The sequence below is a fragment of the Sphaeramia orbicularis genome, chromosome 4 (assembly GCF_902148855.1).
Source record: "Sphaeramia orbicularis chromosome 4, fSphaOr1.1, whole genome shotgun sequence".
Taxonomy (NCBI): Eukaryota; Metazoa; Chordata; class Actinopteri; order Kurtiformes; family Apogonidae; genus Sphaeramia; species Sphaeramia orbicularis.
Genome location: NC_043960.1, coordinates 41,849,856 through 42,092,503, shown reverse-complemented (window position 1 = coordinate 42,092,503; position 242,648 = coordinate 41,849,856). Strand labels below are relative to the sequence as shown.

The 242,648-nt window shown below is 38.5% G+C and overlaps 8 protein-coding genes across 12 annotated transcripts; 5 read left to right on the top strand and 3 right to left on the bottom strand.

The window, feature by feature from the left end:
* Positions 1 to 6,273: 6,273 nt before the first annotated feature.
* On the top strand, positions 6,274 to 39,412 carry lrrc52 (leucine rich repeat containing 52). Its single transcript, XM_030131438.1, has 2 exons — positions 6,274 to 7,525; positions 38,369 to 39,412. The coding sequence occupies exons 1-2, from the start codon at positions 6,877 to 6,879 to the stop codon at positions 38,725 to 38,727; spliced, it is 1,008 nt and encodes a 335-aa protein (XP_029987298.1). The 5' UTR covers positions 6,274 to 6,876; the 3' UTR covers positions 38,728 to 39,412.
* Positions 39,413 to 113,320: 73,908 nt separating this feature from the next.
* mmachc (metabolism of cobalamin associated C) lies at positions 113,321 to 119,498 on the bottom strand. The gene is made up of 5 exons (XM_030132331.1): positions 119,384 to 119,498; positions 118,891 to 119,088; positions 116,426 to 116,578; positions 116,153 to 116,329; positions 113,321 to 114,019 (listed from the first exon to the last, which is right to left on the bottom strand). The coding sequence occupies exons 1-5, from the start codon at positions 119,471 to 119,473 to the stop codon at positions 113,837 to 113,839; spliced, it is 801 nt and encodes a 266-aa protein (XP_029988191.1). The 5' UTR covers positions 119,474 to 119,498; the 3' UTR covers positions 113,321 to 113,836.
* Positions 119,499 to 119,733: 235 nt separating this feature from the next.
* LOC115418031 (uncharacterized) lies at positions 119,734 to 130,297 on the top strand. The gene is made up of 12 exons (XM_030132325.1): positions 119,734 to 119,776; positions 120,423 to 120,495; positions 121,325 to 121,367; positions 121,524 to 121,684; positions 121,774 to 121,855; positions 124,709 to 124,874; positions 125,036 to 125,109; positions 125,246 to 125,322; positions 125,407 to 125,507; positions 125,591 to 125,679; positions 125,755 to 125,907; positions 127,460 to 130,297. The coding sequence occupies exons 2-12, from the start codon at positions 120,430 to 120,432 to the stop codon at positions 127,648 to 127,650; spliced, it is 1,203 nt and encodes a 400-aa protein (XP_029988185.1). The 5' UTR covers positions 119,734 to 119,776; positions 120,423 to 120,429; the 3' UTR covers positions 127,651 to 130,297.
* Positions 130,298 to 131,773: 1,476 nt separating this feature from the next.
* Positions 131,774 to 150,981, bottom strand: LOC115418033 (mucin-2-like). 3 transcript variants are annotated; one of them, XM_030132329.1, is made up of 5 exons: positions 150,683 to 150,981; positions 144,753 to 144,989; positions 138,079 to 138,576; positions 136,837 to 136,988; positions 131,774 to 132,296 (listed from the first exon to the last, which is right to left on the bottom strand). In XM_030132329.1, the coding sequence occupies exons 1-5, from the start codon at positions 150,753 to 150,755 to the stop codon at positions 132,255 to 132,257; spliced, it is 1,002 nt and encodes a 333-aa protein (XP_029988189.1). In that variant the 5' UTR covers positions 150,756 to 150,981; the 3' UTR covers positions 131,774 to 132,254. The 3 variants fall into 3 exon arrangements, with proteins under 3 accessions (XP_029988189.1, XP_029988187.1, XP_029988190.1); XM_030132327.1 differs by having other exon boundaries at positions 136,837 to 136,994; positions 150,683 to 150,978; XM_030132330.1 differs by lacking the exon at positions 144,753 to 144,989 and having other exon boundaries at positions 136,837 to 136,994; positions 150,683 to 150,979.
* A 1,568-nt stretch (positions 150,982 to 152,549) lies between these two features.
* Positions 152,550 to 185,062, top strand: LOC115418010 (importin-13-like). 2 transcript variants are annotated; one of them, XM_030132287.1, is made up of 23 exons: positions 152,550 to 152,643; positions 153,072 to 153,158; positions 160,695 to 160,820; positions 160,963 to 161,319; positions 162,745 to 162,998; positions 166,362 to 166,502; positions 167,341 to 167,482; positions 168,267 to 168,433; positions 168,698 to 168,818; positions 168,944 to 169,091; positions 169,247 to 169,428; positions 169,677 to 169,703; positions 169,876 to 170,010; positions 171,517 to 171,669; positions 172,008 to 172,088; positions 172,220 to 172,357; positions 175,201 to 175,297; positions 178,980 to 179,032; positions 180,925 to 180,991; positions 181,147 to 181,205; positions 181,299 to 181,388; positions 182,471 to 182,652; positions 182,922 to 185,062. In XM_030132287.1, exons 2-23 carry the CDS (start codon positions 153,090 to 153,092, stop codon positions 183,016 to 183,018), a joined length of 2,886 nt encoding a protein of 961 aa, XP_029988147.1. In that variant the 5' UTR covers positions 152,550 to 152,643; positions 153,072 to 153,089; the 3' UTR covers positions 183,019 to 185,062. The 2 variants fall into 2 exon arrangements, 1 of the variants encoding a protein (XP_029988147.1); XR_003935236.1 differs by lacking the exons at positions 178,980 to 179,032; positions 182,471 to 182,652; positions 182,922 to 185,062 and having other exon boundaries at positions 181,299 to 181,378.
* A 717-nt stretch (positions 185,063 to 185,779) lies between these two features.
* Positions 185,780 to 213,663, top strand: pfas (phosphoribosylformylglycinamidine synthase). 2 transcript variants are annotated; one of them, XM_030132283.1, is made up of 28 exons: positions 185,780 to 185,915; positions 188,986 to 189,108; positions 189,312 to 189,447; positions 192,079 to 192,184; positions 192,267 to 192,465; positions 198,564 to 198,669; positions 201,107 to 201,247; positions 201,335 to 201,459; positions 202,662 to 202,790; positions 202,879 to 203,016; positions 204,200 to 204,328; positions 204,444 to 204,517; positions 204,598 to 204,754; positions 204,840 to 204,901; positions 205,701 to 205,862; positions 206,198 to 206,437; positions 207,467 to 207,697; positions 207,877 to 208,057; positions 208,690 to 208,773; positions 209,361 to 209,516; positions 210,072 to 210,191; positions 210,292 to 210,437; positions 210,523 to 210,721; positions 210,996 to 211,087; positions 211,781 to 211,895; positions 211,984 to 212,133; positions 212,612 to 212,752; positions 213,062 to 213,663. In XM_030132283.1, exons 2-28 carry the CDS (start codon positions 188,988 to 188,990, stop codon positions 213,370 to 213,372), a joined length of 3,951 nt encoding a protein of 1,316 aa, XP_029988143.1. In that variant the 5' UTR covers positions 185,780 to 185,915; positions 188,986 to 188,987; the 3' UTR covers positions 213,373 to 213,663. The 2 variants fall into 2 exon arrangements, with proteins under 2 accessions (XP_029988143.1, XP_029988144.1); XM_030132284.1 differs by lacking the exons at positions 185,780 to 185,915; positions 188,986 to 189,108; positions 189,312 to 189,447; positions 192,079 to 192,184 and adding an exon at positions 192,603 to 192,616 and having other exon boundaries at positions 192,374 to 192,465.
* LOC115418036 (E3 ubiquitin-protein ligase RNF170) lies at positions 213,419 to 219,638 on the bottom strand. Its single transcript, XM_030132334.1, has 6 exons — positions 219,578 to 219,638; positions 218,925 to 219,033; positions 217,925 to 218,030; positions 216,574 to 216,647; positions 216,374 to 216,484; positions 213,419 to 214,529 (listed from the first exon to the last, which is right to left on the bottom strand). Exons 1-6 carry the CDS (start codon positions 219,604 to 219,606, stop codon positions 214,188 to 214,190), a joined length of 771 nt encoding a protein of 256 aa, XP_029988194.1. The 5' UTR covers positions 219,607 to 219,638; the 3' UTR covers positions 213,419 to 214,187.
* A 2,039-nt stretch (positions 219,639 to 221,677) lies between these two features.
* hook1 (hook microtubule-tethering protein 1) lies at positions 221,678 to 238,848 on the top strand. Its single transcript, XM_030132305.1, has 22 exons — positions 221,678 to 221,840; positions 223,587 to 223,672; positions 225,036 to 225,108; positions 227,331 to 227,381; positions 227,814 to 227,946; positions 229,050 to 229,117; positions 229,342 to 229,404; positions 229,933 to 230,016; positions 231,302 to 231,465; positions 231,553 to 231,693; positions 232,253 to 232,454; positions 232,646 to 232,756; positions 232,843 to 232,930; positions 233,013 to 233,079; positions 233,175 to 233,315; positions 234,652 to 234,739; positions 234,907 to 234,938; positions 235,034 to 235,116; positions 235,223 to 235,323; positions 235,777 to 235,878; positions 236,002 to 236,070; positions 237,296 to 238,848. The coding sequence occupies exons 1-22, from the start codon at positions 221,796 to 221,798 to the stop codon at positions 237,458 to 237,460; spliced, it is 2,157 nt and encodes a 718-aa protein (XP_029988165.1). The 5' UTR covers positions 221,678 to 221,795; the 3' UTR covers positions 237,461 to 238,848.
* Positions 238,849 to 242,648: the final 3,800 nt, after the last annotated feature.

The window sequence follows — 242,648 nt, the reverse complement described above, 5'->3', positions numbered from 1 at the left end:
TCAACTTAAAAGTGACTGAACTTAAGAATTTAACATAACTCAAATAACCACTGGATGCACCATGGGTTTGTGGTTTACGCAGTCAAAAATACAATGTCCATACCATAGATGTTTTTCAAGCAGTTGATTTCCAAGATTTTGCAGGCAAACAACAACCAAGGCCTTTTTGTGCTGTCTCTCCTGCTCATCCTGTCTGTCTCATTGTCTGTCTCTCTGTCTGTCTGTCTGTGAATGACTGGTAAAAAACCATAGGCCCACCCAGGTGCATGCTGACCTCCCTTAGTGCTGCCTAGTGATGCCCAGGTGCCCAGTCTAAACCAATAAGAAAACACACAGCAAAAAGGTGCTAAATACTGAAGAATGAAAGCAATAAGCATGAAAATTAAAAAAAAAAAAAAAAAAAAAATTCCTAAATATTAAACAAACAAAAAGCAAACAAAAAATAAATAATTAGCAAAAAATACTAAATTAGTAAACAAAAAATGTAATTAATTTTGAACAAAAACTAAATAGACAAATAGCTCTTACAGTACTTAACCCATAAAGACCCAAATATCCACCAGTGACCAAAAGCATCTAGTGATCTATAATGTTTAAGAACTTTAAAACCAATAACTCTATCAATGTATTGAAATAATTGGTGTAAAATGCAGTTCATCATCTTTTCATCATCAGATGTGACCCATTTGGATGTTCAGAGGCTCCGTAGTGAATGTGGAAGCACTGTCATCTTCTACAACATTGATTCACCAGTAAAACCCATGGACTTTGATCAATGACAATGGATGGACACACTTGTTTTACATTTAATTAATGACATATTTTACTGGAAAAGTCACTTTTTCTTAAGTTTTCTCTGTTTTTGATATAATAACACTCAAATGTAATCTCAGCATGATGATTAAAGTACATGATCAGCAGATCAAATACAGAAATATACCTGATTTTAACTGAAAAAATGCAAAATACAGAGGATAGTAAAATGATAAGTGGTGAAAAATTACATAAGAAATGATGAATAGAGAGGAAAAATTAATATGCAAACTGCCACAGAAGGAGCACTGGGTCTTTATGCGTTAATTGACCATTGTGTGTGTATAAGGTTTTGTTAGGGTTATGTGTGAGTTATTCCATGAAAGTGCATAGAAACCCACTCTGCTGATCCAACAATTTTCCTAATTTCATTGTACACACATTGTATTGTATTATATTGTATTGTACTAGCAACATTGTACCCATGGTGCCATTGTGTGTGAAAAGTGCCTATACATTATTTGTAAATGCAGCTTTCACGTTGTAGCATCGTCTGCGAGCAGTAGAAATGTCATGAACGGCAGCATAACCACTTCCGAAAATGGAGTACAGTGGTAGGAATGAAGAATTCAAAGTAGAGAGGCAAAAATCGCCCAGCATGCCTCACAACATTTGAATACAGACATAAAATTGTACCTAGTAGATAGTCAGGTAATGTTTCTATTCATTTGGTGAGTTTGGCGACGATCGGGCCTGTGAAGGCTGAGGAAAATCCGTACAAACGCCCTCCTGCGCTGCAACATCAATGGGACACAGAATGTGTATTATATAGTAGGATTGTATTGTATTGTATTGTATTGTATTGTATTGTATTGTATTGTATTCTATTCTATTCTATTCTATTCTATTCTATTCTATTCCAACAGTTCTCGTCACCTCAGCTGTCGTGACAACGATCACCTTGACCAAACGCAAATCTTCATCCAGTACTTAATCGTGTACAAAACTGTGAAAATGTATATACAAGTAGAAGTCTCTAACATGCTTTTTGTATGGTCCCAAAACTCCTTTAAAGCACCAAGGTTATTCATCTGTCCTGCAGACCTTTACATTTATATACTAAAGCCACGCATTCACATCTGGTGATAAACTCCATTGCTGTGAATAACATATACACAAGTTATGTCTTACCACAAATATTGTCTTGCTGCCATAAATACTCAGTGAAGCGGCAAATAAGCGCACAGAATGGATGAAAATACTTCTGTAAACTAACTAATACATTTTCTTCAAAGTACACACTCATGGCCCTTTTTAAAGATACATACTGTCTCGTGTAACAGTTTATTTGAGGCTGAATCCAAGGGCTTTTAAAGGAATAATAAGAATCTAATGAAAATGTTGGTTTTGCTGGTGGTGAAGATTTCATTAGTTCTGTGGCTTTTTGAACCACTGCCAGAAGGCGTTTTACTGAAAGTTAAAATGCTTCTGTTCATATGCTGTTATACAATAAATAATGACATTATAGATAATCTATCAAAAGTGAGATGCATATGTTTTTTCTCTTCCGAACACAACACACACCAGTACAGAGGCCCAGCACAGAGGCAGTCACACTGACTGATAGATGATCTTACTCTTAGTTCAATTACATTAGAATGATGGAGTTTTTTATGTGCTGGAAAAAAGGCCCTGAGACTTACAGCCTGTAAGATAGTGGAGCAAGATCAGAGGAGAGTTATGAGCACACTCTGCCACAGGGGGAAGAAGGGAAGCAAGAGTTACAGCCACACAGAGCAGTAAAGAGCAGATCTTAGTCTACATCCAGTATATTCTTCAGTTTTCATTCACTTTTACGCTTCAATATTTACCTCAAGCGATGAAACAGAGATGCAAAAATGCAAAATAATGAGTCAAAAGTGAGTGACAGCTCTAAGGCAGAGGTGGCCATTCATTCAGACTGGGGATCAGACCGGTTGTCTGGGCGCTGACAGCTGACACTGCACATAGCCTTATTAAAAAATAAAGATGTTTCATTGCTCACACACCATGCACGTTCACCAGCAGTAAAGGACAAAGGCAGAGAGCATCCATGCACACATGTATGACATATACAGTACCCATGTGTTACACACACATGTCAATACAACACTAGACCTCCAAATATCATGTGTCCACCTTACACAACACAGCTGTATAATCTCATTTATGCCCGTGGATTTACTGTACACAAATGTTTCTGGAAGCTGACACCGTGTGGAGCCATCAGGGAGGAGAGTTACATTAAGGATTCTGATCACCAGACTTTACCCCCATGGTTATCTGCAAATATGATCCAGCAGGGCCATTATGGTAGCAAACCCATGACAGAGGTAGCAGCCAGGCCGACAGAAACTGAGACCGATCAAATGGGCTCATTTTTCTCCAGACTGCCCCGGCATCACTGAGGCTTTCTTCAGTAATAATACATCTGACAGATTCATGCCTGACCAGTACAGGTCTGCAATGGCTGTCAGTCTCACTACTGTAATGTTTAATGTTTTTTTTTACCCTGGTCCTTTATCTCCTGCTCCCACTAAATGACAGCATGGGCTTCAAAAACCTCCCATTAGTCTTAATATCTACAAAAAAACTGCTGGTTGCTTATAAATTGTAGGCACTTAAACCGAAGACTATTTTTCTGTCCTTAGATATTTAGCTTGAATATTGTCGAAAGAGATAAAAGTATATATTAATCAGCAAAGAACTTTTACTTTAATGTGCATTTTTCATGTTTCATGCACTTTAATCTCCTCCCAACCCATTCACTTCATTTTACAGCTTTACAGATCTGCTAATCCAAAGGAAAAATACTTGAAACATTTAAAAGAGTATGATATAATCTGGAGTGATTTCACAACATCTGATAATCTAAAGCAGAGATCATCAACCCCGGTCCTCTAGATCTACTATCCTGCATGTTTTAGATGTGTCCCTCTTCCAACACACCTGATAAGCCTATCATCAAGCTCTGCAGAGGCCCGATAATGACCGTCAGGTGTGCTGGAAGAGGGAGACATCTAAAACATGCAGGATAGGAGATCTGGAGGACCAGGGTTGGTGACCCTGAGCTAAAGACTTCAAGTGTTTTAGAATGACTTCTGTGTGAACTTTGAAAACGGGTCCTTAAATGCACCATGCTGACACTGCTGACTCATTTTCCGTTGTGATAGCAACTCTGAACAAAACCCATACAAAATGTATATCTTTAATTGTAACTCAGTGTACTAAAATAACTCATGAAATACAAGAAGTGGCAAATGCCCTGTCAATCTCCATCTAAGTAACTCACAGACTTCACTGTCTTCCAAAATTAAAATTAGAGTGCACCAAAAAAATTAATAACTGAGCACACAATCCAATTTGATGTGAATGTATTATGCTGTCAACAAGCCACCGGGGAACTGAATGAGGTGAAATTAGTCACTGGACCACATGTGATAAGGTCTGCACGGGTAAGAAGGCAGCTTATGGACAACACACACACACAAAAGAGGAGAGTCTACAGCACAGGTGCCAAACATACGGCTCGAGGACCAAAACCGGTCAGCCAAAGGGTCCACTCCAGCCCCTGGGAAGAATGCATGAAATGCCAAAATGACACCACAAAAATGTACGATATTAACCCTTTATAGGGCACTCATAGAAGTACTCTGGAAAGCAAAATTTCAACCTTTGTGTGTTATTGGAGGACATTACAAGACTTTATTACTTTCATGAAATCTTTTTTTTTTCATGTAGAAAATCAAGGTTAATGAAGTTACCATATTTGGTTCCTTACCCATAAATGGCAATCAAACAAAATACAAGAAGTAAATGAAAAATACAGTAAAACACATATAAGGTGAAAGGAACATGTATTTTAGAACATTAGACCAACATAAGTGCTGATCCAGACCCCTGTCCACATCTACATTATCCCTTTGAACATCATTCCTTACATTAGTACCATTACTTCATGGTACTTAACAAAGCAGGTACACTCACTGTTCAGGCAGAGGTGGACCTTACAGACCCTGGGGACCACATTGGACCTGAGGTTGTTGACTCACTGTCCTCACTTTAACTGTTGCTGTCACTGTCTTGTAATGTGTGTGGAAATTACTACAAATAGTCACTTGTCCAATAAAGGGTTAACAATCAAGGATGTTAAAATCATTTTAGTTTTGGTTCCACATACAGACCATTATGATCTCAAGTGGGTCAGACCAGTAAAATACTATCATAATAACCCATAAATAATGACAACTCCAAATTTTCCTCTTTATTTTTGTGTAAAAACATAAAATTACATGAAAATGTTTACATTTACAAACTGTCTTTTCAAAATGTGAATAACCTGAACAAAAATGAACAAGCTGAAATGTCTTAAGAATTATTTTTCTTGTAGTATTTTTCTTGTGCGGTTTTAATAATATTATGTCTGTTACTAAATGTTTTGTGTATTTGTAGATCCACTGTGATCTGTAAGTTGTGATACACATGTATAAATATTAAGCTGAGGCATAAAATTCTTAAAATTGAACTTATTTTTCTTAACAAATTTCAGGTTGTTCAGGTTATTCACATTTTTAAGGAAACTTTGTGGGTTCAAACATTTTCATAATGCAATTTAACTTTTTTTTCTGTTATTATTACTATTATTTTAACCCATAAAGACCCAAACAGCCACCATTTACCAAAATCATCTCCTGATCTAAAATGTTTAATACTTGTTGATCCACTTATCCTATCAATACATGTAAATAACTGGTGTAAAATTCAGTTTGTCATCTTTTCATGGTCATCAGATATGACCCATTTGAACGTTCAGAGGCTCCGTAGTTACCATGGAAACACTGTCATCTTCTACAACATTGATTCACCAGTAAAACCCATGGAGTTGGATCAGTGACAGTGGATGGAAACACTTGGATTTATGTTCAGTTATTCATATCTAGGCTGAAAAAGTCATGTTTTCTTCAGTTTTCTCTGTTTCTGATAGAATAACCTTTCACTTTTTTCCGAGCTTTTATGAACATCTACATGATTAATGAATTAAATATAGGAAAATACCTGATTTATACTTAAAAAATGCAAAATACAGAGGATTATTTTATGACAAATGGTGATAAATTGCTAAAAAGGGAAATGCCACAAAAGTAACACTAGGTCTTTATGGTTTAATGGTCCAGTCCATTGAGATCTCACTGGACTGAATGTGGCCCCTCAGTTGGACACCCCTGGTCTACAGTCTGCACATTGAGGGTAAAGGGCATCACCTGGTGACGTCACGACCAAATCACAACGTTTCCAACACGCACTCATCGCGATCTGTACTTCAGTGTGTCTGAATCTGCAGCGTGAGAGCGGATGGAGAGAAGTGGAGGGAGGAGAGAGAGAGAGAGGGGGGAGAGAGAGAGAGAGAGAGAGAGAGAGAGAGAGAGAGCATCAGTGGAGCGCAGCACAGAGCGCCAGTCAGAGCTGAGTCCAGGAGAGGAAGGACGCACTTTAAACTGCGCTCCCCACAAAACCACACTCATCTGCTGGACACTTTACACACCGGCTTCCATCATCCACTCAAACACAACCAAGGACACATGTGAGCGGTGTGTGTCTGCGCCAGATTTTGGAGAGTCTTCACCTCATTTGCGCAAGTCATGGCATTTGTTTGGAAACTAAAAGAACCATGCACTCTGCTGGCGACAACTATTGCACAAAGATGAGTCACCACGGCGGTGTTGGTGAACATCCACTGGTCAGCTGTGGTCTCCTCAGCCGGGACAAAGTCCGGTAAGCTGCACGGTTCTCACCCGCAGAGCGACGCGCGTCTCTCGGTGACCTTCTGAAATCATGTCTTGTGGCGACGTGCGTGGCGCGCCAGAGTGCGTGTGAGTGACTGACCCATAGTGTTTCTGAGAGAGAGAGTAAGAGAGGCTGGAGATAAACAGCAGCCAGGCATTCAGGCAGCAACAGCCGGTCACCCAGAGCAGCCATCTCGCCTCTCTCTCCGCCCCCCAGACCCATGCAGGATGCCCGGGGTGCGCCGGCGGGGAGTCCTGGTCCAGCTCAGCCCGAGTTCATGACGCTCTGGGCGGCCTCGTCATGCGTCTCTTGCCCGAGCCCAGCGCACAGTCCCTTCGGCTCCTCTTCCTCTTTCTCTTCGTGATGGGGGTGGCCCCCTCACCGGCTCTCACAGCCGGGTGCCCCGACAGATGCGTGTGCGATGACCAGTTAGTGGTCCAGTGCGCCGGGCAGGATCTGACCCTGTTCCCCAATGACCTGCCCCTGGCCACCCGGCAGCTCATCATCTCCAACAACCGGATTGGAGATCTGCCCGCCCTGCAGCTCAACTACCTGTCCGATCTGGTCTACCTGGACTGCAGCAACAACTCTCTGACCGAGATCTCCGAGTCCACGTTCGGGAACTTGAGGAAACTGGCCTATCTGGACCTGTCCTTCAACACTCTGCTGCAGATCGAGGACCGGACTTTCGGGCCCCTTTCGTCTCTGGTGATGCTCCGGCTGACGGATAACCCGGGTCTAAGTGAGATTCATCCAGATGCCTTCTCGGAGAACATGGCTCTGCAGGTGCTGGATGTGAGCCGGAACAACCTGACCGTCCTCAACATCAGCAGCCTGATCGCCTTGCCGGCTCTGCGGTCTCTGGGGCTCAGTGGGAACCCGTGGAGGTGTGACTGTGACACGGAGGACCTCTGCCTCTGGGTGCAGATAGAGGGCTTCAAGTTCCAAGGTGAGTGGATGAGCCTGGAGGATGAAGGAGGGGTTCAGGAGGCAGGTCACTTTTGGCTTTTTTTTTTTTTTTTTCTTTTTTTGTAGCAGAACATAGAAAACTCCCCTTAGATCCTTGTTCTTGTTGTAGGTTATAGTTCAGTTCGTACTGCTGATGTCTCCTCTCTGTGGAAGTGAGGTCCTCTATCGGTCAGCTTCACATCTAGTAAACAAAATATTGTTCTGTGACAAAGATGATCCAAGTTCTGATCATTTGTTGGTGCCAAATGTGCTCATTCACATATTGTTTATTGTTTATACTGGTCCCCATTAGCTTCCACTGTAGTGGTTACTAAACTGTAAAAAATGACTGTAGAATTAACACCAAAAAGTTGTAAAATGCAACATAAAAAAACTGTAAGTGACAATACAATGCAAAGTTGTTTATTGGATAAGATTTTTGTGTTAACGATTAAATCAAATATAGCTGTAGTTTTTACAGGAAGATTATGTGAACAAAACCAGATTTGTATGTAGAAATTATGTATTTCTATTGTTTTTAGAAAACAAAACTGTAAATTGAAATACAATGCGGTGCCGTTTAAATTGCAAGACCATAATGTTGAAATAACGGCATATTTGCTTATATATATATATATATATATATATATATACATAAAGTTATAAAAAAGTAAACATTTGACAATGTAACATTTTAAACTTGTAAACTGATGGGTTGGTAGAGTTGGTAGAGTGGCTCGTCCAATAACCAAAGGGTTGGTGGTTCGAATCCTGGCTCTGACTGTCGATATATTGAAGTTTACATGGAAGACACTGAACCTTAAATTGCTCCCAGTCGGACCTGGTGGTTTTGGAAAGTGCTTTGGACACCATGAAGGTGTATGAAATGTGCTAAATAAGTGCAGTCCATTTACCATTTAAATCCAGTGTTAAATATACATGTTTAAAATGTTAAATCTACATGTTACTCCACAAATATGTTTACAGTTGGATGTGTTTTTTACAGTATTGTTCTGGAAACCACAGCTGCCAGTTTTTTTCCATAAAAACAACAGGATTTTTTTTTTACAGTGTACTCTTCCTGGGGTCCATTATGATACAAATACAGTTTAAAAAATACATACATAATTAAAAATTGTTATCATCAGCAAGCTGAACATTTCATCTTAACACCTAAACCTTGAAACATTTTAACTTTTGCAGCAACTTGGATTGCGAGAGTCAAAACAATCATTTGCATTACTGAATTTCCTTAAGTAGTTCCTGTTTGTGTGTTTTTTGAATGAATATAAGCTTTTAGTGTGTTTGATGTATGAAGGTAACTTATTCCATGGACTGAAAGCCCTGTAAAAAACAAAATTTTTCAATCGATTCGATACTTTGATAGTAGTCAGTTGTTGCACTTTTTATCAAATGTCTACACACACATACACACACACACACACACTTTTCTGGTGTGTGCATTCAGACATGCACTCTCTATTTTCCCTTTCTCTCCTGGACACACAAACACACACTCACTCAGACTCCACAGCTAATGGTTTGACCTCAGAGTCAGAGCAATCTGAGGATTTCGCTCCTCTACTCTTCTCTGTAACACAACCTCCTCAAACTGCCCTTCACGTCTCAATAATGTCTCAAGTTTACCCCAACAAATCCTCACACTTGTGTTACAGTTACTTGGAAATGAGCAGCCACCTTATCTGTCCAATCCTTAAATAGCGAGGGATTGAATTAGGGTGGCCCGAGAAATCACCAAGAATGGGGTTTTGTGACCTTCTCGGTAAGGAGAGCCTTCATGATCCTGGCTTGTAAATGTTAATTGAGCTGAGTTTATAAGCAGGTAAACCGGAGTAGGCCTGTTAACAATGTGGCCTTGCTTATAATAGCGGTCCTAACAGTCAGTGTGCAGCCCATTGATCTTAGTCCATTGTCAGTCTGGGTCCTGAAGGCAGAGATAATGGTGAGAGGATGGAGGTGTCCTTTTGTACCTGCTTTCTGTGGCTCATACACACACATACACACACACACACACACACACACTGGCTGCATACACCTGTGTGTGCTGGCGCTCCCCCCACCGTATGCTTTGGCCCTTTAGTCCAGATGGTTAATGATTGTGCTCAAAAAAGCTGGACTCCCATGCTCCCATTATAAGGACAGTGTGTTTGTGTTGCAATTTGTGTGTCCGTGAGTGACTCATTCCACTTAAGTGTGTCTGAGTCAATGTGTGATCTGCTGGTGAGGGAAAGTGTAAAGCCAGGGCCTGTGAGACTGGAGGATGATATTAGGAGACAAGTGAGAGGTGAAGTGAGGAGACAAGGAGATGAAGGCCACTTAAAGAGAGCACAGTTCTTATTCACCGTCACTTTCACATCGCGCTCTGACAAAATGACACACACTCACTCATACTTACTGTACACACTCCACTCTCCAAACCTCACAGAAACATATCGGAATGAATATTTTGTCATAAGTGCTTTTGAATCTTAAGTGACTAACACAACACACCCACAGCCAAGTTCCAGTGTTGTGTTTTCAGCATATACACAAATATTAGTTTATATGCCAACAATTATTACAAAAATACAACTGTTCCTGATCCCACAAAGAAGATCATGAGTTTGGACAGTGTACGAAAGACTGACAACTTGTGTGTTAATTTACCAGTTGAATAAGGATCATGGGTCAAGTGAACCTGTGTGTGTGTGTGTTAGGGCATGTCGTGTGTTCTGTTTTCATGAATGCCCTCAGATTTGACTGCAGGGCTCTGAGTCTAATGTACAGAGATTCCAGCTGTCGCTACCTCTTAGTGTGACTATGAATCAGGTGCATATGAGTGTGTGTGTTTACAGATTTGTAAATGTGCAGCCTCTTTGCATAGGAACTCACTCTGGGCTATTTAGTGTTGTTGACAGTGGTTTAAGTTCACTATAGCGTAGTTGATTATCTTGAGAAAATTAAAGAAAATTCTTGCAGGATTTTCTTTTTTACCCTGCCCCCCGAGGGGAAGGCAACGGGTAACGTTTTTGGTTTGGTTTCTTTGGTTGTTAACAATTTAGCAGCAAAACTATTGGTTGAATTCCTGCTAAATTGGGTTTATAGATTGCCAGTGACCCAAAATAGATGTGATTATATTTTGGGAAAGGTAGGTCAAAGTTCAAATTTTTTATGATTTTTTTAAAAAAATCTTCCTATATACTTACAATGGGTGAAATACATGTGAGGGGCGGGGTTTATTGTGCCTGGCACCACTTGTTTCTTTGTTTGTTTGTTAATAATTTAGCAGCAAAATTTTTCGGTCAATTCATGCTAAATTGGGTTTATAGATTGCCAGAGACCCAGAACAGATACGGTTACATTTTGGGAAAAGTAATTCAAAGTTAACATTTTTAATGAATTTTTATGATCTTTTTTTCCCCCATTTACTTATAATGGCCAAAATTTGTCTATGCTCTCTATGTCTATGCCGACAGTAACAGACGCAGAGACATGGTGACATCAGCTGGATCGTTGTCAAAATAAGCTACAATACGTGCGAGGGGTGGGGTTTGTTGTACCTGGCACCACTTGTGTGTTGGTTTGATGTTGCAGAGGACTGGTGTTTCTTGCATTTTTCTGTACTTCAAGTCCAATTTTTGGGACTGCATCGTGCAGATAAAGAAGGTTTTGTACCCCAACACATGCAAGAAAAGGATGAAAACAAATTTTAGTTGAGGCTTTAGGAGGTACTGCATTTTGCTGTACTATGACAGTAAACACTTCTGCAGGGGCCAAACAAAATAGTGCAAACCCTTACTATGGCATTTGAATGGAATATTTGTATAACAATTATTAAAAGTGCAATTATGTATTTTATCTAGCAGCACAGAAAATGCGTATTTTCAGTTTCTTATTGTCCCCCTCTCCTTCTTCACCTGGCTCTGCAGATGTTCACAGCTGTAAAATACATTTGATTATATTTCAATCTATAATACTGGTTTTTACAGCATGAATGTTACTGTTTTGGTTCATCATTACTATTCTCAACCTGGATTCCAGCTGCAGAAAACAGATGTTATCAGCAATCAAGCCTCTGAAGCACTAAATGAGCACAACTAATTGTTGAGCATGGTTAAGCATTTAGCAAAACACAGAGAGGGGTGAGAATATGTGGCTCATGTTAGATGGTTAAATGTTCGCTGTAATATAACACGTCAGATATGTGTTTAACAGCATTTGTTGCAATCAGCATCAAGTGGCTGAAAAAAGAAGTCTAATTCAGTTTTCAAGATTCCTTTTATTGTCATTTTATGCACAGAGCATACACAACATAACGCTGATGTGCTAGTAGAAATGATGCTTCTTGATTATAAAAAAAACCCAAAGAAATATACAATGCAAAATATTTAGATAGTATTAAATAGTAAAAACAGTAAAAAGACACCCACACCCTGCACTTCTTTCATTCAGTCAAGTCACACATTCACACATTCATACCTAGTTAAGGTGCAGAGGACAGCGAGAGGTTGTGGCACATTTTAGATTTTTCATTACTGCACCTTGTTGACTATGGTTATTGCACGTTGGTGTTTTCTATTATTTATACAAAGGTTTGCTTTAACTTTTGCAAAAATATGGGCGATAGTATCTTGCATGCCATCACTATTATATCTTTTCTCTTTTTCTTAATACTGATTTGAGTTAGTTTTAACTGCTACACAATCATTGTAAGTAAGTTACTGAAGTTTAAGATCTTTTACATCATGTACATATTTTATATATATATCCCTGTATGTGCCACAAAAACAGGATTTCCCTGGTCCTGGTCATCTATTCTCTCTCTTTACTCTTTATTTTCTTGTTTATAATAACACTTGAGCATGTTAAATGACCTGTTGTCCTCACTGTCGGTCCATTTTGACCAGTGCTTTGGCTAAATACACAGAATGTACGTGGCTCGTCCTGTGCTGGAAGCGTTAGAGGTGTTATAACTCCAGTGCTGGGGAAAGTATTTCTGGCTGGCCGTTCTCCGTGCCCTGGACCACTCACAAACCTGAGGCAAGAAGCCAAGGCAGAGGGCCATGCACGGGGCAAGAGTTAAATATTCATAGAAAGAGAATGAGAATCAGAGGTCTGTGGGTTCAGAGAAAGGAAAGAAGAAAGAAATAAAAGCTTTCCTCGTCAATTGAACCTGATTTTTCTTTAATGAAAGTGAATCTTAGATTACTTGAGGTCTGAGCAAAGAAGACAGAGAAGATATTAACTGAAATAACATGATAAAGGAACAAAGGGCAAAATGATTAGTGAGACTGACAGGGATGAAAAAAATGGGCAAACAGATTAAGATGGACATTATAACAGAAAATACAGACATGCTACAGAAGAGTTACCGATCGCCTATGCCCCAAATCTGTCAGTCAGTCATTAAAACATTCATTATGACAAGGAGGCATCGATTCAGTTTAATACAGGTAGACCATACATTATTTATCAGCTGGAACGATTCTCAGTCCCATCTGGTGTGGAGAAGCATATCGAATTTAACTGGCCTACTTGTGTAGCGTAGCCAGTATATATTTTTATGTCTCTGTGCATTTTGCGATGTCGGCTTGAAAGTAAGATTGGTATGATGTGTGTGTGGGTGTGTTTGTGATGTGATCACCTGAGGCACAGAGGGGAGGTTGTTCAGTTTTGTGAATTTGTGTATGTGAAGTATGAGTGAGTGTGTGTGTGTGTGTGTGTGTGTGTGTGTCTGTGGGGCAAACCCATGCACAAGTCAAGACAATAAAAGTGTAGAAAAAAAACACTGGGGAGAGTGTGAAGATGACAGAACAAAACTAAAAGAGAAATGGATGGAGCATAAGAGGGAAATAGAGTGAAAAAGGCTAAAGGGGACACGTGAAGGGAGAAGAAACGTTAACATGCCAGAGTGGGAATGAAAAGTGGGAGGTGATAAAAAGAGCAGGACTGATAAGATGAAGAGATAGAGGGAAGACGAGAGGGAGAGAGAGAGGCAGAGAGAGAGAGAGAGAGAGAGAGAGAGAGAGAGAGAGAGAGAGAGAGAGAGAGAGAGAGGGAGACGGAGCTGTTGCTATCTGACCTTCACTCCCTCCTCACTCATCCTCCGCCAGGAGGAAGAAGGGATCATATGGAGAAATGATGGAAAAGAGGATGGTGGTAATCTGACTAATGCCGTATTTTAGAGGAAAGGAGTGTGCAGGCGTGTGTTATTCAGTCCTAGTGGATGTGATAGAGAAAAGGTCAGCTATTCTTAGTCTTTGCCAACCCCAGTATGATGCGTTGAGCTGCCTAAACGGTGATCAACGATCAGGGTTTGCAGTGAGAAAATTCACATAACTCAAATTACAGTGATTGCAGGTCAAAGGATGTCTGAGTATCAGTAACTAAAATGGTGAAACTTGACATGATGCGCCTGTGTGGTTTCAATAGTGTTTCAGTGCTTTCAGCACAATTGGAAAATATCAAATCTCTGTTCTAAGTTCAATGTAACCTACAAATGTCAGTTTTATACAAAATTAGATCATTTTCAAGCTTGACATTCACAAATTATACAACCTGCAAATAGGATAATATTAGGAAAACTGTTAAGTATTACGATGACATTATAAAATGTCAAAATGTGTATGTATTAGCTATACAGGCCCCCTGCATTCATAGGCATACAGCTGACATAAACCATGTTTAGACCAGTATTAGCAGCGGACCTCTGGTTATTTGCAATAATTGTGGAAGTCATCTGTGATCATAATCCGTTAACACCGGGATTTATATTATAAAAGCTAAGTGACCTCTGTGTACATGTGTGTTTGTGTGTCTCAAAATTCACAGAAAATCTGGACAGAGCTGACTGCTGCAGTTTGGCTCACTCATGTATTTTGGTCAAGGAACAAACTAGTGAAAACGGCAAGTTGATAGGATCAATATTTTGGGAGATATTAGTAATTTTGGAATACAACATCCTTACAATCCCATTGCTATACCCAGAACACTTTGGCAGTGACTGCTGGACAAATGCGGTACAGCATGCACAAATACACAACAGCATAAAAATGACCACATCTAGAACCCATCCAGGGATCTGCATGCTAGTTTATATAAGTATACTATAAAATATTATTTGTTTTTGCGGAAATTATTCATTTGACTGATGGCACATAAAATAGACAGAAATTTGGGTATGACGCAAATTTGCAACAACAGGCATAACAGTCAAGAGTAGTGAAAAAGTAATAAAACTGATTTTCCCGTCTCAGGAGATGGAGATGATTTTATTAATGCCACAAAATTATTTTCAAGGTTCTTACTAGGTACCTATCAAACATATTGGGGGAATACATACACTATCACGGCTGATTCCATAATTGAAACAGTTTAATGCAAATTTGTGGCAGTTGGCATTAAGGGGTTAATCCCTTGCAAAATGTGTCTTTAACGTGTGGAGTAAAAGTTCCAATGCAAATTACATAAAGTATTAAAAAAACAGACATCCTGTGATAATACTAGTCCTGTGTAGACTGAATTCTCTGAGATATGCATCATTTTTGTGTCCTTCATATTTTTCATTCAATGTATTTCCTGGTTGAGGTGTGTTAGGTGGAAAATCAGGAGGCTCATATCCCAGTATAGCATTTATATTCACTAAGAGAGCAATCTGTGAATGAAATCCCAAAAGTTGATGAGATTGCTGTCATTAATGACAGTATTATCTACAGGACAGTTACCTGTAGTAGGTGAGCCTTGTCAGAATTATGGATTCATGTTCAGTAAATGTAAGTGAAAATCAGAATTTGTGTGTTCTGTGTGAATGTACCACATGATAAACAAATGTAGGGGGTTATTTTCTAAATCACTGGAGGTCCGTAAGTCACAAATTGGGCTGTAGACCTCAAATACTGAAACCTGAAGAAGCCTGAAACGAACATGAATATACTTTAGTTGAATGAACTATACATGAATTCCAAACCAATTAACCAGAATATTAAAGGGTTAGTGTGTGCGTATTATTATTATTATTATTATTATTATTATTATTATTATTATTATTATTGCAGTGATGAAGAAGGAGATCCCTTTCACCTTCAAAAAATTCCCTCATTAGGATGTAGTTTGTATATTCAGGATTTTTTGGTTAACCTTGTATTTGTAAGAAAGTCCTTTAGTGGTTGTCTTAAGCCTTATTCACACAGGACAAGCGTAAACTCTGGCCCACTGGTGATTTGGATACTAACCCCCCACATCTGTGTTTCACTGCATTCACATGGGATAAAAAAGACTTTTTTTTTTTTTTTTTACTTGAATTTACTGACATCGTTCCCTGATTTTGATGTCAAGGGCAGACTCCCACTGACAGATAACTATTAAAAGACAAAAAAAAAAAAGTTCCTGACTGTAGCTGTGACACTGGTCAAACATCTCATCATCATTTCACATTTTGCTTTTCTGAAGTATTTTCATTTGCTCTTTCAGTGAATATCCATGCTATACTGTGACATGAGCCTCCTGGATTTCCACTCAAAATACATTTAAATCTTTAATTTATCATCACCACCCCAGCCTCCGTGGTTTTTACCTGGAAATAGGCTGAATAGACATGCAGAGCAAACAAAAACTCTGCATATTCCATCAAATCACAGAGATGTCGAACTGTATAGTATTATAACACAGTAGCAGACCCAGAAAACAATGAAAAGGGGTGGGGGGGGGGCACAGGAGAATGGCGGGGTCCAGGGTTAGAGCCCCTGGTTCAAGGGGGCACAGCAGCAAAATGAACATTATAAATGCTTCAAAATGCATAAAACTGTATCATTTTTATTACCATACACTAATAAAATAAGTACAGTTTGACCTCACTAATGTGACCACTTTTGGAACCAAAGCAAAGACTTGGTTTTAACAAGGTTGTCCTCAGTTATGGCATTAAATTCCATTGCATTCCAAATAATTTAAAATTAGAAACAACAGGAAACAGTAGAAGTATAGGCCAGGGTTTGACAACTTTGTGTGATTCATCAAATCACTGGCTGCGTTCCGATGCAGCTCAAAGGTCTTTAATATTCAGTCCATGCAGTTCTATAGTTCCAACTGTGGAAGACATTCAGTACCTTCTGTGGCTGACCCTTTGTTTTTCACACAGACCCTAATGCAGCTTAAATAGACACTTGTGTCTTCATTAGACTTTAGTCTAGTTTAGATTTAACTCCTTTTACCATATAGACTCTGGTCATAAATGGCGTGTGGGCAGTAGACCCCCCCCCCCCCCCCCTCCAATAGAAGAGACAGGAGAACTTTGGAACACACAAGTTTACTCTTTGACATCCATGTGATAGCTCAGAAAGTAACAGTTTGGTCTACGATGTGGGAGACTGGGGTTTGAATCCTGACAAGACCACTTAAGTCATTTTCAACATGTTCAAATGGGGGGGGGGGGGGCATAGCAAAATCCACCATTGTAACAGCATTTCTCTGTTTGTTGAATTGGGTGGATAAATAACAATGGAATTTTGACTTTTTTTTTTTTTAATTACAGATGTTGCCAGTTCACATGGGTTTAAGATCACTGATGACCTCCACAATTATTACCAATGACAGGTTCACAGGTTATACTAGTCCTGTGTACATGGGGCTGTAGATCTGATGAAGACTGTGAAGTCTTAAAAGATGATGAGATGGAAGACGTTCATGACTGCATGGAGTAAAATCTTTCAACAATTTCCTTTAAGTGATGAATTTTGATATCACTATTGAGGGATAATGCCAGTAAATTCAAGTAAAAAACAGACTCTTTGCGCAAGTATCTATAAAAAATTCCTTTAGAGGTTTTCTTAGGTGTTCGCATCTTTTTTGCAGCACCATTGTTTGTAAAACATCATCTTGCCAAAGTGCTGTTCTCTTTTAGCACCAGGTCATCATCCTTCCTCAGCCCTCTCTCCTTCGTCCACCATTGTGGTAGTTAACCTCACATTCACTTACTGGGCTCTCCTCCTGGGCTCTCATTGTTTGGTCAGCGCATTTATAAACGACACGTCCAACACTCATTCCACCGGCTTGCATCCGTGAGAAAGGTCAGAGGATAAGAGGACCACAGAACAGAAAATTAGCTGGCATTGGACACCTCTGCATCATGCTGAAAAGGCTTCAGCCAAAGTCATCTGCTTGGAGGGTGTTCACTGAACGTCAAGTGTGGTTGTGTACGCAGTCAGGTGTAAACAGACAGAAGTTGAAACAATTTAATTTTCTGCCATTAAAGGGGGGTCTTTGTGTCTGTAGCTTCCACAGTTCCACCTCCCCCTCTATATGAGGATATACTGATTTCCATATGCATTGGTATAATTAATCTGTTTATAAATAGCTCTGTTCCTAATTCACAGGATTGACTTTCTGCCCTGCAGGTTAATACTTCACAGCTCTTATCTTCTTGCGTGTTTTTCATGCGAACATTCTGTAAACATATGGAAATTCATGAATTGAACTGCACATAATTTTTACCTGCTGCTGACTGCAGGCGTCTCCAGATGAGTTTGCATTCACAGTGTACTCCATAAACGCCAGGCAGATGATTGTTATTCCACTGCTCATTGCTCTGTAATATGTGTGAGCAGCACAGAAGATGAAATGAGATGGAGGAAAACAAAGAACGAACTTCATGCAAGAATATTTCCCAATGGCATTTTGCCCCTGTAGTCGTAGTAGCCCTTCTCTGTTAATGTGTCAATAATGGGCTTGGACAGAATCCAGATGATAATTTGACATGGAGGCGCTACCACACAGCAACTCAGAGCATTTAAAAAGACAAACATCTTCTTCTCTTGTTTACTTACATATGCATTTTCTTTTGAATACTGACAAACATCATTAGCTGGGTTTAAATTAGCCTCGGAAATGCACAAAATGTAAATTGCACAATAGAAAACTGGCAATGGAAACACGGAAATGTCGCAAAAATGGTCAAAGATTGCAAAAAAGTTTTTACGCTCTCATGAGGTGGTTTATGAGACGTTTCATATAGAAGTATAGAGCAAAAGTGTAATGGGAACACATTTTGCACATTTTCACACATCTGTGCATGGTGGTTTTGCTCAGGCCAAATGTCTCCCCTTTGACCCTGTACTCAGAACAGGTGGTTCTAGTTTGTATAGGACAATAGACACTTGCTTTTGTGCAGGAACTGCTTCCTGAGGGCATGACAGTATATGAAACATTGCCCGGGTCATCCAGAAATTCTGGATCCACAACTCGTTGGTGAATTCCTGATGTTCAATTCTCTCCCAGTAATCCATTCTGCGTGGCCACTGCCATAAAGAAGGACTTTACCTTGGAACGATTAAACGTTCCCTTCTTTTTTTGTTTAAGACAGTCATTAGACAGACATTAGCAGTAGATGAACCAGCACTACAGTGCCGGCCCCACCCCCGTCCCTGGCTCCGGCTCGCAGATCCATGCATACCTCATTCAGTCTCCTCCAACACCCCCGCTCTTACAGAACAGCCCCAGTTCACACCTATCTAACTAACATTACATTTCCAAGTGATTTCTATTAGTGACAAAACAGTTTGCCCGTGAACTTTCCATCCTAATATCACTAATAAAGCCAAGCTCTGGCTCTGGCTTCGTTTCCTGTACAAGTGCTCCAAACCTCTGAGAACGCACGATTCAGCACAAAGAGGGGTACGCGCAGAGGGGGGGTGGGGGTGGGGGGGACAAATGGCAGTTAAGTTTGATAGACATATCCCTGTTCAATTATTTCGATGGGCCGGTTAAAATGATTGGATGGTGTTTTTTCAGTCCTGTCCGTTCCACAGGCGACTAAAATGTTTTATTTTTGTGTTAGAGCATTTAATTAATTGGTTGTAATCGGGCTGTGAAGGGGATTTTAAGCAATATAGTAAAACATGCTCCAGGAAAACATCTCCCACCCCACCTTTAAATGAGTGTCTTGTGAGAACTATATTGATAGAAAAATTCTGGGATATCATCTAAGAATCAAGACGGAGTCACTGGATTCTGGAATCAGAAGACTTTACTTGCGACAAGGAGCCAAGTACATACAACAAGATGCAGCAGTTGACTGACAAACACCAGGAAGTTTAAGTTCTTATGAAAGAATATGGATATTACAATCATTGGTCCAAGTGTACAAACATAATGAAGTTGATCAAGTTCACCATTGGTTTAGGTATCTAAAACACAGTGATGCATGGGTTCAGTGACTGCGTTTGTACTCTTCTCCTCTTCTACTCTGGCCCCGAACTGGCCCCACGAGACAGAAAACATGTAGATAGAGAAGAACTGGTAGACATGTCCTGGGTGCTTTCTCACAGGATATGTCATCATGACCCATCCATGCCTCATGGTCTGGACACCTGATATTTACAGAGAATAGTCTAATATCATATTTCTCTAACATATACGGTATTTTACGAGAACTACGACATGTTGTGAGACAGGACTTTATTAGAATCATGCATCAGAAGCCAAACACTCTTCAATGGAAACGCCTACAAGTAGCAATTGTACTTTGTCAAAATAGTAGAAATATCGCTTTTATTTTACGGAAAACACTAATGGAAACCCAGCTAGAGAGGTCAGCGAGTCTAAGGTGTGAGTTATACAAGTGCAGTGCATGTTTGTATTTTTTAGCCATTCTTCTATTCACAGTCCTTATGAAAACAGTCTTTGGGGTCAAAGTCATGGATTTTGTTTTCCACCATCCTGTCCAATCACCTCCTACAAATCCCTAATGTGCTGAACACAGACTTTGAAGATGGACACCACAACACCAGTTCCTACAAATGTGTACAACTGAAGATAAAACCCAGCCATCACAGGAATTATACATTGTTTGTGTGATGCAATTTGGAGCCGGAGTCTGTGCAACAGAGGTGTGAGGATTGTTTTTTTTTTTTTTTTTTGTCCGCACATCTAATGGATTCCTGGCCACGATTGTTCACACTATCAAATCACCCAACATGTGATATATAATTTAACATGGCAATGATGATATGAACACAATTCCAGTGTCCTACCACCATCCACATGCACCTTAATCAGTCACTCTAAATTTACCACAGTTGTGATAATGAGAATGAATGGTTGTCTGTATCTGTATGTATATGTCTGTATCTCTTAGATAAATGACATGTACACAACCCAACCTCATGACATCTACATAAAAAGCCCCCAAAAATCACTTTTTGAACAAATCATTGGACATTTACTCTGCATTTTTAGTGTCAGTGAGTAGCATGAAAGAAGGAGAATGAGATGTTTTGGTTTCACTTGGTCCATCTTTGTAAGGTCTGTGGTGCAAAGGTTATATTTAGGGATACACCGATACGATACCAGTATTGGGTATCGGGTCCAACACTCAGCGTGTGTACTTGTACTTGTAAAAGTACTCCGATACAACCGCACTGATATCACTTACGGCAGTGACATTTGCAGTTAAGTGTAGCAGGTACACAGCGGAGGAGTAACGTCAGCAGTGTGGAGATTGTTCAAAATAAATGATAATGACAAAAGTAACACTGACTGCAAGTAACATTAAAAACACAGACGGATACAGACGGAGCATTCTGTCTGTCCTCTGTGTACATTCCGTCCGTTTTCCAGGTGCTCGCGGATGCGTACCCAGACGGAGAATACCACCGGGAACCGTGGAGGTAGAGGATCTTAACAAAGAACAACTGTGTGAGTTAGAGAAAAACTACTGACATATTATTACAACTACCCTCATCAATATCAACATTAGTATCACAATAGTGTTACCCAGTGGTGGCTGCTAGTCTTTCAGAGAGGGGAAGCTCATTGTCGGCTTACATAAAAAAAAAAAAAAAAAAAAAGTCAAGTTATTTAAACATAAATTCGGCCCTCCATTCCTTTTAAAGAAAATGATCAGTGACCTTATCATACCAAGTAAACAAGAAAACGCTGAAATTATGTTAAATTGAAACAAGGAAGTACAACGAGTGTGTTGTATTTACAGTGCAAGAAATGAACAAGTAATTTCGTAGTGGTTTCTCTCTCGATTTCACAGCGGAATGTGCAACGGTATTAAACTGAACTGTGTCAGTGAAGGAGTAGATCTCAAAATAGCTGTCAATCAAACGGGATTCAGCCTTTTGACTGATCCTCCAATCAGCGCGTGGAAGCCCGGCGTCCAGCCCGGCCGAGGTCCGCCCACAGCTCCATTCACCCCTAGAGATGCAGAGTGTCCGGGGGCGGGACAACATCGTGGCATTTATCCAATTACCGTCCAGTTTTGAGGCAATGAAAAAAACTGTTCCACTCAGTCCCAGTGAAGTGCATGGACGCTGAGCGTCTACGGACAAATGCACTGAGCAGAGATCGAATGAGAAAACAGCACAACGGGAATGTATGAGAAGTGAACAACATCGAGTCCGTTGACTTGTGATAAAGCTGATTCTGAACGAATTCGTCTGTGAGATGAACGTGTTCTAACACATTTGTAGTCAATGAAATGTCAACACAACCGTACATATTAAACCATTTATTTTTCATAATTCTAGGGGAAGCCGAGCTTCCCTTGCAGTCTGTGAGAAATCGCCTCTGGTGTTACCTCTGTCATCTCCATGTTCATTATTATTGACTTTCTTCTTCTCAAAAAATTTACTCATCTTTGTGGTATTCGGCCAGTATGGTAAATTAAGAGCAGCGCCCTCTGGTGGAGTGATTGAGAAACGCTCATTCCAACGCATTAAATGTCAGTAGCAGCACTTTGTTCCAGTCAGACTAATGACAACGACAATAAAGCACATTTACAAAAGGAACTAAGAACTGTAATGGTATTATTAAGTACTCATATCGGTACTCAGTATGGGCAAGTACTCAAATATAAGTACTTGCACTTGTACTTGGTCTGGAAAAAAGTGGTATCGGTGCATCCTTGGTAGTATGTTTTTTCCAGTATCATCACGTTATGTGTTACATGTGTGTATGCCTCTGATTACTCCTGTTTTGTCCTTCATTGCTCTCCATTTGTGTCACAGTGTTACTTTATGACATGGCTCACACAGTGTCACTCTGACCACAGGCCTGATAGTGTTACCACAACACAGCGAGACCACGCTACACACAGCAGAAAAAGGACAAATCTGATATCTGGGAGTTACTATGAGGCCACCAGGCTCTGCTTCCTGTCCCGCTGTAGGGGCAAACACAAGCAGACAACACTGACATGTGATATCGCATTATCCCGGTGCAGGCTGGGAGTAGAAACATGTTCCACTGCAAAAAAAAAATATCTGACTTAGGTAAACTGACTTGAATTTGGAATATTTATCTTGAAAGATCTTTTTTTAAAAATGTATTTGCTTATTGAGACTTAATCTTGTTAAGATTATTTGACTTGTTCCAAGAATTTTTTATCTTGAGCTACCACACTTAGATAGTACAACTAACTTTAAGCAATATTTATAACAAAACCAGCTCCATTGTTGGGGGATGCGTACACTAAAAAAAAAAAAGAAATGTCACTGTTGTTGAACATAATCAGGAGTATTACATTTAAATTACTGAAAAAGTCAAATTTTTTACATTAAATCAAGTCTCTTATGTTGTCTGAAAGTGAAAACCTGCAAAAACCTTTAGAAAAAAAGAGTTTGTCCCTTTGGAATCGCTTTGGAGACCCCACACATCCTCCATGCAGCTTTCAGAACTTGAACTCTGCCGTTTTGTGGGATCATAGTTGAAGGAGTGACAGTGCCTCAGGAACTCTAAGATGTTGGTAATGCCTGTGCTCTCCTTTTTGGCATCATCTATGACTTGAACCTGAGTAATCCTTCAGACCTGAAGAACACTTTTGAGTTCATACAAAGATTCTGATGGAACTTGATCCAAAGCACCTGTCAAACTAAATCCAGGTCCAAAAACAAACTGCTGGAATAAATACAAGAACTCCAGATCCGTCTGTGTTCAGTTGCCTCGGTGTGACCTGCAGTCTGCCAGTGCTGATTTGTTTTTTGTGTGATTTATTTCAACTGTTCAGTTAAACTGTTGTTTTGACAGCTGCTCATTTGTTCTCTTTAACTTCTTCTCTGTTTAACTGCAAAAGTTAAGTCTAAAAAGCATGGTGTTTAAGGTTAAGACAAATGCTCAGCAGATATGCCCCTGCTGTGGTTGAAACTATGTCCAAGATGGCAACAAACAATTTCACTGATTTCTTTAGTTTATCCTCCAGAGTGTATTAAAAACAGATGCCTTAAGTACTTCATTGTTTAGCAGGTTGCATTTGGAGCTGCATTTTTAAAGTTAAATTCTGAATGTTGTGATTTTTCTATTTAACATCATTAGGAATTTTAAATTCGACAAACTAAGCTCAGTTAATTAAAACAAACTTAATGGCATAAAGTTCCTTTTCCTCAATATCTTTGCATTGCTTTTATGTGTCAGAATTAATTTATTATACTCAACCATATCATATTTGTGTAATGTAGGCTAAATACATAAAAATGAAGTTACCTTTTTAAGTTGAAGTCTCTCTCTTTTACAATATACTTTCGTTTATTAAGTAAATTGTACAAAAAGTTGTTAATTAACATTTTCTTAAAGTTTTGTGGAACCACTTGACCAAACATTGTTAAGTAAATACAAGTAATTATCTTTTGAGTGTATGGCGGACACAGTAGCTGTTTGCCCTTAATACATTGCACTTGTTTTACATATCTATTGAGCCATTATAGCTTCATAAGGCCATGTGTATATATATATATATATATATATATATATATATATATATATATATATGCATGTATGTGTGTGTATGTATATATATATATATATATATATATATGTGTATATATATATATATATATATATATATATATATATATATATATATATATATATATATATATATGTGTATGTGTGTGTGTATGTATATATATATATATATATATATATATATATATATATATATATATATATAAGTGCTGTCAAATGATTACAATTTTTTTTATCAGATTAATTGCAGGGTAGTCACAATTAAATATCATTAATTTAATTTTGCATGAGCAAACAGACTCAAGATAGAAGGGAATATATATGAACTTAAAGTGTTTATTAAACACTTTCAACAGTTTCAATAAAACAATTTGAAACAAAACATCTTGAAACAGCTGTTCCGTCTTGTTTTTTTTGTCCTCATATTTCCATCCACAGTGCCAATGTGCTGTTTAGTGTCTTCCATCTTTATGGGTTGGTTCTGCTGCCTGTCACTACCAAATCAACTGTCCATTTGCGCATGCGCAACAGTAATTTTACTTGGACAAACTGCCCAAAATGTATTGCCAGAGACGTTCAGAGTCATTCTGTGCTGAAGATGTATTAATTGTGTTAAAAATTTTGATCAGATTAATCATGATAATGGATTAATCCGTGTTAATGTGTTAATTTTGACAGCCCTATTGTGCTTAAAACAAGAATTTTAGCATTCTATAATAGCATTCTATATAAGAAAACCTGATAAGCTCAATTTTCTTACTGCACTGGCAGATAATTTTACTTAAAATAAGACATTTAAACCCAATAATGAGTTTAATTTTCATATTTTTGTACAGACATTTTTTACAGTGTACCAAGGATAAATGTTCAGATCAAAGTGTCTTTACCGTTAGAGGCCAGAGCAGTGGTGATCAGTATCCATCCTGTACTGCAGGATTTTTCCAGGCAGTGCTGATTTGCAAAAGAACAGAACTGGAAACTGCAGTGCAGCAAGCATGCAAAAAAGCGTGAATAGTTTGTAGCTGCAGTCACTGTCCTGAAACTGCAGGCATTCAACTGCACTCTGAAGTTACTATGTGAGAACAAAGAGGACATCTTCATCTGTCTCCTCTCTCGCACATACACTTACACATTTGCACACAAACATGCATTCTCACACTTCGTAACCTGAAAATGTCCTGTGCTTTAAGTCCCAGGGTATATTCAGAATGACTGTATGAGTGCTGCATGTGAAAAGTTTTAAGTGTTTTATATCTCTGTAGACATAATAAACAGGAGAAACACCAAGACAAGTACAAATTAGAGTCAGTTTTAGCTCAAGTACAGACCTATACATTGCCCAACGTCTCCAGAGTAAAAACCACGTCATGCTTTTAAATGAAAAACATCTATGGATGAGTCATAGAAAATTGAACACCAGCACCTTTAATTTAGACACGGAGGCAACAGCAGGAAATGTGAACACCAGAAAAACCGGACCTTATCACACGTCTGTTGTCACCTTAATGCCTTTTAATTGAAGCACGAAGGCATACAATAATGAAGACACGATTCTGTGAGAGAAATCAGGCTGATGTAAAACAGGGGCAAACATTGAAAATGTCAAGGGCATCACGCCAGGATGGTGTCTGAGTGGTTTTGTAGCTTGAGTGATGGGATGAGCGAGAAAATACTGAGTGACAGGGAAACAGACGGTGACGAGAAAGTGAACAGCGACTGAATCATCCTGGCTGCCACCTTTTCTTGTGTTCTCCTCCAATAATAAAATTATTTTCACTTATCTGTGATTAGAGGATACCATCATCAATTCTCTCTCTCTCTCTCTCTCTCTCTCTCACATATATACACACACACACACACACACACATATATATATATATATATATATATGTATGTATGTATGTATGTATGTATGTATGTATGTATGTTTAAGATGCATTCAGTTCAGAAGCTGTAAGAGTAAGAAAGAACCTTGTCTTAACCCTGAGCACTGATTTAGGCTGCATTATGTTAATAAGCACTGGCTGTAATTTGGGATTTTGGAATTTTGAGGTGTGTACTTAATTTATGTCCTGTCTCATATTTCCAACAATATTTACCTTTAAATAAATTCATTAAGTTATTGAATGTAACAGCCTGTTTCATTAGGTCATAATTCAATGGCGTCATATTATCTTAATAGGGAAATATCTTAAACACCTGATAAAACATCACAGAGCACAGTGACAGTAATGCAACACAGTTTTAACCACTATGCTGTATCTGTCTACAGTATCTGCATGCTATTTTTTAACACAGCGATCCAGTAGAAAGTTAATTTAGTCATTTCCGTATCGATCAGCAGTGCAGTCAATGGCTTATCTAAGTCATTAAGTGAATGTACCTGTGTGTAGTAACTTTAGATTGATTTCTCTCATCATTAGATAAGCTTAGTTATTTAATTCTAAATGTTTTGTGTTTGATATGCATGCCCTGTCCACACTGATATCGATATTTTGCAAAACTAACGTTTTTCACTCATGCACACATAAATGATAGTTTACGTCACTAAAATGGAAACCCTCTTCCAAAGTGAAGTAATTGTGTAACTGTGTTGACAGGAAAAACAAAGACAGTAAAATAATGCCATCAAACTGTGCACACATACCTATTGTTTTGTGTAACGAACATGTACATGAAACATCCCATAAACTGTAGGTCATGTAGGTGTACAAGGCAGTGTTTTACCCGCAGTAGACCATGGTCAGAACAGATACATATAGAGATGTCCAGTATTATCTGGAGTGTCCATTTTTAGGGTTTTATGGACAGAAGTAAAAAGAAAAAAAAAAAAGGATTAAGATACTTGTTCAGAAAAACATTTGTATTAACGTGGACAGCGTGTATTAGTGGCATCGACTGATGAAGTTACAGATTCCATCCATCTGAAAGCTGCTGCCATCATCTGTGGTTGCTGCAAATTATGCACAGTTCCTCTTGAGTAGGTGTTTGTTTTGACTATTCTGGACTTTTTAGTCATATTAACCCTGGCCCACACTCAAACATAGTAGGGGACACTAATGTACCTCCTGTGTGATGAAGAGGAAGTCTGCTCTGAGATAAGGTAGAAACATGGTGGCATCATGAAGGTGACTTGTACACTCTAGAGCAGGGTTTTTCAACCTTGGAATTCAAATGGGATCACCTGAAATTTCTAGTAATTGATAAAAAAAAAAAAAAAAAAAATTAATAATAAAAAAATATTTTTTTAATGATTCAATATATATTTCATTATATTTAAAACACCACACACTTTTCCTAATAAAAATCCAGTTCAAATAAAATGCAGGATATAATATCTGAGAAGGCATATCTTTATTGACCTGATCATATGACCACATGTGTTACTACGCTTCAACCTGCCCTGACACACTCGCAGTCAGAAAACCAGACTGAACAGAGAATGGAAAGATTTCTTCACCCACCTGGCCCCGCTGAGACATCTTTAAGAGAAAAACATCTCGGTTTTGAATGTCTGGTGTCGCCAGAAATTTGTGATGTTAAAATGTTGTCACGAGCCAAAAAAGGTTGGGAACCACTGCTCTAGAGATAAACAGCTCAGTCTTAGGTAATAAAAAACAGCATGATTATACACTAATAACAACATAATCATTAACCCTTAGTGTCCAATATTACTTGCAATTATTCCATTAGAATTGAGTGACATAACATGGTTATACTAAATGTAATGTCACTCAGACTTTATTACATTAACTTGTCTGTAAACATAATTTCTTCCTGGGTCACTTCAGACAGATTTCCATCTGTGATGGTGGTGAAAACAACTCCCATAATCCTTTAGTACTTCACGCTGTAACATTACTAAACAACATCTTTTTTGTTGTGCTCGTTGAGAGACAACAAGCAGAAAAAATGACATTGAGCTTTACAGAAGCGGAATCACAGAATGTGTTTGTCTTCCTGCTTCTTATTCAGTGCAGCTTTTGCACCATTTCATCCTGCAGTATTTTACTGAGAAATGAACTGAGTTCTAAAGAATGAGAAAAGTGGATACTGGTTTATAAACAATCCAAGATAACAAGAAGAGTGATCATATTTGGGTTAGAAACCAATTTTTTCCCCATTTTGTCCCTGGCTTTGAAATACATTTATAACTCAAACTGCCACTTGCCAAACGCTGGTTGAATGTTGCATTAGATGTTCTTTTGAGCTTTCATCAGGCTTTGCTTTGAGAGGCGACCAGACAGCAGCAAAATGTAGCCAAGAACTGCAAACAGAGTCTAAATTGTCACAAGGAGCAGGAAACAGTGAGAGAGAACACACAAATATCCTGAGGGACCGGTTTGTGTGTATCTACACTCACTGACTGTACCTCAGGCTTTGAGGACGCAGCCACGAACGATGTGTTGTATAAAGTAATACACAGCACCTTGACTGCAAACTCATGCACGCACAGGAAAAACTGCTCACACCTGGCTTGAGGCAAGTTTGGCAGGATAATGAGACAGAGCAGATCTGCAGAGCCAGACCGTCACAGATGGTGACAGAGAATGACGGACGGACAGACATGAGAACTGATAGGCTCCAAAAACAGGCAGGGATAAACACAAAAATAGAGGGAAAAGGTTGTTGGGGTTTGGGACGGCATTTGTTTATGACTGAGACAGTATTTCCTGGTTCAGCCTTAGTTCATCTGTTTCCTCTGAATGGGTACAGTAATCTCAGAACAACACCAAGTACTGTAATAACTCGCATTATGTTTAACAAACAATAACCTAATGCCCTCTGTCGTCAGCGGCTAATTCTGCCGGGGCTAAAGTTGCAGACACAAGCAAACACATTGTCAGGGAGTAGTTACATGTAACAGCATTACGCAATTATATATTACATTACCAATTAAATGTAACTCTAATCCATTAAAGTTACTGAGACCCATTATGTCATTAAATTACAGATACTAATCAAACTGTTGGGATTACCAAGTGTGACATCAGAATGCATTCCTTTAAGTGAAACACTCACACAGAGTAAAGTAAAGATTATGTTGCTTTGAATATCTTATATGTGCAGGATAAGGAGTAGATTTCCACATTCACTCAGACTAAAATACTGATGTCCTGTTCCCATGAATAAATAAAAAACAAATTCTTATCCCATCCTATTCCCCTGTTGGAAAGGGAGGCTTAAATATCAAATTCTTTGCATAAGAAATCTCATTTAATTAACAACCACAAAGCTATGTTGAGTGAAAATAGATTTATTTTGCTACACAATCAGCAACATTTCAGGAACTGTTCGTGTTTCTCACAGATCTCATGATGTATCTCATAAATATCACCTGAATAATGTGTTTTTTCACTCTGATTGTCTAAGTAACTACTGAAAAGCAAACAAAGTATACTCCAGGATGATGTAATCTGTAGGTAATTTTTCACAAGAGATATTATTCATATTAGAGCTGCATATTTACACTGTGTATAAAAAAATTGTTAGGCCTTTTACAATTCCCAATCCTGTTGACTTTTGTCCCGATACTGTGAAAATAACGTAATGAATAAAAACGTTGACTCCCATCCTAGTGGAACTCACAGGAATCCACATGAACCACAGGGTCCAGAGGGGATGCAGGAGCACTGCCCACGTATGATATAATTTAAATGTGTATGAGTGAAGTTGTTTTTATCTGTATTTAGTTCATTTCTGTGTAAATACATTGGCTTCCTGATCCCTGGGGGCCAGTAAAATTAGTATAAGTGGATCCTAAAACTTTTGTTATGCAGGTGACACGAGGCTGTGCTCTCACTGGAGGATTAAAGAACCACCTCCAGCCCTGTAGCCAACCAGAACTGATTTTATTCTCCTGCTCTTCTGTGATTGGGTGATTTTCCCAAGTGACTCTAAATGCGATGTAGACATTTTCAGAACTCTAGTATTGATGTACAGCAGATGATTAACCTGCTCCAAATGTCACAGGTAACAAAGTTATGTCCTGTTGAGCCTGTTACACCTCTGTTTAGTCTCCACCACCTCAGTGTTTTTAAATGTACTTTAATTCAAAGGAGTCTGAGCATAAACACCATATGAATGATCAGCCACAGGGGTGATATGATGCTATCTTCAAGTGCTATGGGAATTATGGTAAATACTAGTTACAAACTCTTTTTTTTATTACATTTTTATTCAAGAAGGTAAAGTATACCATCAATGTATACAACAAGAAAATAATAATTTTGCCATGGGGGATTATACAGTTATTATAATACAATGTCTAAATCAGAACAAATACTGATGGTTTTTCTAGCCTTTTTGTTTCTAGATTTATCTAAATGCTTTAAATAAAGTTCAACGTCTTTCAAAAAATAAATAATTGGTTTTGTGTTACAGAACTTACATTTGTGAATGAAAAATTTAGCACGTAACAGAAATACAATTATAAAAAAAAAAAAAAAAAATTGTTCTTTTTTCTTTTTGGGGTATCTGTAAAAACAAAATAATACATTTTTCCACAATATGAAAAAGTCTCTGAAAACATGGTTGATAATAAATCTACTGAAGTCCTGCAGTTTCTTGGTGTATGAACAATGTCAGAAGAGGTGCAGCACAGTCTCTGGATGGTCCCCACAAAAAGAACAGTTTAAGATTTCTGGTGGATGATAAACATGGCTTTTATTAAGGTTTGCTGCTGTTGACTGAGGATTTTGCACATTTATAGCATACACAAGTTTCCAAAACAGAAAAAAAAAGTAAAAAAAATGCTGTAGCAGATGAATTAACATGTCCAAAATGGTTTTACCCAAGTAGCAGGTCACGATAAATGGTGTCAGCCATTTTTCATTTCACTATTACAACAAAAGAAGTGGAACTGGAAAGAATCAAATTCCTGATAGCACATGAAGGCAGCATAAGAGCCAACCATAGCAGCTGCTAGGTGGTCGAGGGGTTAGGATGTGGAGTTATGTCAGACTGTGAGTTGAAATCCTGTGATAAAATTAAGTTTTCATGTTTTTTTTGTTTTTGTTTTTTTTTAATCAAAAAAACAAAAACAAAAACACATTCATCTGGACTTTAGTCAGACATTACAATTAAAGGCATATGACAAGGATTATTAGACAACTGAAATATGAAAAATGTGACCCTACATATGAAACTATAACTGCTGTGTTCATATGTTCATGTTGGCCTGTAGTGTAAGAATGACTTCTTCTTCCATGTCATCAGAGGTGAATAACTTTCAGTGTAGTGTTGTATTTAGGTTACGTATATCACAGAGCCTTTAATCGAAGTTTTACAGTAATCAGTGTTGAATGCTGTTGTGATGTTTACACTGTCTATTAAGATTTCTTCTCTTCATTCCCCAATTTAAAACATTTGTTAAAATACTAATAGAATTCATAAATCTCTCCACTGGCTCCCTGTTCTATATCGTCTTCATTTCAAAATTCTTGTGCTAACTTTCCGGGCCCTACATGGCCAGGCCCCTGCATACATTGCTTCTCTGATCCAACCCTACAGCTCAACTCGTAGCTTGAGGTCTTCAGGACAGCACCTGCTGATGGTTCCACGCACCTGTTTTAGCACACGCGGTGACAGGTCTTTTAAAGCTGTGGCACCACGTCTATGGAATGACCTGCCTCTACACCTACGGTCCATGGACTCTGTAGAGAGCTTTAAGAAACACCTCAAAACCCTCCTGTTCAAAAAGGCTTTTTAGTCTCCCACCTGACCCAGGGCCACCACAGACTGATTACACTCTATGTATTCATCATAACGTACTCCATGTGTCATCCCCCCCCGCCCCACCCAGTCTCTCTATATCTCTATCGCTCTCTCTTTTCTCCTCCTTTACGCTCTCTCTCTCTCTTTAACCCCAACTGGTCAAGGCAGACAGCCATCCTTCAGGAGTCTGGGTCTGCTCGAGGTTTCTGCTGTTAAAGGGAAGTTTTTCCTCGCCACTGTCACCAATCACAAGTGTTTGCTCCTGAAGGATTCTGTTGGGTCTCTGTAAACTTAATTTGATTCTGATTTGAATGATAAAGCGCTTTGTGACTCTGTCTGTGAAAAGTGCTCTATAAATAAAATTTACTTACTTACTTACTTACTTACTTACTTAGATAAAAAAAAAAAAACAGTCACATTGTTTTACATTACATCAACTTTTTAGAAAGAGTTACCAGTAGTCTGTAATTTACTGCATTTCAAAAGTACCTCTGCAGTACTGCCTACTACACACAGTGACACAGCTCTGACTCAGTCACAGTTATTCTCTGGACAAAAGCACAAACCTGACCTGTGATAACGTCACAACCTCTGTACACACACACACACATAAACACCATATTAGGTTAGAACACAATGTCAATGTCATTTGGGCAGACCCAGCTGATGTGACAACAGCATCAATAAACCTCATCTCCTTCGGTCTGAGACAAAGTCCCTGATGAGACAGACGTTGAACTGTATTGATCAGAAACCTTATCAAACTCTTGCAGACATTTGTAAACTTTGCCTCTATAGGCTTGTTAAATAACAGCAATGACGAATGACAATGTTTAACTCCAGTGATAAGAAGGTCATATTTAAACTAATTTATGTAACTATCTTAATTGCTTAAAAGTAATAATATATTTGATTACTTTGTGGTTACTTTGATATGTTTCTAAGAAATATTTTAACAGATAAATGAAGCTGAACATGTGTATAATAACCCAGGCACTGCAAACCATATACTGATCACTGTTTAACATTCAAACTTCACAAAAACTTTACAACTCTGTCTTCAAGTGTTACATGAATTAAAGCTGCAGTATCTGAAATTGCCAGAATATGAAAACACACCCTATCCATCTGCAGCCCTCTCCTCTCACTTCAAATCAAAAGATATATATAGTTGAACCTGACGCTGTTCCATGCTATTATGGAAAAGTTTTCCAAGCATCCATGTAGGGAAGTAACGTGTCCAGGTCATGTCTGATGGAATCTAACTAGTGATTACAGTATGGCAACATCATATTCGACCCCTTTATCTGTCTGAAAAAGCATACGATTAGACAAAATCTGCACAAACAAAAACTAGATGCACTAGTTTCATGTCGTCTCAAACAGGTTGTAATACAATAAACTGGAAGATAATTGTGGAATTTTCCCCCAATGATGCTACAGAAGTATCAATCACAGCAGCCTGAAGAATCAAATCTATTTTTTTTTTAAATTTATAATTCAAGTTTTTATTAGTTTTTACTTGGTACACAACATTCATACAGCGTTGCTTAATGTTAACAATGAGGGCTTCTGTACATACATGAAAAGTATCAAAAAATGCTACAAAGCGTGGAAGTTCTCAAAAATAAAATAAAATAAAATAGATAAATAATTAGGTAAATAAATAAATACATGAGGGAAGTAGTTCAGCTGTCATCCTGCTGACTGTCAATCATAGTTATGTAAGACCAGAACGGCTCCCAAACTGGTGCTGTGGTTCCATCCCTATTGTTAAGCTTATGAAGCACACATTCATATGAAGCAGTCTTTATCATCATGTTGACCCATGCTTTAAACTGTGGAGCTTTAGGTGTTTTCCAGTGTTTAAGTATAATCCTAACTGCTACTGAGACCCCAACCATGATAACAGAAAATTTCCTGTTTGATAAAATCTATTGTTTTTAAAGCATAAAACAAACCACAAGTACATAGATGACAAATAACAATGTGTAACTGCAGCTTTGGCTGGTTGAACTCATCAGAGAATGTAATCCAAAGGTTCAATACGTGAGATTTTCATGGAATTTGTCTTGGAATCTGTTTTGTGCTTTGAGCCAGTCAGTTGTTGACATGAGCCCACTCCATTTGTAAGCTAACGGTGGCTAGTTTTGCACACTGCTGCTGCTGCTGTAGATGAGCAGAGAGGAGACATAACAAACCCAGGGGTGACATCAACAATTTATGTGTAAAAATTACAAAACAAAACAAAAAAAAACCCCTGAGTTCATAGTAATCTTTGGCAACTGGCAACCGGGACTGTCATCAGCAGCTAACTTACATATCAGTAACCTCCAGTAGCAGCTGCTGGTCTTTAAATCAGGGGAAGCTCATCTTATGGCTCCATCATAAAACTTGTCGTATTATATCAAAGTGATTAAAAATCAAAGGAATGCTTAACTGAGGCTGTTCTGCTTCATCTATACCATAAAACCACAGCAACACACACTTACAGGTGTATGACTTGACCCTTTTTCTCTTCAGTTAATGTAGTCACAGTACTTTGGTAAACAACCTCTCTTCCACTGATATCCACATCAGACTGAACTCCAACCTGCTCCGATGCCAGTAGGTTTCAATACCACTGTCAGTCAAAACGGGTTCAGCCTTTTGGACCGATACCTACTCTTTCCAACAGTTCATCTAATCCAACGTCCAAAGTCCAGAGTCCTGGCCCCACCTACTGACCCATTCACCCCCACAGACACTGAACGTCCGTGGGAGGGTTTTGGGTGGGATGATTTTATGCATTTAGCCAATGACCACCATGCTTCCCTGCAGTGACAAAGACAGCTGGGTGCTGCATCATTAGACAACCCACTGACGCTGGACGTCAATGGGTTGTTAACTAATTCGAAAATGTATCAGGGAATTTGCGTTGGAAAGCAAACGATAAACAGCTGACCAGAACGACATGTCCACAAAATTAAGTGCATGCTTACACAGTTTTAATGTAAATGTAATTTGTATCATTATTGTAAATTCAACAGTGCAGTCCTGCCCATTCATTTCCTGAAATGTTAGGGGCAATTCAGCTTCCCTTGGTGTCTCAAAGCAATCACCTCTGTTAGCCTCATGTCATAATTTGGCCAAAACAAGTCATATTTTCATCCAAACTGTGATATCTGCGTAAGTTTACTGTCCTAACACTGCTACTTCACTTTGACTTAGGCTACATTCAGACTGCAGCCAAATGTGGCCCAAATCTGATTTTTTGCCGCTATTTAACCTGTATCTGACCTGTTAAAGACAGTTTGAACGGCACAAATCCAATTTTTTCAAATCCAACCCAGCCCACTTTCATATGTGGTCCTAAATCCGATACATATCGGATATTTTGCAATGCGACATCAGTCTGAACGGCCAGGTCGCATTTCTCTGACCTTTACATCATTGAAATGCCAGCACAGCCCGACTGCAAAACGTTTGGGAACAGATGTAGGCCACCGGAGATGAGTGTCCTGTTGTGAGAGTGTTACAGAGAGGCGGTCACAGATTTATTTAAACGTTCTTCTTGACATTCGAAAAGTATGAAGGAAGTCTGTGTCAGTGAAGCCGCTAACATCACTATCCCAGCACTCCTGACTCCGACTCTGCATCCAAATACTCCATTGTACAGACGTAGCAGCCATTACACCACAAAAGGCCAGAGCAAAAAACCTGGCTCTCCTCTTTTTTAATCTTCTACTTAAAATGATTCGACTGTAATGGTGCTGACTTTGGTTGTAGAGAAACTTTATCAGTGCCACACACACGCCGATACGAGACGCCTCCATATTTACTTCCGTAAACACAGTGCGTGCTGCGTGGTCACATAATACGTGAGGACCTCTTTTGCACATGCGGGTCACTTCAGGGTCGCATTCAGTTCATACTGAGAACTGACAGAAGTCGCATTTAATTTGTAATATGAACAAGCACACAAAAAAATCGGGTTTCACAAAAAAATCCAAATTGTGCATTAAGACCTGCTGTCTGAACGTAGCCTAGGCAATCGCGCTATGAGGTTAATGATACTGAACCTTAGCTACATCTTTTTTCCCCCAGTAACAGTAACAGATTAAAGTTGCATTTAGTTTGTAACATATTACATGTAATTACATAACATCATTACAGGTATTCACTCCGGATCACTAACAATCTAACGGATATACAGTAGGACAGTGTTACCCAACCTTTTTTGGCTCGTGACCCCATTTTAACATCACAAATTTCTGTCAATCCCAGACAAAACGGAGACATTTTTTTTAATCTTGTTTTTGGTGTAGATTGCTGCACAAACTGAGAATTTTATTTTCTTTGGTCAGGATATGTACAGTCAGTCCAGCTTGGATTTACAAGGCTGACAATTAATACTGAACAAACAATAACTCAAACTATGAATTATGAAAGAGCTGCAGCATCTGAAACCGACCACAATGAACATTTGAAAGATAAACAGTACCACAGTGCTTCAGTTTCAGCTTCAGTTTGTCATGTCTTTTATGGATTGTGATTGTCTCTCTCAACCCACCATATATTTTTTATTAGTAAGTTTTTTCTTTTTATCAATTACTAGAAATTTCAGGCGACCCCACATGGGGTCCCGACCCCAAGGTTGAAAAACACTGCAGTAGGAGTAATGTAACCACAGGATTAATCTGCTTTAGCTTTACTTTGGGTTAAAGTACATATAAATAGAATAAATCACTTAATCTTTCATAAGGATGGATTTAGGCTAATTTGAGATGTGGTACAAGTACAAAGACTAAACTTGGCTCTCTGTTCGGACATTCAGTCAAAGACAGCGGCTTTGTTTCCGTATACCATCATCTTTAGCCTGTCCCATGCTGTTCCTCCCAAAGGCCTGGCAAGTAGTCTGAGAAGTATAGATCATATCTGAGTATTCTTGCCATCCTTCCCCCATTGCTCATTTCCATGTTCAGACCTTTGGCTTTATTGGTAGATGAGTGCAGTTTAATTAACATTGTTAACAGCAGTAATCCATCAGCAGACAGGACTGCAGCCAGATACAGTTCTCTTCTTTCCCATCCTCTCATCCTCTGTCTCACATTTGAGGTCTGTCTCACTGCATCTGTTCCTTTATCCGACTGTGTGTGAATACGAATGTTCCCAAATTGCTCCTTCAGTCTGTGCATTTGTTTTCCTTTCTCCTCATTTTTGAGCCTCTACTGCTCCCTTTCTTCTGTTTCTTCAGTCTTGAAATACATTGTCTCAGACAGCGACGTGCCTTTCTGTCTTTAAGCTTTCTCATCTCTCTCATTATTATTTGCACATCCTGAAAAAAACCTTCCTTTTTTGAGACAGCACAATTGCAATTAATTATGCATGGAGAGAGAGCCAGCGGTGAGGGGCATGGGAATTAACAGCGCTGGTAACGAGAGACGAAGTCAGATGAACCGATAGGAAACAGCGTATGTCCCACTCTTGTGTTGTTTCTGATCACACCATCAGATACATACAGAACAAGCGTGTTCCTGTGTTCTTGTGAATGCTTCACATTCATACAAATTAATATACAGTATGTGAGGGTAGCGTTTATGCTAATGCTGGAAAGTCATTGTAGCATGATGAAAAAATGCAGCAGGGCCTGTCATGTGCTGAGCAAATGTTCCTGATATCAGCAAGATATCAAATCCTCCCCAGCTCCTGTAGCTGAACCCGACCTCTGACCTCTGTGCGGAGACACAAAATGAAACATAGAGCACCATAAATAAACATTTTCTTGAGTCAAAGTTCTTGTTGTGTGAGTGCATGTGTATGTGTATGTGTGTGTGTGTGTGTGTGTCGTCCCTGCTGGTTATCATATTCCTCATTATGAGCCACAGATGTTTTGTCAGGGAAAACACTCATCTCCTTATCTTTGCGCTGCTACTCAGTGATTTGTTGGTGTATAATGATGTGCATGAGGGGGTGGCGAGGTTGACGTGTCAGAGGCTTGCAGTCAGGCCTAGTCACCTTTCCGTGCATGTATGTGTGTGCGCAGAATAATAATGTTGCTATGTCCTAGACACCAAAGACCTACATTGCTCAGAGGAAATCTATAGCGTCTCTGGGGATCATTTATCACAGAGGGTATCAGTGCATTGTTAACTCCTGTTTGTGTGTGTGTGTGTCTTTGTTCATTGTACAGCTATTTCTCTAGAGTAATTACATTTTTTTTTTTTTTTTTTTTACTTTTTTCTCCTTTTCTCCCTGCCTGCCCTTCATCTTTAACCATATATACTGATTATTCTCTGCCGCTGCTCTCTTCTTTGCTTATTAATCTATGTCTTTTCTCTCTCTTTACCTTTCCACCTTCTTTTTCCATTCTTTCTCCTCCCGACCTTTCCCATCTGTTCACCTCCAGATGAGGGTCAGACCGTATGCCACAGTCCCTCAGAGCTGGCGGGCCAGCGGTTGGCGGAGGTCGGCATGCAGCTGCGGGCAGACTGCCACCAAGGCCTGGGCTATTGGGACTACCTCTTCTTCATCGCCATCGGCTTCGTCATCTTCTCAGCCGGGACAGTGTCGGCCTGGGTGATGGGCGTGCTCATGGTGTTGTATGAGCGCTACAGCAAACGGAAGAGCGAGGAGCTGGACAGTGACGACGAGGACGAGAGGGGGGGGATGGGCAACAGTGGAGGAGGTGGTAGTGGAGGAGGAGGAGGAGGAGGAGGTGGGAATCAGGGGAATGGGGATCTGAGCAAGCCTGGTATGCAGGTGTGACAGACTGAAGTGAAACCACAGGAGAAAAAAGACACACAGGTGGATAAAAGAGGACGAAAGGGGCGAGGGGACTCTGAGACCAAAGGCTCTGCAACGAACCAAGATCTGACTGTCGCTCTTTGATACAGATTTCAATACAACGAAATGCTCATTATCATATTGGACAGAAAGTGCGTGTATGCGTGTGTGTATGTGGTGAGAGAAAGAGAGTGAGAAACAGAGACAGCAATAAGGATGACTATGCCTTCACTTCAGGAGTACAGAATGACCTCTGAGATTACTGAAAGCAATAACGCCCCCCTTACAGCTATACACACCCACACACACTCACACACATTGCTCATCTTAGCACAGACGCTCAACTGAGGTGGTGTGTCTGTGCAGGCAGATGTACCTGCATACGCTGAGAAGAAGTGCTCTTCAGAAACAAGCCTAAAATGAGGATTATGACAAGACGTGTTATGAGAGCGACACATTTAAACACACACTCACAGGATACATTTATACACAAGAGGGAACTGGGGGTCACAAAGAGAGTGATGCCTTATCTCTGCTACAGTAAAAAAGGGAAAACTTGTCAATTTCACTGTTAAAGGTTCAGTGTGTGAGATGTGCAGATGTTCTAATGGGAAGTTTTGATTCTGTTGGGGTGCCCATGTGGACTTTAGCTAACTCCATTTCTAAGCTAACACTAGTTGCTTTTCCATTGACCCTCAAATTGCACAAATATAACTTGCGCATAAAAATTTACCTATCAAAAAAATGACAATTTCGTGACAATGACAAGTTTTTGCGCTGGCAAAACTGGTTGGCGCTGGTGGTTTTTCGGGCATAGCGCAAATGCTATATCACGCAAAACTGCAATGGAAAGACCTTTTTTTGCAAGTAGAGTCAGGTGAATCTAAAAAAAAAACGTATGTTGACGTGCATTACAACAAGCGAAGAAGAAGAAGAAACATGTCGCGGTATGTGTGGACACACCAGGAAACCCAATCATTTTTTAATTTACTACAAGATAAAGGGGTAATAGATAATAATAATGAATATATCTGTAAATCAACACCATATTTACGTTCGTTGCCATGTTTATGGAATGACTTCTCATGTCATCTCGCGATAATAAATGAACAAATCATCGCATTTGTGATTTAATGGGAAAAAAAAACGACATTACACACTTCTGTTTTTTCGACATTTGGTAAATATCGGTGAAGTTTCGTGCAGATGTTCAATGGAAAAACGACTAATGTCTTTACCTCTGTGATAACAGCCTATAGACTGACTTTTATATAAAGTGCTAGTTTTTCCCAAGAGACAAGAATCACAAGTTGAAAGTGAAGCCAATACCATAAAAGGTAATACCACTAACAGCCACTAGATGGTTCCCAGGCTCATGTAGATTTAATATTGAACTTCTCTCTAAAAAATATTGTCAGCTATTTTTGTCCCATGTGGTTGTGTTTTATTTGCACCCTATAATAAGTGTACTTGTGGTCCAGCTTTAATTATTGTGCTGTTTATAAGATTTCAGAATGATGATTTGTCATCTGCTGTGATGGGCTTTGATTGACAGGTGTGTAAGGCCACTCTAATGTTCTAGAGTAAGATTTTTGTAGCTTCTGTTTCAAGTTATTCTATATTTACAGTGTTAGTAAGTTAGCATTTAATTTGATTTTGTCCCTTCAGCTCTACCCTTTTTTCAAATATGATAATTCATAGTGAAAATCAAAACCGAGAAAACCAGTGGCTGACTTCATAGTAGTCTGTTTACTTCTTCTTTAGTTGGAAAATCCCTGTGCTCCTTCCTAAGTTCTTCAGTATTACTATTCTGCTCATCTACAGCTACAAAAGCATGCAACGCTAGTAGCCGTTAGCTTAGGAATGGACTAATTTAACATAAACATATCTCACACATTGAACCTTTAAAATGTGATTTTCCTAAATGCCTTAAGGCAACTCATTCTAAATAGTGAGAAGTCACTGTTTTCTCCTTTAGGAAGTGAGTCAACAAACTATTTTTCAGACTTAGTAGGAATACAATACAATAAATTGAATGTAAAAACTAAGAATGAAGTTGACATTTTACTGTATTTAAACAAAGATAACCTTACAGATTGGAGACTCAGTTCTCCTGCTGCCGATGTGAATGACATGTAACTGCTGAAGCTTAAAGGTGCCCCGTGGAGTTTTGAGCATCAGGAAATAATAGGCATCATTTTGATAAATTGTTTTGTGCTTGGTTAGCATTTACATGAGAATAATTTGTACACATAATCCCCGTTATTATGTATCAATGCAAGGGTTCATAGTATTTGGAAATTGGTTTTATGTTTAGTGAACAAATAGATTCAGTATATTTGATGAAAACAATGATTTTTTTTCATTAAATTAATAAATAAATGAAAAGAATAGAAGCTGAATGTAACCGTAAATGTTTATGTTGACAAAAAAATTCCACTGGGTACCTTTAAGGTCATTTCCCTGAAAAGGCAGAAATCATCTACCTATAGCAACACTATGTGACTGTATCATATCTTGTGTGTACTGTACATGTGTTTTTGTTTCTGTGTGTATTAACCTTAATGTGTTGAAAGTCCATCTTCAGTCGACTCAGTCTCCAACCTTCTGCAGTTGGAGGAGTGGGGCAGGCTCAGCTCACGGTGGCTGCACATGAACACAGCGTCAGGGTGATTGAGTCAGTCGAACAGCTAATGGTGATGCTCCACTATGTGACTGGGGGCCTCGCTCGGCTGACCTCATGTTACAGTTGTGCACATACAAGACCGCAGACTATAGCCCAGCTGTCAGAGTGGAAGTGGGCCTTTGGAGTAGTAGTAGAAGTGTGTGTGTTCATGTGTGTTCATGTGTGTGTGTGTGTGTGTGTGTGTGTAAATGGGGCAGAGCGATCACACAGCGTTTCTCTGAGCTGCATGGACGAGTGATTCATGAGCTGAGACTGATCCAAAGCCTTCTTCCTCCTTCCTGCTCTACTTCCGACACGTCCGTCACAGCTCGAATGGGCGTTTAGCGATGATAAACGACAAACTCTGAATATAGGTGGGGTGGAGTAAGAGCGGAGGTCACCGTCAGATGCGGGAATTCATCCTGATTGATGTACTTAACAGCTTTATTGAAAGACTGATTGATAGTGTGGCTTTTATTCATTTTTTGAGCTGAGTGGATCCAAATGCGCCACATGAATGGGAATGGATAAATGATAACTCTCCAGTGGGTTTGACAGTGTGTATGCCTCCATATGTGTGTGTGTGTGTGTGTGTGTGTGTGTGTGACGTGTGGCCATCTATGTTCATGGCTATTTATGCTTAGTTTATGATGGTGACAGTCCATCTTTATGTGGAAGCAGAGGAGTGACAGTATGTTTTGTTTTTTTTTTTAATAAGGTAATCTGCAGTCAGAATCCGTCACACATTATTCAAACTCTCTCACACACACACACACACACACACACACACATGGACTCATCCACATGCTCAATAAATCTCAAGGGCACAGCTAAAGTCAGATCGGCAGGCCCGCGGACATTAACACCCCTGTTTTGGTCTCTCTTACCGTGCATCACTTCATCCTCTCATCCTCCCCTTCATCCTCAATCTGACACTGTCATCACCATTTGCACAATGCAGACACACACTCAAAGACACACACCTGGGCCTATAATTTATCTGTTAAATCTTTAGGCTGTCATTATCAGATCATTTGTTCAAAGGGACACGCTCGCAGCCATACAGGCTTTAAAGATTGCTGCTGTCAATCCTTCTTATGTTACATCACGTTCATGACCTAGAAGAGCGTGACCTCCTGTCAGCATACTTGAACATACTTAAATACAATGTTTCCTGTTTGGATCATTCACTCAGCAAGCAGCTATTCGATGGCTTTTTTTTTTCTCGGCTGAATGTCATTTTTACACTGCTGACAAATATAGAGCCGTTTAGCAGACAGAAAATGCCTGTCCTTTACCAGCAGTAGGTCAGAGGACAGGGGAGTCAGTTAGTGTGCCAAAAGGATGAGTGTGTGTTTATTTGTGTTTATGTGAGGTACTACCCCAGTGTTAACGCGCCACAGGACACAACATGGGACAAAGTAAAAATATCACTGATCTGTCTTGTGATTTGTTCATGGTCACACATGTAGGAGGTGTCGAACGGTGGATCAGGTGCAAACGGGAATCCAACTCAGCCAGGAAGACATTAACGGACATTAATGTGGTGTGAAGTTGTACACATTTTTGGTGGTTTACGTTAATCAGTTTGTTAAAGTTGGTGGCGTTCACGTTAATTTCTCTGAAAATCATTGCCAAGGGCGGTGTCCTGTAGTGGAGAATAACAGGAACAGGCTTCTTTGTAACTCCAACCCTCCTCCTGTCACTTCTAGACACATGAATATGGATGTGTATGTGTGTGTATGTGTGTGTGGTTCATTCATACATTCATGTGCAGAGGAGAAAACATGATTAGTTTGCTGATCAGACATCAGAAGTGCTGTGCTGGCTTACTGTCAGAGCTGCAGTTTGCACACGTCCTCAAAGGTGGAAGAAACAACAGAGACCAAACAGTCGTCTTTGTGTGTGATTGTGTGCGAGTATGTCTGTGTGTTTTTGTCTGATATGGGAATTCTGTTATTGATACAGATACAGGCTCCAGTATAGTTGCTGATATATATTATACACTATGTTTGTCTTTGTTTTGGAGTTTCTTTAGTTTTGTACATCATGAATCATAAGCAATAAAAACCTTGTGGATGAAGAGTGGATGAAAAAACAGTTTTCTAAGATTTAAAATGTCTTGAATTCTTGTGTTACCAGCCAGGAATTCTTGGACCTGTGTAAAAATACTTAAATATAGCTGAGTAGTGATTAGCAGCTATGTGACAGATGCACGTTTATCCGCAGATGTCCCCACACATTTTTCTGTGCATTTTGCTCAAGCTAAGTTTCACAGATATCTTTTCTCTTAGTCTTTTCATCACACACAAATACACACATGCTGGCCCTGCACTGATATAAGAACTAAACACTGGTTTTGGCCAATTCCAGCCTTGTTGACTTACACCAGCTTATTGGAAAATAATACACCATTGAAAGGCAGTGACCAATCTGTTCATCATCATCATCGTCATCATCATCATTCAAAGATGAAGAAATGAAAGATGGTATAGGTTCAATATGTAGGGTTCTGATGTGTCCATGTGTTTATGTGATGTTTGTGTTAGAGTCTACATTATGCCAAAGCCGAACTTTTGTTAATATGAATTTATTCAGTGTTTCTGCTGTAGAGGAGCAGAAGAGATGCAATGAAGAACTCTAGAGCAAGTGGAAGGGTTTTTGGAGAAATCAGTGTACAGGATTTAGAAAACTAAGACAGTTAACATCAACAAATGACCGGCTTCCAACATAAAACAGGCTCTAACACAAACTTAAGCATATGTGCAGTTTTTAACATCATCACATACTGGGGGGGTGTTTTTTTTTTTTTTTTCAATGTCACTGTAATTTTTTAACTTATGTGTGGTAAAAAAGCAGCCTTTTCTTTTTTTTTTTTTTTTTAGAGCAAAGTTGATTATCTGAGTTTTTACAGTACGAAAAACACCATCATCCAGTCATAGCAAACGCCTAGCTACAGTGTTTTTGTATGGAACACACAAATGATAAAGATAATGTTGTAAAGGACATGTGGACCAACATCAACAAACAACTAGACTGTCAAGGATTTTCTATTACATGAATGTCAGATGAATCCAATGCAGATGCAGATGAGTATCTAACTTTGGTGTGTTAGCATATTGATCCAGTTCAAAATCGAGAATAACAACAAAAACAAACCAAAAAACAATATCAGCTTAATTGGTGTTGTATATTTCTCTAATGCTTCAGCATACGTGTTGCTATGTGTTTACAGTCAGAAGTACTGCACACAACCACACACTCAGTCCAACTGACAAACCAGACTGTCCCATGAACCCCAGTTATCTTTTAGAACAGATACCTGATTGTTTAAATTGATCTTTTTGGATGTTGGACACTGTCTGTCTGTCATGCATGGCTCTAAATCATTCACAGAGCAGACCCCACACATGTCCACAGTATGAAACACACACTCTCCACACAGTGGGCAGTGGGGCTGCATGAGGGGCTTAGATCAGGAAGCAGAGGCTCACTGATGACTTCAGTGAATGCGTTCATGAAGGTTTTCTTTCCCCTCACTCACCTCGTCCTCTCCCTCTTTATCCCTCCTCACCCTCCTGCTCCCACCTGCTTGGCTCAAAGCACAAACCCACTCCACTTCACTCCACTCTCCCCTTCCACTTTCTCTTTCTTTCCACTCCCTCCTCCTCCTGACTGCAGTTGTGCTGCCAACTGCTCAGCCACTCCTCTCACACCACAGCCACATAGCGGGCTCTAATCCTTCACACGGCCCTTGAAACTCTGCCTGGTTTGAACACTGCTGCTGCTGCTGGATGTTACCGCTTCGGAGCTTCTAGAAGCTCAATGAAAGAGACAGGGAAGATATACGACAGACAGATGGACACACACACAGAAAACAACATACTCTGAAGCCTGCAGACAGATAGACACAAACAGACCACTGCTAAGAACACAAAACCCCAAAAGCACAATAGCAACACTGGAGACGAAACATTTCGTGTTCACACAACCATTACTGCATGTGTGTGTGTGTGTGTGTGTGTGTGTGTGTGTGTGTGTGTGTGTGTGTGTGTGTGTGACTGTGTGTGTTAGTGCGAGGTTGTGTACTCAGTCTGATCCTGTTATTTGTCTAAGGGTGATGTTAGAGCGTGAGCATGAAGCACAGAGACCATCTAATGCAATAAGTCAATAACACATCCCATCATTGCACACACACACACACATACACACAGAGCACAAAACAGCCTGCAAGGGGGAAACATGAGCATTTTCTTCTTTGTAAATCTTTCCTTTTGAGCCACTTCAAGTCTGTACATTCTCCTTCGCATCCTCTGAGCTCACTATTGACAGCAGGCCTACAGTGGGCCGCGCTGTAGTAGAGATTATACTCTCCACTCATTTATCCAACGAGGCAATAATCATGTATAGAATATTCAAATAAGGTGAAAAGCCAAAACTCAACAACTGTTTATGCATCACTTTCAGCGTGACCCCACACACATGCACATGCACATACACACACACACACACACACACACACACACACACACACACACACACACACACACACATGCACATACATGCACATACACACACACACACACTTTTGAGCATAAAAGCCTTTCTGTAGATGACATTGTGTGGGAGCAGAGGAGAGTGTGGCTGTCAGCAGGATTCCCTCTGCTTGCTTGCCCTTGAATGGTGTTAAGAGGAGCTGAAGAAGCGAAGAGCAAGGGCCGAACAGATAGTTAACCCACAGACTGAGATGTTTTTAGAAGGCCTCGCTGAAACAGATGAAAGTCAGGTTTAACATGGGCTGTTATACTGAGCTACAGGGTTTTGATAACACGACCGGTTTTCTAGAACGAGACCTTAGTTTCCCTAGATGTAGGGTGCATTGTGTGCTGTACGTAGTAGAGGCCAGTCATTAACAGACTAGATTTCCGTGCTATTAAAGTCATTATGTAAGCGACAATGTACAGCGAGCCGGTCATTGTTGTAAAATTAACCCAGAAAGGAGGCTTTTTTCACAATAATGACAGGCCCGATCAGAAATAATCTGACAAAAACTATGTATTTGGCTTGATTTGAACTGATTTTATTGCTTCTGCTAAATGAACTAGTCTGTTAGATTCTACGACTGACACTGTGTATAGAATAGCAATGGTCTATTATTCATAGCAACAGTATGACCATAGAACGACATCTTGACTGATCAGATTCAACAACTCGACCAAGCTGTGTAATCAGATATTTTTAAAACTTGAAGTGAAAACAATATTTATATACCTGTACTTATCTGAACCAGAACTACTGTGGTTCTTGTTCATGCTTCACGCTATGGTTTTAAAAGCTTCGACAGAGGTGATTTTTTTTTTTTTTTTTTTAATAAAGGACATTATACTTAGATCAAGTGTGAAAAGCGACAAACAAGCGCCTTTCCAACCTGCCCAGATTGTGACAAGCAGAGGAGAGTGACACAAAGGTCAGAGGTCACAAACGGGCTAGAGACAGATACTTCATAATAATCACAACACAGTGTTTTTTGTTTTTTTTTACATTAATGATAAAACATCTGCGCTCACACAGACGAACATGCGTAAACACAGAAATGTGCAGGATGGCACCTGAGGGCCTCTGACCTATATAGGACCTACACACACATTAACACATAAAGCATGTTCAACAAACAATCACTGGCCTATAATCTTGGCTGTCTGACTTACAGTAGCTTTCCTCATCCCTTTCTCTTTCTAATCTCCCACTTTTGGCTTTAGGCACAGACACACACACACACACACACATACATGTACACACAAGCACTTACACATGTACTTTATTATTGTATGAATCTACACAGAACTTGCTTCTGTATGACTAGCGGTTCTGGCTATTTAAAACTGCAGTAACTTATATTAAGTAACATTTTATCTTTTACTATTATTAAAAAGATAGACTGATGTTTAACCAATGGCTGTGGTTTCATTCTTTCTGAAGCGTGTCTGGTTTTGTTCCATGTCCTGCTGTGATATTACTGCGGTATCTTCCGTGTCAGCACAATATGTGGGTTGTAGGATTAAGAGAAGGGCAGAAGGGTGATTTAGCCTCTGCACCAAGACCCTGACACTTGAGAAGGGATGAAACGATGGAGGGAAAAAAAAAAAACATCATACTGCACCTGCAAACTGACTTGAAGCATATCAAGTTAAAAGTACAGCTCGCTTTTTTTTTTCTTTTCCTTTTCTTTTCTTTTCTTTTCTTGTCGTTTCTTCTCTTTTCTTCCTCTGCTCCAGTGTTTCCTCCCTTATTTTCCCCTCCTTGTCTCTCTCCTGATTTGTCCTGTCTTGTGCTCGCTTTTACTTTACCTCCCTCCTTTATCTCCTCTTGTCTTTTTGGCAGGAACAGCGGTTTTATTATCCAACCTCACCTCTGCCAGGATGGGTCAGATACTGCAGTGGAGCAGTCTTCACTTGGCACCTAACGTACGTAGGGAAAGAGTAAAAAAAAAAAAAAAACAGAGCCAAGGAAGCTAGAGAGTGTAACATCATAGCTTATCCATGTGCAGAGTATGTGTGAGGGGGTGAGGATGGTTACCCAGTTAATGGGGCCACGTTTGTTTATATGTAAAGTCGGTAAAGTACTTGGCTTAGTGAGCAGTGCATTGCTGTAGATGTGGTGTGGTGATGCCAGCCCCGGTCTCTGCTGCCAGCTCGGAGGAGCCTCTATCGATCCTGACAGCTCAGTGTGTCACCAGGTCATGCTGGCACGCTGAGGCAGAAAAACAAGGACAAGTACGCATCTCAGTTGGCTGAAAATTACTCCTGTAAGAAAGCAACCTGATACAGTAACACAGTAAAGGGTGTACGCTGACATGTGAACATTCTGCAGTAGTTCCATAACATATATTTACCCAGCGTTCATCTATGCAGGCCAGTATGACTCAGCTTATCTGGGAGTTTCTATAATTCACTTTATGCCTCCTTTTGGAAGACTCTCAAACATCTTTTGGTACCATTTTTCAGTAATAGCAAATTCACAAAGTTTCTAATTTGTAACTGATGACTTTATTTATTGTTATAAACATCTACTCATACTACATAGAACAATAAGCCATGAATAACAGCAACAAATTGCATGTTTTACACACAGCAAAACAGTTTACATTAAGCTTTTAACTAACTGAAAACCCACTTTTTTTCCTGCATATGTAAAGAATTTATGTTAATCTGAAGGGGAATGTTTCTTTTACCCAACAAATGAGATGCAGTGTTGAAATACATAAGGAGACACAGAGAACCTAAGCTGGTATTATAACAACAGCTGAGTTACAAAAGCTTACAGATAGAAGAAGTAGCATGATGGAAAATGACAGAAATGTTTGTGCCCTGGGCTCGAACGAAATGATAAACAAACATCCCCTCGACCAAACGTCCCTCCAGGGCTGAACCTGTGAACCTGAGAGCTGGTTTAGCGATGCCAAAGACCTGCTAAGGAAAAGGAGCAGAACAGAGGATGAGGATGAGGAAAAAAAAACAGGCGAAGGCTGAGAGAGAAATGTAGGAGTTAGTAGAATAGGAAACCAAATGTGAAGAAGTGAAGAAAAAAGGAAAATTACATCACACTAAGACAAAACTCCAACAGTAAGTACCGTCCTTTATCTTGACCTGATGCACTCAGTCGGTCTAAAGATCCCTTTTTATCCTAAACTCAAATATCTTCTGAAGACTTCCTGCCCTTACATTCAGCAGGTTGTCAAAGGACGAGCGTGTATCTGTGCTGAGAAGGATGAGAAGGTGAACCGTTGTCTCACAGCGATCCTTTCTTCCCTGTGCCTCAGATTAAACCTCAGAATAGCAGCTCAGTGTTCCTGTAATAGAGTTCGCCTTCCTCTGAGACTAACAGCTCATTACCACAGGACCGCCCCCTAAGGACCACCACCCCGGCCGCCCGCCACCGCCCACCTCGTCACCAGCACCTCGCCATTCTCAGCACGACCTCACCCCTGACACGACACCCCTGAGAGGGAGCCCCCACATCATGACGCACATCACGTAAATACACTGTTTCCTCCTGGTCCTCCTCCATTGGATTTCACCTTCCTCTCTAACTCCTCTCACCATCACCTCAAACCCCTCATCTGTCTGTTTTCCAACTTAACCCCCCCCCCCCCCCCCCATACACATACACATACACATACACACATGCACATAACAACCACACACACACACTCCACTCCTCTGTTCCCCTCCATCCCTTTGCAAGGTGGCTCTTGTCGACACCTTTCCTGATTTGGACATTTTTGATGAGAATTCCCCACCTCAATCTCTCCTGTTTCCCTACTTAACCCTCCCAAGGGCTCTCTAGATCTGCTCTGACTGACACACACACACACACACACACACACACACACAAATGACTGAATCCTGCTCAGCGGATTGCACACACAGACACATGAGCATGCACACGCACACATGCACACTCCTTCTTGCTTCGTTGTAGCCTTAATGAGGTCTCATCATGTCTCTTACTCTCTTGCCTCCTCTCTCTGCCTTCTCTTTTTCTCTTAGTCAATGTCATAATTTTTATTCTGGTGCTCTACAGAGGTGTCAGATTAATACATTAGCAGAGGCAAGTAATTGAACTCCTTTTGGAATTTAGACCAGCATAATAAACTATTTTCTGAGTCCTGTTCTGACAGACACACAGTCCCCAAAGACATGCGTAAAAGAGCTTTGTGTTGTCACTAAATGGGTCTGTGAACATAAAAGGATTTTTGCAATAAAGCGCACCAGCAGTGTGTAAAGATGTGAAACAAGGAGGTGTGTGTGTGTGTGTGTGTGTGTGTGTGTGTGTGAGCCCAGCTGTGAAGCAGAAATCAACCTTTTAAGTGGAAAAGGTGCCATACATATATACATACACTATATTGCCAAAAGTATTGGTTCACCCATCCAAATAATCAGAATCAGGTGTTCCAATCACTTCCATGGCCACAGGTGTATAAAATCAAGCACCTAGGCATGCAGACTGCTTTTACAAACATTTGTGACAGAATGGGTCGCTCTCAGGAGCTCAGTGAATTCCAGCATGGAACTGTGATAAGATGCCACCTGTGCAACAAATCCAGTCGTGAAATTTCCTGGCTCCTAAATATTCCACAGTCAACTGTCAGCTGTATTATAAGAAAGTGGAAGTGTTTGGGAACGACAGCAACTCAGCCACGAAGTGGTAGGCCATGTAAACTGACGGGGCGGGGTCAGCGGATGCTGAGGCGCATAGTGCGAAGAGGTCGCCAACTTTCTGCAGAGTCAATGGCTACAGACCTCCAAACTTCATGTGGCCTTCAGATTAGCTCCAGAACAGTGCGCAGAGAGCTTCATGGAATGGGTTTCCATGGCCGAGTAGCTGCATCCAAGCCATACAGCACCAAGTGCAATGCAAAGCGCCGGATGCAGTGGTGTAAAGCACGCCGCCACTGGACTCTAGAGCAGTGGAGGCACGTTCTCTGGAGTGACGAATCGCACTTCTCCATCTGGCAATCTGATGGACGGGTCTGGGTTTGGCGGTCGCCAGGAGAACGATACTTGTCGGACCGCATTGTGCCAAGTGTAAAGTTTGGTGGAGGGGGGATTATGGTGTGGGGTTGTTTTTCAGGAGCTGGGCTTGGCCCCTTACTTCCAGTGAAAGGAACTGGGAATGCTTCAGCATACCAAGACATTTTGGACAATTCCATGCTCCCAACTTTGTGGGAACAGTTTGGAGCTGGCCCCTTCCTCTTCCAACATGACTGTGCACCAGTGCACAAAGCAAGGTCCATAAAGACATGGATGACAGAGTCTGTGGATGAACTGGACTGGCCTGCACAGAGTCCTGACCTCAACCCCATAGAACACCTTTGGGATGAATTAGAGCGGAGACTGAGAGCCAGGCCTTCTGTCCAACATCAGTGTGTGACCTCACAAATGCGCTTCTGGAAGAATGGTCAAAAATTCCCATGAACACACTCCTAAACCTTGTGGACAGCCTTCCCAGAAGAGTTGAAGCTGTTATAGCTGCAAAGGGTGGACAGACGTCATATTGAACCCCATAGACTAGGAATGGGATGTCACTGAAATTCATATGCGAGTCAAGGCAGGTGAGCAAATACTTTTGGCAATATAGTGTATATGGGTGCTTCTATGAAACTGGGTACATTTTGGTACCTGGCATTTTTCCAGCTTTTTAGACCCCATAATAAAAGAGAAATTTAGACATATTTCTCCCCAGAATGTACCTAATGATGACCTCAGATAAATGCAAAAAAAACTTATACTCTTGCTCTGAGCCATCCCAAAATTAATTATTTTTTTAATAAAATATTGGACCCAAAAATAGGACCAAAATTGGGACATGAAACGCTAACGAGGTGTCAGTGCATTTGATCTGGAAAACATCGCTTGAAATAGTCTTATATACCGCAATAAATAGACACTGTGTTAAATTTGATGATCCTAGTGGTTTCCCTAATCCAGACATCTGGGTTTTTCATGAATCTCAGTCTCATTTCAGGTTTTGAGTGTAACCCATCCTGTCCACTGGCGTTACATGCAGAACCTGCCCATTGAAACACAAATAAATCGCAAGTGATTTTGCAAGAGTGGTCATTTTTGTAAAAGACTCTGCCTTGTATAATTAGTTCAATTCCCAAAATGTGCCTGTGAGATAATAAAGAGACATTCAAAAAAATAGTACCGCATAATTTTCGTGTCCTTTTGACCATGTTACATACAGATTTTTGTATTAAATATAATGTAAAATAATATAAAAATGTGTCTAATCTGAAAAATAGTTTCTCTTTTATCAGTTAAGTGTTTACTTTTTAAAATAAAGTGCTTCCAAACTTGCTTCAAAACATTAGTCTATATCTGGTTTGAATTTTTAGCCCCCATGTCCAGTTTCATCCAATCCAATCCAATCCAACTTTATTTGTAAAGCTCTTTAAAACAACTGCAGTGGACCAAAGTGCTGTACAGAAGAAATGATTCAAACCAAAATAGAAGAATAAAATACAGAATAGATTTAAAGACACAGAAACTGTACAAAAAAGAAAAAAGTGCTATACAGAAGAATAAATAAACCCAAATAAAAGAATAAAATACAAGAATAGATTAAAAAAGGCCATACAATTAAAAACAGATAGATAGATAGATAGATAGATAGATAGATAGATAGATAGATAGATAGATAGATAGACAGACAGACAGACAGACAGACAGACAGACAGACAGACAGACAGACAGACAGACAGACAGACAGATAGACAGATAGATAGATAGATAGATAGATAGATAGATAGATAGATAGATAGATAGATAGATAGATAGATAGATAGATAAGAACAATAAACCACTACCAAATAAAAACAATAGAATAACAAGAAAAGCACTCGGAGAGCGCAGACCTCCACCAAAGCAGATCACAACCCCCCCCCCCCGATCACCACCAAAATTTAATAATTTCTTCTTTGTGCCAGTATCAACATTTCCTGAAATTTTCATCCAAATCCGTCCATAACTTTTTGAGTTATCTTGCTAACAAACAAACAAACACACAAAGCAAAGTGATCACAATACCTCCTGGTGGAGGCAAAGACAGGACCTTCAAACATCTCACATGGTTTCAAAAGCCAAGGAGAAAAGATAGGTTTTAAGAAGGGATTTAAAAAAAATAGAAGCACTTATATACACTATCTGCCAAAACAAGTCACTATCTGGATTTAACTAAGCAGATAGTTCAGATCCTATTGGATATTTACTGCAGCGATTAATGTGTTTCAGCTCCAACATATTTTTTTACTCTGACTGATGCAGCGAGCAGCTTCTCATTTCTGAATCAATAAACAGTTTGATAGAATCATAAAGACTGGACTGTGTTTCAGTGGAAAAAGTCATGTGGTCTGATGAGTCCACATTGACCCTGTTCCAGAGTGATGGATACATCAGAATAAGAACAGAGGTGGATGAGTGGCCACAGTACAAACCTGTGGGGGCAGTGTTATGATCCAGAGTGGGTTCAGGTGGTCAGGTGTAGGTTCAGTAACATGTGTCCATAAAATGAGGTCAGCTGAACCTGAATAAACTGAATGACCAGGTCTGAACATCAGAGGATTTTTTTCTCCCCTGATGACACAGATATATTCCAAGATGATAATGCTAAGATTCATTGGGATGAAATCCTGAAAGAGCTGTTCAGGAGACTGAGACATCATTTTCACAGATGGATTGGAAACCACAGAGTCCAGACCTGAACCACACTGAGAATCTGTGGGATGTGACTTTACACAAAGATCTGGCTCTCCCATCATCTACAGGGTGTCCCATAAGTCTCCATACATAGGAGACATAATACATATGGTTCTAACATGTATTTCTTTATATTTCTTCTTTATAGTTCTTCAGCAGTGGAGGACACGCATTGAAATGTGTTCCCGACAAAATGGCAGTCATATAGAGCATATTATATAAATAAAAATGGTTTATGTCAAGAAACGTTTATTTTTCCTATGTATGGAGACTTATGGGACACCCTGTATATCTGGGACAAAGATCAATGTGACTGAACAGAAATAACTGTGACATTTATTGTGACATTGCATAAGCATTAAATGGTATAAATGATGCATCCCATAGACAAAGCTAAAGGCGGTCAGATGAAATACAGTCGCGGAAAAAATTGTTAGACCTCCCTTGTTTTCTTCAGTTTCTTGTTCATTTTAATGCCTGGTACAACTAAAGGTACATTGGTTTGGAAAAATATAATGATAACCAGGGTGTGATTTGTTGAGGGGGATGGGGGGGATCAACCTCCCCTCTGGTTTTTACATCCCTACTTTTGCTCAATGAATTTCATCCTCGGGGGGAGACAACCAACCACTGTACATAACAGGCAGGTTGTGACTGAGTTTTCTTACTCCTACATTACTGGCACTAACGTTCACCTGAACCGAGCTGTCGGCAGTCTCAGAATTTGTGAACGTCCCCATGCACTGGGGTGCAGTAAAGGGGGGGTAAACGTGACAAATTCATGGGGCCCAGCATTTGTGGGGAGGCCATAGAACAGTGGAGGGGGTCCAGTGAATACAGGTTAGAAGGACAGGTTATGGACTGCACCCCCATGTATATAACTAATGACCCCCCCCCCCAACAAAAAACAAAAACAAAATAAAAAACATTCCCCCCTCTGATTTTTTGACAAATCATACTCTGATGATAACAACAAAAATAGCTTCTAAGAGTTTAATTTCAGAGCTGATATCTATCCATTTTCCATGTTTTCTTGATAATAACCAAAATCACTTCAGTTCTTACATCAGTATCTATGGCATTGGACTGCCAAGAACACTACTTTAGGGCATTCCATGTTTTCTTTTCTGCCTGTTTTAGTCACATAATACACACAGGAGTTAGTACTTGATTGCATAACCATTGTTTTTGATGACTTTTGATGGTCTAATCATTTTTTCCTCGACTGTATGTTTCACTGTAGGCAACTAGCTCTATTAAGAAATACTGTGGAGTTACAACAAGTGTTTTTGTGTGTAAGAGAGAGAAAACAATACAAACATCATTTCATTTTCTGGTATAACAAAATATATTCAACTGGCATGTGCTCAATATTAAACTATAATGACTGGTGTTGGCTTTAGAAATGGAATAAAATGATAAATTATGAATCTTTATGATTTTAAAATATTACATGCTAGGGATGTAAGGATGACCAGTATAACGATAAACCGTGGTAAAATCACAGACGGTTATATTACCATTTAAATTCTAATTATCATGATAACTGTGTTTGATTACCACACTTTTCCAGAGAAAACGCCTATGGAAAGATCTGCTTTTATTTCATGTGTATTTGAGTATAGTTTTAATTTATTACAATTTTAGTTTTCTATACCTAATATTCGGAACCAATATTCACTTTTAAAGTCTTTGGAAAGGTTTGTTAAGCGTCTGTGTGTTATTTATACAATAAATTGTATACATTTTTCAAATTGGATTTTATTTTTTTTTTTTGTGTTTTCTGTTCTTTTATGTTTTTATAGTAGGTTAAAGTGAAAAAAATAATAGACAGATGATATAGATGAAGTTGTGCTGAAAAAAACGATACCAAACATGAGCATAATAGACATTTGTTTAAATAGCATATAAAGGCAAAATCAAAAGGACTGAAAAACCCACAAAAAAGGCTCAGACCACTAAGGGTTAATATTTGAATGTTTCTGCCAAGAGAAAATACAGGGTGGGGAAGCAAAATTTACAATGAACATTTAGTTGTTTTTTCTCAGCAGGCACTACGTCAGTTGTTTTGAAACCAAACATATACTGATGTCATAATCATACCTAACACTATTATCCATACCTTTTCAGAAACTTTTGCCCATATGAGTAATCAGGAAAGCAAACGTCAAAGAGTGTGTGATTTGCTGAATGCACTCGTCACACCAAAGGAGATTTCAAAAATAGTTGGAGTGTCCATAAAGACTGTTTATAATGGAAAGAAGAGAATGACTATGAGCAAAACTATTACGACAAAGTCTGGAAGATACTATTAAAGAAGAATGGGAGAAGTTGTCACCCGAATATTTGAGGAACACTTGCGCAAGTTTCAGGAAGCGTGTGAAGGCAGTTATTGAGAAAGAAGGAGGACACATAGAATAAAAACATTTTCTATTATGTACATTTTCTTGTGGCAAATAAATTCTCATGACTTTCAATAAACTAATTGGTCATACACTGTCTTTCAATCCCTGCCTCAAAATATTGTAAATTTTGCTTCCCCACCCTGTACATTGTGCCAATTACATTATTTGGTTTTTTTGTTGTTCTTTTTTTTTTTTTTTACATACAACTTGGTTAAATTATTTCAGTGTGCGTATTTGTACTTTTTGAACATTTTGAGCACAATTTCAACAATACCACGATAATAATGATAACCATGATCATTTTGGTCACAATTGTGATTTAGTGATTTATTCCGAACATGCAATGAAATTTAACATATATGCACTTGTAAACATACATAATAATACAAATATCAAGAATCATAACAATCTTAGTCAGAAGAAAAGTGCAATAATTCCCTTTACATGCCCGAAAAGGGGTGGGAAGAAGTATAACTCATTTAATCCCACCCCCTCTCCCTACAATATTATTAATAATATATGTCCCTCTTCCTTTTACATTATTCTTCTATATTTATATATCTATTCTCACACACACAAACACACATACTCATTCATCCATATACACATATATACATTTATACATATACACACATACAAATACACATATAATCTTTTACCAATACCTTTCTTAGTTGTGCTAGCGAATAAATAAACAAATAATAACTAACTCAAGGAAGGAAATATATACATAAACAACAGTGAACATATGGTGACAATTAATAACTCTCATCCCTATATCTTGTGAAAAACATGTTCTTATTAGTGTTTTTGAATTGTCTTATGTTTGAACATTCCTTGTGCTCCTCCCTCAATCTATTCCATACTTTAACACCGCACACAGATATGCTAAAACTTTTCCTAGTAGTGTGCACCCTCTGAATTTTGAAATTAAATCTACCCCTTAAATTATAACTCCCTTCCCTTTCAGTGAATAATTTCTGTAATAACCGTGATATGAAATTTTCATATCGTTATATCCCTATTACATGCATAACCATTGTTTTTGATGATTTTTGATGGTTGAATAATTTTTTCCGCGACTGTAGTGTGTGTCATTTTTTCTGCCAGGCAGTGTACATATATACACATACATATTATATTGTGCATTTTAAATAAGATAAACATCAAACTAAAGTGAACCAGTTTTCAGTTCATGTACATGTCACACAGTGAAAGGTTGTGGATGTGGACTAAGGAGATTCTGCTCAAATTTGATCAAGGCAAGGATTTGGGCAGAAGCAGAACCATGAGTGTAGACAAGGGCATCCCATGATTGAAAAGGGACTCTGGGCATTGAGAGAGGCAGCCAACGAGGGGTCACCTGTTCAACCTCAGGCAAAATATAGCACTTACGCTTACCCCGCATTTTTGTCAAAACACAAATAAAGGATACATTTCTCTCATGCCCTTTCTCACAAAGTGCTGGCTCAGCACTTTGAGCGCCTGGTTATAGTAGTTGTGCTGGTGTGATGGATGGCCTCTTGATCCTGTTCCAGGTAGAAGTGTAGTCTGTCTCTTCTCTGGAGACACTCGATATAGCCAAGTTGAAACCCACTCAGATGAAACACACACTGCCACAGCATACTGAAGCTCTGCATATACTTGAGCTCGTACAGTGACTTTGAAAATGGACATTATTGTTTATTGTTTGTGCTGCATTCTGTAGCCTGGTGTGCAGCAGAATATAAAAACTGGAAGAACTGGTGCTGGTCCTCATACAAACCTTCCACTCTCTCTTTCTCAGGCGGACACTGAAGGCCTGAGTCAAGGTTATTATTGTTAACGAAAACTAACGAAATGACAAAAACTAGATTTGAAAAAACATTTTTGTTAACTGAAGTAAATAAAAACTATAATTAAAAGAAAAAACGATAACTAACTGAAACTGTCTTGTGTGGTTACAAAACTAAATAAAACATAAAAATTTGGGATAAAATTCCCTTCGTTTTCGTCAATGTCGGATTGATACGAAATCAATTTATTTCGCTCTAGCAATTGTAGCTGGTGGCACCGTATGACTCTTCACGGTCTGGAAACATGGAGACTAAAGTTGGGAGAAAACAGCAGAGTCCTGTCTGGGATTTATTTGAATAACACGGCGAAGAAGATAAAAGATACCACAAAACTAAAATGAATACTAAAACTAAACTAAAATTTAGAAAAAAATTAAAACTAATAAAAACTAGCAAACCTGCTCTAAAAACAAATTAAAACTAATTGAATTAGAGAAAAAAAAGTCAAAACTAAATAAAACTAAACTATAATGAAAAATCCTAAACTATTATAACCTTGCTGTGAGTTACACTGTGATCTTTAGTTCCATACCACTCATTTCTCTGTTTCTCACTACTGATTTACACGTACCTCTCTTTACAATCCTTTTAAAGAAATCCACCCACATTTCCACCCACATAGAGTGTCAATTAGTGAAGTTTTCTTGATGAAACACAAAGAGGAAGTGAAAGGAGTATTTAAAGAGCAGGGTCACATATCACACTGTGGGCTGAGACTAAAGATGGCCATTTTTGAATCGATAAAATACAGGGTGAAAGATGGGAAGTGAGGGTGAGAAGGAGAGATAATTCTGTGTTTCCTCTCCTCCACATTGGTCTCCTTCTCGCTACAAGCCGTTTTGCAATCGATCAGAAAAGCGAACTGTGCATGTGTGTCTGTGTGTGCGTTTATGTGAGCGAGAGCAGATGCTTGTAGCTCTTGACAAGCCTGACTCAGCCCAAAGCCAATGTGGATGTGTGTAAATGAACATCCCTCCCAGCTTAATTTGCAATGTTTCCAGTAAAGGATACACTGTAAAATTTAAAAAAAAAACAAAAAAAAAAAACAGTAATATTCCAGCAGCAGGGGTGCCAAAAAAATACTGTTGAATAATGGAAAATAGCCATCTCATAAAAATACGGTAATTTTCCATCATTAAAATACAGTTTTTTGCCCTAACTTTACATGAGATTGTGCAGATTTTTTGGACTTTTTAATGTTTAATAAAGAAAATTTACATGTATTAAAACAATCAAATTACCTATAAATACATATATAAATAATTTTCAATGAGACTAAGTTGTACAATCCACTGATAAAAACTGTATTTGGACAGTTTATCAGTGCTTATGCATGTTATACATTCACAAAAATACATTTATTCAACATTTTTGTTGTGAAACCTCCTGTAATTACACAAGATATTTGTCAATTAACAAACAAGTCTTGTTAAACTTACAGAACAAATACTTCTTTTATGGTTAATTGTCAGTAATTTTATCTCATTTTGTTATGTTTTTACAGTATTAAACTTTAAATTAACAGTTCAATCTCATAAATAAAAAAGAAATATTTGTGAAATTATGGTACATTTGCAAATGTATTTTAACTGTATTTTTCTGTGAAAAAAGAAAAAATTTCTTTTAAAAAATTTAAATTTTATGATTATTGTACATTTGACATGTAAAATCACAGTCTGTTTTTGTCATTTCATTGATATTTTCCTGCATCTTAAAAATACAGGAAAAATCTGTAAAATAAAGAGTGAAAATTCGGTTAAATTACAGATTTTTTTTACAGTGTATTTGGAAACTCTGACAAGTAATCTGACAGCTTCAGAGTGAGATGTTCGAACTTTAAACCTGCTTTCAGAGGAGATAGTTTAACTCTAAAATGCCATTTTTATTCTGCTCTGATACAACAATTTATCTATATCACAAGAAAAATATCTAAGTACATATCAAGGTGCAATATGTGGAACTCATCAGTATTATCTCTCATCTCTTTTCCTCAGCGCGTGCATATAAATAGCACTCTGTTAAAAGATTCCTGCTCTGAGGTCTCTTACAAGGTGGGTTATTAAGAAAAAAAAATTGACTTTGTCATTTATCTTAAGTCAGTCTTTGAGTGGAGCTTGTTGGCCTTTTATGAAAAGGCGGTGAATTCTTTCCCCTTGCTTTAAATGATAAGAGATAAGTCATGACTGCAGGCAAAAGTGCTAATGGATTTAGCACAGTGAATGCCATCACAGGAGAGAACATTTGCATGCAGGGGGTTTATGGCCTGGTAAGTAGAGCCTATTCATATAGTGTCCTCCACACACCCACCTGTCCTTAAACACAGTTTCGCTCACTGACAGCTTCTACACTAAAACAAATCAAAGTAGAAAAGAGAAAACTGCATAGTATTTATATAAGTAAAAGCTTCTGCCCACCCTTTCTGTTCTTGTTCTCTGTTTATTCTGCATAGATTCTTTTTACTCCTTTAGTTTGTGGATTATTTCTTCTCATACATGTTGTTTTTTGTTCATTTATTCTTTAGTTGCTATCTGTGAGTCTGTATTTGGGTCCCTCTTTGCAACATCTGCTGACACCTTATTAAACTATCAGCTGATCAGTGTTTGTTTTGTCTTTTATCTTATGCCAGTTTTTTTTTATTTTATGATCTGTTAGTGTTGTTACCTTTTTTGTTGCGTCATATATCTAGTGGTGGAAGAAATACTGAGATGCTTTACTCAAGTAAATATACTAACATCATACTGCAGAAATACTTCACTTCAAATAAAAGTTTTCCCTTCAAAATCACAAATATAAGATCACATAAGAAAAAATACATAATCAGCAAAATGCACCTGAAGTATGAAAAGTCACTGTGTAATAAAATGGTCCCCTTCAGTATTTTAGTGATCGCACTAAGCTTGTTGCATCACTGTCCCATGAGAAGCACTCACCTGTAAAAAGTCAACTTTACATGAGCTCAAAAACACATTTGTTTTCACCTACACTGAGAATATTAAGCAATTATGAAAAATGAACAAATGAATGAATGAATAAATTAATCAATCAATTTTCCTGATACATCCCAGAGGATTTTAAAGAGTTTATTAAGCGTAAGAGATAAAAGAATTGTCTCATTAACCCATAACGACCCAAGCAGCCACTGGTGACCAAAATCATTTACTGATATAAAAAGTTAAATACCTGTTGATCCACTAATCCTACCAAATGGTGTAAAATACAGTTTATCATCTTTTCATGGTCATCAGATATGACTCATTTGGACATTCAGAGGCTCTGTAGTGAACGTGGAAACACCGTCATCTTCTACAACATTGATTCACCAGTAAAACCATGGAGTTGGATCAATGACAGTGGATGGAGACACTGGGTTTATGTTCAGTTAATGATAGATTTTGCAGAAAAAGTCACCTTTTCTTCAGTTTTCTGTATTTTTGGTATAATAATCCTTAACTTTTCTCTAAGCTTTAATGAACATCTACATGATCAGTGAATTAAATGTAGGAAAATACTTGATTACCACTGAAAAAAAGACAAAATATAGAAGATAATACTACAATAAATGGTGATAAATCACCTAAGGACTTCTAAATATAAAGAAAAATTCATTTGGGAACTGCCACAAAAGTAACACCGGGTCTTTATGGGTTAAACTGATCAAAAACATTCAAAATAAAATGCACAGGAGGGGCAAATTAAAAAAAAAAAAAAATGTAATCTGTACATATAAAGTATTACAAAAATTTGCTTTTATAAAGCACTTTTCATTCAAGGAATCTCAAAGTGCTACAGAGAAGAAGAAAATCCTGAGTATAAAGTGTCATAAACATGAGTAGTGGTAAAAATGCATTAAAAAGAAATACTCAAGAAAATACAATTATCTCAAAGTTCTGCTTCAATAAACTACTTGACTTACTTTGAAAGGTCATATATTCTCTTTAAGTGTGCATTTTTTAGTGTGCATAGAATAAGATAAGTGAATAAACAGTAGGTCTATGACTATAATATAAATTAAAGTACAATATATATCTGGAACAAAGCTTTTGGTATCAGTGAGAAAAGTAATGACTGTATGGTAACGCCAAATAAATGTACACTGTAGTCGAATAAAGTTGGAATAAAACATTTTTACCTCCTCTTATGAAATGATTGTGACAATGTGATTTACTTGTTATAGATAAAGTGTAACTGCTTTGGTATGTAATCATTGCACCTGGTCAAACTGATGTGTATATACAGGAATAAAAAGACAAATGTGTCTGAAAACAAAAGTATTACAACTTTATGGAGAACAGTGTATTTGGATGAACTGCATCTAAATATTACTGATCTTCCTCCAGCAACTGAAAATAACCCAGTGATAAACTGTTATGGGCAGGTTCTAAACCAGTGGTTCCCAACCTTTTTTGGCTTGTGACCCCATTTGAACATCACACATTTCTGGCGACCCCAGATATTCAAAATGGAGACTTTTTTTTTTTTTTTGCTAAAAATGTATTTGTTTTTCATCATGTAATAGTTTGCTATACTATGTTACAAATAAACATTAATTTTAGATGACATTAAGTCTATATAATGTATATTATTATGGACGGAGGCAGAAAAGCTGGTGTAGATTACTGCACAAAGTGAGAATTTTATTTTCATTGGTCAGGATATGTACAGTCAGTCCAGCTTGGATTTACAAGGCTGACAATTAATACTGAAAAAAACAAGAACTCAAACTATGAATTATGAAAGAGCTGCAGCATCTGAAACTGACCACAATGAACATTTGAAAGATAAACAGTACCACAGTGCTTTAGTTTCAGCTTCACAGTTTGTCATGTCTTTTATGTATTGGGATTGTCTTTGTAAACTCACCATATATTTTTTATTTGTAAGTTTGTTTGTTTTTTTGATCAGTTACTAGGAATTTCAGGTGACTCCATTTGAATTCCAGGCGACCTCACGTGGGGTCCCGACCCCAAGGTTGAAAAACCCTGCTCTAAGGTTTGATAAACTTTGATTTCCAACTGTTGTACGAGCATGTCCTTTAACACTGATATGCTGCAGCTATCATATCAAACCCAACTGTAATTTTAATGCTCACATGGGTAACTACTCTGTAAGGCCTGCCAGCTAAATGTAGGAGTAAGGCAGAGTGGTTTCTTTGTGTTGTGTCAGATTCAAGTGCTCTCAGAAGTGCTCTCCAGCTGTGTTCAGCACCACCACTCTATTTATAAAAAGTGCATTGAGGCGTGGGAGAAGAGCATTATGTTGTGTCAATATTTCAGATGGCATAAACCACAATATTGTGTTACTCAACTTAGTGAGTAGAAAGGAGATGCCTGTGTGTGTGTATGTATGTGTGTAAGAGTGTGTAGCTACACACAAAGACACACACACACACACACACACACACACAAAGACACACACACACACACAGTGGCCTGGCCTATAATCGTCCCTATTTAAAATGCTAATTTCCTCTCTCCCGCAGGTGCCTAACTGTGTTTGAAACTAAATTGCTCGTCATAGCAGGTCAATCTGGGCCTAATGAATTTGTCTGTTCTCCCATTACACTTATCGATGCTGAATGGTGGACTACAGGTGCGCTGACTGTGCTAGCCCACAGCCTCTTTTTACTCAGTGTGTACAGATGGATTTCCACTTCAGCCCCTGAATATTTTAGCATTTGGCATCTCCATTACAAATTTACTGACTGAAACTAAACTACCAGACAAGACAAAAGCGGTCACACAACTGCAACTCAACACTATGGATCGGCACTGACCCGTTTCTGACTTTAAGGTCAAATGCTAATTAAGAGCACTTAATTCTTTTGGTTTTTTAAACATCTTTTGGGTATTTCTCCATTTTGTTTTGCTTTGTTTTGTTTTGAACAACCAGCTGACGAAACAGTAAAACTATGCGACATGCATGAAAGCAAAACTGCTGCTTCTGCACCGTGGTCACTCATTATTTCACTTTAGAGCATGTATAACTCTGTGTTGAATGGAATACCACCATGGTAAAATTGCATCAGCCAAAGAATGCAGATGAACATTATTTTAACCCATAAAGACCCAGTGCTATTTTCGTGTTACTTCTCAAATGAAATTTTCTCTATATCTAACCTTTCTTAAGTGATTTATCACCATTTATTATAATATTATCCTCTGTACTTTGCATTTTATCAGTATAAATTAGATATTTTCCTGTATTTAATTTACTAATCATAAAAAAGTTCATAAAAGCTTACATTAAAGTTGAGGGTTATCATATCAAAAACAGAGAGAACAGAAGAAAAAGTGACTTTTTCAGTAAAATATATAACTAACTGAACATAAACCAAGTGTTTCCATCTGCTGTCATTTATCAAACTCCATGGGTTTTACTAGTGAATCAATGTTGTAGAAGATGATGGTGCTTCCATGTTCACGATGGAGCCTCTGAACATCCAAATGGGTCATATCTGATGATCATGAAAAGCTGACGATCTGCATTTTACAGAAACTATTAACACGAATTTATAGGATTAGAGAATCAACAGGTATTAGACAATTTAGATCAGTAGATGCTTTTGGTCAGTGATGGATATATGGGTCTTTATGAGCTAGTGATGGAAGTAGTTTACATAAAAAGAAGCACATACAGAAAGTTTACAGAGCCTGCAGGCGCCTTGCAGTTATGGTCAGAACACACATGATGCATGATGGCGTGGGTGGATGCTTGACACTCACACTCACACACTAATACTAGATAACGCTTTAGACCAACAGAGATTATTAACCCTGATGCAGAGGCTCTCAGCAGTGAAGAGCAGTCGAAAAGGCTTCAGTCCACTGTTTCACATGCTTAGTGCGAAAAGTAGAGGGATGAAATATTATTTTAATTTAGATAGTTGAAGTCTTAAGTGTAATTACATATTAGTCAGTAGTAGTCAGGATTCCTCTGTTTTACTAGATTTCTTTGTTTCACTGGTCAGTGGTAAAGTTCTCAGGATAGTATGGGTCACATCTTCGTCAACATACTAAACCAGTGGTTCCCGACCTTTTTTGGCTTGTGACCCCATTTTAATATCACACATTTCTGGCGACCCCAGACATTCAAGACAGAGACTTTTTTTGCAAAAATGTGTTTGTTTTTCATCAAATGCAAAACGAATGCAAAACAATGCAAACAAATATTAATTTTAGATGACATTTAGTCTATCTAATGCATATTATTATGGACAGAGGCAGAAAAGCCAGGTGTAGATTACTGCACAAAGTGAGAATTGATTTTCCTTGGTCAGGATATGTACAGTCAGTCCAGCTTGGATTGACAAGACTGACAATTAATACTGAACAAACAAGAACTCAAACTATGAATTATGAAAGAGCTGCAGCATCTGAAACCGACCACAATGAACATTTGAAAGACAAACAGTACCACAATGCTTCAGTTTCAGCTTCACAGTTTGTCATGTCTTTTATGTATTGGGATTGTCTCTCTCAACCAAAGTTATGATAGTTTTGGATTTTTCATTATAGTTTAGTTTTAATTAGTTTTGACTTTTTTTCTCTAATTCAGTTAATTTTAATTAGTTTTTAGAGCAGGTTTGTTAGTTTTTATTAGTTATTGTTGTTTTCTGAATGCTTAGTTTTAGTTTAGTTTTAGTTATTTCATATATTTTATCTTCCTCACCATCCTATTCAAAGAAATTAGTTAGGCGTGGATCAGTGGGTTACCCTGGACACTTTATTTGGGGGTCGGGTTAGGACAGCTCAATGACTGAGCAGAGACACAAACACATGTACAGTACAATGTATAAATTCCCTATCGCAGGTTGGGGGGGGTGTGATCCATACACAACGTCACTTATGTGAAAACAATGCGAAGATGTGCAAAGCGAGAGAGGAGATACACAAAGCAGCCAGCAGTTTAACCAGATAGAAACATATATAAACCAGCTAACCAGCAGTTAAACCAGATAGAAACATATACAAACCAGCTAACCAGCAGTTAAACCAGATAGAAACATATATAAACCAGCTAACCAGCAATAAACCGCATACAAACATATGGAATATATAGAATAGAATTGGCCAGGACTCCCTTGAAAAAGAGGTTCTTAATCTCAATGGGATCCTTTTCCTGGTTAAATAAAGGTTAAATAAAAAATAAAATAGAAACCATATAGAAACATATATAAACCACTTATAAACACATATAACCCAGTTCATCATCAGTAAACCACACCTTAGCAGATCTCTCATCTCTTAATCATCTACAGTTCCATTATTAGCCAACTTTGCTTCATTTCAGTTCAGCTAGCTGTAGCTAGTAACATCAAATGTTTTTTTTAACATTATAACAGGTTCCATACCTCTGTACTTGGGTTAGTTTTCATCCTCCTCTTTTCTCCTCTTCTAAACTGTGCATTTTAGGGCTTGGAAGGTCTTTTCATGGTGATAAACTCTCCAGTCTTTACCTGGATGCTAGTTCATCACTTGTCTGACTCTGCCATTTAGCTCTGCTCTGTCTCTGTCACTCACGCACACACAGTGAGCCAAAAAAAAAAAAAAAAACCCGACCCCACGCATCACTAAAGTAAATCCCAGACAGGTCTCTGCTGCTTTGTCCCAGCTTTAGTCTGTATGTTCCAGGTAGAGTGGGGACCAGAAGACGATTGGAAACCACCAGTGACCAGACATGACAGACTGAAGTGTGTATGGTGCTGCTAGCTAAAATTGCTGGAGCAAAATAAATCAATTTGATATCAGTCCGACATTGACAAAGATGAAAACGAAGGGAATTTTATCCATAATTTTTATACGTTTTAGTTAATTTTGTAAGCTCACAATACAGTTTAGTTAGTTATTGTTTTTTTCTTTTAATTAGAGTTTTTATTTATTTCAGTTAACGAAAATGTTTTTTTCAATTTTAGTTTTCGTCATTGCGTTCATTTTCATTAACGATTATAACCTTGCTCTCAACTCACCATATATTTTTTATCAGTAAGTTTTTTGTTTTATCAATTACTAGAAATTTCAGGTGACCCCATTTCAATTCTGGGCGACCCCACATGGAGTCCCAACCCCAAGGTTGAAAAACACTGTACTAAGCTGACTGATTTACGATCAGAGGACTTAGGTTTTACCTTAGGCACACTTTTAAATACACATGCCCACATAGGATCGTAAACCACAGGAGATGTAAACACATTGTCAGTATAGGGTTTTGAGGTATCACGTCTAATTGACTTTAGAGTCAGATGACACTAGCCCATTTTTCCATGACCCAACCCACCTAGCACAAGGGAGTCAGTCCATAGTCAGAAGATCAGTTTACAAGAATGATAAAAGTGATGTGCATTGGAATGTTTTGATCCATTTCCTGCTTGGTGTGGATCCTCATCTGAGTTATATTTTGTTTGTAGTGAGATCAAGTCAAAAAACAAATTTATAAAAATGAGACCTAAAAGAATCTGGACTTATTCTTAGAGCTTCCAACAAAAGAACACGTTAACAGTGACAACATTGTCCTGCAAGTTTTTTCAGCCTATTACTCCGTCTTCACATTAACTACCATGAAGTGCAACAGGCTCCACAGAGTGTAACCACCCATAATGACAACTGAAAGGGAGTGTAATTTTCCTCCACAGCCCAGCAACAAAACACAACAAACCAGCCTCTCCAGGGGTGGGTCAAAGTGAGACGTGAGGAGGAAGAGTGAAAGGGCTGAAGGTGGAGGCAGGTGGAAAAAAAGGCCACAAGAAGAGACCAAGCAGAAGAGACATATCTTGAAGAGGCTCAACATTTTCCCTCTCTTCTCCCTTGTTCCAGGAGGAAAAAAGGCAGAAAGCTAATGTAAATGTTGTTCCTTACAGCTTTATGTGGGTTGAACCAAACTCAGTAAGGGGCTAATCTGGTTTAAGTGGCAGATTTAGAGTTCAACTGCAGCTGCGTGATGTAATACTTAATGCACAGCCATAAATTAGCTCATAGCACCACGTGAGCCTGTTCAGTGTTAGCACATGGGGCATGTGAGCGATGGAGTTAATTGCCGTCATTCAGTGATAAGCAGGAAGAAGCAAGACAGCCCCTCTTAACTCCACATTTTCTTTAAGTGCTCTTCTCTCATATAAACAATCAGCATAAACATTCACCATTTGCATCATTTGTAGAAAGTGACTCTCCAAATTTTGACCAGAAGGAAAAGATTGCGATGGTGGTACAACCGCTGAAAGAATGAGGTTTTAATGAGAAAGACATTTCACCTGATTTCCCACACGTACAATATTTAACAGTTAACTTCCACTTGTGTTAATATTCATTCATTCATTTTCTGAACCCGCTTTATCCTCACTAGGGTCACGGGGGTCGCTTAGAGCCTATCCCAGCTACATAGGAGCAAAGGCGGGGTACACCCTGGACAAGTCGCCAGTTCATCGCAGGGCTGACATATAGAGAGTTAATATATAAGAAAAAAACAAACTGACCTTTGACTTTCCTTTGCACAAGTAACAAGAAAAATCAACAAAAAGTTGCTAGCCTCATAGGATAATTGCCTAAATCACACACTATATTGACAAAAGTATTGGGACATGTTAAACTCAGGTGTTTCTTTTCTAACGGGGGTCTGGGATACAAAATAATAATATAGTTTTATATTGTGATAAATATCATATTGATTATTAATACTGACATTTATATGTCAAATCAGCATTAACAGGAAATCTCACAGCTGTAGACATGATGTGTCTCAATATTTTTGTCCGTATAGTTTAGAAACATCAATATTTCCTTAAAGTTTAATGGGAAATTTTTCTTCCTAAGTGAGATGTGAAGAAAGTAGATGGTTAGTTGTGGTAGAAAATTATTATTTACAGTCAAGGCATGAAAAATATTTTAAAAATTTAGAGATAGAACATTTAAAATCATAGTCATGGATAAAAAGAAAAAAACAATCAATGTTGAGAGAAATTAAGTTAAAAAAATCTCAGAGGCATTTCAGAAGCAAAGGTAACAATTTAAACCAAACTAACCAATGCAATGATATTTATCACGAAATGAAACTATATTATGACACTTGTCATTATTGTCTTGTATCCTTGACCCCTGTTAGAAAAAAAACACCTGAATTCAATGCTCCGAATACTTTTGTCTGTATAGTGTATGACTTAGGCAATTAGGCCAATGCTATGAGGCAAAATGCAGCCTCACAGTTGTCAAGCTTATCTCCAAAAACTGAAAATTAACAACAAGATGCACTGTACTCTGCAGAAAACACTATAAAACCCTGCATCCTTTGTGTCACCGGCTCATAGAAAATAAAGTGTGAATTATTTTGAAATAGGACTATGTCTCTATTACTCTAAAGCTCTGCACCACCACTCTTATTTCAATTTCCAAGCGTTAAATGTAACATGATCTCAGGGGAATGGCACTAATCTAAAATGGAGGATTATGGGGGAACCTTAGCTTGGTCTAATCCTTCTCTCTTGTGTGACTGCAACCCTTTTCTTTGACAGGTCGAATGGGAGAGAGATATAGTGACAGCGATGGGGCATCAGGTGGATGTAATGTTTTTATTTCTTTGTGACAAACAAGAATAGAATGAAGTTGTTGCAGTAAAAGTAACAAAGTGTGCGGCAAACTCTATCAGCGCTGTACAAGTGATAGTATAGAATAGCCAGAGGATTGCTTGTAGCATATTTTTACTACATGAATAACCATGACCACTTGCCGTGCCAGTTCCTACAGTAGCTGCTTGTTAATCATGGACATGGGAGTCTTCAGATTGCGTGCGAACTCAGTGATTGAACATGTGGATGAACATGGGGTTTCTGCTGTTTGAAGGACTGGACTGGCTATAGATGTTCGCATATTCGCTGCACGTTTGGGATTGAAGAGTGAAAAGACTATTATAATGATGAGCGATATTCATGGGATGGAGCAGTTGGGAGATCCTTTAACAGATCAGATGCTTTGTCTGTTTTTTCAATACATGTGTCAGCATTTGTGCATACGCAGAAAGATGGGATTTTCAGCTTAATCGCCTGGTTGAGTCTGATAATGTGATAATTGGACAGTCCACTACTTGCCCACTACTCCCACCCTCCCTCTCTCTTCAGACTCCTGTGTCCTTGGCTGACCACTCCCACTCCACATCCATTGGTGTCCGTGATGACAGCCAAACACCCATTGGTTACAGTGGGAAATCTGAGGCAAAGGACTGAGTAATTATGCTAATCCAAGAAACTGATAAGGAGAGGGTTTTAAAATTTTAAAACCTTTGGAAACACACACACACACATACGCAGACACACATGTTGAAGCAGTGCAAAAGGGAGATACAGCCGCTGTGAGAAAATATGAGTCTGTTTTGTCAGAGCAGGCAGAGTGAGAAGAAGCAGGAAACAGAAAAAGAGAGCAGTCATAATTAAGCTCCTACATATTCCACATTAACTCAGCCTTTTCCCTGCATTTTCAAACACAAGCGTCTAAACAGTGTTTGAAATATTAAACAGGGAACTAAATCTGTGGATGTTGGGCATCCCCACCCCCTACTCAGAGCTCCGTTCCTCCTCTGTTGCTGGTACGCTGCTGGCCTTTCCCCTCTCTTCTTGTTAACTGATGTCTGTGGGCGGATAACACCGCTTCACTGATCCACAACTGAATCAACTCATGAAACACCACTCTGTTTTTTTATTTTTCCTTTCCTTTCTCCTCTTTTCACGTCTGCTCAAAAAATATCTCAGCACTGGATATTTCTCATTGTGCACAAATGTGTTATTACTGACTGGTCAGTGTTTTCTCTCCTTTGGACTTTAGTTTATACAGAGCAGCCCCCTGTAGGCCTTTAACATCCCTCTTTCCAATGGACTGAGGCTAAACTCATTTTCTTTTATGAGTCCTGCCTGGTTTTATTGAACTTCCAATCCTTGCAGAGGGAATAAATCCTAAAATGTTCAATGCAGCATTTACTAAATGTAAGCATACAGAGTGGATATGATTACAATGAAAGTTCAAGTATATGCATCCATGGTTCTACATCTGTAATTCTTCTTATTTTATTTGTGTTTTTTTATGTATATGTTGTAAATCATCTAGCAGAGGCCGTCCCGTACCTCCTCTTACAGTATTTCCTCAGTGCAGCCAAAGTGCAGGAGCCTCTGCAGTCCTGCAAGAGCGCAGGAACACGGTGCTGCGCTGCCTGCCAAAACTCACACTGCACTGTGGAAGAAAACCTGCAGGATGCTGAACCGATAGAAAGACAAAGGGAGGGAGCCAGATGATCCCCCTCCCTCACCTCTCTGCTACTATCCCGACATGCAACCTCAACGTTCAGCTGCAAAACAACACGTGCACAGCTGCAGAAAGTGGACACAGCTAATAACCTTTTCACCTACAGCAACAAACTCAAAAAAGTTGTTGACAAGAGAAATGACTCCTCAACCTTCCAGACTAATGAATATCTGAGTTCAAAACTAACCACAGAAGAGGGAATCAGTAAAGGGAAGGGAAAAAAAAAAGAAAGAACCTGCAAGCTGAGCATTTATTCTGCTGAAGTTTTCTGTGCCTGATTGGTTTTTGTGATCTAGTTTTCTGCCAAAGACATTTCCTGTGGTAAACTACTGTTGGAAATGTGCCTTGAAAAAGTGTCATCACTACTCAACCATGTTTTAGGTTTATAATTTTATGTGCTGCAACCTGAGCTCAAAAATGCATATCATATCTGACTGCAATGTGATTTAAAAAAAAAAAAAAAAAAAAAAAAATATACACTGAAAAGGAAGTAGGAACTGAACTCATGGGCCGAGACTTTACTGCAGAGTTTGGAGATTTCGAGACACATTCGAAGACAGAACGAGAGGAGATGCGGGATAGAGAAACAGAGGAGGGGGATAGAGGAGAGATGGAGTATCTGTGGGAGTATAATTAACTCCATGGTCTGCCTCTCTGCAGGCCTGCGGCATACTGCTCTGAAATGCTGATTCAGTACACAGATAGACAGAATAGCACGAGAGAGAAGGGGGGTGAGGAGGGGGGATGCAGTAAGGGAGAGAAAGGGAGAAAGATGGGGTGTTGCAATGAACACATAATGTGAATTTAAGCAACTGAGAGCTTTCAAAAATGTACTTTACATTAGTACATGAAAGTTCAAAGTAAAGATAACTGTCAGAACAGGTAACAAACTTACATATTTGTAATCACACATGCTCTAACTACATTAGCTTCACTAAATAGTGAGTAGAAGGTAACAGTTTATGATGTGACGTGGTTATCTGCAGTCAGTGGTCGAGTTTTCCAAACGCTGCTACATTTGCAGATACTTCAAAGATTGCAGTGTCTGTATTATCAGGAGAACAGCGACATCTAGAGGTAAAACAACGCATGTGGCCAACACTGCAGATACACTGTAGGTTCACCCAGTTTGTTCCCATCAGTACTGACACATCAAAAGACTCTAAACCCCCCACAGTCCAGTGGAATTAACCCTTTAACCCCTGACGTGTCTGTGATGAGCGTTCTGAATGTATGATTTATTTTTAATATTCATAAAAATTCAACTGTTTGCGCAATAGCAAACATTTCAAAATGTGCTCATAGAATAGACCTTGCTCTTTCCATAGACATCTGAGCATGCTCAGTGCCCCCCCCCCCCCACCACACACACACACACACACACACACCGCCTGTGGAATGGGGGGAAAACACAGAGCAGTGAGTGAGACCAACTCACTATAAAAATAAAAGGTTTTTTGTTTTTGTTTTACACTGTTTTCCTTGTCGTTTTTTTGTTTTCACTGTTGTTTGTAGTGTTGATGTGATCTTCCTTTAACCTTTTTTTTTTTCACTGTGTTTTTACTGAGTTTTGACCGTTTTTTGAGTTCAACCAAGTGTCAAAAAGCAGCTGGACTGATTTATGAAAAAGAGCCCCACAACAAAAACTGCTGGGCCAAAATTCAATCCTTGTTGTTGTTCAGTGTGTTCCAGTTTCCAGTTCACAGTTCATGTCACAGTTTTTCTCGTTTGTTTGCACACATTTTCTGAAAGCATGCCACATACTCTCAGAACTCTACACACAATCAAAAAGCACACACACACAATGGCCAATTCTCCTCAATTCTCCTGCAAAATAAAACTTACATTCAAAAAAATGTTATTTCTTCTTAAAATGGCATTTTATTTTCAAATGACATACACAAGCCATCATATGAACAGACATTTATAAGAACCAGTTGAACACTGATGTGCACAGTGTAATGGAAAACACTTCTTCTCCATTCATCATAATGACTCAGGCCTTTTTTTGTTTAGTGTTACACTTACTACGGACAGTACATACAGAAGTGTACTGTAAAATATTTTAGAATATTGTTTTATTCTCAGAACACACACATACACAGTAACAGTTTCTGTAATATTTTATTTTTCCCACAAAAACAAAACCCAAAAACAATGTACACAGCGTACATCCCAACCAACACAAAGTTGCACATACTATAGTCTAAATACAAAACAGAAGGGTTCACCTGTTGCCCTTTTATGCTAAAACTCTGATTGCTATTTGTAAAATTGTGTGACAGGTGTTTGCCCGTGTGATTAGTCAGTGTGCATAGTGGGGCAATTAACTTTACAATTTTGAATAACAAGTTCCTTTCTTTGTGAAAATGAAAATTGTGCCAAATGCAGAGAATTGTGTGTCATGTTTTGAAAAAAGTGTGTTTCAGAAATGCAGTTTGAGTGTAAAGCAGGAATTGTGCTTGTAGTTTAGCAGAAGTGGTTCAGGGGGTTAGTGCATGAGTTACACGTTGTGGTCATTGTGTGTCAAGTACCAGTATTTGTGTGGAAACAATTGAGAAAAACTGTAAACATCCTAAATCTTTTATTGATGTACATTCTAAGTGCCTTATTTACATTTTTTTTTCAATTGCTTACACACAAAACCTTTATGTAGCACACAATTTCTAAAACCTTTCACTCAAACTTCACAACTCCATATCAAATCAGCAAAACCATCGGCTAATTCTCAGTCTTGACACAGTTTTTAATTTAGCTTTTAACTTTTTGCATATCAATACACACAGTTCTCTACCTAACACACAAAAATCTATCAGGGAGTAACTTGATTTCCTATTTCAAACACAACCAATCAAAATGCCACACTTATTCATCAGTGCCTCAGACTCTGCCCTCACATGTGCGAGCAATAATTGCTTTACTGAACACCAACCAAACACTGCCTGACACTAATAATGGTGTTCTGCACCACCATGCAACACTTGGCCCCTATAACACTGGACATATCCTGACATTTCTGGATACTCTTCAGGGAATTCTTGCTCCAAATGAAGACAATCCAGACCAGGCAACATATATGGTTATATGGGATAATGTAAGCTTTCATCGCTCTCAGTTGGTCCAAAATTGGTTTGTCAACCATCCAGTTTTTTCTGTTGTAAACTTGCCTCCATATTCACCTTTCCTAATCCCAATTGAGGAATTCTTTTCAGCATGGTGCTGGAAAGTGTATGATCACCGTCCCTATGCCCGCCGGCCACTTCTCCAGGCAATGGAGGAAGCATGTGGTGACGCTGATGCTGCCTCTATCCAAGGTTGGATACGCCACACAAGAAGGTTCTGTCCTCCATGTTTGGCAAGAGAAAATATAGTATACGATGTGGATGAAGTATTGTGACCAGATCCAGCCCAGAGGAGAGATGGACCCTAAATACACACCCAACTAGCTCTCCCTCATTAACACACACACATACGGGTTTATGTGGTTTAGCCAGACAATTTCTCCAAACAGGCCCGGTGGTGGTTTAGGTGGACTACCCTTTCCCAGGGTCCTAGAGCTATAGGAGTTGCATTGAAACACTTTACTGTCATACCTGCAGCCAGACGTTAGTCTGGTTTTGTCTGTCTTTTATGTTTTGTTTGTCACTTCCTGTTTTATTTTGTTAAGTTTTCCCCTCATGTGGCTTGTCTGTCGTCTTACTTCCTTTTCCTTGATCATGCTCACCTTTCCCCTGATTACCTGTCTCCGCCCTAATTTGTGCCACCTGTGTCTAGTTGTCTTCCCTCCCTTTTGTGTATTAAACCCTGTCTCTTCCCCCTGTCAGACGCCAGTTTGTAACTCCTGTAGTTCTTACCAGCGTTTGACCTCGTCTGTTCGTTTGTCTGCCTGTTGTGACCCGTTTTTGGATTCCCCTCGGTTTTTTGCCCTCTGCCTGCTCCCTGTCGGTTTTGTCTGCCTCATCTGATCTCCTGGTTCTGACTTTCTCGCCCTGACTACTGGTATGTGAGTTTAGCCTTGTCCTTATGTCCTGTCACCTGTTTGATAGCCTGCCTGTATATGACCTGTTTCCGTCCCTGACCTCCCTTTGCTTTTCCCTAGTTGGGAAAAATACCCCTAAGGCCGCTCGGGGAGACGGGCTGTCGCCCTCGATCCGGGAGGACGAATCAGAGGAGGAAATCCCCAACCATTATCCTCAAGATTCTGTCACTAATATTATTTTTACACCTGTGTGTAAATAATAAGTCTTTTGAACCTTATTTTTTGTGTCTGAGTTCTGCATTTGGATTCAGTGCTTGTACTAACGTCATCACATTTACAAATTCTGAAAAAAATTTAGGTCACTTTAGCTTTCAGATACACCCTACAGAACTCGATACACACCACCCTAACTTTATTGTGGTTTAGGCAGACATTTCTTTTTGACAAAAAAAAACCCTATCAGGACTTTAAAGGGACAATGATGTCATTTTTAAATCACCCTTTATTAACATATAAAAACACACTGACCTGACGGCACCATGCATTAAAGGAACAGGACATTTATATTTATGTACTATATAGATCTAAAACATCAGTAAAATGCAGTGGTGACACTGACCAACAGCCTAATACAGCAAAAAAAACACAGTGCCTTTTTAATTCCTTTTAACTCAAACATTTTATTACCTCCAGTATTTAAGGATGACTTTACATTTCTGCTGCTTCACAGCAAAACCGAGCAGCATTCTGCTATACAAACATAAGACTTCGTAACATGACAAAATAACTTAAAATGGCTCCATACAGTTGGTTTGGACTAATCTATCTCCAAGTGTTATGAATAACACAAAAGGCTGACAGCAAATTTAAAGCTTTTTTTTCTCTGACTGCCTCTTTGCAGCTATTCCTCATTTTTCTAACAAAGTCCCTAATATTTTGCACTGTTCTTTGTGCTAGCACAGGGCCTTCTACCAGCTTGCATTGACTACATTCATTTTTGGTGGCCAGTTTTCCTTTTTGAATGTGATCTCTGAAATGTTGCAATACTGCGGCAACCTCAGATTTCAACCACACTTTCTTTGGCACTCTTCTATGCTGGTCTTCACAAGCATCTTGTCCTAGAAGATATGCAAAATAGAAAAATAAATAACACACAAACCAAAAAAAATTGTGTTAGTTTGAGTCAATAAAGTTAAGTTAAACTATTGCTAAGGCTGACAAGAAATTGTCTCCTTGAGGAAACAATTCAGTTAAGGTTTCCAACTGATTGCTCACTTGATGTGATTCCAACAACTAGACAGGTTGTTTTTTTTTTGCATTACATCAAAAATCTCCAATAACACAGTAGTAGTAGTGCTAAATTACTGATATGCATCACATTAATTATCATTGCTTATTCACAGACAAGGAAATTTAAGCTTGAGAGTTTTGTGCATCACTGCTCTTATCTGTCCTGGGTTCACCAACACTGGTCTGAACCTGGGACACTGATAGGTAACTGCAACACCCAGGCTTGAAAGTTACAACACCAGCAAGATAAACAAGATGAACTCAGAATGCCTGATTCGTATAAAAAGAAAAAAGTTAGTGTATAGTGATGTGTCAAACCTGTGGTCGTGATCTATCTGTAGTAGTGAACCAAACTGAAGCAAAATGAAGACAACGCACAAATACCAAAAACTGAAATTCCTTGAATGACACTTCAGCTTGTCTCCAAAAGAGAACAAACCCCCATAATAGCCAATGCTAAAATGCCCCACTTTACAACAGAAATAAAAATGTTCACTGCCTGGAAAAAATTTTTGTTTTGATCTCTATAGCTAATTTCCCTGCCATGACAACGATACGGAATTTAATTTTCACAAAAAATTTCACAATTCACTTTTTGCTTTATAGTCAACTTGGCTTACCTTCAGAGGGAGGAGCAGTCTCAGTTACTGTAGATGACACTGACAATACAGACCCTGCTGAACAGATAATTTGACAAGAGTATTTTTTTTGCACGGAAAATAACAAATTTTATTGACAGAAACAAATATAATGTAAGGTAGCTTACCAAAATCTTCCATGTCATGAACTTGCTCTTTGATTGTAGCGTCAGTATCCATAGGCTCCACAGTTCCACATTCTGTTGCTGTGACTGCCGTGCTGCAGTCATCAGATTCGCTTGCACTGGCTTCAGCGTCACTGAACACAATCTCATCTGGCAAGAGGCGTAAGTGAAACTCATATGAATAGATGGACATAAAAACAACTGAAAATGTGCAAAATAAATGAATTAACACAGCCACAGTAAAGTAAAAATGTTAAACTAGCCTGCTCTGAGATGCAGCAGTGATGTTTATATCAGGGGTGTAACCATACACGTATTTGTATTGAACTGTTTGGTACATAGCTTTCAGTTTGGTACACATTACAAACCAAATGTTACATTAAACAAATCTTATAATATATGGAAAACAAAATATATAGCTCAAAGTGTATTTAAAATGAAGTTCTCACTGCACTCAACCTGCCAAACCACAACCAAAACACTATACCATGTTACTCCAGTCAGACACACTGGGATGTAGCTTTGCTAAGCTACTGCCAGCTAGCCGCAAGATAGTTAGTAACACTATTACCAGGCCAGAACAAGATCCTCTGATAACCTACAGATCTGGTGTTTGGTGACACATCAGTGTCAGTTTTGTTGTAAATTATGAGGCCGATGGTGAGAGAGTGGTGGATAAAAACATTCCAAACTGAAGAACAAACCACTGCAAGGCTACAGACTTTCCTTAGTGGCTAACCTAGTATGAGCTGCTGCATGGTGAACGACTCATGTCAGGAGTCGGACCTAGAGCACACACGCATCCTGAACCAGGAAATGAAACCCACCTTTGGGTGACAGCTTCTCGTTCAGCAGCTGACAGCAGTGAACATTATCCCAAAGCAGCAGTGTGTAGTAATGCCAGCGCACCAATTTGGCCAGAAGGACAGAGAGGTACGTTAGTGATGGCTGTTCAGCTTGTGTTTATATGACTGTAGCATTAAACACAGATGTTAATTCATGTATTTATCAGACTAAAAGAGCTCAGAGAGCTCAGGGGACATGACAAATTCACTGCTGACACACGGTGGGCAATAGAAACGACAAAAAGAAAAAAGGAGGCCAAATTACATTTTTTACATGTAAATAATAAAGTCAAGGACATTTCTGTTTGGCTGTACCGAAAACATACCAAACGTGACACCACTGAATCATACTGAACAGCCTGTGAACTGTGTTGTACCGTTATACCCTAGATCAGAGCTCTCAAACTCATTTACTTTCTGGTGCCACATTCAGCCCAATTTCATCTCGAGTTGGTCAGACCAGTAAAATAACTGCATAATAACTTATAAATAATGACACCTCAAATTTTTGTCTTTGTTTTCGTGCAAAAAAACCCAATTCAATTGTGAAATACTTTATAAACTATCCAAACAAAAAAAGAAGTAAAGAACCTGAAAAACTGAAATTTTCTTGAGAAAAATAAGTGCAATTTTAATAATATTCTGCCTCAACCTTATCATTTACACATGTGCATTGTGGATCGGATCTACAAAGACACTGTTGTTCATCCATCAGTCTTAATGATGACCTTGACTTCAGTTTTGTGGGTCCTGGAGTGGCTTGTCAGCCCTGTTTTTGCCCTGAAGCATCTGCCACAAAGACCTGTTGACTTTGAGATGAGGGAAACTGAAGTGTAAAAATGCTAACTAATTTCCTGGTTTTGGGATTTATTTCTGTGGCACTATCCTTCACAGACATGTACCTCTTGGTTGACCTTCGTGGAGTAGGACTAATACTGCAGCACGATCACTTTGCCCTAAAAATGAAACAATATCAATTTATAAAACAATATAAAAGCAGTTGCTCTCTCTCTCTCACCACCCAGTGCAAATATGAATCACCTCAAAATAATACTCATAACAGAGACTTCAAAAGGACAGAAACGTTTAAATTGCCTTAACCACATGTAATAGGCTAAATGCACTAAAGCGCAAAAGCAACAAATTTACCCCTGTAACTTGTTGACAAAACCACTGCGTTACAGTAGACTTGTCCAGTTAATTTGACATGTTTATCATGGAAGTAGTGGCTAAACGTAATTGGGAGGAGTCAATCACCTGCTCCTTTGAGTTAGCACCAAGACTGCCTGGGATTAAGAGCCTCTTTATGGGTGAAAACATAACACCATTGTGTTGAATTTCACGGGTATATAGTCTTTATTGTAGAGCTCAGGCTGTTGATGTGGGAATATGCATAAACAGCTATAGATTAAAGATTTTTTGTCTTACCTCAGTCATGCAGATAATTTGGAGATAAGTGTTTGATTATTAACTGTAATGTGATTATTGAATTTAAGAGCACTTAAGGCATTACACTACAGCATTACAGACAAATGTATGTGATTACTTTAGTAAGTTTGTTTTTTACCCCCAACACTGTTATCATTAGAGCATAACACATGCTATACATCCATTTACTGTCCTTTACACACTGTATGAATTCACTAAATATCTCACCTTTGCATACATAGCCAAGCCACTTGTAGGAAGATATAAGTCCCAGACACTCGACACACTTGTCCACGGAGGATACTGTTGCAGATACCAAGCGATAGTTTTGACACTGCCCAACAAACATTGCAAAACCTTGAATGTAACACTTACATGTACCACAGATTTACAAGTAATATCTACCAGTGAAGAAAAAAAAATTCAAGTTAAACGTGACATTTAATTTACCTTTGTGCTGACAGCTGGAATCCATTTGACCTGGACAGGAGAGCTGATTGTAGTGATCAGTGGCCGCCTGAAAAAGAGAAAGAATGAGGAGCAAATGGGTGCTCTTTGTGCTTGCATTGGTATTGTTACAAATTTTAAACCATGAAAAAAGAACAAAAATTGAGTGGCAATCAGCAGTCTGAAAAACAAGAATTGACATTAAAAAATATTATGCTGTGTTTATGCATGTTTAATGATTACTGTATCGCACTGTACACTTTGAAGAGCATGTTTTGAGGATAGCTTAACACACCATTGTCAATATAAACCAGGGATTAAAGCAAAAATTTTTCATCTGACTGAAAATTTTCTTCTGGTCAAAATCATTGGCCACTATTAAAAATGATGCAATACAATACTACTATAGCGTACAAGTTTATATAGTCAAATTTGGCAATACTGTAAAACACACTGAATGGGAGAGTGTACAGGTGTAGAAGATTAGTAACATGGATAGAAAAAATGTCATGAGTGGTATTGGTGGGGGGTCTGGGGGTCCTCCCCCAGAACATTTTTAGAGCTTCAGGTCAATTTTGGTGCTCTCTGGTTAATTTTAAAGGGTATGAAAACCTTTGAAGCAAGTGAAAATAATGACTAGAAGAAAACCTTACTGCAAAAAATGAGTGAAAAACTTTTTATTTAACAATTTAGGAACTCCTAAAACATAACTCCAACTCCAACAGCACATGAATTTTGGGGAAAATGTCTGTGTAAATGTAACCCTAACAAACTAATACAGAATTTTCTTGTGGCAAACTCCGCACATGCACGCACCAGGCTGCTTCATTTTTTTGCACCATGATCCAATTGGAGTTCCATCGTCTCCCTTCTCATCATGCCATGCCCACCTCCATCTATTTTTCATGCATCTCTCAATAGTTACCACTTCAGCACCTTCCTCTACAAACGTGTCCATGATGTCGTATATGCTGGCCAAAATAATCTGTACGTCGTCAAACCTGCGTCCACAACCCCCTCCCACCAATATCATGTTCTCTTCTGATTGGAAGAAATTACGTCAACTGAAACAGAAATTATATTCTGTTACAGATACTCTCTGCGGGTATTCAAAATACAGTGGCTTTGCAAATACCAAGGGTGTTACTCATTCATTCAATTTTATCTTCGTACTGTACCACACAGATAGAAATAAGATGCTAAACGGGTCAAAATAAGGCACTTATGCAGTCGGGCGCGTAACCGCGGCGCGGCGCGCACAGCCGCACGCACGGGAAGGGCACACACACACACACAAACACTAGTCATATACCAGCAAGAGGAGACAAGCTATTAACCCAAACATGAAGGTCCATGCAGATCAGTTCTGTCTTCTTCCCTTTTCGCTGTGGTTCTTTCATAATGAAAGCTACTTGTTAGCACTAAACTAAAGTTAGCATCTGGAGGCTGAACTTTGGTAAAGCTGAACTTGTCCATGTGTTTCTGAGGCACAGAATGAGCAGCGTTTCCTTCCAAAGAGAAATAGTCATCAATCTCTCCTCCCGACATAAAAATAAAGAAGTCATCTTATTATCATCACTGTTAAACCTATCAGCCCCCTGTGCGTGGCGTGCCTGTGTTGAACACCTGCAGACCCAGGACAGGATTGCGGTGCCAACTGGACTCCGCGAAACACGTGGGGAAGTTACCTCAATATGACTTTTTTCCCCCCTCAATTTTTCCATTTGATGGAAATCCGTCGTGGTGACGAAGAACTTTAATCCCTGTCTTAGACAGAAACCATCGATGGTATTCAACTGAGTATTCACTCATTTTTCTTAGAAGGGAAATTGGAGACAGTGGTCCCCTGAAGGTCAGCCTGAAAAGCTGTTGGTGAAATTGACCCAAGGGTGTGACCACGTGTCAAAGAGGGGATGGTTAAAGCACTAAAACCACACTGGTGCTCTGTAGGGTATGTGCATGTGAACTTGTGACAGACATAACCTCAGCCCCTTTGACATTCGGTTTGCCACATCTCCTCGTTTGAGATTCTGCTCTGAATCTCCAAACCCTTTCCTACTTCTCATTTCAAACATGATATGCTCTCTTGTTGTGCTGCTTTCTCTCCCATCCTCAAACAGATTTGTCAACAGGTAGCTGTGGACCTGTCCATTCCAGCCTCAGGTCCACTTCACAGCCTTCAACCAGGTGACTTCATGCTGGTCATAGACTTCAGAAGGCCCAACAAGCCACCAGGGTTCACGTCAGTCACTGCAAAAAGGTCATCTCTGCATCAGCCGCCTAAAAGGTGCATGACCCAAGTCAACACCCAACGAGGTAGACCAGGACGAGAAGTGGCTGACATCAGTGGTAAAGCCAAAACCACCAACGAACAGATGGTGAATTCAAACGCTCTGTTCCACCTATGAAGCTGATGACATTCCTACGTGGGAGCGACCCCCTGAACGAGATCAAGAACGTAAACTTTTCTCTCACTTTCTGCTTTCACACATACAGCTAAAACAACCCTGAGTGCAAGCCTAGCGCTGCTCATGGGTCACATGGTTGACATCACACAACCACTGCACAGTACATGTTTAGGCCTGTGTCTGACTAGGTCAAACAGAGGTGAGAACACAAACCTCTGGTTCATGGAAACCCTCCGATGTCAACTAAAGCCAACCCTAGTAAGACATAGGGGTGGTTCACAAACGGACTGTGTTCATGAACTCTGACGGACAGTTCAGAGACATCACTCCTACGTCCTCACCTGAAGAAAGGGCCTGGACTCAGCTGATGGTCATCACACACCAACCAACCATCTCAAGCAGCGTCCCTGACTGTACTGATCATTTTCTTGTCTCTCCTTGTTGTTGTTGTGAAAGTTATCCTTGTATTCTGTAAGGTTCAACGCAAATATTAAGTGTTAATTATGATATAGACCTAGACCACGGCACCCATTCAGGGGGCCTGGATTTAGTGACCTCAGAACATCCTGTGGTGCCTTGTTCTCCTATCTATTTTCATAGTCGCTCCATCTTTATTGTGCCCTTACTCCTACTTCTGAAAATGCCACTACAGTAGTGAAGACAACACATAGGAAGCCACGGTCAAAGAATCGGGTCAATCTTCCTCAACACAGGTCATCTGTCACTAACTCCTGTTGTAAAAAGGGTTTACTCTACTAAAGTTCGTCTTCTCAGATTTATTTAACGAAATACAAAAAATAGAGAAAAAAATACATATGAACTTAAGCACACAGTCCAAACACAGCCAGAAAAACTGTGAGCTCCTCTGGGCTCTAATGTCACATACCCCGTAGGCTCATAGCACCCCCCAGCTCACCGGAGGATCTTAAAGCTACAAGGTCTTACATTTATCCTTAGCAACTTGTCTATACATTGACATGAAGTAACTAAAATGCCATGAGCATGCAAATTATAAAGCAAATATTATATTACAATCATTTAACACCTTTTTAAATGCAATTAAATGATGAACTTTCTAATCACTAATTAATAACAGAACTGAACTGAAAAATGAAAATCTGTGAAAATCTTTATATTACAGTACTGTAACTCTTAAACCTTTGCTCTGAACACACCATAAGATCTAAGAAGGAAATAAAAAACAAAGATATTACTTTAACATTCTATCCCGTTGAGACTTAAAATATTCCAATAACATTTGATCACGAAGGAATACATTTTACTGTTGAGGCTGAAGTCTGAAAATGAATTAACTTTACTATTCAAATAAAGTTATGAAATGAGCCTTTTTAACCATTTTTAACAGTGACAATCTCCAGTAGAGTGCCATAATATGAGGCCTACAACATAACTCCCACAAAAATGTGCAAATTGTACATAAACTACAGGTTTGAAAGTTTTCGCTCACATTCAAATTTACTGCAGTTATTGCAAAAGAAATCTTACAGCTTAAACACGAATTTCCTCTATCTTACTTGCACCTCAGTTGGTCTGACAATGTGGCTAACCTACACATACAGGCCTACTCAAGACAAACTCTGCAGACTTCTAAAAGTAAATTCTAATGTGACTCAGTGTTGCACACAAATAACATAAACACTGACAATCCTTGTGCTTTTTCAACTAGGTGCAATGGGTAAAAGCAGAACTGGCTCTGACTTATATTTATTGCAGTGATTAAATACATTTTCTTTCCTTTAATAGGAACACTTATTGCACAACAATTTGAATTCTTACAGTTTGTTGAACAAAATATTCAATTCATTTTTCAAAATTCAAAACATATTGCAGCAGCAATGACATTTTTTCCCCCTTTCCTCATACAGCCCCAGACAACCAGTGACCAGAACCATCTACTGATCTAACCTGTTTAACACCTGCTGATCCACTAATCCTATCAATAATAAAATACAGTTCTTCATCTTTACATGGTCATCAGATATCAGACCATATTTGGATGTTCGGATACTCCGTACTTACTGTGGAAACATTTTCATCTTCTACACCATTAAGTTACCAGTAAAACCCATTGAGTTGGATCAGTGACAGTAGATGGGAACACTGGGTTTATGTTCAGTTATTTATATCTTTTTCTTCTGTTTTCTGTTTAGATACAATAACCTTTGAATCTACTGTGAATATTCATGAAGATTTATATTAAAAATAGGGAATTAAATATAGGAAAATACATGATTTATGGTGAAACTGCAAAATATAGAGGATAATATGACAGTTAAAGCTGCTACATCACTTGAGGAAGGTTACATGGAGAGAAACATTTATTTGGGAGCTTGGGCAATAATACTACTGGGTCTTTATGGGTTAAACAAAAGTGCATTTTGTGATTAACAATTACAGAGTCTGACAAAGTTAAACACACAACTAAATACTCAAGAGTTACATAACTTTCCTTTATACAAAAGTGTATAACGTCACTAGAGACCTGTCGATAGACATATTAATTTTGATTATTTATGTTATTTGTCAGTTAGTCCTTTCAGCCCTAATTATTTTTCTTGATATACAGAACTTCAAGCCACTCCTTTGAACTAGATCACACTACACTTGTCAAGATCTGTTTGTTTTTTTATTGGCGGTCACAAAGGTTTAGTTGAAAAACCATCCTGAGTCTGAAATGCCACCTAATGATTTTCTTTTAACTCTTACAGAATGGACTTTGAACAATAATATATTCATTTTTATGGATAAGGTTTTCAGACAGACAAAAGGATGTGCAATGGGTGCTTGCTATTCCACATCTTATGCAGGACTCTACCTAGGTAAATGGGAAGAAGATTTTATGTTTAATCAGGAAAAGAACAGCTTTTTAAAGCACATTGTCTGGTTGGGACGTTACATTGATGATGTACGCTTGTTTTGGTCAGGGTCAGAGGCAGAACTTAAAGCTTTCCATGGCTTCCTTAATAACATTAACCCAAACATTAAGTTGTCATTGGACTACAGTAAAGATAGCATTCATTTTCTGGACCTCACTATTTATGAAGACAATTTAGTGATGTTACACACATCCACTTTCAGAAAACCCACTGACAGAAACACTATTCTACATGCCAATAGCTTTCATCCCAAATGGCTAAAAGAAAACATACCTTATGGCCAGTTTCAGAGGGTGCGACCAAGATGCAGATTTTGTGAGTAAATCAGGGGAGATGTTTGCACGGTTTCAGGCAAGGGGCTACAAGAATGCCACATTACAAGAAGCTTACACAAGAGCTAAACATCTGGACAGACACACCTTACTAGAAAGGAATCCCCCTAAACAAACACAAAACAGAACAGTATTTCTCACTACGTATAGTACAGAAGTGGACCAAGTCAAAAGAATAATTAATAAAAACTGGGACATCATTCAGAGCGACAAACAACTCAGATGAATTTTTCCACAGCCTCCACTCATCACCTTTAGGAGATGTCCTACACTGCAGGACAAACTGGCCCACAGCCATCTCCAACCTAGCACTCCATCATGGCTGGGTCAGAAACCTAAAGGGAGCTACAAATGCGGCCACTGCAATCACTGTACAAATGTCATACAGACCAAAACTTTCATGGACTCTACATCACATAAACAATACACAATCAATCATTTTATTAACTGTGAAACAACGTTCATCATTTGCAGACTGGAATGTCCGACCTGCAAAGTGTTCTACATCGGCTGGACAAAAAGACGTTTACAGGACAGACTGTCAGAACACAAATATGCAATAAGAACTGGAAACACCAACTACCCGATGGCAAAACACTACCTGGAACTCCACAACAGCAACCCATCTACACTACAAGCTATTGGCATCGACCACATTCCATCCTCCTTAAGAAAGGGGGACAGGCAAAAGACATTAAACCAACGGGAAGCTTTCTGGATTTTTAAACTCCAAGCCACTGTACCCCCTGGACTGAATGAAGAGTTGGACTTTTCTGTTTTCTTATAATGTATTATCTGTTTCTTGTTTTAAAGACTTTACACTGGTTTCATCTTAATATGTAAATTTTGCACTGTTTTTTATTCATGTATACTTGTAAATATTTCTATTTGACCTGCAGTGACACCATCTGCTGGCCTTTTCCATGTGGACACCCTCTGCAGGCCATTCCCTTCATGCCCAGCTGGCAGGTTCCTATTGGTTAGACCCTACTATATAGGAACCTACACTTTTCAGGCTCCTGTTTGACTTCCTGATGAAGGCTTGAAGCTGAAACGCGTTGAAGTTTTTTAGGTCTAGATATGACCATGCCATGATAATAAAGGCATTTGAATGTTGAAAGAGAGTGCCTTGGATTCTTCTTCCAGTGTGATAAATACTTTTTGAATCCCTTTTTCCAAAGAGCACCTTGAACAAACTCTTTTTGGTCCGAGAAGCATTCCTTCCCAAACATTTTTTGAATTAACATTCATTTATGCTGTATTTTTGGATAAAATTATACCTTAATTGACGACATTGATCTTATACTTAATCAGAGTTCAATTGGTAGGATAACACCTATGGAACAGTTTTAAAGATACCTCTCTCACTTTATTGGAAATAAAAAACGTCCTTGGGTAATAACCATACCTTTTCCCATTCCACATCAGAATATGAATTACTCCAAAAAAAGATGGAAGGTGGCTTACAAATTGTATCCCTTTGAATCCCTTCTCTAATGCATTTATTACTAGTTTTTTTTACTCAAGAATGGATCTAAATTTCCTGTGTATAATTCTGATTGTGCAATTTGAGGGCTAATGGTTGTTGAAGGACTAATAGTAGAAGATAGCAAAGTTTTTAAAACCTGAAGGGATAGCATCAAGCAACCCTGGTTCTACAGAGCCACTATCCTGCATGCTTTAGATGTTTCCCTGTTCCAGCACACCTGACGGTCGTTATCAGGCTTCTGCAGAGTTTGATGATAGGCTTATCATTTGAATCAGCTGTGCTGGAAGAGGGACACATCTAAAACATGCAGGATAGTGGCTCTCTTGGACCAGCGTTGCTGACCCCTGGTCTACGTCACGGCACAGCGACCTAACCTCCGGAAAAACGGAGAATTGACCCGCCAGCTCAACAGTAGGGACGAGACCTCACTGTGGCCTGTGGCTTACTTCCGGTGCCTGTGGTTCACTATTTCTGGCAGGGCCAGACTGAGACTCATTTTCAGCCCTGGAGTTTCATACCTCAGACTGGCCCACTTTAGATCACGACCAATTATTATTAAAATCATGTCATTCTAACCTTACATGTTAGGTCTACACACTGTTCTGCAAAGCTTGAGACAAACAGAGCAGTAGAGACACTGATTTTTTTCACAGTAAGTCAGCCACTTGCGGTTTGTTCCAACTTTGCTATTAAAAAACTTCTGGTACAGTGATATTAGGGGTTTGACGAGGATGATACGAAAAAATGTATGTGTATCCTGTGACTGAGGGTGAGCAAAGTAATCAAAGCTAACAACAGACTCATCTTCATCTGTCTCCTTTGTGCCTAGTGGTTCAGGGTTGTGCTGCTGAGCTGCTCCTCTGTCATCAGTGCTCTCCCTTTCACACTTCCTCCAGTTTCTCTCGACTCTCCTGCACCTGTATCACAATAAAAAATTATATCGACAGACATTTGGACTTACTTAACCAATTCAGATATTTACATTGGCAAAATATGCAGGCTTATTTAATATTTCTTTATGCTGTTGCCTATCAGTTGTGGGCTTTGTGTATTTACTGTCTCACTTTTAATGATCAAAAATAAAATCGGTCAGGACTATGGTTTGGGTATAGAAAGTGGTATTACTGGAACTAATGCTTGTTCACACAGTCTGTTCCAACAGCTCACCTTTTCCTTCCATCCTGACAGGAACAATCCCCTCATCACTACTGGCTCCTGGCTCTGCTTCTGACACTAAAGCACAGTTTAAAAATGCTCAGAATTCCCAGCACAAATCTTCTATTTTGTAAAGCCTTGGTGTCAGTTTCATTCGTGTAGTGCTGAATCCTGGAGCATCTCAGAGCACCTTTCATACTGAACAGGCCTACACCATACTCTTTATTGGAGCCTATTTATTCTAATAATCTTCCCTCTCTGAGCAGTCCTACCTGCCCACTCTGGACTTGTGGGCTCATGGCTGGTGTCTACTGCTGGATCTGCTTTCTGACACTGAGGAGCTACAAGACAAAGTTTCCCAGTTCTGTGGCGTCGCATCATACTATTATTTAAAATGCATAACGTTATGTTACGCACCACAATGCCACACAATTCACTGACTCAATAATTAACTAACTTGAAAGGTGGTTTACCCAGTTCATCGTCCTCATTAGTTGTTTCCAACCGGGAGGTCGTTTTTGTGAAAAAGTTGCCGATTTTGTCACATTTGGCTGCATTTGCGTCCAGAGCTTTCCTCTTTTTAATTCTTGTCTTCTCCACACCACCCTTGTTCTTTCTATTATCCATGTTTCAAACAGCAAACACAGCTGACCATCCACAGTCTACAGAGCACAGATGGTATATGCTCCACAGCTACAGTATAGAGCTACTAACCGTATGCAAGGACAGATTACACTAGGTCACGGTACGTCTGCAAAAAAGAGGAAGAAAAAAAAAACCAGTTTGCTAGTAGAGGGGGTGGCGGCCCAGGAACAGCAGTAGCAGCTTACGTGATCAACCCAGTACTATGACAGTTTACTAATAATAAGCATTTTTGTAAAGAAATAATTCTATATTGTTCTTTCCTCTTTAGTCTGATGATGAACTATCCAATAAATAATTGTGATCCTAGTTTTTGCACAGGGATCATTAGTGTAAACGGTGACATGGCTGCAGAGCAACAGTATGATGGGATCTACAACAACCATGTCACATCCGTCCACTGACACATTTAGCGTTTTTGTGTCAGCTGGTATTGTTTTAGATCCACAATACTAACATTTATGAAGAAGAGCACAATTAGCAATAGTAAGTCTATAAGTTTATTCCTAATAAAGTACTGGTACTGACCAGAGCGTCATGGGTAATGTCACGTCCGTCCACCAGCAAAAGTTTTCACATACACCTGCTATTAAAATCCAATATTTATGAAAATATAGGTTGCACTGTCAAAGAATATCAGTAGTCTGTGCACAAATGGATTAGCATTATTTCAACACAGTTCTATGCATTTCTTACAACTTTCTTTTGACAAAAATGCAGTAGGGACGAGCTCTCACTGTGGCCTGTGGCACCACTGCCAGAGGTGCTGGTGCCTGTGGTTCACTGTTTCTGGTGCCAGTGGTTTATTTCCAGTGGCTGTGGTACCGCTGCCACTGTTCTATTGGTAAAGAACAGTTTACAATGGCAGGCATCATCATACGACTATACGGATGTTCAAGCCAGGCATGAAGTAAATCTGTTTGTTGGTTATGGAATGGGAGTCAGGCTAATAATGCAGACGTAAGTTTGTTCGTGAATATAGACCAGATTTTGTTGAAACGAGTACTTTTGAGATTGAGTGACACAGACATTTTTTCAACTGAAATTTCGTTAAATTAAGATTTTCTTTTTTTTTTTTTTTTTAAGATACGACTTTATTCCCTCAAAATTATGACTTTTATTCTCAATATTTCACTTTATTCTCGTATAATTATGACTTTTTGTGTTCGGCTTTATTCTCATGAAAATACAGGTTTCATCTTGATATTTTATGACTTTATTCTCGTAGTGACAAGTGTTTTTATTTTCTTATGCGGCCCTAATATGCTATTGTGTTTAACAGGTTCTTCCAGTGTGGAATATTTAGCTGATTTCTGGTTTTCCAGCGGAGAACGATTATTTTCTTTGCGACAGTCAGGGCTTTGAATAATCGACCGGCTCTATTTGTAAAGTGTCATGAGATAACTTTTGTTATGATTTGGTGCTATATAAATAAAATTTGATTGGATTTGACCAGTATCAATTATTTAAAATTTATTGTGTTCCTTCTGTCTTCTTCTTCCTGTCATGCACTCAGCCATTGCTCATACCTTGTTCTTTTCATGACAAACTGCTCCTTTTTCCCCCTCAAACATTTTCCATTGCATATCTATGACATTGGATTGTATTAAAATTATACAGGCCCCAGTTTTCCCAAAAGGTTTTATTATTCACGTTTTCGTCAAAGGGTTGCCAAAAAATAGTGGGAAGAATATGACAATTACCCTGCAAACACAACAACGAAGTCAGTGTTTACAATATGTGAATCTGTTTGCACAAGTACACCTTCTGCTGGTATTGAGTTGGAACTCCTCTATGTAGCACTGACATGGTTCAGAACACCGCTCCGAACAAGGTGCTTCCTTAGCTCACAGTCCAATGCAATTGATGGGAACCCATGGCACCTGGTACCGAGCTGAGCTGTGGTACCGAGCCATGGGTCCCATGGCGCCATGGCACCTGGCACCGAGCCGGGGTATCGCGGTGCCACGGCACCTAGCGTTGGCCCCGAGGTGGTACCGCGGTACCACGGTACCTGGCACCTAGCGGCGGCACCGAGCCGTGGTACCGGAAGTGAGCCGCTGGCGGTGTCGGTGCCTCAATATGCACTCGCTGTCTGGCCAAAAATGGCCACTCCTTTGACCCCCTAACGCCATTTGAGCCGTAATGTAAATGAACAGAAGGATGTTTACCCACAACCATCATGTTAGCTCTGCTCTGCCCCGCTAAACTAAGCTCAGTTGTCAATAACCCTCTTGAAAGCACACACTTTAGACTGAAGTCGACACAAATCATACGCTGTGTGTACATTTCAGTAAATATGACCACATATAAAACACGACTCGCCAGCAGTCGTGTAGCTAACGTAAGTGGTAGCTTAAGCTAACCTTAGCATTGACACTTGACAGATTCATGTAGCTCGGTGCTAATAGCATAGAACAGCTTGGCTCTGTGAAAACAGTGCATAAAGTCATTCTGAATAACGTTGTATAAAATTAAATTCATCCTTACCTTGTACATAGTGGTCCAAAGCAGCATTATTCTGAGTCCCAGCGAAAAACTGTCCGAGTGCAGCTGAGCTTTTCCTCCTAAAGCAGGACTGTTTCAGAAGTAAACCTGACCCACATATGTTAGGAGGAAGAACACAATTAAACTGTTGTATATGTTATGAATTAAACTGTGCTGTATATGCCAAGTACATATTTGAAAAGTGAAGCACCCTCCCTTTGCCCTTTTTTCAGTGTGTTTCCATTTGTTTGTTTCCTTCCTTCTGGAGGTTCAACTGACGGGAAAACCCGTCCGTTAACAGAAGACCAAATCACTCTATTCTTAAACTAATTCACTGGAACTGAATACTAAGTCCTGTTCCTAACAGAAGTTCAAAAACTCACAGTTGGAGTGAAAAAAGCAGAGTTGGGTCAGGCCGTCTTCAGCAGCTTTTCCATGGGTACACACAGTAAACACACGGGCTGTTCTCCACCTGAGCCCACAAGCTTCTACACCCTTTTCCATCCGTCTAGAAGGTTCGGCCTGTTTTTCCACCGGCAGAAATTATCTACTGATTTCTTTCCCCTTCAGAAGCTCTTGTTTTCTTATTAAATGCTCCTTGGTCAGGCACATCTGTGTTGTTGACCTACTTCCACACACACTGGCTCATTTGGGGTCTTCTTCTCCCTTCTTCTGTTTCTTCTCAGTTCGGAAGTGCAGCTGTGCGGACACCTCCCCAGACGGTCACATAAGCAGGGCCCGCTCCAGGAAGAAAACAAACAGAGGATCCCTCTACAAAACATGTACAAAAAATGACTGAATATGGGAATCCCTGTGGCGGTGCATCCAGGAAGGCTAAAACTAGAGCTGCACAATTAATCAAACTTAAACTTACAAGAAATACTGCTTTGATATTTACCCTAAAAATTATTGACAACTTGGCATTTATGTCAGTCACAATATGTCAAATAACAAAATGTAAAGTTCTACAAGCTGTAGATGTGTCCTGATATTTTTATGTCTATTTTTAAAAAAGGAAAAAGATAGAAAAGAATTATTTAATATAATTATAAATTTAATATAATTATAAATGTAATATAATGTAATTATAAATATAATTATAAATTGAATATAATATAATTATAAATTGAATATAATTATAAATTGAATATAATATAATTATAAATTTAATATAATTACAAATTTAATATAATTATAAATTTTGTATAATATAATTTATTTGGTTTAAAATACCTCCCATGCATTCACCCCTATTAAGGCGTCTGTACAGTATAAAAAAAAAGAAAAAAAAAAAGCATTCTCTCTTTCTATTCTAGAATGTGGATGACGTAAATTTGACGTCAGCCAAGCCACACCCAAAAGGGCAACACGCCAGCGCAGCGACCCTCACCCATGCTCACCCACCCACGCACGCACGCACAACCCCTACTTGGAGTCGACACGCCTCCAGGGGCGGGTGAATTCTGTCACCCTACCAACCAAGCCTCAACAGAACCCATTGGCCCCGCCCCCTTCGGCGTATGCTCCTGGGGACGTACTGGCACGCACCCACCACCGCCTCACTAGCAGCGCCAGCCAGCCCGGCCCGCACAGCACTGGACCAGGGATGATTACGTTCTTCCAGACGTGGGCGGAGCTTACCTCCCTACCAGCCCCCTCAGTAAGTCCGTTGGCCCCACGCCCTTCCGCTCGCACCCTGAGCACCATGCCGACCAGGTGACCAGCGCTGCCCACTCCACAGCTCTGCCAGTACATCTGACCATAGGGGTTCCCACCTGGACTCGTACTCACAACATTCGCTTCGCGAGACATGAGCTTAGACCACTGAACCAACGTGCTGCCCCACCCATAGTCAGCTCGACACTGTATTTAACCCTTATACAAATTACGTCACACCTCACCCCTCCCACCCCCAAAATGCGTTCTAAAAGAACGTTCTTAAAAAAAAAAAAAAAAAAAAAAAAAAAACTATTGACAGCCTGCCTTGGAAATGAGTAAACGCCTCAAATCAAGTCAAATAAAGATAATAATGAATAAAAATAAATAAAATAAATAAAGATTGAAGTAGCCAATCTCAGAAGAGCCTTTCTAGCCAATCAGAGGCAAGGGTACGTGCAAATTCATGTCTTTGCGAACGGGAGGAAATACGGATTTAGACCAAAGAAACTTTCACATTTTCATCAACACTTACTATTATGTTGGTCCTCCATAACTTTTCCCCTCACAAATGTTTTACAGGGTGTCCCATTAGTCTCCATACATAGGAAAAATAAACGTTTCTTGACATAAACCATTTTGATTTCTACAATATGCTCTATATGACTGCCATTTTGTCGGGAACACATTTCAATGCGTGTCCTCCACTGCTGAAGAACTATAAAAGAAGAAATATGAAGAAATACATGTTAGAACCATGGAATGGATTATGTCTCCTATGTATGGAGACTTAAGGGACACCCTGTATGGGGAATAACCGGAATATATGTTTCAAACGTAACTCGTTGTTTTTAAAGAATTGGGTTGATTACTGAACACTGCTGTCTGTCAGTTGTTTAACAGGGAAGGTCACTTATTTACTTACCGTGAATTTTGGTTGGAATATAAAACTCCGGTACTCCCTACAGAATATGCAGTTGTGTTTGATTCTATCCCTCCAGGTTTAAAACCTTTGCTACCTTCTACTATTAGTCCTTCAACAACCATTAGCCCTCAAACTGCACAATCAGAATTATACACAGGAAATTTACATCCATTCTTGAGTAAAAAAAAAACAAAAACTAATAATAAATGCATTAGAGAAGTGATTCAAAGGGATACAATTTGTAAGCCAGCTTCCATCTTTTTTTGGAGTAATTTATATTCTGATGTGGAATGGGAAAAGGTATGGTTATTACCAAGGAAGTGTTTCATTTCCAATAAAGTGACAGAGGTGTCTTTAAAACTGTTCCATAGGTGTTATCCAACTAATTCAGCTCTGATTAAGTAGAATATCAGTGTCGACCCTTTTTGCTCATTTTGTCATAATTCAGATGAAACATTAACTCATTTGTTTTAGGAATGTGCCTGTTGTTCAACTTTTTGGTGTGATATCAATCTTTTTTTTTTTTTAAATAGAAAGCTGGATATTTCTTTTGACTTCAAAATTTAAGATATTTTATTTGGTTTCTTTATTACTGATTTGCCTGTTCGGAAATCGTTTAATCTCATTTCCTTATTAGCTAAATTTCATATACATACAAGCAAGTCTGCCAATCAGAAACCCAGCTCTGTGGTCTTTAAATCTTATTTGAAATCCTTTCTAGACACACTTAACTTTTGCACTAACCCTAAAGCCTTATGTGAAGAGTTTAAGTTGTAAAATATTTTTTTTCTTTTTGTTTATTCCTTTACTTTTAATTTACTTACCTATTTATGTAATTGTATTTAATTTCTTCTTGCCTCACCTCACGCATTATATTTTTTTTCCCCATGCCATGTTCTGGCCTATGTGTATATGGTATTTTGTAAGTAAAGTATGAAAAAAAGGAGAAAAATGAAAAAAAAAAATAAAGAAATAAAAATTTAAAAATTCAAAAAAAAAAAAAAAAAAAAAAAATAATACAAAGTGTCTTTCATTTTGAGGTTAACAGTCAACTAATAACCCTACACCAAACCTAATGCCACTGGAATAAACCTACCTTTTACATGACTGTAACCGAATATTTCATATCAGTTTGGGCTTTGATCCAAGTTTATGACCAGTGCGGTGCTTCTGTTTGGCTACAATAACGGTTTACGAGGGCCTTAAGCTCTCATTGCTGGCTCAAAGGAGTCACAACATCAACTCAACATTTTCAGTATAAAGAAAAATAATAATGGAAAAACACATTTACAACAGCCTTGAACTAAATAATTCAGGCTTTTATGTACATTACAATAAACAGCATTAGATTTAAGTCCAAATTAGAAATATTATTGCATCTTTTTAAAACAAACATCTGATTGGGTTTGAATTCATGTTTTGACACTTAAATCTAATGGTATGATTGTTCATTTCCATATTTTGAAGTTTAACATGAGACTGAACTCCAACATAATTAGTTTACTATTTCAACAAAAACTTCCAAAGGCAATAATTAAATAAATCAGTGGTATCTGGTGGCAAATATTTGATCCACAAGCACCAGGCTCATTGATTCCAAAGTAATTAACTATACAATAAATATACAATAGATGTAAACAATGTGAAAAACCAAAAAAGGAGGACATACCTCCGCAGAAACTCATTTAATTCAATCAAAATCTTGCAATGAGGAAAAAAAAAAATGTAGTATCCAATTTGTACATGTCTGCTCCAGAAACTACAGGGTTCATCCATGGCCGACGCTCTACGCTTCATCCAGGTTTCATGAATATATGTGCAGTGGATATTCAGAGAAATAAATTAACAAGCAAATGGAGGAGAGAAAATAACATCTTCAGAGGACTTAACAAAAATATGGCAGACAAAAACAGATTTAACATGAACAAAACATTATGATGGGCAACTCGGTGGTGCAGTGGTTAGCACTGGTGCCTCACAGACAGAAGGTCCTGGGTTCGATTCCAACACCGTCGATGGGGGGGTGGGACCTTTCTGTGTGGAGTTTACCTGTTCTCCCGTGTCTGCGTGGGTTCTCTCCAGGTACTCCAGCTTCCTCCCACCATCCAAAGACATGCACCGATAGGTTAACTGGTTAATCTAAATTGCCCACAGGTGTGAATGTGAGAGTGATTGTTTATCTCTATACAGGGGTTGGACAAAATAATGGAAACACCTTCACCTCAAGATGATAATGCCCCAATCCATACAGCTAGAATTGTTAAAGAATGGCATGAGGAACATTCTAATGAAGTTGAGCATCTCAAATGGCCGGCACAGTCCCCAGACCTCAACATTATTGAGCATTTATGGTCAGTTTTAGAGATTCAAGTAAGACGTCGATTTCCACCGCCATCGTCTCTAAAAGAGTTGGAGGGTATTCTAACTGAAGAATGGCTTCAAATTCCTTTGGAAACAATTCACAAGTTGTATGAATCAATACCTCGGAGAATTGAGGCTGTAATTGCCGCAAAAGCCGGACCTACACCATATTAAATTATATTTTGTTGATTTTTTTAAGGTGTTTCCATTATTTTGTCCAACCCCTGTATGTTCAGCCCTGAGATGAACTGGAGACTTGCCCAGGGTGAACCCCGCCGTCGCCCCTGTGTAGCTGGGATAGACTCCAGCGACCCTAGTGAGGATAAAGCAGGTTCAGAAAATGAATGAATGAAAACATTATGATGGGCAATAAAGGCCATAATTTCATCTCATTTATATTCAGGAATGAATGTCATTTTAGCAAAATTGTGTAAAAGTTATTCTTAAAGCAGCGAGCTAATAATTAAAAACCATTTCACGATACAGTCTGAAACCACAGACGTCAACAGGGTAACTGCTGATTCAACTAAATAATCTGCTACAGTGGTGTGTAAAAAGTTGGGCATTAAATCGTATCACCAACAGATATGACACAATTAAAGAAAAGCAGTTTCTGTGAATTACAGGCTTGTTATTTTAACCAGAATAAAAGCCAGGGATTGTGGTTTTGTCCTCCGTGAAGCTGTGGCAGCAGCTCAGTCAATGTGAAACCGCAGAGAAGTTGTTCATCTGTTTGACTTTTCCTTCAGTTCATCAGCATGAGCTTCTCCTCGCAGACAGATGGGAAAGCACCACATTCCTCTTTATTCGCTTTCGAGCAACTTTTAAAAACTCACTTTTATAAACAAGCATTTCATTAAATCAGGACAGTGTAGTGTGTGTGTGCGCGTGTGCATATATTTGTGTATGGAGGGTTGTTTCCATCTATATAGTGTCTGTGTGTTGCTGTATTCAGTGTTGGTTGTGGGTCTGTCTTAGGGGTTGTTTGTGACATATGTGACCATGGTGTTCGTTCAGTGCATGTTGCTTGTGCCAGAAAGTTTGTATCTGCATGTTGAAACTGTTTTCTTATTCTCGTCTTTCCTATTTGTTCTTATCTATGTGTTCTTTATGTGAAGCACTTTGTAACATGTTTTAAAAAGTGCTATATAAATAAAGCTTTACTTACTTACTTACTACAGTGCTGACCATTCAAACAAAACAGACACTATTGTGGTTGCATGTCATGTCAGTTTAGCCAGTCCAGATCATCGTCTTCATCACTGAATAGCGGGGGGGGCAGGTGGAGAATGACCCTTCAAGCTTTGAACACAAACAAGAGAGAAAAAAGAAATCAAATATGAGTGATGTATGAGGAAAGATCTGGTACAACGCTGTCTGACTGAACACATAAGACGGAACACAAGGCAGGGGTCGGGGTTTCAAGCGGTGTTTCCCACCAAATCTGAGAGGTCAGTCTGGACGCTACAGATGGTTCTGACCAGTTCCTCCTTCTCTTCCTACTCGCTGGCTGGCACAGGGGGTTTGGCAGGAGTTGTGGTCTGGAAAAATGGCCCCTCTCCTTTTTCCTCACCCATTCCCCCAGTCAGACTGAGAGAATAGTAAAAGAAGAAGGGATGACAGAGACAGAGACATGAAGCGAAGGGGGGGGGGGGGGGGGGGGGGGTTAGACTGGCAGTTCGTTACACATGCAGAGAACAGAGCAGAGGGAGAAGATTCAACATTCCTTTTATTGTCACTGTATACACAGAGCATACACAATGAAATTCTGATGTGCTTGTTAAAAACGAGTCAGTGTATCTTTTGGTAATTGGATTTTCTTTTCGGAAACAAAAGGAAAACCAGTGGGTAATTGATTTTCATTTTAAAATAGACAAATTAAAATTGAATTTCAAGGTGTTTTTCTTTTTCAGTGTCAAAACAGATAAACCAAATTTTAAAAAACGGATTGATTTTCATTTTCTTTCTAGTAACAAAAAAGAAAGTCCATAAGTGTCTAACGATATTAATTTTTCTAATTTCATTGTACACACAATCACAATAAAGGCTATTCTATTCTATTTGTTCATCTGGCTGTTTCTAATCTGTCTGTACATTTCAAAACCAGCAAAACATCAGTTTCACATCAGTTGCTCCTTTACTGTACTGTATCTTGGTTGCTTCCCGGATAAACTGGATTCAGACAATGTTTATCTCCTAAAGATTCTGTTGACATCAGCTAAAAGAGTCACAACAAAATGTTGGCTACAGAAAGAGCCACCCGCAACAGGCTTTTTTATTTCTATCGCAGAAAACATTTGACTGATGGAACAGCTGACTTTTACCCTGCGGCTCCAGGAGGAGCCCTGAAAAAGGCACTGGAGAAAATGGACAGACTTTACAAACAGTGACAGTACTACTTAATAAAAGCATTTGATGTTGTATGCATGTTTGATGTTATAATCGCCAAATTTAGACCTCAGTTTCATGTTCTTGTTTTCATTCATTCATTCATTTTCTGAACCTGCTTTATCCTCACTAGGGTCACGGGGGTCGCTGGAGTCTATCCCAGCTACATAGGGGCGAAGGCGGGGTACACCCTGGACAAGTCTCCAGTTCATTGCAGGGCTGAACATACAGAGACAAACAATCACTGTCACATTCACACCTATGGGTAATTTAGATGAACCAATTAACCTACAGTGCATGTCTTTGGATGGTGGGAGGAAGCCGGAGTACCCGGAGAGAACCCACACAGACACAGGGAGAACATGCAAACTCCACACAGAAAGGTCCCACCCCCCGTTGACTGGTTTAGGAATCGAACCCAGGACCTTCTTGCTGTGAGGCACGAGCGCTAACCACTGCACCACCGTGTCGCCCATGTTCTTGTTTTGTAAAACTAAAATGTTTATAAATAAAGTGTCAAAAAACAAACAAACAAAAAAAAACATTTTTGGGTTTGTGCTCACCGTTAACATAAAGCCTGGATGGACCTTGGCAGCGGTCACTTGTTTCTGACGGCTCAGATACAGAAGCAGTTTGTACTGAAGAAAAGAAGAAAATGCATTATTCATATAAATCAAAAGTTAATGTCAAACAAGTGACGGTCTGGCAAAGCTCCCACCTCACCTCTTTTGTTGTGTGGCTTCCCAGTCCGGCTGCTCCCAGCATCCCTTGGTTCACATACTGTCAGTTAATGCTGCACCAGACACAACAATCTTTTAACTGGACTTCATTATGAGATGATTTGGTGGATTGTGACTTGATTAAAGTTAGAAAAAAGTGACATCAAAGCTCCTGACTGAAATGTAAAGTGGAGTACTCACTACCTGAAGGCTTGAACTTCTGTGGCAAACAATAGAGGGTCTGCACGTGACGTCACCGCTAGCGGAAGTCACCGCAGTTCCACCCACTGAGTGGCAGAGAGAGGGAGATGAGTGACAGTGTTGGCTTCAATCCTGTCTAAACTGAAGAACAATATTTAATAAAAAATGGGGAAAGAGCTGTTGTGCGATTGATTGTATGAACAGGTTTGAAAATCAGTTGGAGCTATCGTTTTACAGACACCGAAAGACAAAGAAAAGAGAAGGAGATGGATCCACAAATCCAGGAAACCAAACCCAGATCTGTGGATCCTGTTTGGTGTCAGCTAACATTCATTTATGCTGTATTTTTGGGTAAAATCATACCTTAAATGACATATTGTTTTGGCTAACGTTCCTTCTTAGTGCAGCTCTTGGTTTCATGATCAGATCTTTCATGGTTTTTGTCTTCATTTTGTGACTCTGAACCTTGTGCTCCTACATGATTAGTATATTAACTTAAACTGAGGCTAACCTAGTTTTTCAAATATGGGGGTAGTGGAGCATAAAGCTATGACTGAGTATTAGGACCACATAAGAAAACTAGAAGCACTCGGAGAGCGCAGACCTCCGCCAAGGCTGATCAGTGGACCCCCTGTGGGCCCCCCCACCCCCACGCCAAGGAGGTTATGTTTTTGCCAGGGTTTGTTTGTTTGTTTGTCTGTCTGTTTGTCTGTCCGTTAGCGTGCAACATAACTCAAAAAGTTATGGACAGATTTTGATGAAATTTTCAGGGTTTGTTGGAAATGGGCCCCCCCGTGGGCCCCCCCACCCCCGATCACCACCAAAATTTAATCATTTCTTCCTTATCCCATTTCCAACAAACCCTGAAAATTTCATCAAAATCTGTCCATAACTTTTTGAGTTATGTTGCACACTAACGGACAGACAAACAGACAAACAAACAAACAAACCCTGGCAAAAACATAACCTCCTTGGCGGAGGTAATAAAAACACTTGTGACTATGGGTATAAAGTCATAAAACATCGATATAAAACCTGTAATTTTATGAGAATAAAGTCGAATACAAAAAGAATCACAATGTTATGAGAATAAAGTTGTAGTTACAAAAAGAACTCAGAAAAATGTCATTCGTTTATGATATTAAAGTCATCATATTCCAACAATAAAACCATAATATTACAAGAATAATGTCGCAGTTTAAAAACAGGTGGTGTAAATCTGCTAATTTCCCAGAATCCAGTGGTGCCCTGCTGGTCCACAGCAGTAGTATCTGTGTTGGATAAAGGACTGGATCTGAACTAGACTCAGTAAATCTGCTCAGTCCCAGCAGATCATGCATATATTCACTGGGGTCAGTCCACGCTCGACTGGAAATGACATTTGGATCAGCTGGTTCTGGACCCTAGTTTTGGAGCCTTTGGATCAGCTGGTTCAGGGCCCTAGTTTTGGAGCCTTTGGATCAGCTGGTTCTGGGCCCTAGTTTTGGAGCCTTTGGATCAGCTGGTTCTGGGCCCTAGTTTTGGAGCCTTTGGATCAGCTGGTTCTGGGCCCTAGTTTTGGACACTCAGGATTGGCTGGTTCTGGGCCCTAGTTTTGGAGCCTTTGGATCAGCTGGTTCTGGGCCCTAGTTTTGGACCCTGGTTGTCAGTCCTGATGAAACCAGGTATATCTGTTTCAGGTCCAAATAGCGCTGATCCCCTCCACCCTGGATCAGGTCTGGATCCTCCATTTGTGTCCACATGTCAGTGTTCATGGACCACTTGTTCTTTGGTAGCTCGCACAGATCCATGTCCAGTCCAGTTGTCCTTCATTTAATTTCAGATTTCCAAAGTTCCTTTTCTCTGGCTGTGTTTACTGCTATACTCCGTCATGTTGAGCAGGTTGGTTTAAGACACTCAGTCTGACTGAGAGGGGTGTGGCCTGGGGGAGAAGTGATGTATGTGCAGACCCTCTATACTGTAAGAGCTCCAGGTGGTGGCGCTGGTGTCGTTGCTACAAAGAACCATAATGCTGTTCATTTATTGTTACTTCTTTGATGTTCGTTTTCTCTTTCTAGTAACAAAAAAGAAAGTTATTACCTGACAGACATGGAAAAATGGACCAAAAATGCCTGTCTTTTTCATTTTCTGAGACCGGATGTTGTCATTTTCAAGGAAAGAGCGCTAATACCTAGGTCACAAAGATTCTTAAAAACGATGGGTTTGTACAAAATCTAGACATCGTAGACATGCCCCCTCCACAAATGTCTACAAACTCCAGACTTCATATGACCTGGAAAATTTGTACATTGTGTAGCTGTGTTTACTCTCATTTTTGTGCAGTGGAATGACTTTTGCTATTTTCATTTTATTTGGGAAACGACCTGAATGGAATGATAAGTTACAGACATGGGTTAGAGGTTTTGCAAAGTTATTTATGACTCTTAACAATCATGTCAACATCATGACAGTCAGTGGATAGCTTACTTTTGCACTTTAGAACAGTGTTTATCACCTCCTGCTCATTTGTTGCACACAGAAAAATTGAATATGGATTCCTTTTAATGGTTTCATTACACTGGTCATCACCTTGGTTGGGAATATCTGCAGCCAACTCCAGGTACACATTTACAAAAAAACTATTAAAACAGTTGACTATGTTATTCATGCTGTGATTTACACTATTTTTATCAATAAAGTAGTCAGAATATGCTGCTTTAGTAGGTCCTTGTTTAATTAAGTTGTTCAATAAATCCCAAGTTCCTTTTATATTATTCTTACTTTCATATAATAATTTATTCTAATATTGCTTTTTGGTAGTTCTGATTATGTTTGTTAATTTATTTCAGTAAGTCATATCTTTGTTCTGCTTCTTTAGTTTTTAACTTAATGAACGATTTATAGAGATTATTTTTCTTTTTACAAGCATTCATTATTTCTTTGATAAGCCATGTGTGTTTTTAGTTTCTTTTTCTTTATGCAGAGTTCTTTGGCAGGGCAGTGTGTGTTATACAGAGAAATAAATACATCGAAGAAATTACCATATGCACTCTCCACATCTGATTCCCTGTAGACAGTATTCCAATCCTGGAGCATTAGACTGTTGTTAAAGGCATTGAACGTTTCTTCAGTTCTTATTGGTTTACAGATAATTTCCATGTCTTCTTTCCTTTTCTTTATGTCACAGTCAAACAGAGTGAAAACAGGGAAGTGATCAGTGATGTCACATATAAGCAGGCCACGGGTGGTTTGATTTCCCATGATGTTAGTGTAGATATTGTCTAGAATCGTGGCACCGTGTGATGTTATTCTGTTTGGTTTAGTTATTGATGGATAAAGGGACATACTGTACATTATGTCGAAGAAGTCAGCTATAGTTTTTAGTTTAGTTTAGTTTCTTTTACAGGAGAAAATTGTTTCTCCATCCATTCACTGAAAAGTTCAATACTTGAACCAGGTGATCGATATACACAGCTTAGAATTACATTTTTCTTCTTTTCATTGTGGATCTCTACAGTCACACATTCCATCGTTTCATCTATTTCTAATGTCATCTCTGTTAAGACCATACATTTTACTGATTTATGAATATATAGTGCAACCCCACCCCCCATTTTCTTTTTTCTGTTCATATATCTTGATTCGTAATCCTCGAGACAAAAGTCAATACCTTTATCAATGTCAAACCAGGTTTCTGAAATGACAATGAAACTGAATGGATGAGTGTTGCTGAAATATTCTTTGATGGAATTAAAATTTTTTATACATACTTCTGCTGTTAAAATATATGATTGACAACTTACCTACTGATTTAATATCATTTTCATACTGCTCTTGGGTGAAATAATTGCAATCCGTTGCTATGGTAGAAAGAAAGTTATTATCAGGATCTATCTCTGGATGTGGATCCATTGTAGTTTCAATGTAGTCCAGTGTTTTTTTGGCTTTGGCATTAGTTCTCTTCATTTTATCTAAACAGCATCTGTGTGGTCCTCGTTAATACAGATTTTCGTACGTCGGAGGCATTTGGCTCTCTGTAGTATCTCGGATTTATCCTTGAACTTCTGAAGTCAGACTACAATGGGCCTTGGTCTGTTTCCTTTAGGTTATCCAGCACAGTGAGCCCTCTCCATCTCAACATCCTTCTGGAACTGGAACTTCTCACTTCAAAGCTTTTTCACTTTTAGTTCTGTGTCCGTCCAGCTTTCTCCAGGTGACTCTGTAACGCCATCTATCATCAGGTTGTTTCTCCTGGACTGAGACTCCAGATACTCTATTTTATCAGACACGACCAGCATACTGTCACATACCTTGAACAAGTCTGTCTGGGTGGTGTTACTCTGGTGTTTTGGATTGCCCAACTGTGTCTTTGTATCATCCACATCCTTCTGTGTAAATTGCAAACGGATTTTTTGCTTACCGGCCGACAGGCCGTAAACTATTGTCATCATGTGGCGTCTGTCATCTGTTACAAAAATTTCAATCTTCTTCTTCTCTGAAACTACTGTAGCGCCCCTTTGCTCTTCATTGCTTTGACAGGGGTAGCTAACCTGGGTTCTTGTTAAGTATGTAATCTCTTACAATATTAACAATTATTTAAACTATGGTTGTATTTTATTTTTTATACCATTTTTAGTGCAGTGTAACTTAATATACTTTTAAAAAACATTTACCCTTGAAATGAACCCTTTTCTAAACACTGTATGCACTTGAAATCTTCCATTTACAATGCAAAAACACACACAGTTTATAAGGGCTGTGCAGGCCTGTGCGCTGCAGCCTAAAACCAAATGGCCTCTTCACCTCATAGGGCAATAAAAAAAACAAAAAGGTACCTGTATCACCAGCTCCCGAGAAATGTTAATCCATACGTCCAGGGAAAAGGAAATCCAGAATCCGGTAATCGGCAGTCCTCCTGTCCGTCAGCTCCCGTGTTGCTGTGGGCTCAGTCTGGGTCCTCCGTACATTCTGCAGTTAGCGGTTAGCTAACCTGCTAGCTTAGTCCGTCCATAGCTAGCCACATGCAGCTAACTTACTGAGGTCGCAGTCTGTTTTTTTTTTTAACGTTGGACTTCTAGTCGAAGTGCTGTTACAACACAGAGTCTCTCACCATCAAAGTCACGTTTGTGATCTGTCCGACCACTTTCCTGAACTAAACTGGTGTTCTTTTCTTCCTGAATACACTGTCCGTGTTCTTCCATATTCTCATACACGAACGCGCCCGTCGTCTTCACCAGGTTCTCTCTCTTCTACTTCCTACTTCCTGTTCCCCTTGACCCCGAACTATTCTCCAAGCTCATAATACACATAACATAAAATATACATTTTCATTGCTTTTTAACAAAACATAAAACATTTGCGCAACTTTCCCATATTATTAATATTATTATTTTTACTTAAGTATTTTAACAAACACTTTGCATTTAACATCCTGTAAACAATACAATGCATGAACTCAACAAAGTTACATACCTTTCACAAATACATGATCTTTTTAATACTCCCACACTGAAATGGTTTTAATTTTTAACCCTTTGTATTCCACTTATGAACTTAGGTATTTATGTATTTATGCTTTTTTTTTTTTTTTTTTTACTTTTTAACACACACCCATCCCCTTATTTCCATCGGGCTACACTACAATTCCAATTGACTTCAAACTTGGTATACAGCTTCTTTATGATGATGTCAACACAAGGGATTGAAATTATTTCGATCCGGATCTGATTCTGGATTTGGTGCCACTTTGAAAAATTTTCCCATTATAACAGATAGGAAGTGGATTGATCCAATAAATCAGTATCAATGATATCAAACTGGAATTTGAATTATTTACAGATCTGATTGGAATATGACCAAAACATGGGCTATTTCTGTAATAGAATAAACATACAGAACTGGATGAGAATAAATGGATCTGGATACATTTCCCAAAGCTTTGAGTAAAAAAACAAAACAAAAAAAAACAAACAGTCCAATTCTGTAAAAATGAAAATGTTTACATGTACAAGCTGTACTTGAACAGAACATGAACAAATATGAATGACCTCAACATTCTACAGAACGGTCAGTGCAATGTTACCAATATCCTGCCAGTTTATCATTTACACATGCATGTTCTAACTCACAGATCACAGTGGATCCACAAACACACAAAACATGTAATAACAGACAGAATATTATTCAGATTCCACATCCTTCTCTAAAGACTTTTCAGTTTGTTCATATTTGCTCTGGTTCACAGTTTTTGTAAAAGGGTTAGTCTAAATGTAAACATTTTGTGTAATTTGGCTTTTTTTTTTTTTTTTTTTTTTTTTTATACACTAAATCAAAAGAGGAAAATGAGTGTTTTTCATTATTTATAGGTTCTTATAATAGTATTTTACTGGTCTGACCCACTTTAGATTGAACTGACTTAAAACGACTTTAACATCATTGATTGTTCATATCTTCTGTATAATTTTTGCATTTCACACATTGATCCCAGAGGCCGGACTGGACCCTTCAGCGGGCCAGGTTTGGTCCCCGGGCCGCATGTTTGACACCTGTGCACTAATCTATCAATACATGTAGAGGAACTGAAGTAGTTGGATCAGTGACAGTGGATGGAGACATTTGGTTTATGTTCAGTTTATGATATATTTTGCTGGAAAAGTCACTTTTTCCTTATTTTTTTTCCTGATTTCATCTAATAAGGTTTGAATTTACTCTGAGCTTTTATGAACATCTGTATTGAATTGTATCTATTTCCTACATGAAATGTAGGAAAATACTTGCTTTACACTGAAAAATGCAGAGGATAATGTTTTAATAAATGGTGATGAATCACTGAGGAAAGGTTAAATGTAAATGAAATTGACGACAGAATTACTTTCTTTGTGTTCCTTTTAAATTTAAGGCTGAGATAATTAATATATAATTAATATTCTCTAGTGGGAAAGTGATTGTTTTGAAGTGATCGTGGGTCCTGGTCTGTGGACCTGGTTCTGGTATGTGGTTCTGGCCTTTGGTTCTGATCTGTAGTCCTGTTGTGGGGTTCCAGTCTGTGCTCTGTGACCTGGTCCTGGTCCTGATCCTCTGTGGTTTCTCCTCCAGATCAAGGCTCTGAAACTCTTCTCTCAGGCTGAACTGGTTTCCTGGTTCCTGGAACACAGAAACAGCAGCAGAAAACTCAGCGTCCACGTGAGTAAAAGAAACTAAGACGACCAAAACCAAAGACACATTCATACAGTTACACAAAAGAAGACTGACTGCAGGGTTAGTGGTAGCTCACAGGAACAAACTGTTTATCCCACCCCCTTTAATACAACACTAATTAGATCAATACAAGAAGTCTACACACAAATATATGTGTGTGTGTGTGTGTGTGTGTGTGTGTGTGTGTGTATACACATACATACATACATACATACATACATACATACATACATACATACATACACACACACACACATAATTTTTTTTGCTCAATTCAAGCAAAAAAATCTGCCCATGGACCAAGTGAAAATTATCTTGTTCAGATTTCTTGAAGTCAGATTTTCCAGATCTATTGTCTATAAATCAGTTCTTCTATCTGACTGAAAAGTTCCTCTTCAGGTGATTCTGTCTGATTTTCAGTGGGATCAGATATTTGAACTAGAAATGAGACAAATACATGTGGACAGATGTAGATTTTTGCAGTGCACTACATAGAAACCCATATAAATACAGTTGGCTATAATCCATAATTATATGCTTTGTTCCTTCTAATTTACACTATATATGACTATTTCAATGATCTTTTTATATATCCCACAATTCTATTAATTTATATAAAATATGATCTATACTACAACACTTCCATGTTCTGCTGTAATATTCACCAGTGTCATTAGATTTAACGTTAGTCTTTGTTTCACCCACGTTTCAACGCGCTGGTTTTCTGGCCCTCGTCAGGTGGTCGGTTTCAGCGTGGAGGAGAACGACCCTTCAGACCAGAGCGTCCCCTGCCCCTCAGATGGCACCGACAACCCCCATCGTCCGTGTACAGCAAAGTCAGCGAGCTGAGCTTCCTGCCGGCCTGGACAGCGGCAGGACGCCGCGCTCATCACTGACATCAGAGCCTTCACGGCGTCGCTGCCGCTCCACCCCTACCACAAGATCCTGCACTAGGTCGGCGTCAGCGGAGCCCCGCCTCCGTCTGGGATGATGCTGTAACTGTGGCGACCGCTGGCAACAACATCCACACTGTGTGCTCAGAGAAGAGGCAATGTTTTGTTTTGTTTTGTTTTTTTTGTGAGGCTTCGATTCGGTTTTCTGCCCCTTTAACAAAATACTTGTGCATTTACGGTCGTATTTACAAAAAAAGAGAGAGAAAAAAAAATTCTTCTCTAATTTCTCATTTTCTCTAACCTAACAGCAAAGCACTTAAAGAAGAAAAAGTCAGCAAAAAAGATTAAAATAAGTATAATAAACAAAAGTAACATTAAATCAGATTGTAAAAGCATGAAAAGAGACAGGATTGAAGCAGCGCTCTGACCTTAGGCCTAAAGCTGCAGGTTCCAGTTCAACTCCACAGGTAACATCTGGAGAGGATGCTGCATAAAAACACATCTGCTAAACTCCTAGTTTTATACAGAAACTGATCGTAAAGTTACAGATTACAACTGAAGCTTTGGATCATCATCATCAAATCCTTCTGAAAACCACCGTCACGACAGTTTGATCAGACTTTAACACGTAAAACCATATGTTCTGCATCTGTTGAATCTTATTTTTGTGTATTAACAGTAAACTGATTCCTGCATAAAAAAGTACAAACATACAGTTTTACTACACAAATACATACCAGATGAGGTTTCTCTAGTCAGGGATTTTTTTCCCAGGCGCAGTGAATGCAGCGTGCTGACTCAGGGCTCCAGTGTGTTCAAATAGAAAACCTGCGGAAAGGCAGAAAACTCATCTGTTCCTTCAGTTCCTTTTGTGACACATCCATGTTCATACTGTAATATTTTGTGAAATATGAATGTATAGACTAACGGCGTCTGTTGGCCAGTGATGTGACCAGTGACTTTTAATGACAATAAATATAAACCTTTTAACTTTAGTGAGCGTATTCTTATTTCTAGCAGACAGTTTTCTACATGGTCCAGGTCAGCGTTGGTTCTCCTGCTCCATTTATCATCTGTTTTATCTTTTAACAAATCCGATCTAACAGATGGTTCTCATTTGTTAGCATTAATAATGAATGCTCTCAGTGTGCTATAGTTAGTTATGGAGTACCTCAAGGCTCGGTTCTTGGACCAATACAGTTTATCATATACATGTTTCCTTTAGGTAATTTAATAAGAAAACATTCCATCAACTTTCATTGCTATGCTGATGATACCCAATTACATTTATCCATTAAACCTGATGAAGCCAGTCAGCTAGCCAAACTACAGGAGTGCATTAAGGAGATTAAAGATTGGATGAACAACAACTTTCTGCTGTTAAACTCAAACTAAACTGAAGTCATTGTGTTTGGACCAAAAACTGTTAGGGATGTGGTGTCCAGCCAAGTAGTCACTGTGGATGGTGTTACCATGGAGACCAAAACCACTGTGAGGAATCTAGGCCTTATTTTCCATCAGGATCTATCGTTTAACTCTCACATAAAACAGATTTCTAGAACTGCTTTCTTTCATCTGCGTAATATTACTAAAATTAGACAGATTTGAACACAGAACGATGTAGAAAAATTAGTCCATGCTTTTATTCCATCCAGACTAGATTATTGTAACTCACTTCTCTCAGGCTGTCCCAAAAAGTCCTTACAGACCCTTCAGCTAATCCAAAAGTCCTTACAGACCCTTCAGCTAATCCAAAAGTCCTTACAGACCCTTCAGATAATCCAAAAGTCCTTACAGACCCTTCAGCTAATCCAAAAGTCCTTACAGACCCTTCAGCTAATCCAAAAGTCCTTACAGACCCTTCAGCTAATCCAAAATGCTGCTGTCCGTGTACTCACTAGAACCAGTATCACAGACCATATTTGTGCTGTGTTGGCTTCTCTGCACTGGCTCCTGTTAAAGCTAGGATAGATTTTTTTTTTTTTTAAAGAATATATTTATTAAATTTTCATTTTTTCAAAACAACACAAAACAAACCCAAACAGCTCAGCACCACAGTCAAAACTGAAACAGGGATTCATAGTCAGCATGGAGACAGACACTCCTCACATTCATATCTATACAGTACAACAAAAAGTTCATTCAAGAGCAGATGAAAGCTCGAGACTGAATTGAGGACACATTTCCCTCAGTATAGTCCAGGAAGGGTTTCCAAATGTGATTGAATATGTCGATCCTAGAGTGTGTCAGGCATGTCAAAAAGTTAAGTGGAATGTGCTTCAGTATCAGCTTCCTCCTTCCAGAAACAGAAGTGGTTTATCAGAAGTCCAGTGTAGTAGTTTGTTCTTTTGGGCACAAAAAGTTAAAATATTATATAGTTTCCTGTTATGTTTGTTACTGATCCACCTATTTGGTAAGCCAAGGAGAAGAGATAGAGGATCAAAATCAATGTGAGTTTTGAGAATTTTTCTAATTTCCAGTAGGACAGACTCCCAGTCTCCTTGAATGTTAGGGCAGAACCACCGACAGTGTGTGAGGCTGCCTTCACATATTCTACATTTGAAACACTGTGGAGAAGAGCCCGGTTTACATTTAGATATACGGTTTGGCGCCAAATGGGCTCTATGTAGCAGTTTAAGCTCTAAAGCCCAAGAACGATTGCCGATAGTAATTTTTTTGGCCGCATTCCAAATTTCCCTCCACATGTCTTCTGTGATATCAATTTTACATTTAGTACATTTAGAACACATTTTATCAATAAAAATGTGTAAGCAATTGAAAAAAACTGTAATAAAAACCTGTCAAACTTCAATTCCTCTTTGTCTTTTTCAGTTATTCCACCCTGTTTTGACCCTAAAACACACAATAAAACAAAACCACTGAAGAAAAGGAACACAAACACATACTCACAGCAGCTTTTATGACACTGAAACAGACGCAAATTCACAGCAGCATGTTTACCTGGAATAATGTGTCAAAGATTAAAGGGTTAAAGGCAGATGTGTTGAATCGAGACCCAAGATGAGTTAATGTTTCTTTGTGGGTTTTTATATTTAAAATAGAACTAAGGTAAGTGAGTGTCTGAGTGTGTTGTGTTACTGTAGTTGCAGATCCAGTGCCACGGGGGTTAATCACAGTTGAATGTAGTCCGTCTGTCAGCACACTGAGGGGGGGACGGAGACAGCTCCCATCTATAATGCAGCATGGTGAGTGTTAAGTAAACTGGAGACATGGACACAACAATGGAAACAATAAATAGAGCATGACACACAACGAGAATGATGCCCTATATTCACACACAAGCCTTTTTTTTTTTTTTTTTTTTTTTTTTAGAATGCCATAAAAAAAATAAAAAAAAGACTGAACTCGAGATAAAACATTCCTTTTTGTAATATATAATTTAATCTGTTGTTGTTTTTAAATAGAAATAAAGAAGAGCAGAAAAAAAAGGCAGCCAGCTTTTTCTAATGTGTCGATGTTCATTCAGAAAATAAAACACCACCACCGAGCAATGAAACATATTCGCCATGAATACACTGTATTACAACAAGCAGGTTGTGTTTTGAGCAAGAAACACATCTACAGGAAGCACTAATCTCAGTTTAATTAATTACTTTTTATGGTTGTTCTACACTTAGTTTTCTTGAAGATTTCAGTTCCCCTTAAATTATAATTACTTTGCCTGGGCTCTAACATCTTTCTACTGTAGGGGAGCATATGGTCATGGGCTTTATACATTATAATGACAGTAATAAGGTTGACAAGATCGTGTAGTTTTAGAGCATTTAATTTGATAAATGGGGAATTGGTTGGAGCTAAGTACTGTGCTTGATTAACAATTCAAATTGCCTTTTCTTTTTTTAAAGTAAGAATCTGGAATTAATATTTGATTATAATTATTATCCCATATCACCACACAATAGTTGAGACATGGAAGAACAAGAGAATTCCAATCCAATCCAACTTTATTTGTAAAGCACTTTAAAACAACTGCAGTAGACCAAAGTGCTGTACAGAAGAATAAATAAAGCCAAAATAAAAGAATAAAATACCAGAATAGATTAAAAGACATAGAACTGTACAAAAAAAGAAAACAGTGCTGTATAGAAGAATAAATAAACCTAAATAAAAGAATGCAATACAAGAATAGATTAAAAACCATAAAAAGGTGTACAATTTAAAAACAACAAAAAATAAGAACAATAAATCAACACCAAATAAAACAATAGAATAAAAATAATACATTATACAATATATGGAGACTTTTCTGATTTAGGTTTTTAGTTTTATGCGTTATTGTTATTATTGCATTATTATTTATGCATTACTTTTGGCTATTTTTGATCTAAGAAAATTTACATGCTCTTTCCAATTTAGCTTGCCATCTTATCCTACTATATAATGCACATTCTGTCTGTCTGGTGTCCGTCCGATCGATGTTGCAGCACAGGAGAGTGCTTGTACGGATTTTCCTCAGCCTTCACAGGCCCAATTGCCGCCAAACTCGCCAAATGAATAGAAACATTACCTAACTATCTACTAGGCACAATTTTATGTCTGTATTCAAATGTTGTGAGGTATGCTGGGTGATTTTAACAGGGTCCCAGCTCATCACAGATCGGGTCTGAGCTCACCACAGACAGGGGCCCAGTTCACCTCAGACCGGGTCCCAGCTCACCACAGACCTGCACAGGCCCAATTGCCACCAAACTCGCCAAATAAATACAAACATTCACTGACTATCTACTAGGTACAATTTTATGTCCGTATTCAAATGTTGTGAGTTATGCTGGGCAATTTTAGCCTCTCATGCTATCGTACAATGGCACCACGGATACAATGCCGCTAGTCATTTATAATGCCTAAAAAATAGGTTGCAAACACTCTTTCAGTTTCTGTACCAGACTATCTTCATCCACTTATCCTGGTCTGGGTCGGGGGGGTAGCAGCCTCAGCAGAAGCCCACACAGCCCTCTCCACAGCCACTTCCACCAGCTCTTCCAGGGGAATCCTGAGGCATCCCCAGGCCAGCCCAGAGATATAATCCCTCCAGCGTGTCCTGGGTCAGCCCTGGGGTCTCCTGCTGGATGGACACACCTCCCCAGGGACGCGTCCTCACTAGAATCCTGAACCACCTCAACTGGCTCCTCTCAGTGTGGAGGAGCAGCAGCTCTACTCTTTCAAGTTCAATTTCCTTAATTCTAATTTTAACTCGTTTGTTATTTTTCCTTTTACCAAAAATAATATATTTGGTTTTACTAACTTTCTATTTATATTGTTCATTGCTGTTATCGCTTCACATTTACTTTCATTCATTGTTTTTTGCTAGTGTTTTTTTTTTTTTTACCTCCGCCAAGTGTAACAGCGGAGGTTATGTTTTCATCGGGGTTTGTCTGTTTTTTTGTCTGTTAGCAAGATAACTCAAAAAGTTATGGACGGATTTTCATGAAATTTTCAGGAAATGTTGATACTGGCACAAGGAACAAATGATAAAATTTTGGTGGTGATCGGGGGGGCTGATCTGCCTGATGGAGGTCTGCGCTCTCAGAGTGCTTTTCTAGTTTTTTAAGAATGTTTTTGTATGAGCTATTGTGACCAAGTAATTTCCCTTGTGGATCAATAAAGTTTGTCTAAGTTTAAGTCTAAGATACTGATATTTTTGTCTCTTTAAGGGGGTCTGGGACTTCATCGGGGGGTACAGACCCCTGTAGTACCTCTCATAATTCAAATTATGATTTGGACCAGTAGACAGTGGACTGTATGTTAATTAATCATCCTTATATCCAAATTCCAAGTTCAGCAACAGTAGCTTGTATTCTGAAACACATTTTACTCAACAAACAGGATACATTCATGTAACAATTAAAAGGTTTACAGTAGCAGGACTAACCTCAAAATGCATGCATTCATTTGAGTATGTGTCCATCAGACGACAGTAAAAGGAGCCTGTACTCAATAAGGTGAACATAGTGTGTGTAGTGTGAAAACAGGAGACCTTGAATAGAAGATTATAATGGTGATCTGTATAAAATATATCTCACTATGATATTTCAGTCTTAAATAAACATCATGATCTGTCAGTTCAGCTGTTTGGTTAGTGTTGATCCGTTTGTCTGACGGACACAGGAGTAGTGTGTTCAGATACGACAGCTTCTGATCCCACTGGTTCTGTCAGCCATGTCCATTCCACTGGGTCTGAGTGTCACAGGTCTGGTCTGACTGAACGCCGTCCCTCAGTAGGAGGCCCCACGTGTTGAGGAGATCAAAGCGCTGAGCAGGAGGAGTGGAAAAATAGTCCTTCTGTTTCTGAGAGTAGATCTGGACTGGATTGACAATGTCCCTGTAGGCCCAGTTCTAAACACAAAAGAGATAAAATAAAATAAAATAAAATAAAATAAAATAAAAAACACTGTTAAAAACAAATCTGAAACTTTGCATACTGTAAGGCTGTTGAATTATTACTGATACATTATCTTTTGCCTTAAGCATATATTCATATTTATTAACCATTTGTAGGACAGAAATATTATATTATATTATATTATATTATATTATATTATATTAGATTAGATTAGATTATATTAGATTACAGTCAGAATCAATATATTTGCCATTTGCAGAAAAACTGCATTGGAAATGAGTTGCAAGAGCTCAGCATAAAAATACAAGACAGTAACAAAGTAAAAGGTAAAAAAAACACTGAAAAATTACATAAATTAGAGTTATAAAAGACAGGTGCCCCCATAGATCAACTGACTTGGACAAAGTGCATGAATATATATAAATACTTATAAATAAATAAATAAATACACATAAAAATAAAACATACATTGTTAAGTATGTGATTAGACTAGATTAGATTACTTCAGATTAGATTAGATGAGATAGAATTTTCTTAATCATTTGGGCTGAACCCTCAGGAAATTAAGGTTCCAGAAGCAGCACAAATCTTACCAAGATAATTTTCACTTGTTCCATTGGCAGATTTTTTGCTTAATTCAAGATTTTTCTTTTGCTTAACTCAAGCAAATATTCTCGTGAAGAAAAGACTGGCAAGACTCCAAGGTGTGTTCTTTCTCCTCTTTCTTATAAAATAGTGTGTGAATCAAGTGTGCATTTATCACACTCTTATGTCTACAGTGTTACTACAATATCTTCATATATAACTTTCAATTTTACTCAATTGTATATATGATATTTAGAAGAATTTTTCTGTAAAAATTTCACATGGTGTTATGGTTATGTTGATTTTAGGCCTGAAAACAGCAAAAATGTCAACTCTACCTGTCAACTGTGTTACCCTGTAAAGGTAACTCAATTATATATTGACCAAGTCCCCACTTCATCATCAGGTGTAATAGCATGAAGACCCCCCCCCACACACACACATACACACACACACGCACACACACACTCCAAGCAACCACCACCCCCAGTCTAATGGACAGTGCAATACTCACCCTACCTCAGTGCAATAATCACACCCATGCACCTTGTTTTTAATCTTACCTTGTATATATCCTATACTGCCTGTATATGTCCTTATGTGTTGTACATATTTCTCATCTGTAGTATAGAGTTAGCCTTTGTATATTTTTGGAGTATTTAGGTAGCATATGTATATTTAATATATTATCTTGTAGCTTTTGTACATTGCCTACATTTTTCAGCATTTTGCATGATATTATTTATATAGTCTTTTTGTACTAAGTATTTTTGCTGCTAAACAGAACAGAGCTGCTGAATGGCTTTTCATTGTTCCTGTAACAATGACAATAAAGGTCTATTCTGTTCTAATCAGGCTCTGTGCTAGCTGCTTCTATGCTCACATTTTTGCATATTGTCAGTAGACCACATGCAAAAACAGGCAACTTTTGACATGATTTTCCACATTGCAACCTCAGTAATTTGCACTGCCTAAGTAAATCTGGCCCCACATCAGGAACTCAAACATATTTCTTGGTGACAGAAAGGAATTTAAACTAAAACTATCCCTAAATTGCATTAAATTAACCGATAATCCTATTTTAAAAACTTCAGTCAAGATTTGTGATCAGCTTTAGAAAATTCAACAACCACTGGATGTTTGCCACAACAGTGGCTTCCTCTTTTCTAGAGGATATTGAGGTGAAATGCTTTGGAAATTAAGATAAGTAAATATAATACTTATTGAGCTCACGTTGAGGTGCTTGTTATTTGTATAGACATTTTGGAGTGTCTTCTTTATTTAATGAGAAGCAGTGCAGAGTCACGCCTTATTTTTTTGTTAAAAAAAGACTACATAAAATGTGTTACCAACACAAACAGAGTGAACAGAAAACTGTAAACCACTCAAAGGGGGGCCTATTGCACAGCAAAGCCACCTACACAGGGGTGGTCTCTGATGTAAAGGCCATTTGTCTGAAGGTGTTTGATGTGAGAGAATATGGCATCCCCTGATTTCTCTTTGTCGTGAGTGTTATCAGTAAAGGTGTTTAGGTCCTGTACCTGCCAGTGGAAGTTGAAAGCCTCCAGCAGACGTATCCTGGCCTCCCTCGAAGGCACACAGTCAGGAGGATCAGGCTGTTCCAGTTCAGAGCCCACTGTCACACCTTCAAACACCAGCAGAGCTCTGATGGCAAACCAGCCCCCGAACCTGGGATGCACACATACTCCAAACATCTTCTGTTGGCAAAAAGAGAGAGATGGATGAAACTTAAGGAACCACAACAGCAGCTCAAAACAGCAAATTTTCTGCCACTATGAAAAAAATTATTTTACTTTTTCAGCCCAGGGTTGATCTGTGACGTCCGACTGCTGGTAGTAGAAAGCTGCTCCAGAAACATGGGCTGCAGTTTGTGCTAAAAACTTTGGCTTCCTGTTGGGCAGCAGCTCGTAGTCATATTTAACATCAACCTTATGACCTGAGAAACACTGCAGAGAGAGTCAGATGAATATGACAATAATAGTTGTGTCCATTTTCCTGTGTGAGATGATCCTACTAGGGTTTGTGCACATTTTCACAAATACATTTCCATACCTTTGCCATTCATTTGAGGTGAACTTTCATGATTACACATCCTATGAAACATCTTTGTGTACATGAAAAATAAGAATAGAAGTTCACGTCAAAATCAGTCAGTTTGAGCAGGCCTTAGGTGCTCTGACCACTTTTTTCCTTTTTATTGTTATTTGAGTCTATTAATTCATGTGGGCATAATTCTGGACTAATAGGCTGCTATTATATCCTCCTGAGACCTGGCAATGCATTTTTGTCCTCTGTGGTGGACAAGAGTTTCACGGCTTTATTTATTTAGAAAAAAAAAATGCTGTCCACTGCAAAGGACATTCCATAAAAATAATAATAATAATAATAATAATAAATCTATCTGAAAAAATGGTTGCATCATGTTGTTTCCAATCAAGACCATTATTTAATGCAGAAAAAACAAACAAAAAAAACCTTTTCCTTTCCTGGGTCTCAGTAGGATATACCATTTAGATTTTTTTTTTTCTTTTTTAAAGAATAACAAAATAAACCTGTTCATCAATTACATCAACCCACAATCACAATTTTCTTAATAATAGATAGACCTATTCTGGAAAAAAAGAAAAGAAAATACTTCCAGAACATAGCCATTAATTCAGGTTAATGTATTTTTTCTCTCCAGAGTGGAAGAGACACCTCTGGTAGAATTCTTTTGTTTCATCCGCTTAGGTGCTGTGCCTCCATCTTGAGGATAACTGTGTACCGTATGTCTTATCTAACGACAAGCTGTGTGGTCTGATATATCTACTTACGTAAAGCTGATATACCAGTGAGATGTTCATGAAATAAAATACTTCAAACCTTGAGAACCCAATGTGTAGAACTTTTTAATATAAATGACTGTGAGACAGCAGTGTTTACAAAATAAATAACAATAGTGTAGTCTTGGTTTTGATGCCCCTGACAAGGTTAGTTTCTTAATATACAAGAAGGAAGTCCAAAAACACACATGGGCCTGATCAAGCGGTAACATGTGGAAACATTTTGTGTTCAACAGTCTCTGTCATGTAAGCAGAGTAACTTATATCCATGTATTATACATACTGAAGTAGGTATTTAGAAGGACTTTAACATTATGTATAACAAAATTTGGGGAGCTGAAATTTTTCGGTGAAAAATGTCAAATTACTGCTCGGTAAGACGTGGACTTGAAACGGACATTAATTTTTTAAGCTTTACGCAACCATTCAAAACATGCGGTTCTCGACAGAAATTGATATCAAGTGGGACAAAACCTTTTAGATATTATGTTCAACTGCTGAAAATAAATTTTGCAGTAAAATATTGAAAAGGCTCTGTTTTAATGACATGAGAATGTGGTAACGCATGGACAGGTTGCCATGGTAACATGTGAACAACTCTTTACCATTGCATGCATCACCCAAAATGTTGACTTATTTCTTAAAACAACGAGCCATACATAATCACAATGATTTATTTAATGTATTTAATACTAACACAGTGTTATTTTCAACTTGTGGTGGTCCATACTGATATATTACAAATAAAGAGTAATTTCTCAGTAACAGTTCATAGATAGTCTTTTTAAATGTGACCAGTGTATGAATTCACAAACTTCATCATTCAGAATTTAATTTCTCAAAGTAATAGACAGTCTGATGCATGTCTTTTTGTTAATTTAATGCAGCTTAGTAGAAGGTTCGGAACTTCTGTGCTGTGTAAGTGGTATTTTAAAAAGGATAAAATAAAATCTATAAAATAGAGATCTTTAGCTAAAAAATGAGCCCACTTCATAAATAATGTGTGCAAATTTACTTTTTCATGTTGATGTTCACTTTTGCTTGATCACACCCACATATAAACACTTGCAAGAATATATGAAGTACATTTCCATGAAATTTCCCAAACTCTCTGTGATTATTTATTTCTCTATTTTCTATTTATTATTATATATTTATGTCTTTTTTGTTGCCCATATGCATCCTGATGATGATCTTAAGTTTTTTATTTTATTTTATCAAGTATCAATGCATTTTACTTTGTTTGCATTAATTCCTGACACATCTGTAGGACTGAACCATGTGAAGTAGAGCAGGAATTCATTGTAATAAGACTGCCTTGCTGATTTTTTCCCCCATCAGCTCATGTTAATAACATTCAATATATCATTTGAGAACATTAACCATCCAGCCATTTTTTTTTTTTTTTTTTGCTTATCTCTATCTCCCACCCTCACCTGTGAGACAGCAGAGGACACACAGTGTTTGACACACTGGTCTATGGGATCAGACAGTCTCTGGCAGCCTCTCTCCTTCATGAAGGGCAGGAAGGCTTGTTCAAACATGGAAGGAGTGCTGAGAACCACCACAGCCAGTGTGTCCTCTGGGTAAGACAGGTGTAGGGAGGGAGGCAGTACATGGTTATACCACCCGACCTGTGATCATGGACAACAAGAAAGGTTTGAGGACCCAGAGGAGACGTTCACCATTCAGTGTATAGAGGGTGAAACAGCATTGTGGCATGTGGAAAACTTAGTATCACACATACAAAATATTCATGAATGAAATGAATCAGTTTTCTGTCTTAGACGCTTCATATTTCCGTTTTTCTCAGTCAGTTCTCAGTTGTCACCATAAGGTCACCGTCTACATTAAACTACGTTGTGGACACTTTGTAATCTAAGTTACCGAAGCTAGCCGCACATTTCTAAGAAACTGGACCCACAGTACCTTTAATGGATAAACTTCAAAACCCAATTTTGATAGACAATCTTCCAGCTGTTTGGTTACACTTGCCGCATTGCCAGCGGAGGCCGCCATTGTTACATGTCAACACAGCGTTGCATTATGGGATATGTTGTTTTTCAAGCACACCTAAGCAACAGTGGACGATACGCTGTCGCTTTTTCTACATTCTCTCAACCAAACAAATGGTTGCAATAGAATATAAAAAATGGTCCATTGCAGAGAAATACTACTAGTCTTTCACTGTCTTTGTGAATCAAAAACACAAGAGAATAATAATTTACTACAACACCCAGACGACATGAAAAAGACGACGTCATACGTAATGACGTCGCTGTTATGCGCTCCTGGATTTAAAAGTGGATCGCAACGTTTTCTGTGAGTAGCTCGGTTAGCCTGCTGATGTAGTGTTTTATTTGTTTATTTTTACGGCTGTATCCACTTGAGCTTCTTCATTATCTTTTAAGTGATCAGCCAATATGCTTATTTCTAAAGACTGTGACATTCATTGGAGGTCGATATTTTTTCACCAAACAAAACTACAGTAACCTTACACACGATTTAAGCTAAAAGGTAAAAGTCAGTCCACTGCTAACTAACATTAGCTCAGCAGGCCAACAGCGCCATATCCAAGGTCTCTAGTTTATTTTATCATGTTTAGTTTATTGTTGCCAGTCCTCGTCGGCAGTATCTACCTTGCTGCGTGTCATTGGGCAGATTAAGGTCTCGCCTCTTCAGCTCAAATCTGTATCTGCTCCATTAGGTTGCAGAGACATTCCCAGGGGCCTGAGGGACTATTAAAAAATCCCATTTTTACATATCGTTATTCTTGGTGCCTCTGCTACATTAGGCTGAGCAGCAGCTGACCGTTGAGAAAATCTCCAGGCTTGCAGTAATACAATCTCCATCAAGGTGTCAGAGATCGTAACCAGGTGGTTACCTGCCTCAAAACGCGTCTAAAGTTACTGTATCACTATACTACAGAGTTAGTACCAACTACTCAACATGACCCTTTCCATTTTAGTTCAGTCATGAACTGGGACAGTCAGCTGAGCTCCATCCTCTCAGTGGCGGATGGCAGCGTTGCAAAGATGAGGGTAAGTTAATGCAAATGGACCTGCTTTAATTATACCAATAACACATTTAATTTTATTTTTTTCAACAGAGAAAAATAAAAACATATAAGGCAGGTGAAATAAACATAAGAACAGACTGAGTAAAGCCGTTAAAATGACCAGGTCAACAGTATAAATGAAAACACACAGTACTGTGTTAAAGTCTTCAGCCACCTTTAGATTCATTGCTTTTTGTAGGTTTGAAATGAGCATACATATTTATACATATTTAGATCTCGTTCTCTTTTCTCCAGATCCAACAAGAAAATACAAAGCTTGTACTTGGAGACAAGAGGGGATTTAAATGAATTTAGAGAGTTGGTGTGTCTGAGTTCAGACAGGGATTACTCTGTAGCATGGAGGCTTCAGTAGCAAATGTTTGTCACAAGCATTAATCTGACAGTAACCAGCAGGACACCATTTGCAGATCTAAGTATTTAAGAGGGCACTTAACCAGTCAGTTAATCAGAAATATATGTATGAGTGAATCAGGTTAAAGCATTGACAGTAAGCCTTTTTTTTTTTTTTTTTTAAATAAAGTTTAGTAGGCAAACCATGAATGATGGTGTTGTTGGTTTGTTGGTTTAGGTGCATAGGGTTGTATAAATAAATGCATTAAATAAATCATACATTGGCACTGACAGCATATATGAGAGATAAATCCCTTAAATCATCATGCAAGGACTAGTCTGTAGATGGCAGTAATGCCTAACAAAAAAACAACTTAATAGTCTAATTCTATTATCTGTGTAACGATTTGTGCTGGTTGGGAATACCCCTTTTAACTAACTGTGTTTTTTTACATCAACAGGAAAGACTGACCCCAATGGGGAAATTTTCTAAGGAAGGAGAAGGTGGGTGGACTACTTTCTTGGTATGACTGAAAGGGGGAATTACCTAATTAAGTGGGACCTCAAAAATTCAGATTTTACAGTTTAGTGCAAACAACTGCATGAACAACCAATTTGATTTTATTTTAGTCTTCCCGCCTTCTTCTCATTCCTGTTTAGATTTATTTCCAGTAAGGGAAAGAATTCATGAATCAGATTTGGACCCTCCTGCACTCCCTCCTCGAGCCACTCTTCCCCGACAGCCCTCTTCATCTGTTAGTCCTAATGTGCAGTGGACAGACCTGGCATCCATCCAGTCACAACTGCAAATACAGAGCCAGGTGTGATTATTTGTTTAACACTGAAATCAAATAGCCATCCTTTAAGTAATTACATTATTCAGGATTCGTTTTCCTTGTGTCTTTTATAGGCGATTGAGTCTCTTACCCAGAAACTCCATGACATGGAGAAAGAGAAACAGTCTCAACAGTGTCGTATCCAGACATTACAAGGTAAGCTTCTGCATCATGACAGCTAACTTCACTTTATTCTGTGTGGTGTTGTTCTCTCACAGATAACAAGCAACACCTGACTCATGTTTGTGAGAAGAAGGAACATCTTATCAGGTTTAACACTCCTTAATGTGATCACACCCAATTTAAAGTATAATTAAGCAGCATTCAAGTTGCCAAGTTGTTAAAGGTGTTAATGTATGAGATGTTACAACATGAGTTTTGGTGTCTGAGAAACAAAATGAGTTTCATTGTCAAATCCAGTACATGTTATTAATGAATTATTTACACTTTTTAAGTATCTGAGATGGAAAAAAAAGTTATTTGTGCATATTAGTCAATCATCTTTTTGAGCAATTCTGTTCTTGCCTGTACCTCACAAGGCTTCAAACCAAGTCAGAGCACATTATCCCACTTAGTGTTTCACTAAGGTGTAGAGTGAGAAATTTATGTCAGAGATCAGTCTTACAATCACACAAAGCTCAGCTTTGGAGTGAAGCTGTGTAAAAACTCCACACAGTAGTCCCTATATCTTACAAATGTTGTCTTTTGTCATCTACTTGGTAACGTGTGATTGGAAAAGAGTGGTTTTATTCCAACAGCATGTTGTGTGCACCAGTAGCTTAGCATTAGCTTTAACACACAAGACATAGCTGAAACGGCCACAATGACGAGCAGAAAAAGTCAGAGGAAGCTTGATAATTCCCTGGGAAAACTTAAATGCACCACCCACAAACCTGCTGAGACTAGATCAGTACTGGTCTGTGTTTGGATTTTACCCAGCCATTCTCATAAATATCATCATTGGTGTTAGGTGACACACAGAAGACTGCCTCCATATAAACACTTAAACATCCTTTTAAAACATAGGACAAGAGAATATTTCCCAGCAAAATGCCTATTGCTTTGCCAGTCCTTATTAATCAATCACTCTGAATACAGAAAACAACCATGTTCCAGCTTATTCAATCTAATCAGAAAATGAGTCCATATAAAAATAAATCTCCTCTTACACAAACAAGGGGTCTGCACTTTGTAGGTATTTCATGCTACTGCAATCGTAACAGCTTTTACCAAGCTACAGATAGATGATTATTTAAAATCAAGCCTGATGGTGTTTTACACGTAAGATAATGACACAGTGAGACATGTTGCTAATGAATTAAACACTGGTATCAGATCGGTCTTTGGGTTCACCCCAAACCTGGGAATCTCTATCAGAACTGAAAAAGATGGAGGCAGTACATCCTCATTCCCTGGTACATCTGTTGTTGAATTTAATGTTATACTTTGTAAAGAAATGCATTACAAGTAGTCTGTACCTTTTTACAGGCCTGTTATTGTAGTGCTTTAATCTCCTCAGGTCCAACATATACATGTGTCTCAATAAGGACAAATCATAGGTGTGTGGCTGTATGTAATTACAAAAATATTTATTTATATTACGTTTGCATACCCTTGTCTAATATAAAGCACTTGTATTCATATTGGTGTTGTGCTTTTATTTTTAGTTGGTATTAAATGCACTTTAGTCCATCTCTACCATGATAGCTGCATAATTTCACTTTTACATAAGTTTATCACAGGGGAGACAGAGGAGAGTGGGATCAGTAGAAGAATCCTCACTACATCAGGAAGAGGTTTTACAGGAAATGTGGTCTTAATTTTGTTAAGCTACTGCATTACATTAGTAAAACCTAAGTGCTATATTTTACTCCTTCCATGATGTACAAGGTGGGGAAGCAAAATTTACAGTGAACATTTAGTTGTTTTTTCTCAGCAGGCACTACGTCAGTTGTTTTGAAACCAAACATATATTGATGTCATAATCATACCTAACACTATTATCCATACCTTTTCAGAAACTTTTGCCCATATGAGTAATCAGGAAAGCAAACGTCAAAGAGTGTGTGATTTGCTGAATGCACTCGTCACACCAAAGGAGATTTCAAAAATAGTTGGAGTGTCCATAAAGACTGTTTATAATGTAAAGAAGAGAATGACTATGAGCAAAACTATTACAAGAAAGTCTGGAAGTGGAGGAAGCAACAAAAAACGTACCAAAGCTTTTATTAAAGTTCTCAAATCTAAAATCCTAAAGGATCCAACCAAATCCATGAGAAAAATGGCAATTGAACTTGAGGTAGACAACAAGACCATTAGAAATGCAGTAAAATATGATTTGAAGTTAAAATCTTACACAAGAACACCAAAACACTTGTTGACAACAGCAACAAATCCAACTTTAGCAATTTTGGGAATCATGTTTATGGCCGCCTTCTAGCCCAGATCTAAACCCTCTGGATTATGCTTTTTGGGGCGTTTTAGAACATGCTACCAATAGAACATCACACAGCAATGTCAACTTTCTTAAAGATACTATTAAAGAAGAATGGGAGAAGTTGTCACCCGAATATTTGAGGAACACTTGCGCAAGTTTCAGGAAGCGTGTGAAGGCAGTTATTGAGAAAGAAGGAGGACACGTAGAATAAAAACATTTTCTATTATTTAAATTTACTTGTGGCAAATAAATTCTCATGACTTTCAATAAACTAATTGGTCATACACTGTCTTTCAATCCCTGCCTCAAAATATTGTAAATTTTGCTTCCCCACCCTGTACTTGGATTGTATATTTGTACTTTACATCATAGAGACAAAAAATGCCTACTAATTTTAGGTAAATATGTATTGCAACTATATTTCACATTCATATATTGACTATATAGTTTTTACTCGTATCTGAAGTAAAACAGTCATCAAGATTTAAATTGAAGGTAATGATACTAATAAATTATTTAAGTGTTTCCAGAAAGCTGCTAACAGGAAAAATGTCTTCCTACTTCTTTTCCAGAAGAGGTTCAGAGGCTACGTGAGGAGTTAAGGGAGAGGGAGAGGGACGAATTGAGTCCAGCAGCGGAGCGAAGGATGGAGCAGTGGAGGAGAGAGGTGGGACGTGAGTTAAGTAGTCTGCGGGGACACATCACCAGAGCCACGTCGCTAGGCAACCTGGAGGAGAGGTGCATTAGGGGCGGAGCTTGGATGGGTGTAATTGCAATGTAAACTGGCGATAGACTGACATGAAAATGTTTTGAACTCAAAGAGCTCACTGTGTGCCATGTTGTAAGGCAGGTGTGAAAGAAAAGATGTGACAAGGTAGTTTTTCTTTTGTGTTTTTCAGTTTCAGTTCAAAGCTCCGTCGAGAGGAGCTGGAACACCTGCGGAGAGAGGTGGACTTACTGAAAACACAAATAAGTGAGTCACATACACACATCATACCCTTGCACTGGTTCTGCAGGACTGCACATGTCTTAAGCCCAGTGCTGGTGTTTAAATCATGGGCAAGCTCAGTCTCGTACTCAACATCAACTCTGTCTTTCCCCTTTGACAGGAAGACAGGAGGAGGATGTGTTCCTCCAGCAGGCAGAAGCGAGAGAGACCAGGAGACAGTATGAGCGTAACTGCAAGGTACATGCACGGTTGCATCTGCTTGCAAATTTGTGGTTTGTCTTCTTTCGTGTACTTAACCTTTCCATTGTGTGCTTTGATCAGACATTAGAGGAACTGACAGACAGCTACAGAACTCACAGCTCAGATCTGGCCAAGACAGTCTCTCAGTATTCTCTCACACAGCAAGAAGTCCGTCAGATCAGGTACATGTGTAAATGTTTGTCTGGGTCTTTGTATGAAATCTTTCTACAGATTACTTTATGTTGTAATTCATTTATTACAACAGAGCGACTGTGTCAGAGATAAAGGATGAAGTCAGGGGTCTTGTTCTTCGAGAACGTGAAACCACACCTTTATTGTCAGCGCACACATCAAGTAAGTCTTTCTAAAACAAGTACAAATAAAGTAGAAGAAAACAATCTGATAATGTTTTTGTGTTTTGTGATCCAGGGGCATCGCCGTTGCCACTCCCTCACAGCCATAGCAGAGGGCTCAGAGTTGAAGAGCCGCAGCCGGGCTCTGACTCAGAAGACTTTAGCCCAACTCCAAGTTTAGCTGAAATTAGTTCAGACGATCTCTCATGGCTGGATGACAAAGACCCTGGTGAGGATAAATATTTTCCAAAAGAACAAATAGGAATGTACATCTTCATTAATAAGACTAATAAAGTAAGCATCTCGATGTGTTGCATACGATCTGATGCATTAAAGGTATAATGAAGCAACTACCAATGTGATGTGGAACAATTATGCCCTACCGTGATGCAGAAGAAATCCATCATGAGATTCATCTCAGTACAATACTATGGAACAAAGAGGATTCAGAGCAATTCAGTGGTTTGTTACAGATCATTTGATTCTTTTAGTTCTTAAGCAGACAACAAATCCTAAGATAACAAAAAGTGAATTCATGAGTTTGTTTCTCTAATACTGCACATAGTATCTCATTTATTCTGGCTGTACGTGACCTCTTAAAATCAGGTGTATACTTCATCATAAACAGTCCTCTTTCCCTTCTGTTTATCCTCAATTACTCTTTTATAGGAAACTTTGTTTATACTAAGCTGAGAGACTTACCAAGACTTGAATGAGATATGCTAAACAGCATACAGAGGATGAATCCATCTACTAATAAATTAATGGTCACATTTCTAAATAGTGAAAGCATAGAGTGTCGACTAGTAAGCACATATAAAATAAACAGAATTGTAACATTTCAAAGGATGGATGATGGAAACAATGCAGTCTGAACAACAATCTCAGTTGTATCTGGTGCCCTTTCAATCACAGCTTGAGCTTTTATGCCAATACACCAAGTTCTCCTGCCAAATAAACATCATCTGCCACCTCTACATACATGTACAACATGGAGTACGTCAACATCACGTGTTTCTATCATATCGTTTTCACAAGCCTTCTGTCCACCTAAATATACCCTACTGCAGACATTCTCACAGTTGGCTCACCAGCAGAAAACGTTAACACACGACACCAGATGGGAACACAATTATGACGGTTTTAGCAAGATGGGACGTGTAGTGCCCCCACCCCTTTCCTCCCCCTCACATCTGTCTCAACCTTTGCTGTGATTCATCTCATTACTCACTTTACTACTCAACCCTTCAGAATACAGAATTAGTTCAGTATTGTATAAGTGGTTCCATGATGAAGGCAGCGAAGAAGTGCAAAGATATAAATGAGAACTGGGAAAGTTGGAAACGAAAGTGAGGGATACATTTTGGCAATATGTAGCAGCCAGTGAGAACTCTTCATTCTGCAGATAACGCAGCAAAGTTTTCTTTTCTCCACTGACAGTTTCCTGGAGGCCAAGTTGTTCCCTGGAAATTTGGTGTATTGTATTTGTGTGTGAGTGCATACACCACTTGCTTTAGAAACTTACTGTAACAGAAGGTTGATGTTCCCGGAGGAGATTACAATCGGTGCTCTTAATGTTTCCCAGAATGATTTGGGCTCATGAAAGCCAGGCTAATTTGACAATTGCATACACATACACTCACTCATATTGGCGCTCTGTTGTTATGGGAAAACATTTGAATGCCTTCCAATCTAATCCCACATGATAATACAACAAAGAGGTACTCAGTCAGTCACACATACAAATTAACTGGCCCTACTCTGCTTTTCACCTTCGCCAGCTCTTCATCAGAAGCCTCGAGTGCGTCTGAGTGTCCAATCCAGACGGAGCAACTTCGACGGCCTGGGAACTGACTTGGAGGAGGATGACGACGGTGACGAGTGTGATGATGGTGACGAGGGTGATGATGATCTCCTTGATGATGATGTGAACCCAGATTTAGGATCAGACCTAAGTCTTAATGACCTCTGACATCAAGACATAAAGACTGAACAGAAATAGATTCATATTGACTCCTTTAACACACTACCAGAGATGTATTAGAAGTCAGTTTAACCCAGTACAGTTTAGAATCACAGCTCTGTCGTGAAAGCCTTTTCAAAGAGACATGGTTAGGATAACACAAACAACCATATGGCCTATTTCCTCTGTGGTCCCCAGAGAAGGGGAAGGGAAAGAAGAGATGGTGACAGGAGGAACTGGTATGGCATTAGAGGAACATGCATATAACAACAAAGATAAAGATCAAACCGACCTATTTTGATGCTGTTACCTGAAAGACCTGCCTGCATCTGGATCAAGTGGAGATTGTCTTTCAGTTTAGCACAATCCTAGATGTTAACGTGCAACATTTAGGAGATTGACTCAGGACAGATTGTGTTGGCAAACCTTTAAACAAGTTAATCCCTTTATTAATTCATTGCTTGTTTAAATATTGCTTAAAATGTAGGTTTGTGTGACACAGCATGATATATCAAACCACTAAAAGAATCAGTGAATAGTTTATGCCTCTTCTGTTCATTAGTGTTTTTCCATCAGTCTGTTCAGAACTATGGGACAGTGTGGCTGTTACAGTCTGATTGTAACCGTAAAAGCCACAAATTCTCCTTAATCAGCTCTAACTGTCTCCACATGTACTGCTGATAGGATCCTGAGAACAAACTGAATAGACATAGTCATTAAAAGAACCACAATCCTTTGTGCGAGCTTTGCTTTCAGGCAGGAGGACATTTGTAGGGTTATTTTTCACTGTGAGCTCTGTTGCCATTGAAGTTTGGCCATGAAATTCTGAGAGTAAGTCACCATTCAAAGAATATAATGCTTTAATTGTTGCCACACCTTCTGCGTTTACAATGTGTACTGCTGATAAATAATGTTTGCCAGGGTTGTGTGCAGCGGCATTGTGAATGGCCTGTTAGACCTGGTTTTAAAAACAAGATTTTACAAAGGTGATTGTTCCTATAATCAAGAGGTTAATGGCATATAAACCACACTGCCCCAGTTTTGATTTATGGCCCAGTCTTTAACAACAAAGTTAAAGCACCAGTATGTAGTTCTTAGTGCTGTTCAAGTTGCAGATTACAACCAAATATCAACATAAAAACATGAAAGGACTTTATTAGTCTGTGTTTCTGTATTATGTCTTGTCCCATGGTCCCTTTGATAATGAAAGTCCTGGAACTTAACAAGCTTGTAAAACACTTTGGGAAAAGTCATGGGATCTGATACCCCTCAGCTTTAGGCTAGTTTCTTTGATAAAATGTTGTCCACAGACATTCAGAAAGATTTGATTTTAGATCACATTTAAGCGCAGATTACACATCCTGTAAAAGGAACGACAAGATGAAGTTCATTCTAAGCTACTGTAGAAACATGGTGGTGCACCACTGTGGTCTCATGTCACTGTGGTGGGTAACCTGCTGCTTCTGTTGATGTAAACAGATTATATAGTCATGAAAACATGATTATAAGTATTACATACCATCTTTGTAATTACACCCCCATAAATCTCACACAGTGAACATTTCAAACTAAAAATGTTTGATCTGATCTCTGAAATCCAGTTTTCAAGGGCTGATGTGTTGGTTGACAAAATGTTTGGGTATTAATTTCATCTTGACTCATCCAATGTGTGATGCATAGGAACACATCTAATCTCTACATGAAGCCCACATTCATTTAAAAGGAAAAGTTTGTATGTTTTCTTCTATATTTGTGTTTTTAATGATACAAGATGAGATCTGCAAAATTAAAATTCATATAGTGTTTTGTCAAGCTTTGGTCATATACTAAAAGCATTGATTACCTGAACCACTTAGCTTTAAAACTGGTGAAGATCATGAGGTTTCTAATGCTGCACTGGTGCACAGCAGAGTAATGGAACTTTAATGGGTTTTTATTTCTGGCATAATGGACTCTTGAGTCCACGAGAAATGTGATGAGAGATGGGTTTCACTTCCTGGCAATACAGATGAAGCTAAGAAGATTCAAAAGCCATTAACATTATCAAGGCCCTGACACTATCCACCTCCACTGCAGCGTCCATACACAGTATGGAACACACAGATCCAGACACTTTAGAGCCCCTTTATGTCTCCTGTCTGACATGAGTCACACTGTGCAAGGCTTGATGTCAAGCTGTTAAATATTTCAGCATCCAGACACCTCCCATCGAGGATCCCAGACCACAGTACAGGGGGAGCCGATAGGAAGGTCGTGTATTGAGTGGGGTGTGGATGTGGAAGCTGTACTGAATTTGACAGAAACTCTATGTAACACATTTGAAGGAACTATTGTCTGACTCGTCCATCGTCAGTAATAAAAGAACTTCTAGAAAGCTGTAAATGGCACATAGCACTACATAACAGTATTTACACAAATGTCTTCTTACATACTCTTCTTTGTGTAGCTGTTATTGTGGTTGTGGGAACATTTAACAAACAAATGCCTCATCTATTTATTTTCATTGCCAGATAATGGCTGATGAATCGGAGCTTTCTAGTGCAGTTTTATTGCATTTGCCAAGTATTGTGCAGTGGTGCTGCAGTAAAGCAGTGCACTGATTTAATTCATTTGTAATGTTTTTGTCTCCAACAATAAAAGTCTGTGTAAAAGTTGAGAGAATCTTTACTCTTTGTGGTCACTCCTCTGGATCTGGATCAGCCTGACTTACTATGAGGTCAAACAGCTCTAACAGCAAAACCAGAGATTCAGAAAATGGTTTTAAAATAACCTTTAATCGTAAAACGCCAACAATCAATAATCCACATCTGGCAGCAAAGTCTCTCAAAATACATTTTACACTTAAAGAAAGGGACAATTGTAGGCCATCACAGAAAATGTTACATCAGAAAAGAACAGTCAGTGTGAATCTGCAGATAGGTGAAAAACACAAAAAACCAAGAGGTTGTTGTGAACACTGTTGGTCACCTGTGAGACATTTTGGACCCTCCTGTTAAGACAACAATCACTAGCTCAAATGAGGGAGGGTATGTTAAATGAAAAGTGTTCATCTTTTCATTTCTAAGATGGAAAGAGAATGAGAATTGAAGCAGGTAAACATTGTTGGTTTGTTTTTCCTTCAATTTGTCGCCCATCTGTAGTTGGTCATGGCACAAATTCAGTGCATGTTCACCACAAGTACCAGGGTTGATTTAAATCAAAATCCACCTCTTCTTTTAGTCCATCAGAGGAACTAAATGTTTTTGACAGTGTGATTTGTTCTGTTGTCCTAAATCTCAATTTCACCCACGTCTCCTGTATAAAACACACGAAGCCTGATCAAGTGTAATCAGCTGAGTATTTGTGAATTTGCCAACTAAGAAACAAGGTGCTTGTCAGTCAGTGTAACAGGTTTAATATGTTTGTGTGTGGTGAATGCTAAAGCGGCAACTAAGATGAAGAGTTCATGGAGCTGTCTTTGCATGGCGCAATCATCAGTAGTATTTACGACACACAGGACAATACTAACATTGTATGGTAAAGCCACTGGCCAATTTCAGTTCACAGCAGCTGTCATCGTGTGAATGAGTGCCTTATGGTGAGGATGCTCAAGGCAAGTCTTCAAACACAGGCAAGTCAGAGCAGCTACCTGGCTGCGAGTGTGTGTTTAAACAGGTTTCACACAAAGCACTGGGAATGACTGGGAAATCTGGACATAAATTTGTTGAAATAAAACAAGCAAAACAATTAACAACTGTTCCTACAATGGGTAAGGCACTCTGTCCTGGACTACAGACTGCAGGAAAGACACAAAAAGAAACACTGCACATTAAAAGCTAACCACAGCAGGACCTTCAATGCAAAAAAAAAAAAAAAAAAAAAGAACAAAAAAAAAACTTCTTAAATAACCCCTGCCAAAACAATACGTGCACCTTTAAAAGACTAACACACCCACCAACACACACTGCCTAAACTGGCACTTATGCACACAACCCTCAATTTTATGCATACACAAAAATATTTGTCAATTTTTTTTTTCCACCCCTTAAAAAATAAAGTGCAACCTCATTAACACTATAATCAGGCCATTTGGTATGTTTGTTTTTCTTCTCTGGCCTCAGTCAGTCATACTGCTATACTTTTTTTTTTTCCACTTTTCTTTTTTGGCTGATAAACCGATAACAGGAAAAATCGACCAGTGCCCTCAGGTAAGAAGCAGGAGAGGCTGAATCTGTGCTCATGTGTGAACCATTCAAGTGAAGTGATCCAGCTGCCTGCTTTACACCTAAATCCAAATACACAACCCCCATATCTAAGAAAATGGGCTGAAAAATCATAGGGGTATAGTACTGAGCAGAGGTGTCCTAAATTTTGATTACAGATATCAAAATAGCCTTTTGCTTAAGGGACCCAGACACGGGTGACGTCTTCATTGTCCTTTGCAGCTTCCATCTTGTCCTTTTTCACATGTCAATGATCTGGATAAATAAAAGCAAGCCATGCGTTTGCTTCCAGCTACCCAGGTTTCTTTGTGTTTGGTGCAAATTAAGGAGGAAAGATCAGGTTTGATCGCTGCAACATAATCCTGGGTTGAAGAAGAGTATTTGGCCACCAAAAGTTCAGTCCTGCTTCCTTCAATAGCTGTACATGGACAAGGGTGTGTCCTCCATATCATCCTAGAAAAAATGAAAAAAAGAACAAATATTACACATATCCTTCATATAGTAGGTTACACATTGAGGGCAAGTGACTATTTTTAGTAATTTCCGCACACATTACAAGACAGTGACAGCAACAGTTACAGTGAGGACAGTGAGTCAACAATTTCAGGTCCAATGTGGTCTACAGGGTCTGTAAGGTCCACCTCTGCATGAACAGTGAGTGTACCTGCTTTGCTAGGTACCTTGAAGTAATGGTACTAATGTAAGGAATGATGTTCAAAGGGATAATGTGGATGTGGCCAGGGGTCTGGATCAGCACTTATGTTCTAAAATATATGTTTCTTCCACATTACATGTTTTTCTTGTATTTTTTTATATATACTTCTTGGATATTTTTCTTTTGCCACTTATTGGCAAGGAACCAAATATGGTAACTTCACTGACCTGGATTTTCTACATGACAATAACATTGTTTTGTTTAATTCAGATCTGTCCGTCCACCGACCCCTCGATCACCACCTAAAATTTATCATTTGTTCCTTGTGTCAGTATCAACATTTCCTGAAAGTTTCAAGTGAATCTGTCCATAACTTTTTGAGTTATCCTGCTAACAGACAAACAAACAAAAAAATCCCCTCCCCCATCCCACCCCTGTCCCTCGTCCCGATCACCACCAAAATTTTATCATTTGTTTCTTGTGCCAGTATCAACGTTTCCTGATAATTTCATCCAAATCCATCCATAACTTTTTGAGTTATCTTGCTAACAGACAAACAAACAAAGCCTGATGAAAACATAACCTCTGCCGTTCCTTGGCAGAGGTAGTAAAGTCTTGTTATGTCTTCCAATAACACACTAAGGTTACAATTTGGAATTTCAGAGTATTTCTCTGAGTGCCCTATAAAGGGTTAAGCTAGTGTCCCCCTCCACTCAAAAACAATTATGTTGACATGTTCACTGTTCAAAACGATGTCTAGGATGTTTCACAGGCTGCAAATTTCCCTAAGCTCACCTCAAATCTGAAGTTTCTGGAGAGACAGAAGCATATGTTACCTAACAATGATACTTCTGTAATGAACATATTCAGAGATATTAGAGATTTTTCAGCGTTGGAGGAGATGCTATGTATTGTCATAACAATTTTTAGAAACCAGAGGAGATCTTTAATAAGACTGTATTTTTGGCTGGTATGTTTATAAAATCTCCTTGCTGTAATTAATCACATTGTTAAATAATAATTAAAAAAAAAAAAGTCCAACAGTTCTGCAGTTATAAGTGTGATTAATTCTGGACTGTATGTTTATCAGTGTCAAATAAACAAGCAGCAAATGTGGATCCATCATGTAGAATTCTAATGATACTAAGGCATTAATAAGCACTTTTGTTAATACGACACATTTCAGTGCTTGAAAGCTGCAGGCTTTGATAGTGTTTTAGTGTCACTGAGCTAAATTCCTTGATTCCCTGTCAGAATATCATAATTTAAGTGGTCTGACAAGAACAAGAATTCTACCCAACTCTGTTTTCAAGCTGTAAAAACTCTACCCCATGATAGGAGGTTTTGCTATTTTCAGACAAGTAGGCAGGAAAGTACCGTAGTGTATAAAGGTCTTAGGCCACATTTATTGTTTTTGCCAGACTGAAATGAGCATATACAATGGTGGATTTACCTACCAGTGCCCCTTTGGTGCCCCCCCCCCATTTGAACATGTAAAATGCTGAAAACAATATAAACACTTTTGCCAGGAATCAAACTACCGACCTCTTACACTGCTGCTTGTAGTATTACTTTCTGAGCTATTCATCCACATGCACCTCAATGTGCAAATTTATATGCTCCAATGCTCTCCCTCTCTTGTATTGGGGGGAGGGGGGGGTCTACTGCGCACCTGCCATTTATGACAAAAGTCTAAATAGTAAAGATCTGCATTAAAAACAAACAGGCAGCCACAGAAAGTATGTAATTAATTATTATACTGTTGGAACTATATTACTGCATGGACTAAATATTAACCCATAAAGACCCAGTGCTACTTTTGTGTCAGCTCCCAAATGATTTTTTCTCTCTATTTAACCTTTCTTAACAGATTAAACACCATTTATAACAATATTATCTTCTGTATTTTGTGTTTTTAGTCAAAAATCAGGTATTTTCCATTATTTAATTCACTAATTATGTAGATGTTCATAAAAGCTTAGATCAAAGTTGAAGGTTAATATATGAAAAACAGAAAAAAACTGAAGAAAAAGTAACTTTTTCAATAAAATATACCACTAACTGAACATAAACCCAGTGTCTCCATCCGCTGCCATTTAACAAATTCCATGGGTTTTACTGGTGAATCAATGCTGTAGAAGATGACGGTGTTTCCACGTTCACAACACAGCCTCTGAACGTCCAAATGGGTCATATCTGATGACCATGAAAAGATGACAAACTGCATTTTACACCAATTATTTACATGTATTGATAGGATTAGCGGATCAACAGGTATTAAACGTTTAAGATCAGTAGATAGTTTTGGTCGCTGGTAGCTGTTTGGGTCTTTATGGGTTAAAAATGTTTAAACACAGCCAGTGATTGAATGACTCCCACAAAGTTGTCAAACATAGATCTATACCTCTACTGTATCCTGTTGGTTTTAATTTTAAATTATTTGGAATGCAGTGGAATTCAATGCCATAACTGAGGACAACATTATTAAAGTGAACTCTTTGCTTTGGTTCCAAAAGTGATCACATTAGTGAGGTTCAATTGTATTCATTTTATTAGTGTATGATAATAAGAATAATAAAAAATACACTTTTATCTGATTTGAAGCATTTATAATGTTAATTTGGCTTTGCTTTGCCCCCTTGAACCCCCATCGTGGCTCCGACCCTGGACCCCACCATTCTCCTGCACACCCCCCTTCCATTTTTTCTGGATCTGCCACTGATATATATTTATTTCTTATTCTCTTTTCTTCAGCTACAACAAGAAAATACAGGAAATATGTGCATAACCTTGAAAGACTAACAAAAAGCTGACCTAAATGCATTCTTACAGTTAAAGTCACTATTCAGTGTGACCCCTGACCCCATGACAAGAAGCACAATTAGAAACATCTGACATGAGATGAATGAAACCTGATATAAAACATCAAAAAATAAATGCAATGAATCTGATATTGTCTGAACAAAAGGGTTAAAGACATGTTAAGTACAAAGGGAGGTCACACTAAATACGACCACTGGTTTATAGAACCAGTTTTTTCTCTGCAAGTTGTTTTTACTGCTGTACATACTTCACATATATCCAGATTGAATCTTAATACAAAGACTCAGACATGCATGTGTGTGATCATTAGAATTTTACCAAATCAACAAAAATCATGTTAGCCTAGGACTTCTGCACAGCATTGTATATGATCAACAACTGCAATTTCCATTTTAATGTTCCAATTTAATGTTCAGATTCATTCAGTTACTTTTCCAGACTGATATGAAACAGTAGTTGCTTTTCCATTGCCCCTCAACTTGCGTGAATATAATTTGGACATAAAAATTTACCTAATGGAAAAATGACAATTTTTTTTACCAAAACTCTAGTTTTTCAATTAAAAGTTTTTGCACAGGCAAGAGGTGGTTTTTCAGGTGTAGTGCAAATGGTATATCACACAAAACTGCAATGGAAAGACATTTTTCTGCTACTAGAGTCACATGAATAAAAAAAACGGATGATGGTGGATGTTACAACACGCGAAGAAGAGTTTTAAAAGAAACATGGCACGGTATGTGTAGACACGCCAGGAAACTCAATAATTATTTAACTTAGTGCAGGATAGAGGGGTAATATATAATAATAATCAATATATCTGTAAATCAACACAATATTTAAGTTCGCCGCCATGTTTATGGAATGACTTCTCATGTCATCTCACAATAATAAATAAACAAATTATTGCACTTGTGATATAATGGAAAAACTGACCTTACGCACTTCTGTTTTTTCAACATTTAGTAAATATCTGCAAAGCTTTGCACATACTGTATGTCCAATGGAAAAGCAACTGTTGTCAGGTTAAAGAATTTCATATTTTGGTTTGCAATCTGGACCAAGAGGAGAAAGCTGCAGAGGGGAGTATTTTCCCACTGATTCTAGCTCCTGCAGCTTTATGAATATCAGTTTATCAGAGATCACAACCTATTAGTGCTTTACACAGGATGCTTTATTAGAAACTGGTACAGATTTGATGTGGAGCCATGCCACATGAGAACAGCTTTGGTTAAACAGTCTATCTTTTGTCTCTTTGATTTTACACTGAATATTCTGGGGGTTTTTTTGTTGTTTTTTTTTTAATTTCTAAAAAAGCACAAATATGCTCTTTACATGGCCAGTGAAAGGGACTATCCCACGAGAATCCCTGTTTACCTGCAGCTGTGCGTTCCATCAGTTATTTACGGCAGACTTGCGTGAACAGGAATTACAGAAGAATACTCATTTTCATCACCTAAAATTATAGATCTTTTGTACACCGTTAAAATATTATCTGAATATAATGCTCATGCTCACCATAGGTAGATCCTGCAGCCTTCGGAACTCTGGACGGTTGTCTCTCCGGCGTAGTTTAAGAAACAGAAGCAGAGTGATGATGACTGCGGTGATGATGAAGGCTGACACCAGGCCTGCCAGGAGGGGGTTTAATGTGGGAGACTTATGCGTCACTGTTGCTGGATAAAAAAAAAAAAAACAGAAAACACATCAGTGGAGTTCATTTTTCCATTAGTAGCATTTGGAATGAAACAAGCAGAAAATGCATTCTACTTCACCACCACATGGTACAAACACAAAAATTAAGCAACTGTTTAAAGCTGTGACTAAATATAGACAAGTTGAGCTTAAGTGTTGGCCACATAGCTCAGGACAGAAATGTCAAACACAGGATGGTGATGTTAAGCTTGCCTGTACTTGAGCTCACTTGAAACATTATTCATATCATGGTTTGGAGGGTTTTGTTGTGGCATATTCATAAAACATAGTGTGGTCTTGTAAGGATATCATCACTCTTGACCTTTCTGTGTCAATGTGTGTTTGCATGTTTCTGTGCAAGAGGAGTTTGACTGTGTTTTTGGGAAGTGTATTTCTGTATATGGATGTTGCTATGGAAGACTGTTTTGTATATTTAGCTGTTTTTAAATCCTCTGGTTGAAAGTAACAACAACCACAGAGCAGTGAATATTCACTCTTCCCCGTCTAATGGAAAAAGGCAGAGATCCAAGCCCGGCCTAATAAAACCACACTGAGCGAGGGAAGCACAGAGAATCTTATATTTTAACAGGATTCAACCACGCTATGAAGGTTTTATCAGTTTTCTTATTATTTTGCTGTTTGTCTGGCAAAAAAGTGGTGAAATGAGATGTCTCCATGACCTCTACATACACAGCGTAGATATAAAACATACTGTAGATAATAAACACTCAACCAGACAGAGAGTGGGAGAAAGAGACAGAAGGAAAAAAAAAAAAAATCAGAGAATGTTTCGTGGCCTGAATCTCATGACTGCCTCTGTCTTTTTGCCCAAACAGAGCCATAATTGTGGAGTGCTTGGTGGTGACAGTGCTTGTAGAAGATGTAGACAGTAGATGCGTGGCGCGTGTTTGTGTGTGGAAGCAAGGACTGGCTTGTGCTCGAAAACAAAAGAACAGCGTTTCCTTTGTTGTGAAGCCAATTCACTTCTAGTTCTGTCAATATCCTGCCAGTAAACAGCGCAAAACAAATTCATACACCAAGCAGTAGAAGATTTGATGCACTCACTGTCTTTTCCATCATTGAGCTGGGATGGGGTGTCCACGTGACCTTTGGCCTGAGTGGAGGAGCTGGGCGCTGGGTTCGGGGTGGATGTGAGGTGGGGGTCAGGCTGTGAGGTGTGTGAGGGCTTCTGTGAGGAGATGGTGTTGGACTGTGTGGTTGCGGTAGTAACTGTGGTTTCAGTCTTCGTGTGACTTGTTTTAGCTGTCGGCGTCAGGGCGGAGGTAGATGGGTGTGTTGTAGGGTGGGTGGTGTCGCCTGATGGTGAAGTGGAGTCAGGGAGTAAGGGGGCCGTATGCTTTGTTGGGTTGGTGGACAGTGTGGTGGTCGACCCACCAGGAGAGGTGTCATTTCTGTGTGTGGTGGTAGTGGTGGTGGTGGTAGCAGAATCAGGGAGTTTGTGTGAGGAAGGGTCATGGCTTTCAGCAGAAGGAACTGGAGGCTGTGATGGTGACACCTTTGGGGTGGTCCCATTAGTCTCAGACGGAAGACTCATGTCAGTCGCTAAAGAGGAAGTAAGCAAAAGTTATATTAGTTAAGTACAGTCTGACGGTCATGTGACTAATTTTATTGATATGTTTGATACAGGGTGGGGAAGCAAAATTTACAATATTTTGAGGCAGGGATTGAAAGACAGTGTATGACCAATTAGTTTATTGAAAGTCATGAGAATTTATTTGCCACAAGAAAATTGACATAATAGAAAATGTTTTTATTCTATGTGTCCTCCTTCTTTCTCAATAACTGCCTTCACACACTTCCTGAAACTTGCGCAAGTGTTCCTCAAATATTCGGGTGACAACTTCTCCCATTCTTCTTTAATAGTATCTTCCAGACTTTCTCGTAATAGTTTTGCTCATAGTCATTCTCTTCTTTCCATTATAAACAGTCTTTATGGACACTCCAACTATTTTTGAAATCTCCTTTGGTGTGACGAGTGCATTCAGCAAATCACACACTCTTTGACGTTTGCTTTCCTGATTACTCATATGGGCAAAAGTTTCTGAAAAGGTATGAATAATAGTGTTAGGTATGATTATGACAACAATATATGTTTGGTTTCAAAACAATTGACGTAGCGCCTGCTGAGAAAAAACAACTAAATGTTAATTGTAAATTTTGCTTCCCCACCCTGTATGTTTTACACGTGCATATTTAACCCATAAAGACCCAAACATCCACCACCAACCTAAAGCACCTATTGATCTAAAATGTTAAATAACTATTGATCCACTAATCCTATCAGTACATGTAAATCACAGATGTCAAACATGCGACCCGGGGGCCAAATCCGGCCCACCAAAGGGTCCAGAAATATGAAAATTACACTGAAGATATTAACAATCCTTTCAGTTCAGGTTCCACATTCAGACCAATTCAATCTCAAGTGGGCCAGATTCAGTAAAATACTATCATAAAAACATAGAAATAATGACAACTCCAAATTTTTCTCTTTTCATCTATTTACACTACAACAAAGTATAATTTCATGAAAAATGTGAATAATCTGAACAAATATGAACAACCTGAAATGTCTTAATAGAAGTACAAATTTTAACAATATTCTGCCTGTTACTAAATGTTTTGTGCATTTGTAGATCCACTATGATCTGTAAGTTATAATGCACAAGTGTAAATGATAAACTGAGGCAGAATACTGTTAAAATTACTCTTATTTTTTCAGTTTGTTCACGTGATTCACATCTTTTGAAAGGATAGTTTGTAGATGTAAACCTGTTCAAAATGTAAATTAACTTTTTTCGCTCTAAAACAGAGAAAAGTTTGGAGTTGACATTATTTATATATTATTATGTTATTATTTTACTGGTTCGGCCCACTGCAGATCAAATTTAACTGAATGAACTAAAATGAGTTTGACACCCCTGATGTAAATAATTGGTGTAAAATAAAGTTCTTCATCTTTTCATGGTCATCAGATATGACCCATTTGAACGTTCAGAGGCTCCATAGTTCTACAACACTGATTCACCAGTTAAACCCATGGAGTTTGATAAATGACACTGGATGGAGACACTTGTTTTTATGTCCTATTAACGATTTATATTTCCAACACAATACATCCAACCAGCATCAGCATTTCCAACAGCAACCACTTAGCTGTTTTGTCCCATTGTCTTGTCTAATGTCTGTTTTGTCTCATTGTCTTATGCCAATCCATCACTTGCTTTCGTCTTGTCCGTGTACACTTTTGTCTATAAGCCCTGTCTCTATGTATATGTACACTAGCATGGAATGGATTATAATGTGAATGTAAAGTTTGAGAATGTCCATTAAGCACAAGCTGTAATTAAAGATAAAGTTGTCCTCTGAAGGGGGCGGGGGACATATTTTGCTGAAAAGGTCACTTATTCCTCATTTTTTCCGATTTCATATAATAACCTTTGAATTTACTCTGAGCTTTTATAAACATCTATATGAACAGCAAATTAAATATAGGAAAATACTTCACTGAAAAGGCAAAATACAGGAGATAACATTATAATAAATGGTGACAAATCACTTAGGACAGATTAAATAGAGAGGAAAATTCATTTGAGAACTGCCACAAATGTATAGCACTGGGTCTTTCATGGGTTAAAGCCTGACATTTATTTGTAATATAACCATGGAGACCTTGGCCATCTTGATTCATTGGAACCATTCATACCCGTATATAATTAGTGGACAAATGAACTTTGACATCCCCCCATTGATTTCTAAATTGTTTTGAAGCCAGTAGTTTGCAGTTTTTCCATTACCATGTTAGCTTTGCTGCGCCAGAAATGACCATATTTGGGCAAAAGAAGGGGGAGGGGTAAGACAGTGAGTTAATGCTAACTTACTAATTTGATAAAACATTCTTGTTAGTGGAACCTATTAACCACAACTATACTGTAGGTGTCTATTAGGAAAAAATGGGAATATTTTAACCCTTTCATGCATGAATTATGGGAACCTTAATCAAGATTTTTTTTTCCTGTGTGTTTTTATTCCTCTTTAGGCATGAAAAAAAAAACCGTGTGATTGATTTTTTTTTTTTTTTTTTTTAAATCAACCTGTTTTTCATGGAGTTACAAAAATATCCACTCAGCTACACCATGAATTATATTCTTGAAGCAAAGAAACATGTATTTAAAACCCAATATCATAAAGTGATATGAAAACAGTGAAATGAACCCATGTTTAATGCAGCTAATGTGATGTTTTCTCACATTTTAACATATTCTAATACTAGTTATTACTCACTTCATGGAGATAATATGCAAAAAATAAATATTAACAATTGATTTCCACTCAAGAACCAATCAAGAACAGCAAAGTTACAATAATGGTATGAATTGCAGTTTATGAGATGATGCATAAGTGTCCACTGTGTTGGTTGATATGGAACTAAAACAACAAAACCCATAAATATGCAAGAGTAAAGCTGTAGAGTAACTGTCCACTGTGGTGACCACTATGCATGAAAGGGTTAAAATAAGGAAATTATACACACCTGCCAATCAAAGCCTGACAAAACAGTTATCAAAACCTTTTATGTGGCCTGAAACCATTAGAGCACTTATTGCAGGGTTCTAATAAAGTGGATGAGACCAGAATGAGTCCTGATAACATTACTGACAAAGTATTTTTAGGGAGAAGTTCAATGTAAGAACTTCTACTCTTCCACTTGGAGCAAATCTTAGCAGCTGTCGGTGGTATTACAACTGTATGACACTTAGCATTGGCTTTATTTTGGCACTGAGGTTCTTGACCCTTGTTTGGAATCACAAGTGACCATATTTAGACAAAAAGGCAGAGCTGGAGGAGTGTCAGAGTGATGAGTGAGTTAATGCTAAATGTTAGATTATTGACATGTTAACACAATAACCTTTCACAAAATCATTCACTGGTCTTGTTCGTGTAGCTCATTAATCACAACTACATTTAAAACAATAGATTTTATTCCATAAACTGAAGCTCAGTGATTCTGACTGAGAACGTGGGTGAGCTGTCAATCACACCTGTCAATCAAAGTGTTCAATTAGCCTTAAACAAAGAGTGTCTGAATGAATGAATGGATGAGAACAGAATGACTCCTATGAAAAAAAAAATTACTGAATATTTTTAGAGAGTTCAATGCGAGTCTACGGTAGACAGGCCTTTTTGGAGCCACAATCTAGTGGCCATTAGTGGTATTACACTTTATGACACATTAGTCCCACTTTGGTGTTGTTTTCAAGTGGATATTAACCCTTTCATGTATAGTGGTCACAACAGTAGACAGTTATTCTATAGCTGTTCTCTTGTATATTTGTGGGTTTTGTTGTTTTAGTTGCATTGCTGTTACATTGCATTGTTGTTCTTGATGAACCTGATCTGCAGTAACATGTTTTAGTGTTAATCAATTTCTAGTTGTTATTAGACTGTAATTAACAGTTTTGTTAAACAAAAAGGGTTTTTTTTTGCAAATTATCTCCATGATGTGAGTAATAACTAGTATTAGAGTATGTTAAAATGTGAGAAAACATCAGATTAGCGGCATTAAAAATGTTTTTATTTCATAGTTTTCACACATATCACTTTCTGGTGATGGGTTTTAAATACATGTTTCTTTACTTCAGAAATTAAACGCATGGTGTCCAAATGAGTGGACATTTTTGTAACTCCATCAAAAATAGGTTTATTAAAAAAATTCAATTGTGTTGTTTTTTTCATGCCTATAGAGCAATAAAATCACTCAAGAAAAAAAATATTGACTAAGATTCTCATAATTCATGCATGAAAGGTTTACCCATTGAAAAAAACATCAAATCAAACATTAACATTTTTTTAGTGTGTTTTTTTTTTTTTTTTTTTTTTTTTTGGTGGACTGTGTTATAATAAGTGTTGGAGCATGAGTAAAGACATATAACATGAATTTCATAATAAAATTTAAAAAAAATCTATAAATGTCATCTCATAGCTGTTGAGAAAAAAATCTGTAAAGTTGCTAATCAAATTTTAAAAAAGGGTAGTGATTTGTCAAAAATCCACTCTAGTCTTAATTCAGTTTGCTATATTTTTAGTTATACATTAATAAACATTTGGCAGTGATCAGTATTGAGGTTTACGCTTACTGACTAAAAAGGTTTTTAAGACTTTTCCGCTTTATTACCAGGTTTAAAACATGAGTTAATGATATAAACAAATGTAATGACTACTTATCTCAGTCTTATTATGAGTGATTTCATTTCCAAAACAACCTCCCCAACTCTGCTGATGTCTGTCTGACTCAGAAAAGCTGAGATTCTGCATCATCCTTCTACAATGTGCCCAAGCACACAATGGCTGGTTTATGAAAGGTATTAAATTAAAGCAGCAGAGCGAAGATACTGTTTGTGTTTATTATAGACATTCATCTTTTTTTTTTTTTTTTGGTTGAAATCTGGTACCTCTATTACCCATAATGCATCACAGCACAGTTTTATGAGGCGTTTTATTGTAGTAGCTGATATACTGAAATAAGAAGTGGACTTGGAAAAAGGTTTTACAACATATGCAGTAGTATTCTGTTTACAGTGTAAGACTTGTAAACAGATATTGATGTGTAAAATGGGTGCTGTTACCCTTTGAGAGTGAGCCAGAGACAGTAGTGTGTGGAGTGGGGGGAGTATTTCACTTCTACCTTCCTCACCCCCTTGTGAGAAGTCACACAGCATTTAATCACTTCTCTCCTCTTGTCGACACCATCATCTGTACTGAGCCAACTTCTTACAGGCTGTATTTCAGATCCTGCTCTACAACGGTCTTCATACCTTCCTCGTTTACCTCTTGCTTTTATCTTACACCATCTCCCAGAAGTACATAATGTTCTCTCCTTCCCTGTGCTCTCTTATTTTAAGGGCTCTGGCCACTGCCTGAGTTGTGTTTGTGGTTTTGACTGTCAACACTTTAACCCAGTCATAGTGTGTCTACGCACTCTTTGGCCCACTTCTGGTAAAGGACAACAGCGATAAACAGTTAAATATAGCTCCTGAACTATCAGTCACCTGCAGTCAGGCTTCCTATGAAATTCCTCTGAAGTACAACAAAACTCCCCGCTGACAAACTCCAAACAGAAAGAAGTAAGAAACACCACAAGATCATTTCATATTCCCCTTGCCTTTTACTCAGTCCACTGTCATTCAGCAGTTCTGGCTGTAATCAACACAGAAATACAAAAAAAAAAAAAAAAAAAATTAGGAGCTTTCTTTTCTTATATTCGTCATTTAATAGGTCTTATGTATTTTATTTTATTTTATTGTAGTTTTGTTTGTTTGCTTTGGGGTTTTTTTTTTCTTTCACTTCTGCCCAGTTTACTCAGTTCTGGTTCTAGTTATTGTTTCCATTATAATTATCACCATGGTTGTTATTGTTTGTATTGTTGATATTTTCTTGTGAGGGTCTTCGCCACCTTCGTCTTTCTTGTTCTCCCCCCTTCACCCCCCCTCCATGTCAGGTCCGGCATCCAAATGTGGTTCAACAAAACTCAGAATAAAGACAGTAGAATATTAAGGGGAGCCTCATATACTTTATGAAGTTTCCCTTGGCAAAGCAAACTTGTTCAGCACCAAAAGGCAGCCAGACTACCATTCTGCTGTTATGATGCTGGACAAGACAAGCTAAAGCAAAAAAAAAACAAAATAAATAAATAAATAAATTAGGAGCGTCATAGTTACCGTTGGGTTTACTTGGCTGGGTTGTGACAGGACTGGTTTCCCTGTCTGTAGTTGTGCTGCTGTTGCCACTGGGGCCTGTGTTTGTGCTGGAGCCAGTCACATTAGATGCATCAGCTGCAGGATTGGTTTGGTTTAGACTAGAATCAGAAACAAATCCTGCAGCTGGAGTCGCAGGAGCCTCAGCTGAACCTGAAGCTGCAGTCGTCTCTGGGGTGGCTGAGGCAGTAGGAACAGCATCTTTAGGTGAGCGGAGGACAATTATACAGTAAGAAGGAGGACTTCTCATTAACATAGTGTTTGTTCATTAATTCAGGTAGCAGATTAGAACAGTCATGAGTCATTTAACATAACAAAGTCAACAAGGTCACTGTGTTTTTTTTTTTTTTACCCATAATTATTCACAATGCAACAGGAAGCTACTGTAAATGTCTATGCATACATATGAAGTGCAGCACTTAGTAACAGACATACGAAAGGCCAGTGCCCAGTGTAACCACATCCCTGTATCGATCACTGGAGAAAAGAGGGGGAGAGTGGACGTGCAGGGTTTTTTTTAATTTTATTTTTTTATTGATTTATTTCGAATATGGAAATGATACAAGCTTCCTGATTGCTACTAACTGACTTCTTTGCACAACATAATATAGAAATGAAAATTCAAGAAAGCATAAAATAATAATATACACAAAAAAGAAAAAGAAAAAAAGTCATATTTGAAAAGGAGTGAGAAGAAGCATAGCTTATTAGCTCTCACCTCTTTGTCTAAACTAACAATATGTACATATTTTGTTATGTACAGGTTTGTAGCAGTTCTGTAGGAAATCACAGGGCCATGTACTTAATAAATAAGTAATATGGTATCATGACACAGGGCTTATGCTTCAATATAGAGTAATACTATAAGCAAAGTAATGTGTGTTTTTATAATTTTTTATTTCCGGAAAAATATCTTAATATGAAGTACACACCACCATTAGCATTAAATCTAGGCCTTTCTATTGCTATCATAAAAGTGGGCTCTGCATATTTATTCATCAAGACAGCAGCATGGTTACTACAGAACACAAAATCAACCAGTCTCTCAAATATTTGCCTTTAAGTAACTTGAAAGTGATAGTGCTCTACACACTATGTCCAAACTTAAGTGATATTTCTTAAACCCCTAAAATATACTACATATTTAGAATGATCCATATGGGCACTGTCATTCCCCTATAAAATAGTTTCTCCTGAGATCTTCTAACAAGTAGATTAAATCTACCACAACCCACATGACTTTAAATAAGATGAATAATTGATTTTTGGAGCAATATAATTTAAACAAACGCCTTCAGTCTCTCTCTCTTCTCACACATTCTCAGTCTCTTAAGCACCACTGTTCGAGCCATAATTCCTTTTGCTATTTTTTCCGTTTCCCTTTGATGAAGACCAGTCACCAGAACACTAATGTAATGTAATATCATTATTGTTGAGTAACATACGGCCATGATGCCTGTCATTACCTCCATAATCACTTGCAAAGCTCATCAGCACACTCAGCAAGAGAGAAGGAGGTGAAGAGACACAGGCTTGTTTGAACTCTACTTGATAGAAAAACAGACTCTCAGAAATAGACAGAGGTGCTTGTCTGTATAATACCGGGCTTGTTCCTAATCATTGGCTCCATTAGAGCAGCTCAGGTCAAATGCTGGAGTTGTGTGTCTGTTTTTGTATATATGTCTCTATGAATATTAGTGTGTGCTGAGCAGGTTTCTAAAGAAAACCACTGTTTCCAGTCGTGCACATTGGTCCTTTTAGATATAACAGAGACTTATCCTGCCTTCACGTGCTATGGGAATTATAGTAAATACTAGTTACGAACTTCAAAAATTGCACATAAATGCCCCCTCACATTATATTTTCCACTGGAGAACTGGGAAAAATTTTTGATACAGAGTTAGCTGAGATGAAAATAACCTTTAAGTTTTTCATCATGACAGAGTGCAATGAAGGATTCAGCCCAAATGATAAATAATGCTTTTATTAGTATTTCGCTGCTGTTAGATGATGATTTTGCACATTTTGTTAGCCTCATAATATAATTGCCTAACTCATATTTTTGGCCAAATTGTGATATCTGCGTAAAATGAAGCAACAGTATTAGAAGAGTTTAGTTACAAAGATATCACAATTTAGCCAAAAATATGACTTGGGCAATTATATTATATTGTGTTATTGCACCCATTGTATGAATAGCACTTTGTGATTTTTATCTGTCTTTATAAATAAACTTTACTTACTTACTTATACTATGAGGCTAACAATTTATAAAATACGCAATTTGAAAAACAAAAAAAAAACAAAAAAAAACAAACAAAAAAACCCTAAAAAAACTCATTTACCCATGCACTGGGTCATGATAAACTGATTAAGTGTGTTGGCCATTTTCATTTTGCTATGACAACAGAAGCACTTGAACACAACACGATCGTAATTTTGAATTCCTTAGTGGAAAGAATCATCTTCCTGATAGCACATGAAGGCAGCATTACACACAATTTCAAACCTATGCAACACCATGAACCTGGGAAAACACAGCTCACATTTTGACCCCACAAATGAAAAGAACACACAGCCATTTAAGTACAAGCAGATGTCAGCTACAAAAAAAACCCCTCAGCAATACTGTTGAAACAGAATGCAGATGTGGTGATTTTGTTGTGAAATAGCACAGGCTGATGATTATATTAAATGGAAATGAAGAATTAGAAACTGAAACTGTTCTGTGCATGTTGATGCGTCATTCAACTGCTAGTTAGAGCAGCATTTTACGACCCAAGCCTTGCACCTTCATTTCCTTCCTTATTATGGCTGTTTAACTAAGTTATGTTTGTTAAATGATGATTATTATTAGAGGAAATTGTTTATTATGATGTTATGTCATAGTTTCATGCATGAAGTCAAATTTGCGCATGTCTAGCTGGTAAGAAAACTTATGTTTCCAGAGCAGTGAAACATGTAAAAGGCTGCAGCTACACACTCTGATGTTTGATTCATATTTTTATTGTTTTCTCAATTAATTGGTTGGTTATTTTGTCTGTAAAATATCATAAAATGGTGTTTCCTCAAAGACAAAGATGTCATATTTTTTACTGTTTCCTGTTTATTGTATTTTAATATTTTAATGTCATTTACTCTCATAGAAGAGGAAAGAAACAAGGAAATATTCATATTAGTAATGAGAGAATTTAGACTTTAAAAACTTCTTAGATTGATTAAATGATTGTCAAAATGGTTAGAGATTAATTTGATAGGTGACAACCAATCAATTGCTGCTCTAGCTAGGTTAATTCCAAATAAAACAAGGACCGGATGTTCCCAATTGCTTACTACTGTAGATGCTGTTATCTATATCATAATACTGGAAGGGCTCAGAGCGTCTGTGTATGTGTGTGTCAGCACAATTCTGACAAATTCAGACGTTTTTATCTGGCCTATTTGGTATTTACAGTTGAGGAATAGTCCTGTCTCCACATTAAATATCTCAGCAAGTTGACAGGACAAATTTTGGGAGATATTCGTCATTTTGGAATACAATAGCCTTACAATCATGTTGCTCGGTTGACCGGAAGCACAATGCCACACTGCATGGTGGGAAATGAAGTTAAAAATAGGAATGATGCATTTACTGACTTCAGTCCCTAGATATTTGTATTAATATGACCCACAGGTCAACGTACTAGTCTATTTAATAAAAGCCAAGTGGCCTCTGTGTGCATGTATGTGTGAGTTTGTGTGTGTCTCAGGAATCACACAAAATCCGGAAAGAGCTGACTGCTGCAGTTTGGCATACTCATGTATTTTTGGTCAAGGAAGACAGTAGTGAAAACGGCAAGTTGATAGGACCAATATTTTGGGAGATATTAGTCATTTTGGAATACAATAGCCTTATAATCACGTTGCTTGGTTAACCGGAAGCACAGTACTACGCTGCATGATGGAAAATTAGGTTAAAAATAGGAATGATGTATTTACTGACTTCAGTCCCTAGATATCGGTACTAATATCAACACACTAGTCTATTTTATAAAAGCCAAGTGGCCTCAGTGTGCATGTATGTGTGTGTGTGTGTGTGTGTGTGTGTGTGTGTGTGTGTGTGTGTGTGTGTGTCATGGGAATCACACAAAATCCGGAAAGAGCTGACTGTTGCAGTTAGGCACACTCATGTATTTTTGGTCAAGGAAGACAGTAGTGAAAACGGCAAGTTGATAAGACCAATATTTTTGGAGATATTAGTCATTTTGGAATAATCACGTTGCTTGGTTAACCGGAAGCACAGTACGACGCTGCATGATGGGAAATTAGGTTAAAAATAGGAATGATGTATTTACTGACTTCAGTCCCTAGATATCGGTACTAATATCAACGCACTAGTCTATTTTATAAAAGCTAAGTGGCCTCTGTGTGCATGTGTGCGTGTGTGTGTGTGTGTGTGTGTGTGTCTTGAGAATCATACAAAATCTGTAAAGAGCTGACGGCTGCAGTTTGGCACAATCATGTATTTTTGGTCAAGGAACAAACTAATGAAAACGGCAAGTTGATCGGACCAATATTTTGGGAGATACTAGTAATATTAAAGGACAATAGCCTTACAATCACGCTGCTATACCCAGAACGCTTTGGCGGTGACTGCTGGACAAATGCAGTACAGCATGCACAAACACACAACAGCGTAAAAAGTACCACATTTAGAACCTGTGGATCCCCATGGGTCAGCACATGAGTGATAGTTTAAATGGATGTTGATGATAAACTGCTATTTTTGTTGTTCTTCAGAGTTGTTAGCTACTGATAAAAGAAATAAGAAAATAACTGCCTATGTGCATATGTCAATAATACATCAAACCCTTCTGATTCCATCCCCATAGTACACATTCTACACAGTGCATTAAACAGCTGCACACAGCCTCATAAAGTCTGGTCACAATATAAACTCCTACCACTGCACTGTTTAAAACCTCATACTGTACTAAAAAGGGAAACCAATTAGCATGAACCCAGGGAAATGACAGTGTGCTGCTGCTCATAGTTAAAGGTGCCATTTATCACAATCTACTTCCCTGCTCATTTACAACTAATAAATGTCCTCCAGTGGAGCCGTACTGTTTTCTATTCATTTGAATCTCAGCTGATGGGACAGTTCTGCCTAATAAAATCTTTTAAATGTCATGAGACTCATTTTCCTCTTATGTAGGAGGTGCTGATGGAAAGGAGAAACACGTAGGAGGGAGACGAGAGGCAAAGAAGATGTGTGGACCAGGTAGTAGAGAAAGCGGAAGGTGGGTAATGGCGAAACACAGGATGTATGGTGAGCTGTGAGCTGAGGAGGGTGGGTGGGTGGGTGGGGGGTAGGATGTGAAAGATTATTTGTAGAGCTGTTTAAACAAAAAGCGGAGGCTGACAAGAAGAAATGAAAATAGGAACCCAAGCTGTGATTACACACTGAGAGCCAGGTAACTGAAATGATGGCTTGGCTGGGGTTTGACAAATAGAAAACTGTTCACACTCATACAGTAATGAAGAGGAAGTGTAACTGTAACTTTACTGGACATGTAATCTGAGAGATGAGAGAGAAAGAGAGAGAGGAGGAATTTACAGGGATGTAGAGCTGTTTAGATGACCTATCTTTTAAAAAATAAATAGATACAATTGTAATGTTTTAAGAGAGTTGAGAGTTAAGACAAAGGTTGGGTAAAAGTTAAGGGTTTAGGGCAAGTCTTCAGGAAATTGATGCAAGTCAATGCAATGTCTGTAAGAAAGAGAGGGGGGGAGGAGTGTAAGGTGTGGTGTGGCACAGAAAACCACTTTCCCACATAAATCCATGGTGTGTTAACTCTAACTAATCCAAATGACAGTTGGAAATATGAATAAACTCAGACAAGTAAACCTACCATGCGTGGCAGATGCTACGTTCAGGAGCAGCACAAGCGCACAAAAGCCAATCCAGAGTTTGGGCTCCATCATCTGTGGACTCTGAAGAAAATGAACAACAAATAATCGTCCGGTCGTCCTGTCTTCTCTGACTGAGACTCTCCTCTTCCTGTCGTTCACTGTCCGAGCCCAGACTTTACTAAAGGAGGAGTTTCCACAAAGCAAAAGGAGGAGATGAAGCGACTCCGAGCGGCGCAGATAGAGCCGTGTGCGTGGCTGAAGGGACTGAACTGAACTGAACTGAAGGAGGAGTGTGTGTGTGTGTGTGTGTGTGTGTGTGCGGCGTCCCGAGTAGAGTGGGTTCTCTCTCTCTCTCTCTCTCTCTCTCTCTCTCTCTCTCTCTCTCTCTCTCTCTCTCTCTCTCTCTCAGTAACAGTGCCACGTGTTCCCTGTTCTAAATAGTCAGTGTGTCTGAATCTGTGCCATGTCTCTGTTCAGTAGACTGGACAATAAAACACTCAGACTAACTGACAAACTATGATTTGTACTGATTTTATTTTAAACTATAAATCCTCACACTGTCTTGGTTATATTTCATGTTATGTGGAAATCAGAAAGGTTTTATTTTTTATGATGGTATTTTCATCATCTTGAGTTGAAGGACAGTGCCTCCTTGTTTGTTTCTTTGTTTGTTTGTTTTCTTTTTTCTTTTTTTTTTTTCTCCTTGTTTGTTTTGTGTTATAAAGGGATCTTAAACAGTCAGTCCATTAGACTATAGTATAGTGTCAGTGACTGATCATGTTGAGAAGACATGTGGTGACTTAAAAACGTATTTTTGATATCTGAATTAATTAAGTATTCTAATTATGCAAGTAATTAATGACTCACCTAGCTCCTTTTCAAATGTTTTCTGAAACCCTATATTGTGTGTTTGAACAAGTGTGACTGTGTATTTACTTTACCGAAAACCTTTTACAATTTAGGTGTGCTTTCAGATCTTCTATTTCATTCTAGAGGTAAAATATATCATGTTTTGTCTGGACTAGCTGACACATTACAGACCACAAGGCGATTGCCTCTAGTGTGATGTCTTCATTATTTCACAGTGTGGCGCTGTTGTTCTATAGCTCATTTGTACCCTTACGAAACTCTTTAAGATTTGGATGGGAAAAATGGCCAAACCAACAATGAATGGATCATTTTGCCTCCAATTATTATTATTATTATTATTATTATTATTATTATTATTATTATTATTATTATTTAATTTATTTATTTTTTTGTAATCGCTGTATGTTCTCTATTTCATTCAAAATATAAGTCCATTCTTACTATATTAAAGCACTAAAGTAATTTAAATAAACTAGTTTTTTTGTTTGTTTGTTTGTTTGTTTGTTTGTTTGTTTGTTTTTAATAAAGATGGATCGAAAGATTAAAAAAAAAAACAATTCAAAGAGATCCCAGACATATTATTAAAATAATACTAATCCTTGAGAAAATGAGAACATGTAACATATTCTGATATGGATATAAATATGGAGATTTAGATGAATATTTCTTTTCATATTTGTATGATTATAGTGTGTTGTGTGAGCTGTAACACTTTTTAATACGAAAACTGAATTTCCTACATTTACTGTCAACAATGCTCATATTTAGAAGAGACGATGGATTATTTTGCTGCTCAAAGTAGCCTATCAATACAGATTTGAAACACGTTGTTTGCCTGATTTTAGTTTAAGCCTAATGCAAAAAAAGACACCATTCTGCAAAGTTCCAGATTTATCATGTTTTCATTTTTTAAAACCGTTTTCTGACGGAATTTCCTCTTCCCATTTGTAGAATGGTCTGTGGCCGGTTACGCTGATTACGATTTTTCCCGCAGAACATGAATGTAGCAAAACCCTCCCGGTGACGGAGCAGAGGCAGAATAGCGGCAGGGAGCTGACAGCATCGTCACATACCGTAGCAGGATAGAAAGGTGTGGAAATATCGGTCTTAAAGTCAGCCCGCAAATAATACGCGTGAACAGTAGCGTTTTTGTGGTGTTGTCATAGTCGTAAAATGCTGCTATTGTTGTCTCAATCGATTGAATTTTGCACTAGTGTAGCTTCAAGTTACAAACATTGCTACGTTAGCGACCTAGCATAGAAGCTAGCCGTCGGCATAGTGTTTTCCTATAGTAGAGGTTAGCGTCAGTTAGCTTCTCCTACATAAACAAGCTAACGTTAGCTTGCCGGTTAGCATCTCGTGTCATCTTCCAGCCTTAATTTGTTATTGCCGCCGAGTTAACTTATACTTTCCTATTGCTACTGTGTAAATAATCCGGATATGACATTATGTAGAAAGCTACGTTCAACGCTGGTAATTTGCACGTGAATGTTTTGCTCATCTTTGAATATTTGACAGCTCCGTGCCAGCGGAGATATGGAGACGCCGGGGAGGATAGCGGCCACACCGGACGCCCTGGATTTCACGGTGGAAAACGTTGAGAAGGTTAGTTTTTATTGTGTTTTCAGCTCATATAGAGAGCAACAGAGCTCCGTGGAAAAAAAAGTGCAATGGATTTTTCAAAGTAGACAAATGGCTTGAGTAGCAAATGAGAATGGCTGTATGCGCCTTGTACCCATACCATAAATCATTATCAGCACTGATTTGGTCTGAAGAAATATTTCTGTTGCTTGTAAACAAAGATATGTTTCAATACCATCTGTCTAAATATCTTTAAATAATTATATTTGTTCACTCGATTTTCTACACTTTACGTCAACTGTGAGCAGGATATCAGGTCTCCATACCAGGTTCATATGTAATAATTATAACAGCTTGTCGGGAACTTGTTTTTCTGTGTTGTGCAGATAGTGTGTGTGTGTGTGTGTGTGTGTTGCCCGCCAGTGTTGACTGTGACTGCTAGGTTGCTGTGATGAAGCTCCCTGTTGGGTGGCCACTGACTGGGGCACAAGGGGCTGGGTGGGGAGACAAAGGATCGCAAGGAGAGATAGCAGGGAAAGGTGGCCTGTGGAGGAGCAGAGCACAGCTGATGTGATGAGATGGATTGAGGGATGAAGTATAGGAGGGGTGGGACTGGGTCGATGTCTATGACAGTGCCAGTTAAGAAAGAGGAGGGGGTTGCGGGGAGCCTTGGCAATGCGACGGATATGACTAGAGGCAGGTTTGAGGGAGGGAAGCACATTCCACTGGGGAAATGGTTTGTCCATATACACAGGTCTGTGCAATTAAGAATGAGGATGAATGAATGACAAACAATGAGCAGTGTCCTGTCTCCCTGTAGATATTCATTCATTCATTTGATCATGTGTTATTTCTACAGGAGAAGCAATTGGTTTGTGTATGAGTTAAATGTAGTCTGGAGTTGTAATTTATTGGTAGATGCATTAGGTAAAGGTAGCACTTCTAGTCTTGGTAATAACCAAAGTAAAGGAGGAGTCATATCTTAGTAAATCTGAAATTGCAGCAAGCTAGAAAGTAATTTTGGTATTGCATCTGATTGCAATTTCTTGATAAAGTATAGTGTTGAGCATTGCATATAGATAGGCTAATATTAATCCTTTTTTAAGGTTTTTGGTAGGTAGCCATTTCATGCAAAATCAACATCTGCTAAAATTCATGAAGTGAAAAAAATAAAGATACATCATCGTATTATAACAAAGAAGCAAGTAAAGATTAAATATCAATGTGGTGATTATTCAGTTCGAAATGAACAAATATTTATGCAGTGACCCCTCACCTTCAGACCAACCCGTTTTCTTTTGAAGATATTAGAAAACCGTACAGTGCAGCCGCTCTACAAAATGTCAGGATCTGTTCACATCTCTTTTGTTTGTGTGGGTTTACAGTTTATGATACATTTTATAATCTTGTTAAAGCTTGCATCAGTATTCAGTTAGATCCAAAAGGTACACTGCTATCCATAATCTCATTAACTGATAAAACACAACAAACAGCAACTGAAGCATCATTTCCCATGAAAGCTTCGAACACTTTTGTAATTACACAGCATTTGCATTTCAAAACAGATTAGATAATGTACCTCTAAGACTCATCTATAATTAGAAAGCTTATTTGATTTTATTTGCCTTCGCATATATTTTATTCTTTATCTTTTGCTATAGATTATTTTGGATAGGATATTTGGTGCGATAAATTATGCATTAAGCAGGTTGCTGTGTATGCACTTAAATAAAGGGACGATTTTTGTGCACAAAACAGTACAGTGGTAGTGTCAGACTGTCTTGCCTAACGCTTCTGAGATTTTGCTTTTACCAGCAATTTTGTTTTTCTGTCTTCCGAGCAATGACAGTAGCAGGTAACTGTAAACATATGCCTACACCTCTGGCAGACATGTCTCAGGAACAAAAAAAAAAGGAAATTTTTGCTTCCTGTAAGATGATAATGAATGCAGAATTTTTTGTAAAGTAGTTTGTTGAAGATTGTGCACTCCTTGTAAATACAGTACATGGTGGTGGAGATGATGGTTCCTGGCCCACTGTTTAGTGTTTAATAGAAAGACCTTTGTTCAGTCTTCTGTCTTAAAACAAAGTATCACATTGTGACTATCTTTGAGAGCATAATGAATGGGTATGTATACCGCCTTACATTTCCTCTCAACTGTGATTAGCCTTGTCTGTCATCACCATCTACCAAGCAAATGGATTTTTAGATGAAACTGAGAGTACTCTGCTGCACTGTTAAACAGGATAGTTGGAATTTCGCCATCTTATATTTCTCTCTTGGGACAAACTGCTACTATATCACCAAAGGGAAGCTCAAGGGCACTTTCATAAAGGTGGATTTCAGTTTACCCCGTGACTAACTCTAGACACCCATGCCTAAATATGCTCCTGTTGAGACACTTTTAGTAGTGCTTTGCCTTCACTTCTGCCTTTTGAAAATTTCATCCCTGTTAATTTGAGATAAGATGTATGTCACAGTGAGTACCGTCTTTTACTGAAGAGTTTTATTCCATTTAAAATGGGAGGTGATGAGTCAGCAGGCTGGCAAAAGCGTCATAAAACATCATAGGTCAGTGGAATCTGAGAAGCAGTGCGTGGTGTATTGAGTAGTTGTCTGATGGCCAAAGAGGCTATTTCAGAAGTAAAAGAGAAATCATGAGGAGTATTGACATCCATCATGCAGGTTACATGATACATACATGTCTTGCTGTCAGCTTGTTTTTAATCTTATATTACCCATACTCTAAGGGTGGGAGTGGTTGTTATATTCTCTTTATATCTCATGCATTCAGTCAGCAACTGTAGATAATTAGCCGTTTAACTTATGTAGGGTAATGGGAAAGTCTACTGCATCAAGGCGTCAAGGCACTTGGTGCAAGGGTTTATTTTCTGCTCATGTGCTAAGATTTTATCACTACTGGCAACATGGTATTCTTAATTTCTATCTTGGCGGTATGCCATGAACAACCACCCGCGCACACTCTCACATGAACTGTTCTTTGTTCTCTTATTAATCACCATACCTCTGCATGTTTTTATTTTTCACAGTTATATCACAGTGGCATGGTCAGGTCAGTGGCGTGATGATGCCACTGACCATAGCACAGCACAAAAACTGACCTCCCGTCAATGACTTTGTGCAAGATGCTTTAGTGGACAGATGGCTCAAAAACCCAGTGAACCTATGGCAGAGAGATGCCATTACCTGATGTATATTCCACCGCTTATGTCCAGTAAGCATAAATACAGGTGTACGTAGACATAGGGACAGGGCACTGAACTGATAATGACAAATAAAAGTGACAATGACAAAATAATTATTTAGCTTAAGTAATTACAGTTAGGTGATTATGTAGTAATTGTGACAGGCTTGATAAGGACATTCTTGTGACATTAAGTAGAAGTCTTCTTTATGACTCATTTGTTTTTTGATCTTCATCTTCTTTTTCCCCTTGACACTGATTCTGTAACTAACAAGTTAAATCTTTTATTAGAAATGGGAATAATGGGTTCTAACCTCATTGATGTCTTTTTTTTTTCATTAGAGACATTGAAGTTTTTTCAGCTCTTGACATTTCACTATAGTTCTTCTCCTGGGCTCATTAATAAGTGCACACCGACTACAGTAAATCTGTGGTTGTGTGTGAGAGCAGATGGTGACTCTGTGCAACAAAGCAATGCTTTTTCGAATGCATCTCCATTCCCTTCCTCCTGTTGGAATAGTGAAGTGATGCCAGTGACCTTTGACAGTGGCTGTCAAGAGCCAGCCATTCTCAGGTGAAACCAGGTGGTTTAGGCAGGTTGCCACCATCTGTATATACAATTAGTTGCTTTAGCTGCAAAGAAAATCTACCAGTTCTAGAGGTGTGTGCTAATTAATAGTGGACAATCAGAGTTAGTTATCTGAGATACCGGCTACATGTCTGGCAGGAGACTACCAGTGGTTCTTTGTCTGAAGATTAAAGCAGCAAAATGAACAGACTGTTTTGTGTCTTTGGCTTTGATAATAAACCTAGGAAGGACAGGCATGCTCAAACAGAGACTTGGCGCTGTTCAGAATTGGATGAGGAAAGGTCTGCGATCACGCGGTGGACTGCATTAATGATCTGCTTCTGCTTTGAACTCAATATCACAGTCTCATTTACAAAAAGAGACCAGTGGAGCAGACTACCAAAAATCATCCTCACTTTACTTTTCATACATCAAAACACCATGCCAAATCCTAACACAATAATCTCCATTTCTATTAATCCAGTTCTGTTTTAATATATATTTTCATAGGTTTTCATTTTCACATGGGTTTTTATCAAACTGCACTGAAAGTTACAGAGAAGTAAAAATCAATGCTGAGAGGTCAAGTAGACATTCCTTACAGCTAAGAAAAGGTGAGATCCATGAACATACTATAGCTGCTGCACATATAGCTTCTGCATCTGTGAATCTGTCAGATATATGAAATCCCACCTGTCTTCCTGTGAACAATCAGCTCATTAACACCCAGCAAACCATGTTCAGAGTCCCATACACTAAGGTGAGACAGATTAATTGCGCTGCAGGATGGCAGACGGGGAGAGAACACCACCTGAGACTCCCTGCTTCCAGTAGGCATTGATGTACTATTGATATTCATCTCTTCAGCTACAATTGCATCACTGTACTTGCCCCATCACTGTTTCTGTGTAGTATTATTCATCCACCTTGTTAGACAGCCTAAACCTCCATAACGAGGGGATGGGGGAAGAATGTTGATTGTAAAAGGAGACAAAGATGAAGATACAGCAGACACATGGAGCAAAATTGTATGGACAGTTGGGGCTGTAGGGGAGTGAAGAAGAGAATGAAATAACAGGGAAGAAAGAGGAGAAGACGGCTGCTGGGGGAAGAATTGATGTGAGCAGGCTTCAGGGGTAGAGACAAGGATCAGAGTCTCACCGAATAGATTTTTTTCTTCCTGTGTTGCTTGTCAGACACTTAGTGCTGGCTGCCAGTGGTTTTAGTTCAGTGAGCATGTGCATGTGTGTGAAAATGTGTTTGTGTGAGACAGACAGAAAGAGGGGGAAAAACAGGCTTATTTGCAGAGTAGAGTCTAAACCTCTTTTCTGGCACTGCAAGGATTAGAGGTGTCTGTTTAATTAATGCTCCCTTTTCCCCTTCTTTTATTTCTTTCTCCCACACCCGTCCCTTATCTGCTTTCTCTGAGTTTGATCCTTCTTGGTCTTCCAGCACTCAAGTACTCAAATTACTCAGAGCTGTACTTCACAGAGTGCTCTTTTCAGGTCATTGCTTGCGCCTTTGTTCAGGTTTTCCAGGTAAACTGTCCACCATGTCTATAGGTGCCTGTTTATGCTGTCCTTTTTTTATTTCAAGGTAACCAGTTCTTTTCACCAAACAAGAACTCAAAAAGATTGCCAGTTTTTCTTCATGGCTGGTCTGTTAACTTCGACACCCACATCACATCGCGAGTGTAGTTGCAGACATTCGTTCATGAAGTGTATATTACAAAATATTCCAACCATCTGCAAACTGTACAAAATATTTCTTAGTTGTATTTATATTCCTCTGCACTAGCAGGAGGGGTTGGCTTTTTGCTTTTTTTTTGGGTTGTCCATTTCTTTGTATATACATACATACATACATACATATTTATATATATATATATATATATATATATATATATATGTATATATATATATATATATATATATATATATATATATATATATATATATATATATATTCTCATGGAAAAGTATTACAGGAAACTGTCTTAACTTCTTCAGACTTTGGTACCAACATCTTCTTGGGCTTAAAATGAACTGATTAGAATTTTGTTGCTACAAGTCAACGGTGTAGGTCACTGATTTCTCAAAAAACTCAACAATAATTAGAGTGGCATTATAAGGTTAAAATGGTGACCAGATGACATTTTGTATCCAACAGACCACAGGTCACCTTGATGTGATGTAATGATCTTGTGTAAAAACACTTCAACACCATCTTAAAGCTACATATGACTTTTGTCACCACTTTTTCATCAAATCTGTAAAACCTGAGTCATAGCCTAAGTATCACGAATCCGTAAGTCTTTCCGTGATTACGCATCTGAATCTCTTCCCTCACGGGGAGCAATTTCGAAGTGTACTCCACCATAAACAGTCCATTTGTTTTGCAAACAGAGCCGATGGGTCACTCAGGCATTTTCGGAAATTCGTTGCAACGTGCATTGTGAGAAGCGGAGCTCCACGCAGCTGCAGTAGCAAGAGATAATGAAGCCGTTTCCGTGTTTGTTGCCGCTGCCGCAATAATGTGGCTGCGTGGAACTCCACTTCTCACAATGCATGTTGCAACGAATTTCTGAAAATGCCTGAGTTACCTACTGGCTCTGTTATGGTGTTGTTTATGTTGGAGTACACTTTGAAATTGTTCCCCGTGAGGGAAGAGATTCACGTGCGCAATCATGGAAAGAGTTGCGGATTTGTGATACTTAGGCTATGACTTGGGTAGGGCTGGGCAATATGGGAAAAAATCATATAATATTTTTTTCATATCAGATGATATCGTTATGTATCACAATATAAATCCAATTACTGTTTTTGTCATGCTTAAGTTTTCTGTTACTCATAAGTTAGTTGTGAAGACATCAGAAGGTTATTTTTGATTTAAATATGACTTATTTTCTGTCAGAGGTTGAACATGACAGATGTCCTGAAGAACATTACAAAACAAATAAGCAAACAATTCATCATGATCTGTTGAGCTGCGAAGTGCGAATCTGTGAATCTCTTGTCAACTTTACTTTTGTGAGTGTTTGCGTTCTTCACATAGGCTACATGTATTCGTTCGGTATACCTCCGTATTGTATTGAAAGCCCCGAACTGAAAAGGTTCACACCCTACTTTTCAGTAACCCGATTGCCCAGGTTCTCAGTCACATTTTCTTCTGAGGGAACCCTCAGAACCCTCGCTGCTCTTACGCCTGCGCTGTGTGCGTCAACCTAACTTGACGGGGCTCTAGTGTGATTGGTTCAGTGCGGCGCTACTTAATTATGATTGGCTGTTCTTATGTCTGTCAAAACACGGATGAATGACTTCTATCAAAATTATATCGAGCATGTCTCATATGTCTATCAAGGAAAAGTTATATCGCGACATATATTGTTATCGTTTTGTTGCCCAGCCCTTGACTCTGGTTTTACAGATTTGATGAAAAATTGGTGACGAAAGTCATACGCAGCTTTAAAGAGGACACAGAAACCTACCTCTCCATGTCTTTATTGATATGGCATTGTTTAACAGGTTACCATATAATCAGTAGTATGGTATGATAAATAAATATAATGTAATTTAGACTCAGCTCACTGAGAACTGCAACGTACCAATGAAGTGACTGGAGAATTGACATGGGATAATAGGGGATGATAATACAGTTGTAAATCATTTGAAAATTATAAAATCTCATCTGGACTGCCTTTAAGAACAGTAACAAAGACATGGGTTAGACATGCAACTGTAAGGAAGTAATTCCATTTCTATCTCTTTTTTTTTTTTTTTTTCTGTAGGCCCTCCACCAGTTGTACTATGATCCAAATATAGACAACAAGAATCTGGCCCAGAAATGGCTGATGCAGGCCCAGGTCTCACCTCAGGCTTGGCAGTTTTGCTGGGCACTTCTGAGCCCAGACAAGGTAAATTATATACATGCACTAACACACATCTACACACACACACACACACACACACACACACACACACACACACACACACACACACACACACACACTGAAAAAACACTTGGTCATTTGCATCTGCCTTGTGTTCTTTTTACAGGTACCAGAGATCCAGTATTTTGGTGCCAGTGCACTCCACACCAAGATTTCTCGGTATTGGTCAGACATCCCTACGGACCAGTATGAGTCTCTTAAGAGCCAGCTGTTTTCCCAGATAGCCTGCTTCTCCTCTGGGTCCAAGATGGTGCTCACCCGACTGTGTGTTGCCCTGGCCTCACTGGCACTCAACACAATGCCTGAAGCCTGGCCTGGCGCTGTGGCAGAAATGGTGCGGGTGTTTCAGGAGGAAGGGGGAGGGGTGGATGGGCGGGCACGTTGCCTGGCATTACTGGAGCTGCTCACTGTCCTTCCTGAGGAGTTTCAGACAAGCAGACTGCCACAGTACAGAAAGGGACAGGTATGCGCACAAGTGATAACATGTGTTATTATACAGACTCTAAAACTGGATTCTGAAATGTGTTGTTTCTAAATAACAGACTTGTTCCAGAGTTCATCAGCAGTTCATATCATGGAGATTATTAACAGTGATGAATTTCTTTAGTACATAGCTATGCTTTAAGCAAGATGCCTTGTCAAGGCTTATTATTTAATGATCAGCACACATTATATTATGCTTTAAATGTATGAGCAGATCTGAGACCTCAAATAAGAAAAAGTTGGAATGGTATGGAAAATGCAAATTAAAATAGAAAGCAGTCATAGTCAAATTTACCTAAAATACTGATCCCAGACAAGTTGACAATCCTTCTGGATACAGTTAAAATAAGGCTTCCTTTTCACTCAGTAACGTTTGACATGACATTGGTGGATGTAACTCTGTACTGTGGTGTTTGCCACAGTAATCCTGAGCTCGTGGTTCAATCGACTCTAGATGAGTGATCTAATGAATGAATGTCTGAGGGATCAGAGATCACTGTGTTCAGTTTAGGCTTGGACTCTGTCCTTTTACGCACTAAATCTTTTAATTCTGTTTTCCGCTATAAATGGTCAAATAACCAATTTCCTTCGTATTTTTTTTTTAACAAACAGGATGTTTTTAAACATTTCAGTAATCTTCTCATGCATTTGTTAGACTTTTATTAGATGCAGCGTTTGTACCTAATCATGATTACAATCTCATATTTACACCCCCTGATTCAGATTACACTGTTATTTATTGATATTTTTATTAGCCTGAATTGTCCTTTTTCAACTGCTTCCTGAGTGTGTTGCAGCCTTAATTTCAGAAATGGATGTGTTTATATTTATGATTAAAATTAGGTTGACCAGACAAAGCATGAAATATGTTGTGTTAGTAATACTGACAATGAAATACAAGTCAAGGTACTTTTTTTAATATCACTGCTTCCATTTGCTTTGCATTTTTAATACAATCCAAAGTTTCTTATTTGGGATTGCAGACTTTTAAGTCTTTGTTTTGTTTGCATCCATTTGTTATTCATCAGGTGTTAAATTAATACTTTAAGTACCATGGAAATGTATTTATGGATTTAAATAATAGCTTTCTTTCTTTAGACTTTCTAAATAGAAGTTGCTCAAGAGTTACTTGTATAAATAAAAAAAGAAACTGCAAGTTTTTTGAATTTTTTTACATAAATGAAATATATTCTTTGGAAAACTAGTGTTTATATTCCTTGAAGGCAGCAAAAACTGCATCATTTTAATGTCAGTGTCAAGATACAGTTTTTTAAAATCTGAACTTTTAGAGGAAAAAAAAACAAAACAAAAGCAAATACCCAGTCCGACTCAAGCAGACAGATTGAGCATATTGCACGTTAACAATACAGTAGCGGTCAAATCCTGGTTTCCATGATTCCTCTAGGTTCGGGGAGCCTTGGGCAGAGAGTGGGGGTCAGTGTGTCCCCTGCTTCAGCAACTGTTGCGCAGGACAGACAGCCCCGGGGCAGTGAAAGCTCGCGTGCTGCGCTGCCTGTCATCCTGGGTGCTGCTGGATGTGCCTCTCAGCGAGAGCGAAAGCCTGGTGCACGACTGCTTTAGTGCCCTGCCAGACCCAGAGCTCTTTGACACTGCGGTAGAGGCAATAGTCAACGCCATCTCACAACCTGACTCCCAAAGGTGGGTGCATATATGTGCTAGTGTGTTTAAAAAAAAAAAAAAGGAAGGAGAAAGAAATAAGTGTATGACATGTTAATGACTGGAGCAGAAATTGGAAGTTTAAGGGTAAGTCAGAGGGGGGAGAGTGAAAAAGAGGAAGAGCAAGGGAAGGGAACCGGCAGGGTGGGCACTGGGAGGGCATCAGGGAGGGATGGAGCCAGGGAGGGATGGAGCCAGGGCTAGTTGACAGCCAGGGGGAGGAGAGCACCATTTCTCGGTTGGCTGGCGTTGCTATGGTTACAGAGCTAGGGAGAGATGTCATCATGCCCTGGTTGATTCAGACATGGCAGGCACCCATTACCCCTCCCCTGGAGAGGGGGGTTGGGGGGGGGGGGGGTGGAGATGACGGGACTATGAGAGAAGAAAAGGTGCCAAGAGAAGGAGGGGGGCAGTGCAAGGTGTGAAAGCGCAATAAAAAAGCATTCTTTCCTATACTGCATCATACACGGAAGGGTCATATCTGTGAAGCTGCTGCTGACAGGACAGTTTAAACACACTGATGCTATGCTGAGCAGATTGTGGAAAGGCAGTTAATGGTAGTTGAGGTGGGGTCTACAGCTTCAGCGAGTGCTACTGTGTTTCAATAATGCTGAGTATTTCAAATTGAGTGCCTTAGAGATTGTTCTTATTTTTTCATTAATACGAGTGCCTGAAAGCAGTTTATTAGTAAGATATATTGATATAATTGATTTAATGAATAGTTTACATGTGAAATCCAAGACAGAAAATCAGTCCTTTTGTGTGTGTACCTCTTTTCTTAAAAACCCCAATTTCTATCCTGTTTGTCGTATGCTCTTTACATTATGGTATTTCTCTTAAATTTATTTAAAAAATGGCTCTGTATTGCCTTGCTCATAATCACAGTATTTTGCAATATGTTGAGTCTGAATTCTATTGTATTGCCAAATTCTTGCCAGTACACTTCCCTAACATTCTCAGTGCCTGATAGGCTGATGTGTTCATAGATAAATATGGAGACTAATGTAAAAATTTAGTTTTCATTTCTTGCACTTAGAAAGTGGATGAATAATTGAAAAGATATAAATGTTTATAGTTCTGTATTTGGGATGAGTTAGCCATTGTATTGTTTCTTGGTAATATTGCATGTTTGAGTTACTTTTTACACTCATTATATAAGGTGGAAGCTGATTTTTTTTCTCCTTGTTTTTAGTTTTTTGTTGTTTTGGATGTGTCAAGACACTGATGTAGTGAAAGAAAGTGGACTTACCCTGTTTTTTGAGTCATGGTCTCCTCTTTCTTTAGCAGCTAATTTGATAACACTCTAATGGGCAGTCACATTAAATGAGCATCAAGCTAAGCCTTCATTAATTGAAGCTGAACAATTAAATGAACCAGTTTTACTTACTACACTTTTTCCTTTATTCTTCACTTTTTTTGTATGGCATCCAGCGATGAGTAAAGCCTCATGCTGAGTCTGTTTAGTATGTTTAGCTGCTGCAGTTGAGCAGCTATTTAGTGTTTGAATCAGTTTGATAGCCTGATATGTATTGTCTTTTCTTTCCAGAAACTCATAGGCTACCTTTTTCCATCTGTGCATTCTGCCGGTTTTTCTGATTTTATCTATTTATATCTTCTCTCCCACTCTGCCTCTGTTTCTTTGTGCTTTCCCTTTTTCTTTTCTCTCATCACTACTAAGCCCTCCTCCCTGTCTCTTGTTCTCTTCCTCTGTTTAAACACATTACAGTCAACTCATTTGGGGGGATGCTATTGGTCCAGCTGCATCCTGTTGCCAGGCAACCCATTTCCCCAGCCTCTGAGTGCATTGCAGTAATTGCAGAGGGGATCATGGGTGGGGGGTGAGGGTGGTGAGGGAGGTGAGGGAGAGAATAAAGGAGGAGTCAGGAAGGAGGCAGAAAGTGTGTAATAGCAGGGCAGGGAGCAAGAAAGGAGAGGAGACAACTGTGAGTTAGAGATGACTGCAGCATAGTCTCTCAGAGGAATCACCATAATGTCAGGTTTTATGAGAGAAATGGGAAAAGAATACAAATCCATTTTGGTCTTGTAATCTTGTAACACACACAGTCCCCTTTTCCTAAGCAAAGAGTGCATGACCTGCATTTCTAAAGCACCTTGTTAAAAATGAATGATGTTTGAGTGCAATAGTACAATCTGCCACTCATATGCACACACACAAACAGTTGCATGAAGTCAGTCCCAGCACTGCTCTCATACAGTTCCACAGACAGCCAAGCACGTTGGCTGTAGAGTAACATGCACAGTTATGAGCTTATTAGACAGAGTCCAGATTCATACACATCAGATCTCAGCAGGGTGGAGCCCTCACCAGAGAAGGCTGAATCAGCGTGGGCTGTTATGTAGGGGGACTAGACTCCTTGGCTCATAAGAGGACCTGAGGGAAATTAGAATAAAAATGCTGTACTGCTTCATGGTAGGAAATGCTTTTAACATGCTGAATAAGGGCTCTACAAATGTTTATTTGTTTCTGGCCACTTTGTATTCTTAAGAAGCAACATTAGCAGTGTAATAATCAGTGTTTACGATGGACAAGGAATTTATGGTTGTCTCAGTGTAAGGATTTGTCTTCATAGATGAATTTATGTTGGTGGTGAAGTCATGCAACCTTGCAGTGTCATTGATTAATATTCATCATATACCTTTATTGACTGAAAGACAAAGCACCGCCTACATGCTATAACCCCCCCCAGGACTGGAACATGTTATAGGGTTTATATTCACAGATGAACAGAATAGCCTCAGCGACATTCACACACACATGCAGCTTCTCCAAATGTCACCCCTTCACTTGCTGTCAGTAAGTTGGACAGGAAGATGCTCTGTGATATTTTGACTTGAGTATATCTGACCCTGTGCTGAGGAGTGTGTGCCTGTGTGTGTGTGTGTGTGTGTGTGTGTGTGTAAATTTCTGTGTGTCAGCACATGCATGTGTTTGAGCTGGAATGAGGGGATATTAAAGATGGCTGACACAGCAGGAAGAAGACAGAATAATAACTGACAGCAGCACAGCTCCAAGCAGGAGCTTTGAACAGAGTTTCTGATTATCTAGTCGGTGTATGTTTTTGGGGAGGTGGGTGGGTGGGTGTCCAGGGTCTCAGATTGAACTGTCTTGGTCTACAGTTTCATTTGAAATAAACACTTGTCTCGAGAAATAGCAATAAATACAACCTAGCCTTGAGCAATGTGAGTCAGGTTTATATTCTCCAGTGCAGTATCCCTGCTTGTTCATGTTGTGTTAGATTTACACGTTTGTGATGAGTGTGACTGTTAACTGTTACCTCTATATTTCTTATGTTTATTTTGTCTGGTTGTGTTTCTCTGGTGTAGATATGTGAACACCTTGCTGAAACTGGTTCCTCAAGTGCTGGCCCTCCAAGATCAGCTCCGAGAGGCTGTTCAGAATGGAGATATGGAGACCTGCCATGGCATTTGCCGTATTGCTGTCACACTGGGAGAAAACCACTCCAGGTGTGTTTGCAGTGACATGACTTTCTGTATAATTTGTAAAAACAATGACCAGTGATTTCCATGCACAGTATGTGTTTTATTAAAGATAAGACTTTAGAATCAAATTACATCATCTTGTAACTCAAGAAAGTTTTTTTATTGTTTAATACTAACTTCAGTCATTTTATACCATACAAGAAAAAATACTATGCATTGGATAACTTCAAGTTTAATATGTAACTGAAATTATTGAAAATGAAGAATTATGAAAATGAAATCAAATGAAAAAAAAATACTGTATTGGCATTTTCTTCTTAAAAAATTGTGAATCTCTACATATGCAAATATCAGATTTATCTGCTGAACAGTAGATGTTTCCTATTTCATCAAAAGTCCACTCATGATCATGCAGTGATGGTTTCTGAATTTCATATCACACTCATACAAGTGTGTATTACACCATGGTTGTCTCCAAATAACTTTCTGTTGTCACAAATCCTGCTGTTAGTTTTGCACTTTAAATTTGTTTTATGAGTTCAGAGAAACTTTTTACATTGACTGAGGATTAAGAGCAATTTGACAATTGAATGAATAGTGAAAAATAATTGTTTTGTGTAGCGTGAAACTAAAATAACAGTTAAAAAAAAGCGCTAAATCTTGGCCTTTATAACAACTAATTTTAAAAAAAAAACATAGCTTTTGTGTGTCTTGGAGTGTTGCTTCAACTTCCACAATGTGTTGCTATTTCTGCTGGGAAAATGAGACATAGAGAAAGTTATTTTACCTGTGTACTAAGTGCATTGGATAGCTGCCAGATCACACTTTCTCTCTCTCTCTCTCTCACTCTCTCTCTCTCCAGGACTCTATTGGAACAAGTGGACCACTGGCAGAGCTTCCTCGCTTTAGTCAACATGATCATGTTTTGTACAGGCATCCCTGGCCACTACCCAGTCAATGAAACCACCAGCTCGCTCACACTTACCTTCTGGTATACATTACAAGTAAGTCATGTCCCTGGTAGTGTAATGTCAGATTTAAGTATTTGTGTTATCATGTATAAAACAGAAGTTCAACAGTTTTCATATAAAGTAGCCTGTTAAAAAACATATGCACCTACATTATCAACTGTAATTGATGTCTTGATTTGTATTGGTGAGAAAATATCCCTATTTGATAAATGGAGTCTTTTTTATTTTTTAGTAAGTCGCTGTTTACCATTAGTTATACAAACTGACAGTATTGTTCTCATAATAATGTAAAAGATTCCTAATGTTATATTGTGTGCGGCTGGCTCAGCAAAGCATCTTTGCAAAGCCATTCATACTGAAAGCTCTCTGAGCTCATTTTAAGCCTTTGTTGTGACTGTACAGTGTCAGAAAAGCACATTGCAGCTGGTTGAAGTAGAAAAATCAAATACTTTTAGTGCTGTGACACTCTAAGGAGTCAATATAAGCAGACTTTCATGCACTGACTAGTCTAGAAACATTATTGCTAAAGACTTGATGCTATGATGCAACGCTCACTGTAAAATACCGTATTTAAATGAGGTATTAGTGAAGTGTACCAACCTCCCAGCCTACCACAGATACGGTCAAAACTGTGTAGGAAAGACTGACTAAATGAATCAAAAGTAAAACATGAAGTGTACTCAGGTGTCAGTTTATAGCTTGTCAGTGGGGGCTCTATAAATGTCATAGCAGTTGGTTTTATTTTTTAAGGACATAAAAATTTTATGGTCAGCAGTTACAGCTCCTGTAAGAATATTTTTCCCTCTCATTGCTGCAGGATGAAATCATGTCATTTGAGTCGGACAAGCAGACAGTGTATCTGCAGGTCTACAGGCCTGTGTATTTCCAGTTGGTGGATGTTCTCCTACACAAAGCCCAGTTCCCCTCTGACCAGGAGTATGCATCCTGGTCCTCAGATGAGAAAGAACAGTTCCGAATTTACAGGTGTGTGTGTATTCAGTTTTATGCATGACCCTGGGTGAGTACTCCACAGGCCACATTCATTTGCTGCACACTGTAGGATGGAAGTGACAGCCTTAGTGTTTCAGAAATTTCTTGCAGACAGGATGATTGGTCATGTTTTTATCTAATAGACTCTCCCTAGACCGGCTGCTGGGAGGGTAAAACCTGTCTACTAAATAAATGACCAGATGCGTTTTCAAGATTGCATGCCCCTAAAATGTCTGTCTGTGTATGGCTGTCCTTCAGGGTGGATATCTCGGACACACTCATGTACGTGTATGAGATGCTGGGTGCAGAGCTGCTGAGTAACCTGTATGATAAACTCGGAAGGCTGTTGACTAATGCAGAACAGCCCACGTCATGGCAGGTGGGTGAGACAGACATATATAGATGAGCAGAGACAATATACGAACTAGTTTTCACAGTTATTGGTTTTGCATCATTAAACATCTTTAAATCCGCTCATGCACCGACCGTGCTTTCTCCCACCAGCACACAGAAGCTTTGCTGTACGGCTTCCAGTCCATAGCTGAGACGATAGATGTGAATTACTCTGATGTGATCCCTGGCTTGATAGGACTCATTCCCAGAATCAACATCAACAACGTTCAGCTTGCAGACACTGTTATGTTCACTATAGGTGAGGCAAATCACCTTTTATGAATTGTGAATCCTGAAGTATATACAGCAAATGAAGTGCGTTTTTACTTCAATGTAGGATAGAATACATATCTTTTTTAGACCAGTAATACACAACGGTTCCTCTCAATAGCTGAACTCTTCATCTCTTATTAGGTGCTCTGGCAGAATGGTTGGCAGATCACCCAGTGATGCTCAGCAGTGTCCTGCCTTTGGTGCTACAGGCTTTAGGGAACCCTGACCTCTCTGTTTCCTCTGTTTCTACACTCAAGAAAATATGTAGGGAATGCAAATATGACCTGCCACCCTACGCAACCAATATAGTAGCTGTTTCTCAGGTATGTGTGTACATGCCATCCTCATATTCAGCCAATAATAGTCTGTTGTAACATCTCACTTTTCACTTTTTCATCTGTTAATACCTACATTGTTCACACCTACCGTACTGTTTTTGCTGCCAGAAATAACTTTTACTCTTTGAAATCACTTCAGTTGTAATTCTTTGTGTATTTTTTTAGAACAGATTTGAGTAGGCTCTGTTTTATAACATTCACATCATCAATCTACCTCTCTCTTTCATTTCTAGGAGGTGCTTATAAAACAGATCCACAAGGTAAGTCTTTGTGTACAATAACACGGAGTGACTGGAATATTGTGCCAGAAGTGCATGATATGTTTGCATTTATTGTCTGACAGTGACATTTTGTGGAAGTTGTATAATATCAGGTTGTGGTGTGAGCATAAAACTGTTTAAGCTCAATGCTACCTGTAATCTCCTCTTGCAGACAAGTCAGTGTATGTGGCTGATGCAGGCTCTCGGCTTCTTGCTCTCCGCTCTCCCCGTGGAGGAGATCTTAAGAAACCTTCACTCTCTCATCACTCCCTATATTCAGCAACTGGAGAAGCTAGCAGATGAGACAGTACGTACACAGACTCGCATGTAACAGGACGCACACACACAAACAGAGCAGGGACAGTTGGGCTCCGGCCAATCGGAACAGACCTTGTGTCTGTGTGGTGTCACTGCAGTGGAACATTTCTCTGCGGGACCAGATTGGATTTGACCCTGCACCATGGGCTAGTGACTCACAAGACACACTTTCTCTTACTCATGCCAATGCACACACACATACCCTGTAGCAAGAGGGAAAACAAATAGAGTCAGAAAATGAAAACGGTGTCTACACAGAGGTACTTACAGTAGGCCATGCTTTTACACATGCATGCACATAGTCATGCAGAGGAACTGTTTTTGTGTACCCTACTCAAATGATAGATCTAGTGGAACCTGGATTTCTAGATTGTCACGCTGGAAGACACAAATACTAAGCTGACTTTATCTAAAAATATACAGTTTGATATCTATTGAATGTAGAATGGAGAAAAATGTCTCTCAGTTGCTTGTTCTGTCATCAGTCAAGACCATGTGTGGGGTGAATAGAGGTGTCAGCTTAGATGAAGCTTTTCATTTCTCTCTGCGCATCTGTCTCACCCACCACACAACACACCCGTGCTCCTGCTGTCTTGTCGATCTTTTCTCACTTCCTCCCTGTCTTATTGTCTTGTGTCTGGCTTTTTGATATATTGCCATTACATCAGACTAGGAAATTGGGTGCTCTGTCTTGGGCCTGACAAATAGTGGCACCTAGTGGGCAGACCTTGAGGTTACATTGTATCAGAGGTGAATGACCATGATGCCTGAAGAGGCTGACTGCAAAATATGATGGAGCTACTCTGTGCTGGTGTCGAACAAGATGTACACACACATACTGATGTTATTGCAGAATGACTGCTGTACAGTTAAAGCACTAACACTGGTATTGAGATCAGTGTTGAAGAATGAGTTGTGAATTTGGCAGTTAGAGGGTGTGGCAGACGTGTTTGTCTTCTTTGTTCTTGTCTTTTGACACTGACACATCACCATGCATGTCATGCATTGATCAACACTGTCATGATCTTTCTGCTCTATCTTTCTGTGATTTTGGGAAATGATTACCACTCATGGGGTTAATTTATGTTGTATATTTTATTAACAAGCAAAAGGGACTGGTGTGTGTATATATATATATATATATATATATATATATATATATACTTTTTTTTTTTGTTTGTTTTTTTTGTTAATCTAGCCTCAAGTTTTCTATTCAAATTAAAAACCTGCTTACCCAAAGTATTTTACGTAACTAATGACAAATTTGAAATTGGATGATATTCAGTTATACAGTTTCTAGTTGAGTACTGCATGATATGAGGAGATACTTTGAGGTCATATCTCTGTCTTTTCATGTATACACTCTTAAACATTGTCTTACACAGCTGACATTGAGGAGGTAAATGTTTCTGTTGGACAGTAGATTGTAATGCAAGTGAATTCAAAATGAAGGTGATGTGAAAATTACATGTATTTTTCTTATTTCTTCCTTCAGCCGAATCCTTCAAATAAACTGGCAATCATCCACATCTTGGGGCTGCTGTCCAACCTATTCACTACGCTGGACATCAGCAAGCAGGACGACGAGTCAGTGGAAGGCTCTGCACCACCTGTCAAAGCCACCCCTCCATCACCTGGACCAAACCCGGTCAGTCACCACATGATGTCCATTTCAGTCTCAGTGTGTGCCATTTGACTGCTTTGCAATCCAGAACGCTGCAGCTGCAGTGCAGTGCATTGCAGTGGGGCTGTCAGTGCTTGCAGTCATTTAAGTGCCATTCTGCCATTGAGCACACTGTGTCCAGAGATGAGCATGGCCACTAGGAAAACTTGTCCTGTCATTCAGCCTTACAGTAGTCATTAGTCACTCTGCTACTAGGCGTGCATTCATGTGTAAATGCTAATGTGTAATGCTAGGACTTGTTTCTGACTTTAGTTTCACTTCATTGTATATTTTATGCACATTATTTTGTTTGTATGTTCTAGGTGGTGGTGGTTTTGCAACAGGTGTTTGCTCTCATACAGACTGTACTGAGCAAGTGGCTCAATGACTCACAGGTTGTAGAGGTGAGTCGTAAGAATGTGCCACAAATAATCGTACCTCTACTTCTTTAGATGCCCAGTAATACAAGGTAATCATGACATTCTAGGAAAAAATATCTTGTGTTTTTTGTTTAATTTTTTATTTTAATTCTTAGGCAGTGTGTGCCATCTTTGAGAAATCAGTGAAGACTCTACTTCACGAATTTGCTCCAATGGTATCTCAGCTAAGTGAGATGCTTGGGCAGATGTACAGCACGATACCCCAGGCCTCAGCTCTTGACCTCACACGACAGGTAAATACACACATAAACATCTTCACACTCAGTTAACATATTCATACTTATGTCTATATTACTATAGGTTAGATGCAAAGAACCTTTTTAGAAAGGGTGGTGTATATGTTAATAAACTACAGTGCAAAGTCACATGGACAATGTTTAACTTCAGTCAGATTCAACCTGTACTTGTGGTTTGTACATCAGTATGTTAAGATGTCCTAACGTACTAATAGTATGTCTAGATGGCCTTACAAAGTATTAAAAGGTTATGTAATGTCTTACATTCACCAGGTCATTGAAGTCATTTGTTCTATTTACCAAAAACAGTGTAATGTAATTGATCCATCTTGTACTTTTTGTGTTCCTTTACAATTCAGTGTTGCCAAACTGTTGATCCTGCACACGTTCTGTATAAGTACTTAGTACTTTCTGCTATATTTACCTGTAAGTTTTGAATAAAACAAGGATAATTTGTCAAAAAATCTCTTAAAGTTGGTTACCAATTCTAAAATCTTAAATTCAGTCTTGAATTAAAGTGTCTGATACCTACTGATACTTTTGTCAGATAGAAATTGCAGTCTTGTTTCGTGTAATCGCAATATAAATCTTTAACTGATATACTGATCAGTTTGATACAGAGTCACTGTTGTTTTTTTACAGGTTTAAAGTTAACTCTTTTTTTATGAGGCTACTTTATGTGAGCCACATTATGTCTTGAAAGTTAACTTTATTTCTTGATTTATCCTGGAGAAATGCGATTTTTTTTCACCTGTATTTGTAGTTTAAATATAACATGTATATAATGTACAACAAATAGATACAACATGTACAGTACAGGCCAAAAGTTTGGACACACCTTCTCATTCTTCGCATTTTCTTTATTTTCATGACTATTTACATTGTAGATTCTCACTGAAGGCATCAAAACTATGAATGAACACATGTGGAATTATGTACTTAACAAAAAAGTGTGAAATAACTGAAAACATCTCTTATATTCTAGTTTCTTCAAAGTAGCCACCCTTAGCTCTGATGACTGCCTTACACAACCTTGGCATTCTCTTGATGAGCATCAAGAGGTAGTCACCTGAAATGGTTTTCACTTCATAGCTGTGCCTTGTCAGGGTTACTTAGTGGAATTTCTTGCCTTATTGATGGGGTTGGGACCATCAGTTGTGTTGTGCAGAAGTCAGGTTGATGCAGAGCTGACAGCCCTATTGGACAACTGTTAGAATGCATATTATGGCGAGAACCAATCAGCTAAGTAAAGACAAACGAGTGGCCATCATTACTTTAAGAAATGAAGGTCAGTCAGTCTAGAAAATTTCAAAAACTTTGAATGTGTCCCCAAGTGCAGTCGCAAAAACCATCAAGCGCTCCAACGAAACTGGCTCACATGAGGACCGCCCCAGGAAAGGAAGACCAAGAGTCACCTCTGATGCTGAAGATAAGTTCATCTGAGTCACCAGCCTCAGAAATCGCAAATTAACAGCAGCTCAGATTAGAGACCAGATGAATACCACACAGAGCTCTAGCAGCAGACACATCTCTACAACAACTGTTAAGAGGAGACTGTGTGAATCAGGCCTTCATGGTCAAACAGCTGCTAGGAAACCACTGCTCAGGAGAGGCAACAAACAGAAGAGATTTATTTGGGCCAAGAAACCCAAGGAATGGACATTAGACCAGTGGAAATCTGTGCTTTGGTCTGATGAGTCCAAATTTGAGATCTTTGGATCCAACCGCCGTGTCTTTGTGCGACGCAGAAAAGATGAACGGATGGATGCTACATGCCTGGTTCCCACCGTGAAGCATGGAGGGGGAGGTGTGATGGTGTGGGGGTGCTTTGCTGGTGACGCTGTTGGGGATTTATTCAAGATTGAAGGCAACCTGAATCAGCATGGCTACCACAGCATCCTGAAGTGACATGCCATTCCATCCGGTTTGCGTTTAGTTGGACCATCATTTATGTTTCAACAGGACAATGACCCCAAACACACCTCCAGGCTGTGTGAGGGATATTTGACCAAGAAGGAGAGTGATGGAGTGCTGCGCCAGATGACCTGGCCTCCACAGTCACCGGACCTGAACCCAATCGAGATGGTTTGGGGTGAGCTGGACCGCAGAGTGAAGGCAAAAGGGCCAACAAGTGCTAAGCATCTCTGGGAACTTCTTCAAGACTGTTAGGAAACCATTTCAGGTGACTACCTCTTGAAGCTCATCAAGAGAATGCCAAGAGTGTGCAAAACAGTCATCAGAGCTAAGGGTGGCTACTTTGAAGAAACTAGAATATAAGAGATGTTTTCAGTTATTTCACACTTTTTTGTTAAGTACATAATTCCACATGTGTTCATTCATAGTTTTGATGCCTTCAGTGAGAATCTACAATGTAAATAGTCATGAAAATAAAGAAAATGCAAAGAATGAGAAGGTGTGTCCAAACTTTTGGCCTGTACTGTACATATAAGAAAATAAATTCAGACTGCAAAAGAATTGCTATGGCAGCAGTGTGGACATATGAAAGATCATTATTCACTGCACCATGTCTCCAAAGTTCAACAGAGAGACACTGAAATCAATAAATCTCAATATGTCGGTCTCCACTGCTGAAAAGGCTGTTTGTACAATTCAGACACATTCAGCTGTAAGAAAAAACCATGCTCCCACCAGGTCAAATCCTCATACATACAGATAGAGTTCTCATTACTTGCCTTCTTTATTTAAACATGTGTTTTACAGTAATAGAATGTGCAGTCAGAATTTCTGATGCAGCCTGTTTTCCCTTCATTAACCTGTCATTTTTGTCATGTCAGTGCAAGTAAACACATTGAGTCTGAACTGAAGTCTTGCTATTTCAGATGGTGCATATCTTTGCCAGCGAGACAGACCACTTCCCGCCCATCAAGGCTCTATTTGAGCTAGTTACCTCGGTAACGCTGTCTATCTTCCAACAAGGTAGGGGGTGCGGCAGGGATGGGCCTGTGAATACTGTGAAATGTTTGTTTCAATCACTGGTACATCTCTGAATGTCTCTGCTTATATTTGATTTCACAGGGTCCAAAATAGTAACCTGCTATATCAGAGGAAAAGCAGGAAGTTATGAACAAATTTGTAAAAACAAAAGACAACAAATGTGCTTCATATTCTGTGGATGTTATTGTAATTTATGCTACATTTTCATTCTGTAATGGCTCAGAGAGAGACTCGTTTGCTTTCTCAACAAAAAGGTTTTCAGCCCAGGGGCCACAAACAGTAAAATAACAAAAAGGCTGGTGGTCATTGGACTCTGTTGTCATGTTGACCTTTAAATGTTTGCTCTCATTACTCAATATTCTATGTACAACCACAAAAAAATCACAAATGATCATTTTATCAGAGTAGACCATTGTTGTCACTGCATTGATGATTGATTTCAGATAATAGTAGTTTGGTCCAGGCCTGCAACGACCAATTTACCATAAATCTGGCAATTATTTGGATGATTGATTGCTTAGTGTATGTGTCAGAATGTCACAACACACCAAAGACAATGGCTGATGTAACCTTTCCCAGCATACGGTTATTTCATTGATTAATTTATTGTTATTTTAAACCAAGGGTCATCATAGGTAACATGAAATGCTACAGATCATATAAAACAGGAAATGGGAAGAAGCTGGATTACACAGTTATTCAGTTTCAATTGACCCTTGAAATCAGAGAAATGAATATGATCCACGACTTTGTGTCATACAAAGCCAGGGTGTTTTTAAGCAAAGATGGTCTCCTGCTCATTTATGACCTAAATAAAACAAATATATATATATATATATATATATATATATATATATATATATATATATATATATATAGATATAGATAGATATAGATAGATAGATAGACAGATATAGAGATATATAGATATATATATATATATATAGATGTATAGATATATATATAGATATATATATACACAGGGTGGGGAAGCAAAATTTACAATGAACATTTAGTTGTTTTTTCTCAGCAGGCACTACGTCAGTTGTTTTGAAACCAAACATATATTGATGTCATAATCATACCTAACACTATTATCCATACCTTTTCAGAAACTTTTGCCCATATGAGTAATCAGGAAAGCAAACGTCAAAGAGTGTGTGATTTGCTGAATGCACTCGTCACACCAAAGGAGATTTCAAAAATAGTTGGAGTGTCCATAAAGACTGTTTATAATGTAAAGAAGAGAATGACTATGTGCAAAACTATTATGAGAAAGTCTGGAAGATACTATTAAAGAAGAATGGGAGAAGTTGTCACCCCAATATTTGAGGAACTCTTGCGCAACTTTCAGGAAGTGTGTGAAGGCAGTTATTGAGAAAGAAAGAGGACACATAGAATAAAAACATTTTCTATTATGTCAATTTTCTTGTGGCAAATAAATTCTCATGACTTTCAATAAACTAATTGGTCATACACTGTCTTTCAATTCAATCCCTTTCAATCAAAATATTGTAAATTTTGCTTCCCCACCCTGTATATGTATATATATATATATATATATAAAACTGTAGTATATAGTCACCTCAGAAGTACATTATATTTTTAGGCATTGTTTTGAGTTTGTTAGAGAAAACGTCAGTCATTCCATCCTCGGGATCCACAGGTTCTAGATGTAGTTTATATGCTGTTGTGTATTCGTGTATGCTGTACCACATTTGTCCAGCAGTCACCGCCAAAGCGTTCTGGGCATAGCAGCGTGATTGTAAGGCTATTGTTTTCCAAAATTGCTAATATCTTCCAAAATATGGGTCCTATCAACTTGCCGTTTTCACTACTGTCTTCCTTGACCAAAAATACATAAGTGTGCCAAACTGCAGCGGTCATCTCTTTCCGAATTTTGTGTGAATCCCAAGACACACATACACGCATGCAGGCACACAAAGGCCGCTTGGCTTTTATCATATAGATACACATTTTTATTCATATTTATGTATACTGTTTTTATTCATTTGTTTATTTTGATGTGACCATTTGAGATGACTGGTCAGTTCATTGGTAGGTCCCCAATACACTTAATAACAGAATATCTCTGGATATCTTCAAATTTGGCTCAAACATTGATTTTGCCCCAACGAAAAATTGATTGGATTTGGCGGCCAAATGTGACGGTTGCTAATTTAAAAAAACTGAAGGTCACTAAACTATAAAGTCTCACTAATTGCTGGTTGTTAGTAATGAGAAGTAATGCAGGAACACATTGCAATGCAAGGATGGTGGATATGTTTGACTGGATGTAAATTAACCAGCAATTAAATGAAAAGGTGTTCACTTATTTTTCTATGCCTATTAGTGGTTTAATTCCTTTTACAGTGAATTGAATGGTTTCTGGATGTATTGTCAGTGTTTTATTATGTGAAGTGGTCTAATGTAATGTTAAATGACCCCCACACCAGACTTTTCCTCCTTAATAAGGTGATAAAGTCAAATTGTTGATGTAGGGTGGTTGTACCGGTGCTGTCTGCTTCTCCCTTTCCCTTTGTGTTGTCCCGTTTTTTCCTCTCCTTCTGTCCTGCTTTGACTGGTTAAGTAATGGCTGCCTTACCTCCTGCCTCTAAACTCTTTCTTTTCTGAGCAGGTCCCCTTCACTAAACAGTGTCAGTACAGGATACAGTCACAGCACAGAGACCACTAGCTTATTCAGTCGGCTGACATTTAACATAGCAGGGCGGTCCAGCTCAACACGGCTGCCGCTACTGCTGTACTAGGATTAGAGCTGGTCTTTCCATCACAGCCCCCTGAATAAGCGCTGTATTCTCTTGAGGGGTTGTGTGTGGATGAGGTCTGGAGGGGTTATTGAGCAGGAAACGTGTTTGGAGTCTGGGAACGGCTATCGCTGGGCGCTCACTACAGACATTTGTTCTGTTTCATGACATGTTTGCTGTTGGAGTCCTTCCAACACCAATCAGGAATCTCGAAGTCAATTTTCCAGTCCAGAAATCTTAACAGGAATGTGTTTTTAACTGTGCATCATTTGCAATCTGTCTTGTAGTCTGTGTCCAGCATAAGGGAGGAAGTGATATCCAAACCTATTCCTGATCTTTGAGTGTGATTTAATACTGATGGCTCTGGGTTCACCTTTGAAGCAAAGGGGAACTTATAGACCAGTTCTGAACGGACCCTTGATGGAACCTCCTCCCCTGAGGCACGTCACCCATCTTCTTGTTATCTGGTCATAGTGTTGTCAGCGCTGCCTGGTGGGGAGGAGGTAAAAAGGGGTCATTCAGGTTTGGTGCCCCTTTTCCTCCAAACTGTAACAGTAACAGAGGTGCCTCCTGGGTTCCCACTCCAAACCCACTTTTGTTTTTTTAGGTTTGTTCTTTTTCTCTCGTTACTTCTTTCTTTGTTTCTCCAGACAGTCCCATGTCTTTGTCTTCAGCCTGTTTTTGTTTTTGGTTGGTCTGTTCTTCCAAGACTCAGCCAAAGCTTCATACGCCCCTCCCCCCTTCTCCCCTTCGTTCCTTACTCACGTGTGAATTATTTCAATGAAATATTTTTGAGTTCTCTTTTATTTCCACATGACTGTTGAATCTATTCAGTTGCTGTTTGTATATTATTCTTATTCTCTTATGATTTCTTAAGTTTCATCTTTATTATATTTTAGGACCCAGGGATCATCCTGATATTGTTGATTCATTTATGCAACTCCAAGCTCAGGTGTGTTTTTGGTTTCTTATTTCATTCACTTTGGGTTTCTCGCTCTTTCTCTCTTTTTCTAATTTCTCCCTGTTTCTCTGTCCTCTTCCTCTCTATCTCTTTCTGTTCCTTGTTACTGGGCCCTAAGGTGTCCCATCACATAGGCAAGGCAGTGGAATGACACATGAGGAAATGTTTGAAAAAGAGGCTGCCGTCTCTCCTCAAACGCTGCTGATTCTAACAGTCATGTAACCACACAAATATTGCACTTAAGTTAGTTTATGGATTTCATTCTGTCCCATACAAACTGACAGAATCTTTAATTATTTTAATTACTCAATTATCATTAATTTGTCTGTTAAATAAGACAATACAGTTCCTGAAGAAAATGAAAAATTCCAGCAGTGATGTGCTTCTGAGATTTGTTTGTAAGTATATCATGTCGCAATGTGCTGGACATACACATATACTGTATTTGTAAACTGGATGACTTCTTCAATTAATTCAGTTGTGAATCATAATAATCCAATCATTTAATGCAATATTGATTCATTTAGCAGTATTTCAGTTAAAATACTAATTTTACATGACAAAGATTATGAGTGCTAGGCATCTATGACCTGGTGCGTTGCTTCAAAATATTAATGTTCACTTATAAAAATTGACCCCAAAGAGGGTGCATTAATGTTCTTTTTTGTCAAATTTGACAGACCAAGGCCAGTAAGTGCTTTCTTTGGTGCAGTGGTGGCTACAAGGGTCAAAGCTTTACTCATCCACCACAAAAAATCTCCAGAGATTGTATTAAATCTGTTCATTCAAATGAATTTCCAAGCCATGTCCTAAAAAGCATTAAGCTGAAGAGCCTTATTATTTCTGGTTGATATTGCACTGATACATGAAATTCTCACTGATGGTGTATAATTCTTTAATAAGTAATTTTATTGAATTATTCCATCGCTCTGCATGCTCTTTAGAAAGTGGAGAAATCAGCACTTGGGAAAGTCTACATTCTATGGATGAAATACTGATGCTTCATGGACTTAGATTTGATCAGATCTATTTCCGTCGCTGTAAAGTCAACATCAGGCCACGTTTCTTTCATCAACACCCCCTGAGTCTTTGATGAAATATTTTCGCTGATGCAGAGCTCTTGAGAGGATGATGTAAAAGTGTCAGTATCAGTGTTGTGGTCCCATGTGACTGGTTAGTCTCAGCCCAGTCCTCTTCTGAAGTCATTCCAGCCCAGAGCCAATCAAAGCCCACATGAATTAATATTCAACTAATATTAATCAGTTGAGACAAATTGGCTGATGGCTCTACTGTTTTATATTTTTGTCTTCCGTCTTCATTCTTCTTCCTTTGTTTTCTATCTTTGGATAGATCTGACCTTCATCTCTCTCCCTTTCCCTCTCTCCCTCTCTCCTCTCCTCCATCCTGAATGAGTTCATTACGAGATGAGTTGTATTTCTCTTTATCTGCACATGTTAATTACTTACACACTTCTGTTGCATATTCAGTCCAGTCAACCAAAAACAAGCAAAAGTAATGTTTCAAGTACAATTAATTTGTAGAAACAAAGCAAAACCATCATTACCTTTAGTTTGACTTAAGTTTCTAATGATTTTAAAGTTTGATTTTTTGCAATTTGTTTGTTATACCTGCTGAGTTCTGCATTGGAGGGTGTCTGTATGAGTTTGGATATAATTTTTGTAACAGATGGTCAGAGTATTATAGCCTGGTAGGCAGATCTGTTCTCAGTCCTGTGTTGCTGTCAGATCCGGCTACCAGGCTGAACGGGTATGGTTGATAGCATTATTGTGAAGGAGCTTATGCAGTGGAATGTGGTGAAGCAGTACCGATTGGGTCGGGCCGACAAAAACATGCTCTGTTTAATGCCTTTATCTGCCTCTTAGGCTCTCAAACGGAAGCCCGATTTGTTCTTGTCTGAGAGTCTTGATGCCAAAGCAGTGTTCCACTGTGGTGAGTTTGCACATCATTTACACAAACACTGTGCTGGGTGTTTTGCTGCAATGCCTGTGAAATATGTGTCTGGCAGTACAAAGTCCAAAAACTGTAAATGCTTGACACCATCCTTTGCTAGTTTATTGATGTCTGTCTCTCTCTTCCACTTCTAGGAGTTCTGTCACTCAAATTTCCTGAGGCCCCTACAGTCAAGTCAACATGCTTGTTCTTTGTGAGCACACACACACAAATTGAAACAAGAATACAAATATTAATGAAGCATTTGACCGTCATTATATTGACTGTGTTTTTGTGTTTGCCTTAGACTGAATTATTACCCCACTGCTCAGATGTGCCTCCACTGGCCAGGATAGTACAGGACGATGGGAAACTACTGGTCCAGGCCGTGTTGGAGGTGAGAAACACCACATCATATATGACAGTACTGAATTGTACTCATTCTCAGGATTTTTCCTAATTATCAAAAGGTTTTAGGTGCTGTCCATGTTTTGGAAAGTGCTGGTGTTTGAAGGCATAATGTTTTTGATCATTCATCCTTATCATGTTTGTGAAGCAAAGTTGGTAACACGTATTGTACATAAATCAGAAAGTCTAGTAATTTCCCCTGATAATGACCTGTTGGCATTTAAAAAAGTGTATGTGGATGACCTTAATCTGTGCACGTATGAGTATTAAATGTGTTGAAACGCAAGTTATGGTTAAAGAGGCTACATTTTGGTGCATTTTTATGAAATAAACCCATTAGGTAGCAGGTTCATCAGAAAAATCGGCTATACATGTATATTATTAAATATTTATCTTATAGCCACGATAGATACTGATGATATTTAACCCATAAAAACTCAAGCATCCACTTTCGACTGAAACCCATGGAGTTGGATCAGTGACAGTGGATGGAGACACTGGGTTTGTGTTCAGTTAATGAGAAATTTGACTGATTTTCTGTTTTGATATAATGACCTTTGACTTTATTCTGAGCTTTTATGAACGTTTACATGATCAGTCAATTAAACATTGGAAAATAGATGATTTTCACCAGAAAAAAAGCAAAATTCAGACTATAATGTTATAATAAGGGGTGATAAATCACTAAAGAAAGGTTAAATAGAGACAAAAATTAATTTGGGAACTGACATGATAGTCATATTGCGGTCTTATGGGTTAACTTGAAGAATCTTGTAATATCATTCTACTGTCTATGAGTCTAATCTAGTCTTGCAGTCTAACATAACTGAATTCATCTTCAACTGTCTAATAATGTCTTGACTGATAAAATCAGCCACACCTAGGCTAGATACCTGTTTATGTTCATTTAGCTTAAGGTAATCTACAAAAACCACTGAACCCCTCTGTGGAAGGGGACCCTGATTTCACCAATGCTTCAGTTGGTTGTGTTATGACGCACTCCTCTTTTCTTCCGCTGTTATTGTGAGCAAGTTCCTGTGGTGAAATACTGCTTGCTCTCTGTCTCTTCAGGGCATTGGAGGCGGGGCGTCTCGAAGCCTGATGGACCAGTTTGCAGAGGTGCTTTTCTGTCTCAACAAGCACTGCTTTTCTCTGCTGGCTGTGTGGTTGAAGGAGGCACTGCAGCCTCCAGGATTCCCATCATCACGGGTCACAGCTGAACAGAAAGTCACCTTCTCTCAGCAGATACTCAGGTAACACCCAGGAATATACCTAAGCCACATTCAATCCAAATGTATCAGAAATTTTAACCAAATTTTCAGAAAATCTGAAATGTGAGTTGTCATTCACCATGGTTTATTTAAACACTTAAGTGTTGGTTTACCAGGTAGATACACTAATATACTAACTGAGTTGATAGATGTACCTAGAGCTGTAACGTGGAATATAATTTCCATCTATTTTATCCTTTATCCAGTCATTTATCTCCTCATTGTCACTCATCTATTTTTTTTTAACTCAGAGAACGAGTGAACAAAAGGAGAGTGAAGGACATTGTCAAGGAGTTCACACTACTGTGCAGAGGGCTCCACGGTACAGAGTACGCCGCTGAGTACTGAAACTTTACCCTTGAACTCTCACCTACCCATGACCTCTGCCCTCAGTGCAAAGAGCTGGATGCCACAACAATACAGTCATCACAAACCCCTTCAGTGAAGATATCATGAAATGATTGTACTAACGATAACCCACCCCGCTGCAGGACAAGACATGGAACCACTCCAGCACCAACCTGCCATCGGATTAATGGACGAATATTAAATCCACATTGGCTTCTAGGGACATAGATTTTTTTTGGACCCTCTTTCCTCTAATTTAAAGGTCTTTTGTTTGGGAGAGCCATGAGCAGCACTCCCAGCATGCTGCCTTATGCCTCCTTCTCTCTCTGTCTTGTTCTGCCTTTCTAGATCTTCCCGTGGTTCCTAGGTTGTTTCCTAGTGATTAGCATCCATTATGAAATGGTAGTGGTATCGTACGTAGCTACTTGACATTATTTTTCAAAGTAAATCAAATTAATTATATAAATGTACTGTATATGTATTCACATATAAAATGATGGTTGTTGTCAGTCCTGCTGCTGCTAATGGGAAAAGAGAAGGACCAATGTCAGGAGAGGAATCTGCAGGAGAAATGAATTACAACAATATTATTTACACCCAACAGGGCCAGGGCATGGCCTGTTATCTCTGCATTTGCCAAAATATTGTTTGTTTTTTTTTTTTTTTGTTTCTTCTTTTTTGTTATAGATGCCTTTTAAGTGAAGAAAGACCATTTTAAACAACATAACTGGACTAAATCAGTCTCTGTATAGGGCTGTACCTCATGTATAAACACCCAGTCATACTGCAGTCTCCTCAGGTTGTAGAGTGGTTTTTATGCCGAGGTCCCTGAGGTGAAGCAGGACTGCCTAGAGTAATGGTGGAAGGGGAAAATAAAATAAAGTAGCTGTCAGTGAGAAAGGGGCACAAGATGGAAACCAAGAAGGGATTGGGAGGGATTACCAAACCTGAACTTGGACTGCTTAGTCACTGTAATCGTGCAAAAATATTAATCAAGTTGTGCATATTAACAGTTATTGCTGAACACTTGTGTTTATGACTGTATGCGTGTGTTCATACCTGTATGTATGAGAGGTTGTGTGTGCACAGATGTATCTTTTTCCACATGTTCAGTGCACTTATATTGGACCTACAGTACACATGCATAACTTCCTCCTATCTCTAAACAAAGAGCTCTTTCATTATTTCACGCCACACTCATTTAAACAAATTTTTTCTTCTTAAAATTTGACCGAGCACATTCAGTATTTCATCACTGCTGATCACCGGCAACCACACACACATTAAACCTCCTTATCATCTGGAATGACCAACCAGCGATAATCATTGACCAGACTCATCTATCATTGATCTTTCAGACTGCACACCAATAATTGCTCTTAACAAACGCTTGTGAACAAGCCACTCAAACCCTTTGGTTTATTTGGGTCACTGCCTTGGAGAGGACCAAGAAGGATTAGAGTTCAGTAACAAAATGAAACATCTCTGAGAAGGTTTTTCAGCATTTAAAATAATTAACACCACTCTGTGCTTATCCATTGTGAGACATTGTCGGTGAAGTGATGTGACGGCTGTAAAATAGACTGTTCAGTGAACAAGCAGGACCAGTTAACACCTAATAATACTCAGCATCGAAATGTACTTTGTGGTCTCTGATAAAACTTAATCTCAGTCTAATCCTTCTGTCTTATCCGAGGTGCCTGCAGACATGTAGCATGTATGTGTTTTGTGGGGGTTTTGGGGTTCAGGGGACGAACATGTACAGTGTGTGAAATACTGCAGAAAGACATAATTTAGGCTGACACGTGAGACAAGAAACTGTTTTAGAGTGACCTGTCCTGTCTCACTCTGATCCGAACTGTGAATGATTGGACGTTCAATCCTTGTTCTGTATTGTGGTCTTATTAAGGGCATAGTGAGGAAAGAAAACAGTGTTTGTCACAGTTTAAAGAAAGAGTAGTTGGTGGCGGAGGGGAGGGAGATATGAAATGTACATTGTTTTTTGTACCTTGGCTTTAATTTATTAAATATATCTAAGACTGCGGCTTCTGTTTTGTTTTGTTTTTTATGTGTGTGGGTGTAGTTATGTTCTGCACTGTTCAGGCAGCATCACTGTGAGCTCACACTGCAATGAAAACCAGATCAAGTCCAAACATGGAAAGGCAAGGAAATACATCAGCCATGAATGAAACCTAAGTTTTGTTTGTTTGTTTTTTTAAATAAAGCCCAAACATGTTTGTCCTTGAAGCTGTACTCTAAAAATGCCGCACGTTTCTGCTCAGACATAACTGAATAGAAATGTATGCATAAGTGAGAATTTTACACAAAGAGTGGTTACTTTGATGCAAGAATGCGCTTTTTTTTATTGAACAAAGAACAATTCAACAGTATATATACGTAACAGAATACATTAAAATAGAATTTTAAAAAATCACATTTCACAATACATTTTACATTTCAAATATATAGAAACAAATGTAAGTAAAAGTAAATAAAATAAATATAAAAAATAAAATAAAGCTCGAGGTATAAAATAGAAATTATACAAATTAAGATTATATACTTGACATAGTTTTTTTTGATTTTATTTGTTTTAGAGTTTATAGTGTTCTTTAAATTGTCTAAATAAGTGGAAAAAGGGCTTTAAAAACAATAATATTTGGACGCTGGTGTGCAGGATGCGCTTTCTAACAGCAGCTTTGGGATTTTTGAGGAGTTAAAGTCGCGCATGCGCACACCGGGTGTTCACACGTGGGTCAGGTCCATCCTGTCAGCCCACAGACCTCCTCCAACTCAAACCACTTCACCTTCATTCAAGAAGAGCAGGATCTCCTCCGGGACTCCAGGGGTTAAACTTTTACCAGACTCAAAAACGAGAAGTGCTCAAACTGCTGCACGTAAGTTTAGCTAAAGTCACACTTAGCTTTATGCTAATGCTGCTACATTTGAGCTAATTCAGTTTTGACACTAAAACTTCCCAACTTCGGGCTAACAATGATGTGGCCTCAAACTGGGCATTCTGTACTCTGAGTCCAACCTCACATGAAGAAGCTGTGTCTTCTGTGATGTTACTAATCAGGCAGGTTCATACAGAAAGTCGTATCATTGTGTTTGTGTAAAGATGTGTCTCTTTGTCATACCGCTGTGTGAGTCTTTGAAGAGGAGGAAGAAGAGGAGGAAGAGGGGTCCATGTGGTGAAGGATTAACAGAAAGCTCCTGACTGTTGTGTGTGACCTGCATCATGGACACTATCAGCTATCTGATTAAGAGTTTGTGTGTATTTAGTGTTTAATGATTTCCTCTTAACATTACACAGTGGTGGATGAAGTACATATCAGCTAAAATGTGCTTACAGGTCTTATTTCTGTCTTTGTGCATAAGAAATCAATGTAAGTGAATCCCCAGAGGAACTTTGTGTTGGTAAATGCAAGTTATGCAAGTTTACAGGATTTCAGTTCTGTTGCAACATGTTGATGGTCATATGAACTATGTTTTCAGCTCAAAAATGTTCAATTTCATCCCAATTAATGCCATATTTTCATGTCACAAATGGCCAAGTTATATTTGAACTGAATTTACCTGAAAAACAAATATTCTATTCATTTAGATTCCCCAGTTTTTCTTTCAAGATTCTATCCTACATATCACATATTTTATTTTTACAGGTTGCAGTATGGAGTATGGTGCTGATCCATCCTGCTTATGTTACACCAATACTTACATGAAGAATGTCACACGTCACTTTTTAAATCAACAGTTTTCTAATAATAAGCATTTTTATAAAGAAATAACAATTTTATATTGTTGTTTACTCGTTATTATGATGACAAACTGTACAATAGGGATGTAACGATGTGAAAATTTCATATCACGGTTACTGTGACCAAAATTATCACAGTTATCATTATTATCGCGCTATTGTTGAAATGGTGCTCAAAATGTTCAAAAAGTACTTATACACACACTGAAATAATTTAACCAAGTTGTATTTTGAAAAAATAAAGTAAAATAAAATAAAATAATTGGCACAGTGTACCTTCTGTTGGCAGAAACATTCAGATGTTAACCCTTAGTGGTCTGAGTCTATTTTGTCTGTTTTTCAGTACTTTTGATTTTGCCTTTATATATTATATAAACAAATGTTTACTATACCCATGTTTGGGATCTTTTTTTTTTTCAGCAGAACTTCATCTATATCGTCTGCCTATTATTTTTTTCACTTTAACTTACTATATCAACACAAAAGGATAGAAAACACAAAAAATATATATATAAAATCCGATTTGAAAAAATGTACATGCTTTATTGCATAAATAACACAAAGATGCTTACTGAACCTTTTCAAAGACTTTAAAAGTGAATACTGGTTCCAAATATTAGGTATATAAAATTAAAATTTTAATAAATTAAAACTATACTCAAATATTTGACATAAAAGCAGATCTTTACAGAGGCGTTTTTTCCCCTAAAAGTGTGGTAATCAAACACTGTTATCATGATAATTAGAATTTAAACGGTAATACTAACCATTGTCAATCTTACCACAGTTTATCGTTATACCGGTAATCATTACATCTCTACTATATAATAAATAATTATGATACTAGTTTTTGCACAGGGATCATTTGTGGAAACGGTGACATGGCTGCTGAGCATCAGTATGATGGGATCTGTAACAGCCATGTCACATCCGTCCACTGACACATTTTGTGTTTTTGTGTCAGCTGTTATTGTTTTAGATCCACAATACTAACATTTATGAATAAGAGGAGAATTAGCAATAGTAAGTATATAAGTTTATTACTAATAAAGTACTGGTACTGGCCATCATGGGTAATGTCACATCCGTCCACTGTCACGTCCCTCCACCAGCAAAAGTTTTCACTTACACGTGCTATTCAAAATCCAATATTTCTGAAAATATAGCTTCCACTGTCAAATAATATCAGTAGTCTGTGCACAAATGTATTAGCATTATTTCAACACAGTTCTATGCATTTCTTACAACTTTTTTTTTTTTGACAAAAATGGCCACTCATTTGACCCCCTAAGTAAATTTTAGCCGATAAGTGTATGTACTAATACCACCTTTCACCTGAAAATACTCCCAAATTCAAAAATATATGTAAAAGTGTACAAATAATAATTGAATAGTAAAATAGTACATTTTAAATAGTGTATAAGTAGTAAAATGTAATGATTTTGGTTTTATGTTAATGCTGCATTCATGTGTATGCTACATTTTGCTCATTTGCATAAAACATTAGTATTTCAACCACTTTATAAATGTAGTTTAATCTACAGCAATGCATCCCATTCTCTAATATCATTGTATGTTTGCAGTGTCTTTATCTTGTCTTGTTTTTCTAAAAAGTCAACTTTTCATGAGCACAGACAAATGGGCCAGTTTTCAGCTTGATGATGCATCTTCCTGTTAATTCAAGAGGGTTTTAAAGAGATTTTTCAGCTTCAGAAGAATTTTCTCAGTCCTCAAAGGGACATTTATCCTCACAAACATTCACAATTCGCACACATGAAAATATTTGTTTATCTGGGGACAGAAAGGGAATAAAAAATTGTAATCTGAAAGTGAGTGAAACAGTGAGACAAGTGTTGGAAAAGGAATTAAAATGAAGTCATAGCTCCCTTGACCTTAAGTGTAAACTATTCAGATGGCTCCCGAATGATGAAATTGAGTGGTTGTTATTGGTAAGATGAGCTTAGAGAGATGTTAATGACTTTTGTTTGCTGATTATCAGCCTCCTATGACCTGGGCAGATGTCAGCTTCAGTGAGAAAACGTTCACCGTCCTTAACTTGTCTGTCTTGTCCTCTGGGTTCATGTTGTGACTCAGCGAAATCGATATAAATCAGTTTAATCAACAAATGACCATTAGTGTTGACATGCTGTTACTGATTTTATTAAACAGCGTACCCCTTAAATTGACTCTCTCCATCCGTCCTTCAGTCATGGCTGTAGTGAGGTTCTACAGTAATGAAGCTGTGAAGGGACGGGCCTTACAGAGGGCAGCCAAGCTTTACCCCCACCTGTCAATCACTACAGAGCTGTGCTACAATGTGGAGCTGACAGGTGAGTGTACACCGATAATGAAGATGCTAATCATTTTAGATGCAGACACTGTGGACAGCACAATAGCTCTGAACAATGTTTTACACTTTCACCCTCCTGCATGTTGAGTTTTCTCTTATTCTGCCCAAACTTTTTCTCCACACGCTCCACATATATACTGTTTGAGTATGCTTTTTCTGTTTTTTTCCTTCTCTCTGCTGCAGGCTGTGAGAGTGTCAGTGCGGAGCAGAGGGAGGTTCTCCTCTGGTTGTTTCGTCCTCCCCTGCAGGCAGAACCGCTGTCTGAAAAGCCAAACCTGACAGAGGGCAGCGGGGAGAAACTGGTGGAGATCGGGCCCAGGTAACCACTGCACCCACACAGGTAGTATTAGACAAGTTTGCACTACAAAAACTTTGTCGTACACTAAAATTATGTGGGAAAGCTCAAAACATTTTTTCACATGTTCTGCTAAGTTGTACAGCCTTCATATTTAGAACCTCTTTTGGCACCTACCATTCAAAGTTTTTGGTCCTGTAGGTTGAAACATGGCTGTGTTTTCTTTAATGGTCTGGCTTACAGGATGTACTCTACACATGTTGGGGGGGATTGATTGTCCCTCTCCTCATGTGAAATACTAACCTCTATGGCACCAATTTTACCCCCGACACTTTAAATCTAATCAGTTTAAAGCAGTGATTCCCAGACTTTGTCAGTTTAAGATCCACAATTTTGATGTGGCGTCTCCTCAGAGCCAAATGTAGAAAACTTCTTCATCAGTTGTGTTTATGTCTACATCTCCACTGAGTTTTGGAACATGAGTCATGTGTACCAAGAGAACCTTACCAATCGCCTCTAACAAGTAGTTTTGATGAGGCAGTAACACCCTGTCACTGACTAAGACACTCAAAATAAACATGGCTTACTCAAAAAGCCATAAAGTCTTTTGTTGAGTTCCTGTCTTGTTTTGTTTTACCTTTTTATACCATTTTTTTTGTTTGTCTTTTTATGCCTCTTACATATTTTTCTTTGTGATAAACGATGTGTTGCATCTTTTACATCATGTTTGTATTGTTGCAGTTTATGTTTTGTTACATTGATTAGAATTTTCAACTTATTCATCTTTTACATATTTTTTGTCTTTTATATTGTTTTGGTCTTGTGTCCTGCCACATCTTTTATATTATTTTTGTCTTGTTACACATATTTCAAGTGAGGTCTGTCCCCTGTAATTCCACATTTATAATTACAGTTCTTATATCGTAATGAAGAACATGATTTGGATATCATATTGTTAGGTTTACTCGGACAATTGGCGACCCAGTAAAAACCGCTCCATAATCTTAGTTGGGTTTAAAGAAATACACAGGCATTCAGTCAACCCCAGGGTGCTTTTTTTTCCCCTCTATCCCAGAGTGACAGAAGGCAGTGGATCTCAGCACTAATGAAGTATGAAGATAGGTCTGGATATGCGAGACTAGCTCTTTGACATACTGCAGATATTTTGATACTAATGAACTGTACATGAAAACACTATCAGACACAGTACATGAGTTTTGAGAAGTGTGATGTGAGACAGGATAATCTGAAGCGCCAGCTGCTTTGAAATATAAACTTAATAGAGGAGATTTACATGTTGTTCCCAGCTGTGGGGCAACATCACATCTAGTCTGAAATCTCACTGGTTATTCGCAGAAGATGTAGTGTTCATTGCAGCCATACAAAAATCAATTCCTACTTTGATTTTTCTCTTTGTAGATCCATGTAGTCAGTGTGTCATAATGCTGAAAGTCAGCTTGTGAAGTTTGAATAAAGTGTAACGGATCCCCCTCAGGGAAACCTATATAACATGAGTGTAATATCATAAGATACTGTCTATAGCAGGGGTGTCAAACTCATTTTAGTTCAGGGGCCACATTCAGCCCGATTTGATCTCAAGTGGGCCGGACCCGTAAAATAACAACAATAAAAACAGTAAAATTCTATTATGATCAGGTTTACATCTACAAAGTGTCCTTAAAAATCTGAATAACATAACAACTTGAATTGTCTTAAGAAAAACAAGTGCAATTTTAACAATATTCTACCTCAGTTTATTAGTTTATCATTTACACACGTGCATTACAGTCACACAAAACATTTAGTAACAGGCAGAATATTGGTAAAATTGCATTTACTTTTCTTAAGACATTTCTGTTTGTTCATATTTGTTCAGGTTATTCACATTTTTTGTGAATGTATAGTTTGGTAATGTAAACATTTTCATGTAATTTTACTTTTTTTACACCAAAAAACAAAGAGAAAATTTGGGGTTGTCATTATTTATAGGTTATTATGATAATATTTTACTGGGTCAGACCCACTTGAAATCTAATTGGACTGTATATGTCTGTATGTGGAACCTGAATAAAAATGATTTTGACACCATAGATTGTTAATATCTTCAGTGTAATTTTTGCAATTTTTCCACAAATTCATCCCATGGGCCGGATTGGACCCTTTGGCAGGCCAGATTTGGCCCCCAGGCCGCATGTTTGACACCTGTGGTCTATAGGGAAAACATTATCTTTCGTCTGCAGTGCTTGATGAATATTCGCACCTAATGTGTGGAAAGCAAACTCATATCAGATTTGAGCAGAGCACAAAAAAATCAGACTAAATAAATACACAAATCCAGTCAGGAGAGTAGGCTGACTGTCAGATTGCATGCAAGGGATGTTAAAACAAACAGACTGTGCAACTATGGGAGTTTATTGCAGTACCTGAAACATCACATGGTAATACTGAATGATGTGATGAGGCTACCGGCTGTGGGCGAACATGATTTGCATTCTAATGAATCCCATTACACAGAAAAAACAACCATATGGCATGTTTTTTAGAAAATTAAAAAGAAAGAAAGCAGGTATTTGAATTACAGACATTTTCAGAACTGAGGTGATGCTGGAATCAAAGAGTTTTGATCAAAATTGCTGCTTATTTTTGTCTTTTTAGATTAAATTTCTCCACCGCCTGGTCCACTAATGCTGTGTCCATCTGCCAGAGCGCCGGACTCACTAATGTCACACGGGTCGAACTGTCTCGCAGGTTTCTAATCAAGGTTTGAAGACATGTCGTCGGTGATCTTTGTTTGTTGTTTACAGTTTGTTAGTCTGTGTCTGATGTGTCATTTCCCCTTTTAGCCTGTTAATGGTGACGGCCTGGACAAGCTCAACGGAGATGTAAAGAATCTGACTGATTGTTTGTACGACAATATGACAGAGTGTATTTATCAGCGTCCAATCACATCCTTCTCTGTGGAGGCCAAACCACAGCAGGTATTTGAAGTGGACATCTTGGGAAAGGGTCGTGCAGCTTTAGAGGAGGTCAACGATAATCTAGGTGAGATTTCCTTTACACACCAAACAAACCAGTGAAAATTTCCTTTGCACTATTGTTCTCCAGTTTCCCTATATCTGTCTTTTATGCATTCCTACTAAAATCCTCCTCTCTTTTCCCTCATTTCTACCTCTTCTCAGATTTGCTGCTCTCTGTGAGTACATTGTGTGTGGTGATAATGTCACATGATGCATGACATTGCTACTTAGCTGGTTAAAGTCACCAGACAGTAATGATGCTGCTGATTATCTTACACGTGCATGTGTGTTTGTGCCTAATGGGACATGACTGCAAATGAAACCCATAAAACAATCAAGGTTTCATGTAGACTTTTTTTTCTTTCTTTTTTTTTTTTTTTAAACCTGTACTGTTCAGCAATTTGGCCTCCAATATAAGTGTACTGGTGCCACGAGTTGCTTGACAGTTTTGATCTAAGAGGGTTTTGAACCTTAGATCAATTCCCCCTGTTGGTTGGATTTAGTTATTTTATCACCGTATGGCTATTACCTGATGGGAGAACAGAACGGGGTAACACACAAGCAAACATTGATACAGACCCTGAAACCGAAACAAACAACAGGCAAAAAAAGAACAGTAACAATATTTTGTTGGTAGTTCTTCTAGGTTCAACATTGTAAGCCCGTATATCAAATATACTTAAAAAAAATTAGAGTGCACTTAAAAATATAAGTTTGATGATATTACTAAAAAATATTAAGTATAGTCAACTCATTTGTAGAAATAGTCAAACATCTGAATAAATTTAAATCCATTTAGCTTAAATTAACCCTTTCATGCATGAATTATGAGAACCTTAGTCACATTTTTTTTCCTGAGTGTTTTTATTCCTCTTTAGGCCTGAAAAAAAAAACAATGCAATTTAAATTTTTTTAATAAACCTATTTTTCATAGAGTTACAAAACTGTCCACCATTTGTTTAATTGTTGAAGCAAAGAAACACGTATTTAAAACGCAATATCAGAAAGTGATATACTGTGTGAAAACTATGAAATAAAAACATTTTCAATGCAGCTGATCTGATGTTTTCTCTTATTTTAATCCTTAGGGGTCATACTCTAATACTAGCCCTTACTCACTTCATGGAGATAATACAAAAAAAAATATATAAAAAATACTCAAACATGTTAGTGCAGATCAGGTTTATCAAGAACAGCAAAGTGACAGTAATGGTCTGACTGTCAGTGTATGAGATGATGCATAAGCGTCCACTGTGTTGGCTGATATGGAACTGAAACAACAAAACCCATGAATATACAAGAGAACAGCTGGAGAAGAACTGTCCACTGGAGTGACCACTGTGCATGAAAGGGTTAAAGGAGTGATATTTTGCTTTTTTAAATGGAATTATGCATTTTAAAACATTTCCCTGTGGTCTACATAAACTGCAAATGCTATGCTTGAGTCTAAATTCTTCATTAATTCAACTCCACAGGTCCATCTTAAACCCTATTTCTGAGTAATGACACCAAAAAGGTGGTTTTCAGCGCTGGCCCTTTAAATGCACGTTAGCCACTTCAGGCCCCACCCCTCCAGGTTGTTGGTTGTGCTGCTCTGTCATGTTCAACCAACAACTGAACATTTTAGGTAATCGGCTTGAGGTTTGGACATATTTTCAGTATGGACTACAACCGCTGCTGCTGGTAAACAATTATGTCGTACTCGGAGAAATGTTGTTGGAAGTCTTGACCTTATATGTGCAAATGTCATGATGTAACTAGTTATAAATGTAACAAATTAAGTAGGAATTCAAACAGGTTGTAGAAATTCACTCGATTTTTGCCTAAATGAATATAAAGATAGTTTTGCAGCACCTGGAGGGTTCAAATTCAAACTTTTTGAACTATTATGGTCCAAATTCACAAATAAATGTACCAAAGACTAATAAAAGTGAGTTTAGCAAAATATGAGCCCTTTAATAAGTTTTAGTTTTGACCACACCTCTTTTTCTTTTGACCATGTAAATCGTCACCTGCCCATGCATGTCTGGACATGCCAGTGTCAGTGCTTTCGGTCAAACAGTAGCTGCTTTAGGAGTTTCAGTGCTTATCATACAAGATACAACTCAAAAAGTTGTAAGCGGCTGTCGACAATTATTTGTGTTTTACTGTGAGAGGAGTGTTTTGTTTTATTGTCCAGCAGTTCCATCAACCTGTTCCACAGACATTTTTTCTTAGCTAGGTGTCCACTAGCTGACTTACTACTTTTCTCAGTGGGGAAGAGGCTGTATTTTTTTTTTTTCAGCCAGCGCTACTAGTTCCATGAACTTTCATCTGTTAGCTAGCTAGAACATAGCACCAACACTGCAAGACTGGATAAGTTGAGTTTACTAAAAAAAAATTGAGAAAAGTGGTTGCCTTAAAAAAATTAAGTCACGATTAACTTTTTAAATATATTAAACTTACAATCCTGTGTAATATCAACTGCTTTAGAGTTTAAGTCAAATGTACTTAAAAAGTTCATTAATCATGACTTAATTTTTTTCAAGGCCACCACTTTTCTCAAAGACTGGTTTTGCTGTTTTGAAAAGAACAAAACCAGTCCAGTTGAACCTAGAAGAACAATGACCTGGGCAAATGAGAACCTACACAGACAACAGTAACAATAAGCATTAACAACAACAATAAACAGTAACAACAACTCTTTTCTTTTCTCAAAGCAAGAGCTGCACGATTTACTGAAAAAGTCATATTTTGATGATTGTGAAGCATAAACCCAGACGATAGTAGGGGTGTAAGAAAATCGGTTCTGCAATATATCGCGATATTTCATTTCACAATACTGTATCGATATTAAAAAGTACTGTATCAATATTTTTTGGTATTTACTCAAATGCAGATATTGTGGAGGTTCATTATTGGTTTTTGTTTATAATTTATTTATTATTATTGAACACGCTTTTATTAAATAATGTTAGTTCCTTTGTTGGGATTGGACAAAAATATTGTTATGATGTTAGTTCTGAACTAATAGAATATGAACATTTGAACAAGATCCTAAACTGTAATGTCTGTAAAACAGAATTTAAGTTTGAACACAGGAACATTTTGTGATCTAGCATTAGATCCTGTTGTGATCAAATAAAAATGTGTTTAGTATTTGTGCATATTTCTGGTGTAATTCAATTCTTCCAAGAAATAATCATTTAAAAAAAAGAAACAATTTTTTTTTTTGCCTTTTTAACAGTATCGTGATATATCGTGATATGCCGCGATATATCGTATCGTGATCCTAGTATTGTGATTTTTATTGCATCGCCAGATTCTTGCCAATACACAGCCCTAGATGTTAGCGGTCATTTTTTGAAAACAAGTGTATTTGTTGTTTTCACATGTTATCACACTCACGGTAACATCAGCCTGGAGGGAAGACAAGGCTTTCTTCAACTGGCCACCAGTTATTTTAACTGGTTGATGTTGCCAAAACATTGTCTGATGTAGTAACTGAGGTCGAGACAAACCCGAGTCATACTTCTACAGAATCCTGTCTGAGAGAGAAAGCCCACACATAAAAATGCATTTATACTTGTCCTAATACTGCCATACAGTACATACAAACTGCACCAGTACCTCATCAACAGCAGGAGACTGTCAATGGAGACATGACAATGGAAACATATTTAGGTTCTATTTATGTCATATGATTTAGCGTTGACCTAACAAGGCCGTTTCTCCTGTCACTGTACTGTAGCTGACACTAGATAATCAGCTGCTCCTTTCTTAACAGCAATAATCCATCCATCCATCCATTCAGATGTAAAATATATAGAACTGTTTCCACACTTTCATCCTGTAGCAGTGTTAGAGGAGGGATTCTCCTCCTGGGAGTTCCCCTTATGTATGTAAAGTGCATCTCTGGTTGGGACTTGGTTATTTTTTTTTGTGATTCAATTAGTGTCCACTTGTTACTTATTTTGATTCTTTTGAGTGGTGAAAAAAGTATTGACGAAGTATTGATGGCTTGAAACAGATATTAAAGGGGTCATATTTTGCTAAACCCACTTTTAGTAATCTTTGGTACATTTATTTGTTCATTTGTGGACCCCAATAGTTCATAAAGTTTGAATTTGAACCCTCCAGGTGCTGCAAAACTATCTTTATATTCATTTTGGCAAAAATCAAGTGGATTTCTACAACCTGTTTGAATTCCTGCTTAATTTCTTACACTTTTTAACTGGTTGCATCAAGCCATTTGCACATATAAGGTCAAGACTTCTGACGCACACTTCTTTGAGTACGACATAATTATTTATCAGCAGCAGCAGTTGTAGTAAAAACTAAAAATATGTCCAAACTTCGAGCCGATTACCTAAAATATTCAGTTGTTTGTTGAATTAATGAACAGTGGCTGAACGTGACAGAAAGCGCGGTCATCAACCTGGAGGGGGTGGGGTGTGAAGTGGCTCATTTGGATTTAAAGGGCCAGCGCTCAAAACGACCTTTCTGGTGTTAGTACTCAGAAATAGGGTTGAAGATGGACCTGTGGAGTGGAATTAATGAAGAATTTAGACCCAAGCATAGCATTTACAGTTTATGTAGACCACAGGGAAATGTTTTAAAATGCATAATTCCATTTAAAAAAGCAAAATATCACTCCTTTAAATCGACAGGGCTGTCTGTACTCTGTGTATTCACCATCACATGGGATGAGTACTTAAACCTACCAGGACTCTGTGCCATCACATGGCTGAAAACTATACATTATTTTCAAGTTAAACAGAAAAACTTAAACTATTCTAAAAATAAAAACAGAAAAACTTCCTTACTGCTTTCCGCTTATTGCCACAGACTATGCCCGACATGCACAAAACGCTCTGCTTTTTGCCTTAATGTCCAAAAAACGACTAAATTCCAATTAAGTTTTTTGAAAACTACAAGTAATAACCAGTATTCCTGTTTACATATTATGATTTAAAAATGGGTCTTTTTACAGTATCCCTCTGTGATTCCTTTAAATTTTTTTTGGAAAAAATCAGCCTTTTCATCTCTGTGCATATCTAAGCACCTGTTCATATCCTCTTTCTTAATGTTTACTAGCAGGTGTGTGTCTCTTCCCAACAGAAATATGGAGTTTTCATTTGAGCGTGCGTCTATTAGTCTGAGGATTTTTATGTCACAAATGAGATTAGTCTGTGGATTTTTATGTCACAGATGTCACATATTCTGAATGCACCTGCACACATACAGTCATTAAACTGCAGCCTTTTGTGGTCATATAATTGCACAGGCTGACACTGCAGTTATGAAATGATTACTTGTGCAACTCTACTCAAAACATTTACTGTTAAAAGATATCCATAAATTGACTGCAATACACTTATATAATGAAACCTCTGAAAAACAGTTCTTCCCTATATATACACAGGTTTCAGCCTCATGTTGTGCTATGTTGTAGAACGCGGTGTGCATGCTTATGTGCACGGTTTGCTTATTCACTTCTGCCCACCTTCATTAATATTCACAAGCTGCTCCAATAAATGAGAATAATTTCACCCAACACTTTGTAGACTCTCCCCTGCTCAACTGGTGAATTGAGGATCTAATTAAAATGGGCTTATCTGGAAAGTCTTTCTATAGATGCTTAATCCCCCTAAGGAGTTATTTCACTTTCACTGTTTTACTTCCTTAGTTGAAATAAATATGTGCACCAACACAACAGATAAGTTAAAACTTGATAGTTGTCAATGTGTGTAAATGAGATGGCAGCATTTTAATGCAGTTTGTTTTTGGAGTGTAGGCAAATTTGCTAGAAGATTTACATCTGCAGGTTAGACTGTACATAGCTGTTAACTATGTACAGCTGATTTTTTTTTTTTTTTTTTTTCTATTCTGAGATAGTGACTGTGTAAGATACTTATACATTTTACAGTTTTGTGATATTCTGTTTGTGTTTCTGTGTTTGCTGATTCATTTTGTATCTTGACCAGTGTTTGATGCTTGCAAACCACTGTGTGGGTTGATGTTTCCACTGCCGTTGCAAAATAAAGACGCACATTACACACACAGTAAAGTATCTACATCCTTAATGTAGGTTGGTTTTGTTATTAAGCGCTCATATGTGTGTATGTGTGTTGAAATGAACAGGCCTGGCCTTTGATTCCTGGGATCTGGACTACTACACATCCATGTTCCAGCGTGTTAACAGGAACCCAACCAGTGTGGAGTGTTTTGACCTGGCCCAGTCCAACAGGTGGGCTTCTGTCTTTCATTAATTCAGCCTTTATTCATACAAAAGAGCTCCAGTTTTGAGCAGCACTGGTTTGACGACTGTATAAAAATATTCAGTGTAATCTCTGTAACGTCACCTATTGGGTTATGAACTGTCATTTTCAAACCTTGAGATGACCATTGCCATATTTGTCCCCATATCTGGACAGGAGGATATAGGGCGGGGGATGGAATATGTCTAGATAACGCTAACTTACTGAGAGAACACTTCTGATTTCAGTTGCATAATTAAAAGTTAACATGAACTTGTATTTTATAACTGTAACTTCAGTAGTGTATTATGCGCTAATGTTGGCTACGTTAATTAGCAGGCTATCTGAAAGACCGTGTTAGCCCATTACAAATGAATGCAAACATTTTCATTTTGTCAGTTTAACTTCTAAAAAACCAATAAACATTTTTTTCTCATTCAATAAATAGGAAGACTTGCTCCTTAAAAATCATGAACCATCTCAAAAAATGATGATAAAATTATTACGGAATGTTGCTAACAGGTTAGGTATTGTTAAGTGATGGTTAAACCTCCTGAGACAATCTGTGAAATCGATGGTTTTGTCAGAGTAACTAAAAAATGTTCTTTTATTCAACAAACAGAACGGCCTGATCACAATCAAGGGTACCAGAAAGGGTGCACATATAGATAAAAAATAATAATGCTCTATCAAAAAATCAGACAGGCCATTTTATTTGTCTGATATTTCTCTTTTAAGGTCCAAAATATTTTTGTATTACGGTGTCTACTAAAAATTTCGCAGGCTTATACCCCTGTCAAATCAGAAATTATTGGGTGTACGGACACTCCAGCCTAATAGCCTCCATATTTAATGCCTACAAAGGTATGCAAATGTTTTCATCACTCAGGATAATCATGCATTGTTTATTGCATAGATGTCGTGTCCAAAGCATGCGTGCTGAAAAATTCCATATATTGACAGAAACAATAAAATTAGACCCACATATTTTGAATATGGTGTACGGACACTACTTGGTGTACGGACTCTACAAGATTGGAATGGAAACCTGGCTTACCACATGGTCGCATCTCTGTTAGATCTTTAACTAAGTCTTTCTGGTACAGGAGTAAGTAAACATTTGTGAACAAGTTATAACAATATATCTATAAGGCATATACGTGATATTATTGATGGAAGTATATTGGTGTACGGACACTACATGAATTTTGGTGAACAACACGCCATTGAAAACATGCGGTTCGACGTAAACATGTTGGACACATTGTTACCAAATTTTCTGCAGCCAGGGAGCATACCAAAATCTGTCTAGTTGTGCATATTTAGTCATAATAATACTTAAATAACAGGATCCCATTCTATTATTACAATTAAAGGCTGTAAAAGAAGGATTTTCAGAACAAAATGGTTGATTGTCTTAATAGTGAAAATAAGAATTAATAATCAAACAGCTGTTCAACAAAAATTATCAATAAATGAAAAGCAGTGTGATGTGTGTATTTTGTAATAAAAAAAGACACAGGAGTTGAGTAGTAATTATTTATTGTGTTACAAAACATTATGTACAATAATTTTGCTCTACAATAAACAATAAAACAATAAAATTGTGCACATGTTTTTACGTTCATCGGGTCGCCATTTTATCAGTTTTCATCTGATTTTCTTCAAATTTGGAGGATTGCAAGATCTAGTAATAAGATGGCCAAAGAAACATTTTGGGAATGGTTTTGGGGGTATCTTTTTGCAATACTGATTAATAATTGATGCAAATATACTTGTACACCTTGATTGTGATCAGGCCGGAAGCACTTGTTCCTTAAAAATCATGAACCGTCCCTAAAGATGTTGGTAAAATCTATGTCAGCATTAAGTCCATTAAAACCCAGAAAACTGCAGTCAGATTTAACCTTGAATTTATAATGTGTCTAAATAAGAGAAATGTATATAAAATGAACCATTCATACACCGGTGTGAACAATGAAAGTTTAAATTATTCAATAAGGTCAGATCAGTCTTTTTCATGTCGTTCTATAATCTGTTTCCCAGCTCTCTTCTACATTTGGGAAATTCAGCACAAAGCTTTGAAGTAAAAGATTTGGTTGAATGTTCATTTACTGGCAGAAGGGCTTTATAAATAAATATTAAAATGCACCACTCGACCCTCACAATGGTGACTCCAGCATCATTTCCTGTAATAAACTTTAACACACTAGGTGACACATGTAGTGACTCAGTCGTTAATGGAGGAGCTCCATCTGAAAAAATAAAACCCTCCAAACCAGAGAACTGAAAGCACTGATTGCACCGACTGTTTCTGATTGAACTGAACAGTTTGTCTGCACTGAACAGATTAGCAGGGCAGCTTTGTGTTGTCTATGCTTGATGCGTGTGTATTTTTGGAACATTTTTGTGCCCTGGTTCCCTCAGTGAGCACAGCCGTCACTGGTTCTTTCGGGGTCGGATGCTGATCGATGGGCAGGAGCAGACGCAGACTCTTTTCAGCCTCATAATGGACACCCAGCGGCACAGCAACCAGAACAACGTCATTAAGTTCTGTGACAACAGCAGGTAGAAGCGGAGGAGTAAACACAGACACTGTGAGTTGGTGTGTATTTGTGTGTTCCCTCTGACTCAGTGTGACGTGTGTGTGTCCAGTGGTATCAAAGGCATGGACGTGGACTGTCTGTACCCCAAAGACCCGTCCCAGCCCAGTCCATATGAGACTCGACCCTCACTGAGACATGTGATCTTCACTGCAGAGACACACAACTTCCCCACAGGTCAGACACAAACAATTGTATAATACACTCACAGTCAATGAAAACTTTGAGACCATATTTTTCGACATAATTTTTATTTTGAAACCCTAAACTCGAATGTTTTCATACGAGTCATTTGTTTAAGATATTGGCATACAGAAACAAAAATCTAAAGTTTCAAGAATAATTTCAAAACAAAAAACTTAACAAAAGAAAATGGCACCTGCCAATCGCGAAGTCACAACAGTAGCGGTCCTGGTCGGGAGTTGTCACTCTCTCTCGCCCTGGATGCAGTCTATCGTCAACAGAGCGTGCCGTGTTGTGGCGTTCAACCAGGTTTCTGACTGTGGGTTGGGAACAGCCCATACACCTGGCTACATCACTGTAGCTCAAACCGGCCTCCACCATACCCAGTGCCTGGAGACGTTCACGTGATAGATGTGGCATGGTGCCGTTCACTTGACTAACAATGGTGGCCTTTTTTGGGCCTTTATATAGGCCTTCAAAACCAATCCTCAAATTGTGCAGATACCCACTGAGTATTGCTCAATGTATATTTGGTCCACTTTTGCAAAGAGACCAACCCATGTGCAATGAACCATGACAACATGACAACTCATCATTATCTCAACTACCCGAGCACTAAGTCATCAATAAATGCACAATGAATAATTACAACCACCCTACAGGTAGAAATATGCATACATTTCCACCTCAAAGTTTCTATTGACTGTCAGTATATTTACTACGTTAGCAACTTTTTCTACACCCTGTATAATTTGAGATTTCACAATAATTACATTTTAGTTGATGATTATTGGCCAAGCGAGGCATTAGGATCAGTTATTAATTATTGTTTTCAGTGTCCTATAAGCCTAACAATAGTGAATGTTAACTCATACACACAGTACATAAGCGTACACTAGAATATGTCAATAAAGACATTGCCTTTTAGGTTTATTTCATAGAACAGACTTGATATGAATAATAGTTTATATAGAGCATATTACTGAAACATCTACAAAACAAAAATCACTGATAAAGACAGATATCAGTTGTTAAGATTAAATTAAAGTTAAGCACCTTGCATCTTCCCAGATTTGTACCAAACACTTGCATAATTCTATATGGGTGTGAATTGAATAAATAAATCAGAAGATGTGAAGTGTCTCATAAAGTGTTTTATTGAAGTAACGTTTTCTGTCATCCAATCTCACCTGTAGGTGTAGCTCCGTTCAGTGGCGCTACCACAGGGACAGGAGGTCGCATCCGGGACGTTCAGAGCGCTGGACAAGGAGGTCATGTCATTGCAGGCACTGCGGGATACTGCTTTGGGAACTTGCACATACCAGGTCAGACTTTGTTTATCTGGGAAAAAAAGAAACTGTGGAAAAGCTCTTGAATCAGCAGCGTGTATTTTATCACTGTCATCTTCTTTAGGTTACAGTCTCCCCTGGGAGTCTCAAGGAGAAGGCTGGGAGTATCCCTCCAGCTTTGCACCGCCGCTGCAGGTGGCCATCGAGGCCAGCGACGGAGCCTCCGACTACGGCAACAAGTTTGGAGAACCGGTCCTATCAGGTACAGAGGACTGCAGTAGACTCAGTGTGATCATCACTTTGACTGCAAATGCTTAACCTGAATAATTAGAACAGATGAGTCATATCGCACTTACAATTCACATTTGGTAGAAGTGACCATTGTGAATGTGTGATTGATCCAACTTTGACTGAATGTGAGGGTTTGATGTGTTTCTTTCTCATATTTTATTGTTAAAATTTCCGCAGTTTTTGGACATAAGCCACAGTATAATGGAAATGAATAATATTGAAGTGGAAATAGAGAGTGATTTCAGCACTTCAGAAACTGTGAACACCAAAGAACTGACAGTAAAGAATTAACTGAATAAAAAATCAGTAGTTTATTTTTGTGTGTTAGAAGAAGTTTAGTCTTTTTTTTTTTTTAAATGAAATAGCTAAAACTTTATCTTATTACACCTTCTACATTGTAAGGCTTTGGTGTTTGTCTTTGTGACATCTGATATTAACCTTTTTGGGCTTTTATTTCCATGTCATTTTTTTGTCCATTTTTACTTGAGTTAATGATTTATATCCAAAATGACCTGGAGGATAATGAAAACATTTTAAATAAGTGAAATAAACCAACAAATAGCTGGTATTGTTTATTTTTTAACATGTACAACTGGGAGGTGATCTCGGAGCTGACCCAGGACACGCTGGAGGGATTATATCTCTCAGCTGGCCTGGGAACGCCTCGGGATTCTCCCAGAAGAGCTGGTGGAAGTGGCTGGGGAGAGGGCTGTCTGGGCTCCTCTGCAGAGGCTGCTGCCCCTTGACCCATATAAGTGGAAGATGATGAGTACGAGTACAAATAGGAGAAAACTGTGGGTTTCAGGTTCTCTAATTTTAGAAATGAATTTTTGTCTTTCTCTTATCTGATGGTATATGTTTGATGTTTTAGTCCATTTAAATTACAGTAAAAGATCTGTGGCCAAAATAAGCTGCAATAATAATGAAAACATTATTATTATTATTATTATTATGTTTTGTTTTTTAAAGGGAAATACATATTGTCAATTATTCACCACCAGACCTTTGTTCATTACAGTTTCATGGACATTGAAATCAGTTTGCTTACTGAACAATTGATCATTTGTTGTCTGGTTATAATCAATTTTGAGCACGCAACCAGATTAATTGATTGACGGAAATTGTTCAGTCCTCTTGCTCATTGCCTCCTTTAGGTTTTGCCCGTTCCTTTGGCATGAGGCTGTCCAACGGAGAGAGGCGAGAGTGGATTAAGCCCATCATGTTCAGTGGTGGACTTGGTTCTATTGACAACAAACATTTGAAGAAGGAACAGGCAGAACCTGGTAATGTTTTAACTCAGTGTGTGAAATGAGTTTAATCAATGTTAAGGCTATATTTGTACACATCGATCAATGACTCACTGGATCCCTCTGTTCCTCCGCGGCGCCTGTCGATCAGAAATGGAAGTGGTGAAGATCGGAGGGCCGGTATACAGGATTGGTGTGGGAGGAGGGGCGGCCTCCTCTGTGCAAGTAGGAACGCTAAATAAAACTCACACTATCAGCGATCTCATGAGGTTTCAGGGTAAGAGTTAATATTTTGGTTTTGGTAGGTCCAGGGCGACAACTGCAGCGACAGGGATCTGGGTGCCGTGCAGAGGGGAGACGCTGAGATGGAGCAGAAGATGAACCGTGCTCTCAGGGCCTGTCTGGAGAGAAGTGAAGGGAACCCAATCTGCAGTATACATGACCAGGGGGCAGGAGGAAATGGTACCAAACAGGGCTGTTTTTCATATCAGTGTACACCTTATTAAATGAGAGTAAAGTGAACCTAATAAATCACTGTCATTATTAGGTAATGTGCTTAAGGAGCTCAGTGAGCCAGCAGGAGCTGTGATATACTGCAGTAGATTCAAGGTAATTATTGCATAAGCATCAGCTGCACGTTTCCATATTTGAGAAGCATTCCTCACACTTTATTTTCATGAGCTGAAGGTTTCAGCCAAACTAATGTATTCTCATTTTAAAACAACATTCTGTGCCCACATGAGCCTTTTGGCAACAATTCAACCCGCCAGAAACTCACAGCACATGAAGGGGGGCTGATAAGGTCAGGAGTGTAAATTGTTCAAATAACACCTCGTCTGCTGTGAAAATAGTCAATAGTATCCTGATAAAAAGCAGAATTTTTTTTGTTTGTTTTTGATTTAACCAGAAAAAAAAAACTGAGAGATTAAAAATCTTTCAGCTGTCTTGGCCAAGACAGTAACAGCAGAAGTTACACAAAATAGAAATCACAGCCATACAGCCACACTAAAAGTATACATAAAACACATAACAGAAGTCAGGTTAGTGATTTATGTATGGTTTTAGAAATAAGGGCATACATATAAAACACCACCATTTTAACAGCAGCAAATTAGTTAAGAAAGACAACAGGGACAGAATGACCTGTAATTCAGTGTCCATGATGAATTAACAGATGTAGTCAAGGAGCTGGTTTGTTTTTACTGGAAAAGGTCACATGACAGAGACACAAGTGACAAAAGGATACTCAGTGAGTGATGGCACTAAGCCGACAGTGACTGTGGATTTCTGTGTTTTTGCCAGAACAGTGTGGTGTAAACATTTTTAAAACAAAAATGTATTGGTATGTGAGATAACATTCTGTGTTCTCTGCTGTTTTTTTTTTCCTTCTCATTCTTGTGTGGTGTAGAAAGGTGACCCCACGCTGAGTGTGTTGGAGCTGTGGGGGGCTGAGTATCAGGAGAGCAATGCATTGCTGCTCCGCACATCAGACAAGCCCTTCCTGGAGAGGGTCTGTCAGAGGGAGAAGTGTCCTGTCGACTTTGTGGGAAACATCACTGGAGATGGCAAGGCACGTTTCAGCCTGGATCAATCAAGAAGCCCACATCCACCGCATTAATCAATCAGCTGTAGCAGTCAGACATTATCGGCTCTGTCACACTGCAGAATGGCCTTAAATCAGATTCCACATCCAGCATCTTGGACAACATTTACATGCACAACACATTCCAGTTTTTGCCCTTTTTCCAAAACAGACAATATTCCTACTTAGCTGTTAATGTGGCCAGTGAATATGCACTTGTTTACATTCAGATGTGCATATTTCAGTTCACCACATCCTTTCATTTTGTTTGTTTGCTTCATAACTTTCCACTGCATCTTATCATTTGTCTTGCGTCCATATAGATGGTTCTGGTGGACGATGTTGGCGCAGTCAATGGTGACCAGGCCAACGGTGAGCGCTGCCCAGTTGACCTGCAGCTGGAATGGGTTCTGGGGAAGATGCCTCAGAAGGAGTTTAAGATGGAGCGCCTGACTCCAACTCTTCAGCCGCTGGTTCTTCCTGCCGGGCTGACCGTCAAAGAGGCTCTGGATAGAGTTTTACGTCTGCCCGCTGTGGCATCTAAACGCTACCTGACCAACAAGGTTGGTGTTTTTATGTGTTCATTTTTGAGAATTTTTGTTTGGTTTAGTTTTGTATATGTCATTCTATTTCATTATGACTTTTTGATCTTAATTTTAGTTTAGTTTTAACTAGTTCTTAAAGTGTCTTTGCTGTTTAGTTTGGTTTTCATTGGTTTTAGTGTCAGAAGTCTTTTTTTTTTTTTTCTTTTCCTAATCGGGAGTATTATTCAGGGATGACTCAAAGAGGTCAAAAGTATTGTGTGCTTAAAACCTTTGTGAAACATCACCCATTTTAAAAGATAAATTAACTTGGGACAGATGAAAAGTGATCCACTAAACATGGCTATAAACAGTGGGTTAGACAGTGAATTTTAATGTGTTACTAATTTTTTGTTTCATTTAAATTGATCAAACCAGTCATTTTCTCATATTTTTTGTGTCTTTTAGTTTAGCTTTACACAGTACAGTTTTAGTTGATGGTCGTTTTTCAGTTAAAGCTGCAGGACCCAAAATCAGGGGGGGCACCAGCTATTGAAAAAACACCCCTTCCTTATGTAGCCTTCTCCTCTTGGTCCAAGTCAAAAGACTAAATATTAACATAGATGAACATGATGCAGTTTTGTGTTGCAATGTCAGAAACAAAGCCACTTTCACATTAAGAAATAGAGTAACACAGTAGAATTGTGTCCAGGTCTGATCAGTGATCAGATGTCAGTCATATAATTAAACTTCTGCCTGTCTGGAAAAAAATCTGCATCACAAAATTGATTTTCTGTATCGTGAAAACATAGGCAAAGAGTAGATGTAGAGCACCTGAATTACAATAAGATGAAAGGAAATTATGAAACTTTTGTGTAATGATGCTAAAAACCTATGAAGGAGTGCAGCTTTAATTAAAATGCCTTTTCACACTCATTTTCATTATTGCATTAGTTTTCATTCATGTTAATAACCTTGGTATATACTCCTTATTCTCACTCTGCCTCTTTAGAAGCACATTTATGCAAACACTTGATGACTCTTCATGTCTTCTCTCTCTTCCTCCATCAGGTGGACCGGTCTGTGACTGGGCTGGTTGCCCAGCAACAGTGCGTCGGCCCTCTTCACACCCCACTGGCCGACGTGGCTGTTGTTGCTCTGTCACCATTCACCCTCGAGGGAGCAGCGACAGCGATCGGAGAGCAGCCAATTAAAGGCCTCGTGCATCCTGCAGCTGGGGCTCGCATGGCTGTGGGAGAAGCTCTGACCAATCTGGTGTTCGCCAGAGTCACAGCTTTGAAGGTGAGCTAATTATAAAAGCAAGAGGAACAAGCCAATCTGAGTAAAGTTAGTTGTTTTGTCCCACCATTTCAGAAAAGAAATATGACAGAAATAATGGCACAGAATTAAATGTGATCTTCCTTTTATGTGACATAAGCATATTTTAGGATTTTTCCATATGTGCGGGTTGTGTGTTTCAGGATGTGAAGTGCAGTGGTAACTGGATGTGGGCTGCCAAGCTGCCTGGGGAGGGAGCGTGCCTGTGGGACGCCTGCACCGCCATGTGTGAGGTTATGGGTCATCTGGGAGTAGCCATCGATGGGGGCAAGGACTCTCTGAGTATGGCTGCCAGAGTGGGAAAAGAGACGGTCAAAGCTCCAGGTACCTTCATTATGCATATGTCAGTTTTTAACCATTGATGTGAAGAGCTGAAATACAAAATCCTCATGCATTCTGTGCATTTGTCACCTTCAGATGGCCCTTCAAATGACTGGTTGGTGGTTCAGACTTTATGTTGGCGATAAACATTCAGCTTTTACTGATTTTAGGTCTATTTTTACTCATTGTGCACCCGCATCCTGCAACATGCATATGAAGCTTAACCTTGCTTCATTTTAGCCCTGGGGCCATTTTAATGTTTAATTCAACTAAATTTTACTTTTCTTGTTTTAGCTGATTTAATAGCTTTTTATTTCAATCGAGTCAGGTAATCTTAATGGTTCTATAATGTTTTATTATTCTACTGAATCTTTTTTATCACCGTTTGTTGTGCTTCCTCCAGGTATCCTTAAGGTTTTATTGCTCATTGAATCACATTTTCTCCTGTTGTTTTCTCCACTATACTGCAAATGAGACCTCTATATTAATATTACCGACATTAAGTAAAGGCTGAATAAATTCAGCTGTGATGGTTAAGGTTAGTGATAGTGCTAGATTTGGGAAATGCATTATGTCAGTGAGTGTCACAAACATGTGGTGTGTTTTCTTTGTTAACTTGTCTTTCTCTGCTCCAGGTGCTCTGGTTATTTCAGCATATGCTGTTTGTCCTGACATCACTGCTACTGTGACGCCTGATCTTGAAGATCCAGATGGCAAAGGTGTTTCATATTCACACCAACACACACACTCAAATTACATAGCATGAAGTTTGGATGGTGACATTAATCAATATTGATGATGTATGATATTGAGGTAGTTGGAGTATGTAACATGTCTACAACTAAAGTATGTAAAATCAATTCCCACATGGCCCGTATTAAACATTTTGACTTATACTGATAGTAAATGGTGCCACAATGATCAAATTCAGAGAAGTCCATAATTTTATTCACCTGTAGGTCATGTTACCTGTAGCTACTTCATTACAATGACATGATTTAACATTCTAAATGTCACTAAATCTAATGTGAATTAAATTTTAATATTGCCTTGTATAATCTGAGGTTTACCTAAGTCACATCAGATAAACCCCCATGATCCCACACTACTTATTAGATTATTGTTTAACGAAGTATATAATAGTATTAATATTTCTTGTTTTTTAGTTTGTTAGGGTAAAAAGGGAACAGACTTGAGAATTTCCACAAAATATTCACTGCTCTCCCATATGGACTGCACACATATGGACACACATATTACAAACTCTGTACAGACGTGTCCCTCTGACCCTCTGTTCTGTCTCCAGGCGTCTTGTTGTGGGTTCCCCTCAGTCCAGGACATCATCGTCTGGGAGGTTCTGCCTTGGCTCAGTGCTTCAGTCAGCTGGGAGACTGCTCTCCTGACCTGGACCAGCCAGAACTACTGACTGCCTGCTTCAACACCACACAAACGCTCATACACGGTCAGCTTTCACCCAGACTGAAACTACCTGCCACAGTAGGGGCAGAAGTTTGGCTTAGTTTACTGTAGTCCGAACCTTTCTGTGGCTGTCTTTACATATTTCATTTGTAATGACGCTGGAGGGCATAGGTCTGTACTGTGTTCATACTGCCATCTAGTGGTTTAAATTTATATTTGTACTTCACAGAAAAGCAGCAGGATGCACAGCATCTCTTCTTTTATGTTTAAGATTCAAAATGTGTTTATTTTTTACAGTGTAAGAGATTTGACTTGGTCATCTACCTCCACTGCATCTATAAAAACCAATGATAATGAGTTCATGTATGTAAATTACAATTGTGAAAAAAGAACAGCATGGTAACCAAAACTACAGTAGAACACATAGAGTAAATCATACACTGATATTTATTGGATTAATCAGCTAATCAGTTAATCAGCTGACACAAAGAAACTGAAGTGGCACAGAAATGTTTTTATTTTACATCAGTGAAAATCACTACATTGTTGTCACAAACTGGAAGAACTGGAAAAGAGGAGTGTTTTTCTGTCATTTTAGACCATCTTCTGAGTGCAGGACATGACATCAGTGACGGAGGCGTCATTTCCTGCTTGTTGGAGATGGCATTTGCTGGAAACCGTGGCATTGATGTTGAGTTATCATCACAAGGTGCCGGAGGTGAGCCATCGGACTCCTGGATTGGTCTACCTCATATTATCAAACTCTGTAGCTCACACATTAAGTCATGCTGTTGTTGGTGTTTTTGTTGTGTTTGCAGTCATGGAGCTGCTGTTCAGTGAGGAGCTGGGTTTGGTTCTCGAGGTGTCACAGTCTGACATGGAAATGGTGCATCAGCGATACAGTGATGCAGGCGTGCAGTGTCATTATATCGGCAGAACCCACGGCTTCGGACCAGAGGCTATGGTGAGACGATAATAACACGATCCCATTTCCAAAGCTTTTTCCCTTCATTTGTGGTAACCATGGCCTCCACTGTGTTTTGTTGTAGGTCAGAGTTTGTGTGGATGGACAGGAGGTACTGAGGGAACCCTTGCCTGATCTCAGAGCAGTATGGGAGGATACCAGCTTCAGGCTGGAGTGTCTCCAGGCCAATGAGCTCTGTGTAAAACAGGAAGAGGAAGGACTTGCCAAGAGGACGCAGCCCTACTTCAAACTGACCTTTGACCCTAATGACACGCCTAACATCAGTAAGACTCAACAGGATTAGCACATTTATACAGCATAGTTATGCATTTATTGTGTAAATGTAGGCTGCTTCAGTATAGCTGCATTTAACTATGTACAGGGTAAATAATGTCTTTCACAGCTCAAAGCTACACTTAGACAAAAATCATTTTGAGCAGTTGTAAGCAGTACATGATTACATTGCTACTTGATATTGTTTGTTTGTTTTAAGTTATCAAAATTGTCACTGGTTCCATTGATTTTATTCATTTTTTTTTCTTCTGCCTGTTATTTCAGCTGCAGGGCTGCCTCGGGTGGCGGTGGTCCGAGAGGAGGGCAGCAACGGAGACAGAGAGATGTCAGTCTCTCTCTATATGGCAGGGTTTGAGGTAAACATACTTATGAATGAATTATATTAATGAACAATGCTGGAAGACTTAATTGTCCATACTGGGTGTTTTTTTTCATTTTGTCTTATTTGTGACATGGTTGTAGATGCCTTAAAGTGAGTATTTTAAATACTACAGATTACTTCAGTGTTGTCTTACATTAAAGTATTAGCTTGTGCTGTAAATTTGTAACCTTAAAGTCCCTATAAAACACAGCAGCAGTGTGAAGAGTGTGAAACCAGTGACTTCAGATGAAAATGAAGCTATGTGAATTTGTTTTAGCACATTTTGTTTTCACTTTTTTCCTGATGCTGCGTTGCCTTTGTTGCCTTGCTACTAGTCCTCTTCAAATAAAAATGTAGTTTTTACCTTCTGCCTTTATCGCAGCATGAAATGACTGAAAAAGATGAGTACATCAATAACAACAATGGAAATTCACTGCTCAGTCAAACAACTTGAATGCTTATTCTAACTTCATTTTCTTTGGATGGACAGGATATTCTCCAGGGTTTGTGGTAAATTGTTGGTACCTTTTGCAATTTTACAGCCAATATTTCAAACTTTGAAAAACCAGTCCCTTCAAGCAATCTGTTGGCTTTAAGAATGTGACAGTCATGTCTTCCACTCCTGGATGCTGTTTATGATTGTGTATGTACTACTGCCATGTTAATCACAGTAGTGACTTGTGTTTAGGTGTGGGACGTCACGATGCAGGACCTGTGCTCGGGCTCTTTAACCCTGGACCGTTTTAAAGCCGTGGTCTTTGTCGGTGGATTCAGCTACGCAGACGTCCTGGGATCAGCCAAAGGCAGAAGACACACTAACACTTGCTGTCTTATTCATTCCCTTGTGAAGCACCCAGTGTTGTGTGTAATACCGTCTGTGTTTTATGACAGGCTGGGCTGCTACCGTCACCTACAACCCAAAGGCCAAGGCTGAATTCGATCGCTTCCGGCAGCGGAACGACACACTTAGTCTAGGTGTGTGTAACGGCTGTCAGCTGCTGGCCCTGCTGGGCTGGGTGGGAGAAGCTGGGAACAGAACAGGTAAGAGGAGACGCTCCACAAAGCCACAGGAATGTTCCATACAATGGAGGAAATAACAGTCCATGTGACAGTAGCCTCGCTGACCTACATCAGGGATAAACAACTTGAGACCAGCTGGTCCACCGGCGGTTCTGTAATTCACTATAAAAATAAATTGATTCACACTTTTTTTACCCTGTTTCAAGTGTAACTAAAGCATATACGACAAAAATGCTGTTACTAAAGGTATTTATAAGCCAGTGAAACTAAAAATGACTTAATGGACTGCTGATGTTTATTCATTTTATCTGATACTTATTGTTTATAATATGATAACTGGCCCCCAGAGTGGCCCCCATATGAAGGAAGTTGAGGATCCTTGGCCTAAGATTGTAAAGAGATGTAAGGAAGAGAGTCATTTTTGCAGTGAGCACAGAACTTCTAAGGTTTTCTAATTGTGCTGTTGCTGTTCTACTCTCATCTATGTCATCTCTGACAGAGTCTGATGTAGTGCTGACCCATAATAAGTCCGGCAGGTTTGAGTCCCGGTTTGTCAGCGTTGGAATCCAGGAGTCACCGTCCATCTGGCTCAGAGGCATGGAGGGCTCAGCTCTGGGAGTGTGGGTCGCACACGGGGAAGGTACGCTCATATTTAGGTCTGAAATGTTCTACCATTGATAGTGTAGTTCTTTTTAATGTGTTGGATGAAAAATGACTAAAAGTGGTGCAAGACAGTTGCAGGCACTAAAAACTGGCAGGTTTTAACAAACCCCTGAAGGATGGGAATAAGCGCTGAGTTAGAAAACTGGGTACCCAAAAGGTTACCCAGTGTGAAACTGAGTTTGCATAACTATGACTCATTCTGCTGAATCATGTCACTGGTCGGTGTGTTCCCAGTGTGTAATCAGCAGCTGTTTTTAATATTGACTTTCCCCTAACCTTCTTACAGGTCTGATGCAATTCTCTAGCTCCCAAGCCCAGGACCAGATTATTTCTGGTGGTCTCGCCCCCCTTCGTTACCTGGACGACCAAGGTCACCCCACTGAAGAGTACCCTCTGAACCCCAACGGTTCCCCACAGGGCATAGCAGGACTCTGCTCCGCAGATGGCAAACACCTGGCCATGATGCCTCACCCGGAGCGCTGCACCCTGAGCTGGCAGTGGCCCTGGGCCCCGAGAGACTTCAGACCTTCTCTCGAACCGTCACCCTGGCTTCGTATGTTCAAGAATGCAGCTGCCTGGTGCAGCAGCACAGAGTGATGATGCGTAATGCACGTTTCTACTGTTAACTTTTATCATTGTCTGCTTGGGGTATGCCTCAACTCAAGCTAACATGCATGTTTACACGTCCCAATCCTCTAACACATTTCTGTATTTCCACGGTACGTACAAAAATTTAGAGAGCTGTTCTGTATTTCTTCAGTGTGCTGATGTTATCAGTATTGTCTTAAAATGAAAACGGTAATTGCTTCTCTGTGTATGACTGGCATAATAAGATGTGTTGCTCCAATGCTGAGCTCTGCTGAAACTTTATACATTAAATGAATTACTAAAACACCAGATATCAAAGTATTTTCAAAAGACAAAGGAAAACTGCATATAATAAATATTTTTTTTATTTTACACAAAAAACATGAATTTATGTAATACTTACAAGGACATCACTATTACAGTACTGACTGACCACTTGCTGCCGTTATGCAACAAAAAGAAAAGAATGGCACTTTGATGCCCCAGAAAAATTGTCAAGAATTAAGTTTCCGTATGAGTATAATTTTGAGATGTAAATGCTTGATTTTTTTTTTTTTTTTTGTATTTAACATCAATTAAATAGCCTCAAACCTGTGTCTTGAGAACTCAGGAACTTTATGAATGAGGATCGTAAGCATGCTTGAACCAGGATTACATTGAACAGATAACACCAGGCTCTGTAAACACTCAACAGACGTCTTGACTGTTACATGATACGCTGTTAGTTTTCTTGCATCCACAAATCCATCGGTCCACAACCAGAAGGAGGAATCAAAGCAAACTTGATGCCAAACAGCTTGCATCAACACTCCAGCAGTGTCTGTCTACAGTGAATTTACAATTACTGCATGTGAGGTTGAAGCGTCTGCAGACTGTCCTCTCTGAGGCACCATGTGCTGGTTGATGTTGATAACACAGATGAGAAGCAGAATAACAACCACCAGGTCATCCAGGACTCCCAGCAGTCCGCAGAGGGAGGGGTCTGTTTCCAGGGAGCTTGGAGATGAAGCGATAGGGTCCAGAGGAGGGGAGGAGATGGACACTACAGTCCCCACACAGCACAGGGCCACTCTGATGAAGAACAGCCACACCAGTCCTCCCATGGTAAAGAGGCCCCGTACCAGTAACTGCAGGAGCAGGGGCGTGTCACATATGTAGTCTGTTACCTAAAACATCAGCAGGAAGAAACACACATCAAAACCTACAAACTGTTCCACATACATTATATAATCCTTGTTCCCAAAGTGACTGAAATCATGATTCATGTTTACTGCCAATTCTCATCACCTTATAAAAGCCTTCTGAAACAGTCAACCACAGATAAACATTAGACAAAACACATATTACACAAACACTTAATGAGAACTAGTAAATACATTAGTAGGAGTTAATAGTCCCTATTCTTGTTTTTGATGTCTTTCTTTTAGTTTATTTAGTTGCCAGCCCAAACTAAATATCCTGAAACCTGCCTGTGGGTCTTGGACAGTCTTTGGGAATGGATGGTATGAAGTCGTGTTTCTAAATTCACTCTCACATCCAATCACTAAGTTGCAACCCCTTTTCAGAGAATCCAAACAAAAAGAGGATTTATTTTTCCACAAATAAGATGATAAGCACAAATCTACACATGTTCCTCACTGCATCCAGACCAGATGACTAACAGTAAACTGAACAATCACAACTGGACACTGTTGATGTTCATGAAAATAAATTAACATCATAACCACTATGTGTATGCACATAATAAGTAAAACTAACGTAATAGTGTTTTCACTGAAACACACATTGGTGTGATTCTGAAAGACATTTCAGTTTTGCTTTTGAGTGTCTGTCCCTTTGGTATTTTACATAAACACATATTTAACAACAATAAAACCTCTGCCTGTCACCTTTCAGTTGATTTACTGCACATCTTTCACACACATCTGTCAAAGTAAGTCATAACTATTTAAATATTTTATACTTATCCTTATTTAGAGTTTTTTATGGCACACTTTGATTACACACTTCACAACTGAGTCCTTGACCCACTAGTTGAGAACATTGGGTATAAAGTACCAAATATAAAGTGCACTTGCAACATATTTTCCAAAGCTGTTTAGACAATGTGATCTTTTAAGTACGTGAGTGTTTGGAATGAGAGGCAAGAAATATAACCTTTTGAATTTTATGTACTCTTAGATAAGAATGCAAAGCAAAAACATGTAGAAAAGTGAACTGTTTTAAGTGTTTTCTGTCAAAAAGGATGGGTTTAGTGAGGCAACAAGGTGTGTTAGTCTCCGGTGTGTTACCAGATACCTTCACTGTCTAACAATGGTGGTTGTATGGGACTATAATACCCTTAGGTTACATAAGAAGTGGTCCAGTTTCTCAGTCCATTTTCTGATGCACAAATCCTTGACTTCCCTACTATACAGTCTAATCTTCTGTTCAATTTAATGAAATAAAAAAGAAAACTCTAGAGAAACTAAAAAAATATTCAAACTTCAACTAAAACTAAAGAGCTGTTTGAGTGAGGTGTTTACTGTTTTTATTGTTCATATTAGATTAAATTTAAATTCATCATCATCATAGGAGTGCAAGCACCAGTCTGCAAATGTCAAGTGGAGCAAGGAGTGAATACGTCAACATTAAAGGTATTATAATTATAGATAAAAATCAGGAAAAAAAATATGTATGCATATTTGACACTGGACTCACATTTGTTGTCTGCGTGTGCCTTTTTACTTCACTGGTTTATACTTATACTTTTTATTCTTGACTGTATAACTGATGTGAGTATTTACCTGAGCACATTACAGAATATAAAACCAAATTTCATTGCACTATACAATAGTATTGACAATGATAAAAAATATTCTATTCTATTCTATTCTATTCTATTCTATTCTATTCTATTCTATTCTATTCTAAATAGTTGTAAATAGAAGTATAAATAAGCAGAAGAGCCATATCTGTATATAATAAACTGTGTTCATGTCTGCCAGGTCAAAGGTGATAAAGTACTGACCCGTCTTGGAGCTCCAGAGTAGCGTCTGTTGTAGTCTGTGATTTTTTCCAGAACTTCTTTTGACTGGTGGTCTGATCGACTCTCACTGAATAGATGACACAGCGCACTGACCTGCAAGAGTGCATTTTGTCCAACATGTTAATGCTTTATTCTCTACCAATTATTTATTGTTTGTCATTACTCAGTTGTGCACACTGTACCTTCTGTCTGCAGAGAGGGCAGCTGATGGCATCCAACCATGACCCATGTCTCCAGTAGGCGATCAGACATGGAGCTGCAGAGCCAAACACACAACAATAAGTAACAAAGTCCGAAACATTCAAGTGTTAACACCACTAGTGCAGAGATCACATTTTACATCATAGCAAAGCTGTAATAAATCTGATCCCAGAAAAACATGTGCACGTTTCATCACCATCAACAACAGATGATAAAAACTTGAAGAGGACACAACTCAAACATGGTTAAATGGGTCAGATTAACTGTGTCAAGAGTCTGTGCAGATGAGACGGAGAGTGTGCTTGAAAAGACAAAGAATCCTTATCTGTGACAGATAATATCAAGGTTAAAGAGGTGTACATCAGACATGGTGTCAGAACCACTCCCGAAGATCCTTTTACATCACGTACAACACAGCACCAGTCTGACTTCCTTCTCGTAAGGTGCAATCATTGAGCTTCTCGGAAGGACACCTTTGACTCATTCTATGATGAGTGTGTGTCAATAAAATGTCTACAGGAGTAATCAAAATGTTCGAGCTGGCTTTGTGCTGTAGTCCATGTTAGAGTGACATACTGCTGTATATTACTCCTGTTAGGAGTCAGTGATTATATGATTATACTACACATTCTAGGGGATGAAGACAGTGAATGGTTGTTCATCCCTATATGTTGGACCTGTGACTTTTTTTAAATTCAAACTTTATTTAACCAGGTAGTTTCTTGAGATCAAGATCTTTTTTAAGGGAGACCTGACCATGATGGCACATCAGTAATGTGAAGAACTGGTCCTATGTCCAGGGTGTGCCCCACCTTCATTCCCTCCAAAGGATTAAATGGTTACAGAAAATGGATGAAGAACTGAATGAATTTAAAAGTATGGTGTGAACACCTAAGTGATGCCTAAGTGTTTGGATCAATGAATTTCACCACATCTTTTGTAACAGAATCCTCAAGCTGTCAGGTGAAAAGCAGAGTCTGGAGTGACTAGACTGTGGCAACAGTAAATTATTGACAACCAGCAGGCAGACCTCAAACACTGAGACACATCTCCCTGAAACACACTGATGCTGATCGCTGATCAACCAATGACTGAAATGAAAAAAATCATCAAAGATGAAAAGATGTGACGTAACAGGTGAGCAAAAATTAAATAATTAAATCCTCTTAGAGATGATGGCATGAACAGGTGCACTGATGAAAGAGCAAACCAAGTCTGATCTGACACCACTGCAGAACCAGGAAAGCAGCCAGTGTGTGTGTGTGTGTGTGTGTGTGTGTGTGTGTGTGTGCGTGCGTGCGTGCGTGCGTGTGTGTGTGTGTGATTTCGTACCACAAAATAAATGGCCACAGTTGGTCTGGACTGGGAAACTGGCGGTCTGCAGACACACTGGACAGTGCCAGTCTCGGACTGAGGATGGACAGAACTTTACAGATTCCTAAAAAAACACGAAAAGGCAAAGGTAAGGAAGTTATTATACTGTCATTCATATAAAAACATACATCATGGCATGTTGAATATTAATGGTGATAAGTAGAAAGGCACAAAGAGAAGAGATTTAACAAAGAAGAGGAACAGAAAAACTGGGAAATACTGTGTCTCCACTCTAACCTCAAAAAAACCTTTTCCTTGACAACCTCTCATAAGAACTGGTACAATAAAAACTACAACCAAGGTTATAGTTTACATCCAGAGTCGTTATATACTCGAGGTACTTATTGTATTTTTTGATGGATGTTCTCCATATGTTGACATGTTTGATAGTATTAAATCAGTATTTTCTTAATTCAATTAATTTTTAAGTCATGGCCACAAATTACTTGTGTCAAGTCAGCCTGACATTGACCTTTGAACCACCAAATTACAACCAGACAAGTCTTGACTCCAAGTGAAAGTTTGTGCTAAATTTCAAGAAATTCCAGCACATTGTTCCTGAGAGAATGTGTTCCCAAAAATAGAAGACAGACAGACAGTCTCAAAACATTCCACTTCTGACCACAGCAGATGGAACATAGAGACATAATCACTGATATAATCTGCATAATATAATAAATATATTTTGGTTCTCTTATGATAAGCCATTGAGCTTAAAAGTGTATATTATCAACATTGTCATTATTTTGTCAGGACCTGACCAAACTGTGAACCTAATAAAAACTGTGTGTGGGTTGATTATTATTACATCACAGTCATAATATTATTTCCTGCACGTGTGTTCATTCTGTCACTGGTGAAGAAGTTTCATGATACAAAACAGAGGCAGAACCCGTAAAACATCAGCGTCTTGCAGAGTGTGTAGTTTAGTGTCATTGTGTCATGATGAATCCATCACCTTGTGGCAGCTCGTGTATGGAGATGCTGATAGCTTTGGTGCGAACATCAACGATCTGGATGACCCTACGTGACCCTGAACCACTGTTTCTTCAGGGAGATGGTCCAGTCTGCAACGTGACATGACATATTTGCAGTGATAAACATACATTAAATACTGATTATCAATGAGAAGATACTGAAAACAAGACCTTTTGTGATAAGGTGCCGATGCTTTGATTACAAACCTCTGACACATCAGGACTGACATGATGCACTGAGAAAGACTAGTGAATTCATTAAAAGCTTATCTTCACTTGTAGCTTTGCTTTAGTAACTTTAACAAAGTGTAAGAAGAGAAGAGTTGCACTACTCATAATTGCATAATTGCATATCATAATTGCTTTCTGTATTTATAATTCTAGGCACTTTACAGAGCATAAACACAAAATTTTAGTTGCACTGTACAGTTGTATTTTTGCAACGACAGTAAAGCTTAATCCTATTCTACCGTTATTTTCAGTATCACAATAAAGCAAATATAATCATCAGCTCATTAAAATAAGTCATTGTGCCTGTTATTGGAACTCAGTCCTTGAACCGTTGTTCAAAGCCAACTCTCATGAATACATTCCAAGAAAACAAGCAAAACAAACATAATAAAGTCAGACTTACCTGGGCTGAGTGCTGTGATGGGTGTGCATACTGACTGGTAGATACTGTCTCCGAGCAGGAAGTGAAGTACTGGCGGACAGCATCACTGTACAAAATAAATGGGCTCTGGCTGTTAATGATCAACTTTCTGGTGTCAGCTGGTCTCCACGTCTGCTTAAAGGGAACCGTAATGCAGTCTGAGGCAAGTCATACAGCAATGATTTGTGTATACAGTGCCACTATAAAATAAAATACACAGTATACATCACCGATGAATATACAGTGATTAACTTTGCAAAATAATTCAGATGATTTCATTTGTAAGGTAACACATTTCCCCTCTCAGTATGACCAGGGCTGAAGTATTTGGGTCACATGACTTCCCACCAGATCAATGCCAGAAAAGATTCCTCCCATTCTGAGTTAAAGTAGGTTAGGTCTGACTTTACCAATCATTTACCCAAAATTTACCCTGCCAACAGCCCTTTTTCAAACTTTTCCACTCTCACCATAAAGTATTGGTTGTGAAATGGCTGAATGTCACTGATATTAACACCTATCAACCTATAATATGTAGGGCTGCTGAGACACACCAAAACACACCGAAAATAGGTTTCACCTACTGTAGTTACCACTTCTACAAAGTAGTTATCCATTATTTTAGGTTAACTAAAAGTCAATGTGTTGATAAATTACTTAAAATACAATAACTGTTTAAATAAATGATAAAATAAATGGATGCTTACTGAGGTATATAAAAGCAAAATATATTTATTTTATTTAGAGTGTACTGTAAAAATATCCCAGCAGATATTTAAACAGCTCCCTCTCATCACCTCATATAAAAGGTGGAGTTAGTAAGTAGTATTGCACCTCTGGTTTATCTCCTGATTTCTGCCCCCCAGGGACCCTGACCCTTGTTGACCGATGGTTTCTATTTTTAAATGACCTGAACTACACTGTCTGCAGAAGAAAGAATGCTGCAGCTTGCCATAAGACTAAAGTCCAGTCGCAGGGCAAACACATGTCATATTCTGGTGTGTGTAAACTAATTACCACTCAGTTACTTAATCAACTGGGTGTGTATCCATTACAGTAAATGTAACCAGTGCAAATAAATATGTAGCAAGAATGCATATTATTTCCTGTGTGTTATCTGGGTTTTTATAATTTATTGGATTTTTTTTCCAAAATGGCTAAAAAATATTAGTTTTATAACTATGACATTAGTAGATAGCTAGATTTATAACCGTAATCAGTCACTACACATTTCAACTGCAAATACTCACGTGAGATTTTTCAGTGGGTAACGTGACATGATTATAGCATGAGGAATGATTTACTTATGGGGAAGTGTTGGCATGCTGTCATACTTTCTGCTGCAGTTTGTAACAGTAAAGACTTTAAGTAGCTTCTGAAACTATGGCTTACAGGAACTGACACTGACACTCAGTGTATTCAGTTTCTAATTCCAACCATCACCAGCAAAACTCCAAAGTCAGGATTATTTCTTGTGTTCTGCCTTTTACAATAGGTCATACAGTCACTTTTGGAATCAATGTACTACATATGTATAGAGTGATCTAAAATATGATTATTATTTCAGATTTTTCATTTGTAGTTCATTTTGCTATTGCTCATCTTGAGACCATATTGCCAACTACATGCACGAGATACAGTAAATAGAACTTATTTGTTATATAATGATACATGATGTTTTCAATTAAAAATGTCTTGAATATGGTAATAAATGGCAAACGTTAAATTAAAAAAAAATTATAAGATAAAACAGATAGAAAAGCATAAAATAAAATAAAATAAAATAAAATAAAATAAAATAAAATAAAATAAAATAAAGGACCGTATCCCATAATTACGTTATTTATAATAATGTACCGTAGACTTTGTCATTGACCAATCATAATCGAGCATTCCGCCAAGGCGTGTCATTACGCCTGTTAATCTGGAAATACCTCAACACTGATTGGATACACCCGATGTCACTTTATTTCGGCCTGACAGCAACTAAACGGCAAACAGCTAAGACGCTCTGCCATTCACGTACATATTACGTTATTTGTAGTGCGGAGTGACACGTTGCGGCCTTTGGTTACGTAAGTTATGTGTCGTTGGAGATTTACCTCTTGGCAGCAGGTGAGGTCAAATGCAGAGGGAAGGAGCGGAAGAGCTTTGCTGACAGGTGGAGAAAACATTTAGGCATTTAGCTGTAAAGAAACAAATGGACGAAAACAAAACGGCCCTGGTCGAGAGCCTCATAATATGGGTAAGTTATTGACTCATGCGAATGCGTTGCTTGAGGAAATGAAAAGGAAACCGCGGAGAGGATTAAATCACCTGCCTGGAACGCTAGGTGGTGGGGGTGTCAGTGAAACCATTCTCCGTCAGCGGTGAGCGAATGAGGGAAATGTGAGGTGGTGCAGATGGTGGCCTCTTAATCTGTTGTTAATACACAAAATGAGCTTCATCTTTGGCTGCTGCTCATTTTCAGAGGGGTCGGTGTCTCCAGCCGGATTAAATGGACCATTAGCTAACGTTACAGTAGCTTTGAGCTTCAGGCTAGCTAAGAAAAGTTAACAGTTAGCGATACACGGAGGACACAGATAGACAACAGTGTGGGTTAGTTTGGGTGGTCCTCGTCCTATTTAGAGTATCTATCCAATTAACCATTAGATATTTGTGGATAGTCACTTTTAATGAAATGTAACGACAGCCCCAACATTACCCTGTTCTGACTCCCATCCTGACTTTACTGTACTACATGCGTTTGCCTTTTCATTATCATGTTACTCTTTACCTACACATGTAACCCTCAGCTGAATGAATTAAGGCTTATTTAGCTGTCATTCTTGGACATTTTGCAGTAAATAGGTAGTTGGAGTGGTTTAAAAAAATTCAGGACTTCAAGGTTTAGGAAAGAAATCATATTGTGGTCAATATTGCAATTAGTATTTGCAATTTCTGTCTACTTGCTTAGTTGTCAAGGACACTGCAGAGATTACTGATAAATTATTCATGTGTATTTTTTTTTTTCCAATATCAAATGAACAAATTTAACCAGTATAAAAATGCAAAAGAAGTTTTAGAAGTAAAAAGTAGCAGTGTTAATTTTGCAATCTTTTTTTACACATCACTTATTTCTTCTCAGCGTCACTGAATCCAAAATATCACTGTGAAAACACTGGACCTGGGTGATAAATAAACGACCTTCAGGCGTGTTGAGTCACTTATAGACTAAGTGCTTTGTTATTTAGACGGTATAGGTTTATCTGACATCTAAATTCTTATTCTGCAATAAAGACACATCTACATATAAACACAGAGAGAATGCAAAGTCTGTATTATAGTATGCAGAGTCTATATTGTCATATGCAACAATAAACAGTGAGTTGAAAGTCTTATTTTGCTGTTTCTCTGTCCACTTAAATACCTCCACACGTGTAACTGATGTGACAGTAAACGCACATATAGGCTATAAGATGAAAGAAATAGGATAAGTAAAATGTGCTGTTTCACTTTAAAAAGCCTTGGGAAATAAAAGCATTGCCCATCTAAATCAGAAGTCACAGATGTTTCTCTATGTGCTGCTTCATCAAAAGCCACTGAGCTGTAATTTATTTCTCCTTGCTCCCCGTTTTCATGTAATAGTTATTAACTGATAATGGAAGTTTGCTTTTCCATGGTGAAAAGGGACAGTAGCCCCAGTATTGCAGCTTTTCGTTATGTTGGGCAAACATTTGTACAGCAGAAAGCACATAAGACGCAGGTAGATAGTTCTGGTTTACACCTTACACCATGGCTGTCTTGAATTATTCAAATCTTCACTTTAGCAGAGATGCATTTGCTGTTGTGGTTGCTTTATCCATCTGCCCAACAATACCTTCTGTTTCCTGTTCATTTCCTTATTGTGCTTGTCATTTTGCCATCATACCAACCTTACTGTAACACACTCTCCTCTTTGTCTGGATTGTTAACTCAATGAAAATTCATTTCTATGTTTTCTATCTTTCAGCTGCAGACTTTCAACATCTCTGCACCCTGCAGGACAGTGGAGGACCTGACTACTGGAGCAGTGATATCACAGGCATTGAATCAGATGTGAGAGTGCAAACACAGACAAATGCATGCGTTCATCATATACTGTAGACTGTCTTTATTACTTTTATTCGGGCTTGTCACAAAGTAATTTTTTCAGCTGTGCAAACTGATGAACAGCTCTGTAGTTAGAATTTCATTAATAAAGTACAGTGTCTTCTTTTCAGATATACCAGTTTGCACCAGTATATTTAATACAGGAAGCTCTTGAAGTCCAGAAAGCATTGAAACTGTGTACATTAATCGCTTCATTGGGGAAAATCCTGCTCTGATTTGCCTTTTCATTATCAGGTTACTCTTTACCTACACATGTAACCCTCAGCTGAATGAATTAAGGCTTATTTAGCTGTCATTCTTGGACATTTTACAGTAAATAGGTAGTTGAAGTGGTTTAAAAAAAATTCAGGACTTCAAGGTTTAGGAAAGAAATCATATTGTGGTCAATATTGCAATTAGTATTTACAGTTTCTGTCTACTTGCTTGGTTGTCAAGGACAATGCAGAGATTACTGATAAATTATTCATGTGTATTTTTTTTTTTCAATATCAAATAAACAAACTTAACCAGCATAAAAATGCAAAAGAAGTTTTAGAAGTAAAAAGTAGCAGTATTAATTTTGCAATCTTTTTTACACATCACTTATTTCTTCTCAGCGTCACTTCACTGAATCCAAAATATCACTGTGAAAACACTGGATCTTTTAAATTGCTGTTTTTGTGCCTGGTTTAATTATGCAGCTCTAAAAGAATATGTCTTTTTGGAATGCACAGAAATGTATAAACCACACATCAGTATCGGCAAATATCCAAAGACAATATAATGAAGTTCTGAAAGGCTTTTAAATAACTATTTTGTATTTACATTGAAGATTCTATATTGAGGGGGATAAATAATAGCAAAAGCAACATAAGGAAATGGAAATTAACATCGGTATCACCATCAGTAATCAGCCAAAATGTCCTGTTAAATATTGACATGGACCCAGAATTTACATCCCATGCATCTCTAAATGTTTTATATCCTTCATTTAAGTGACAGTCTCGTTAAGATGTAAAGAATGACCCATCCAAGAGAACTGTTGAAATGATAAATAAGGACACCAAAAACATTGTCCAGTTATACTATGCCATAAAAGGTGACGGACCATTTAGGCCCATATTTTAAAAAAAAAAACAAAAAACAAAACAGAACAAGAAAAACAAAAAACAATTCCATTACACATTAAAGAGAGTAATGTTCACCAGAGTACTATTTCTGAAGCAAGTAAAATATATTAAAAATGTAGATACTGTTAAAGGAAGACTCTGTTCTAAAATGGCACCCTTGCATTGAAAAGATTAACTGGTATCCATCATGTGTGTTGCAGAGACCCATCATGGTTCAGTGATGGATGGCTTAGTCGTATCAAAGGGGATGTTGAAGACAACTGGAGACTGAAGGTACAAAACCATCTCCCCTGTCCTGCATATGGCCTCTCTGACATTTTTCTTATCTCTTCGTATATTTCTGAACCCCTGCCCTTGCTTCAGCCCTGCTAAACTGTCTGTGACACTGACCTCCTGCCTGCTCCAAGGCTGCTGCTCCTGGCTAAGCCTGCACTCTGATCCTGCGCTCTGACTCTCCCTCTGGTGAAATGTGTCTATGTATGTGTGTCAGCTATATGTGATTCCTGGAAAAAAGCTGCCCTCTCAGTGTTTAATGTGGCAACAGGCAATTTACAATATGAACCATTAGGGCTGAACAATTCATTTAAAGAGGTTGTACGTAGTGGTAATATTCCAAACTCCCACCATTTGGGGTTGGAATAAACATACCAGAACACATGCAGGACTACCAAAACAATCAACCAGTCAATGCTGTGTACCCATAAACTGTATCATTCACTGAATAAAGTATAAAGCTCATTATTACCACACATCTGCTTTATGACATTAGAAAGTTTTCTTCAAACTAAAACTCACAGGCACTTATTTTGACAGTGGGATCAAAATAACACTGTGTCTTATAATCTTCATGTGGTGCGTCAACTGATAGTTTACATTATAGCTCTGTTAGCTTTGTTTTTAGACAGAAAATGGCAACAGGAAAACCACAAATCACCTCCATTTGCTCCATGGTTTGTTATTTTTTGTCTGTTTGGAATTGTCCAAACAGGGTCAGAACTGTGGATCAATAAATGGCGAACTAGCAAAGACAATGATATGATGTAATATGTTTTTACCTTCATAAGCGTCATAATCAAACTCTCCATGTAGAAGAAAAGCTGTGATTTCAGCATCAGACTCCACTCTTTTAATTTAGAGTTGTGTCCAGTAGTGAAAACAACAACAATGTGTTTGTCACTTTCTTTGACTCAAAGTTTTTTCTTAGCGGTTCTTGTCCCATGTTGTCAAATCTTTGGTTCTTTGTCAAAGACCCCATAGCATTAGTTTTCCTCATCATGGGATGCCAGTACAGTGACTTCCTTCTCCCTCTAGTGGTCACATAATTGTGACAGTTTGGGTAAACAGATTTCGTTCATATCTCTATAATGAAATGTGTTTGGAATACCATCATAACTCTCCACTCACACTCTAATGATGCTTTTAGGGCGTTTTTAAAAAATATGTGAGAGTAGAAATACCACATAGTTCCTTCAAATATTATCAAAATCTCAAACGCAATATCTAAATTTTAGGAGGTAAAACAGTTTTGAGAGGGATAAAATGTACCACAACATACTGCTATAACTGAAGTAGCGTAGAGCTACAGCAGTGATACTCAAAATGTGGTGGTCCACCAGCGCCCCCAAGTGGTCCACAAGAGGATGTCATAAAAAGTAAAATTTATATCAACGTTTCCCAAATCACCCTCATTTGACTTCCAAAGCAAAGTTACGGGTACAGAATTGTTTTTGAAATAAAAAGCGAATCAAATGTAACCTAAATAAGTCTAAGAGTAGACTTTTATGGAATTTGCATATGCAAACCCATGTTTTGTGTCACCATCTCCAATGGATCGGTGACTGAAGAGAAAAGCTGGAGAAACAACGACCAATGTTAGCAACAAGGTGCAAAGATAGTCTGTTAGCATCGAACTGTTGGCACCATTTGTAATATACTGCAGACTTAATTTATAATATACAAAATATAATAATATTGTGTAATATAGGCTGTTTAAAAAGTTAGTTTTTTAGGGAGGGAGTGGGAAACTGGCTGGCTGGTTAGGTGGTCTGTGTTTTTTTTTTTTTTTTGTAATGATAAAGTGGTCCTTGGTGTGAAAAAAGTTTGACAACCTCTGAGCTATAGAGACTCACTGCTCTACAAAGTAAATTCTCCACTCACAAGGGAACATGCTTACAAAAACACAGAATCGTTTTATACTTTTTTCAGTAAAAAATGAAATGCAGAAATATGGACTAAAATGGTTCATATCTTTGTGTATAGATGTATTTTCCTTACCGTTCAGCCCTAATGCACATTCAGACTCCTCTGTTTCTGTGTATATGTTCTCTGCTGCTGCTTCTCACACACCTGTTGTATTTTCATCTGTGTATATTTAAGAAGTGTATATTTTGTCATTGCATGATCATGATTTGTGCTGGACGTGAAGCTTTTTTGTTTTTTAACTTGGCTGATATTTTTACTCATACACTTTATAATTGTCTTTGAAATCTGCTTAGATGAACAACCTGAAGAAGGTCCTTCAGATGATTGTTGATTATTATAATGAGGTAAGTTGTAGACATGTTCATATTCTCCTCCTTGTTTTTGTTGTGGTGATTGGATGAAAATCCCATGTGACACTGACTCTGTATGCACAGTTGTTGTGGGATTTGTAATATGTGCTGTTTAGACAGTGCCAAGCCCCTGGAGTCTTGCAAAGAAAATATGATCTGCAGTTGATGTCAAAACAAGCAGCTCTAGCAGCTGCAATAAGCAGTATTCAGTATCCTCAGTACCATGGAGTACTCTAGCTGCGGGCCTTTTATTCACCGCAAGTCAAAACAGGATTAAAATATTTGTTCTCAGCAGTCCTCCTAGTTAGAGCCACTGTGTAACTACACCTTTTGATGGGTAGAGCTTTTAAAATCAGTATTTTTGACTACAGTGTAACTGTTTATGTTCTGGATGACAGAAAACACTAATATCTGTTTCATGATCAGGTCTTAGCCCAGGAGATCTCGGACTTCCCCCTACCTGATCTGGCTTTGGTGGCTGAGCGTTCAGACCCTGTGCAGTTGGGGAGGTTATTACAGCTAGTGTTGGGCTGTGCTGTCAGATGTGAGCGCAAACAAGGTGTGTGTCTCTTTGTATGTTGACTTATGATTATTTATCCTGGTTTCCATAGTCCCACCTGCTGATCCTCAGATAAAATTCCCACATAAAGACACAGTATAAGACAGTGTTTTTCAACCTTGGGGTCGGGAGCCCATGTGGGGTCACCTGGAATTCAAATGGGTTCACCTGAAATTTCTCCTAATTGATAAATATATATAAATGAATAGAAAAACAAAACTTTCTTATAAAAAATATATGGTGAGTTGAGAGAGACAATCACAATACATAAAAGCCATGACAAACTCTGAAGCTAAAACTGAAGCACTGTGGTACTGTTTATCTTTCAAATGTTCATTGTGGTCGGTTTCAGATGCTGCAGCTCTTTCATAAGTCATAGTTTTAGTTGTTGTTTTTTCAGTATTAATTGTCAGCCTTGTAAATCCAAGCTGGACTGACTGTACATACCCTGACCAAGGAAAATAAAATTCTCACTTTGTGCAGTAATCTACACCTGGCTTTTCTGCCTCCGTCCATAATAATATATATTATATAGACTAATTGTCGTCTAAAATTAATGTTTATTTGCAATATAGTATAGCAAACTATTACATGATCAAAAACAAATTAATTTTAGCAAAAAAATGTCTCTGTTTTGAATGGCTGGGGTCACCAGAAATTTGTGATGTTAAAATGGGGTCACGAGCCAAAAAATGTTGGGAACCACTGGTATAAGGTGTGAAAACCATAAGAAAAGTAAAATATTACACGTTGCAAACTGACACAATAAAAATGCTTTTACCCAAAGACACTCTGCATGGTGATCAGATATGTAAACATAAATAAATAATTAACATAAATAACACAGCCACAAGGTGTAAATAGCTTCTACAGCAGTGAAGTGATTTGTCATATTCAGTTCAAAACCCAGTCCAGTGCATTTGTGTCTTTTAAATAATTCCATAGCTCTTTATTCTTAATCAATTCTTAATAATTTTTGGTCGTTTTTTAATATTTGACTAGCAGTCTGGCTGAAAAAAAAACATGACAACAGTGTGACATTTAACTACTAAAAAAAAAAAAAGCAGGTTGTGTTTGATAAATGTCTTCTACACCATTTCCAGAATACATTCAGATCATCATGACCTTGGAAGAGTCTGTGCAGCATGTGGTCATGACAGCCATCCAGGAGGTTAGCCCATCGTTTTGTTGTTTTGTTTTTTTTTCATTGAACACCGTTTATATTAAAAATCTCTAAGAAAACTATATATCTTACTTAATGTTTTTTAAAGTGTTAACTATCCCTGTATTATTTTGTGTCAGTCTTGTTTGGAGAAAGGTTAACACAGATGTCAGAGTACTCTTGTCTTACTCTAACTGTTAGTATGTGCATTGTAATTTTTCTTCTCTTTTCAGCTCATGAGTAAAGAGACCGTGTCCCCATTTGGAGCAGAGCTGTCAGGGGATCTGGAACAGCAGGTCTGTGATATTATTACAAAGGCCTCTCTGATAGAGCAGCTAGTTCAACAGTATTAGTACCATCTGCTGTAAAATATGTGAATTGATTTGAATCATTGAACTTGAAAACAAAGTATGCCGTTTTTAATTTGGGATATACTCTAAAACCTATAAATACAATACATTAATAGTGAGAATCCCTTTTTAATTCATTATATTCATTTCTGTTTACCACTTTGAATCATGAAATTGCTTATTTTGTTAAAATGTAACAATATAATTCTCTGTTCAACTGTGAAATTTAAGCAATATTGTTTACAAAAAGGGGAGGTCTTATTCATTTTCTGCTCATTTAGTATATTCAGTATTAGGACTGGGTATAATTTTCAGTATCAATGAAAATTATACCCAGTCCTTTTTTTTTGATAATGAAACATGAACTCTCGGGTAGCTCTAGTTCACAGGCTTGTAATTGTTGATCATGTGGTAGAACATCTGTGCTTAATTCCTGTATGTGTGATAATGACTACCTCTATTCTTCGTGTCCAGCTTAAAAAAGCCCTAGAGGACCTGGCTGAACTTTTAGCCGAGAAGGAGGCTCTAGCTCAACGCTGTCAAGAGCTGGACATACAGGTGAAAACAAAGTTCACACACAATTTATGCAAATGCTTGGGTGTTTCTACAGAAAAATATTCAATGACATTATTTGCCAGCAGGTGTCTGGCCTCAGTGGCCTTGTGTGAGTTTTAGCTCTCCATGTCTGCTCGCACACATACAAACATGAATGCCTTTGGTACAGTACAGTATAAACAGGAGTTGTGTAATTCGCTGTAATGCTTGGGTCCATTGTCTGGAGCTGCTGTGGCAGAAGGACTGTGGGCTCACAGTCTGGGCTTTAGTGGAAACCAGCTCATGCTCTACCCAGATGCCTCAGCACAGCTCAGACTAAATTTAGCATAGACTCTGATCAACTGTTGAACTGGACTTTCGACAGATTGGTTTGTTTTGCCCCCAGTCATCTTTCATCACAGCGAGGTAAGTCCAACGTGGCTGACCAAAACTAAACACATCTAAAACCATCTGCTCAAATATTTACTCTAACTCCGCTAACAGATGGATCAATCACATTTCTCTTTGATGCAGGCTTTACGGGGTGTTCTCATATTTTATGGTTTGAAAGCAATGCCGCATTTTTTAAATGCATCTTAATCCATGTTAAATTTGATCAAACTGGGCATAATTCAGTACTGTATAGTACGTTTATGGCTCAATTATCATACAAAAGAATGATTTAAGGAAACTGAATTAGGATGTAATGAGAGTTCTTAAACATTTTCAGTTGTAGTTTTCATTTCATGATGCTCTGAAGGACATTAAACCACTGGATATTGTCTATGAACAGAACATCCAGTTTACTTATTCCATGTAATTTTCAAAGCCTCCTCCTGTCTTTATACATTTGTGTAGAAAAATATTATTTGTACTTGGATACTGAGTCTTATCATATAGTACCTAGCTCTAGGTAAAAGCGGTGATGGCTGGTACCCACAGTAGACTTGGCTTATGGATATGTTGTCTTCAGGACATATGACAAGTGGTTCAGTCACTTATGGTAAAAACTACACAGGGAAATAATGGGTGAAAAAAACAAATGAACTAACCATGTATTAACCATGTTGGCACTGTGTGCCCTGCTTCCAGCATGGATTAACTGCACTGCATTTAACATCTGGGAAGGAAAGATATTAGTAAAGGAAGGGGACTGTCTTCTGATGTGTTGCTGCTTTGCATGGAATTAATTGACTGTGGAGAGTTTTAACCTTTCACAATCTTACTGTTATTATGTGCTTTTATTTTTGCATATAAAATGGATTGAATATAACTTGAGTTGCTGGAACATCTTACTGAACCTGGACAGGTGGCTGTTCTTCAAGAGGAACGGAACAGCTTATTGGCGGAAAATGACGTTTTAACAGACAGGGCCAATCAGCTGGACACGTTTGATGACCCAAACACTCCCTCAGGAAAAAAACACAGCCAGTTACAGCAGCAGCTGGAGGCTGTACAGGAGGAGAACTTCAGGTTTGTCTTCCTTTTGTTGTAATGTGCTGGATCCTCCTCGCAATGCTCAGAGCAGAATGAATGTGTACAAGTATCTGTATCTTTCAGGCTGGAGGCTGCAAAGGATGATTACCGGATCCACTGTGAAGAGTTGGAGAAGCAGCTGATTGAGGTTCAGCATCGTAACGATGAACTCACCAGTCTGGCAGAGGAATCTCGAGCACTCAAAGATGAACTCGATGTCCTGAGGTTTGTGTCTTTCCCACCAAAGAAGCGCTAACCTTGATCAACTCTGACTAGATCTGCATACAGCTTACCCTGTCTCGTACTGTTTTGTAAGTTTGTTTTATTTTTTTTGTTCTGATCTTGTCAAATTTCTGCATTGTTGGTGCATCAACCCTTCACTTTTCCAACTGGTATTTGACAAACCACAAGGAAAACTTAGACTTTTAACAGTGTTTGTCACTTATAACCAGTTTTTTTGAATGTACACTCCACATAATAATAGATATTAAGACAATAGGATGAGTGTTCTACCTGTATGTAGACACTTGTTTTTTGCCCTTTTACAGGCTTCTTGAGACAGACCACCTGGCTGTGATTTCACTGATCAACACCCCTCCAATCAGACAAAAGGAAGTCATCAGTGAAATCACATGTTGTCTTTTTACACATAATTGCATAGTGGCCTTGACCGTTGTTTTATGACCACAAGCTATTTATAGGCCAATTACATCAATACGTAGTGAAATGTTCCAACATAAAAGTTTTAAATAAATTAAGTTAAAAATATTTAAAATTTATACAGGAACTGCTCAGACCGGGTGGTAATGTTGGAGGCCTCTGTTGAGACGTACAAACGTAAACTGGAGAATCTTGGTGACCTGAAGAGGCAAATGAAGCTACTGGAGGAGAATAACATGACCTACATGCAAAACACTGTTAGTCTGGAGGAAGAGCTGCGCAAGGCCAATGCTGCCCGTGCACAGCTCGAGACGTACAAGAGACAGGTATGATTTTCAATGTTGGGTTGGAAAGTAAAAGGGAAAAGCCTGTTTTATATCATAAACCTGAGAGAACTTTGGTTTGATGATTCTTTGTGTAACAAAGACACAGATTTAAAAGAAAACTTTTAGGTAAACCTCTATCTAGGGCCACAAATTATTTTTCTAATTGTGTGCTTGGCAACTGCCTTTTTCAGGTCCAGGAGCTACACAGGAAGTTGTCAGAGGAGACGAGGCGAGCAGATAACCTGGCATTTGAGATGAAGAAACTGGAGGAGAAGCATGAGACTGTAATGAAGGAGAAAGAGGTGTGGTTCGTATTTACATGCAGTATATTTCTGTGAGAAATGGCAGAAGACCTGTTGTTCTAAACTCTCCTTTCCAACACCATTAGAGAATCATCATTGAGAGAGATTCTTTAAAGGAGATAAACGAGGAGCTGCGATGCACACAGGTTCAGCAGCACCAGCTCTCCCAAGCAGGTGACTCGCTGAATAGGAAAATAACAGCTCCCCCTAAACACTGTTCCCCTCACTGTTCTGAACGATGTTTCTTGTCATGTAGGGATGCTTCCCTCCAGCAGCCCCAGTCATGATAACCTGGCAGCTGAATTAATACCAGTGGAGTACAGGTAAAAACACACACAGTGTCTGACAGCCATAGATCGGTGGTCTCTCTGATTGACTGAGGTACATGAACACTGACTTTGAACATCTGATCATTCAGGGAGAAGTTCATCCGACTGCAGCATGAGAACAAGATGCTGAGGGTGCAGCAGGAGGAATACGAGAGGGAGAAAATCGAGGCTCTGCAGGCTCAGCTTGAAGAAGCACATAAGACACGCAGCGAACTGGACACTGAGAACAGGTAACGGGTTGGGTCTTCTATAGCAGTGGTTCTCAAATGTTTTACAGTTGAGTACCCCCTGAAATATCTATTTTTTTTTTAGCCAAGCACCACAAACTCTCATGGCAGCATTTCTGATGAGAAAAAATGAGGCAAAGTTCCTCCCTGTACCAAAGGTGTCTGTTTATATTTTCAAAACTTTATAAACAAACAACATATATTTAACTTTAACATATTAAAAATAACAAATCTTTATAAGCAGATTTTATGTGCAAAATATAAACTGAAAAGTGCCGTCTTTCATTGATAAGAAAAATAAATGATTTGGTCATTTAATGAATAATGAACCTTTCATCGACAAAAAATAATTACTTACTTACTCAAGCTCATTTGAATAATATAAAATAGGAATGTTCTTAAAATGTTATCAAAGCTTAGGGAGGGCCTCCCAGTTTTTAAAAATATTGAAATGAGATAAGGTCAGCAATGTCAATTTTATTATATGAATGTATTATTTGTGTTTTATATTTCAGCATTAATTCTCATTTATTTTGTATTCAGTACATGATTAATTGATTTATTTTGCACAACAACAAATCAAACATTAGGACAAGCAAAGAAACAAATTGTGCAGGTGAGATCAGAAAACCCTGTGGGGCTTATAAAATTAATCTCACCTTATTACAGCATTGGCATAAAGAAAGGCAATAGAAATAAAAGAATAATATACAAAGTACAACAAAAATATAAACAATGACTTATTCAGTATACAGTTGTGGAAAAAATGATTAGACCACTCTTGTTTTCTTGTGCATTTTAATGCCTGGTAGAACTAAAGGTACATTTGTTTGAACAAATATAATGATAACAAAAATAGCTCATAGTAGTTTAATTTCAGAGCTGATATCTAACCATTTTCCATGGTTTTCTTGATAATAACTAAAATCACTTCAGTTCTTACGTCAATAGCTATGGCACTGTACCACCAAAAACAGTGCTTTGAGGCATTCCATGCTTTCTTTTCTGTCTGTTTTAGTCACATGATACACACAGGAGTTAGTACTTGATTGCATAACCATTGTTTTGATGACTTTTGATGGTCGTATAATTTTTTCCATGACTGTATTTTCCCAAAAACATTTCAAGTACCCCATGGGCTTCTTCCAACTATGCGTACCCCCATTTGAGAAAGACTGTTCTATATCCAGCTATAGGTAGTGAAAGGGTGATAGAGACTCAATTCTTAATAGTTCGTATTTGCTTTGGTCTTCTACTCTTATTGGTTTCTTGTTTTGTGTGTGCTGTTTATTCTGTTGCTGCCTTTCAAATGTGTTCTCTGTGCATATTACTATCTCAGATTAAGTCGAGAGCGCGTCAGTGAGCTGCAGCAGCAGGTGGAGGATCTTCAGAAGGCTCTGCAGAGTCAGGCAGCCAAACCTGATGATGTGAGTGAAGTGATCCCAGGGACAGAGTTAGTCCTTTTATGCATCTTAGATTTTGCATAAACACAGGTTTTGTCATTACAACAGTAGTTTGTTGAATTATATTGGGCAAATGAATTCCTTTAATTAAAAGTAACCTCTGTATAACATGATTTTTTTAATTTTCACAGTCCAACCTGAAGAGGAAACTTGATGCACATATGTAAGTGAAAAACCTTGTATCTGAGTTCAGAGCCGTAAAATGAATGTGTTCCACAGCAGATGGAGGGAAAGAAACCATGTGATGTGTTTTCCCAGGGTCCAGCTAAATGAGGCTCAGGATGAAATCTTGAAGAAGAAAGAGCTGCTGGAGGACCTTCAGCCCGATAACACTCAAACCTGTGAGTACAAGTCAACAAGCCGGTCCCTGAACACTACATTATGCTCATGCAATAGATACAGTGTTAATATAGCGTACATTGAATGACTTCAATTTTATACTTTTAGCTTTGAAGCTTGATGAGCTGATGGCTGCTCTGAAGAAAAAGGATGATGACATGAGGGCCATGGAAGAACGGTACAAAATGTACCTGGAGAAAGCTCGCAATGTGAGTGACAAGAGATTCAGAGTCGTTATTTGGCATTTAAACATTACATCATTGATGTACTGCAAAAACCAAATGATGATGCATTGGTCTCAGTAAAAAACACAAATCAAACACTTGTAAACAGAATAAAATAGTATAAAAATATGTAAATATTCATAAATAAATAATGCACATAATTAAATCTGTGATTAACAAAAACACAAAAAAACAATACTAATTTGATGTTAAAATGTATCACACTGAATATGCCCCAAGTTGTCAGGTAGAGTCAATATCACACTGTGGCTGAGATCTTTGGAGTATGTTGCATTGTTTATCTCTGACGTTATGTGCGTTTATTTAATGGTCTGTCGGCAGTTGGATAAAAAAGAGTTTGTATTTTAGTGTTAATATTAAAAATTGCACCGTGGTTGTTAATGGCTGTAGTGTCTGTATCCTTTCTCCTGCCTATAGGTGATCCGAGCACTGGACCCAAAGCTGAATCCAGCCACTGCTGAGATTCAGGCTCTGAGGAACCAGTTGGCAGACCGGGACAAGCAGATACTCAACCTGGAGGTAAGTCTGACTGGTATTTTGACTTGGGCAGCCTTCATTGTTTGCATTGTAAACGCATTTGTTTTTTAGGAGCTGGTTTCATACCTGTACTAATGTTTGGTTTATTCAATTTTGCCTCTGCAGCGTCAGTGTGAGCAGGCCAGACTGAAAGAGTATGAAGAGAAGCTGATCGTCACAGCCTGGTATAATAAGGTAGGATGAAACCACAGCAACGATGTTTCATGACATTATCAGTGTTTCTGGAATATTGCATTAGCAGTGTTTTATGGAACTGGCAAACATGCTCTGTTCTTCAAAACGTTTTTGAACGTGTTTGGAATGTCTTTGTTCGGAGGGAAAAAAATAAGTAAGTCATGAAAATAATAAGTTCTAAAATCTTGATGTATACTCAGTGCCAATGAAAATGCAACACTTGAATATGTTTTATTGTTCCTGAGCTGCATCAGTATGTTTAAGTTTCACCTGTATAAAATAATCCCAGACAATTTCTTAACAACCTGAGACGGGTTGAGCTATTGTCACGCTTGAATGAACTTGTCTGCATTCATAAGACTTGTTTTTCTCATTGCTCAGCAATGAACTGCTCATCTTAAGGAATTGTGGTCAGTTAAGGAGTGGTCATGTTCTGTATATAAAGGCAAGCTGAAAAGCACCAAAATCATTCGCAATAACTCAGCGATGCCTAGACTGACATGTGACCAAAGATGCCATGCTATGGGGCTCCTGGAGGCCGGAATCTCTGCTCGGCAGGTGGCGCGCCGTTTAGGATGCAATGTGTCCACCATAGTCAGGATGCAACAGAGGCATCAAGAAACTGGCATAACTGCAGACAGACCTTGGCCTGGACGAGCACGTGTGACCACACCACAGCAGGATCGCTACATTGAGCTGCAGCACCTCCAGGACCGCTTTGTGACTTTTGGTTTTGGGGGTCCTTGAGTTTCTTTCTTTATCCTTATTTTTTGTTAACAAATTTGGATGTGATTTTTTTATTTTTACTGTGTAGAAATGGCCTATGATTAATTCCAAAGAGCTTATGGAATAAAAATCCTCATCGAAAAAAAAAAAAAAAAAAGAATCTTCAAGTGTTGCGTTTTCATTGGCACTGAGTATAGCAGTCACGGAAATGGCCAATGACCAGCTACCCATCGACCTGGATGTTCCCATACAGTGTGACATCCCCAAAAGTGACTCCAGAATGTCTTGATTGGCTTAAAAATACATTTACATAATTGTTATAACTATAACTGTATGTTCCACCATTATTTTTTTTAAATAAGTTTGATTATTTTTTTTAATATTAAATGATCAAAATACCTATGGGGGAACCCCCCTCCATTTGCCAAGAGTATGGAAACTGTTTTTGGGATGAGATTTTAAAAATGTAAATGTAAAAATTTAAAAAATTCATCCTCAGAGTCTGAACTTCCAGAAGTTGGCCATTGAATCACGTCTCGGGGGCCGCGCTTCCTCTGCGTTGTCTCCAGGACAGTCCTTCTTGTCCCAACAGCGGCAAGTGTCAAACGCCCCACGCCGGGCGCTGTCCATCAGCGTGCCTGCTACTACGACTACCTCAAAGTAAAACGCATCATAGAGCCAAAAGTCTCACCTTATTCAAGTGAAGGGAAAATCCACCCTCAGTGTCTCCCACAAGTGGACACTTAAGTGACCTTACATAAGTCTGCGCACAGCGCCTGGGGAGGAGTCCAGAATAGGGCGATTGGGATCGAAGAGCACTTGGTTATCAAACTGAACCCTAAAGGTCACACAGCTGAGTTCATTACATACTGACCCCTGACACACTGCCTACAGGCTGACCCTCCATTGAACATTAACCCATAACCTCTGCTCCCCTCAGTGGCTAAAGTTGCTCATGCTGTCCTAGCAGTACTTCCACATTCTGCTTTTCACTCTTCTGCCCTGTGTATTTGCTTTGCCAACTGCAGACTGAGCTGAATAATTCAGTGTAATCAGTTTGGTTTTTCCTATTTCCTGTGTACTTGGTTAGGGATGAGGAAAATGTACGTGAATGCTTTATGATTTTATTCTGAATTGGAGCCCAAAATCTGAATGTGCTTTCTAAAAGAGAATTACTTGAATGCTAACACTAACATATAATGTATCTTAAATAGTTGATGTATGTTCAGGTGTACTATTACACTATGGAGTGAAAGGGTCCCACTGTTGTCATTCAGCAGATTTATGAAAAGGCACACATGCTTTAGATCTGTCTCTTAAATTTTCATTTTTGCAAAAAAAAAGAAATTTGGTGCTGGTCACCAAAAGCTTTTAAATGTCAGGAATTACTTACCTTTTCACCAAATTTTCTACTGACCGTGGCACATTTAAAATTGTCAAAATCCTATTAATAATACTTAGTGATGGACCTCTGAGGTGCTGTTAATTAGTTTTTTACTCTCCTGAATATGTGATTTGAACTCTGCACCGGCAGCATGCTCTACATGACAAGTTTTAGGCCTTTATATTATTCTCTCAATATCTTGAATATTATTTAGTAATGATTAATCAAGATTATAATGTATGAAGATATATAGCTGTAATGTAATTCTGATTTAACACCAGCTTTTAATCCAAATGTAAGAACCAGGTTCAGACTATACCTGACAATTGTAACTTTAAAATGGAATGACTTTAGACGCTGTTGTACTTAAACACAGGTTGATTGATTGCTGACTCTTTGTATGTTTGCAATAACTAGAGGGGCTTTCTGTTTAGTCTTTGGATTTCCTGTATGTCAGCGCTTTAGTCTGTGCAGTTGACAACTGTTGTAGATTACTCACTTATTAGCAGAGCCATGAACTAGTTTGGACGTAGCACAGCTCCGACACTACACATGCTTTAACTATTTGTGTATAAATTCAAGGCGAGGCTAATTTTCTGTTATTATAAGACACTAGAATTTAAAATCTTTGGGTTTATGTGTGAATAAATAAATTCTTTTTTTCTAAATTGTGTTGTGTATTTCATTATCAAATACTGGGTCATGTCCCTCTGAGTCACAGTAGATCTTATTTGGAAAGCTAAATAAATGTACCATTTAAGTAATAAGTGTTTTTACAAGAAGTTCTTGTTCAGATAATTGCACTTGGGATATTCAACACCGCATGAAAGTGAAGAATAATTAGTTTTTCTGTTAAAATGGAAAGACATTTTTTTCACAATACATTTTTACCTACTATGCAAAATTTGTAAAGTATGTAATATGTGCATGTTTTCAGAAATTAACATTTGCAATTTATTAATTGAAGTTAACATTGTAAGACAATGAAACATTTATTTACAAATAAATTTGCTTTCCTCATGAATGATGAGCAAAGTCTATTGCATATTTAGGTTCCAGGAAAAAAAAAAGTAAACAATACCCTTCTGTATAGTTTTTACCCTCCGCCCTCACCACAGGGTATTGGCATCAGTTTGTTGTCCGTCCATATGTGCAAAAACTTGGACATGGACTGAAGGCCGAGGATTTTCAAGTGTGTGCACATTATGTTTATTACTACTGTTTATTTTTTATATTGTCTGTTTTCTTGCACTATTTTGTTGTTTGCACTATATTTATGCGTGCACTTTTTCTTGCACTTAATTCTGTTGCTGCCTTGACCATTGAATTTCCCTGTTGTGGGATCAATACATTCTAATCTAATCTAATGAACCAAAGCCTAAATCTGTACGTGCAATCGTCACCGTCATGTTGTAATATTAAAAACCCCTTTTCAACCATGAAATAACATTTATTTGTACTTTAAATAATTCAAAAGAACATTCATACATGGTAACAGAGGAAAGAAAACAAAGATCCGATCAATGGTCAGTTTTACTTGAGCAGATAATTGATCAGTGATAGGTTGTCATGTTCAGGGGTCTTTGGCTCTTACACCCACTGTAAACTGAGCTGGATTGTCTCAGGGCGTCTTTGCACAGTCTGCACCGGGGGGCATACTAGGCTTTTTCTCCAATAATGGCTCCACCTGCTCTTCTTCCTCATCATTATTCTGGTGCCTGAGGTATTCACTGAGCACCTCATCACTCCATCATCTTCAGGGTGCAGGTGATGTCTGGGATTCTTAGTTTTCGCCTCTCATTCTGGGGTTTGATTCCTGTTAACTGTGTGTCAGAAAGCTTCCCACTCTATCAGTAAATGAGGAATTGTTTGTGGAAACCATTGTTTTGTGAATTATTCAATGGTTCCCACTCATCAACAGTTCCAATATGTGATTTATATGCAGTTATGTGATTCACCTGAAAATCCTGGCCACCAATGGGCTGAGCCGGTGTCCCTATGGCCTCCTTTACCATCTTGTATCAAGACACAAACACTGTTTTGTCTCTTCTCAGCTTTATGCAGAACACATTCCCATAAACATTAGTTAGCTGTGAACTCAAACACACAGAATAAGCGCCCTGTTGTCCTTCATGTGACTCTAATAAGACGTGCATTTCAAGACATTTTCCTAATACCAACATCTATGTTTTCTATTGTATATGTTTCACTGTTTTACTCAAGAAAAGATTAACCCATAAAGACCCAAACAGCCACTCCTGACCAAAATCATCTACTGGTCTAAAATGTTTCATAACTTCTAAGCCACTAAACCTATTAATACATGTAAATAATTGGTGTAAAATGCAATTTGTCATCTTTTCATGGCCATCGGATATCCTCCTGAGACCCAGCAATGCATTTTTGCCCTCTTTAGTGGACAAGATTTTCACAGCTTTACTTAAAGAAAAAAAAAAAAAACGCTGTCCACTGCAAAGGACATTCCTTAAAAAAAATGAAAAAGTAAATCTGGAAAACTGTTGAATCATGTTGTTTCAGATCAAGGCAATTGTTTCATGTAAAAAAGCCAAAACTTTAACCTTCCTGGGTCTGAGGAGGATATGACCCATTTGGACGTTCAGAGGCTCTGTAGTGAACATGGAAACACCATCATCTGTTTGATAAACGACAGTGGATGGAGACACTTGTGCTTACGTTCAGTTATTGATATCTTTGCTGAAAAAGTCCCTGTTAAATCAGTTTTTAAAAAAATATAATAAACCTCAACTTTAAACTCAGCTTTTTATGAACATCTACATGATCAGTAAATTCAATTTTGGAAAATACATGATTTTCACTGAAAAAATGCAAAATATAGAGGATAATATTAGAATCAATGGTGATAAATCACTTAAGAAAAGTTACAAAATTACAAAAATTAATTTGGGAAGTGCCACAAAAGTAGCTCTGGGTCTTTGTGGGCTAATGCAGAAATGTTGTTCTTTTGCTCAAGGATCTAACACGAAGCAGCTGCTGTACACCACATTATCACAATATACTTAATGGATTTTTTCAAGCTGTGGGAACCTAGAAACTAAAAAAGTTGTGCAACATAGTATGGACGCTGTTGTCTTCAGTTGGCTAGGTAAATGTGAGCTGCCTGGTGGGAAGTTGGGTGGGTCCTTTTTGTCCTGAAAATAGACTGTAAGGAGAATGCAGAGAGTAAAAAGCAGCGTTCCCCTGAGCCAAGGCACAGAAACATGATGCACAGTAATGTTGTGAAGTGAACTGGAAAAGGAGAAATGGACTGATGAGGATCATTCCTAGTTAAGACATGGGCTGGTACTCACAACACATGTAAATAGGATTATGTGTGTGTCCCTGAGTTAGAGCATTGACAACATACATAGGATTAATGACACAGAGCGTTTAGCACAGAGCTGTCAGCCATAAACACAGGGGATGATAGGACTGACTTATACAAACAGTTAAATGCAGCAGTTTTTATCCAACACTGAAGGGACTTATTACCCCACCCCCGAAGGGGAGGCAAGGGGTATTGTTTTTGGTTTGGTTTGTTTATTTGTTTGTTTGTTTGTTTGTTAACACAGCAAAACTATTGTTTCAATTCATATCAGATTTGGTTTATTGACTGCCAGTGACCCACAATAGATGTCATTACATTTTGGGAACAGTAGGTCAAAGTTCAAATTTTTAATGAATTTTTAACACCCCCCCCCCCCCTCTTACTTATAATAGGCGAAATTTCAAATGTCTGTAGCAACAAAACTATTAGTTGAATTCATACCAAATTGGGTTTATAGATTGCCAGTGACCCAGAATAGATGTGGTTACATTTTGGGAAAAGTAGGCTAAAGATCTAATTTTTTATGACTTTTTTAAAATCTTTTTTTCCTCCCATTTACTTAAAATGGGGGAAATTTCAAATGTCTGTAAAAACATCAATTTTGTTTCAATTTACTTCAAACTTGGCACACATATAGAAGCAATTGATTTGCTGACATCAGCACATGCATAGACAGGATAACATCAGCTGGATCGATGCCAAAATAAGCTACAATATGTGTAAGGGGCAGGGTTTGTTGTGCCTGGAGCCACATGTTAAATAAAGACAAGCCGAGGTGCGCACACACACACACACACACACACACACACACACACACACACACACACACTGTCCATTTTCCAGTGTTATATTTATGGCTGTTGATTTGGGTGATGTTTATCAGTCCTGTTGTGCAAAAGAGTTCTGTGGGTGGAGCTAATGCCACACTTGGTTTAGAGGTAGTATCATTATTTGAATAATAATAATAATAATAATAATAATAATAATAATAATAATAGAATTCATGGGTATCGTCCCAAGGGGTGCAGCCCATGGAAGATGTTAGGTTATAGTAGCAAGATTTATGAACATTGTATAAAGCATCTGGATGGTCTTTCATACAGTATGACAGTTTTTCTGTCA

Excerpts from the sequence above, each read along its gene's own strand:
- lrrc52 (XM_030131438.1), top strand. The coding sequence starts at position 6,877 with ATGCGTCTCTTGCCCGAGCCCAGCGCACAGTCCCTTCGGCTCCTCTTC. Across the intron at positions 7,526-38,368 it reads AGAGGGCTTCAAGTTCCAAG|ATGAGGGTCAGACCGTATGC; the intron begins GTGAGTGGATGA and ends GTTCACCTCCAG.
- mmachc (XM_030132331.1), bottom strand. The coding sequence starts at position 119,473 with ATGGCGGCCTCCGCTGGCAATGCGGCAAGTGTAACCAAACAGCTGGAA. Across the intron at positions 116,579-118,890 it reads TGTCCTCTGCTGTCTCACAG|TGTTTCTCAGGTCATAAGGT; the intron begins GTGAGGGTGGGA and ends CTCTCTCTGCAG. Across the intron at positions 116,330-116,425 it reads ATCAACCCTGGGCTGAAAAA|AAGATGTTTGGAGTATGTGT; the intron begins GTAAAATAATTT and ends TTTTGCCAACAG.
- LOC115418031 (XM_030132325.1), top strand. The coding sequence starts at position 120,430 with ATGAACTGGGACAGTCAGCTGAGCTCCATCCTCTCAGTGGCGGATGGC. Across the intron at positions 125,110-125,245 it reads CTTACTGAAAACACAAATAA|GAAGACAGGAGGAGGATGTG; the intron begins GTGAGTCACATA and ends CCCCTTTGACAG. Across the intron at positions 125,680-125,754 it reads ATTGTCAGCGCACACATCAA|GGGCATCGCCGTTGCCACTC; the intron begins GTAAGTCTTTCT and ends TTTGTGATCCAG.
- LOC115418033 (XM_030132327.1), bottom strand. The coding sequence starts at position 150,755 with ATGATGGAGCCCAAACTCTGGATTGGCTTTTGTGCGCTTGTGCTGCTC. Across the intron at positions 138,577-144,752 it reads CCAGCCAAGTAAACCCAACG|CGACTGACATGAGTCTTCCG; the intron begins GTAACTATGACG and ends CTTCCTCTTTAG. Across the intron at positions 136,995-138,078 it reads GCTCAATGATGGAAAAGACA|CAACAGTGACGCATAAGTCT; the intron begins GTGAGTGCATCA and ends TTTTTTATCCAG.
- LOC115418010 (XM_030132287.1), top strand. The coding sequence starts at position 153,090 with ATGGAGACGCCGGGGAGGATAGCGGCCACACCGGACGCCCTGGATTTC. Across the intron at positions 161,320-162,744 it reads CACAGTACAGAAAGGGACAG|GTTCGGGGAGCCTTGGGCAG; the intron begins GTATGCGCACAA and ends TGATTCCTCTAG. Across the intron at positions 179,033-180,924 it reads TTATGCAACTCCAAGCTCAG|GCTCTCAAACGGAAGCCCGA; the intron begins GTGTGTTTTTGG and ends TCTGCCTCTTAG.
- pfas (XM_030132283.1), top strand. The coding sequence starts at position 188,988 with ATGGCTGTAGTGAGGTTCTACAGTAATGAAGCTGTGAAGGGACGGGCC. Across the intron at positions 206,438-207,466 it reads AACGCTACCTGACCAACAAG|GTGGACCGGTCTGTGACTGG; the intron begins GTTGGTGTTTTT and ends TTCCTCCATCAG. Across the intron at positions 209,517-210,071 it reads CACACAAACGCTCATACACG|ACCATCTTCTGAGTGCAGGA; the intron begins GTCAGCTTTCAC and ends CTGTCATTTTAG.
- LOC115418036 (XM_030132334.1), bottom strand. The coding sequence starts at position 219,606 with ATGCACACCCATCACAGCACTCAGCCCAG. Across the intron at positions 219,034-219,577 it reads CATCACAGCACTCAGCCCAG|ACTGGACCATCTCCCTGAAG; the intron begins GTAAGTCTGACT and ends GTCACGTTGCAG. Across the intron at positions 214,530-216,373 it reads ACTCTGGAGCTCCAAGACGG|GTAACAGACTACATATGTGA; the intron begins GTCAGTACTTTA and ends CTGATGTTTTAG.
- hook1 (XM_030132305.1), top strand. The coding sequence starts at position 221,796 with ATGGACGAAAACAAAACGGCCCTGGTCGAGAGCCTCATAATATGG. Across the intron at positions 232,757-232,842 it reads CTGTAATGAAGGAGAAAGAG|AGAATCATCATTGAGAGAGA; the intron begins GTGTGGTTCGTA and ends CAACACCATTAG. Across the intron at positions 235,879-236,001 it reads AGCAGATACTCAACCTGGAG|CGTCAGTGTGAGCAGGCCAG; the intron begins GTAAGTCTGACT and ends TTGCCTCTGCAG.